Genomic DNA, 282,849 nt, shown 5'->3' on the forward strand with positions numbered 1-282,849 from the left:
AAAGTTTCGATGTAGGTAGTAGATATATGTATAAAATTTTAGATTAGATAGATTTTTTTCCATTTTTCTGTCCTCGATAAGCTCTGCTATACCCTGCCTTACAGTCAGCTCGTTAATACAGTTACCTTGTTGTTACAGCCACTTCTTTTGTCCCGGCGAAACACCCATACATTTTCTTATAGGAAAACCCCATTTTTAGTGTGGCCACCCTGTCAATAAGGCCAACGGCCACATTCTGAAATCCTAACCTGTATAATATTTTCTAATTATACCCCGTTTGCACGGCCACTCAAACTAGTTATGATCATCATTTGATTGTCAAAGGATGGACGTTCTGTTTCATCTTCAGACAACTGTGAAGACAGTTTTGCATTTCTGGCAGAAGGGATGTCGGCCATTACTTTGGAAACAATGTCTGTCAAAATATTTGCTTTGTAAACATTAGCACATACGTCAGCAGCGTACACCCATGGGCAAATAGTAGACGCTGAATTAACAAATCAGAGCGCACGCTTTGCTTTAGTTATGTTATAAACTGTATGTAGTGATTGATGTTTCAATTTTTAAACAATTATTGGATGAGGTTTTTGTGATATCCAGAATAATCAAGGTCGAGGTAGGGGTTACCAGCCGAAGCCGAAGGATGAGGCTGATAACCCTTACTGAGACCTTGATTATTCTGGATATCACAAAACCCAATGTAATAAGTGTTTTATTATACATTGAATGAAAAAAATGGAAGTCATGTTTTAGCTTCTTCACTGGTGGCAAGCAACACAAAGCGCACAAACTTGACATGATTACCCATGACCTTGAATGTCCTTGACATGATTATTGTATAATCTGTAGAGATGACGTCACAGGCGCTGATTTCGAAAATTCACTGTACGCTTTCCGCCAATCAGAAAAGAGATAGTGAGTTCAATGTGTAATAATAAGAATTATCTGTACAATGTACTCCGGATGCTTATCATAGAGAGCAGTTGCTAAGAAGTGCAGTTGTGATATATCTGTTTTAAGACGCTACTCAATTTGGACCAGTCATGATATTTGACCCTATTCATTCTGGTTATCTAACTGGAATAGCAGAGCCATACCACCTATTAGAACAACGTGGTGGTCCGGCTTTCCGTCCCAAGTTCAGGATGCATGAGTTCGGCCATTTTGCCAACGACGAGGTGATGGATTATGTGGACATTTCAGTGCGATCTAAACAAAGGGATGGTAAGAAAAGGCGCGAAAATTTGCCGCGCGATTACTCGATTTAAATCAGGCCGCAGAAAAATTCCCCTTTTTGAGCCCTGAAAAATACCACTTAAAACGGAATAGACTTGATTACCAGCCGCTGTTCAGGAAAGGAGCCCGCACCAGTTGACCGGACTCGAGAGACCTGCGGGAATTGAACCTGAAAATAGAGTGTTTCTTATATCATTATTTCTTCGAGTGCACCCTTAAAGATACTTTGACAGCTTAAAATGGCGGCGTTTCGTCATCAACACCCTATGTGAGACCAGAATCCTTGATTTATACTCCTAAGCGATACGAGAACCATCCCCGACCTTTTCATACGGAAGTCCCATCCCAGGAGGTTAAGTAACACTTGATTTAAAGAATGGCCAAATCAAACAATCAAATCTTGTTTTCCTCGTCATTTCTTAGGAAGTTGTCGTTACTTTTTCACGTAAATAACAAACTCAGACTTTAAAATGAATTGCCTCTCACAACCAACGTGTTTTCCAGTTCAAACAGCACAAACCGTTCTGAAATCACTCAGATATAACGGAAAGTGAAATCAATTCCAAAGAGCCTTCTACTTCGGTACAGATATCTAACGAGACAAACTGACCTTGAAATACATCACTTTTAGCTCGTAGAGATAAACGATCTGGTAAAATAAAACCGGAGGCTTTTAAATTTGTATTGCACAGTGTACAAGGAAAAGCCCTGAAACTCCGAAACCCCCCTGAATGAATCCCTCTGTAATGAAGGTCTCCAGAAAGGGGGTGGGAGGGTACAGTGTTCCCTTGATCCCTTGAAAAGTTTACTCTTTCCCTCTTGTTCCCTATTAATAAATTCTATGGCTCCTTAACTTTTTCTGTTAAAGTTCCCGTAATAGTGAGATATCTCTTGTTCCCTCGAATTAATCCCCAAAATATTCCTTGTTCCCTTGAAATAAATGATCATGCTCCCTCGTTCCTCAAAACCCCTGGGAGGCCCTCCTCCTAAATGAATCGCTCTGTAATCGCAACTATTTAGGGGATTTCTTTGCTGCTTCCTTTGAAGATCTGTTTAAGATGCTTTTTCTCTTGTTTTTCAGCACTACAAGAAATCTATTATTGATTCATTTGACCAGCATCCCGATGCTAACTTCTTATTACTTCTGGAGGAAGATCTCGATGTGTCCGTAGATATTCTCAGCTACTTCAAACAGCTTTTGCCGGTCTACGAAAACGACGAAAGTGTCTACTGTATATCAGCTTGGAACGATCAGGTAAGAATGAAACCAGTTTGACTGGATCTTAAACCTGCTTGTACAGTCGTCTTTTTTTTCATGCTTAGTGTCGTTCGGCACTCAAGGGACGAATGAGACTGGACCCGACAAATCCATAGTGACGACATAACTTTACTTTACCTGCGCGTCAAAGTCAATAAATAGGTCCGCAGTGCGTACACGTCATTATTTTTTGAAGTTGTAAACACTATGCTATTGTATGTGACATAGTTTACGTGACCATGGTGTGAGTAATTTATATACAATAGGCCGACGAGGCGTATATGTGGCTACTGCGCCTTTGTAAGCATCGTGAAGATTTCCCCGTTCAGTTACTGAAGGAAGTAATTAAAAGGCGAGAGATGATGCCACAATAAATGGGCAGGTAGTTTGACCTGCTAATGCAATATAGAGGATACAGTGATCTGTTGTTAATCCTGGACCTGTACTAATTTGCACTTCAGGGTTATGATCATGTCTGTAATGACCCCGCCATGATGTACAGAGTAGACACCATGCCAGGTTTAGGATGGCATGTGCTTCCATCAGCTTTCATCAGTTGTAACCTTATATTCATTAGAGTCCTATTCTAGCAAGTTTTTATTGTATGGCGGCGTAAGCTTGACCATGGATGGGATGCTAGTCCATCACAGAAGATCTCCCAGCATTTTTACAAGTTGTTCCAAAAAGTGTCTGGTACTCATTTCTAATACAAGGTAGTTTTGACGCGCTGCTTGTGACAGTGAAATTTCTGTTACACACAGAGGGTGACACATAAAACTTAGGTTATTACAAATACAGTATGCCTGTAAGGCGTAGATCTAAGTTAAATGGTGACCGATCTCTAAAACAACGAGTGCCGAGGACTCAAGCTTCTAGAGGGGGCCCTTGGGAGGTACTTCCACATATAAGCTGTATGGGTATGTGCCCTGTGAAGGGGATGGTTTTCGGCAGTTTAGTCTGGGGTAGGGTGTAGAAATTAGACAGTTTCGCAGGGTATAATTTACCAGGAAAGTGGCCAGTGTATAAATAACTTAGTCTAGAACTAAGAAACTAGAAATTAAAACTCAAAAGTGACTTTGTAAGATATTTGCAAGTTACTGCATGGAAAATAACTAGTCTGGGATGGAGTAGGGGCTTTTGGTGTCTAGTCTAGAATGGGGTTGCAAAATCAAGCTGATCATGGTCTAGGATAGGATAAGGGTTTCCCAGCGGTACACCCTCATGCTTCCCGAGGTTATGGTTTGGATTTTAACTTCCTAAAGTGCCTTTTCCTGGGTTTCTGAGATATTCTGAAAAATCTGACTGATTTCCGTAAAACGGTAGAAACCGGTACGGATCCGCGCCTGGCCTGCAAAAAATTTATTGTTTGAATTCTTTCAGGGTGTTGAGTCGCAAGCTGTTTAAAAATGAACAAGATGCGAAATGGCCGAAACCAGACGAATTTATCGACTGGGACATTTGGATGAGGGCGTCATTCAACAGAAAGGGACGCAAATGTATTATACCGAATATCTCTCGTACTTATCACTTTGGAGGCAAGGGGCTCAATGTCGGTGGTGTTATGCAAGCCCTCTACTTTGAGAAACACACCCTCAACGCAGAACCGCACGTTAAACTGGACGTGGAAAAGATGTACAAAGACAACTACGAGAAGGAAATCGAGAACCTTCTTAGGTGAGTCGAGAGGGACTGGAAAACAGAGTAGCGCGCTAGAGCGTCTGGGATTGTGTTAGTAGAGAGCAAGTTGGCGTATGGTTGGTTAGGGTACACAATTTCACTTTTGAGGGGGGGCTTTTGGTAGTATAATATGTGAGTCTATATGCCTAGGGCTCTGTCCACACTGGAGAAATTTAAAAACACAATAGTCGCCGGTCATTTTGGATTTATTTTTTTAGGAAAACTCGATCAGGGAAATCATATGATTAACGTGACGCCATCGTTTACTAAAAGCTTCTTTTTAAATGTTTTCCGTCCACATTAAAACGCAAAGCTGGCGTTTTCAAATTCTTCTGGTTTGAAGAATGATTTTGAAAGTTCCGTTTTCGTGACGGATTAGTGTGGGTGGTAGGCCTAACCGTAGAGATAAAGCTGCGTTTTCAAATTTCTCCGGCGTAGTGTGGACGCGCTGCCTAAGTCCCTACTATAAGCTCATAAAATTGCTTCAATATACTAAATGGTTTCCTTGCCACAGTAATGATTGTTGTACACCTCTGTTCTCTTTAATAGCAGAGCCACAATATTGGATGTCTCTCAGATCTCTTGCTTAAAGATAAAAGACTTAATTCCTGACACGCAGGATGGATTGTTCGTGTTCTATATTAGAATGGATGCGATTGCTGATTTCATTACTTGGAAATACTTAGCAACCTGCCTGCGCATGTGGGATTTGGATGCCAGGGGATTCCACAACGGCATGTGGAGATTTTGGCTCAAGAAAAATCACGTGATAGTAGTAGGGTGTCCGGCATCAAAGTACTGCACTCACAAACCAGAGAATTTACAACCTCTTTATATTCCAGAGACGGTTAAAAGACCAATGGACGACGAATGAGTCCCGACCTTGGTTTTTAGTTTTACTTTAATTTGGGTTCAATGTCTTTCAGAATAAATGCAAAGAAAATCTAAGAGATCAATGAAATCTCCACGCGAGAAAACAATGTGATTTTCCAAGCTAGAGGGCGGCCTTCCCCTTTGGAAACAGTATCTTATGAAATTTGAAAAACAACGAAAAATTCCCTCTTGTAGTAAACGTACGTAAACCGAATGCAAGCCTACGAACAAAAAAATATACATTTTTTTCCTCCTGTAGAGATTGTTCCGTATTTTGTCGTTGAAGTATTTTCACTGAAATTTGATGACAGTGCAAGTCGAGTGTTTTACCAACAACCGCGAAAAACAATAGTAAACTTGGTAGACAACTGACTACGTCATTCTACTTACGTAACTTCACGTGCGACAGAGACACACATAAATGCGGCTTGTCACAGCTACCTGGCGGTCGCTTAGTAGACTCTGCCAACACACACAGACCAGCTATGAGAAAATGGCAAAACTGATCGTGAATGAAAAGCGAGCAAAACATTTGTTGCAGATTCCTGTTCAGGCAAAAGGTCGCTGTAGCAGTGCATCCGACATCCCTGAGGATTCACCAAAAGAGACAACACCTCAGATTCCCCAACGACCATGGAGCGAATCTGATCTGACAGAGGCGAACGCACAGAGTAAGGCTACATTGAGTCGCCGAGGCCATTTCCAAACGTTATGCAACTTGAACGAGCGTTTCAACGACTTTGGCAGTACCCGGAGGCTGACGGAACAAGCCAAGGATTTGTCCGAGGAAGAAATACGGTCCCAGGGGATAGACGTCTTCAAACCACTGGATTCCTATGAAATCTTGTTCGGCAAAATGAAGATTACTAACAACGAAACTTCAAGTGAGCATTGTGACGGACAGTAACTATCACCTCATAGAAATCGTGAGCGATTAATAATGTTTGTGTTAGTAGAATTCTGGCTAAAATTTCCTTTTAATGATAATTTCAATTATTTCTCCACGTTGTATTAAATTTCAAGCCTTCAAAAAGTCGCGCAGAGTGACTTGAAATCATTTGCAGTTGTATACGCGCGCATCAGTTTTTCAACAATTTTGATATTTTAACGTCAACAAGCCGTAAATGCCCTTTTTCAATCTTCTCAGGAAATTAATTATCCATTTGTTTCTAAAATTTATGCTGAAACTTCGGAAAAACGAGAAAACGTGGCCATTTCGTGGACGACCTGAGACACTGCACTCTTTTCAATAATAGTGCAGGGTAGCTTAGCCAATCAGATTTTAGCATGCATTCGCATTAGTATAATGAGTAGAATTCTGATAAGAGTTCTTAAGCTTACCGAAAATGCTGTATAACAAATACTATGAAATACTTTGTACGTAAAACACTTATATAATGTGTATGAACTTGCTCGAAAAACAGTAAAATTTCTGTCTTCTCATAACGAGAGTTCTAACTGGGAAACGCTGAATTGACCAAAAGGTAATATCCATGCAGGTCAAATGTAAAGCCTGTTTTCCCTCTGTCGATCTGAAAATTCCGTTGGTTCAAACATTGCTGTTCTCGCCAGTCAAGGCTGCAAGAGCTTAGCTTATGCATGTCTTAAGTGCTACACTGATTGAACTATTTACTGTGATAGGATTATGAAAGACAAGACCGGTTACGTGCAAATTTATTAACAAAATCCAAACCCTTGAATGTCAGGGGTTTGCTTTTCCTTGTGCACACAAATGTTTCACTGAATGAGGTCAGGGGCGGATCCAGGATTTTTCTTTGGAGGGGTGCACCATTAAGGAATGGCGCAACCGACTGGTGAAGTAAACAGATTCTAAAAGCGGATATGAAGAAGAAGGCTCCATCTCAGGCGGGGGGAGGGGGGGGGGGGGTAGGGAGCAGTACGCAGCCCCTGCACCCTCCCCCTAGATCCGCCCCTGGAGGTAATGACTAAATTAGCGGTGAGGAAATTACTGACTGTGTAGTTTGTCTTTTTGTTAAGTAACTGATTGTTGGAAGTTATTAACTGGAGAAATTATCAAATGGACGTTGGGTAGCCGAGTGGTTAGGGTTCAAGCTGTTTCAAGCACGTCTAGCTCTGTTCAGGGACCAGTGATCGATCGCAAATAACGTACATATTATCATAACTATTGCTGCAATCAATGACGCAAATTGGCAATTAGCAAAGGTGAAAATGACGCCACAACCTAATTATGGGCGATGAAAACACTAATTAATTTCTCATTAGTGTCAAGGATTGTGAAATTGAAATCGCTTAACCCTAACTAATGCGGCAAGAACTTAATTAGCGCTGATGAAAACAACCATTAGTTTCTTGTTTGTGTCGGGTTTGAGGGATTGGAATCAATTTACTTTTATGACGCAATAACTTAATTAGCGGTGATGTAAAGCACTAATTAGTTTCTCGCTAGTGGTGTTGATTACGTGAATGAAACAACTTAACTTTAACTAATGACCCAATTGATTAATTAGTGGATAAGAAAACGCTAATTACTTTATGTGTATGGCCAGGTCACTAATTATCTGACGAAAATCATGATCATTCAAGAACTGTGATTTTACCCAATGACGCAATAACTTCTCTCGGTCAAAACAACGCAGCTTAGTTTTTCGTTAGTCTCGATCGAGAGATTAAATATTGGTATACTGAGATTGAAACAGCTTCAATTAGACTAATTACGAACCAACTTAATTTATGGTTACAAAACGCTGATTATTTTATCTGATAGATGTTTTCGATAACTCGATTGTAGGAAATTATGTAACAACTATGGTTTCACATTGATGACGCAGAAACTTAATTAGCGGTGAAGAAAACACTAATTAGCTTATCTGTGTTGTTAAGTAACTCTATGTCGGCAGTTTTATGACTGCGAAGGTTTTACTAAATGACGCAATAACTTAATTAGCGATGAAGAAAGCGCTAATTACATCATTTGTTGTGTTGAGTAACTTTTTATCGGAAATTATTCCATTGCTATCGTTTCACATGACGCAAAAACTTATTTAACGGTGACGGAGACACTAATTAGTTTAATTAACTGCAGCGATCAATTTTTGAGTTATTTTTTTGTAAAAAAAATACCTCTTAGTCGGCGCGTCGGATATGTTATGGACGGGTCAATGGGTGAGTGAGTGAGTGAGTGAGTGAGTGAGTGAGTGAGTGAGTGAGTGAGTGAGTGAGTGAGAGATGTATGTATGTCACACCAATCAGATTGGATCTACTATAAACAGCCAATCAAATTGCTTATTGTAAAGGTAAATGGTATGTGAGAAGATTTGATCCCGATAGAGTTCAGAACGGCCGTATTCATTCTTTTATGAAAGAGGAGGAAGTATTCATATATTGGGTTTACTTCGACATTTTCTGTGGGTTAGGCTGAGGATTTTAGTTAATGAACGAGATGAACCTTGAGGTGTGAAACTGTTCGTGAGTTAGTAGTATGCAAATGCAACGAGATATTTTTATTTCTAGTTACAAAGGTAACTTGATACTTTTGTTTTTCACAAGGAGTAAATTCAATTAGAGGTCACGAATCGTCGCGTCTAGTTCTTAGGACATGTTTTAGAGGGTACGAGACTTTAGATTTGAAATAGTTCTAACGTTTACAATAGTAAGTGCGGGTAACGATTGTTTTGTTCTTGTTGCATGCAAATATAACAAGATATTTTTGTTTTTTAGTTACAAAGTGTAATTTGACACTCTTGTTTTTCACGAATCGTCACCACTCTTTCCCTCGAGATGTTTGCTATCTTTAGTAACAAATGGTAACTTAACACTTTTGTTTTTTATATGGGAGTAAATTCAATTAGAGCTGACAAGTTATCGGCTATTGTTTCCAGGATATTAAACAAAAAAGAAGCTTTCATTTCTGGAAGGTTTTTACGTCTCTGCAGTAGCAGTTTAATAGTTTAATTTGATGACATTCATTTCAGTCCGATATTTTTAAAGGTAAAAAGTATGAAAACTGTTCAAATGTTCTTTGAAGACTGCGTGGCACCAAGTTAAAGTGCAATTTAATTAAATCAGACTTTCAACGTGTCAGAGGTTTTTTTCTCTTTCTTTCTATTTTCGGTGAAGTTGTGTTGTGTTGTGTTGTGTTGTGTAAAAAGGTAAACTTACGACTCGTATAAAATGCGAAAAAGTCTCTAAATTAAGTTGAGTATTTTTGAGCAAAAATTCCTCTTGGGGGTTGGAAGGGTTATGTGATCGGTGAGTGAGGGAGTTATGCATGTGCGTGTGTCACACCAATCACAGTGCGGGTTGTATCAAAGAACGAATCAAATTGCCTGTTAGAAAATAATATGGTATCTACATTAATCTGGAGACGTGTCAGATTACTGTAGTTTGTTCAGTCAAACATTTTATGACTTACTATTTAGCGATCTTACCATGACCGATGTAACATCGCAACCAAAAAAACCTTGTCAAATTAACCAAATCATTACTGTACCATGAATGCTTCTATCTCCAACACTTCACACAAAAAAATAACTCTTGCACGCCTTGCGTGCCTATGTTTAATGATTGTCGGAAATGTTTTGATAATTACGGTTTTACCTTATGACGCAATAACCTATTTAGCGGTGAGAATAACACCAATTAGTTTCTTGTTAACGTTGAATTACTAATTATCGGTAATAATGTGATTGAAATCGCTTTACTTAATGACGCAATAACGCAATTAACGGTGAAGTAAACATCAATTAGTTTGCCTTGAAAGTTGAGCAACTCATTGTCGGAAATTAAGTGATTACTACTGTTTCACTTAATGATGTAATGACGTCATAATCGCTAATTATCACTAATTATCGGACGCTACGTGACTACGTGATTACTATCATAATCAAAGCTATAACAAAATTCTCGAACGTGATTGGCTATAAACAGCCCGATTTGAGCATTAATTGGACAGTGTACGTATCATGCTTGTAATAGGATAGTAGGCTTCATTTTGCGCGTGCTGTTGTGGTGCACTTCGTTGAGTAAACTACTGTGTTTATCAGCATTCATAACGACGTTTAATCGTTCAGTGATCAATCGATGGTTTGTTCGTTTCTCGAATTTTGTCGTAGTTTTGATTACTTGCTAAGAGGACATCGTGTCGTCCAATTCAGTCAGTAATCATACTCGTGATTAACAAATCGGACTCCCGCTTCGCGGTCGTCCGATTTTGTTAATCACTCGTATGATTACAGACCGAATTGGACTCCACTCAGTCCTATTACCATTATTAACTGTATTAGTGGTTAATTGGGTTGTCGTTTCTGCTGAATAACGTGTTGGGATGAATGTCATGGTTTAAAAGTCAAACGAACAATAATTTAGACATTTTTTTCATTGTGTCCAATGTGTTCATAAAAGTAAAATAAACATATTCTGAAGTTTCAAACGAATCGGGAGAAGCATTTCGGAGATACTGGAATGTTAAAATCACTGTTTTTTATCCTTCATAATAGCCTGCGAACAGGCTCCCAGTCAGGACGGCTCACCGGGAGTTCGGGCTCATCGGTAGCCTGTTCGCAGGCTTGTACCTTCATAATCGTAGAGCTCACCATTGGTGAGCTCAAGAAATGCGGGATATTTGAATCTGTTTTGGTTTCAAGTTCACAGTTACCCCTGGGTACCAGAAGGTTTTTTGTTTCGCGCGGCAGACGGAAATACTTCGTTTCGCTTCGGCGCCGAAACCGCGCAAGAAAAACCTCTGGCACCCACGGTAGTTCACGGTGAAATTCAGACGAAAAACAATCAAAATCCAAAGTTAACACTTTTAAGTTCATCCAGGACCTAAAACTTAAAAGAGAATGGCTTATAAAAAGGAAAAGAGAATGCTTTACGCCCTCGAAGCATTCGCGCGTTTGTGCAGAACACTTTACCAAGACAGCTTCGATCAAAATATTGCGGTAAGGAGTTTGTTGGGACCTCGCCGACTTCAACTCAAGAAAGACGCGGTACTAACGATTTTAAACTTCACTAGCCGGCGATTGGACAAAAAAAAACAACAACAACAAAAAAAAACGACGAAATAAACTTTATGCTGATACAGAGGACTGGTACGTGTTTTAACAATGAACTGAATAACGAAATATCATCGACAGGAAATTAGCATCTTGATTGTTATTATAATGCATGCATCTATTATTTATATGTATAATTATTAATTCTAAACACAATACGATAACCATTTTTACAGCTACCAGTTTCGCTGGTTCTTTTTGACCGATTCAAACATTTGTTACTAACATTTGTTACTAACTTCAACGACTGCAAAAATACTGTGACATCGCATCCACCAGAATGAAGTCTTGTCGCCAATATTCGTCAAACTCCGCCGAGCAATGGCAAATATTTAATTTCCACGGCGAGTCACAAAATGTTTCTATCACACACCAAAAACACTATATCACTCCGTAAATAACCAATTCGTCGTAAAATTACAACTCAATATAAAGAAGTTCCAAAGCCAGCATAAACATTTTCAAGTTGCGTGATGTCGAGATCCACCCCAGGGCCTACGATGACGTCAGTTTGAAAATTCGTTGCACGCTGCGGGACTGCATGAGCAAACAAAAACAAAGCAACTGATGAAAGAAATGGCGCCCTTGTTACTTGTTGTTGTTTCGCTTGTGACGGTGAACTCTGCTTTGGCGGCCAGAATTGCAGGTTTTACCGAATTGCCTTCGGGATCTCACTATTTCGTGCTGAAGAAAACAATGGAAGAGTTATCGTCACGGGGACATGAGGTTTGTAAGCCGGCATTTTTAATTCTTCACTTTTCGCTCGCTAAGATCACGTAAGGTGCTTGAGGTGCACAATGCTCTCCATTTCGAAGTTTTCCGACCACTGATCCGTTGTAGTATATGTATATGTTATTTGCCGGCTGGGAGGTCCGTATAGTGAAAAACTGTGACCGAGGTCGTGAAAATGCTGCGGCCGAGGGCAGCATTTTCAAGCCCGAGGTCACCGTTTTTCACTATACGGACCGACCCTAAGGGCTGGTTCACACTTTGACATAAGCATAAGCATAAGCATAAACATAAACATAAGAAAAATATGTGTGAACCGGGGTTACATGAGCATAAGCATAAGCATAAGCATAAGGAATGGAACTTTTTCCATTTTCTTATGCTTATGCTGGTGCTTATGTTGTGAATACTTGAGTGTGAACCGGGCATACATAAGCATAAGCGTAAGCATAAAGAGTTTTCTTGTCAGCGGAATACACAAAAATAAAATCCAGGCCCGCTCTGTCAGAATCTGTCAGCTGAAAACATGGCGACGCTGGTGAACGAAAAGTTGGCGAAATCTGTCCGCAATTATCCTTCATGGTTTGTACGACAAAAAATCGGCAGACTTTAATTCTTGTACAAGGTTATAATAATCGCCTTCTGTCTTTCTTCTCGTAAAAATGTCTCTTATCCAGACCTTTCTCCGTTTTCTTTGTCTTTGTCTTTGCATAAGCAATCTTCTTCGATTTCTACGGCTTAACAGTAGCAACAATCCAATTCCTACTTCGTTATCCGCCATCTTTGATTCCCGAGAGGTGAACTGCGCCTGCGCAATAGCCATCCTTATGCTTATGCTTATGTAACCCCGGTTCACGCTATTTTTCTTATGCTTATGTTTATGCTTATGCTTCTCCTTATGTCAAAGTGTGAACCAGCCCTAAGCCGGCAAATAACATGTTTATTTTTTTTTCCTGCAGTAAATTGGTTTTACAGATTACAAATGGGTTTGTTTACGCAGCTCTTGTCATTGAATCGGCTAGCCCGCCGTCTACTAACCATTTGTAAAAAATCTTGGCAACGAGCGAGTAACTCAGATAGTAGACAAAGAAAGATTTATTAAAGAACAGATTTTTTTCGAACTACTTTATGTTACTTGCATTTATTTCACCAGTTAAGTTCCTCAAAATTGTTTTTGCGGTGTGAAATTTCCAGCGAAGTTTGAAGTTTTACTACAAAAACAATTTCTGTCAGTCGTTGCTTTTAAAATCACTTGAAATATGACTTTTCTATTGTAAATGGAAACGCAAAAAGCTGGGCAATTTGTTAAGTGTATTCCACAGAAATTCTCCTAAATACAGCAACGATCAGAGAGGTAAACTCGACTGAAATTGACTCAAATTTGACGGCGAGAGAAACACAGGATTACTCGCCATTACCGCGCCAAGCTACAAACAACCAAGCAAACTCTCACAACTTCAAAACAGTCAATTGAATTTACTTACAGTGACTTTCCTTGCCATTTTAAAGTGAACAGATATAAACTTGCGTTGACTAATCGTCGATGGATGTGTAAAAAAGGCAAAAGATTGACGATTACCGCTAACTTTTAGGAGCGAAATTTGAGCAGCGGGGGAAAAAAATCTAGCCCCCTTAAATCTGCCTCTGAAATTACCTTGAGTTCTGAGGTTTTGGTTCCAAATAGATATGACCTTCAAAGAAGTTGACAATCCGGCCTGTGGGCCGTATCTTAAAAAGCTGGACCGGTCACGTGCGTATGATTAGCCAATCAAATTCGAGGATTTAGGAATCCGGCCCGCTCAGATGCTTGAGAAAAAAATAAAAGTTGTTCTCAGTTATCAATGTAAAGTTCTTTTCCCTGGCCGATCAATATGTTTTCGCTCTTTGTACCTGTAGCTGAGACGTTCTAGCTAAGACGTCATCAAATTCCAAAATTAAAAATTTAAGTGCGGATTCAGGATTTTTCAAGGGGGCATGGTGGGTGGCATGATGTGTGATGAGTCTCTGAGTGACGCTTGCGAGTTGAAAAATTGGCTCTCACATCACACGAGACACTTCTAATTTGCACCCAGCTGAAAATTTGAACAATTCTAACCAAGACCTCATCAAATTTTAGAGGCGGATACAGGATTTTTCAAAATTTTTCCTCCTTCGAAGAGGGTGTGCCTAGCCACCCAATCTAGCCCCCTTAAATCTGTCTCTGAAATTACCTTGAGTTCTGAGGTTTTAATTCCAAATAGATACAAGACCTTCAAAGAACTTGACATTTTTCAACGTTTAAGCTCGACTGGGGTCTTCGTTTTGTACTGGTCCCATTTACATGGTTTTGGGTACCTGAGACACCCTCCCCCCCCCCCCCACCCCCAAGTTACCTTGGGAGAGTTAACTTTTCACTGTTGTTGAAAAGTCAAACCGTTTATATGAATGCCCCTGAGTTGTCTTGGGGGAGGAGCAAGACAACTTGTGTTTACCCTCACAGTACCTCTCTCCACTAAGGTGTACAAATGGGGACCGACAAACTTAATGCTGGGGGTAACCCTGGGATGGACTAGCATCCCATTCAAGGGGAGTAGAATTACTCCTAATTGCTTCGTCCTACAGAGACCGGGATATTTAGCTTGTGCCTGATGAGCCACTTGTCTCATATGCAGACTTTACCCTTACTTCCTAAATAGGGTATCAAATTTTTGGTCATGTCATTGAGGTCTTGACCATGGTAAGGGTTTTAGGAAGCAGGCCACACACCACCACCCAATTTTTCTGGGAGTCATACCCCTGGGTGTAAAGCTGGGACTGTCTCTTTCAAAAGGTGTCGTCAATTTGTGCTGAACCACAGTCTGGGACATACTTTAAGAAATGGAAATGATAATTTTCTTGTAATAAAATTCTTGTTGAATATTTATGTACTAGGTGGTTCTTGTAACGCCTTCCATGGCCAATGAGAAGGAATCAAGATCAGATGAAAAGATTCTTCACAAGACGTACCAAGTACCATTTGACCCTAATATCATTGAGGAATTTGTAGTAAAAACGGCAATTGAAGAGGGAATTTTGAGGTTATTTATCAACCTGTATCAGCTGCAAAGCGACATATGTGAACACTTGTTAAATAACACAGAACTACTTCAATCTCTGAGGAACTTTGACTTGATAGTAAATGAAGCTGCTTCTCCATGTGCTGTGTTAGTTGCCGATCTTCTTGGTATTCCTTGGGTAGTAATATTGCCACTTTCTCCAAACTTTCCATCAGCTCCATTTTTCCAGATACCACTTCCTGTGTCATATGTTCCATTACACATGAGTGACTTAACTGGTAAAATGTCCTTTACAGATCGTCTTATGAATCTTGGAGCGTATGTCTTTTCTTATTTGGGAACTTCTGCTTTGTTAGCAATATATTTGAGCCCCCTCAAGAGACAGTACAACATTATGCCTGAGAGAAGCTACTATGAAGCTCTTGGAAATTTTGAACTGTTGATCATTGAAGCAGATTTTGCACTTGAGTATCCACAACCACTTCTGCCAGGTTTGCGTCATGTTTTGTTTTGTTCTAGAAAAATATTGTTCATGGCAATACATTCAATATCTCTTTTATTCAAATCGTAAATAGAGTAAAATATATAGTGCAGACATCGAAATGTACCTGAAGTCCACTCCTTGGGTATTTATTTGCTTTCTGTACCTGTCACCATTTTGAGTGGCGGGGAGCCCCAGTGTGGGGTGGGGGGGCAGGGGAATTTTCCCATATATATGGGCTATATAGGTACATGCACGGAATAGGGTGGGGTTTTTGACAATATAAATTGGATATCATTTCGGTAGCAAGTAAATTTTGCCCTTGCGCAAGTGAAAATAGAAGTTAAGGGGGCAAGTGAAATTAGCCTCAGAACTCTTGTGACTGTGAATGAAGATGTCAGCTTGCTACATGAACATTTCCAGTCAGAAGCTACTTCAAGTAAGATTAGTTAACCATTGAGTTGAAAGCATGGATTAGTTAGGAATCCGAGCATACTTTGTTCATGTTTGTCCTCTGATTGCCATACTGGCTGCCACATCAGCATGTAATATTTTAGTGGGGGTAAGTGAAACTGAAATTTACTAGTCCACTGGGCCAGTAGATTTCAATTTTTTTCCCATCCCTGGCATTGTGTTGCCAGTATGATCCTAATTAGATATGGTACCTGAATTGTATCAGCTAAAGTTGCAGTGCGTAAAAAATGAGTCCAGCTCAATACAAAAAGCTCTTTTAAAACTAAAGTAATCCGTTAACCTCCATTGTTGAAGGAGCAAAATAAAACTGACCCATTTGTGCTATTCTTAGTTTTTGTTTTCCTCTTGAATAGGGTGTCATTTTTGGTTTTTGCCTCATTACTACTAGGGTATCAATTTTCATTTCCTTCATCCTTAAATTAAGGGTCAGGGCTTGAGACCCTTTACGACACACACGTATCCAAAATTTATGGGAGTACCTCCTCCCCCCCTGGGAGTACAGCATAACAATCACTAGTTAATCTAGCTACCCATTCCTTGCCCAACATCATATACTCCCTTATGAATGGTAAGTATAGCATCTCTCTGTAACTGTAAGTAAATATGACATAGTTCATTAACTCTCACTCCATGTATCTTGTGTCCACACAAGGTACAGCTGAATCTAAATTTTCACAAAGCTTCTCCATTATGTTAACATGGGTGTATTTGATTTGCAGGTCATGTTATGGTTGGTCCCATTACTGCACAGTCTAAACCCAGCCCACTCCGCCCTGATTTAGTAGATTTTATCAACAGTGCAGGAGGGAATGGATTCATTATTGCTTCTTTTGGGTCTTATGCACAAACAGTGATTTCCAAGGCAAAGATTGACATCTTGGCCTCAGCTTTCGGAAAGTTGAAGCAGAAAGTAGTATGGAAGCTCAAAGGTAACCAGTTAACACTGTGATTTGCTTGCAAAGGCTATATTTTGTTTATATAATTATAGACATCATTTTGTTAAGAAAATCTCTTTTTCTTGTTTTGTGTAAAGGCTACATCCCTTCAGTTCTCAATGCCAATATCAAAGTGGTGTCATGGTTACCTCAGAATGATCTGTTGGCTCACAAGGACATCAAGGCTTTTGTGTCCCATGTGGGACACCACAGTCTCTATGAGTCAGCATACCATGGTGTCCCTGTGGTGGCTATTCCCTTATTTGGAGATCAGCCTTCTAACGCTAAGAAAGCAGAGTATTTTGGACTTGGGATAGCTGTGAATCACCAAACTGTGAACGCCCAGCAACTTTTAGAGGCAATAGAGAGTGTTGTCAATGAACCAAGGTATTGATAGCTTTTGTTTAAGCTTTAAGTGTATAACTATCAAGTTTTGGAGATTTTCCTGCTAACGCCTGAAGCTCACAAAGATGCTCTTAAAACATTTGAGTGTCCTTAACTTCTCACAGTGAAATCATTTTCAAATATTTTAAAGTTACTGTATAATTTTTCAATGTAATAACTTAAACCAAATGCAAATAGCTGGTCAAACTGTTCTGTTCAAACCTCATTTCTAGATTTAAAACCAAGGCCATGTACATTTCTCAGCTGATGAGAGACAGTCCAAGGACCCCGTTGGAGAAAACTGGTGACTGGATAGAGTATGTACTCAGACATGGTGGAGCCCGGCACCTCAGAGCTCAAGTGTTTAACATGCCTTGGTATCAGTACTACTTACTTGACGTCATAGCTCTTCTTGTTGCTTTGGTGACATTGGTTGTCATGGTGATAAGATTGGCATGTAGATGCATATATCGAGTGTGCTGTCGACAGAGCAACAACAAAACTAAGAAGGAGTGAACTGTTTTTAGTTCAAAATTTTTAGAAAATGTATGACTCATTCATTTGTGTCATATCATTTCAGCCATCTTAAGGATTTTTGTCTTTAAGTTGCTGAGTGAAATTTTTGAAAATTGAGCGACTGAACTGAGCAACTGCAGCTTACCATGTGAAAATGTTGGGGATGCTTGTCATGTCGTTTAGGGGCATAAATTAGGGATTCTGGTCTCACGTATGGTGATTGGAACAAAAGCCACTAGCCCTCAAGGTGATTCATCTTCACCCAGATTGGTCTCCTTTATGCGTTTAATTCAATTTCTCCAACGATCACCCACAAACTTTTCACATAGGAGTTCCTCCAAACCATTAGGCTTTTTTTGCTCTAGCTATTTAGCTTTTGTTGTTGCTGCAGTGATATTGGTGTCATGGTGATACGATTGACATTTAGATGTTTGTGACGTGTGTGTTGCTGACAGAATACTGAGTAACAACAAAACTAAGATGGAGTGAGCTATTTTAAGTTGAATTATTTGTTATTTAGGACTGTAGACCTCATTACCTTGTTATTCATCAACCACGATGTAATCAGCAGAATCAGGGAAAACAAAACTGGAGCTTAGTTTATTCAAAGTAAAGTTTCGATGTATGTAGTAGATATGTGTATAAAATTTTAGATTAGATTTTTTCCATTTTTCTGTCCGTGATAAGCTCTGCTATAAAGCTGAATAATTTGGAAGCCAGCTTTACAGTCAGCTCGTTAATACGGTCACCTTGTTGTTACAGCCACTTCTTTTGTCCTGGCGAAACGTTCATACATTTTCTTATATGAAAACCCCTGTGAAGACAGTTTCGCATTTCTGGCAGAAGGAAAGTTGGCCATTACTTTGGAAACAATGTCTGTCAAAATATTTGCTTTGTAAACATTAGCACACACGTCAGCAGCGTACACCCATGGGCAAATAGTAGACGCCGAATTAACCAATCAGAGCGCGCGCTTTGCTTTAGTTATGTTTTCAACTGTATGTAGTGATTGACGTTTCAATTTTTAAGAATTATCTGTACAATGTATTCCGGATACTTGTCATGGAGAGCAGTTGTTAAGAAGTGCAATTGTGATATATCTGTTTTAAGGCGTTACTCAATTTGGACCAGTCATGATATTTGACCCTATTCATTCTGGTTATCTAACTGGAATAGCAGAGCCATACCACCTACCAGAACAACGTGGTGGTCCGGCTTTCCGTCCCAAGTTCAGGATGCGTGAGTTCGGCGATTTGGCCAACGACGAGGTGATGGATTATGTGGACATTTCAGTGCGATCGAAACGAAGGGATGGTGAGAAAAGGCGCCAAAATTTGCCGCTCGATTACTCGATTTAAATCAGGGCGCAGAAAAGATTTTCTTTTCTGCGCCCTGACACAGGGAGCCCTCACATCCGTGTAGAATATAAATAAAAGCTTAACCTACCTTTATCGCGCGCAGGGCCCCTGATCGCGCGTGATTTGTGTTTTGTGGCGGCCATTTTGAATTTTTAATACGCGGTCTGCTAGTCTGGAACCGAAATTACGGAAGTGTGGGCGGGCGGGAAAATTCGCAAATTCTCGGAGGATCCGATCGTTCACCGAGGATAATAATTAGAGATCCGAGCAGGCTGCGAGTGATTTCCGTAATTTCGTTTCCAGACTTCGCAGTAGGAGACCGCGCGCGTATGAAAAATTTAAAATGGCCGCCCTAAGACACGAAACTCGCGCGGCAAAAGTAGGTTAATCTTTTATTCATATTCTAAACGGATGTGAGGGTTCCCTGTGCCCTGATTTAACTTTTCATCTTGTAGTTGACCCCGTAGTGTCCACCCGGGAGGTGAGGGTACTCTACAATACGAGAAGGCTCCACCCCGAAGCCCAACTCCTTACCATTTTGACAGAAAAGGTGCCCCTTTCGAATACCTTCAATTGAAAAAAGGCATGCTTTCATATTATGCATAAATCGCCAAAAAAAGAAATCCTGTCATTTTCCTTTAGCGCTTAGTAAATTAAATGATACATCAATTAAGTGCGTCTGTACAAAATACTTTAATTAAACGCCCTATTAAATATCTAAAAGACAGATTTTCCTACCCTTTCATATAACTCAACTTGTGAAACTGGCCCTATCCTTCTGTATACCCAAAGCCTGAAAAGGCACCCCTTTTTACAGGGAGTAGCCTCCCAGTATCTCCGCTATGGAGAGTTGTTTATATTCCAGAAAATTGTGGCAAAGGCAAAGGAGAGAAGTTTACGAGAAAATCCGAATTATCAGTGTTGTTAAAATTCATATTCCTTGTGCAAGTCAAATTAAATGAAGGTTACGTAGTTGTCTAGTTCTGGCCCTCTCTCTGTCACGCCACGCTATGCTAGCCTTGCGTGATAGAGGGCCAGAAATTACCCAGAACCGGTCAAGCTCACTAAACTGATAACGGAAAAACCATTATTTTTTTTGAGGGGAGGGGGTTGCAGGAGCGGAACCAGGAATTTCTGAAAGTGGGAAGGTGGGGGGTGGGGGGGGGGTGGGGGGGGGTGGTGTTGTACCTCTTACTAACTTCCGACGTCATCGGCGTGGATGGCAAGCGCTGCATGTGGGAGCTTCTAGGGAACTTCTACCCTCTAGATCGCCATTTCCGGCGTTCCTGACACTTGGAAAGCGTTTGTGAAGGCATGATATAAAATCTGGAGTTTACTCATTTCTTAACAGAAAAATAAAGATACTAATGCAGTCGTGAAATGTACATTATCTTTTCCTAACTTGTCAATCAATCAATTGGCGGACGTAAAATAACAACGTATAAAACAATTTTATTCTAATATGTTTTTTTTTTTAATGAAAAGTTGATGAGAAATAACGAAACTTTGCTACTGAAAGGAGGCTTGCAACCCCCTCAACTCCTTCCCTGGATCCGCCTCTGGTTGGGCAATTTTCTGGGTCATCCTTTTTTTTCTCACCTTTAGAATGTGCATGATTTCTTTTTGTTGGGCAACAATTTGTGCAAGAATTTTTTTTAAAGTAAGACACAGGAGCTGGATAGTTGAAAGCACTAGCTCGAGTTTTTCTCCATGGCTCCTCTTACAAGAATTTTTTTTTTCAGCAGTTTTGCAAGAATTTTTTTCTTTTTCTGTGACATTTTATAGTTTTGGAATGGCGTTGCCCATTATTTCTCGCATTTCCATGGCAGAAAGCCCACTGAAATCTGCTGGTCTCAACCATTTTTGTTCCCCGGAACGTTTCCCTACCGCCAAGAAAATTCCTAGGCTAAGCTACATTTGGGGCACAGAAAGAAATGTATTATCTGAGGTTGAGAATTTAAAAAATACGTATGACAGAACTGAATAACAGAGAACTTTAGTCAAGAAAACTGTTTCTGATACTTTCATGCTGACTGTTAGGTTACCCCCCGTCTGCAAAGTTTGAAGGATATCGATGACGTCATTTCGCGCCATTGCATTGCAATTGCCAAAGATGGCGGGCGATAGGGAAGTTAAATTCACTGAAGCCGACATAAAATCGTTCACTAAGGAGCACGCAAATGCGAAAAATGCCAAAATGAAGAAAGAAACTTCATGTGAGTTAAAACTAGTCAAGGAGTTTCTTCAAAGTAAACCGATGGAGAGATATACAAGATATTCCAGCCTCCACTGCAGATCATAGTTCATATGTGGTCTGTGTTTTCGATTCGTTTCGGTATGGTTCTTGTCTATAGAATAAAAAGAACATTACACGTTGGCTCAAAGATGTAAATTTTATGTTCTCGTGACAAAAAAAGTACGTCTCTGTTTTTGCCACTCGAACATAAAATTCATATCCTCTCGCCACCGTGTAATATCTTCTATATCTCTCGAGTGTCCACAGGGTCTTGCGAAGGTAGAGGTAGACTGAGGTCTCTTGATGGACTGAGGTCTTGCGTGGTAGGGATATCCTTGGGTCCCAAATCAAAATTTGTTGTTAATTCATCCAGGTGTTATAAGCGCTTGGGTCAGCCTGAACAAAACGCACACACTTCTAAGTCCAGAGAACACAAACGACAGTTTTTCGCTTTGTTGTTATTGTTGTTGTTGTTTGTCTGTTTGTTTGTTTGTTTGTTTGTTTTTCATATATTTAATATTCCTTTTACAGAGTGGAGTCATCAACAAATTGCTATGAGCAAAGAGAAAAGGTAAATGATTTCAACAATCAAACGGGTAACAGAGGCGGATTCAGCGGCGGGGCCCGGGGGGTGCCCTGGCTCCCCCCTTATTTTGGGTAAGAAAAAGATCATAGAAGGAAGAAAAGCCGGCAGGGCAAGCAGAAAAAAAAAAAACCGCCCCACCCCCTAGCTCATGCCGATCAAGGTCTGGATCTGCCACTGGGTAACAATATCGACTGGCAAACTACAGAATTGATTGGAACTTTAAATGGATCGCACACAATAATACTACATTCTGACTACACCAACAGGAGACAGTTCAATGTGAATAGTTTCATTCATTCATTCATTCTGTTTATTTGCCTTTTTACTTAATGTACAGTATTTATAATAATTTTAATGTGAGGCGAGGTGACCTCTAGAAACCACCAGGCTTTTAGTTGAGGCCACCTCGTAGGTAACAATACGGTTACATAAATAGTCCAACAGTGCGCGGCTTTGCCGGTTCAGTAATTATTTTACTGAAAACTCTTGCAGTTTTTATCTTAAAATTGGGAAAACTTGACAATGAAGTGATTGTAACAGGAAGGGAATTCCAGATCTTTGGAACTTGGTAAAGAATTGATAATTTTTTTTAGATTAGTCCGGCAATAATGCACGCGATAAATATTGGCTGTTCTGGTGCTATAGTTTATTGAGGATGCATCAGTCAGTCATCTGATGTAGATGTATTCCATCTAATAGGGTAATCCTCATCCTTGTAAATTACAACTATATATTGGTTCTAACAATTAGAACCTGTGCTACGCCATATACGAAAAACCACCCTTTGGATGTGGCTAAAAAAATATGTGCACGGAAACGTATTCCTCATCTAATACGGCAGCAAGAGACCCCAGGGAAAAGGTACAAAATAAATAAGCCAGACCATTTTAAAATTATACACACAAGCTGTTATAACAAAAGCTTAATACAAAAGTGGACGAACACGAAGACTGACTAACTTAGAATGACCTAAATCTCCCGCCAAATGCCTAAATAGTCCCCGAACGGCTTATGATGACACCCCGCGAGCCTCTCCATCGTGCCGTCAGAATATATAATAATTTCTGACTAATTCGTCCCTCAACCGTCAGAAATTACAGTTTGAATGACCAGTCCTACCAATCGGAGCTGGTACCAATTAACTTAAAACAATTATTTACAGTCTCAGCGAAAAAAACAACCGAGCTTTAATTAATTCGCAATCCAACAGCAAACGGTTCACAGCTTTTGACATCACGGCAAAAGGAACCAATCAGCTTCCTTTTCGCTTCTTAGCACAACCAGTGCCAAATTATATAATTACCTCTATGAGACGAACCTGCTGGAAATCTTGGTTGTTGTATTCATCATCTTAAGCTGGATATGTATTTTGGTGAACACAACTACCAGGATTCCCTGCAGGGGCGTCTCAGATAGGAAACGGGCCGTTGCAATACTGCAGAACGAACAAATTAGCTAGAAAGCGTTAACTCACTCCTTCTTAGTTTTGCTTTCACCCTTTCTACAACAAACACGGCAAAGGCACCTACATGTCAATCCTATTACCATGGTAACCAAGGTAACTAAGCTACCGAGGAAAGCCATGACGTCAAGTAAGTAGTATTGATACCAAGGGATATTGTACGCTTGACCTCTGAGGTGTTGGGCTCCATGTCTGAGGACATGTTCTATCCAGTCACCGGCTTTCTCTGACGGGGTCCGTGGACTGTCTTTCATCAGCCGGGAAATGCGCATTGCCTCTGTTCTGAATCTAGAATAAGCATTTGAAAAACTGAGTGAACTGCTTGTCGAGTGAGGAACAAAAAAACGAGTGAAAGATTGCGCTGGTAAGGGAGAGAGGGAAGAGAAGAAGAAGGGAAGGAGGAAGGGAGCGAGGTAGGGGAACTGGAGTTGAAGGAACTGGAGGGAGGTAGTTAGGGAGCAAAGCAAAGGAACTTTAGTCAGGGGAAGGAGGGAAGTAGGTAGGGAAGGAGGAAGTGAAAAGGGCAAGGGTATTGGAGTGGGAAGGAGAGAGGGAGGGAGGTAGGGAGCATCACAAGGGAACTTGGGTAGGGGGAAGGAGGTAGGTAGGTAAGGATGGAGAAAGGAAGTAAGGTAAGAGTTCTGAAGTGGGAAGGAAGGAGGGAGGGAGGCAGACAGCGAGGGAAGGTAGAAGTGAGCGAGGGAAAGAGATGAGATGGAGGAAGGTATCAATAAGGGAGCAAGGCAAGGGAATTGAAGTGGGAAGGAACAAAGGGGGTAAGGAGGGAAGGGGAGAGGAGGGAAGGAGGGAAGGACAAAGTCAGCGAGGGAAGGAGACGAGTGGGCGGAAAGGAAGAAGCGAGCAAGGCAAAGGGAACTGAAGTGGGAAGAACGGAGTGAGGGAGGAAGCGAGAGTGGACGGAAGGTAGGAAGGGAAAGAGGGAGGGAGCAATGGTGAAAGAAAGGGAGTAGGCTTTTATCGAATTGTTAAGCACATTTTGGCTTAATGTGGGACAAAGAGGACACTATTTTCCATCTTTAGGTCGATGTAACAGCACTAGCACAAATTTTCGTCAGTTACACAGCGCAATCACAATCATTACTAGAGAGCCATAAGTGAGCATGGACCATTTTGAGGATACTGGACTATGGCTAGAGAGCTAGGGAAGGAAGGAGGGAGAAAGCCATCACTATCCTTGTTCCTGTTTTGCTCACAACCTCACCTCGGCTCATTGACGACACGCTCAATTGTCTCAGATAGTTGTTCAGCATCCGTAGTTTTATGATCCACAGCTATTCCCAGTCCAAACCGTTCTGCTTTCTTGGCGTAAACAAACTGGTCCGAAAATAAGGGAACCGCCACCACAGGGACACCATAGTAGGCTGACTCATAAAAACTGTTGTGTCCCACATGGGAGACAAAAGCTTTGATATCTTTATGCGCCAATAGATCATTCTGAGGCAACCAGTTCACTGATTTGATGTTCGGCTTGAGAGAAGGTGGGACGTAGTCTAGAAATAGCATATTACTGCATAAAGTACAATTTCAGGTCCCTTTTTTGTTATCAGTCAAATATATTCTTGCGTTTTAACTGGTTCTTGCTCGTGTTCTATTGGAGGACAGACGCATAGATGATGTCATTAACATCATCATGACACGCTCGCCTTACAGCTCGAGTGCCACTTTTTTGTTGTTACCACTTTTTGACGTCATCCATTACTGAACAAACGCCAGGGCAACATGGAAGTTACTGTTCTTAATCGGATTTAATAACATATATAATGCCTCTCTATCTCAAATCAAAATGACTTCTTAAGACTACAGCTCTCCGTAAAGGTGGTTGCATTCGTTCGTCCGTTTATTCGGTTTCGGTCGGTCGTTCGTTCTTCGTTCGTTCGTTCGTTCAATCGGTCGTTCTTTCGTTCAGTCCATCGTCACCCTGGCTTCGTTCGGTCGTTCGTTGGTTCGTTCATTCGGTCGTCCTTTCGTTCGTTCCATCGGTCGCTCGTTCTTTCGTTCGTTCGTACGTACGTAGTACTTGGATTATTTAATAAAACTGTTAACCTAAAGTACGATACAGTCAGTCAGTCAGTCAGTCAGTCAGTCAGTCAGTCTTTTAGTCAATTAATCAATACTTAGCAATCAAAGATGAATTGCAGCACTATCACCTTTCTTAAGCTTCCATAGAACTCTTTGCTTTAACTTTCCAAACGCGGTGGCCAGCAGCGTTATCTTTTCTTTACCAAGGACGGCTTCCACGTACGATCCAAAAGAAACCATTACAAACCCATACCCTCCTGAATTATTTACAAAGGACTCAAAATCAGGGGGGAGCTGTGAAGGTCTCTGGACTGTTACTGGACCAACCATTATATGACCTGAAACGTATTTTGGCGATCATTAGACAAACGATTTTTTTAGTACCATAAATCCCACATAACAGCAGTCTACCTTCAAAACTAGTGAAAAATCCTGAAACCTTACATAAACAAAAACTGTTCAGCACTAGCATGTAAAAATGTCTTTAACGGAACAACCTGTTAAACAATGAAATTATGAGCTTCAGATTTCTATCGCGTGAAAGTTACTGGGAAATGGAAAAGGTTGTGGAAACACTCGCCTGTCGGTTCGTGTTCCCTCAGCATTCCTCGTGTTTCCATAACTCAACAGAAACACGATACATGTGTTCTAATTCTAAAATAACATAGCTTCTGGAGTGGCGTCATAACGGCAGAAAAGTGCCAAGATATCAATCACACCATTCAATCAGTTATACTCTGGCCTTCTTGCCATGTGATTGGTTGATAAAGAATTCATGGCATGCCATTACAATGTATAGCATTTCTATAGATTACTATATTAAAAGAGGAAGCCCCATCAGCCTTAGCGACCTTAGCAGCTGGTTTTCATGCGGGTACTCTATCCTGGTCGAATTGGAATTTGTTGGTGGTTTTTATGGAGGGAGGAAAACCGGAGACCCCGAAGAAAAACCCTGGGAGCAAGGCGAACACCAACACAAAATCAACCCACATATGGCATAGGATCGGCAACAAACCCGATCCACATTGGGAGGAGGCGAGCGCTCTCACCTCTGCGCCATCCCTGCTCCCCAAATATATGAGATTGACCAACCTGGTAGAAGTGGTTGCGGAACCTCCAGCGCAAAATCTGCCACGTAAATCACTAGCGCTGAGTCTGAATAACTTTCACTGTAGCTTCTTTCGGGATTGATATTGAATCTGACTTTAATTTCGTCCATTGTTCGAATGTACACAAGGTCCATTACCAGTCTGACGAAACAATAATCAACCAAGGTTCGAACACGCTGAATGAAGGTCATGTTACTTGGAAATCCTGACCCACGCAACGGAATATAAGACAATGGCAAGGGAGCTTTGCGATACGCTGTCAATATATCATTGGGCGATCCAGTCACTATCATCACATTCGGAATATCAAGGACCTCGCTGAGTAACACACCACATGATGCAAGGGAGTCTATCACAAGCAAATCAAAATTCTTCAACTCTTGCAGGAGCGCGCTGCTGTTCAGTAGACATTCACACATGACCAGTTGAACTTTATGGAAGTTCCAACCAACAGAGTACTTGTTCCCATCAAGTGCAGGTCTTATCAGCAAGTCTTCAACAAAACCAGGTTTGTAGGGAACTTGAAAAGTCTTGTGTGGGATTTTCTCATTGGCTTTTGCTGGCGTATCAGAAGACACCAGCATTGCAACCTTTCAACGACAAAAACAAAAACTAAAACTAAAACAGAAACAGCCAAAAAGAAATTTCAAAATTTCAAAACTCTGTAAGTTAGCTGTTGATTCTGACGGAGCCTCTTAAAAATAGGCACCCAAAGGGATACTCCAGCCCATTAACGGACACGAGCCGATGACAATAGTGTGGGATACCACACGTATCCTTCATTATTGTCATCACTCATGCCGCAGGTATCCCACACAAAAACAGTCCGTTTAATTTGTTAACTGAACATAACCTGATCGAAAACACAAGAGAAAAGACACATTACTTTGGAACCTGTTTTTAACTGCCACCCTTTGGGGTTGCTCTTTAATACCCCGGTAATGTTCCCAGCCAATTTTTAAATGAGTTTTATAACAGATTTTTTCGGTCCGGCGGAGCGTTTTGAAGCATGGAGGGATTGGGTGGGGGTGGGGGGCTCATCGTTAAGCCAGGCGCATACCTCTGCTCGTATTTTCCAAAATGTCTTGCGCTGTTTGTTTATGGACTTCTCCTAAGAGCGATTTGGTGACAGACGTTTTGTTGAGAGCTTCGCAAATGGTTCTAATATTTGCGACCTGACGTGCTTAATTCGGGTAGTGCAGTTTTCACTGCATCATGTGAAGCTGGTGGCCTAGCCGGCCACGGTCTATATCAGTTCCAAAGCAAGACCATTTGCAACTCTTCCAAATGCTCGCTGAAGTAGTCGCTGCTTGGTACGGCCACAAGAAACGTGCTTAGGGGACAAAGCCCCCCAAAATTTCCGTTTGGAGGAGGGGATGGATACAGTCCCCCTGCCCCCCTGCCCCCTGCCCCCCCCTGCCCCCCTGCCCCCCTGCCCCGTTTAACTACCTCACACAGACTAGACATGATAATGCATGCATTTTTCGGACCTTATCTATACGAGCCGAATACAGTACAGTGTTTATACCAAAGTGTACCTATCGAAAAGCTGATTTAACCATAACCAACCGTATCAGTTTCTAAGCACAAGGACTGGCAACTTCATGTTGGGATCAGGTAGCTCATTTGATATCATTCAGCATACAACACTATTATTACAATCATGGAAAACTACAACAGATACCATGGTAACGGACCTTCGTTCCAGATTCCGTAAATAGAATCCTAGATATTATATTTTCAATCATCAAAAACAGATACAATCCACGGGGGGGAGGGGGGGGGACCTCCCAGAAAAATTGGGTGGGGTGTGCAGCCCGCTTCCCAAAACCCTTACCCTATTTATGACCAAAATCTGCGATTTTCCCTACCCTATTTATGAGGTGACCCCAAATCAATACCCTATTTTAGACCTATCTTATATCTAGTTCCCTAGTAAATACCGATGTTAAAGGCATCGTGATGGGCTTTTCTTGATCGGTCTTATCGATAATGATGAAAACGTTGCTTCTTCTGAAAAACATGCCCAATTTATTCAAGACTAGAGTGCAAAAACCAGACCCTATGAATGATCAAAATGGCTATAATCTATACCCTTTTTATGACCAAAACGGCTGAAAAACCATATCCTTTGGGGCTCCACATACCTCATAGGCCATATAAGGGAGTATCCCCCCCCCCCCCCCCGAGGGGATACAATACTAACCACAGGGCTACATACGATCAGAACAGCCTATGGAGTGGGTGGGTCAGGAATCTAAAAAAAACTACTAAACTTGGTTGCTACTTATTGCTATTGCTCTGGTTAAATTGCTGCGATGTCTCTAACGTACGCGAATTGCTAAAGTCAGATTATACAATACTTAGTGAATTACTGGGATCTCATTGGTATTCAATAAATCTTTTGACTTACATGCTGCGAATGGCACAATTAAGGGCTAGGACAAGGTGCTGCCCGGCACTAAGTAAATACCGTGATAAGCCCTGGGCTAATACAACTTCGTAAGGGCTTTTAGATGGGCTTATAAATAGAGGGGTTTATATCCGAGGGGGTTATAACCGGAATAATCATAATAAAAAACAAAAACATTTGGAAACGAGCTATAGCTGCACGTGTCGATTGAAATAGGTTTTTCATTTACTGGTAATTGAGCTTTAAAACATCGTAATAAAACGAATTCAAAACAAGGAAAGCTAAAGAGGAGAGCTTATATCCTGGGGGGGGCTCATAACTGGGGTGTAGTTTTGGTTTACAGGTAGGCTGGCCTATGAAAAAGGAGAACGCTTATAAGTGGCACTTTACGGTATAACAGCTCTCTATGTCTAGGTTCATATAAATATGATTAATATTCGCGTCTGTATTGGACATCACTGGAGGCTAGGGATGCTGTCTCTGGCTTCCAGAAACACCTTGAGATACAAATGTCACCCAGAGACGTCGGAGCGGACTTTTAAAGAACCGCAGAGAACTGCGTGGCAATAAACAGTCATCAAAAGTAATATATGTAGAGATGGATGGATGGACATAATGTTCAGACCAAGTGAAGCAAAGCATTAACCTTAATTAATTTCAAGTCTGAGCGTTCTTAACGTTTTGAATATTAATGTTTGGTAGAAAATCTGAACAGATCGCGTCTTTCGAATTCCTTCTACTCGTTTTCCACAGGCTGAAGATTAATCGGTCAGTGTAAAACGAAGACTGCGGACTGCGGACTGCGGACTGCAGACTGTGAGCCGGGGGGTAAAATGAAGACTGGAGGTAAAATGAAGACTGCATGCAGACCAGGGGTAAATACAGTCCGCAGACTGTACATATAAACTTTTTGGATCACGAGCGTATCGATAGAGGGTATCGATCGACAGTCGACTGCGGATGTTTTCAGTACACATGATTCAACTTTTTCACTGAATCGTGTTACCGTTTCCACCATTGAGAACTGATCGTAAACAGGCTAACTGGAGCGTTATTTAGCGGCTAACCTGAGTGATATTCATGATCAGGCTAATTAACCGGACTACAACTTAACCAGAATAACTCTGTTTACGATTAGCATTCGATAATGGGAAGAGCACGATATATTCTTAAAAAGTCTGTAGACTGCAGTCTGCATTTTACCCTCAGTCTTCATTTTACCTCCGGTCCGCAGTCTGCGTTTTACACCGACCGGAGGTCTACGAATCGACAAACGTGGTTTATACAGCACTCAGTTTTAGGTCAGTACCTCGTGTCCTCGTAAAGCCAGCTCTTTTAGGGGACTGCTGATGACATAGTAATGAGATCCCGAACCAAAAGCACTGTATCCCAAGATTTTAGCAGAAAAAGCTGTCTTAACAGTAAGAAGCAAGAGCAGGAAACACAACGACGCCATGTTGTAAAAGAAGTTTTGCGTATTTGGGGACACTTGAATCGGAACGTAACGCAACTCTTCATGATTGTCACACCATCCCAATTGAAGCTTCGATCAAAAATTTCGTTTTAAATCTTTCGATAATTTCCAATGGAAATAGGACAGCATTTTCTGATTGACTGAAAAGAGTTTAAGAAAAATGATTAAGAGCCCTGTTCAGTCATCTTTGACAGTTCTTGAAAAGGATTGTCTCCAGGGTTATGATTTCGGGAGATCATTTCACCTTTTAGGACGGAAGGTCACGCACTGCTTTTCTGTGACAATTGCAACTAAGTCATATTATTTTAATGGTGACTGAGCCAAAAGAGCTGAGCCAATCCAAACTATGATATGTCAATTAAGAAATACTAAGCGATTCACATGAGTCCAAGGTCTCAATAACGCAGCGCATAGAATATGAAGCCGCCATGAGCTGTGACAAAAAAAAAGTTCTGCATGCTGCACCCGTCACGAAAATTTTCCACGGTGATCCGCCGCAATATATAGTCTTGGGCTTGAGCCTTTTTTTAATTTTAGAGTCTTAGACCTCAGCCGCTTTGCGTATAATTTTGAAAACCTTGGCGTAAGGAAGAAAAAAATATATACGGCATTAACATGTTTCCTTTACTTTTTATCTGTTTCAATCGATTTTATGCAGTTTTATAAGATTTCGTAATTTGTAACACTTAACTGAAATTTTTTTTCCCCGTTACTCGGTTTCTCGTTACTTCGTTACTCGTTAATCGTTACTTTGTTACTCTGTTTAGCAACACCCGTTGTTCTGTTTGTTTGTTTGTTTATTTGTTTTTAATTTAATATTTCTTTTACAGACTGGAGTCACCATCAAATTGTTATGAGTAAAAAGAAATGGTGAATGATTTCAACAATATCGACTAACAAACTACAGAATTGATTAGAACTACCTGGATCACACACAATACTACTTTGAACGACTAGTTGTACAAATCTGAGCCGTTACAGTAACTTAAAACATTTATTTACATACAGTCTCACCGAAAAAACGACCGAACTTTGATTCGAAATCTAACAACAAACGGTTCACAACTTGTGACATCACGGCAAAGCAAACTATCTCAGCTTCTTTTTATCTTCTTAGCACAATCAGTGCCCAATGTTGCCTTTATGAGATGCGCCTGCAGGGAATCATGGTTGCTGTATTCATCATCTTGGTCTGGATATTTATTCTGGTGAATACAACCACCATGATAACCTGCAGGGGCGTCTCATGGAAGGAACTGGCCGTTGCAATACTGCAGAACGGACAAACTAGCCAGAAAGCCCACGTGCGATCTCACTCCTTCTTAGTTTTGCTTTCACCCTTTCTACAACAAACGCGGCAAAGGCATCTACATGCCAATCCTATCACCATGGCCACCAAGGTAACTATAGTAACAAGAAAAACCATGACGTCAAGTAAGTAGTATTGATACCAAGGGATTTTGTACGCTTGACCTCTGAGGTGTTGGGCTCCATGTCTGAGAACATGCTCTATCCAGTCACCGGCTTTCTCTGACGGGGTCCGTGGACTGTCTTTCATCAGCCGGGAAATGCGCATTACCTCTGTTCTGAATCTAGAATAAGCATTTGAAAAACTGAGTGAACTGCTTGTCGAATAAGCAACAAAAAGCGAGGGAAAGAGTGTGTTGGTACAGAGGTTTTTTGGGAAGCGCGATGAAGGGAATGGCGAAAGGTAGGGAAGCGGGGATAAAAGGGATAGGGGATAGTAGGGATAGAAGGAGGAAGGAAGAGAGGTACCAGGGGGAACTTGAGTAGGGGGGAAGGAGGAAGGTAAGGAGGGAAGAAAGAAATGAGCGAGGAAAGGAGACGGGTGGGAGGAAAGAGGGAAAGAAGGAGGAAGGGAACAGGACAAAGGGAACTGAATTGAGAAGGAAGGAGAGAGGGAGGAAGCGAAGGTGGACGGAAGGCTAGGGAAGGAAGGAGGGAGGGAGAAATGGTAGAAGAATGGGAATAGGTTTTTATCGATTGTGCTAATTTCCGACCCATAAGTCGAAACAAAATGGATAAAGGAAATGCTCACCTCGGCTCATTAACTACACGCTCAATTGTCTCAGATAGTTGTTCAGCATCTGTAGTTTCATGATCCACAGCTATTCCCAGTCCAAACTGTTCTGCTTTCTGGGCGTTGGCAAATTGGTCCGAAAATAAGGGAAACGCCACCACAGGGACACCATGGTACGCTAACTCATAAAGACTGTTGTGTCCCACATGGGAGACAAAAGCTTTGATGTCCTTGTGAGCCAACAGATCGTTCTGAGGTAACCATGACACTACTTTGATGTTTGGCTTGAGAGACGGTGGAACGTAGTCTAGAAATAGCATATTACTGTAAGTGTAGTTTCAAGTCACTTTTATAAAATCAGTCAAATGTATCATTCTTGCATTTTTCTTGTCCTTATTATTTGGGGGACAGACGCATCAACGATATGAACATCAGTGATCTCGTGTGCCACTTTTTCGTTATGAGAACATTTTGACGTCATCTGTGACCCATCAGAGAAGCTTACGCAGTGACGACGGCGACGCCGAGGACGTCGGCTAGAAAAAATGGATTTACATTGTACTTTTGAATTTTGCAATTATCTAGAACTGTACAGTAGGCCGAGCGGTCTAAAACTCCACTCAATCCAAATATGTAACGGCAGCGATCAATTTCAGAAGAAAAAAATTAGCATCGTGGCTCACATTCTTCAAAATACGCAAAACTTGACGTTGTTGCTTTGCAGCGAATGGTTACAAAATGTACAAAGATTTGTAGCGCACGTGCACAACCATTGTTCTGCTTAGTAAGTGTTTTGGTCGGTGACGTTCTTGTTGCAGTTGGCGTCGTACTTAGCTTAAGCTCCCTGTTGTTACTGAACAGAAACCCAGCAACATGGAATCTTATTTGTTCAGCAGAGTTAATAGCACATATAAAATGCCGCTTTATCTGAAATCGAAATGATTACTTGCGACGTATTCTCCGAAAGGTGGTTTTATTCGTTCGTTCGTTCGTAAGTACGTCATAGTTTGTTTAATAAAGCAGGTTAGCACATGCAGTAAGCCTACAGTAGGAGCCAGTCAATCGGTCTGTTAGTTAATTAGTGAATAAAGCAATCAAAGAAGAATTGCAGCATTATCACCTTTATTAAGTCTCCATAGAACTCTTTGCTTTAACTTTCCGAACGCGGTGGCCAGCATCGTGATCTTTTCTTTACCAAGGGCTGCTTCCACGTATGATCCAAAGGAAACCATTACAAACCCATACCCTCCTGAATTATTGACAAAGGATTCAAAATCAGGGGGGAGCTGTGAAGGCCTCTGGACTGTTACTGGACCAACCATGATATGACCTGAGACATATTTTGACAATCATTAGACAAACGATCTTTTAGTGTCATAAATCCCACATAACAGCAGTCTATCTTCAAAACTAGTGGAAAAATCCTAAAACCTTACATAGACAAAAGATATTAAAATTTAGGTCAAGCACTAGCATATACAAATCAGTGGCGGATCCAGACCTTGAGCTAAGGAGGGTGGTGGAGGGGGGGGGGGGGGGGGAAGGGCGTTTTTTTTTAATGCCTGCCCTGCCGGCTCTTCCTTCTCCAATTTTTTTTTTACCCAAAATAAGAGAGGGGGGAGGCGGGCCCCCCGTGCCCTTCCTCTAGATCCGCCACTGAAATGTCTTTAACGGAATAACCTACAGTCGAACCTCTGGTTGCGACCATCTCCCGTAAGCGACCACCTTTCCTCAGCGACCAGTTTTTCAAAATACCAAAAACTTTCCAAGCCAAATCACTGTATTTGGAACCTCTTGTAAGCGACCACCTCTCGTAAGAGAACGCGACCACTTTTAGAACTGAAAGTTTGAAATTTTCTTTTGTTTTTAACCTCCCGTAAGCGACCACTTGACAGATAATAGATCAACATTGGATAATATGGGGTTATAACATTCTCACATTCCTGGGGTTGTACAAGAGACGGAAATTTCTCAATGGGAAGTACCAAAAATTTTTTTCGAAATTGACATGACATTTCACATGAATAAAACATGTAAAACATGGGGCAAGCGTCTGCAGCTACCTTATGCTAATGAGACAAAATTATGACCCACGTTGGTCTAAGCCTTCGTAAGTGACCACTTCCCGTTGGCGACCACCAAGGCTGAACATTTTGGGTGGTCGCTTACGGGAGATTCGACTGTATTTAACAAAACATCATTTCTATCGTGCATATCGAGTCAACGATCACGCGCTAGAAATCTCGAGTTCATAATTATAATATGCGACCAGTTTTCCATAACGAGTTTCTGGAGTCACGTCATAACGACAGAAAACTGCCAATGCATCAATCATACAATTCAGTCAGCTATGATATGGTCTTCTTGCCATCTGATTGGTTGATTAAACATTCATTGCATGCCATTACAGTGTATATTTCTATGTGATTAACCCACCTGGTAAAAGAGGTTGCGGAAAGTCCACAGCAAAATCTGCCAAGTAAAGTACTAGTGCTGAGTCTGAAAAACTTTCACTGTAGCTTCTTTCGGGATTGATATTGAATTTGACTTTAATCTCGTCCATTGTACGAATGAACAAAAGGTCGAGTAGCACTCTGCCGAAACAATACTTAAATACGTTTCTAACCCGCTGAATGAAGGTCATGTTACTTGGAAATCCTGATCCACGCATCGGAACATAAGACAATGGTAAGGGAGCTTTGCGATACGGTGCGAAGATATCATTGGGAGATCCAGTCACTACCATGACATTCGGAATATAAAGGACCTCGCTGAGTAACACACCACATGGTGCAAAGGCGTCAAAAACAATCAGATCAAAATTCTTTAACTCTTGCAGGAGTTCGGTGCTATTCAATAGACATTCACACATGACCAGTTGAATTTTATGGTAGTTCCAACCAACAGTATACTTGCCCCCTGCGAGGGCAGGTTTTATCAGCAAATCTTCAACAAAGCCAGTTTTGTAGGGAACTTGAAAAGTCTTGTGTGTGATTTTCTCATTGGCTTTTGCTGGCCTATCAGAGGACACCAGCATTGCAACCTTTCAAAAACAAAACCAAAAACTGAACAAAAACAAAACAGTTAAGTCTCAAATTTGAAAAATCTAGCTGTTGATTCTGACGGAGCTCCCTTTAATTTGTTAACTGAAAATAACCCGATTCAAAACACAAGAAAAAAGACAGACACAAGGCTTCTTCACTTTTCAGCGATTTTGAAAATCATCGCGGAGAAGGCCCTGGGAGCGAGGTTGAGACAGACATTACGTCAGAACCTGTTTTTAACTGTCACCCTTGGGGTTTGTTCTTTTAAAATAAAATTTTTTCGGTCAGACAATACGTAACAGGCGTAACTCTCTCAAATTAGACATGAGAATGCATGCATTCAATTCTTCGTACAGTATCTATACGAGCCTGAATACAGACCCAATATATGAATATATACATATGGATATATAGTCATACTTATGCCAAACTGTAGGGATCGAAAAGTTGATTTTACCAACCGTATCAGTTTGTCTATAACTGGACATCACTGGAGGCTGGGGATGCTCTCTCTAGCCCTTAGAAACACCTTGAGATACAAAGGTCACCCAGAGACGGCGGAGCGAACTTTTAGAGAACCGCAGAGAACAGTTTTGTAACAGACGTAAAAGTGATATTTGATGCGGATGTCAGTGCACGTAATGTTCAAACCGAGTTAAGCAAAGCATTAACTAATTAACTGACTACAAGCCTGAGCGTTTAAAAAACGTTTTGTAGATTCTTGTTTGGTAGAATATCTGAACGGATTGCGTATTGCTTTCTGGTCACGCACAGACCCGTTTTCCTTAGGCTGTCAGGATTAATCGACAAACGCGATTCAGCAAGTTAAAGCGCTCAGTTTTTGATCAGTACCTCGTGTCCTCGTGAAGCAAGCTCTTGTAGGGGACTGCTGACGACGTAGTAATGAGATCCCGAACCAAAAGCACTGTATCCCAAGATTTTAGCAGAAAAAGCTGTCTTAACAGTAAGAAAAAAGAGCAGGAAACACAACACCGCCATATTGTAAGCGACCTTATGCATATTTAATATTTGGAGGCACTTGAATCGGAACGTAATTGTAACGTAACGCAGCCGTAACGCAACTCTACCTGATTGTCACACCATCCCAGTTGAAGAGAATCCGTTAATTTCCAGTGCAAATTAGACAGCATTTTCCGATTGACTACACAGAGATAAAAAATGGTCAAAAAAGTTTCGTAACACAAGGCAACCTCTCATGCTATATCGTGGCTGAAATTCCGCTCAATTCGATTTGGCTTCCTGAAAGTTATGGCAGAGTTTCGCCAGTAGTTTAGTTCTTTGCAGAGGTAACTAGCGGCACTCCAGCTGGCAAAAACATTTCGGTCTCTAATAGTTATACTTCACGTCACGTTTTGTTTTAGACTGACGAAGTCTCCTCAAACAAATGCAGTCTAAATTGTGAAAAGGTAATCATTATCATCATTATCATTATCGTTATCGTTATCAGTGTCATTATCATTGTATTACCGTTATCTTTGCCGTTTTCGTTATTGGTCTCGATACTTGTTACTGACCAAAAGAATCGCGTGGAGCCTGGGAACGAGATTAGACAAAGCAGGTGATAGTATGAAAACTTCGTGTTGGTACGATAAAAAACTATAACAATAGACCTCATAACATACTTCTTCAGAAAGGTAACTTTATTGAGGTAACTTTATTGATGGATAAATTTTATTTTCGGCATCCGGAGAGAAAAACTTATGTGCTAATAATAATGCAAGAAGCTAATGATCCTAATGAATAAGAATACAAAAGCAAAAACCGACACAACGTAGGATGATTTCTTGAAGGTGTACTATGTTTCGGCTGGCCAAACCAGCCTTCTTCAGGTACAATGAGAATTTTACATTGGGACGTGTTTTTATGTAGCCGATATTTTCGTAATACCGGAAATACGTAAAACTCAGCCGAAATATAGTACACCTTCAAAAAGTCATCCTACGTTGTGTCGGTTTTTGCTTTTGTATTCTTCATTTTATATGTAAAGCCGATTAGATCACTATTGATCCAACGTATACCAGCAGGATCATCGTTCCGATTGCTTGCTTAAACATTTTCTTATAAATAAGAATGCCTGATCGCATGTCAGAAGTTAATAGGCCATATTCGTATCCTCGGTATTGAACTGGAACAAGCTTGGAAAGGAGGCACATGCGTAGGAAAATATCATTAAAAAGAAGTCAATGTCATTTGCATTTGAAAAGACTTCTCGCATTAGCCTCAGTTGCAAGCTAGATCCAGTCTAATACCGAGAATACGAATATGGCCTATTCATAGGCAAGTATCTATTAATCATTACTTTGCAATCCCAGTGATTTCAGCTGATGTCTTAAACCCGGTCTAAAAGGAAGGTCCCGACAGGCAAGGTGCTACAAATCCAATTTTCAGCTCAAATTTTGCCCTTACCTCATTTCCGATTTATTTATTTTTTTTGCCTAAATCACAGTCCCATTCAAATTTTGTCTGTGATTCTCAGTCCAGGTCATCCAAATTCCATTTTACAAGTGAAAAAGTTAGAGAAATTTTAGTTCCCATTTTACCTTAAAGAAGCTCAGCCACTGTATTTTGGGTTGTTTTGACCACGTACAAAATTATCTTTAATGGAAGGAAACCTGAAAATAGTGCTTTTAAAGGTGCGCTTGTGTAGTTTATTAAGATAGAAAAAAAAAAAAAACACCAAAGAGATAATAATAAACCATAAAGAAGCAAGGATGGTTAAGAATGGAAAAGATTAATACGGATTGCAAACGATGAACTTGACAAATTTAGACTAAACCTTTCAAGATGTAGGAAACCGTAACGTAGTTCGGAGCCCTCTACCAGCTTTTGATTCTAATCGATGATTTCCTGACAAAATATCGAGCGGCAATATTGTTTAATTTGATTACTAATTCGAGATCATTCCCTCTTGGGTTTGGCATCACCCTTGCTACAGCACACACGGGAAATGCATCTACATATCAGCCTTATTAGAATGCAACCAAAGTAACTATAGCAACAAGGAAGGCTATGACGTCAAGAAGGTAGTACTGATATCAAGGAATGTTAAACACTTGAGCTCTGAGGTGCCGGGCTCCACCATGTCTGAGTACATACTCTATCCAGTCACCAGTTGTCTCTAGCGGGGTCCGTGGACTGTCTTTCATCAGCCGGGAAATGCGCATCGCGTCTGCCTTGAATCTGAAACAAACGTTCAGAAAACTGAGTAAACTTGCACACACAGTTCACACACTTTGTTGTAATTACCAGGCGAATCGAAATTGCACGTCAGATGAGGAACAAAGAAAAAAAGAGTGAAAGAGTACGCAAGGTAGCATGGGAAGCCGGAGGGAGGGAAAGAAGGGGGGAAGAGCGGGAAAGAGGAAGGCAGAGGAGGTGAGGGAGGGATGGAGGGAGCAAGGGAGCCCGGGGATAGTCTACAACGTTGTATGCGGGAAGGCTCCTTACCCTTTTGTACTTTAAATTGAAAAAGGTATTCCTTTAACATACTTTCATAACTGGCTCGTATTATGAATAAATCGCCAAAAAGGAAGTCTTCTTGTAATTTTCATGTAATGCCTAATAAATGAAATGATCTAGCCACGAGGTGCTTGTGTTCGAAATGTTTTAATTAAAGGCCCTTTATTTGATGTAACTAAATGACAGATTTGTCTACCCTTTCATATACCTCAACATGTGAAACCCCTACTCTTTTAAATACCTTAAGCCTGAAAACGGTACTCCTCTCGGGCGGAGCCTCCCCGTATAGGCCATTATAGGAAATACCCCCCGGCAAGGAAGTAAACCATCCCCTTGCCAGTCGCCTCTTTGCTAGCAACCTCACCTCGGTTCATCAACTACCCGCACAATTGTCCCAAACAGTTGTTCATCATCCATAGTTTCATAATCCACAACTATTCCCAGTCCAAATTGCTCCGCTTTCTTGGCATTGAGAAACTGGTCCGCAAATAAGGGAACAGCCACCACAAGGACACCATAGTACGGAGACTCGTAAAGACTGTTGTGTCCCACATGGGAGACAAAAGCTCTGATGTGCTTGTGAGCCAATAGATCATTCTGAGGTAACCATGACACTACTTTGATGCTTGGACTGAGAGATGGTGGAACATAATCTAAAAATGGTCAAATGTTTTGTAAGAGTAGTGCTATGTCATTGAATTAGTCATACTAAGTTACTTGAGGTAAATATGCAAATTACTGCTCTAAAAATGCTCGCTTGCTCTACGATCATTCACCCAGTCAGGCCGTTAGTCGGTCGGTCGGTCCACCAGACAGCCAGGCAGTTTATCAGTAACTTAGCCAGTCAGTCGTCAAGTTGGCCACCTAGCTGATGTGTCATGTAGCAAGCCCGGCCAGTCAGCAGATCTGTCTGTCAGTCAGTAAGTCAGTGGGTCAACAGTCAGTCAGTCCCTCAGTCAGGCAGTCAGTCAGTCAGTCAGTCAGTCAGTCAGTCAACCAATTGACCAGTGGGTCCATCATTCATTGAGCCAGTCAGACAGACAGTCAGTTCGTCAGTTTTAAACAATCAATTAGTCAATAAATCAGCCAGTCGCTCAATCTCTCGCTAAAATTGTAACTTAATCACCTTTCAGTCTCCACAGAACTTTTTGCTTCAACTTTCCAAAGGCTGTAGCCAGCATGTTTATCTTTTCTTTAGGAATAACTGATTACACATATGTTCCAAAGGAAGCCATTATGAAGCCGTACCCCCCTGAATCGCCTACAAATTCCTGAAAATCAGGAGGGAGCTTCTCAGACTCTTGAACTGTGATTGGTCCCACCATGATATGACCTATAATAAACAATTATTGGATGAGGTTTTTGTGATATCCAGAATAATCAAGGTCGAGGTAGGAGTTGGCTGAGGCTGATAACACTTACCGGGACCATGATTATTCTGGATATCACAAAAACCGAATCTAGTAATTGTTTTATTATACATTGAACGAAAAAATAAATGGAAACCATGTGTTTGCTTTTTCACTGACCGCAACCAACACAAAGCGCTCGAGCTTGACATGATTACCCTTAGAAATCAGGCACCCCGGTCATACATGACATGATTACTTGTGACCTTGAGTGTCCTTGACATGATTATTGTATAATCTGCAGCTAGATGACGTCACAGACGCTGATTTCGAAAATTCACTGTACGCTTTCGGTCAATCAGAAAAGAGATAGTGAGTTCAATGTATAACAGTGTACATAAACAATAGTTAGAGATCTTAAAACGAATTCCCTACACACTGATTCTGATCGGTAGGAGCGACGCATTATGGTGAGACAGCACACCATGATACGCCTTCCACAAGATAACACCAATTATCAAAAACTAGATCGTTGGGTAACGTAATTCAAACGTTTCATTGGCTTAGCCACCATGGTATATGAACCATTATACCATGCTCTACAAATATGGTGAGCATACATGTAACTTTCGAGGCCTTATTTTGATTTTTTGTTAGTTCTCTATATTGTGGGAGCGTTTTTTAGTACTACAATTATTCCATTCACCCTTGTTGGATATGAGACGATTATAGCATCTCCAAAGCGTGCTCGTGGAATAATTAAGTACGCAACATCGGTTTGCTTGAAAATTCCGATTGGTTGTCATTATATTTCATAATGTAAGTAACTTAAGACCAGTTGTTATAAGTAAAACCAGTTGGTTGAGGAGACCCAGTCCCCTCTACCAACTATGGTAAAACGTATCTATTTAATTTGTTCAACCAACCTGGTAGAAGAGGCTGTGGAAATCCAAGAGCAAAATCGGCTACGAAAATCACCAGCTCTGTATCACCAAGACCTTCCGCGAAACTTCTTTCAGGCTTGATATTGAACTTAGCTTTAAGTGCGTCAAATGAACGAGCAACAAAAAGATCGAGTAGAAATCTGGTAACAATGAACATTCCAAAGTTGACAACACGCTGAACGAATGTCATTTTACTTGGCAACCCTGTCTCACGCAACGGTACATATGACACTGGCAAGGGTACCATATGATATGTTGAAATAGCTTGGTTTGGAGGTCCAATAGCAACTGTTACACTTGGAATATCAAGGAACTGACTGACTAAGACACCACACGGCCCAGAGGAATCAAACACGATCAAATCAAAGCTCTTGAACTCCCGCAAGGTATCACTGCTGTTCAAAAGGCTTTCACACATGACAAGTTGAACTTGAAACAGGTTCCATCCAATTTTGTACTTGTTCTCTTCAAGTGCAGGTCTTATCATTAGATCTTCAATGAAGCCAGGTTTGTAGGGAATTTCAAACGTCTTGTGTGGGATTCTCTCGTTGGGCGTTGGTGGCCTATCAGAGGAAACCACCATCACAACCTGTGAAAAACAAAAACGAAAAGTGAAAATTGAGCTTCGTCGTTAGAATTGAATGCACATGGAATGCATGTTTGTCCAACACTTGAAAACTTCCAGTAATAATATTCTTTTGTCATATGGTGATGGGCTCCTGGTTATATATATGTTATGAGCTAGCGCGAGATACTGGTCAATTTCTCCAAACATGAGGGGAAAAAAAAATCCACTTTACAAGAAACTGTTCATTCGCCTAAATTAATTCATGAGCGGTCCACCATGGCGGTCCGTATAGTAAAATTCGGACCTCTAAGGGACCCAATCAGAATTCTTCTTTCATCGCGGACCAGGTCAACCGTATAATAAAAGGCCATACGAACGAGGGAAAAGGGTCAACGCAATACAGAATGACCCAGTCACCTCGTTTGCATGTCAAACTTTGCTGTTGACCGCCGTTGACTGATTGGAATGGAGGCTACGCTTGACTGAGAACAACTTACATATTTACTGTGTATTTGACATCTGCTAAAGGAGATCGTAACGGTTTGCACATCTTAAAAAGTTTAGCATAAACATTTCAAGTTCGTCGTTTGTAATCCTCCATCCTTAACCGTCCTCATTCAGTTATGGTTAACTATTATCTCTTTCGTGTTTCCGCGCTCAGTAAACTACCATTTTCAGGTTTCCTTCAATTTAAAGGTAATTTTGTACGTGGCAAAAATAACTCAAAATACCGTGACTGAGCGGTCTTCTCTATTAAGCCACATAGCCGCCGGCACGGCCTGGGACACCGTTACGGCATATGTGAACATTTATCGCTGAATCATAATCTATCCCAGGCATTGACCGCCGGCTTGCCTGCGAAGTTGAGCTGAGTTCAACTTCGCAGGCAAGCCGGTGGTTGTCGGCGGTTGTCGGCGGTTGTCGGCAGTTGTCGGCGATGAAAATACTTTATGTGAACATCATCTGCGGACGCAACGTACTCCAGTAAGACGATTTGATTCATATTTAGGGATGAAATGGTTGAAACTTGTGCAATTCGATTTTCATTTCGTGCAAATTTGAGTACGTCGGCGATCCATCGCAGATGCGCCGGGGACCCACTGGGACAGATCGCCGAACGTTGTCAGTCGCAACCGGCGACTACGTCGCAGATAGGTCGGCGGGATATGAGAACCAGGCGTTAAAGATGATTTCTAATGAAAACATTCAAGCTGTTAAAGTGAGGGTTTCGAACGCTCTCACGTCGAACGCACGGAATACAGGTAGCTTGCGTTTACCTGATGGTCTCGTGATGCCAACTCCTGCAAGGTGTTCCGGACGACGAAGTAATGAGATCCTGATGAAAAAGCACTGATGCCCATGTGGTGTGCGCATTTTTCTGGGGCATCATTTCCCCCCCCCCCCCCCCCCTCACCTTTGGGCTGTGCATGACCTTTTTTTGCTGGGCAATAGCTTGGGCAAGCATTTTTTGACATCAAAAAATACGACCTGGATAGTAGAAAGCACGTGCTCGATTTTTTGTCCCCATGGCTCTCGTTGCACAATTTTTTTAGCAGTTTTTGCTTTGCAGGAAAGCAGCTGCACAAAATTTATACAAACTACGCATAACGACAAATATAGGGAAAACAAACTATACTTTTCAGGCAATAGATCTTTGGAAAGAGCTTCCAACCCATTTCAAAGAACTTAGCCTATTTGCTTTTTCAAAACCAGAAAAACATTATTTTCTCTCAGACCAAAACCCGAATTATCGTGGGGCACTAAATTTCTGCGGGAGTTTATTTTTGTGAATCGGCGAATTTTTGTATGTTGCGGGAAATACTTTTTGCGATTGTAAAAAAGGTGGTTTTTCTTGCTGTGTACTAATTTTTGCGATTTTAGGAAAGTCGCGTTTTTCGCAGTTTTCATTAAACTACATGCAATTGGCTAATGAAACAACATGTAGATATGCAAAACAGAGTAATATCCAGTAATCCGTTTCACTCTATCACAGTTACACCTAGTCTCCTCCGCAGCCGTTATTAGGGTCGTCACGCAACACTTCTCCCCCACGGGGAGAAGCGTTGCGTGACGACCCTAATAACGGCTAATAATAATATCACAGTTACACCTAGTCTCCTCCGCAGCCGTTATTAGGGTCGTCACGCAACGCTTCTCCCCCACGGGGAGAAGCGTTGCGTGACGACCCTAATAACGGCTGCGGAGGAGACTAAGTTACACCCTGCTCTTGAGTGGAATTATAGATGCTCTTCTCAATGGAGAACCTTCAGACGATCTTTTCCTGTAAACGTTTTTATTTCTGAACGTTTTGTTTCTCATTTCATCGTTTTGTCTCTGAACGAAAGAGACGTTTTAAATAAATAGCAGCAACAAGATTCTACTTTTGATATTTGTATGTAGAATTTCACCGGTGTAGTAAATTATTGCGGAGAAAAGTTTTGCAGAAATTTTTCTGGCGGATCGCGGAGAAAAAAAATCGCAAAATCGCAAAAATTAGACCCCGCAGAAATTTAGTACCACAGGTTAGTTAATTTTTGTTTTGTTCTCCCTTATTAAAACCAAACTGTAAACTGTAAATTCTTCCTTCATCTCTCCTGTCCTACAATTAGACATAACTGGGCTGGAGGCTAACTCGAAAACCTAATGGTTTATTTAGCCTCCAGTCTCATTCAAACAAGATAGTAATAGTTACCTCGTCGAAAACATACTGCATGAATTGAATAAACTAAAAATGTTGTAATATAAAGATGTTGTTGTTGTTAAGGACGTCCGGTGGCTTAATGAGTGTTTCAGTCCATTACCAGCTGCTGTTCGAGGAAGAAGTCCAGGACCGCAGACCAGACTCGAGCGAGCGGCGGAACTCGAACCAGCCCCAGCCATTGTGCTGTGTTCTTGGGCAAAGCACTCATTCTCGCTGGAGGTTCTCAGTATGGGGTTAACCATCAACCGTCAAATGGCCAAAAAAGACCAAATGAAATAATAACCGCCAACGGTTAGAAACGCAATATTTTTACCGTCAATTCAACCGTCAAATGAGCAAGCCAATTCTAGATTGATTCTTTGATTGACTGGACAGTACAACAGTGTAACACACCGTGTTACACTGGGTAACAAAAGAGTTAATAATTAACTTTTATTGCACAACATATTAGAACCTGTTTTGAGCGGACACCCTGTATTAAGCGGACACTAGTGAGGGTCCCAAAGGTGTCCGCTTAATACAGGTCTCACTAGGTGCAAAAAATTGGTCTGGCAGGAGTGAGTTCATATCAAGTTTGACGAATTTGGCGTCATGACGGCATTTTCGTGAAAAGAAAAATGGCAGAGTAGTTTTGCAGTTTTGCTGATAACTGCTCTCTACTGATTTGAATCAAGCAAGTAACATCCTCGCTGTCTGTCGCAATTTTCTCGAAAAGTACCCCTCTACAGCTTTCGTGAGGGAAACTTACTTTCGCTGCTGCGAATATGGGGCGGTTTCTCCATCTTCATATTCATTCTGCACATAAAAGCCACCACTTTACTCCTGTAAAGCTATCTACAAGTTGTTACACATTTCTCAAAACATTGCTCGAAATTAGACAAAAAGTTGCACACATCTTGTAAAAAAAAAACAAAGAGAAAGTTGTTCTTTTTCGCGAAAGTTGCTCTTTTCTGTCATAGTAATTGGTCTAAATTAAAATTACCCGGACTAATACCCTTGAAAGTAAGATTTCTAAGCATTTTCTGTTGCCACTGCAGTAGTTAATAAAATAATTAATGATGGCATCAAGTTTACTGACGAGTTTGTAATACTTAAATGTTTTAAATATGTGCTTAGAAGTCGAAAGATCTCTGAATCTTCCTCGAAAATCTTCGTTAAGCTTCAAAAAACTTCCAAAAATCTTCAGAAAATGGTAGCACCAATAAAAGCCGCTTTGTTAAATTAAAAAAAAATAATAAAAGCTGCTTTGATTCTTCAGAGTAGCGATGCTCGTCGGAAAAGTTGAATTAAATCTCTAAAAAGAGACCAATCTAAGACTTATTCGAGGTATAGCTATATTGACCCCCCAAAAATAGTTGATAACATTTTAAAACGGACACGACGACGACGTACATTGACTACTAAAGTAGCGTTTCGTCCTGGACACACTAAGTGAGACCAGAATCGAGATTAAACGGTATGACATACAAACGAATGAGTTCTACATTTTCTAAAAAAATATAATGAACTAAGAACAGTTCACTCCTTCTTAGGTTTGTTGTCACTCCGTCGACAGCACACTCGACACATGCATCTACATGTCAATCTTATCACCATGACAACCAATGTCACCACAGCAACAAGAAAAGCTATGACGTCAAGTAGGTAGTACTGATACCAAGGAATGCTAAACACTTGAGCTCTGAGGTGCTGGGCTCCACCATGTCTGAGTACATACTCTATCCAGTCACCAGTTTTCTCCAGCGGGGTCCGTGGACTGTCTTTCATCAGCTGAGAAATGCGCATGGCCTCGGTTTTGAATCTAGAAATGAGGTTTAAATTGTTATAGCTGGAAAACTAAAATTTTTGAAAATGATTTCACTGAGAGGTTTGAGAACACTCAAATGTTTTAAGAGCATCCTCGTGAGTTGCAGCTGTTAGCGGCGAAATCTCTGAAAGCTGAGATAATCGCTACGCTAGCTAACTAACAAATGACACAAAGCTATCAATACCTTGGTTCATTGACAACACTCTCTATTGCCTCTAAAAGTTGCTGGGCATTCACAGTTTGGTGATCCACAGCTATTCCAAGTCCAAAATGCTCTACTTTCTTAGCGTTAGAAGGCTGATCTCCAAATAAGGGATAAGCCACCACAGGGACACCATGGTATGCTGACTCATAGAGACTGTGGTGTCCCACATGGGAGACAAAAGCTTTGATGTCCTTGTGACCCAATAGATCATTCTGAGGTAACCATGACACTGCTTTGACATTAGCATTGAGAAACGAAGGGATGTACCCTTTAAACATAAAAAGAGAACGAGATTTTCAGTCACATCAGCTCCAACCATGGCCCGAAAGGCTACCAAGTGGAGCAATCATACTCATAGGAACCCATGAATTACTTTTCTCATGGTCATCATATATAGCTAACGTCGGGTAATGCTCCAGTGGGCGCATATACGCACAATGACGAGACGAAGTCGCACAACACGGCGGCTATAAATGAAGCCTTAGTTTACAGCGTAAATGTTCGATACTGGACATCCATGTTCTGGTCAATAGCAGATTTGCACGTTGTAATGTCATTTGACTACAACTACCAGAATTCCTTTCGTTAATCTTTATTATTTAAATTTTAAATTTCCAGTGGGGTTCAATAGCAATTGCCTTAATTGGCATAAGAAACAAAAAAGTGAAGGATTCTCTTAGTTGCAGTTAAATCACGCCATCATCGCATGCAAATCACCTATTGACACCTATCAAAACAAGGCATCCGCTGACTAGTATCACGTGACCATATGGTGGGCTCAAGGTTAGAGCTTATTGAGGTCATGTTTTTTTTGAAGTTGACCGCTGCCCAGGTACTGGCTTTTGATTGGATTGCAGGCTCAGGCCGGGTTACCTTATTATAATTCGGTGCTCTGCTTTTAGGCTTGGCTAAATCTATATATTATGCAAATGTATGGTACAAACAAATCACTGTTACCTTTGAGCTTCCATAAAACGTTCTGCCTCAACTTTCCAAAAGCTGAGGCCATGATGTCAATCTTTTCCTTAGGAACAACTGTTTGTACATAAGACCCAAAAGAAACAATAATGAATCCATTCCCTCCTGCACTGTTGATAAAATCAACTAAATCAGGGGGGAGTGGGTTGACTTTAGGTTGTATGGTAATGGGACCAACCATGATGTGACCTGCAAATCAAATACACTCATGTTAACATGACTATGGAGAGGTTTTGTGAAATTTCCTCTTAGAAAAAAGATAGAGAAATGCATTTTGATTGTTTTTTGGTTTGTGGATCATGATTTCTACATTGGATCTTTGTTATTGGTCTCTAAAACTAATGTGATTCAAACTTTTAGGGCCTCAGTTTACATGGAGAGTGCCCTGGCTATCCCAGACATGGTAATCTGCCTTTCTGGGGCACCCTACTGTCTAGTTTCAAACATGAAATGGCAGTTAATAATCTGGGATACAGTTATTACCCATACAATTCTTGAGCCAACCCCCCTCAATTCCAATCAGTGATATTTGTGCTAACCTGAGCAATATTTACCGGTAGGCAAACTGCAGTTATATTTTATTGTTTTGCCATTTTGTGTTTTAAACACGCCTATCTTTTTGCCATGTAACTGCCATAAAGACATTGAAAAGTTGCCGCTAGTGGAACAAGTGATAAAAAATAAAACTTTGTGTGTGCCAAAAGGTTTCTACCGTACACCATCGTCTTTGAAATTTGCTTAGCAGCCAGACAGAAGATGGCCCAGTGACTGACATATTTAGGTGAGTTGCATGTATGAAAGGCAGGCTATGTGTTAACCCTCCTAGCCAGGTAGCCCGGCCAGTTACACAGGGCAGTTGACTGTCCCTGCCTCCATGTAAACAGGGTCTTTGAAGGGGCTTTTGATAATAATTAATATACAAAATAAAAATTTGGGGACAGTAATTGGTGCCCAATTCTCAGTCACTGTACTGTTTTAAATTCAAGCCCTCATGGCTTGACCGTCTTCAAAAATTAATATTTTATATTTAAAAGAAATACATTATGTGGTTCCAGAAAATATCCAACACCTCCACCAAAGGTGGTTATTTGGTTTGTATGCTCCCCCTGTGCCCCGCGGAATTTCCAGTTTAACTTCATGCTTTCCCTTTAAAAATTCGGCTTTTGAGACCCCACACCCCATTGGAATTTCCAATGACCATCCTTGATGTGGGCTGGTATGGATATTTTCTAGACCTGCACATTATGCAAACCTGGCAGAAGTGGCTGTGGATATTCCAGAGCAAAATCTGCTTCAATAATCAACAGTTCATAATTTGCAAGAGCCTCATGGTAGCTTATCTCAGGCGTGATGTTGTACTTCTCCTTGAGGTGGCCCATGGAAGTGGCAAACATAAAATGTGCCGCAAATTGAGAAAAAATGTACATTCCAAAGTTCATAAGACGCTGTATGAAGGACATTTTACTGGTAAAGCTAGTCATGTGTACAGGAACATATGACACAGGAAGGGGTATCTGGTAATATGAAGATGTTGCAACATTTGGTGAAATTGGAAATATTACAACATGAGGAATACCAAGAAGATCAGCGACTAACACGCTACATATGGCAGCTGCTTCATATACCACCAAGTCAAAATTCTGCAGAGATTGAAGTAGTTCTGTGTCATTTAACAAGTGTTCACAATCAACTCTTCGCAGTTCATTCAATTTGAGAATTGCCTTCAACATCCCCTCTTCAATTGCCATTCTTATTACAATTTTTTCAAGAAAAGCAGAATCAAATGGGACTTGGTACGTCTTATGAGGAATCTCTTCATCTGATCTTGATTCTTTCTCCATGGAGGGCTTTACAAGAACTACCTACACAATTTAAAACAAGAATTTGATCACAGAGGATTAAGTCATTATTTCCTATATAATGATATAAAGTATGTGACTTAACGGTTCAGTACAACCTGACTTCTGTTCCTAGGGGTGGGAATGGGGGGGGGGGGGGGACACTCTACAAGTTCTACACGGGGGGGCTCTGCCCAAAACTGGTCCAAATCCTTATCCTTTTGTATACCACTTTGACAGAAAAGGTACCCCCTTCACATACTTGCATAACCTGGTCCATACTATGAATAAAACACCAAAAACGTAGGTCTTCTTGTCATTTTCATGTACCTAGTGCCTAATGAATGAAATAATACAGCCATATTGGTGCATCTGTTCGAGTTATTTTAATTTAAGGCTTTTTGAAATAACTAAATGACAGATATCCATTAGCTACCTTTTCATATTCCTCAGCTTGTGAATTCCCTACCCTTTTATATACCTGAAGCCTCAAAAAGGTACCCCTCCTGGGCAGAGCCTCCCTATATAGGCCATTATAGGGATCACCTACTACGTAATTATTTATTTATTTATTTATTTATTTACCACTTACTGTAAGAGAGTTGGGGATGTTTCATGCAGGGGTGAAAATTACAGATTATGATGTCACTTAGGTCTAACTTAAGGTGTTCAGAAAAAAATGCCTAGTGGGGACTCCCCCAGGAGGGCTACTCCCTATGGATGCTCCACCCCACCCATGAGGGGTACCTTAGTCAAGCTTCAGGTATATAGAAGGTTAGGGATTTCACAAGTCCAGGTATATGAAAGGGTAAGGATACTTATTATAAATTTATTTATAGGAGAAAATATTTGAGGGCAGCATGTTTACCATCATAAAGTCATTGCAGTAATTCAAACTATTTGACAAGCATTCCGACCCTTTCAGACGGAAGTTCCCCCCCCCCCCGGCCCATGTAAGAGGTTCACCATTCGAATCAACCCTCAAAGATAGATAAAATGAGAACTGTGAGCCCCCAACTCTGCTTAATAAACTTCACAAAACACACAGCCTCACAACCCTGACAACTTTTGCAACAAACGTATCCTGATTGGTTCATGATCAAGGTCAAGTATCTGTCGAACGTGTGTCAGTCAAGCTAAGGTTCAAATGTTTCAGCTACGTGCGAGAAATTGTGTCCGATTGCAGACCCGAGGGTAAGTGAGGCCGAAGTTTCCACCCGCGGGCTTCAGACTCGCGCGCGTACTGTTATAGCGAACCAAAGTGAAACGTCAAAAAGCTTCGTAATGGAAAGCGCTGCTTGCGTGATCGTAACTTCCTAAAGTGAAATGAAAGCCAGGAAGCTATATCGATCTGATGTGTTTAACAATGCTTTAATACAAACCTCATGTCCCCGTGACGATAATTCTTCCATTGCTTTCCTCACCACGAAATAGTGAGATCCCGAAGACTCTCCAGTAATACCTATAATTCTGGCCGCCAAAGCAGAGTTCACCGTCAAAAGTGAAACAACAACAAGTAGTATCGTCGCCATTTCTTTCTTTCTTTATGTAACTCCCTAGCGTGCGACAAACTAAAATATTTCGCGGTCATCGTCAGAGCGCACTCCTCCCCACCACCCCCTAGTGGGTACGGTGCCGTATGGCCGTATCTTGGTCCGGGAAAATGGGCCAGAATTCCTCGAGACTGCATCTGATGTAAAATAATTATTCAAGGTCTTTAAACTATTAGCCTCCTGCGAAGACGTTCTTACTAGTATGAGTCGTCATAGACCGCGAGCAGTCTCTCTTTTGCTCAAACATCCGTGGGGAAGAACGCAAAACAAGTTGAACCTGCGAGCGCGGTATACAAGCGGCGCGCGCTTCGCATGTCACGCTCGCACGCTCTCGACTGCTCAATTGTGTTGAGTTCTTCTTTGCGTTCTTCCCCACGGATGTTCGAGCAAAGGTGAGACTGCTCGCAGTCTAGAATCGTCACGCACCCTTCCCTAACGAGGGTTGCGTGAGGAAAGATTGCGTGACAAATTGTAGATGTCGACCGAGTTCGCTCTATACTTAATAGGGACGGACCATTATTTTTTAGGTTGGGCAATTACCAAAAAAAATCCCTGTACAGCAAAACTGCTGGAAAAAATAATCATGCAGGGGCCTTCTATCCATGTCCAGTTTTCTGATGCTCAGCAAATTCTCGTGCAGGCTATTGCCCACCAAAGAAGATCATGCACAGCCTATGGGGGTGAAAAACATTTCATGCCTCAGAAAAATACCCAACCCCCCTCTAAAAAAATAAAGTTCGTCCCTTAGTGTATTTTCATTCCCGCCTCCAGAGCCGAGAATGAGTATGTCTTGTTGTGCTCATCACATCTGAGCGAGGTTAATATGCTAGATTACCATGCAGGCGATTTTTCTTCCCTTTACTTCCTGTACAGTTCATTAGCTTACGACTTTTTCTGATGAAGAATATATTAATATTTCATTTAATTTTAATCAAATGTCTTTCATTGTCACCCAGTACATTTTGTTAAGATGGCAGGAGACCCTGACCATCAAAAAAGCATAAAAATAAATTAAATCATGTGATATGGAAAAAAGAAACAATCCCAATCGAATACACAAGGATTTATGTCACTGTACTCCTTTAAAATGAGTTAAAACAAGAAAAAAAGTGTTACAAAACGAAAATGTCATGAAGGCTAAAAGTAGTTACTTGACATTTCAACTTTAACTAGAACTCCTGAAATGGATGAAATTGACAATCCTGATATTTATCACTAATCTGGGATTTAAATTTGACAAAGGCTTTGTTAGCTGAAGCAAAGGAATGCCTTGATAACCTTTCCTGTAGTTACAATAGATATAGGCTCGATTTCCAGCCACTGTTTGGGAAATGAGCTCTTACTCCTTCCCCAAATTGAGGAACAAACACTGGACGCGAAAGAGCAGTGGAAATTAAGCCTACGATAGATAATCAGCGGGAGCACCATGCACAAAGCACAATAAAGACTTTGACAAAGCTTCAGTACAGTGAGCTTTTGTCCTTTAAAGAGGTATGGGTTGCATTGTTGTAATGAACACGAACAATGCTAAATAACAATTATGCATTGAATTCCATGCAAATAATTCTGCTAAGTAAATATTTGCAACCAATGTCATTTCCTCAGCTAGAATTCTTAATTCTAGCTTGGCAAGGATATAAGAATCCTTGCCAAGTTGTCAAAGCGGGCAGCCGTACCAGTGTTGTAAGCAGTGTGAACCACAATTAAGATGTTTAAAAAAAACTTCAATAAGTATTGTTGAGCGTCTCGCTCAGTGTGGACACTCAATGCGTGATATAGCAATATATGTTGTGTATGCAGTAAGGAGGGGCAAACAAAAATACCTAGCATGGCTATCCCTGAGGAGAAAAAAACTGAATGTACAAAGAGATATATCTGTTAAATCAAGATTTATATACCACTTCATTTTATAATAAACTGCTAAGTATTGAAAGTGAAGAAATGGAGAACCGCAGAATTACCTTTAACAACATTGTATGAAATTATTTGAAGTTGAGGGTTCTAACTAAATACGTTTTTCAAACAAGGAGGCTTTAAGAATTGCTTTTTGCTTTGGGAAACATTATGCCATTATATAAAATTATGTTATTCACTAACATCATCTGAATTATTAAAATATTTTCATTTAAAAGAGTCGTCAAATTTTGAAAGGACAACTACACTCCATCATATGTTGGGAAATCATAGACTTCCATGATATCTTCCACTTTGTACGATGGGAAGAGTCCGTCTTGACCTGTCTTGTGGTTAAGACCCTTGGAGTGCCCATCCCAGTGGTTGCCGGCAATTCCTATGCGATCTCCCACAGAGAGATCTATTTGTGAACCATCTTTGGCCTTATGTGGATAAATTGCTCGAACATCATGGCCTGATTGCCCGCCGTAGTAATAAATATCATCTAGGGACTGGAATTTTTTGGCTGCGTCAGGTTGTGATGATTGCATAAGTTCATAGGCCACACGGCATACCTGGTCATCAAGAACAGAAAGAAATGATGTTTCGCTAATTTGCCAGCAAATATTTGGAATTATACATTATTCTAAAACAAGTAACTAACTAACCACAATGCCCCTAGACTAAGAGTAGTCCTTCTTTTGCTTAGTCCATTGACCAAGACTGTAAATAAACCGTGAGGAAAATATGGCCGCGTGAAATCCTCCAGGAGTTTGCGTGGCCATTTTTCTTGCACGGTTTTCTTTCACTTTCGCTTTTGCTGTACAGATCAATGGAAAACATGGAATCCCTTTTTTTTTAATGTCCTAAAATTGATCCTAAGTAAGAACCCATCAGAATGTGAGTATAGTTTGACTTATTAAATAAAGGAGTAGTGACCATGGAAAATGTGGCTGATTTGCTAAATTCATTATTCATCACACAATGAGGGGTCAGTGGGTGTAGAGTGCCCTCTCCTTGCCATTCTTTGTATGCAACACAGACCTACCATAGCGTAAATTTGCAATCTTTGATGCTTTTCTTACTTGTTAAACAATGGAATGCATGAAAAGCCAAACAAGTGAGGTGTGACAAAACAACAAGGTTGCTAGGGAACAAGTAAAACGTCTTGAGTTGAGAACCTTGAAAAATTTCACATTCTAAAGGAATTTTCAGATTGGACAAAATATAAAGCTGACAGAGACAAAGTGGATAAGGAACCACTAGTAATGTTTCTTTGGTAAAGGAGGTCTCCCCTCTAGGCGTGTGTCCCATTCAAGAAGTGCTGTTACCATGACAACAACAATGCTTTACCTGTGACGAAAAGGTGCAAACCAAGTAATCACATTCAGACAACATCTGAATATCAAACAAAACTCCATGAAGTGATGAGTCTGAGTAACGAGAACCTAGCCCTGCTGATTTGGAAATTTCTTGATCACTAACAAATTCATAGTGTTTGTACCTGGAAAGGAATCAAAACAGCAAGTCCCTTAGAAAATTGTTCATATAAAAAAGTAAACTAGAAAGGTATACATAGTTCTTGCATAACATGATTCTTGTTAAAAAATAATACAGATAATTTCCAATAAAAGTAGAGTTCAATGGAATCTTTTGTCAACAACTACCTGATTGAACCCTGTTAACACAGTCACCAGAAGGTCATGAAAATTTGGCCTATTTAATGGGGTGACCATATTAACAGATACAGGGCTGTCATTGCGTTTCAAGTTGCCTGTACCCTTGCTCTCCACACTGAGGGGTTTCACTAAGTTGATGTTTTCAGCAAAAGGGTAACTGGTTTTTGCAGGCAGGCACAACTATTTGATCTGAACTTTTTCATAAAACTTTCCACTAGATGGTCAAAACAGTTGGACAAACTTGTCCTCACAAATGTTCAATTTGCCCGGCGCCAGGCCCCGAATGAAACCCCTGCACACCCATAGAAAACTTGCTACTTTGTGGGTGAATTCTTTCAACAACAGGCAATTTCACCTGTAATAGATCAGGGAAAATCAAGCATGCTCAGCCATAACAGGTGTTATGGGTTATGTACAGCCCTTAATGACAGCCCTGATATATATCACAACTGCATGTCACTGATCTGATAAAAGCATCCAGAATGCAGATATAACTTTGAAAAAATCAAAATTCAGTCAGTACATACAATATTAACAATGGAAATATGAACATAACTGTTTTGAGTGATGGGGTTAAATTATAAAGGATTATCCAGGTGGGAATTTCAGAATGAGGCCACTGACCGTATCAACAGGGTGGCCGCATTGTATGGGCATTTCGCAAGGACAAAAAACTAGCCGTAATAATGATGTGACTGTATTAACCAGTTAAAAAGAAGTTGACTACTCTTAGCTTGGGAATTTATTATGCATTGCGGTGAAACTACTGCATGGTAAAAGGTACTTAATAAATAAATGTAAATAATGAAAATCAATGGCATTGCAGAATGGACACAAACAACCTAAGTTGAAGTGTTGAGTTGAATACTTTGTTAGTAGTACAATGCCTGATTGTCTAACAAGACTGAAGAAGAACAAAAAATCATGTCTTAATACACACGTGATGCATTTAAAAGATCTTAGAAACATAATATTATTAAAACTGGCAAATCATGGTAGTTTGATGTATATGATGTTAAATTTGATTTATATTTTGCTCTTTGAGCCTCTTCAGTTGTCTGCCATATTAAAATAATTACTGTCTAAGCACTAAAATTGGAATGGTTTGTTTCCATCTGCACAGTGAATAGTTTCCACTGTCTGTTGCCCTGGTTACTGTAGTTGTACTGTTAAGAATTTCTTGACAACTATTATGCAATGACAAGTGTAAGTTTACACACAATCAATAAGTACAAGGTTCATTTTCAAATGTATCAAGCCTTTAGTTTTCTTTTTTTTTTTAAAAAAAAAAAAAGCAGTCCTCAATGGAAACTACAACTTTGTCATCCTTGCATGGCTGTTCTTCTCTTTTAGAAATGTTTTCTTGGAATGCCTTGTTACCATTTGTATTGTGAATGGTTTCCATTGTATAAACGTTTGAAGTTTACCTTCTCTAGCATTTCGGAATAGATGAATGTATTGAATCAATTGATGCCTTGAGCTACTGTACTGTATTTTAATTCCAAGCTATTGCTGTTCTACAGCATCATTCGCGTCACCTACACCACTTTTATATCATGCGCTATGGAATATTTTCTAACATTCCATGATGCTGCTGTAGAATGACAAAAGCTTGGAATTAAAATACAGTACAGTAGCTCAAGGCCTCAACTGAAGCAATATATTTATCTTTCCACTGTACGTTGCCCTGTTCACTGTAGTTGTGCTGTAAGAATTTCTGAGTCGACATCTACTATTATTCAAGCACACGCATAAACAATCATCAACTACAGTAGAATCTTGATTCCTTGATCCCGCGATTCTCCTAACCTCCCAGTAACTCAAACCATAACTCAAGATCTCATGTAAATTCCGTCAAGCAAATAAAAAATAACTGTCATATACTTAAGAAAGTTAAAACTTAACGCTTTTTTACCCATTCTTTTTGCAATTAATATTTAGAAATATCAATCTTCTAAACTTGAAAAGCAAACAAACAGTTACATATTTTTCACTGACAGTTTTCAGCAAAATTCACTTACCATATCTTAAGATTTTAAATACGAGAATAAAGTTCTGAATTTAATAGCTGATTATGGAGATCCTGGATTTTCGTCGATTAGGAGGGCTTCAGGGTTGGGTTTCATATAGGTTCTTAACTTCTTCTCCTTTCTTTCTTTTGATTTTGTTAATTGATGGTGAAAAATAAATAACATCTTATCAAAAGACCAGCTTGACTGATGATAAATATTACAGGGCTCAAAAAAGTGCCGTCTGGTCATCCGGGACAAGTAGATTTTCCTTCTGGGCAAGTAACTTTTCCCTCTCACTTGCCCAATGGGCAAGGGATCAGGCAAGTTGTCTGCCAGATATATCATTAAAAGAGCAAGCTAAGACTTGCCCAAGGCAAGCAAAATTCTAGAGCTACTTGTTCCAAGGTCAAGCCAGAAATCAAGTGTTATTTGAGTCCCGCAATAAAATACATGTGAGAATTAATGACAAAAGCGTACAAATGTAACTACACTGCAGGGGTTTCAATAATTTTTGACACAGGAGGGTAGTTTAGAAAAACAGGCGGGTAGTTTCTTGAAAGGCCCGGAAGGCCTTCCCAACTAGGGGGTCTGGGGACATGCTCCCCCGGGAGATTTTGAAATTCAAGACTCTCCCAGATGCATTTTCCTGTGTTTGGAGGCATATTTTTACGTTGCTTTGTTGTTCCTAGAAGTCAATCAAATTAGAAAGACAAGGTTGATAACAAGTGGTATTTTAATTCTTTGTATTCAAATCGATTCAGGAACCATACATCATATTTCACCCCAAAAAGAAGCATAATATTAAAGTTTAAACACTGAATCGAAATGTGTCCCTTTCAATACACTCAACTAACCTTGCGAAGAATCATTCTTCAACCTCTTTTGTTTTGAGGCTGGAGCAAAATATGCTAATAACGATTGCCTTTTGGCAGCCATTATTATTCATGCTTACTCCCAGTTTCCTCTTGATTTCAGCTGAAGTGCCTGGCACATTTTTTTCACTTTGTATTGATGCGATTGTTCTCGCATGTTAGGTCACATTTTCCTTCATTGTTCGTGGTCCAAAAGGCTGGGTTAACACTAGAAAGTACCTTTCTGTTTCTTTACCTATAACATAAGACTTATTTTGCCAAATTTCTTGAAGAGAATCCTTAGCTGCGAGGAAATTATCTGGTCTTAGTTATTTGTGTACAGCTACCTGGGACAGCTACAAGCAGGTAGTCCGCTCATTACAAACGTGTAGATCTACCCGCTACCCGGCTATTATTGAAACCCCCGGCTACAGTATGAGAGAGTATAGACTGAACTTACTTTTCCTTTGCCTCAGGTAATAAATTTGGATCATCTGTTGCAAGGTAAACCCTCCTCTGTTCCACTGCTTGCACTCTCTCTAATTTATTGTAATACAAGTCCACCCAATACATGTATTCCTCAATGGAGTGGAAGGCAGCCTCTGTGTTTATTTTATCTGTTCTTCTCACTTGAACCCTATGATTGTGACAGAAAATGAATCAAATGAGAACCCTTACTTTCTAAATTAGATCCAGAGATGCCAACAGTGCACTGTGAAACAACTTAGAATATTTAATTCAAATGTGGCTTACTCTCTTAATACTTTTTATCATTATTTTAAATTAGAAAATAGCTCCTGAAAGTATGTGTGCTGATTGGTCTAAAATTGTGTTTCTATTAAACAATTACATTATGAGTTTGAGGCTTTTATCGCGTGATAGTTGACGAGGGCGCAGCCCGAGTCCACTATCACGCATAGAAATCGAGAGCGAATAATCTAATAATTAGATATAAATCTACTAGGCGTTCAAAAGTTTACCTAAATCCTCTTCACAGACACTTTGAAAATGCCAAGAAACGGGCGTCATTTTGTTAACAAGGGCACACTGCTATGCTACTCACTATCTATCACAGAATAGACAGTGAGTAGCGTAGCCAATCAGAGAACAGCATGCATGATAGAACGCTGGTAGATTCATACAAAAACTTGATAGAAACACAGAACTAGCATGAGCTGTTGACATAACGATGGCATGAGCAAAACGAAACATTAGTGGAAGCTTGGGAGAACTCGAAAAAGCGACTGAAACATTTGCCTGTTGTCTCATGTTCCAACAGCATTTCTTGTTCTCCCGAACTTCCACTTGTGCTTCTATAACTCGCTTGAAACACGGAACATGTTTTCTATTTCTTAAACGTTCAATCTGTTTTGTTGCATGGCCAAATAAATGCCATCTGTGGCCTTGTGCTTCGACATGGACTGAATAGGATTGGTAATAGGTGTGACAGCGTAAAGATTACTCAGTGTTTGAGTCCAGATTCAGAGAATTGTCCACCATCAAGCCTGACGTGGGCACTTCATTGTAACACTACTGCTAACATCTCTCCACCTAGAGATATATATCCAAGATATTGCACAGTGGAGCTTAGATATAAATTTTATTTGAGAGTGGTACAACAATATTTTACAAATGAGCACAGCGAGTAAAATAATGTTTTTTAACACAATCTTGAAAATAAAATTTGTATTTTCAAGCCTGCCACCACGGGGAGTATTAAACCTGAAGGGAGCACTATCTCATTCAAGGGGTCAAGCAATATTACTGGTCACTAGCACTATTGATCTGCCTAGGAACACTTGCAAATTGATACTTAGCACTATCAATCAGAACCTACATGTAACAATGGCACTTGGTGCAACAACACTAGTGACTGGTGTTTAGCTTTAATGATTGACCATTTCAGGATGACAATTGAAGCAAGTTTTTCACTCACAATTTGTTGCTAGCACTAAGAATTGAGGTTGAACTCTAGTGATTTGTATTTTTTTTTTTACAAAAATGGCTCTCCATACTATCAATCAGTGTGTTATAGCAGCGTCTGGTGCAACAACACAAGTGATCAGTGTTTTAAAAACACTTTACAATTATTAACTCTAACCATGTCAGGAGGGCAACTAAAGAATGGTCTCCTCTTATCAATGATTTCTTGCTAATATTAATGACTGGATTGAACTCCAGCTATTATATTTTTGGTAAAAATGGTTCTCTATAGACAAAAGTCCTGAGAGCTTTCAGCCCTGAAGTCACTTCAGCATAGTGATGTGATCAGCCTGTTACATTGCAGTTTTCATAAATATTGAATTTATGGCCACCTAAGTTACAAGATGTTTAAGGTTGCTTCATCTTTTGTGTATGACTAACTACATGCTTTCAATAACACATTTAGTTCCTAACAAAACCTTTTTTTCCAAAGAGTTGTATCCACCATTCTTGAGTTACTGTGGCAACACTATTCACCCAGTCTCACTCAATGTAGCCATAATGTAAATGGCATCCTTTGAGTTTCAAGATTTGCATATTGACTGTGGTTAGCTTTTTTGTCAAGAATATCAATTATTCATACACGTGTCTAAATCAAAACAGAAATAATCTTCACTCGACATAAATATAATTTGTATGTTTGAGAGTGAATCGACATAGCAATATTTAATATATTTACTAAATTGAAATTTTCAAGTACAAAGATGGAAACATCATGGCATGAAAATGAATACTGAAATAATTTTGATAAAGTTTGAAACTGATACCCTCATTAATATTAATATTTGAACAAAAGTGAGAAACCCAAGGGATGCAATCAACACTTAATTCAAAGAATTGCTGCTTTTCGTGCTGGAGGTGGATTTATCTCATCTAAGTACAAAACATAAAGCTTTGAAAAATGAAACACTATAAGTTGAAACAAAACTTATCACCTAATATTAACTCTCTTAAAAGGGGCAAATATTAAATCTTGATAACTTACATGTCTTGTGTGAAAAAGGCTCTTAATTATCTCAGTTACTGGGCAGTTAAGAACCATTTTTGCACAAGACTTTTAAGTTATCGAAATTTTATAAACAATATTTTGTTCATCTCAGATGAATTAAGCTTCGGTGATTTAATCTCTTGGGTGAAAAAGTCCATGGATTTTGAATGAGTGATATATATATACTGAAAATAAATTAGATGTAAAGGTCCATTAATATATTCAACTAAAATATAATACTCTACTTTAAATTTCACGTATTATGTTTGATGCTTTGCAACCCTGGAGACACTATTATCAAAATACCAAAGGGGAAAAAATATAAGGATACCTTTTTAAAGCTTTTAAATGAAAATAAAATAACATAAAAAAGATTATTTTTAGCTCATAATTTATTAATGTTTAGCTAACAGCTGACCTAACAACATGTGTTTATTTCTAGCCGCTAAAAAACACAGACGTGAGGAAATACATATTAATATTCGAAATCAAAACTAAAATGATTTTCTTACCCAACAATGGGCTTCTTGAAACCAAGAAGGGTTCTTTTCTTGTCGATCTCCTCTTGTACCGGCGGTGCGTAACGAAATAAATACTTCGCAAACTGACCAATCCACCAGACAAATGGATGGCTATGAATTCGTTGAATTCTACCAGCTAAATCTTTTGGTACCGCTAAAGGCATGTAAGGCGGTCGTGGGTACAGGCTATCGACAATGGGCATAAGAATATTACTTTCTCTCGTCGAAGCGGCTCCACTCCAGCTCGCTAGATGGCCTTGATATGTTGTACAGGTTTCACTGACCGGTTTAAAAATCCCGTTCCATCCTTTAGCTGAATATCGCCATCCGACAGAGTCGATTATAAGCGTTCTTTCAAGACCATAAGCGACTATAAAACAATACATTAAATGGTGTACTTGGCATCCGTACCCACAACCTTTGTTGATCTGGCACATAAGTTTCTTTGCCGAATTACAATCTCTAGGATGTTGCAAGTAATGCAGCCGTCTTTGAACAAGATCGGTTAGTTCTTTATGCTCTTTTTCGACCCATTCTTTCTGACCATCCATCGTCTTCAACTTTTCGAAGTTCAGTGATAAAGTATGGTGCATATCTGCAACAGTTTGCACCATTTCACGAAGCTTTCTATTTACATTTTCGGAAGCAATTTTGTTCACTTTGCTGACTTCCGCACTTACAAAATACCATATTTCTTTCAATTCTTTCTCTGCTCTGCGTCTCGTAGTTAAGAATTCCTCGCTTGGCGGGGTGAAACCATGAGAGTTGGTCACAGAATTGATCGCCACTTCGGAGTCGCGTTTTTCCTTTATCACCGGTTGCTGATTTTCAGAAGCTTCCGCGGCGAGTTTTCGCTCAAGATCTAAATTCTTCTTTCTAAGCTGTCCCACTTCAATTTCTAACTTGTTCTTTTCAGCTTGAAGCTCCGCTAACTTCTTTTTGAGCCCCTCATTTTGATTCTGTAGTAGTTCCACATGTCTTTCTTTCTGCATAACCGCAGCTACATTTCGATTCGAATCCTCGGCCACTGACAGAAGCTGCCAGCCCATATAGCCCAGAATTAGCAGCCATATTGACACTAGAGCGAAGATATACTTCCAAGTTGTTCTTGTCATTTATAAAAGCCGAGGATAAGCCCTGAATCCTAACAAACTCTGGTTGTATTAAACAGACATTACCACAGCCAAGAGTTAATTCACGAAGTAAATTATTTAACTATTAGGAGCCAACTCAAGCTTAGAATAACCATAATATTTTGTAAAGAGCCCGAAAATACCCAGAAGCGTGTTCGTCACTTATCAGCGTATTTTAAGGGAGCAAAATGAATCTTCTTTCATGAAGAATCAGTTCTCTTTGGTCGCGACCAGACACCGGACGAAATCTTGAATTTCTTTCCCAGGCGTTACGTACAGGAAAGTGATCGCAAAGAAGTCTGGGTTTCTTTGCAGATCCTACCGAAATCTTTATTCGGAAGAAAACGATTGGTCCCGACTATTTCCGACTGATGCCGAATGCATGGTACCGTATCGCTTGCTACTAGTGAGGAAGATTTGATTTTCAAACTATTTTCGATTGAAAATTGATAAAGGGGCCTCTCATGCAGGTTACTGTTTCTAAATATTTTCGTCCAAGGCGCTGCTCGGCCACAGCAGTACGGCAGGATTTCAAATTTCCAATAAATCAAATTTCAAATTTTCCATCAGTAAACCACTCTTCGTCAGAACCAAACAAAACCAGATTGAACCCAGGTTTATAAAAGTATAGTATTGTTAAAAAATTTGAATTTTACTTCCCCCTTGGAGACAATAAGCTTGACCCGAGCTTTGTATCTTATTGACCCTTATCATTAGTATTCTAAAACGGACAGACATTGATAAGAGTGCAACCTAAAAGATGTCTTGATAAGTAAAAACAGCAAAAAGTTGGCGTTTGCCTCTGAACACAGCAACTTGATATCAGATTCCGCGCCTCATATACATCCCTTTCCGGGCCCCATTTCTCATGGGAGGCTCCACCTCAGTCTGTCTAATGACCTGTCGCGTCCAGCCCGCTTGCCTCTGATCATGACCCCAGATGCTGCTGAAAAGCTTTTTTTTTTTCAGCCCTTTTGACGCACTGTTAGTCTTGGATCACCTAGTATCAAGAAATCGTTGGGTTGACCTTTCTCGTTTTTGCATATTAATAGATCAGTGCAAAAACAAGAATGAAGCGTATCATGAAACAGGGGATAGAGTGCAAAAGTACACCTTTCCACCAAGGTGGTAAAGGCGGGGGGAGGGGGGTGTTCTGCATCACGTTTCACGGAAGAATAAAAGGTCCTTTCACCAATTACGTAAATACCCGTTCCCACCATTTTCCATGATAGGATCTCCTGCCAAAAGCTTGATTTTTAGTAAACCCTTTGAATAAATAGGAGGAGATAGATTAAAAAAAAGATTATAAAAGTACCTCTCTGCCCATTTGAAAACAATAGATCCAGATCAATATTACTGACTTTGAGAAACTACGATTCCGTTAGCGCGTTTATTTTGCCAAAATCGCGACTTGGGACAACTTGCTCAAACTCTTTCGCTCGACTGTCATTCATCGGCTGTCGTCACTTCTAATCACATCTGCTTCGTGATTGGCTGTCGTTACCAACTCAAAGCGGCGTCATTTTCTGACACGTGCTCTAATCACGAGGGACGGCTTCATGGCGAAAGGCAACGGGGACAGCATGAGCGACGAAGAGAAAGAAATCGACATCGAAAGCGACGAGGTAAATTTATTGTTTCGTTGTGATGGTTAAGAAGTCACAAAAAACAACGTTTTTCTTCGAATTTGTTTGATTTTGTTTAGGAGGGAGCAGAAAATGGCGAAGAAACACAATTCATGACCCAGGTATGGCCCTATGTTTTGGTGTCAAATTGCGCGTGCAATTTTCCACATGGCCTTCGTTTCAAAACCACGTGTTTGTGTTTTGGACCTCTCCGTTTTCCTCAGATCTGATTTTTTGGATAATCGCTAGGCTTAGAAATCAGATCGACGTTTTTTGTAGTTCAAGTATCCTTTCAGTGTTCGAGAATCGGAAGGTTTTTTCGCCGACTCTTGCGTCACGCTATCGTTGGTAGCCCATGTTGTTGGTTCACTCTGGCCTGAATATTTTATGAGAAATGCATGTCCTAATCTGTCTGTTTGAAGAAGTGGGTTTTGCCTGCACGTTTATTTCACATTGTGACCAAATTGTGTTGTTCTTTATTTTTAGGCTGATAAAAGGGCACATCACAACGCATTAGAAAGGAAAAGACGAGATCACATCAAAGACAGCTTCGCACATCTCCGAGATTCTATTCCGTCGCTACAAGGAGAAAAGGCAAGATTGCGAAATTTCGTCTTTACATTTATCTCCTGTATTTGTTTTCTTTTTAGAATGTTCTACAAGAAGCTGGTGTTTAGCTGAGGAAAATGCTGAGTTTTGCTATATTCGTTCGTAAATCCTTCGCCTTTACATGCCTGTCCGGACGTCCTAATGGCATAACGTTTATCAATTCCAGTCCGCCTCAAATTTGTTCACTTTGGTTACCAAAAGCTTCCCTCATTTATACCGGCAATTGATAGGATTAATCAAGATAAAAATATTTCACCGTGTGTGTTCAAAACTAAAATGAATTTTTTTTGCGTGTTTATCAGTTAACATATTATTGGTTAAATTTCACTTAGAATTTATGCAAATGCAAGCACTTATTTTATCTACTGTGGTGGACCTGCCCAGACAGACTGCAGGGTTCCACTTGTCTGAGCATGACTGGGAGATAACAGTGTTATTGACTGGGAAATAACAGTGTTTTTAACTGGGAGATAACAGTTTAGTGTCTGTGGGATGAAGGATGAAGTAGTACATGTACTTTAATTTAATTGAAATTTCTCCTTGTCAAACATGATTGCAAGTGAGTAAAGTAAATTCAAAATTTGTTTCTTTGTTTATACCTTTTAGTATTAATAATAGTTTTGACATCTTTTAATTTACTGCAGTTAAAAAGCAGTCAATTCAAAGCCCTGAGACTGTGAATGTCATATCATTGAATTCATTAGACCAATTAATTACGCACTCTCAAGCTACACTTAAAGTTTTGCACATTGCATGGGAACTGTTGAAGTTTTGTCTATTTATGGCTGAATTTACAAGGAAATATCCAATTGAACAGTATTGAATTACGTTGCTAGCCTGAGAGAAAAAAAGCAAGGTGAAAAGGCAGATGCTGTCCTTTGCTTGCCCAATGCGCAAATCAATTTTTGGGAGGAAAGGTTTGGAGGAAATTCAAATTACAGAGGTACTGCTAGAAAATAAATTACTTTATTATGATATACAATTAACTAGTTGTGTTAGTAATACATTTTAGGGGAGATAAATCACGAGAATGACATTCTAGTTAGTACATTGTAGTTACAGTCCCTCAAAGGGCACGCTAAAAAAAGATTTTTCTTTGTACTCTGTAGAGTGATATGTCATTGGTGTGAAATGTTTTGGGTGTAATCTCAGACGATTGCTTGTGATGTTGCCATGCCAATCTCATAGCAGATGTTAGCTGTGCTTTATGTCTAGTAATCAAAATATCTCTTGCAGGCGTCAAGAGCTCAAATCCTCAACAAGGCAACAGATTACATACAGTTTATGAGAAGAAAGAATCATTCACACCAAGTATGTACATGTAGAGTAACCTGCTGCCCTCTTGTTGTGAATTTAAGAAATAGAAAACATGTACCATGTCTCTATCAAGTTTTAGTATAAATCTACTAGCATACTATCGTGAATGCTGTTCTCTGATTGGTTATGCTACTCACTATCTATTCTGTGATAGCAAGTAGTGTAGCAGACTGTGCCCTTGTTGACAAAATGACAGTTGCCTCTTGATGTTTTCGAAGAGTCTGTAAAGGGGACTTAGATAAAATTTTGAATGACTATACTAAAGCAAAATTAGATTATTCGCTCTTGATTTCTATGCATGATAGTCGACTCAGGCTGCACCCTTGCCAACTATCACGCAATAGAAATCTCAAGCTCATAATCTAATTGTTTAATACAAACCCAAGTTTTGGAGAATGAGATCTGCCGTGGAAACACAAGCTGACAGGTGAGTGTTTCCACAGCTTTTATGAGTTCTCCCAAACTTTCACGACTGTTTCTATTAAACAATTAGATTACGAGCTTGAGATTACTACCATGCGTAGAAATCGAGAGCGAATAATCTGATTGTTTTAGTGTAAATCTACTAGTGGTTCAAAAATTTATCTAAATCCTCTTCACAGACACTTCAAAAATGCCAAGAAGCAGCCGTCATTTTGTGAACAAGGGCACACTGCTACGCTACTAACTACCTATTACAGAATAGATAGTGAGTAGTGGAGTCAATCAGAGAATGGCATTCATGATACAACACTAGTAGATTTATACTAAAACTTGTTAGAAACACAGAGAACACGTTTTCTATTTCCTTTAGAAAATACCGAGACAAAAAAAGAAGGCAAGTAGGTGAGTGGGGGCTAGAAATACTCCTGTAGCCACTTCATAATAAGGGATCAAAGATAAGTCAGGCCTGAAGGGCCACTAAGCTTACATGTAAATGTAAATGCAGAGTTTTCCTGTTAAAGTAGCTATGAGCAAACAGTGCATTTGTACAGAGGATCAAAGGTGAGGCTTGGAATAGTCATGCCATACATTTATTTTGTACATTTTTATAGGAAATTATTGATGACATTGTGTATTATTTTCAGACTGATATTGATGACCTCAAAAGACAAAATGGAATACTTGACCAACAAGGTATGGCTCTTGTTTTTGGAAAAGTTATATGTACCTGATGGTCAGAAACATTTTATATGATGTTAAGGTATGTCTTTCCACTCTTTGTCCAACTGCAACTTACCCTTCATCTTGGTCAGTTTTACCACCGACGTATAATTTTAGATTTTGTGAAAACCTGATTGCCATTTATAGTAGTAGTATGATCAGAGGAAAGAATTACTGTGTTGAGATACTCTCAAAATTTAGCACCAGCTACATGTAGGTATTTACTTCATATTAAATAAGATTAAAAGCTGAATTTTTGGGTAAATATTTTTCCAGGGCTGTCATTAAGTTTTGATTCATCTGTTGTTACTTTGTTACTTTATGGGTGAATTGTATCAACTACAGCCCAGCTAAGTTTCACCCGTAAGATCAAGGGCACATTGAGCATGCTCAGCCATAACAGGTGGTACGGGTTACGGCCTTTATTGACAGCCCTGTCTCTTTTTTTTACTACAGTTCGTGCACTGGAGAAAGCGCGAAATTCAGGACAGCTTAGCATTGACGCAACAGCAGCTCTTCTGACAAGTACCGACAATCTGCTTAGCTCATCACCTTCTGGAGATGGCCTTCTGGAAAGCCAGCTAAAGCAGGACCCCAGTTCACCTTTATCAATTAAAGTCGAGAACAATAATGCTGAGCTAACATCGGATGACGAGTATAGCAACAGAGCGAAGAGGAGAAAACGTGACATTTAGCATCTAGAACATGTGTTTTTAGCAGAAGGGTTTTTTTAAATCTGGTTGAAGTAGTTACACAATGACTATCTAGGGCACGTTAGGGTTTTTCTTTCTTTTTTGTTTACAGTAAACAGCCTGGACATCAAAGACATGAACTTTGAGGAATTTTGCAAATTGCCTTGAGTGGAGCATCAGATCTGTAATCTAGCTTGGCAGTAAGGGTAATGGACATGCATTGATGCAGCAATTCACATGTTGTTCAGAATTCAGTGGTAGCTTAATTACTTACTGTCCTGTATGCCTGGCAGCACTGAGGGCAGCAACAAAGGTGGCATGTTTTCAGAACCCATCTTGCTGACCTGGCAATTGATTTTGTTTGGTGATAGTCCCCCCAAAAGTCTCAGACCCATAGTCCATCAAATTGAATGCCAAGCTGTTCATTTTAGCATCAGTTAAGAGTTTCCTTCAAACTAGACGTGCTCGTGTTCATGCACTATGCAAGGTCTGGACACACAACCCTGAAAAATAGTAGACCACTAAGGAACAAATGAATGTATATTAGAAGCCATCTGTCATATTCTGCCTCCTTTTGAGGATCTGTGGAAAGCAATGAATGATAGATAGTGCGTTTGTATTGGTTTTGTCTTTAACTAGTAAGCTCAGTCTGTAATTTGGTAACAAAAGTATCATCTAAGCAACAAAGATTATCCACAGAATTCTCTTGAACTAACCCTTACAAATGCTATACCGGAAAGTCGATATAAAATGTTTTGTTCTGGTGACTTTATTGACTTATCAGCCGATAAAGTAAAAGTTAGTCTTAGAAAAGAAATGTTGTTCACGTTAGTCTATTTGCTACTTACCTTTGATCTGAAAACAAGCTTACTAGGCAGTTATTTTCATACCATAAGGTCAGTGACTTCAGCAACAACTAGCTAAATTTAGCAATTTGGTTTTCCCAAGATTGGTGACTATTTTATTTAGCATTTCCCAACATTTGCTACCTGTTTGATACAGACATCACAGGGAAACAATGTGAGAATACATGTTGCAGATGTCTATTTTATTGGATTAAAGACTAAAATAATGATATAATTTGAAAGCAACCAGAGTGATGTTTAACATCTTAACTATAACTCCCATAATTATACTATGTAGGAAGATTTACATTTTTGACTGTACAATTAGCATAATTATAATAATAATCATAACATAATTATATAGTGCAACGATGATAACCAGTTTCTGTAAAGTGAGTTTAAGTTTGTATGAGATTGAGTCACTTGGGTCACAGAAAAATGTCTGCAGTCTGTGTTAACTGGTGTCTGTTATAACCAGGCTAATGAGAAAATGATTATGTGCATGGGCTTTTCATTGGGACAAGCAAAGCTGTCCATAATAAGCAGGTGTCTGTATTAAGCAGGTGGCAGTAAAAAAATTCCAGTATACTTAATTTTGCAATTGTTGCATGTTCACCGTGCTAACAGTAGGATCCTTAAGATTGCTTACATACAGCACAGCACTGAGGTCCTTTAAGTTAAAGGAGACCTTCACTCCCTAACATTTATTACCATGACAGAAATGTGACAATGTGACATTGAAAGCAATGTGTACATTTGTCATCGACAAACGAAGAAGAAGGGGGGTTGTCTTGGACAAGTTTCACCTTGTCCCCTCTAGCGATCTTTCTTTATAGAGCTTGAAATATTCGAACTGCTAGTACGTAGCGAGGCTAGGAATGGCGTTTATGGCCAACAGCAATAAAGAAGCTTTTCCTGTTTCTTATTATGCTGTACCGGAGATTTTTTGTATTTTTTGTGTTGAATTTATTCAAGGCATTTAAGGATTAGTGGAAAACCAAACTAAATCAGAGGCAATTTTTGCTGTTTGTTGTAAGCATAATTCTTACAATCTCTTTTAAAACTGTTTTAGAGGATTATTAATAATAATATTATTTGTGGGTTTCAGTTGTCAGTACAAACTAGGATTTTCAATGGCATTATTCTTTGGTGATGTTTCTGGGTTTTGTTTATCATTATAACAGTTTTATTAATTTACAGCAACAACATATCAACTACAGTCAAGCCTGTATTAATCAGACCCCATATTAAGTAGACGCCCTCTATTAAGCGGACAGCAACGCAAGTCCTATTTTTTCCCCTCACATTTACTGTAAAAAAATACCTGTATTCAACGGACACCCTGATTGAAGCGTATGTCTATTACCTAATAAATCCTTCATTTGTCGAACAATCACATATGCTTGTGAATGTTTATGGAAAAACGGTATCCAGAGTTACCTTGGGTTTGCGGAAATGATGTTTGACTGTTTCAAGGCTGTTTAATACTTTTAAATGACCCTTTAAAGACAAATTCCAAGAGAGCCTGTTTTTAGCCGATGCCCTGTATAAAGCAGACATCGGCAAGGATCCCAAGGGTGTCCTCTCGATGCAGGTTTGACTGTAATGTCAATGACTCGGCTTGAGCTTGGAAAGTTTATCCATTACTTAGATGTATGTAATCAAGGTGATAACAGCAAAAGTTCCTATCTGTATGTAATGATATGGAGTTATTTCACAGTGCTTTCTAATTTATTTCTTTTTGTTTCTTGTACATTTTGTAAATTATTTCTGACATGAATTTTGAATCACAGGTTCAATATCAAAACAAAAGATGATCAGGTACTGCCTAGTTATGATCTGTATTTAATTGATACGACTCAATAGTAGCTTTACAGCATCTTTGTTATGTAACTGTATGTGACTGCATAGCATTACAAGTGATTGAAAATATAGTATCTGTTTTATTAGCAAAGTATTGACTGGGTACTTTCTTTGCTTTTGATTCCTTATCATGAGGAAGAGGTGCAGTGGGAGGGGATTTGTCAGGCCATAGAGAGGGTAGCAAAGGGGGAGTTGTGATTTCATTTCACACACAATTTTAAACAAAATTCAAGCATAACATATACTTTTAACCACTTATTACAATGTGGATGCACGATGGCCTGATGGTTGGTGCACTCGACACCGGATCGAGCGGTCCAGGTTCAAACCCTGGCGGGGTACATTGCACCCATACCAGGGGTAGAAATGGGTACCAGCCAGTTTAACTTAATGCTAGTCACTTCATGCTACAGAAACTGGGATAAGCTCTGGCCTGAAGGGCCACGTGACTCATGGTATGCAGACTTGTAGCAATGGTCTCTAATTAAGAAATATTAATTCACAAATGATGTTTTACTTTGTTTTTTAGTTGCTATTTAAGTTTTTGCTCTCATATTTGTGTCAGGCTTAAACCCTCCCCCCCCCCCCCCTCCAGAGGAGTACCCTGCATAGATTTAATCAGAAGTGTCTATATATAACAGTTGAATATAAATTATGTTAAAAATACCTCTGAAGACCTCTACAGCGGCAGCTCTGAGGCAGAATTTACTAACCACTTCAGAGAGTCTTCAATATGATTCTAAGTGATAAGTGAAGGTGAATTTTTTACTCGAGCAAAATGCCACACAAGACGCCCCACACTACTGGATTGAGGAGGTGAACAATGCCTCTCCTGCCATGTCTGCTCTCCCTGCTTCGTTTTAGGAGAGGGACCTGGACCTGACAGTGAGGCAAAAAATGGCGGACGAGAAGGCTAATGGCGAACTGACAGAGGACGAATTGAAGGCTGATGAATACAAACTAGAGGCAAACAAGCACTTTAAAGGTAGGTTTTCAATAACTAAGACACTTCTTTAGTTTGCGATATGGAGAATTCCTAAAATGTACTCTCGTCGATCCGAGAAATATGCATACTTGAAAAGGCATGATTTCACTTTTCCATTCTGCATTCTCGCCGGCCGGTCGGCGTTTAAAAATAGTTATGTTGGCTTCTTGTTTTCTATCTTGATCAGTACTCTTACATGTATGTACCATCGTTAAAAGAAGAACTTCAGGTATAAAATTAATACGAGGATTAGATAAGGTTGTTCGTCTCAATTAATCGTATTCTACTTGATCTTCGCGTGTTTGCCTGTCTGTCTGCTTCAATTTGCGCCATAAGAAGAGCGTAATATATAACTTCTTAGGTATCTAGAGTTTCCGCTTGAATTAAAAAGGTTATTTTGTAAGGAAACGTTATATAGATCGTCACCTCGAGTCTGATAATTTACAAATCAAAAACTTAACATTAACTTGAAAATATTTGAGCTAAAATTTCAAGATGCTCCAAATACTTGGTCAGTGTAGCTGTGCCCCCTCTTCCCTCTGAACTCCCAGCCAGATTTTCATCAAATAACCCAATCAGTTATTATACAGGTGTACATTTAGGTAAGAAATATCTACCAAGTAGCTTTTACTTTTTAATATAATTATAATATAATTATTTGAAATGCACTTTAGTGAGACCTATCAACCAGCATATTAAGGTAAGGTAAAGTCTGCATACAAGCTAAGTGGCCCATCAGACCAGAGCTTATTCCAGCTTCTGTAACACGAAGCAACTAGAAGTATTTCCACTCCTCCCTGGATGGGATGCTAGCCCATCACAGGGTTACATTTGTACCTCCATCATCAAGTTCGCCGGTACCCATTTATACACCTGGGTGGAGAGAGGCACTGTGAGGGTAAATTGCCTTGCCCAAGAACACAACGCAATGTCCCCAGCCAGGGCTCGAACCCCGACTGCTCAATCCAGAGACGTGTGTCACTATTAGGATACAAACTGAGAATGATGGAAATTTATTTTGATGTCTGGGAGAATCTGTTATTAAAGTTGCACTAATCTGCCATGAAACTGCAATAACTTCCCAGTGGATGCTGGTCAAAACTTGGAGTCCCTGGTGCAACTAGTAGGCTTGGCAAATGTCGTCATCATTATCACTTCATCTCATCATGCTAATTGGTGTATAAGGCCATCTTGGCAAGTATAACAGTTTTTATTTAACTCAACAAAAGTTATTTTCAAAGTCATCTAAACTGAAAATTTGTTTCATAATTTATGTTTGATACATAGAGGGACATTACGATGAAGCCGTTAGTCTCTATACGAAGGCCATGGAGTTGAATCCCAAAGTACCAGCATACTATGGTAACAGGAGCTTTTGCTACATTAAGACTGAATACTATGGCTATGCCCTCGAAGATGCGAACAAGGCCATTGAACTGGACAAGAAATATATTAAGGTAAGATCATGTTACTCTAGACCTCATTTAATATTTATGGTGTTTCTATCGATTTAAAGAAGCACAAGTGGAAGTTTGGGAGAACAAGAATTGCTTTGGGAACATGAGCCGACAGGTGAGTGTTACTATAGATTTTTGAGTTCTCCAAAATTTCCACAAGTGTTTTGATAGAACACAGAGAACATGTTTTCTATTTCTTTAAGAAAATCCTGCGACGGAAAACAGAAAACAGCTTGTTTACTTTGATCATCAAAATGTAAATTTTCCTTGCTCATGCCATCATTATGTCAACAGCTTGTGCTAGTTTTGTGTTTCTATTGAGTTACAGAAACATGATTTTGAACTAATCAGTGTGCATATTTTCTCTGGGCTATTTCCTAATTAGCATTATTGCCTGATTGTGGCTGATGTCTACTCCATTCAGTGACTGATCAAAAAATCATTTGATCAAGCCACATTATGTCTGATTCAAACCATTCAAAATCCTGAGATTGCTAAAATGTGTTGTTCCAGCCCAGAAGAAATCCTATTCATACCCTCTCCTTCTCATGGAAAGTTTTTTATCTGAAACTCCCTCACCTCTGAAAATTTCAATTTAGCTTTTCACTTTCCTTGAAAAATATGGACTTTTAAACCCTCCACTAGCATTCCCTCAGAATTTTCATTGACCCTCCATAGGGTAGTCATAGATATTTTTTAGAACTGCATGTGCACAGTACTAAATAAATTTGCATCTTCCGTAAGCAGCATTCTGGGGACTAGACAAAGTGTCCACTTAAGAGAGGTGTCCGCTTATGAGAGGTTAAAAATACAGTGTTTGTTTGTAGTGGCAACCATCACCAAGTGTCTGCTTACAGGAAGTCTTGGCCTAGGGGAGGTTCAACTTTAATACTAAAATCTAATTATTCCATCATTACTTGTTTGTTTTTTTTGTTGTTGTTGTTGTGTCAGGCGTACTACAGGAGAGCCTCAGCAAACATGGCTCTTGGAAAATTTAAACTTAGCCTCAAGGATTATGAAGTGGTAGGTGCAGTAGATATCAAGTTGATAATCCATGAGAGGCATGCTGCAAGGTGAACTAGTCTAGACTAATACATGTATATGGTAAAAAAAGGCACCATGCACCTCTTAGAAGTCTTATAGTGCGATTTCTTGAACCTGGCCACCTAGAAGAAAACTAAGCAATCGAAAGGTAAACTGAGGACAATGGACTGGTAACTTCTTGTGACAGCAAGAAGTGGTCTGTTTGACATGAAAACATAAACACTATCAACTCCTCTGTGTTATATACATTCTTGGAGATTCAGTCCCTGATGGCTAATTATACACCTTGTAGATTATAAATCTTGCTCCTAAAATTTAGCCTGAAAATTCATTTTGCGACAATTAAACCGGAACTGTTGTTCAAAAAGTGTGCAAAATTTCGGGTTGAAAATAGCCAATCAACAAATGGCAAAGTTATGTGACAGGTCCGCAACACTTTACACTTTGTAGGTTTTTCAATTTTACTTAAGAACTATTGTTTGTATTCTTCAATGTTATTGGTTTATTTGAGAAAGATTGTTATCCCTTGTTCTCAAGTACTTAACAATTTGATAGTTAACTCTTTTTCAAGTGGCCTGGCTTGAGTAGTTGCACAGTGACAGGATTGGCCAAGAAAGCAATGCGTCTACAAACTACAGAAATAATTAACCTAGCCCTTAAAGCAATAGAGCTTCATGAAACAGGCAGCAAATGAATTTACAGGTTTTGAAGAGATGCATGGCTTTTTAAAAGATATCTCAAGTGCTTCAACCAACTATTAAAAACTATTAATAATAGTTTTACCATGGATAACATCAAAATTAATGATCTCTGTTCTCTTCTAGGTAAAGAAATTTCGACCAAAAGACAAAGATGCCATCCTTAAGTACACAGAGTGTGAGAAGATTGTACGAAGGCAAGCATTTGAGAAAGCCATTGCAGTAGATGATAAGAAATCTTTGGCTGACACTATAGATGTGGACTCCATGGGTTAGTGAAATCTTTGCATCAATATTGTCAAGAGAGTCCTGCTTTTGAATTCATTGTACAATGTACTTGCCAGGCTCTTTGTTTAGTGCTGCCATGCAACCTTGTCAGTTATAAAAAAGGAAAATGATTGCTAGAAATGGAAACAGTGTGATGAAATTGGTAAAGTTGCCGATTGAGAGACCAGTGATGTGAAATGTAACTTTGGAAAAGAGAATTTTATAGAAAAATTTTTCTAGATGGGAAAAGTTGCCATCTAGCAACTTTTTCAATGACAAGTTCACCAGCTGTTTTGTCATAAAATCTCACTCTTTATCACTAATCTCACTCTTACACAACTGTCATGCTCTTTCCATCTTGGGCACTCATTTTATACTATTAATTACCAACATTATGATCAACAATGTCCCAGGAAACCATTTCACAAAGGGTCTTGAGGCAATCAGAGGACTCAAAATGGCCACTACAAAGTTGTGACAGGTGTTTTTGTTCATTGTTGTTGGGAGTTTGATACATGGCACAGAAAAGTTCTTTGTGTGTTCATCACTAAATACTCCCTAAATAAATGTTGCTCTCTGATGACTGTATGATGCTCAAGAACAGCCATATGGACAGATACGGAGCACACAGGTTCTACAGTGTACCCCAGAAAATTGTGTACTGCAAATGCGTGGGAGGCATGTGGGGTAAATTTTTGTTTGATGCGGGACTCCATATTGAGCTCCAGGGCACAAGGAAAATGCCAAGTTTTCGGGTCTGCCCATTGGGCAGGCTCTTTTGATGTACTAGCTCGAACATTGTTCTCACTAGGGTAGCCTCTTCTTACAGTACTCCATTACAGTACTTCTGAAATCTTGATTTACTCATTCAAGAATTTTCCCAAAAAACTTAAGTTGCCCATCTGACTGAATTGACTAGCTGGAATGGACAATCCATTAGGCCATGGCTATTGGACCAAAATTTCACACTGCAATTCAGAGTCCAGTGTCAAACTAAACTTTAGACCACAAATTTTCAAGGTTTCTCTTTGTTGTTAATACTTTATAAATTTTGTTTATGATGTAATTGCTTAACTTTCCTTAGTTGTTGAAGATGAGTATGATGGTCCAAGACTGAGTGAAGATGGAATCACAAAAGAATTTGTAGAGGAGTTAATTGAAAGATTTCAAGATCAAAAGAAGATACACAAGAAGTATGCTTACAAGGTAAATAACCTGTCTTTGGTTTTTGCTGGTTTTCTTCTCATTCCCATGTTTTGGACTCAAAGTTTTAGTTCTGTGATCTAGTGTTGTTAGTAATTTTTTTCATTGATATGCATGTCTGGAGTTTATTGTTCTCCCGGCTTGGAAGAGCCTGGGCATGACATTAGCCTTGTGTATGTTCAGCTGTAAAATGGACAAGTACAAACCATCCAGTTATTTTCCTCGGACAGGCACTTTGGACTTTAAGTGTCTCACTGCCAATGAACACTACCACAACACTTGATTAATTTAAACCAGTAAGAATTGGAGAAAATGTAGTGGTGAACTGTAATCAATGATAGACTACAAGTGCACGTTTTGCCCTTGAAATGCAAATTCAATCTTTTATTTTTGGTCTCCAACAATTTTATCTAAGACTGTGAGGATTCACTTGGTGTCCAAGTTATGTTGTCCTCTAAAACAATCACCACAAAATTTGAAGAAGAGATCATTCTTTTGAAGGAATTATGCACTCACATGGACATTATCTTCATCTGAGAAACTCAGATGAAAATCACTGTTTTTGTAATGCGGCATTACATTATGGGAGTAATTAAGGAAGATGAACCTCCTTTGATACGTACTCTGATGGCACTGTAATATTAGAATATTAGAATAGGGGCATTTATTAAAATGGCGGCGCTCATTGGAATAGGGGCGGTTATTAATAAAAACACATTTGAAGGGGGGCACTTATTTGAAAGGGTGCACTTATTGGAAGGAGGGCGCTAAATCAAATAATTACAGTACTCAGTCTATTACTTGTTATGGATCAGTGAAATAGTCTCTAATAACAGTGTGTTTCATTTTCAGATTTTAGTAGAAGTAAAAAAGCAATTAGAGAAACAGCCGTCAATGGTTGAAATTTCAGTTCCCGAGGTAATCAATTGCTACAAATTATTGTAACACAAAATGAATTTTAATTTCATTCAATTTAATTAGCTGTGGGTGAATTAACCAAAGACAAAAGTTTGAGTATTTGCTCAAACTGCGTTATGTTTGGGAAATCAGGAAATCAATATTAAAGTATAATTTGTATGAAAGGCCTAGTAAGTTTTATTTCTCTTGAGATTTCAATCAGATCCCACAACAACAAGCATTAACTTAGAGATATGATTGACAACTATAACTTTTTTTAGAAATAAATTGACTGTGTTTATTTTGTTTTACAGAATGGAACATTCACAGTGTGTGGTGACATACATGGACAGTTTTATGATCTATTAAATATTTTCCGTCTTAATGGACATCCATCCCCTGAAAATCCATATGTATCCTTTAATAATATTTTGAAAACTGTTTTTGTAATCCGATCTGTTGCAACAAATCATCTACTTTTCTATCCAAATCGACAGGAAAATAGGATGGAAAACTCTTCTCAAATGGATGATTCTCTTAACTTCATACTGGGGGTGAAAATCAGGATGAGTTTCAGTCAAGATTTTAAGACATTTAGCTGTCCTTGAATTCATATTAGACCGTATCCTGTCAAACAGAATTCCATCTGTGACTAGTTTCCCATCTTTAAATATAAATTTGGCTATTATCATCATTATTTCATGAAAAGCATTCCTGCCATGTGTGTCCTGAAGTTTGCTGGTGGTGCATGTGATCGGTGCGCCGAAAGACAGCATTCTTATGTCAAGGACAACCTCTGAAATTTGGGAAGGCCTTTTATGAAATCTTTGTTTCATGTTAGAGGATGGGTTTAAAATAATATTATAGAACTGGCATTATCAAGAACACAATTCCAAAAACATAATTTCTGATTAGTTTTAATACAACATTAAATGTTGCAAATTTTGCCTGCAATACTTTGTTTTCATTTGTGACAGTTATCTCTCCTCAATGGAGCTTTAGCTATTTAATGGAGACTTTGTAGATAGAGGATCATTTTCTTGTGAAGTAATTTTTACACTTTTCAGTTTTAAACTCTTGTATCCAGATCATTTTTTTATGTCACGAGGTAAGAATACATAGCTCTCTGCACGTTTTGTGAGCCTGTAATAAAAGATTATCAACCTCCCTCAAGCTCTCCCCAGTTTAGCCCTAATATTTTTGGGACTCACTGAGGTCTAAGTGCCCAATGGTGTCACCTTGAGGGTTCACATATAAGATCCCTTTTGATATCAGCTACTATCGCTTCTTCACCAGGATCTAAATTAACCTATTGACACCTGGTGCTTTTTGGCAAAAACACGTTTGTTAGACATTTTTTTACATTTTCAGCATTGATGTGAGCTAAATGAACTCCCAAGGTTCTCAAAAAGGCATTTGCAACATCAACGTATGCCTTTCTTTGCACTAGCATCGCGTTTTAGGAGGGTTTTGCTCGGAGATTTGAGATTTCTTGTTAAAATTATTTTTGTTCAAGTTGTTGTTTCCCTGGCAAGTTAGTGAGTTTTGACCCACGACACGTGACACTTTTTCCTCCAATCGGAAAACGTGTTTGAGTTGGGAGGTATAACAAAACAATTTGTTTTATTTCACAGGTAATCATGAAAGCATCTACATGAATCAAATGTATGGATTTGAAGGAGAAGTGAAAACAAAATATCCTTTTGTACAGGTCACCTGCTTTAACTGGCATGCAAATTCTCCCAAACATATAAGAATTCTAGGAATTTATTTTCCAATGTAAACGAGACTGCTTTCTGTAGGGTAGCGATTTTCCATTACTTCATACTTTTTTTCTCTTTTTGTCAGTCTCTTGTGCATCTAATAATATTTTAGGCTTGATTTCCATCACGCTTGCGAGTCTGGTCTACATTGCTCCCTGAGAAGAGCCTTTAGGGGAGGAGCGCAGGTTTTTTTCCTGAACAGTGGTTGGTAATTGAGCCTTAATATATTTCTCCTTTATGCCAGAATGTTTCAGCCCCTTGTAGAGATTCAGTTGTCCATGAAACTGTGCATTAATCTTAACGCTGCATCACATATACTACAGACATGGCTGACCTTTTCACTGAGGTCTATAACTGGCTACCACTTTGTCATCTAATAAACAAAAAAGTGCTGGTAAGACTTTTGATAACAACTGCAATCGTGAAAATACTGCTCAATAGCTTTCATTTGAATGGTCACACACTAGGGTTTAATCCACAGACTTAAAAGTTAGAACCACCTTGTACAGCATAATAAAGAGTACCACACTGATAAAAGTACTGCTCAATAGCTTTCATTTGAATGGTCACTCACTAAGGTTTTATCCACAGACTTAAATGTTAGAACCACCTTGTACAGCATAATAAACAGTACCACATGAAAGTACCGCTCAATAGCTTTCATTTGAATTGTCACACGCTGGGGTTTCATCCACAGACTTGAACAACATAACAAGTACTAGCGCAAATTCCTGAGTTGCAACAAAAACATGCTTTAGATACTTTTATTACATCGCTGCCAGAGTATGAAAGATGTTATTCAGATTATTATTCTCGTCCAGTCAGTCTGCTAAGCATTATCCTCCACAAATTTCAGGTCATGCACGGTGGTTTGTTTCAAAGAGATGACGTGAAATTGGATGAACTTAGAACAATAGACAGAAACAGACAACCTGGAGAGGAAGGTCAGTAACCACAGCAAGTGTTTACCGGTATCTTTGAAGTTTTTTTACTTTGTATCACTGCGGATGGAATTTATGAAGAATTTTAATCATAACGGTCATTACTGCAAACGTTTACGAGCCTTGTAAGGGTTTGAGTCTTTTTTGGGGGACAACATTGAAGCACGCCAACAAAGACTGTGGTGGAAGTACTAAGGGGTGGACCATTTGACTTTTGAGGGGTTGTGTGAGTGATTTGGTATAGGCAGGACTTTCTTTTATCTCTTTCATGCACTAGAAATTTTTTATCGGAACGTGTGTATGCATAATAATCTTTTCCATGTAACGTGCTTTTCTTGGCTCACTGAACGTGCGTGAAATTATTTTTCGGCAATGTTCGTTTGCATGAATGTTGTGGTGCAAGTATGCTTGCAGGACATTTTATTCAAAATCACCCCTCCTTCCACCTCAAAAGTGTTATTGTCCACCCCTAAATACCGGTATGGTTTCTGTCACGGCATTCATATGACAGATAGTTTTGATTGACAGGGAAAACTGTGTGAAAACCAAGTTATTGCACGTTAACACGTTTGATTCAAAAAGCCGTGGCTTATAACGAGTTTAAACCAACACCCAATCACGTCAAACTGTGATTTATTTTCACCCTAATGACACAGGTTAGCTACGGATGGTTATACAGAGTCCTTGGGTAGAACTAAATTTAATTCCCGCCGTTCTTCTTTCAGGATTGATGTGTGAATTGTTATGGTCGGATCCACAACCTCAAGTATGACTGATTCTCTTTTTCTTCTTCTTCAGCTTAGCGAAATCGTGTCGTGAATTATTATACCTTTTTTTTTCGTTTCACTATCATACTTGTAAGTTTGCTCGCCTGTAAGCTGATGGACCTATCATTTTTATCAGAAAAGTTTTTTTCCTTTATATTTACTTGATGATTGAGTGATAAATAACCGTATCATTCCTTACAGCCTGGTCGTTCGGCAAGTAAGCGTGGAGTGGGCGTGCAGTTTGGCCCAGATGTCACAAAGGAATTTTGTGAAAATAACGATCTAGGTGAGTTTTGTTGGACATCAGGTAGCTGGGCGCTGATTGGTTTAAAATCATGTTTCTGGAGCGCTTTTCACTGAGTGTCGTAAAACCAAAACCAAAATAATCACTCTAGCGAATCACAAAGGAGACAGACAATACAATGAACCAATCAAAACTCGAAGTAATTACATGTAGCTGACGCAAAGCGCGGGAAAACGCGTGCGACCGAGTTACGATTGGTTTTGGTTTTACCTCTGATTGGATGAAAAAGTGGCGCGAATTTTTCAAGCCAGTCGTGTAGCGTAGTGATACAAAACCAATTACTTTTCGATACTCAAGTGGAAACTGCTCAACAACTCGATAGAAACGCAGAACTAGCAGGAACTGTTGGCGTAATGATGTCGCAAGCATGGAGAATTTATATAATCCAGATGATCAAAGTAAACAAGTGTTTTTTTTCGTTGCGGAATTTTCTAAAAGAAACAGAAAACATGTACCGTGTTTATATCGAGTTTTAGTATATATCTACTGTCTACTAGCGTTCTATCACGAATGCCGTTCTCTGATTGGCTACGCTACTTATTATCTATTCTGTGATAGCTGGTGAGTAGCGTAGCAGTGTTCCCTTGTTAACAAAATGACGACCGCTTCTTGGCGTTTTCGAAGTGTCTGTCAAGAGGATTTAGATAAAGTTTCGAACGACTAGTAGATTTATACTAAAACAATTAGATTATGCGCTCTCGATTTCTATGCATGATAGTTGCCGAGGGCGCAGCCCGAGTCAACTATCACGCGATGCGCCCGAATCAACTATCACGCATAGAAATCGAGAGCGAATAATCTAATTGTTTAACAGAAACACGAATGGAAGTCTTTTTTTTTTTAAGCTGTTGTTCCCACAGCATTTCTCTTTCTCCCAAACTTTCACTCTCTACCGAGAAACGACTCCAGCTTAGTGATCAGAACGGGACGTGAACCCGCGACTACCGGATTTCAAGTCCAGCGCCCTAAGCACTCAGCCACGTTGCCCCGAATTATGGCTTGACAGTCTTTCTTGTTATTCAGTTATTTATCTGTTCATATTCTTATTTTTTATATTGCAGAATACATTATCAGGAGTCATGAAGTCAAACCAGAGGGTTATGAAGTAGCACATGATGGGAGGTGCATTACGGTCTTCTCTGCTCCGAATTACTGGTTAGTTATTTGTATTGCCTGCCACAGCGCCCCCGGGCCCCCACCCCACCCATGGTTTAGAAATAGACCATTTCACAGTCGTCTGCTCAGTGACCTGGCCTTTGGATGGCAGCGAGGCTGGAGGTGACTTTGTTTTGATACAGACCTCACTGCTTTTGTTGTGTAAAACAGGTTGTTCTTATGCTAACTAGGTGCATTTACATGACAGAAGCAAAGAGGTCTGTATCAAAACAAGGTCACCTCCAGCCTCACTACCATTCAAAGGCCAGGTCACTGAACAGACAAGCGTAAAATGGTCTGTTTCCTAGAAAAGTTACCAGAAAATCCGGAAAATGTTGAATTTCCGACAAGAGAACTATTCAAACGATAATAAATTCCGGGTGGAAAGTCAAATGGAATGGAAATTCCTGGTGAGAAATTTCCTAAAATTTTCGGTATACCTCGCGAGGTTGTCTTTCCGGAAATTCCGAAAAATGCTGTTCCATTCACCACTGGAAATTTCCGGAAATTCAAACCGTAGTTACACGGGGATCCGTGAAGTGTCTTTGATTGGTTGAGCAACAACCAATCAGAGGGGCTACACGGAGCCCCGTAGAACTACGTCATAACTTTGCAAGATCAAGGTGGAATTTTGAGTTGAATCTCAGGAATACATTTCTAGTATTTGTCGCTGTCAGAAGAAGCCAAATGTTTCAAATACACCGTCCGTAATCCATCTCAATCCCTCCCAATCTTAACCATCCTTGTACCTGTTTGGTTTGTTATTCTCCTTTGCGTGCTTTAGTACTTCCTAAGTGAACTTTCAATTTTCGTCTTATCTTGTAGTGACCAGATGGGAAACAAAGGAGCGTTCATCACCATGGGAATGGACATGAAACCCAATTACACAACCTATGACGCTGTGGTGAGTTTTTCCTAACGTCAAAAAAATGTTGTAATTACACCAGGGCTTTAGGTGTAGAGGCGCGGTGTCTTCATGGTTAGTGAACTCGTCTCCAGATCGAGCAGTCCGGGTTCGAGTCCTGGTCAGGAACATTGTGTTGTGTTCTTGGACAAGACACTCAACTCTCACAGTGCCCCTCTCCACACAGGTGTATAAGTGGGTACCGGAAAGTTTAATGCTGGGGGTGACCCTGCGATGGACTAGCATCCCATCCAGGGGGGAGTAAAAATACTCCTAGTCGCTTCAGGCTACTGAAACCATAGATAAGCGCCGGTCTGATGGGACACTTGTCCCGTATGCACACTTACTTTATGCGCAAGACAAAGAATCTATTGTGTATTTTCATCCTGTTCAAACCCACCCCCAAGAAAGTGAGAATCTCTTTTTACCATTAAAACAAACGCACATACTTAAAAAAATATTTTCGATTGTTGTGTTCTCAGCCTCACCCCGACGTAAAACCTATGACGTACGCAAATTCGTTGATGCCCATGTTTGACTTCATGTAACACGCACGATGGTTCCACCAGGCAGCGCGATGGCCGATACCCTTCCGAAAGCCATTATTCCAGATGCTTGCCATGACAATGACGTATACTGCATAATTCTCTTTGGATACGAGACTCAAGCTCGCCCGTTTAGTTCCCTGTCGTAAACGGGAGTTCATAGAGTTTATAATTTATTGAAATCAAATTTATAGGCCACTTACATCAATGGACACCCTGTGACTGTTATGTTAAGCCTCGAGTTAGTTTGTGAACCAGACTTTCAAATTTGTGATAACATGAACATAACAAATTATACACATGCCGAGCAAGTCTTTTGTACTAAAAAGATGTAAAGATATTTCCTATCCCATATTTAGAGTGATACTTTCTATCGTCACATTTCCAAACTTAAAATATAAATTCTTCTTCTTTTAGAATCTCATTGCAAGACGGTGACGTTAATGCCTTTCCTAGGAAAAAAGCGAAAATACTCCTTCAGTTAAGTGAGTCCGAGTTCACGTGAACTGATTATCCATCACTTAACAGCCAAACCAATGCACGAGCCAGGAACTTTTTTTAAATACATTAAACAAAGCGCACTTGGCGCCAGCAATAGCCTAGCCTGTGTGGCTTAGAGCTTTTCCCGCACTGTGACTGCGCGCAAATTGGAGCAAGAGCAAAAAAAAAAAAAAAATCGACGATTAATCTGCTCTTTTTTCAATTCGTGCGCGGCCAAAATGCGGAAAAGCTTTGAGTAAGGGAACACTTCTTGCGCAGGCTAGCAATAGACATTATCAGAAATTCATTATCAGCACTGTACACTTCGGAAGTTATTTACACCATGTACCGCATCGTTCAGCTATAGCTCGGTATTAGCTGTCAGCTGTGAAAGTTGTAGTTTGGTTTTCGGTCGGTTTGGTCGCGTATTCTCTGAATAGTCTGTAGACTATTTATTCAACAGCGCAGTGAGTTAAATTATTGGGTGGTGGGATTTTTGGAAGACTTATGCATGAAAATAAAGTAACTTTACGCCTTGTATGTTAAATGCGTGTATGATAATAATGGAAAGAAATCACACGTTCTCTCAATTTATTGTTGTGGCTTTATCATTCAGCGAACCAAGTACTTGGGAATTGTTGGAGCAATGTCATATAATTTTCATGGGGGGTGGGGGATGGTAACCTCAGCTGGATCAGAGTCCCATTCGCCCTGATGAAGTTATCAAGGTAGCTAGTCCACAGTCCTCTCTCTTGACTCTCTACAGTCGAACGTCTCTAAAACGGACACCGAAGGGACAGAGCGAAGTGTCCGTATTAGAGAGGTGTCCGTATTGGAGAGGACACTAAGATGACGTCACTTTTTAAGTGTCCACTGACAGTTTAGAGTGTTCAGTAACTAAATAGGCCCAAAAGTGAGTGTCTTGTGAATTTCTGAATCTAAATTGATTAACTTTATTGTACACTGTACTGTATTTGCATTTGTAAATGTAAGTTTTGAAAACTAATATTTTGACATGTTCTGGTATTGGTATCAATTAGTGTCAATGTTTGTGTAATCACTGACAGGAAATGGTACATACCGCAAATTATCGACACCTGGTCCCCTGAGTGTCCGTAATTAAGAGGTTAAATTTGTATGAATTTGCTCCTCAGGGCCGAGATTTAGTGTCGGTTGTCCGTTTTAGAGAGGGTCCGTATTATAGAGGTTTTATAGAGGAAATGTGTGAGAATTTTGTCGGTACATAGGAAACTGTCCGTGTTAGCGAGGTGTCCTTATTAGAGCCGAGGTGTCCGTATTAGAGAGGTTTCCGAATGGGGAGGTTCGACTGTATTTGTAGGCGTGATCAGCGCGTGCTGCATGTAATCAAACACTTTGTTTCTTGTTCTGTCGAAGTGCACGTATGCGCAGTCAACACACGTGTAAGTAATTTTGCCCACAGCTCAACTAACGTGAAACAGTGCACGTGTTCAGCTGTATGCACGCTTGTTAGTTTCCATGGTAACGCATGTGCTAGGTTGATTGTTCAAACACCACTGATGTTGAAACGTTCATTCACTTCTTCTCAAGATTGATCAACATACAATTTCTTCCTACAATATTAGTACATTGTTGAGGAGACGTGATGAGGATAAAGAAAATAATCAACTCAGGATGTACGTACCACATTCTCAGAATGGAAACAAAATCTGATCCATGTATCTATTTTTTTCCCAGACTAAGATTGAAAGCTAGCTAGTAGCTTGTCACAGATCGTCCCTTCGGCTGCGTAGCTAGTTTTCTGTTAAAGTGGTGTAAAACTGTTTACATGGCTCTGTTGAGTATTCTGTTATCAAGGATTGAAGCATAAAATTCCAACAACTCTACTTCATTTGAGGTCAGAGATTACTTGCATAGTTTTCACTTCTGTAAGTGTCAGCCTTAGAACAAACAACGTTTGCGCGCTGTAACAAAATCTATTCATCCTATACTCGCAAAGAATGTTCATATTCTCGACCTCGAGACTTGACGGGGTTAAGCCTCTTATTAGTGTTTTAATATTGATCGCAAAGGTGTCATTGTTAAGGCTATCAGCTCTGCACATCGCCGATGAAACTAATCTCTTTCGCACTTGAAAAAATCCCATTTACGTAATGGCAAATTACACTAAGACGTAAGAAAAGCGGATTTGTTTTACTCGTGTAATTCAGCTCTGGTTTAATTTTGTTTAGTTAGCCGGTCTTAAAGATTGACGATAAAAGACGCAGATAGAGCTCTGGCAGGATTAAATTTAAAAAATATGCCATGTTTGAATTCGTCATTCTGAGATCAGCAGTTTTTGCCAACTCCGGAAAGCGAGTGTAAATTTGCCGACGTAGAAATAGATTTGAAGTGCTTTGTGAAGTGTATTTCGTCCAACTGTAACATTATCTGTTATTTTTAGCTCTTTTTCGCTGTTCCGCTCTCAAAAAGATTTGGAAATTGCATTTTGTTTTCTGACACTTTGACGTCACACCCGTTGATTAAATCGATGTTCGACTTTGATATTACGTAAGGAAATAATTTGTCAATCACGTATAATAGACTTTTGTAAACAGACTCCATAAACCAACCAATTAGCTTTCAGTTAGTGTTATAGTGTTTGGAAAAATATAATAAAAGAGTTCTACTGTCTTCCGTTCGAAAGTAAACTCTTCAGATATCGAATACAAAGTATTTTTCACCCCCGATCGGATAGACATACACAAACAGATTGCGAGTGCGACATTCAAGCGAGCCTGAAGAGGAAAGTAAAAGGCAAGTTCGGACGAAGAAACATTATATTTAAGTCATTTCTGCAATTCTTAGACAGGAGAGCTTTTTGATGCCAAGCCACACAGCCATTAAAGAGATCATGGATCGTAGAGTGAAATTCCCTCATGACTTAGTGTTTCACGACATGGTCAAAGATGGCGACCCTTCCGAGATGTGCCAGTTTTTGAAACGCCCCAGCGTGGATCCAGAACTGTTAGTAAACACAGAAGGCGGTAAAAGCAACCCGGCTTTTCATCAGCTTGTTAAGGACGGAAACTTAAAATGCATTCGAATGTTGGTCACCCTTGGAGCCGATGTGAACATGAAAGATGAAGAAGGTAGTACGTCGCTTCATCACAGCGTGCGAGCTGGTAACATTGCTGTAACGAAGTTTCTTCTCCGAAGCGGAGCGAATCCAGACATAAGCAACGCCAGTGGCGAATTCCCCGTCGATTTAACTGACGACTTTGACTTAATCGAGATGTTAGTGAAGTATTCGCCGGAGGAAAGAAGAAAGAGCTTGGCTCCTACCAAATAATTACGCCTAAAATCGGCCGAATGAATTTCTCAAATTGTTGGTTGTACCGAGAGAAACTTAGTTTAAAGCTATTTCTTTTGTTCCGGTTGAAGCGATACGTTTATCTATTCTCAGAAGTCTCTGAATACATGTGCTGCGAAGACCGCTTTTCAAAGGCAAGCTGAAAGGGAGCGAAATAACAACAAAGGCTGAGAAATATTTACTTTAATTCAAGCAAAAAGCAAGAAAAAAGACGTACTGCGTGAAGAACCTCGAACTTATTTCCCTCCTTTTGAGCTCACAGTTAAATTATTGTCGTTTGAAAACGTCAAGTTATTAAAGAGAGAACGGCCATCCTGAACCAGCCGCAATCTGGATGTGGCAGTTGTCCGGCAGCAATTATATGCAAAATATTGCGAAAATTTGTTTCAACAAATACATGTAAAATTAGGTATGCAATTGTAGTTTGTAAAATTAGCTGAAAAGCTAATGGTTCAAATATTTATTGTTTCTCAAAGCGAAGATTTTCAGTCCACGCTTTACAATCATGTAAGTCAATGGCCCCATATCTCTTTAGGTACTGTAAGTGTTCTTTTGAAAACGACTCACTGCCGGTCGCAGATTGAGCAACTTTGTAAATAGCGACTAGAGTCAACTGATGTGTAAAATATTGAAGTGGAATTGTAGAGTCATAGTATGAAGCCATTCAATGTCGAAGTGAATTGAGCAGAATTAAAAAAAAAAGCCTCTAAAAAGCTCTTCGTGGAATGTTTATTGCTTCCTTTCCGACTGTTAAGCTTTTAACTTATTCAAGAGGTTCCTGTTTATCTGTAAAGTGTTCTTCGTTCAATGTACGTTAGTCGTTCACTTTGTAAAACTCATTTACCTCCTTCCTTGTCTTATCACTTCGAAATAAAAGAGTTTCACTTGAGTTTTATATCAACTAATATTTAGCGAAACTTTCTGTTCTACCTTTTCTAATTCGTTGACCGTGCTTTCTTGTAAAACAAAACAAATCAAAGACGCCTGATTAAGGGGAATAAATTCAGGACGTGATATTTAGTTTGCCAGACAAATTTCCGAGTGCACGTTTCCGGCCTTTCAAGGAAATCGAAAGCTGTTGCGCTCCAATTGCATTGGAAAAATAGACAAATACATGCCTTGTAAAACTTACAGCAGAGACCCTTGATGATTCAAACAACAGCTATTCACAGTTCTATGGACGATACTCTGTCAGCTCCAGACAACTTCTCTTTGACGAATGAACGAATGACTGGTTAAGAGCTAGGTGTGAATAGAAACTTAAAGCTTGATCATTTTAACAAGAGATATCTCAGAACTTAGAGCAGCCTAATTTATTATTCAACCCTAAATGGTATTTTAATCCCAGTTTGGTGGTATTATTAAACTTGGAGCGTGAAGCCATTGAAGAAGTTGTTGATTAAACCATTTTGCATACAGAGACGTCTAAGTGTGTTTGTGTTAAAGCACCTGGTATGAAACTCGGTGAGGGACGCATTTCCTGTCGAAAGTCGGTATCTTTTACATTCTTTTAAAATTCACATCAGTAAATAAACGTAACCAAAGAAACGCACAACTAATGCATCGCAAATACGTTTTTAAGCTGCAGTTTAAGGGTTCTATTCTAAGACAGTCTAATTAAATTTGGTGACGAACTCAAGAGACAGTGTAATAATCCATTCACTAATCCCTTTGTTGTTGAATTATCACACCTTATCAAGACTCCGCGTGCAGTAATGACTTAAGAGTGACGTAAGGAAGCCATTTGAGCGCCAAGTGTCATTAACCATTGTTTGCAATGTTTTGGACTTTGTGCTTTTAAGTTTGTTTTTGTTCTCTTCGATTCAAGGAGAAGCTCTATCATACGGGAAAACGATGCACTTGGCGATCTAGAAGTCTAGAAAAGATGGAAACACTCAGCGAACGAGAAATAAATAGGAGAAATTTTTCAAGAAAACTTGAATTGGTCAACATGGCAACCACTGAAAACAGGTCAAAAACACACGACAGTTTCAAGCTGTACGAGAGTAATTCCCACAACATATTTCATTCAACTCCTGTTGTCGTTTCGCAGTTGTTTGAAATGTAAACGAATTTTCTAAGTGCAGTTTGTCTGACAACGAAGAGAACAGTTTCTTTAGAGTTTACTTTTAGGAACAAGAGTTAACATCTATATCACTGACAATCAAACAAGAGTCTTTTCTTATAAGGCATCCTTTATAATTAAAAGCAAAATGTTACACAGCGCTTATTATATAAAAAGGCACCAGGAGCCGTAATAGGGGACAGATTCCCCGATTTGGCTCCTGAAGGCACCTAAGACTGGTCTTCTCTTGTGCATAAGCAAAAACAAAACAGGCTGACATAGTCAGTGCCGCTTTTTGCCAGGAAATTTTCCAAACAATAGTCGCTATAGTTATCAACATCTTACCTCACTGTGCCCGTAAATATTGCTTATGTTTATGCACTAGTGAAAACCTGCATTCAAATTTAAACTTAACTGACACTACTGATACAACAAATCCTAACAATACAACTGAAACATTGCAATCAAACTAGTACAAATTGTACTTTTGATCGCTCGTCGTAAAACAGTCTATAAAAGTCATGCCTTTCTGGAATACGAAAAATTTAAAATTTAGTTATAGAGCCGACAATGTCAGCAAGTCTAAGTTAGACCTGGTTTACATCTCGGTTTTTATACATCTTTTCAAAGTTTATATCCCGTACTCCAGTTTTGAAGACGGTTAATCTGGAACCCTAAAACATTACCTTTGGAAAAAAAACTTTCATACAGAGAGATTGAAACCTTGATTAACGATTATCCTCAACTAGTATAATTGGCTTTTGGGAAACCCCGCCCTGGCGAGTTATAGACTTTACAGCTAAAACTGAGGCGTATATACGGACTCTCTTTAAACGGCCATCCATATTGCGGTAAGCCAGGTTTGACTATTACAAACAATGATGCGCCGCAGCCATGCATATGTAGACAACTTTTAAAACTTAATCGACCCTATGGTGATAATTGGTCACTTTGTTTCTCTTTACACGAAGTCATATAATAACTTCGATTACCGTTTCCCAACCTTGTTCCCAGGATCTCTCTTCCTCCCGCCCCGAGAGCGTCATGGGACGGAAAGTAGAGAGATCCTGGGTATAAAACTGTCAATTTTAACATCTGATCAATTATAACATCTAATTTTAACAATCTCTCTGTACGCCAGTGTCATTATCGAGTTCACAAATATAAAAGCATTCGTGTTAGCTCATTTAACGAGAGAAAAAAACTTTAGCTACAAAGCATAATTTAGATCTAAACAAATACAAAAAGGCTTGATATACAGTTTTCAGAGGCGCAACTAGGCATGAACACGTGACGCAAAATGAGCATCAATCGTCAGGTGGCTGGACAACAAACCAGTTTGAAGGTGTGTCTGGTGAATTTTTGCACCCATAGCGGGCGACAAGAAATGAGTTTAGTTTGTAGATAAGTGCCATGAGTTAAATTTGTGTGAGCACTATCCTAGTCACCAATCACTAATTAAGCACGGTTTTATTTAACAAGCTCACTCGTTTTCATTCGTTCTTGTTAGTCGGCCCCACTTCTTTCGTTCTTCGAACTAGCGGGAGCATTGTTTGTGTTCTTTATCTTGTTTCGCTTGGCCAAATCTAAAGTTTGGTGGCCAGTCACGTCACGTTTGATATCATTATCAACATCGCGCCATGTGTTCATGGTTAGTTCTTATGGCCAATTTCAACTCCTATCTTCTCCTTTTCTGCTAATAACTAATTCAGTTCTGCTAGTTAGGAGAATTTACGATCTTCTCTCGTCTTGAGGGAAAACCAAATTATCCGAAAAAAGAATTATGGAAAATATATGAACACAGTATAAGTAAAATTTTCATATTGATCTTGTAATTAAAAATGTGAATACAAATCAATAACATTCTCAGAACAGAATTGGTTTGAAATTTGAAAAAAAGAATCAGTTTTGCAAACTCCCGCAACAAAGCAATAAAAATCTAGCCGGAAAGCAATGAGCAATTAGACGCTTAAGTATTTCAGGGATCAAGCATCATCTAAGCTAGGACTTATTGAAGTCACTTTAGATTAATTCACACTTATTATTTGAAATAAGTGGCTTTTTAGATCCTAACGAGGCATTGTAATGGCAGTGCATTGAATGAGCTGCAAATATACTCAGAGCATACGATTGCTCTCCAAATGTGCTCTTGCCGACAAAGATTGCCCGCGCTGTTTGCAACGACAGTCAGCTGTCGCCGGAAAATTGCTGGCAGTGGATTGTTAGGACCACCAAAATCGCAAATTACGTACTTGTAGCAGGTCCGGCCGGTCACCCTACACTTAAGTTTAGGATTGGAACAATACTGGTAAGCTGTACTGAGGATCATGCCACCAGAGCACAATTTATTGATACCATTTGACTGTCTCCGCTTTCGGTTTGTATTTTCTGTACAAGAACAAAAGATTTAAATAACATATTAAATCATTTGGCGAAGAGGTCTGAAAATTAAAGTCATCGGATACAGAAGAAATTTGTTTGCTGACTCCATTGCAGTGCCGTGCCTGGTAACAAGCAAACCGAGGTACTTGCCTCAGTCATTGGTTTTTCGCGCTAGTTGTTTATAGGCATCCTAAATACCCTAAAAACACCATTAATGCCTAAAAAGAGAATTTAACAGTGGAAATTGCCTCGGTCATAGTTTTTTCCTGGCTACGGCTCTGCATTGCATGTTTACAGTGCCTCATTAGCTAGCGACTATGCGCATGCGTAGAGAAGACATCATGCTCAGTAGACATATAGACAGAAATTGAATCCAAACAGTAGAACCCCGTTAATCCGGTCACCAACGGGCCATGAAAATCCGTGGCCGTGTTAACGGGGTAGGATCAAACCTCATGACTGGTCTAAATTGAGTGACATCTTAACAGACTTACTACATTTGGATGTCTAAACAACTGTTCTTCAATAAGCATCCGGAAGGAGGGTATAATTTCAAAAAAAATTGAAACTTGATCAGCGTATAAAATATTAACAATGGAAAGATGAGCATAATTGATTCGAGTGGCCGCATAAACCGGGTAAAATTATAAAAGATTACACAGGCTGGGATTTCAGAATGCGGTGGTTGGCCATATTAACGGGGTGACCGTATTAACGGGGTTTTCTTATAAGAAAATGGATGGGCGTTTCGCCGGGACAAAATATGTTTCTCTATATCTTCTCACCTTCTGTTTTGATTCTTGTCGCAGCCAGCGAGTCCGGAGCCTTTTTCACGTGATATATTTGATACTTTGCACAAAATTGCGCTAACTCATCGCTGAGTACAGAACGATCAGTCACCTCACTGCCAATAATCCACGTGGTATCAACCCGCCTGGTCTCTGTAATAACCATCTGATGGAATGAACGGAAAATAAATAAGTGTGAAGAGCGTGTTAAAAACAAGACATGGGCCAGAAATAAAAGACTGGAGCTTTTTTTAAAGGGGCTACGCCATGTACAAAATTGCCTTTAAATTAAATGAAACCTGCAAATAGTAGCTTACTGGAAGATAATAATAAACCGTAAAGGAGCAAAAATGGTTAACGATGGAGAAGATTGGCGAACTTGAAAAACTTTTCAAGATGCGAAAACCGTGACGTATCTCCTGTAAGAAAATTAAGATGGAAGAGAGAATGAATAAGAATATATAAGAACGAACGAAGATTCTCCACGAGTTTGAACAGAAACATTATTAAAATAGATTTCTTGTTCTCACCTCACTGGCCTTCTCAAGATCTCTTATGAGTTTCTCAGGTGCAGATTCCTCGTTTATCCGGGAATCGCATCATGGTCAGATTCTGTAGCGATAAGCCAAAATAAGAGAAATTTGTATAGGATCTGACTAGCATAAGTCTTTTGTACCCTATCAGAGCTGGGGTTTAAAATTGTTATCTTAGGGTAAATTTAAAGCAACGCATAAAGCAAACAGAAACTAAGTCAGCAGTTATCAAGGGTTAAAGCTGATATTTAAATGTCAGTTAAAACAATTATTTCCTCTGCAAGGGCAGTTCGCTTTTGACTTCGCCACTATCACCCATCACTCATCCATAAACGATTTTAGAAATTGTAGTTGGACCAAATTGAGCCAAATTTAGGTAAGTGCTTAATTTATATCGTGCGAAAAGGGCCAGTATGAAAACAGAAATTACAAGTATGATCAGTTTGTTTAATTATAAAATGAGCATTGACGTAAAAGATGGAAAAATAGTTTTCTAAGGCGTACACAAAGAATTGTGTACATAGTTAGCAAAACGTACTTGTTTGAAATCGTGTAAGACATCACTGCGATCCACTCCAGGATGAGCGGGAACTTCAAACAATTCTGTTCGCTTGTTTGGGTCCACCTCGATCGTCTCGTTGTATTTCTTCCCTGCCTCGCTGATGTGAACAGTGAAATCCACGACCTTGTGGAAAAAAAATGACAGCTTACCTGATAAGTTTAAATAGTATGCTAGTGGGGCGCAGAGGAAGTGGAAACATTTTTACGCGACCCGGGAAGAGGGCTCTCATACACAGGTTAGTTTCGAATCTCAGAGTTATCGATAAAAAGAACCGGAAATGAAAACATACCTTTTTAGAGGAAGAATCCTTACTTTGCTGCGCACACTTACAAATACGATTAGCTGTAGTGGATGAACTTGACGCGACAAGTATCACCAGAAATAGCACCGCCACTTGTACCTTGGTTTCGAATAATTTCTATCAAAAGAAATGAATAAATAGAATAATTTAGTCTTAAAGGAGCTCAGTCCTGAAATTTTGGCCACGTTCAAAAATACCTTTAAATTGAAGGAAACCTGAAAATAATAGTTTACTAAGATAGAAAAACACCAAAGATATAATAATAAACCATTAAGAAACAAGGATGGTTAAGGATGGAGAAGATTCACATGGATTGCAAACGACAAACTTGATAAATTTAGGCCTAACTTTTTACCATGCGCAAACCGTGACGTAGCTCCTTTAATAGAACGCCAGGGGTTACAATTTTTCGTCCAGGTGACTCCGTTGTAGGAAACCAAAGACAGATTTGGTGTAATTAGGATGTTCCTGACTGAGAATCCGAGTCGCGGACGGAAAAATAAATGTTATGTCACGCTATCGAACAATGTATTGGGGGCTTCTAGTAACACTTGTAAGCTGTTATTTCCTGTTTGGTCCTGTTTCACCACTACATATTTTGTGAAAAGAAGAAGAGGAAAAAGAGCGAATCGAAAAAAGTGATAAAGAAAGTAATGGCATGTAAGTATGTATGAAAGAAACCTATACTGAGAAGATTCGACTTAAATTATTGGTGAATTTCAGCTCTGCACACTTACGTTTGACATGGCTGTAAAGAAGTCTTGGTTTTCTTCTTCTTCAGTGTTTTCTATCTCTTCGCTCACAGTCTTCAGCTACTAACTGCCTTTCAGATTTTAGTTGCACTCTTTTTATACCATTTTATGGGCTTTGCCTCACGTGCTAACATCAAACGCTTCCTCATTACGGGATTCATTATTTACGGATGTATTAGCATCAACAAGGTCAGACAACGACCTGCGATCGTGTTTTTCGAGATATCCGATTCAGGAATCCCTTTCATACTTCTTTTCTTTTTAGCGAAAACAGCACGTTGCCGGAAACTTTGCTTGCCTTAGGGTTAGCTTCCCTCCGACGCCACTATTAATACGCATCCGGTTATAATAAGTATTTCTGACCACGTTTCGGTATTTGACCGTACAACTTACAACGAGCAATTTTTGGCGAGTCATTTAATTGCTGAAAGTTTAAACTGCCAGAATCCACAGTTATGCAGCCCTTGAAATCAGTGTGAAACAGTCGCACTCAACTTTATTCAAAGAATGTGACTTTGATTTGGTAGCCACATACTACAGCTACAAGATCTTCCTCAACCAACACTACTGACTTGACCTTCCTTCAGAGTATTTCTGGCACCAGTATACTTCCCCCTTTTTGAACGTACAACTGGTACCGGGAAAAGTTTGGCGAATTTTCGGTCAGAAACCATCCTTAAGCATCGTAAATTGTCTTAAATTTAAACTTGATTTCAATGGCACGGGTTCAGTCGTATTTACAAAGACTGGTCTAGTTTCAAAAAAAATGTCATGCACGTGTAGACTTTGCCACGATTTCGTCATTCAAGTCATTTTTATCTGCAAACTGTAATGAATCGTGTCACAATTTACTGGACACTGTAAACAAGGCAGCAACGACAGGTCAAACTTGGCTTGTCAAAAGAGAGTGAAATAAACAAAAGTGTTCATAGCGGAAGAAAGTTCACAAGGAACAAGACAAGGGAGAAAATAAGGAAAATTGCTCAGTGAAAAGCCGTTTCTTTCCGTATTACCCGCATGTCTTCACAGATAACGCTTTCAGCGTCAATCTACAAGGTGCATGCTTCTTCATCGATAGTGCATCTTGAGAGATTTACTATGAATTAGAGTTTCACTCTTTTATAGCGTTTGTTGCCTCAAGTACTTACATCAAAGACTTCGGCTCAGTTACAGGATTCAGATCTCGGTGCTTTGTGCTTGATTATTTACGGAAGTTTCAGCTTATAAACAAGATAAAACAACGACCTGCGATCGTGTTTTTCGAGATATCTTTTTCAGGAATCCCTTTCATACTTTCTTTCTTTTTAGCGAAAACAGCAAGTTGCCGGAAACTTTTCTTGCCTTGGGTTTAGCTTCTCTCCGACGCCACTATATATGTGCACCCGGTTATAATAAGTATTTCACCGCAATATCCATCACAAGTAGCCGGAATTTCAATATCAAATAGGAAAAAGACAACTTTTTCGCCAGTTTTTCGCGGAAACTGTCGAATTATTTTGATACCTGTACTACATAAACAAGGTCTTCTTCAGTCAACCATCACAATGGACCTAAATTAACCCTCCTACCCACAGATTTTTTCTGATCACGTTTCGGTACAGCTGTTTCTGAGACCGTCCTGCTAAGAACGAGCAATTTTAAGCGAGTCATCTAATTTTTGAAAATTTTAACTGCCAGAATCCACAGTTATCAGTTAACAGCCCTTGAAATTAATAGTGTGCAAGTGGTCGCTATTATTAATTACTTCAGAAATGTGAGCTTGCTTTAACAGCCACATACTACAGCTACAAGGTCTTCCTCATCCAACACAATTGACCTAAACTGACCTTCCTTCAGAGTAGTTCTGGCCCAGGTATACGCGAACAATATTAATTTAGCGCATTTTTGGCCAGAAACCATGCGTATGCAGCCGCAAATGTGTTAACTTTTAACCGAATATGTCAAAGATTTAAAGCTAAGTGAACTTGATTTCAATGGCAGTATTTGTAAAGGCTGGTAAAGCTTGAGAAAAACATTTAAGTACGTACATTAACGATTTGTCACGATTTCGTCTTTCAAGTTATTTCTATCTGCGACCCGTGTAATGTATCGTGTCACAATTTACTGGACACTGTAAACAGGAAAGCAACGACAGGTCAAACTTAGCCTGTCAAAAGAGAGTTAAATAAACAATAGCATGCATGGCGGAAGAAAGGTTTCAAGGAACAAGAACTCAAGGGAGAAAATAAGGAAAACTGCTCAGTGAGACTCCGTTTCTTTCCTTGCATAGACCGTTTTCAATGTCACGGAATTAAAAAAATAATAATAAATCAAAAACCATTCACTGGATGAAGTCAAAACATTGCGGCTTTATGGAAGATAAATAAAGAAGACACTCTTCAGATATTTGTCGGAATATTTCGCACAAATTTACAGAGCCCAGTATGGAGCCGCTATATTGGTCACGGTGTACCTTCATGGTACACCGATATAGCAAACATAAGAATCCCGAGATAAATACATATTCTTTTGATGAACGAGATCACAACTTTATGTCACGCACCGCCATTACACTGAAGTTAAAGTGTGTATGACATGAAAAATATTTTCCGCTTATTTTAAAGGCCTTTCAAAATACAGAAGAATGGCGTTTTTCTTTTTGAAATATCTTTTTCCGTTTTAGAGATATTGACGTTTTTCTATTATGCAAATTAGATCAGTGATGACGTCATATTGTTTGCAACTAAAAATGGTAAAATACTGAATAAACAATATCTCTAGAAATAATGTAGCAGTGTTCTTGAAACTTGGCACCACAAATGTGCGTCACAAAAGAAACCAAATGACATCCTTAGTGCTGTTGCCATAGCAACTCTTTTGGCTCCAGTCTCTTTCTGTCAAAAAACCAAATATCCCTATTTGCAACCTCTAAAGTGAGACAAAGGGCCCTACTTGGAACAGACATAGTTCTCATATTGTCTTAATTCCCATCATTAGATTGGGTGGGGTAGATGGTTCTTTGTTTAAAACAAAAACTGGGAATCTCAGTTTTTATTGAGACAGCACCAGCGGCAAAACTGTTGAAAAATAACTTAACTGCTTTGTAAACTAGCGTAAAGCTGCTTTCGTATGTTTCTAATTTAAGCAGCTTTATGCCTCTACATGTGTTAAAGCTGTCGTGACCTTTACACCAGGTTTACGCTCACGTTTTCAGTCTAACAATTTTCAATTCTTGTTGACGTCTTAGTGTTGAGCAATTGTTTAAAGCGTTGTCGAATTTTCCAAGTGCAGTTTGGCCGAAAACGAAGAGTACAGTCTATTTAGAGCTTACTTTTAGAACACGAGAGTTCACTTCTATTACTAAGAATCAAGCAAAAGTCTTTTTCTTTTGTTTTTCTCGTAGCATCATTTATTAAAACAAAAATTTACACAACGGTTACTTGTAACAAAGGCACTAAAACATGCTGAAATAGACGCAATGTCGCTCTAACCTATGGTTAATATAAACTTCGAGATGCCGAATGATTCGTACATATTCTGAAAAATATGTAAACGCCCATTACCTTAAGTTTTAGTTAATGCTATGAAGTAAGGAGTTAGCCGGCGCTAAGTACTTCAAGTCTGATCTCTCATCTATAACCATGCCTCTGATCTCTCTGTTTATGTATATGTATACACTTACAGAACGTCATTGGGTCAACTCTATCTGGTAGCTAATTTTAGTAAAAGTCTGCATAAGAGCAAAGTGGCCCATCAGACCGGAGCCTATCCCGGTTTCTGTAGCATGAAGCGACTAGGAGTATTTCTACTCCCCCCATGGATGGGATACTGGTCCATCGAAGGGTTACCCCCAGCATTCGTAATTGCGCTGGTACCCATTTTTTCACCTGGGTGGAGAGAAGCACTGTGAGATTCAATTTAAGTATCTTGCCCAAGAATACAACACAATGTCCCCGGCCAGGGCTCTAACCCAAACCGCTCAATCCGGAGACGAGCGCACTAACCATGAAGCCACTAGGCCTCCACTAACTTCCGTGATTGCTAGCTATTAGAAGTTAACTTAACTGAACGACGACAAAAAAAAAAAAAAGAAAAGAAAAGAAAAAAAGTATCGAAAAGTTTATTTTTTTTTCCAGCAGTTCTTCCAACGTTAAAATTTTTAAAAGTCAATCTTTCCCTAGTCAGAACTTGCCTTCCTCGACAGTGATTTTAAGATAAAAAAAGTGTATATGGTGGGCCGATGTTTTTAAGATTTTAACCTCGGGGGAATCCCAGAGAACACTGAAAACTTTTTTTTTAATTTTGGGAAATGTGGGATGAACGTGTCAGAACCACTGAAAGAAATGTATAAATTCAAATTTTATAGAAACTACAGTTACTCGTCAAGTTTCACGCTTGAAGCGATCTTGAGCGGTCTGTTAAAACACATGTAATTAAAACCTTGTTATATAAGAGATATGAGCTCTACAAATCCTACCATTAGAAAGTATGAATTGATTAGCAACTTCATCTTTTGATCTCTCGAAATGGGCCGGCAATGATAACTTTAAGAAACACAAAACAAAGCTGGCGGTTTCGTTGCCAGTAACCAAGTTTCGTTTTCCTCAGAAAGGATACTGGCGAAGCAACGTTGATGTGCTGAAATAACTTCACGACACTGTTCTCGAGAAAAGATGGGCTCGATTACCAGCCGCTGTTCGAGAGAGAAGCTCGCGCTCCGGCCGAAATCTAGCTAAGAAAAAAAGAAAACAACAAAATGGGTAACCCTGAGAGCCGTGTAATATAATCTGACGCTTTCATCCATTTTATATGTAAAGAAAATAAAAACATAGCTTGCTTAAGTAAGAACGAAGTTAAAAAAAGAAAGGTTCTCAAACAATTTCAGTCTGTGGGTTAGAACAGCGTCAAGGTAATTTTCTCACCTTACACGTTTAATTTCTCTCTATCAAGACACGTTCCCTTAGATGATGGTTACCTATCTTCTCCTTACTTTCATACTTTACATTGCAGCGATATTGTGAGCAGAGATTAGTTGTTGACCACACGGTTCAAGCAATTTTCATGAATCAAACTACAGCATCTGTTTTTTGGTATGTCTAATTATGATAGTCAGTCACGACTCAAGGCTGTATAGTAGAACATCGCCCCCCCCCCCCCCCCCAACCATCTTGATCATTTCACGTTGTCCCTTCTACCCTCGAGCCCTCCTAAAATATGAAAACCAGAATGCCCCAAATCACGGTTGACAGAAATATAATGACGAAGGGTTCCCTTGTTATTAACCAAATCTGATGTGACGCCTTTCAAAAATCTCTGCTCCTTCGTTGTCAGAATTTTCAGCCTTGCTGCAAATGTACTTGCAACATACTGTGACTTTCCTTGTGATGTGAACATTCCTACAAATGACTGATCGACGAGAAAGGCTGCGAGAATCCCTGCGAAATCGTCGATGTCGAAGGCGATGATGAAAACCCATATAACCTCTGCGGTTGAAGAGACGTAACATTCTTCCAATTCTGAGACGCCGGTCACGCACGTTAGTTGTTTCACGCGTGACATTTCTACATTTAACGATCTTACCACAAGTGTATTCTGTCTTGCAGTCTAATTTGGGCTCAGAACAGGCTTCGCTGGCTTCACTAAGGTCCATACCACCTGGGCACAGTGCTGTACCATTTTCTAGACCACTTCCGCTCTGTCTACGCACCCGATTTGTTCTTCCTGTAAAACAACCAAAGAAGTAATTCATGCAAATTGTCTCCCGGGAGGCGGGGCGGGGGGGGGGGGGGGAGTGGGGGGGAGGGATTAGGGGTTAGTCTACAAAGTTCTATACGGGGAGGCGATTCGGGGAATTTTGCAGTTTTTGAAATTCAATGTTTTCTTTAATATTGCAACAAAGCAATTTACAAAGTTCACCAGTTTCGCAAGCTCTTTAAATGTTTGGAATCAAGTCAGTTAGGCCAAGTTCAGACGCCGTACTCCACATGAGCCGAATCGAATGCTAATGAGGGAGAATTGAAGAGAGGATTTTTCTCATTTGCATTCGATTCGGCTCATGTGAAGTACGGCGTCTGAACTTGACCTTAACTTCAATTTGCATATACCTCTTAATAACCGAGTTCGAAGGCCGTACTGTAAGTTACGGACCGAGTTTTTCCCCATCGATTTATGGCCCAAGCGCGAAGCGTGTGTATCTGACAGGTTCGGGAAAGATTTCTATTCACGCAGAACGGCTTCAAATTTCTGACACACCTCGAAAGCAAAACGAATCAATTTGAAATCGTTGTTAAGTTAAGAAGGCTTGGCGATCTGATCACGAAACATTTTGGCGACAAAAAGAGCTTTAAATTTTACAAAAGAATAAATGTTTAAATGTTTAGGCTGGCCTTGTCTAGCCACATTTATTCTTTTGCTTTTCGAGACATCAATCTTGACACTCTGTCTCCTTGCGCCCCGAAACACGTGATGTGGCAACGCGTGTTTCGGGGTGCAAGTGAGTTCAAAGTACGGAACTTGATCTAGTGAACGGGTCATTTTGCAATTTACGTGCGTTGGCTGTTGGGCTGGCGTTACATATCTTCGCTACACAGTGCTGACGAGCCCCGAGAAGGGCGAAACAGCTGTCCACTGTTGCGATCCTACTTTATCGGTTCTTGTCATGTTGGTGTCTCGAAACGTTTTTCACGTAGTATCAGTCTTGCAGTCTATTGTTTGTCTTCATACATTTTTTTGGCTGATCAGATCTCTTGTAGATCCTACGTTGGCAGCGTTTATCGTATGCGGTCCCTTGCAGTTTCTGGTTTCTCGTAAAGATGGGAGCCTCGTGTTACCGAGGAGTTCTGAATGCATAAGGATGTAGTAAGTTCTATCACCTCACCTTCTGTTCGGATGCCTGTCACTTCCAGACTCTCTAACGCCTCTCTCACGTGGTATATCCGATACTGCGCACAAAACTCTGTTAATTCATCAGCAAGGACAGCACGGTCAGTCACTTCGTTGTCAGTGACCCATGTGGTATCAACCCGCCTGGTCTCTGTAATAACAGTCTGATGGAGTGAACGGAAAAAAATAAGTGTCAACCATGTCCTCTCGTGTCGAATCCGTTCATTGCCTTACCTGGTGAGGGCTTGAGTAAGTATATTTCATAGGACTTCATGCGGTCCAATTTGGACTGAAGGATTAGCTAAAAATTAGATTCGACCTATTATCAAAATTAATAGACCAATTTCGATATATTAAAATTCAGCCTAAAACAATAGACCTCAGCACGAGGCTCTGGGGAATAAACCCCACAAACTCTGTATTTATTCTCCGGAGCCTTGTGCTGCGGTCTATTGTTTTAGGCGGAATTTTAATAAATCGAAATTGGTCTCATAGGTCGTGGCAGTACAGACAGACCGCAGCAAATTCATATTACTATAAGATTTAAAAGAAATAAACTTTTCAGTCTGATATTTATTCAACAAAATTCTTCTAAACCTCAAGACTACCTTGCCATATAATAATAAGTGTTAATTTTTTTTTCGCGCGTACTGGAGGCCTAATAAACGTCCTGTCTCAGTGAGTGAGTTACTTGTAAATTTAGGCACAAGGCGGCGTCCACGCTACGCCGAGAAAATGTGAAAACGCAGCTTTGTTTCTACTACGGTTAGGCCTACCGTCCACACTAATCCGTGGCGGAAAAAGAGCTTTCCGAAGACGCTCTTCAAACCGGAGGAATTTGATGTGTCGGTGTGTTTATGTTCATGTCTGGAATCTGAGTTCTAAGAGGAATGAAGGACGTGTTTGTTCCCATTTACATGTAATGTTTTTTTTTTTTTTTTAATTTCATGTTCTCACCTGCTTGGCCTCCACGAGATCTCTGATCAGTTTTTTAGGCGCGGATTGTTCGTTTTGAAGAGGGAAGACATAGCAATTCTTGCTGTCGGGGAATCGCACGATGGTAAGTTTCTGTGATGACAAAAATAAGTTATTATATTTCAACGTAAAAGGGACGTGCTTTGGCAGTAAATATCCCTTGACAGCTTAGGGGAAAGGAAAACTGAATACATGTATGGCATATTAGCAACAAACTAACGAAAGTAAGAAAGCCGAAAGATATTGTTAGACTGTGTAAAGTAACAAAACTGTCACAGGATTGTAAAGAATGTTTGGATGAAAGGAAAGGAAGAATAACGAAATGACAGTAAAGGCCTCGAGTTGCCTCTATTTGGGAAAGAACAAAAAGATTTCTCCAACTGGTGAAGTGATAAAAATTGGACTAGTATAAACACGGTGACTTGTAAACGAGCCAAGATCAACTTTGGCAGTCACCGACTAACTTCCTAACGACTTCTTGTTTGCTGTTCAGTACAATGCTTTACTTTCTACTTTCCCCTCACAAGAAATCTGGAGTTGAATAAGCAGTCTCGAGAGAGAAAAACAGATCAGACAGCTTACTTGTTTGAAGTCATGTAAGGTGTCACTGCGATCCACTCCAGGATGAGCGGGAACTTGAAACAATTCTGTTCGCTTGTTTGGATCCACCTCGATCTTCTCGTTGTATTTTTCTCCAGCCTCGCTGATGTGAACAGTGAAATCCACGACCTGGTAAATGTTTCAGTTTTTTCATAAATCCACTAAGAACTATTTGTTTACTCAGGAAGACTACAATAACCTAATACTTTGAAGATCAGTCGAAGAGAACAGAAGCTTTTACCAGCAAAGTAAAAATACCTTTTTAGAAGGAGAACCTTCGGTCAGGTCGTCACCTTTATGAAGATGGCTACCAGATGTAGAACTTAGCAAGACGAATACGACCAGGAGAAAGCGCGCCATCTGGGACTGGGACCTTAAAGGCTGTCTATTAAAGCAATAATAAATAGAAATTTGACGATAGAATAATTTCAATCAAACTCGAACACTTGATTCACCAGCATATCAATAGGTTCCATATATCGGAACTAGCTAGTGCCCCAAAGAAATGTGGCTGAAAGAGAAAAATCCCAGGAACTTACGTACGCGAGGTTCAAGGCTAAAGCCTGGAAACGGAAGGAAACTAAGCGCCTTTTGGGACTATATGAGTGTAAAAAGTATACGAGTCACGCGGCAAAATCTACGGTGAAAAGAACACTTACCTGTTCCGAGAGGCACTCCAAATACTTGCTCACTTGAGAAACGAGAAGCTTGTGTCAAAGCCAATTTTATGGGAAGTATTTATTAGAGCCACGGCAGTGTAATCAGAAACAAAAATATGTAATGACATCCTGTTTATTTTCATTTCAGAAGTCGATCATTAGAGACCCTTTTGTTTCCATTGGTCCTTTTTGCCATGAAGACACATTAAACGTGACCCTTTGGGCTCAGCTTTCCTTAATTATTTCATCCTCTTTGCCAAGATTCTGCTCTCAAGCTAAATACAACACGAAAAGGTCACTGCGGGGCGACATCCAGCGTACATTTCTGGCGCCACTCTCTCTGGACCGCGTAATCTGAGGCAGCGTCCACACTGCGCCGGAGAAATTTGAAAACACAGCTTTATTTCTACGGTTAGGCTTACCGTACTCACTAATCCGTCACGAAAACAGAGGTTTTCGAAAACGTGCTAAAAACGGGAGGAATTTGAAAACCCTGGCCTTTCGTTTTCGACAGCCTCCTGGAGGGACGATAAGCTGTAGCGGCTCCCCTGGTCATTTTGTTTTGTTGTGCTGTCTGTCTTTTTTTTTGTTTTGTTTTGTTTTGTTTTGTTTTTTTTTTGCTTCCTCTTCTATTTGTTTTTCTTTATATGTAATAGAAGGCCGAAGCTTAATAAATAAATAAATAAAAATCGTTGGGCTCGTCACGCAATGATAGCTTACTTGCGTGACGAGCCTAAAGAACGTCTGCGTCGGGAGGCTAGTTTTCGTGTGGATCGAAAACGCCTTTCGAAAACGATGACGTCACGATAATCACAGGGGTATCGACTGGTCAGTTTGCGAGCATTTGGGGGCCCCGGGGAGGTACTCCCAGAAAAATTGGGTGGGGGTGTGCGGCCCGCTCCCAGGCCAAAACCCTTACCCTATTTATTACCAAAATCTGCGATTTTCACTACCCTATTCATTCAAAAGTTCGATACCCTATTTAAGACCGTTGCGGCTGGCACAGTTGCTCTAAAAATAATTTATGATGGGCTTTTTGTTGATGGTCTTATCGATAATGATGAAAAAGTAGCTTCCTCTAAAAAAAACATACCCAATTCAAGACTAGAGTGCAAAAGCCATACCCTATTTAAGGCCAAAATTGGCCAAAATCGATACCCTATTTATGACCAACTCCGAGCCGAAAAACTGTACCCTTTGGCGCTGTACATACCTATATAGCCCATCTGAGGGAGTACCCCCCAGGTTGGGAGCAAGCGAGCCGTGCGTTTATTTTTGCGACTGACGAGCAGTGACCAAATTTGTGTTGCGAGCAGCGAGCACCTTAAAAATTACAGATGGCGTTGCCTTGCGCCAAGTAATCTGGCTGACACCTCCAAAACAGGACAATGGGCGTAATCCCGTTCCAACAATCCCAGCAGCTTACATCCAATTATGCCTTGTTTGATGGCAAATTACGTCACGTAGCTTCACGTGATTCAGCGAGCTTCAGTGGGTGGACATTCAAGGTGATCTAAAGTTTTCTAACCCGACTCTGTGAACAACCCACAAGAAGAAGTTAAAAACTACCAGACTTTGAAGTGTTGTGACATGGAAGAATTTTTTTTTGGTCTTATTCTTAGGAAATGTACACAACGTGGCATTCTGAGTTTAACAAGCATTCCGAGTTTTCGATTTCTTTGATTGGCAAACTGGTTTCCCGCTGATTGACTGAAAATGATTCAACGCAATGAAGCTTCATTTGGAGGCTTATAGGATTTAACCAATTGAAACCATACAGATCTGACAAGCTCTGAAGGTAAAATAGTATTAGTAATATTCCTCATGTCTTCATGTCTCTAGATGACTTTCTACTTTTGCGGGTGCCTTTCGCGAAAAACTCTTAAGTGCGTCAGGTTCAATAAAACGTCAGCAAAACGAGAAAGCATGTTTCCCAGTTTTGCCATACGGAAATCGAGCGTATTTTAACGAGAATCTGAGTATACGAGCAGTTGCAAAAAATTTTGCGAGCACGAGCAAGCGAGCACTCATCTAATTTCTGCGAGTAATTCGAGCAAAGGCCAAATTTTACGAACACTTTTAAATTAATTGGGATCATTTGATTCCCCTAACCATGTGATTCCCCCGCCCAAAATAACCGGTGATTGTTGCGTTTTTAAATTCCTCCGGCGTAGCGTGGACGGAAAACATCTGATGCGTTTTCAGAGTAAAACCTCCGTTTTCAAATTTATTCCGCGTAGTGCGGGGCTTTAGATGCATTTTCATTCTGCACGAAAAACCCCTACGCAACGCGCGTGGTGTAACATTATCCGCGATGGAACTGGGTGGCACAAGAGTAAGGGATGACCCTACTTGCCTTATCTCTGATCGCGTCATAAAAAAAAAACTCACTAGGAGATTAAATTTGAGCAGAAGCTTCCTTTTTATTGAATTTTGGACGTGAAAACAAATAAAAAAAGTCCTCCTATACTCCTACGCAGTATGATAGGAGCGTCTGGGGCAATGAAACTTCACTTAGCGAGAAAAATCAGTCAAAACCCACCGGATGTTTCAACATTTAGACGTTTTTCTATCGAACAAATACAGATTATGCAGAGAGGTCTTTATGAAGTCGAAAACGATGGCAATGCACATTGAAATTTTGCGGCGAAATCCAAAAGATCGAGTGAGGCTTAGGAAGTTTAACTGAACTGAAATTGCCAATCATTTTAATGTTTGGTTATCTGAAGTATCCTGTAGGCAAATGAACACATATGCGATGCGTTTAAAAGCTAGTGAGAGAATTAATTTGAGTCTAAGATTTCTACCGGCGGACAACATTCCAATTTGTTCGGTGATCAACTTCCTTTGAGGCTTGAATTCAGAGTGTGATATGTTTCCGGTACGGAAACGTTTTGTCGGAAATCTCCCGTATACCTTCGGCGACATTTCTTTCATCCCCGTTTGGAACACCGCCGGAAAATTTCTGAGCCATTAACACGTTTCTTCAAGTAGTTCCTGTCTTTTCTGCCAAGACAAACACTGTAGGCTGGCAGGTGTTGGAGGATTCAAAGATAACTAGATTCCGCAATTTGAATTAATGGCAGAGGCGAGTTTGTGAGGCCCGTCCAAAAACGGAGGTTTCACTTTGAAAACGCATCAAACGTTCTCTGTCCACACTACATCGGATCGAAAACGGAGCAGACCTAATAAACATGGCTACGATTCACCTGGTTGTTCTACTGGTTTGAAAAACCCTACAATATATCTGTTGTTCTGAAAACAAGGGGAACACTGGCTTAAACCCTTGACTGTTTTTGACCTGCATAATTAATTTGTGACGGCGAGCAAACATTCAGGCAAAGGAGACAGTGAGTGAAACTGAAACAGGGCGAGACTGGGAAACTTGCCAGTTCACATTAGCTGGAAGTTATGAAAACAACTCTTCCCTTCCGGACCCGCACGTATCAACTTGTATCTTCTCATGCTTTCTTGTAGTTATTTGTAGCGATACTTAGAGGAGAAATTAAACGTTGGCTCCTTATATAAGTATGCAAGTATGACTGATTTTCGAAGTAAAGTGAAATCCCAACATTATTTTTAATTTTAGATCTCTCCCGATTTTAGAAATCTTATCAGGGTCTATAGCCATCACATCCCAAATGGCTTTAGGCCCCGTCCACTTAACACGCAGGAGACATTTGAAAACCGGCAGCTTTGTTTCTACGGTTAGGTCTACCGTCCACACTAATCCGTCACGAAAACCGAGCTTTTCGAAAACGCTCTTCAAACCGGAGGAAAACGCCGGCTTTTCGTTTTCGTGTGGACGGAAAATATTTTGAAAACAGAGCTTTTCGAAAACGATTGCGTCACCATATTCATGTGATTTTCCTGACCGAGTTTTCCTCAAACACAAATCCAAAATAACCAGTGATTGTTACGTTTTTAAATTCCTCCGGCGTAGTGTGGACGGAAAACATTGAAAGACATTTTGAGAGTGAAACCTCCGTTTTCAAATTTCGCCGCATTTTCATTCTCCACGAAAAACCCCACGCAACGCGCGTGGCCGGTAACATAATACGTGAAGGTACTGGATGCCATTAGAGTAAGAGATAACCCCTTTTGCCCTATCCCTGATCGTGTCGTAAAAAAAAACCTCACTAGGGGATTAAATTTGACCAGAAACTTCCTTTAAATAGACTTTTTGCGTGAAAATAAATAAACATTCTTCCTGTACTCCTACGCAGTTTTAGCCTGGGGCCATAAATCTTCACTTAGCGAGAAAAAACAAAAACATTCACTCTCCGACTTCTAGAAACACAAATTCAGAGAAAGGTCTTTAAAAAGTCGGAAACCATGACGGCACTGTGAAAAGAATCAACCACGGCACATTGCAATTTGCGGAGGAATCTAAAAGAACGGCTATGTATGGAACGCCAGAACTGTCTTATGATACTTTTTTTTTCATTATATTGGGTGGTTATGTCATTATATTTAGTACTTATGTTATTATATTCGGTGATTAACTCATTATACTCGGTGCTTATTCCAAACAAAATTAGAACCGAATATAACGAAGAAAGCACCGAATATAACAAAAACAGCACCGAATATAACGAAAAAAGCACCTAATATAACGAAGAAGGCACCGAATATGACGAGGGAAGCACCGAATATAATGGAATAAGCACCGAATATAATGGAATAAGCACCGAATATAATGGAATAAGTACCGAATATAATGAAGACAGCACCGCATATAAAGACATAAGCACCGAGTATAATGAATTAATCACCGAATATAATAACATAAGTACTAAATATAAAGACATAACCACCCAATATAATAAAAAGTATTATGAGACAGTTCTGGCGTTCCATAGCTACGGCTTAGTGGCAGTTTGTTGAACTGAAATTGTCAATCATTTTAATATTTGGTTATCTGAAGCCGGAGAGTTATCTGGAACGACAAAAATACATTCCAAAGATCTATAGGCAGTATGGATGTTGCTATTCGCGTGATTACTCGCTAATTATATAAATCAAGGATTGATAGAAGAGAAATTACTCAATCGACAAAGCAAGCAATTCAATAGGCCATTACCGACATACTCTGCGCCTCTGTTTCAAAACGAACCCTTGGGCAAAACTTTTTATGTGAAAATGAGTTTGATTTGCATAAAAAAAGAACCTGTAGGGGAAATACATTTTCATGTGAATCGTTTTGCACGAAGACTGGTTTTGACACAGAGGAGAAATGCAACTAGGAAATGGCCTATGAGTTTAAACTACAAACACTGGAAGTGAGTTCCAAAGGAAAATTCACCGCCTTACGAGGTTCAGTTGGAACCCGTCAATTCAAACTTGAGTATTTCAGATTTTCCTTTATTTAGAACCTAAACCTATTTTCATTTACTATTACCTATTTGGAACGTCTGCAATTTCGAACTATTTATCGATTCCCTTGAGAGTTTGAACTGTAATTCCACCTTGAATTTCAGGTAATTGGTGCGACAGAAACCGCAACTATGTTTCAACTTCAATTTTCCTCGCGAATTTCACCCCATGGAATTTTCTTACTGGGTCAAACATTTCCCTTGAGCAGCATAGCTTTTACAATAACGTTATGAAGATAATCCGAATCAGTTTGTCTTTGACAGTTAACGAAATGGTCTTCCTATATACCCAGACACACTCTACACTCCTACCCTCAATCTCCCCCCCAATCTTCCCCCCTTACCCACTTCTTCCACGATCCGTGGCTAGTTTTCACCCCTTTCCGAATGTGCCTCTAGCTGCGACAAAACAAACATACAAATGTGTTATTATTAGCTCTCATTTTTCTTCTCGAGCCTCAAAGTACCGTATGTTTTCAATTACCTTTCTGAAACAGGGTGTGAACTTCGGAATACATGCTCTATAGTTCAGCCGCGATTAATTACTAAAGCGCTGATTGATATATCGCCTTGTAATGACCTTTCGTGCCGCAATAACACGTACCATTACATAGCGCGTGAGCAGAACCTTTTATCTCCACTTTAACCGGAAGAGTTAAGAAAGGCTGAGCGTTTTTAAACTTGGAAAATATTATTTAATTACAGACCATGTCACATGTAATGTATCTTTCAAGGAAAAACAGACAATGAAGATGGACTGCAAAAAGTAGCTCATCGACCTGTTGAAATAAGATGTTATTACATACCATTTTCGTTTCTGATTTTGTTGCCAATGATCTCCTTGTCGACTGACACCCATAGCGTTATCTCTCTCAAGTGTTTTTCAACTGAACAATTTTGTTCATATATTATACAACAATTAGTTCCTTTCTCCACTTCGAGGCATTTGTTAGAAGAGAATTTGTTTCATGATCAGCTTCATTTCTTTTAATGACCCTCTGCAGTCTCTGAAGTGAAACGTGCTCTTCACTGTGCCGTATGTCAGCGGGAACTGGTCAAGAGCAAGAGATAACAAGTGTAATGTATCTTTTTGGCCAACAAGGACAATGAAGACAGGATCAGACTTCCTAATTTTGTTGTTGACTTGTTGACTTGTTGAAATAGGCAGAATGTGACGTTATTCGATCTTAATGTTTCATATTAATACGCCCATAAAATTGCACTTATAAAACCAAGCGTCCTGTTAAGTTCTCATTGCGTGAACCACTCTCGAGAGAGTTTCTTAGAGCAGGTAAGTGTAATTCATCCCACGGTAGTTTGTTTTGGTGATTCCTACGTTTTCATAGGTCTTCTAATTTCAAAAACGTAGCCGGTTAGTTTCCCTTACTCTCCAGGTTTTATGGTTAACTTCGCGGAATGCGTAACTATTGTTTCAGTTTCTCACAGTTTCCAAAGGCACTCCAGTACAAATTCATTTCTCTGCTTATGTGAATCATAAAACACGTTGATTGAATTATTCCCTTAAAATTCTGTTAATTATTGCTTTTAATAGACAGCCTTCGTTGTTGCAGTCCCATGCAAATGGCGTGCTTTTTCCTCGTCATATTCGTCCTACTAAGCGCTACATCTGGCAGCCATGTTCATGAAAGCGACGAACAGAGAGAAAGATCTGAGGAGGTATGTTTTCTTTGCAGATACATCGTATTGTTTAAACACAAATACTCTAAAATACTTAGAACCTTCTTTCAAAAAGATGTAACTGACTAAACTAGCTTCTCTGCTAGGTCATGGATTTCACTGTTCACATCAGCGAGGCTGGTGAAGAATACAACGAGAAGATCGAGGTGGACCCAAACAAACGAACAGAATTGTTTCAAGTTCCCGCTCATCCTGGAGTGGATCGCAGCGACACGTTTCATGATTTCAAACAAGTAAGCTGTCTGATTTGATTTTCTCTCTTAACGTCGCTTATTTAATCCCAAATTTCCCGTGAAAGAAACGCGAGTCTTGTAACAATAAACAGGAAGTCGTAAGGAAGTTAGTGGTGATTGGAGATGGTCTTGGCTCGTTTTCAAGTCATGCATGATCGTGTTTATACTTCAAGTTTCACTACAGAGAGAACTAATAGTAGGAAATCTACTACCATCTTCCCGTGGTTAATGTTGTGCGTACTGATTGAAGTTTTAATTTTTGATAATCATATCTGCATTCCGGATTCTTTTTCAGATTTTTAGAAGTGCAATTGTCATACAAATATGTATATCCGACAAGATGTCACTTAAAATAAACCAGTCATGAAATTTGGCCCTATCCCGTTAACTCGTTCACCCCGTTAATACAGACAAATGTTCATGGCCCATTGGTGACGGTATTAACCGGGCTCCACTCTATTTCAGAAGCTAGTGTGCCTAACTATGTAGTTAACACATTGGCCTGGTTCCAAATCACATGGGTTTATACTTAAAGTTTGCTCATTCTACATACAGGATATACGTTTCAACCTTTTTCGTAGAAAAAAAAAAAAAAACCCTTTCCTTTATGCCCTACTGTCATTTACTACAGGATTTAGATCTGTATAAAATAGTTTGCAACTAACTTAAATGGATCGATGTAATATCTCGTACCATCGTTCTTTTATATTTGTATTCTGTTCCTTGTGAATGTTTCCTTGTCGTTATTTATTTATTTCACTTCAGTTGTTAGGCGATAATGTTATCGCCAATTTTTTTCGGTTTTACTTGTAATTTGTCAAAAATTGTTACCACAGAATTTGACCATGCTGCGATTTCCGGATGACAAGGTTTGCTATGTCTTCCCTCTTCTAAACGAACAATCGACGCCTGAGAAACTGATAAAAGATCTTGAGAAGGCCAAGCAGGTAAGAACAAAAAATTTCCATAACGTTCTGCTATAAAACTAAGTTAGAAACTTCCTTCCTTTCTCTTTTTGCTATCCGTGGCATAAGGTATAAAACGTACCCGGTGAAACTATTGGACGATCTCACAGAATGCAGGATTAATTAACCATATGAAAGGAGTTTGAATGATCCATAGCTAACAATTGGCCCAAGTCGTAAAGTAGCTATGTCACGGTTTGCGCATCTCGAAAAGTTTAGCTTAAATTTTTCATGTTCGTCGTTTGTAATCCTTGATAATCTTCTTCATCCTTAGCCATCCATGTTCCTTTATGGGTTCTTGTTATCTCTTTGATGTTTTTCACGGTAAACTGTTATTCTCAGGTTTCCTTTAATTAAAGGCAAAATACCGTGGCTGATGTCTTTAACGTCAGCTGAAAAGTAGCGCTTTTAAAATTCTTTAACAGCTCTGTATTTTGCCTTCATTGCTATTAGGTGGTTATTACAGAGACCAGGCGGATTGACACCACTTGGATTGTTGAGGGTGAACTGACTGATCGTTCTGCACTCAGTGATGAGTTGGCACATATTTGTGCACAGTATCCGATATACCACGTGAAAGAGGTACAGGAGACTCTGGAAGTAACAGGAATCCGAACTAAAGGTGAGGTGATAGAACTTACAGCGTTTACCTCATTCAGCTCAAATTCTTGTTACACTTGGCAAAATTTAATAAGATGAAAGTTGAAACTTGTACAAAATATTCTTCTAAATGTTGACTCAATTGTAGGAAAGGTATTTGATTAATTGAAACGTACCCTTGTAAAAGCAAAGTCTATATGCTCCCTTCCACACTACGTTAGAGGAATTCGAAAACGGAGGTTTCACTCTAAAACGCATCAAATGTTTTCCGTCCACACTACGCTGGAGAAATTTAAAAACGCGACAATCACCGGTCATTTTGGATTTGGTTTTGAGGAAAACTTGGTCAGGGAAATTACATGGTTATTGCGACGTCATCGTTGTCGTAAAGCGAAGTTTTCAAAATGTTCTCCGTCCACACGAAAACGAAAAGCCGGCGTTTTCAAAATTCTCCGGTTTCAAGAGAGTTTTCGAAAAGCTCCGTTTTCGTGAGTATTAAAGTGGACGGTAGGCCTAACCGTAGAAATAAAGCTGCGTTTTCAATAGTGTGGACGCTGCCTTGGTAACTATAAAAGGAATACTGGGATATGTTTAAACCATGAGCCCATTACCCTGGTTCAAACAAACAATGCATGATCTCGCTGGAATGAGCAAAATAACTGATCATCTATTTGTACTGACCTCGTTCTCAGTGAATCTCCTCCTTAAGGGAGACCCTGGGAACAAATTCAAAAATTCTTTGGTAGAAGATTTGCATTACTTTCGTTGGTTCTTTTACAGAAAAAGGAAATCGAAAGCGGAGGCAGAGTGGGAGTTCTCTAAACGGTGCTGCACTGTGCCCCGGGGGCATGGACCTCAATACAGCCTATCAAATATGTTCCGAACCTAAATCGAAGTGTAAGACCCGGTTGAGCTGTTCAAAATCCGTCCGTTGTGGCCTTGCCCGACGCCGGCGTTTCAGCTTTTGGTGGGGTTTTGACCATGACCGTCCCAGTCGATCAAGTTGCTGGGATGAACACACCACTAGACGTGTCACTGAATGCTGTGAATACTTCTGCGAGAACGCTGGAAACCCCAACAATGGCACAGTAGAGATTTTTGAACGGCTGTAACCAGCTTTAGATCGGTATCTCGTCACAGGGTACCCATACATCCATTTGGAACATGAATAAAAGATAAACTTACCTTTTTCGATCGTACCTTGTGTTTAGTGTCGGCCATTTTGAATTTTAAATACGCGGTCAGCCAGCACGAGGTCTGGATCCGAGATCAGCGGATCCTCCAAGAATTTGTGAATTTTACCGGCAGTCCCAGACTCCCTAAATTCTCGGTTGCCTGACTCAAGCCACGCTGGTTTGATTTGTTATGAAAATCACTTGGGCCGCGTTATCAAGATTAATTTCTTCCCACAATACCGCTACAATGTCAAACATGTAGGTAATGACAAGTTAGTAAGTCATCATCCGTGGGATTCTGCTGACCAGTATTCCCATGACCCAGGGGAGATGGGACTACCTAGCCCCTCTCAGGGTGTAATGAGCACAGGAAAAGAATGCAAAGAATTACCTTCATCGTTCTTGAGAATGGCTACTTTTTTAAAAGTTTCCACGAACAGACTTTTTTTTTCAAATAATTGCCGTGTAGTAAGGTAAATATCAACTTTTTGCCAAAAAGGCAATAAAATCAGGGTTCGTGAGTCTTATTTTTATGTAAGGTGCACGGAAGACCATGCGTTTTTATAGAAGCTTTGGTTAGCAGGGTTAGTTTAAGACGATCTTGGCTTACAACTATCAGCAATAAAAGACGCCACATTAGCCAGTCAGGTTAACGTTCTCAATTCAACTCAACCAAGTCAGGTAAACTTTTGTAGCTGATTTCGTTCCCTGAGAAACGATTACATATTTGTCTTGCCCATCTCCATTCGAAGAAAACTTCAGTTGCACGAGGGAAGAAAAGGCTAAATTTTCGTGCTCTCTAGCCTCGAATTGTGTATGCTTTCTTTCCTTATGATAACGTGGTGTCAATTTAAGGGTCAGGTCTAAAATAGCGATTAGAATTTTTGTTCCGGCCTGACATAGGGTAGGGAAAATCGCAGATTTTGGTCTGAAATAGGGTAACGGGTAAGGGTTTCGCACACTCCCACTACATTTTTCTGGGAGTACCCCCACCGGCACCGAGTGTACCCTCACCAGTAACATACAAGCTTTCCACGAGCTTCTAAGATATCACCTGTTTGAATAAGCCTTGTAAACAGAGCGAGAGCTTCAGATTACATGTCCTGGAAAACCGCCACTGAGCATAAGGTTCTATTTCGTGGGGAAAACCTCTTCTCTCAAGGCTGACGGTGCTATTTCGTAGGTTTTTCAGGGAACAGTTTCATAAATGAAAAAACACGGAAGAAAGTTGAGTATTTGGTAACTTATATTGTTTTTTATTTCAACCTTTGGGTACCCTGCCAAACAGACATTACCTTCCCTCTCTGCTCGGTGAGAGACGAGACGGAACCTCTGCTTGCAACGACTCAATTTCCTAGTCGTTCGAATTCTGAATTTTCCATTGTAGTTTACAGAAACTGCAATAATAATAACATTATTTATCACAGGAAACTCACTCACCTACCGGTGATATACAGAGAGGTCCTGTTCTAAATATATGTAAAAACTACGATCGGAAATCTCGTAAAGGTCTACGAAGCACTGAGTGACAACAAAACATACATACAAAATAAGCTAAACTTGGCTTTATCCAGGACGACGCTGTCCAGCGCGTGATTCACAAACTGCATGCAAGCTAGCTGCAGATAAACAAACTCTTTTGGAATAATTAAAAAAAGTCCTGCCTATCAACCCTCATATATATACTCCTCTGGCAATGAATAGCTTGTTAAGCTGAATTAATGTACGGCAATAGTTTCTGGAACTGCACAAACAGCAAAAGATCAAAGATTGCCAGTTATTCATCGGTCAATAGGCCATGTTCGTATTCGACTGGAACTAGCTTGCAACTGAAGCTAACGCGGGGAGTCTTCAAATGTCGAAGCCCAGTATTTTTAATTTATTCGTCCCAGCTTGTGGGTGGCGGCTGATCAAACGATCGAGCGGTTGCGAGCAGAGCTTCCCTCTCGTCTCTCCTGGACTATCAAGAGAACTGAGAATCTCTGTCTCGCAGGGTGAAGAAACGCAGGACTGGTACGTACGTGCAAATGTGTCCGCTATGGCATTTACAGTGAAATTCTACATGGAGTTTCCGTTCAATTCTTCAAAATCAGTCGGCCAAATAAAAGAGATGAACCTTGCCCTGTAGAGACAGGAAATATGAGAGACATTCCACAGGTTTCGAAATTTTCCTAGGTAAACTAACAAAAATGGTGTCTCCCTACAAAACTCTATAAAATTGGGTAAATATTTCTAGGAATTAACGCAGCTACTAAAACCAAACAGATCTAAATAAATCTTGAAAAGGTTGTTTACGTCTCAAGCATCTCGATCTCAGATTCGTGACTTAATTTTTTGAATGGCTGTCTTCAGTATATTCTTGAGTCATCACCGCGCCAAAAAAGAAAAAAAAAAATGGCGACCTTTCGTGCTCATACAGCAGTTATTTAACAGGCGCGTGTGTGAGCAGAACATCTTTTTCCTTAAAGGGATGGTCTTGCGGCTATAGGTGTGACGTACCGTTTTTACGGCGTACGTGAAAGCACCCCAAGAGAGCTTCTTTTTTTCTCCAAAGAAAACTAATGCTTTCCGATTTTATTGTTGAACAATCGTCTTGTTGAGACAGAAGGGATATTGTTACGCCGTTTGTCGGCGTGGTTCGCTATAAATGGTCCCACAACGCTGCACTTTTACGCAAACGTCCCGTTTGTTGATCGAGTGAACAAGTCTATTGAGAACCTGTTAGATCGAGAAGGTAACTGAGTTCTTTTCATCGAAGCCGTTCCCATTCAGTTATTTCGTCGGTTAATTATATTATTCTACAATTAACCTATAAATCTTTAATACGAGAACTGTAGACCGTGGCTGGTTTCTTCAGTGGGTTTTCGTTTTCAAATATCTCAGTTTTGTCATGTTTGTAAGCACTTTTATTTCAAGGCTGAATCATTTGGAAGCCCTGCCTTGTCGAGCAGTTGAGGAAAACTCGCAGTTTCTGCCTTCATTAAAGGGACAGTGTTTCAATTGAAAAGTGTGGCCGAGAGATCACTATACCATAATTATTATATACGCTTTCGACCATTTAGCCAGAACACTAGTCAATTCTATTTTGCAGGAGCCATTCACCGTCCCAGGCAGTCCCAAGAAAATGGAGTACTTTTTATTCGTCATATTCGTGTTGTTAAGTTCTACTTCTGGTAACCCTGTGTACAAAAGCCACGACGAAAGAAAGGAGTCCCACATTTCCCCTCAAAAGGTAAGCTCACGTATTGATCTCTTCTGTTTATTCTTGCTTTTACTATTACTCTTGCCTAAGAATATAGTGTCATATAAGCGCCATTTTATCCAACAAGGTTGTGGATCTCACTGCTCACGTTGGGGAGGCCGGGCAAGAATACAACGAGAACATGGAGGTAGACCCAAACAAGCGAACAGAATTGTTTGAAGTTGCCGCTCACCCTGGAGTGGATCGCAGTGACGCCTTACATGATTTCAAGCCAGTAAGTTTCATTTCTCTACTATCTCCCATATTAATTTCAAAACAATTCAACATGTATATATGTACAAACGAGTTTCAAAAATTGCCAAAAGTTACGTGTTATAGTGCTAATCAAAATTCTATAATATAAAGATTTGGGGTCATCGAGCACGTTTTTGAGTCAGTCGCAGTTAAAATTAGGCCCATACCATTGAATGTTGTACTCGGCTTTAGACATTCCTATCACCACATTCTTCTTCTGAAAGCTAATTGACTGTACATGTTTATTCAACATTTATTTTTTTAGGCATCAATTTCGTGGTCACAGGATGTTGAAGATTTACCGCCGAAAAGAGAAAAACGTCAGTACTGCCTTTGCGGTGTGCATAGTTGGCGGTGCTGTAGATCGTACGAAAAGGTCAGTCAATTATGCGTAGAGAATAATCAATCATATATTCTAACCAGGCCCCGAAAATCTAAATCTGGGTTCCAATGCTTTTCTTTTGAACATTTTAGTGTGTCTCATGTCTTAGTGTTTTTTTATATTATCGTCGCATATTTGACATCAGGAATTCCAATACTCCTTCGCTTGTCGCTTCATGCTGCATAGAAACCTAGATAAGCGCCGGCTTATGGTAATCTTTTGCATATCTCGAACATGACCAAAAATCCGTCGTTAACGAATGATTTGGCAATTGTTTGATATCATTATTGTGGCATCAAAAAAAAATTGCGCTAACTAAAAAATAGTGGCAGCATTGACAGTTTCAGTTTCAATTGATGGCTATTCTACCCCCAAAAGTATATTCAGAGATATCAACTTAATAACGCAATTAGCCCAGGGATGTCAGTAATAAGGCTCATGTAAAAGGACTACCTATTGCGATACCTAAGACTAAACAATAAAAGTGAAGCCCTTAAAAAAGAAGTATTTATGAGTAGCCAAAATACTAATATTTCAAAATGTTTTCCTTCACAGATTAAGCAGTCAGCCGGGCATTAAAAAGCTGACATCGGAGAGGAATTGACAAAAGAATAGCTTTAACGGGAGGAACATCACTATCGCTGGCACAAGAAAATTGATTAAGGCCAATAGAACAGCAAATAAAGTAAAAATAATAATTTAAGCTTTGTTGCGTTGCTGTTAGGATATTTGCTAAAAATAGACGGTGGAAGTAATTTTCAGTGCCGCAACATTTTCCTGATCTTGTGCATGCACTGCTTTTGATAGTTTGCTAAGATTTCAAGCTGTGTATAAATAAACTTCAATTAGAAAGCAAACTGCATCAGTTGTGATTTATTCATAAGATAAAATGGCAACACCATGCAGCATCGTGTTCTCATTGTATACACTGCACATCATTGCATACATTCTATGAGGCGGCAGTTGACTCGGCCTTCGGCCTCGCTGACTAATATTTAGCAAATAGACCCCATGTTGCCCTGCGTCTGCGCAGTAACTGGATACCCGATGACGTCAAAATGTGGTAGAAAGAAAAAAGTGACACAGCAGCCGTTAGGCGAGTCTTAAGGTGGTACGGTACCCTCAATATGGACCAAAAAGTTTCTTTAAATATGGTAAAGAAAGATCAATTGTGTGCTATTGCACTCAAGAAGAGAAATTAAATTTCTAGAGTTTTACTCAAAATGGTTGCTATGGAAACCAGCCACAGCCTTTGGAAGTAGTGTTTTATAGTATTGACGCCAACACTTCCTGCTCTTTTACAAAACAAGAATTGACTGTCAAATAAGCATATCATGTAAGTTTCTGTTTTGTTCTGTGATATGAACCTAAGTTTTGACAGTTAACTCTTATTTTCAGTACTTTTTACAGTTTTATTTGGAAATAACCTTATTTTTTACCACACCCAGTGGACAAATCATCTCATGTCACGTGACAGACCTGAAAATGTTACGATTTTTTGGGTTTATATCATCACGACACTATTGGTCTTTGATGAGCCCAAGTTTCAGAAATTCTATTTAAAAACCTTGCAAAGTAGAGATGTTGGCGCGAAGTCAGTCGGTACAAAAGTTAACTTTTGAGAAAAATGCACTTTAAGTTTCTTACACGAAGTATTAAGCATTTAACGAGCCACAAATAGTGGGGGGGGGGGGTGCAGATTGGATCTCGGGGGAGGGGGTGCAATGGTTGTTCTATTTTGTAAAAAGTTACCGCAGTTGTGGGAAATATTCCTTGTCATAAGGGAAATGAATGAGCCTGTGATGGCAATTTGAGGCAAAGCTTTTCACAAATAATTATACCAATCGAGTTGTGCATGTCTTAAATGTTTTTTCTAAGTGGTTTCGTTCATATAAGTTAAAATTAATCTATATTTTTGGTCACGTTCTTATAGTAAACAGTCGTTGCTACGGCCGTTGCCACGTGAAAAAACTTATACCACTGTGTACTTTCCTTAAATTTCACACTCATCTAGAAGGAAATTCGGCAAGATCGTTTCAAAATGTTTTTGACAAGTCCTCAAGGGTCTTAAGTCTTGTATTTCCAAGAAATTGAATTTTTCATGAACATCGCCATATTTTAGGGTACCATACCACCTTAATTGATTAGAATCTACTAGAAAAGTAGACTGCGGTTAGTTCCTTTGGCATTTCAGTGGGTTCTGGTTTTTCACAAAATGATAAACTGCAATCCACTTCCATCTTCGTCCCCGAAATAGTTCTATTTTGCACAGTAGGGCCCTTTTAACCAATTGCTTGTATATTTGGAAGCCTTTGGCAATATCATTCTCATATGGAAATTAGAAGTAAGAGAAAACTTTCGACCATCGGAGGGAACACTTTTCTTTAAAAACCGACCTTTTCTCAATATTTTAGCACGTACCAAGTTATTTGTTTCAGTGACCCGTGAATTTAGATCTCAGATTTAATTTTTTCCCTATCTACTTCCCCAATCGAAGACTGACTAGGCTCTATTTCTATTTAATAGCTGAATATATCTATCGCCTTGATCAATAATGATTTCTTAAAACATAAGCAGGCGAATATTAACGTTAAAAGCCGACGTTTCGGCGTCAGTGTGACACCATTCTCAAGGCAAAGTGAACAAATAATGCGAAGATTTGATTTCTATACAGTCTCTAGAAATTAGCATAATGACAAAGGATCATAAGTTCTTCAAGTGAATACCTTTGCGCGAATCGAGTCCGTTTGCACGTTTAGGGATGGTTTAAGTTTTCTTATAAAAAGCATCTCCTTAATTAGGCAATCAAATTTGTTGGAACATTTAGTACGCACGTGAAATTGTTCTGAAAGACAAGGAGGTACGTTCAACTTATGTTCGCTCAAATAATGTTTACATATTGACGACGATTTTTGTTTGTGTCCATCAACGCGTTCGTGGAGGTGGCTACGAGTGTAACCAACATATCCTGCATCTCACAGGTGACCGTGAGTTACCGTTACTCCTCGCAGAGAGAGCTTGGGTCACCTGTGCGGCAATCGACCATAGTTTTATTTTTGCCCTCAATTTTCTCCACAGTTGTTTTGCAGAAGCCTTTCACCGTCCAAGTCCCAAATGGCGTGCTTTCTCCAGGAGTACCCAACGACAGTTTCGAAGAAAATCCACCGTACAGTGTGCTTAACATTACCCGAGTGTCGCTACGTCAATCTTGTTTAATATTTAACTTTCCTGGGTTAAAATACCCGCTCTTCACCGCCAGCAAGCAGGATTTTGAAGTTATCGGACTCCCAGCCAGCGCTCGACGTTGAGGTCGTCAACGAGCCAGCATGCTTTAAATTTGTCACCTAGCTAGTCAACATAAGAAAAGTTTGCCAGCATGTTCGAGTATACCATTTTTTGCCAGCCAGCGGGCGAGTAATTTCGATATACCGTAGCAAGGTATATTACCGTAAAACTATTAATGTAACAACGGATTTAGTATTGCGTACTCTGAACGCAAAAAATGCGTTAACCCTTTGAATACCAACTACGCATATGCGTGTAATTAATGGTCGTGCTCTTTGTACCACTTGTGACGTCATCAATTTAAATGTCATGGAAGCTAAAAAACCTGACTAAACGCTTAAAAACGGTATTTTTTGGCGAAAGTTTGGTATTCAAAGGGTGAAAGAAAAGCACAAATTTTCTCCAAAACTTTCTTTTTCGCCATAGATCGGTCCAATTGACCATTTGCAGTCTCTAACGAGCAAAATTTGGCTCGATGAAGGATTTCATACACTTTCAGTTAATGGTTTCATTTTTACATTTGACTGGAAAGTTTCTGTATAAACACTTAAAAGATTACACTTACCATACAACAGTAAACAAAAGGGAAAGATAAAATGTGCTTACAGTGTTCTGATTATCCTTTAGGGATCCAAGCTTCACTCTGAAAATAAATCGTGAATTCCCTCCAAACTTGAAAAGAAGAGTGAAGTATAAACAATGTCCATCCGGTTAACAGACGTAATCTAGATATTCAGTTAATAAAGATCTATTGCTGTTATTATAAGTACAACAAGCAAGCTATCACTTGTTTCAAACGCTTACATACGACAAACTTTCACATTCATTTCATTTCCCACAGTTATTGCTCCAAAGAGTCAACGAACCTCCATGCAAAGAAAAACTGTTTAGCTCATGAAGTAAAAACAAGACAAGATTACAAAGCCCTCACTAGGCTTTGGCTACCAAGTGTCTGTCATTTCTATTTTCAAATGAACCCACGAAAAAAACAGATGTCAGTTACCTTTGTCAGTATAACAATTCGATGGTGAAATAGCAAATCCCCGCAAAAGATTCAATACAGAAGCGGGAAGGATTTGCAGCAAAAGCAATCGTTAGTTGTTCGTCAGCCGATCACCGCAAAAGACTCACAACAGAAGCCGCAAGGATTCGAAGCAAAAGCAATCGCTGAACGGCTGTAACCAGCTTTAGATCGGTATCTCGTCACAGGGTGCCCATACATCCATTTGGAACATGAATAAAAGATAAACTTACCTTTTTCGATCGTACCTTCTGTTTTGTGGTTGGCCATTTTAAATTTTAAATTCGCGGTCAGCCAGTACGAGGTCTGGATCCGAGATCAGCGGATCCTCCAAGAATTTGTGAATTTTACCGGCAGTCCCAGACTCCCTAAATTCTCGGTTGCCTGACTCAAGCCACGCTGGTTTGCTTTGTTATGAAAATCACTTGGGCCGCGTTATCAAGATTAATTTCTTCCCACAATACCGCTACAATGTCAAACATGTAGGTAATGAGAAGTTAGTAAGTCATCATCCGTGGGATTCTGCTGACCAGTATTTCCCATGACCCAGGGGAAATGGGACTACCTAGCCCCTCTCAGGGTGTAATGAGCACAGGAAAAGAATGCAAAGAATTACTTTCATCGTTCTTTAGAATGGGTACTTTTTTAAAAGTATCCACGAACAGACTTTTTTTTCAAATAATTGCCGTGTAGTAAGGTAAATATCAACTTTTGCCAAAAAGGCAATAAAATGAGGGTTCATGAGTCTTATTTTTAGGTAAGGTGCACGGAAGACCATGCGTTTTTATAGAAGCTTTGGTTAGAAAGGTTAGTTTAAGACGATCTTGGCTTACAACTATCAGCAATAAAAGACGCCACATTAGCCAGTCAGGTTAACGTTCTCAATTCAACTCAACCAAGTCAGGTAAACTTTTGTAGCTGATTTCGTTCCCTGAGAAACGAATACATATTTGTCTTGCCCATCTCCATTCGAAGAAAACTTCAGTTGGACGAGGGAAGAAAAGGCTAAATTTTTGTGCTCTCTAGCCTCGAATTGTGTAAGTTTTTTTTTCCTTATGATAACGTGGTGTCAATTTAAGGGTCAGGTCTAAAATAGCGATTAGAATTTTTGTTCCGGCCTGACATAGGGTAGGGAAAATCGCAGATTTTGGTCTGAAATAGGGTAACGGGTAAGGGTTTCGTACACTCCCACTACATTTTTCTGGGAGTACCCCCACCGGCACCGAGTGTACCCTCACCAGTAACATACAAGCTTTCCATGAGCTTCTAAGATATCACCTGTTTGAATAAGCCTTGTAAACAGAGCGAGAGCTTCAGATTACATGTCCTGGAAAACCGCCACTGAGCATAAGTTTCTATTTCGTGGGGAAAACCTCTTCTCTCAAGGCTGACGGTGCTATTTCGTAGGTTTTTCAGGGAACAGTTTCATAAATGAAAAACACGGAAGAAAGTTGAGTATTTGGTAACTTATATTGTTTTTTATTTCAACCTTTGGGTACCCTGCCAAACAGACATTACCTTCCCTCTCTGCTCGGTGAGAGACGAGACGGAACCTCTGCTTGCAACGGCTCGATTTCCTTGTCGTTCGAACTCTGAATTTTCCATTGTAGTTTACAGTAACTGCAATAATAATAACATTATTTATCACAGGAAACTCACTCACCTACCGGTGATATACAGAGAGGTCCTGTTCTAAATATATGTAAAACATAACGAGCTTTAAGGCGCGAAAAAATTTATGCAAATTAGTCTGACGGTAGATTGAATCTACCGTCAACCAATTAAGACCTGTAACATAAGAACGCAGTTCTCACATTCTCCTGACCAAGAATATAACTGATATAATTAGTTAATGGGATTTTCGGTAACACCTCATGCATTGATAAATTCCCACGAGCACACGCAGTGTACGTGATAAAACCACAGCGCGAGGATTCTCGTCTAGTTCGCGTGAAAAGTTTTTTTTGGAATAGCCGGCCATTCACGCTTTTCTTGCAATTGAGCCCCTTCCCCTGTTTCAAAGACTAACGTAACATTAAACAAATCACGATAAATTTAAGCAAATACACATCATCAAAGACAGCATAAATTTGTTTGTGTGCTAAGGGCATTTATTGCACAGTAAAACACCAACAATTCGTGTCGTCATATTGAAATATACCATCGTCCATCAGTCTTGACAGTTCTAATAGGCTAATAATACTGAAAGCGAGCTATGGAAAAAATGAAAATTCGTCAATTCATGCTAATCGGCTGGAATTGTTCGCAGTATAACAATGTGTAACAATTGATTGAAAGTCCCGTGTCTATAGAACAGCAGCAAATTCATTTAATGATGGGCGCTTTGTTGGATCGTCAGAGGTTAATTTCTTCGCCACTTTCAGAGAAAGCGCTGTTGCGGTAGGCAATAAATTTAAAATTTTCAGCGCAATCTTTCCGAAAGAAAAGACATCAGAAGCTACACTTTGCTGTCCTTTTCCACTAACAATTTCTGGCGCGATATGTGGGTAAGACCGCCGGTATTCTTCTTGTGCGGAAGGTGACAAATCCATCAATGGTTTTGGGTTGGCAATGCGTCGCGCTTTCCCAAAATCAATAATTACGGGATTCCATTGTTCTCCAGGTTTTTCCAGCACAACGTTGTTTGATTTGATGTCGTTATGAACAACACCGGCTTTGTGCGTATGATTGAGAGCGTCCATTATTTTTTTCAGAATTCCTATCCAAGAAGGCTTGTCAAGTGTCCCCTTTTTGATAACCTTGTGTAATGTTGAACAAGAGTTGTTCTGGCCATGGAACTGAGTTATCAGTCGCAGCGGCAGTGATTTAGTGATAACTCCAAACAGTAAAGGCAGTCCACGGTGGTCACCGAGCTGGCCAATCATTTGAGCCTCTCTGAGAACTTCTTGCTTTATCTCATCCTGTGACCTTGACTGCCGAGGCTTAAATTCTTTTACTGCTACCGAAATCCCTCTGTAGTAGGCCAGGTAACACGTGCCAAAAGATCCACAGCCCAAAAAAATTTCTGATCTCACTACTTCCGAAGGATTTATCTCTTTCAATGGTGCAGATACCCGGGTTCGAGCCTCGTCCGATTTCTTGGTTTTGGAGGTTGATCCAAGAACATCTACCACGACCGGGCTTTTCTTTGCTTCACAATGCTTGGCCGGTTTTGGCTCAGCAAAACCTTGCTCTGGCTCGGGAAGCTGACAGCTCATGGACGGTCGCACTGCTTCGGCAACAACTGCAGGTTTAGCTTCTGACTCGCGAGCAAGCTCAACAGCATTCTTGAGACATTTGGCTTTCGCCTTCTTATTCCTCCATCGTTTCTTTGCTTCAATCCGAATGCCTTTCATTTTCTCTCTGTCTACGAGTTTCTTCCGCTTGTTTCTCGCCATTCTCCTTGCTTCCAACACCCACAGAAATGAAAGGAGATTGAGACGAACACGAAATGCAAAATGCGTTCAAAGAGCAGCATACGATCAAATCTTACTCAGGAGCAAATGCTACAATCATGTTTTCCGGCTCTTATTGATCCTTTGTTCCGGCGTGTGAGAACTATAATCCCTTTCAAAAAGATCGAGGGTCTGCTGTGGGGTAGTGGGAGTCGACAGTTCTCAAACAAAAAGTTTAGTAAATATAGAAACTGAAGAAATGTGCTGCAAAATTTTCGAGAAAACAAAAACAGCGATCAGGAACCCGAAGAATATCATTCAACTAACGTTGCACTACTTTTCACGGCAAAGAGATAAAGAAGTTATTCAGTGCCCCCTCCCCCAATAAAATACTAATTGTCTGTTCCGAATCATTTGTGTGATTGTGCCAAACTGACAGATGTCATTCCATTTCCCCTACTTGGCAAAGCCCTCTTTTCGCAACACAACATTGTGTATAATCGCAGAGCTACATTCAAGATCTGAGTTTTTTCGGGGGCCTTCTTTGGTTAATTTCGCATTTTGGTTTGGAAGTGATAGCCTTAGTGGTATATAAGACACGCTGTGACCTTTGCCTTTGCTCCTTCAACACAACGGCTGCGCTTCCGCGACACAGACTTGTAAAACACAGCCAAGCGGAAACGGTTTCATTTTTGCCCTTTTACAAAGGCGAAGAAGTCGTACAGCTTCCGCGAACAACCAAGAAAGGACGCAGGTCGGCGACCTATAAAGAATGGATCGGGGGCCTTGTGGATAGCATGAATTCCTGTTTACATCCCAAAGCTCCTGGTAAGAGCAATAACAACCCTATAGATAACCTTTGACCAGGCTCTATTTTCGCTTCAATGGTAAACCTTTTCCCATGGGAAACGAAAATTAGCGAATTGCGACATAAGAGGACATAAGAGCGATGCTAAAATTGGGCCTGATCGCAGGTTATCCTATAGACGAGATAATAAAATCTCTTGCGAAGTAAATCTATGGAAGTGATATTTGATTGAATCTATTTGCAGGAATATGGTACTTCCGGTCGAGAAAAAAATACCATCATTGTTTCAATAGTAGGTACGAGCTCAGGTAATACGTTGAAATGCATTAAAAGTCACCAATTCAAATCGACTCACGAATGAACTCCTCTTTTGGTTTGACCATTTTATTTGAATGCATGGGAAGCTTTCAATACTTAATTTAACATACGAATGACATGGGAGACGCACACTTACTAGTCCAAAAGGAGAGCATGATTAAGACTTTTTTCGAGGGGAGGGGGGGGGGGGCAGCAGCGAGGTATCAATCCTGCAAGGTTTGGACTCTTATGACTCCTCCTTTACTGGCATTAGGTAAATGGTGTCGCGTGGAAAGATATGACGTGCCACAAGAATACTTCCAGGCTATGCTGGCGGATATGCCAAATGCATTCATCAACAGCATACGGGAGAAGAGACATCTACGCCCCCCTATATGGAGGGAAACCTCCAAAGTACTGTCGTACAGGGATTATCACATTAGCGATCTGGTTGACGCCCTACAGAAACGGAGCGGCTTAAAACTGCATATAAAAAAGGCTTACCTGGGAGACGAGGAGATATCTGCATTTACCGAAGAACAAGATGGAAGAACCGCACTTGAAGCAGCCAAAGCAAGGGCACACGAACGTACTGCGAACAAATTTCCAACGCTTCAAATTCAAATTGTTGTGGGACGTGGTGAAGGAAGGGCTACAAGAGAGTTTGGACTGTTGTGGTGGCCGGAAATGTTCTCGACTAACAGGCATGGAAAATTAACACTACGATTTTTTGTGTCGAAAGTAAATTTTTCCTAAAATACGCAATTTCCAGTTACAAATAAACAAGAGGCCATGTTTATTTCTCGGATATGAGATTGTGAAAAAAGTATAACGTCAAAACACTGTGTAACAAGACGCTACAGATGTTAACTTTATGCAATGACAAAACAATTTGGTGGAATATTGATGTTTCAGTAGCAGTTCCGAACGAAAATAAAGGAAAAGAAAAAAGCTGTAACTGAGCTGACTACCCGAGAAAGACAGAATAGTTTAAAGTTAGTTGAAAAGGAAATTATTCTTCCCTCAGATAACAACAGCTCAAACGAACTGACCACCCAAAAAAGACAGAATAGTTTAAAGTTAGTTGAAAAGGAAATTATATTCTGCCCTCAGATAACAACAGCTCAAATGAACTGACCACACAAAAAAGACAGAATAGTTTAAAGTTAGTTGAAAAGGGAATTATACTCTGCCCTCAGATAACAACAGCTCAAATGAGCTCACCACCCAAAAAAGACAGAATAGTTTAAAGTTAGTTGAAAAGGGAATTATATTCTGCCCTCAGATAACAACAGCTCAAATGAACTGACCACCCAAAAAAGACAGAATAGTTTAAAGTTAGTTGAAAAGGAAATTAAATCAACAGGAAACAAAAGATAAATTTTGGTGTGAGATAGCAATAGCTCAATTTGAACGAACTGCACCGGAGCATTGTCACTGCAAGCTAAACAAACTAAATTTACAAGCGGGCCCAATCAAGAATCTGAAGCATAAGGTTTTTCCGATGCAAGTCCATGTCACTGTATCTCCACGCAAAGCTGTTGATACATGAAGGGCCCCTCTCCAAGAAGTCTCTTGCTGCCATGATAACACCAACTCCACAGCTCCCAGCACCAATCATCTTCGAATCATTCACTCTTTGATCTGGCATTCCAAATCGCTTGAAGTGGTTGCAGTTTACCCAAAACTTTGTTTGGAGGGTCGCATGAGATGGATACATAATTGTCAGCAGTTCCAACAAATCTTTGATTGTGGGAAGGGTTGTAAATGGGGGAACATATCTTAGTCCATCATCAAAGTACATTTCCATCCTTGACAAATTGACATAAATCAAACCCCAGTGGTTTGGCATATGGACTGGGACTAATATTTGCTGGAGGGTGTTGAAATTCTTCAATTCAGATGCTGTTCTCGCCATCCACTTTTCCTTGAAATTGATGTCGGGTGCTTTCATCCAGTCATAAAATTCTGAAGGAAAGTAAAGTGTATTGTCATTTCCGTTCATTCTTGCTTCTTCTAAGTACTTTCCTATGGAAATGTCTATTACAAAACTGTCAATATACCTTTCCAATGCAAGATCTGCAAATGAAGTAACGTCAATACTTTTCTTTCCAAACCTAAGGATTATATTAGTGGCTGGTTGGTGCCAAAGGGCTTCCTGAATCCTCACTAAATCTGGTGATGAGCACCTCAACTGGTTGAGCCAATTTGCCTCAGAACACACCTTATGTCTAGTATTTGCTATGGTGCAAAACTGTTTCAAAACTGATAATCCACGTTCGGAGAACTGTCCAATACCCACTATGTTGATACCAGATGGATGGTTTCCCTTATTCGTTTCATCATCAAGAAGCTTTTCAGCTTCCTTGACAACATTTTCACAAGGGCGCATATTCAATGTGAACGGATCAGAAATTGTTGTAGCATCACGAACTGGATGAAGACCAGAGGACGGTTTACTTGATATAGGTGGTATTAGGTTGAATAGTGCAGCCACTTCCGCTCTTGTGGTGGCTTCATCCATAGAGACACGTAAGGCAGCCTGGTTTGATCCATCAAGTCGCCCTCCTTCAGTGATGGGAGAAAAACAAGAACTTCCACTGACAAGCGATTCTGCTGACATATCATCGATGGTGTCTTCACAAGTCACCTGCTCAGGTGTTTGGTGACTCTGAAACTCTGGAACAGTATTTTGAGGGACATCATTCTGCAAGGGAGCACATAAATCGGCCTCTATGTTGGAGACATCTTTGGCAAGACCCTGTGGTGAAGATGTTACATCCTCAATTTTGCAGTCATCAGAGTCCTCATGCATTTCTTGTTTGGGCTTTGGTGAACTTTGACTTTGGCAATTTTGCATCACACTTGCAGGTACATCATCTCGTTGGTCATTGCCCAAATTAGCGGGGAACAGGCTTGCAGGAACATCATTTAGCAAGTCAGTGTTGAGAGGGGGTCTTGGTTTACAAAGATTCTCTTTTACACCCTCTCTGATAGATGATTGCTCCGTATTATTCAGTACATGATTGGCGTATTGTACTTCCCAATAATCATGATCATACTCCAGTAGTCTTGACAAATCTTCATTGCTAACTTTGGTACCATGATCAGCAGTGTATGTGTATACCAGAAAGTCATTTCCAAACATTTGGTTAAATAAGTCACAAACCATCGTTATCCAGTTTCTTTTCTCCTTTGTCCATGATTTCATGTCAATGCTTTTCCAGCCACATCCACGGTAAAAAAACTTCTTCTTGCCTAAGGAGGGACACACAATATAAAATCACACTCAGTAAGTAAATTTGGTTAGCAAAACAATGAACTTCAGTCATGCAGCAAACGCGAATCAGCTGCATATAGCAATGGAGTATAGGACACCATCTCTGCATGAAACAAATTATAATTTTTCTTCCTTCTTTTTATGCAATTCTGGCTGAACCAGTTTCACACCTGTTCCAGCTCTCTGTGTAAACTTTTCAAATTCAAATACATTTTGATAAAATAAACATAAAAAGAACCCTCAACACTAACCTGAAATGATGCATTCCCTTGCTTGTTGGAATGAATACCGCAGTGACAAAAGCATGGTTGTATACCAGTGAGTAAGGATTTGGTTCACTGAAAATGAATGGAAATTTTCACTTGCTTGTAGCAATTCCATTTCAACTTGGATGTATTACAACAACAACGAGTAAAGTGGGACTATAAGGTACATCTACTCGGGTTAAACCGACAAGTCAGAACACAAATATTCAAATTAAAACTCTGCCCCTATGTGACCATTTCAAAAGGCAGAACGTCATGTCTAATTTACAAAAGCTGGAGATAAAGCAGTTTCCATCAACATTAAAATTTGTGTATAAGTGTTATTTTTCAACAATGGAATTTACTGATTGCAAATAGGTGTTTAGTTGGCTGTCCAGGCATTCTACGACACCATAATGTCAAACATGAATCACTCGTTTCTACAAGGGTAAGGTTAGTTGCAAAAAAAGACTTTTCAATAAGTTTTTCATGTAGCTGTAAACCATAGCTATAAAGCAATTTTCCATGGTTTCAATAACTAACTTTCATTTTTTGTTATTTCTATATGTTTAAAATTTATGCATACTTACAAGATTGGCCTTGTCCTGAACAATCATGATTTGTGGCCCTGGAATACAACTGCCTGTGTAGCTTGTGTGAAGACTCAAATCCTTGGCCAGAATATTTATATAGGGAACGAAAATGTCGCAACAGCATTGCACTGTGGTCCACGACAAGATGTCCGTAGTCCCCTGTGCCAAGGTGATGGCCAAATAATTTCTTTAACAGAAATCCCCACTCTTTGCACTGAAACAAAGACCATGAATAAATGCAAAGTCATCTTCCAATATGCTAAGACAATGGTTGAATGGGAACTTTCACAAAAATTCCTGATTTCTACAGTAGCGGCCCTAGGGATAGCAGCACTTGTGCACAAATACTGTAATTTGGTAAATGAAGGACTGTCACTACTACAAAGGCCAGCAACTCAGTTACAAAAAGAATACAATGTTTTGAAAGTGAAGAGAAGAAACCTAGAACCTCTGTGTTACCTGGCATAATGTTGGATCACATTTTTTGCAATGCCTTTTGTCAATGATACATCAACAGTAGCAGCAATGGTTCTTCATGCCATTAATAACTTAAAATTCTAGTTCCAGCATGGGTATTATTTCCTATACAAAGAAAAATACAATAAATTTGTAACCCCCTTACAAAAACCCCTGTCTTAAAAGCCACAGAGTATTTTGTTACCTTGACATCATGGATGTCTATCAACTGTTCCTCATGCTGATTAAATACTTTATCACGTATGGTAAGGGCAATGTCTCTCCAATCACAACAGACCTGAAATTAATATTTGGCAGGGTTATTATTCAGTTGAAGACCAGAACCATGCAAATGGTTTTTTTACAGAGGGGCATGCAGGCATACCTGCAGATCTGAAATAAATCATTATTGCTACGATAAGAGATTTGTAGATGTCTACTTGTACATGTATGTTTAGGTACTTCTCCTACATACATACACACATAAACTTTATTTCACCTTTGATTTACGGAGTAGCCATAAACACTAATATCTCCGAGAAGATAAATGTCCTATGCTAATAGTTAACTCCCACTCCCTACTATACAGACATGTACATGTTTACAGCTGATCACAATTTAAAATTTAGTTGGCTGATATAACATTTAAAATCATGGAGATTCAGGAGCATTCTCAAATTGCCAGGTAGGCTATCCCATGCTTTTGTGGCTGAGTATCTATAGGAGTGTAGGTCATAGGCAGTAGAAAGCTGCTCAGGAAGACTGAGAATGTTGGTACCTCATAAAGAATAGGGTAAACATTTTTAAGTAGACTGGACAATTTGAAATATTTAGACATTTAAAGAGTACAGTTAAAATGAGCTTTTGCTCATGATTGGCCTTAAAAAAAGCTGGCATTTCCACCTTAGAAAACTTGTATAAGTGAAGGCTAATTAACATCTGATTTTACTATTTCAATCACTAACAGAATGGATCAGGCTTGACAAATCAGACTAAAGGGAATGGTGATAATAATTTCAATCCCTTTTTGATGCTTAAATGGTAACTGAAATCTTAGCAACATCACGTTCCTTTCCCAAACTGTGACTACTTCTGAGAACAAATTAAAGGAGGTCTTCAGGCTCACATATTGATTAGCTTTGTTTAAAATGGCACTCACTGGTCAAAAATTTTAAAACTGCCTGTAACATACAGGGTAGTACAGCTGTATTTGAAATCTGAACTTCAAATGCCGTTTGTCTCATAATAATAGTTTACCTTCACAAAAAACTGAATTTGAAGCTCAGCTGCATATGTTGAAAAAGTGTCATCCCTGGTGTGTTCTGGTACCATTTCTTTCTTCGATTTCTTCCTCTTTTTCTGCTTTGGCTCATTAACTGGCACCTGGCCTTGTGCTAACTCCATGTACCTTTCATCTGCCTCTCTTTGCTTTAGAGCCCAATACTCTTTATGGTTTTCCAAAAACAATTTAAACTCTAAAAGATAAAACCAGTGCAGATTTAACTTTAAGAAATTTGGCTGTCATAGCAAAATGTACACTTTACAAGGGCTTTTTGTTTGTACCATAGACAACTTTTCTGAAAATTCTTTTACAGTAATCTGATTTTTACTCCTTTCGAAAAATTGTCTCTTCAGGGGTAGGTATCACATATGGATGTATCTTCTGACCAGAACCACAAAGTACACACCACAGTTTTACACATCTTGTGTACAACTTTCCATGTCAAACTGCACAACAATAAAGAATTACAACTAAAAGCTAAAGTTTGTTTGCAAGATTAGTACCTTTTGTGTCCTCTAAGTTGACTGTTTCTTGTCCTGAGCCAAGATCACGTACAAATGTACCTTTTTGGAGTATCTCATTTATGAACTAGAAAAGGTGAAAATAAGTACTATTAGCTACTTTTACTTTCTATACCAGAACCAATCAAGGATTATAGGACTGCATTCGACCCATCAAGTTGTTCTCCAACCAAGACAAAAAAAAATATTTTTCACAGTACAAAAATTTATACACTGTAATATGGTACATTAGAACTTGATTCATTGTCAGTTTCCAAGTAAAAAGTCAAGACCTACCACAATACGCTCTTCGAAGAAGGTAACATAGCCTAAGATCACTTGTTCTGATGAACCACGGTTTTCCTGGAAGTATTTTTTCACTTTTTCAAGGGGTAGTGATCTTTCAACAATTTCCTCAAAATTTCTCAAAATTGCTCTTTCAGTAGATCCTAAATTTAAACTATAGCATAAGTTATCCTACTGTACTAATGAAATTCGACGGACACACTAAGTCCTGCTTGAAACTGGCAGGCAAATTCTCCTGTACAAATTAATGTCAATGAGTGAAATGGAAATCTTCAAACATGCTCTTTTCATCTTAAAATACAAAACTTACAAACTTACAAAACTCAAACAACTGCAGTGAAACTCTATTATTCAATAACCTTGAGCAACAAACTGTACTATGTGTTTGAGTGTGTACTTGTTTAAAAACAAACCAACTGGGCCGCATGACATAATGATTTTGTAAGAGGGAACAGGGCGGGGATGACTAATTACAAAATCTCATGTTTCAAAAGGGGTTGGGAGGCTTATTAGAGAAGGGGAGCTTATTACAAAAACCAACTTTCAAACAGGGAGCTTATTAAAACCAGGGGTTGTTGACAGAGATCGGGGCTTAATAGAGCTTTTACATGTACTACTTCCTTATATATACATGTACGAGGGCTGTTCTGCAATAATATGTAATTAAATTTTTTTTAAAAAAAGTGATAAAAACGATGTACAGGTGATCATTCACAATCATCAAATATTCCTCAGTAATTTATATCGTCACCTTAAGTTAATTGATTTAATTAAGAAAAGAAATAAAATTAAGTAAGAATGTATACTCACTCCACTCTTTCCAAGCTGCGTCAAATTTAGCAATGTCTGCCACGCCGAGTCAGGAAGCCTTGACTGAAGCTTAAAAAACAAAAGCGCCCAATCTGGAACTCTCATGGATTTCATAATTCGCCCATAGGTCGACGATGATAAGAGATCAGATAAGCCTTTCTTGGGACCCTTGGCATCCAAGACCATATCCACGACCTCGGAAATTGTATCTCTCACTTGCTCTTTCTCGTTTTCATTTCCGAAGATAAACGCGTTCCCCAACACAGAAGATACTGACTCACGATACTTCTCACTGACGTCGTTGAGGGAAGCCATCACCTGACTGCATTGCTTTGCTATTTGCCTCTTTTTCGTCGTCGATCCTAGTGGACTGCTTTTAATTTCTTCAATTGAACTGCTGCTTGTCGATGGGGATGTCGGCGATGATCGACCCGAACAAGTCAGCGAGGAACAAAACGATTTCGTAGACTCTGGAGAAGATATTGATAGCGAGATGGAATCACCCAGAGTTTTTTCTTGTACTTGAGACTGGAGATTTCTTATCTCGGCTTGGAGTGCGTCCATCTCAGCCTTGAGCGACTCGATTTGGATGTTGCTCTCGAGTTGATCGAGGTAAACCATTTTCCCGCCAGAATCAACTTTGCTCGGCGGCGTCAATGGCTCCAAATCAAGGGTGATAGAATTTATAATTCTTGCGACCGACTGGAAGGAGGGCGAACTGATCAGACCATCAGCTGGAATTTCCCTCTGTCTTAACAGACCAGCACATAGGCCAAAAGACGAAGCCACGCATAAATTTCTTGGCTGTCTGTTCCATCTCGATAAATTGGCGGGCTCGAGTTCGCGCGAAGCGATTACTTTGACTTCATCGGGAAAAATCTTAAATACGCCATTCTTTAAAAAGTCAACTGGTCTCGTTCCCCCACATAGTTCTTTCGTCAAAACATACCAATTCTTGTGCGGGTCAAGGAACGCGCTTGTGACCCGTGCAAGACGCGTAGAGCTGAACTCCGATGGCACTGGAGGAGATTGTTCTTCCTCCATGCCGGTGCCGTGGATGATGTCGAAATAAAATACATGATTGCTTTGAAACTTAAATTTCCCGCCTGAGTAAAATATTACCACTGCAGTCAACATTTAACTTTTAGACCCCGAGTGGTACCTTCGTGTTAATGGCGACGTACAACAATGGTAATACGTCACCTTACGCATCCATCGCGCGTTACGTGGTTGAGCGTGACACATTCTTACGAGGCAAAGCGTCGCGTGGAATTAGTATCGCTTTGCAATCCTTTATTTGCCATTTTGATTCATAATTTGCCTTTTAAAAAACGCTGGGATGTTTCCTCTTGAAAATGTATCGCATGTATACAATCATGCTAACTGATTAGCAATATCCTTCGTATAGTACAGACCATGACAGATATGACCGGACATTGCTCAGATCGCAAAGAGCTGAACTTCGGTCGCTTGATTTATAAAAGGTTTTCGGTTTTTGAAAAAGCACCAATCGTCAGTCTCCGCTTTGCACGCGTATTCGCGAGGCTTTTTCTTCCATCCTCGCACAGCTGGTCATCTAGTGAGATCTACTTTATCGACCTAATCCAAGAGACTAATTAGTCGGCAAACACCTCTTCACCGTATGTTAAAAGACATCTTATGTCATGTAATTACAAAGTTTGAATGGTTACAGATCATCTCCCGAATCCTGTGGTGATTTTTTTCTTCCGATAAAGCTCGTTATGACTACGATCGGAAATCTCGTAAAGGTCTACGAAGCACTGAGTGACAACAAAACATACATACAAAATAAGCTAAACTTGGCTTTATCCAGGACGACGCTGTCCAGCGCGTGATTCACAAACTGCATGCAAGCTAGCTGCAGATAAACAAACTCTTTTGGAATAATTAAAAAAAGTCCTGCCTATCAACCCTCATATATATACTCCTCTGGCAATGAATAGCTTGTTAAGCTGAATTAATGTACGGCAATAGTTTCTGGAACTGCACAAACAGCAAAAGATCAAAGATTGCCAGTTATTCATCGGTCAATAGGCCATGTTCGTATTCGACTGAAACTAGCTTGCAACTGAAGCTAACGCGGGGATTCTTTTCAAATGTCGAAGCCCAGTATTTTTAATTTATTCGTCCCAGCTTGTGGGTGGCGGCTGATCAAACGATCGAGCGGTTGCGAGCAGAGCCTCCCTCTCGTCTCTCCTGGACTATCAAGAGAACTGAGAATCTCTGTCTCGCAGGGTGAAGAAACGCAGGACTGGTACGTACGTGCAAATGTGTCCGCTATGGCATTTACAGTGAAATTCTACATGGAGTTTCCGTTCAATTCTTCAAAATCAGTCGGCCAAATAAAAGAGATGAACCTTACCCTGTAGAGACAGGGAATATGAGAGACATTCCACAGGCTTCGAAATTTTCCTAGGCAAACTAACAAAAATGGTGTCTCCATACAAAGCTCTATAAATTTGGGTAAATATTTCTACGAATTAACGCAGCTATGAAAACCAAACAGATCTAAATAAATCTTGAAAAGGTTGTTTACGTATCAAGCATCTCGATCTCAGATTCGTGACTTAATTTTTTGAATGGCTGTCTTCAGTATATTCTTGACCTCATCACCGCGCCAAAAAAGAAAAAAAATGGCGACCTTTCGTGCTCATACAGCAGTTATTTAACAGGCGCGTGTGTGAGCAGAACATCTTTTTCCTTAAAGGGATGGTCTTGCGGCTTTAGGTGTGACGTACCGTTTTTACGGCGTACGTGAAAGCACCCCAAGAGAGCTTCTTTTTTTCTCCAAAGAAAACTAATGCTTTCCGATTTTATTGTTGAACAATCGTCTTGTTGAGACAGAAGGGATATTGTTACGCCGTTTGTCGGCGTGGTTCGCTATAAATGGTCCCACAACGCTGCACTTTTACGCAAACGTCCCGTTTGTTGATCGAGTGAACAAGTCTATTGAGAACCTGTTAGATCGAGAAGGTAACTGAGTTCTTTTCATCGAAGCCGTTCCCATTCAGTTATTCCGTCGGTTAATTATATTATTCTAGAATTAACCTATAAATCTTTGATTCGAGAACTGTAGACCGTGGCTGGTTTCTTCAGTGGGTTGTCGTTTTCAAATATCTCTTTTGTCATGTTTGTAAGCACTTTTATTTCAAGGCTGAATCATTTGGAAGCCCTGCCTTGTCGAGCAGTTGAGGAAAACTCGCAGTTTCTGCCTTCATTAAAGGGACAGTGTTCCAATTGAAAGGTGCGGCCGAGAGATCACTATACCATAATTATTATATACGCTTTCGACCATTTAGCCAGAACACTAGTCAATTCTATTTCGCAGGAGCCATTCACCGTCCCAGGCAGTCCCAAGAAAATGGAGTACTTTTTATTCGTCATATTCGTGTTGTTAAGTTCTACTTCTGGTAACCCTGTTTACAAAAGCCACGACGAAAGAAAGGAGTCCCACATTTCCCCTCAAAAGGTAAGCTTACGTATTGATCTCTTTTGTTTATTCTTGCTTTTTCTATTACTCTTGCCCAAGAATATAGTGTCATATAAGCGCCATTTTATCCAACAAGGTTGTGGATCTCACTGCTCACGTTGGGGAGGCCGGGGAAGAATACAACGAGAACATGGAGGTAGACCCAAACAAGCGAACAGAATTGTTTGAAGTTGCCGCTCACCCTGGAGTAGATCGCAGTGACGCCTTACATGATTTTAAGCCAGTAAGTTTCATTTCTCTACTATCTCCCATATTATTTTCAAAACAATGCAACATGTATATATGTACAGACGAGTTTCAAAAATTGCCAAAAGTTACGTCTTATACTGCTAATCAAAATTCTATAATACAAGATTTGGGGTGATCGAGCACTTTTTTGAGTCATTCGCAGTTAAAATTAGGCCCATACCATTGGATGTTGTACTCGGCTTTAGACATTCCCATCACCACATTCTTCTTCTGAAAACTAATTGACTGTACATGTTTATTCAATATTTATTTCTTTTAGGCATCAATTTCGTCGTTACAGGATGTTGAAGATTTACCGCAGAAAAGAGAAAAACGTCAGTACTGCCTTTGCGGTGTGCATAGTTGGCGGTGCTGTAGATCGTACGAAAAGGTCAGTCAATTATGCGTAGAGAATAATCAATCATCTATTCTCACCAGGCCCCGAAAATCTAAATCTGGGTTCCAATGCTTTTCTTTTGAACATTTTAGTGTGTCTCATGTCTTAGTTTTTTTTTATATTATCGTCGCATATTTGACATCAGGAATTCCAGTACTCCTTCGCTTGTCGCTTCATGCTGCATAGAAACCTAGATAAGCGCCGGCTTATGGTAATCTTTTGCATATCTCGAACATGACCAAAAATCCGTCGTTAACGAATGATTTGGCAATTGTTTGATATCATTATTGTGGCATCAAAAAAAAATTGCGCAAACTAAAAAATAGTGGCAGCATTGACAGTTTCAGTTTCAATTGATGGCTATTCTACCCCCAAAAGTATATTCAGAGATATCAACTCAATAACGCAATTAGCCCAGGGATGTCAGTAATAAGGCTCACGTAAAAGGACTACCTATTGCGATACCTAAGACTAAACAATAAATGTGAAGCCCTTAAAAAAGAAGTATTTATGAGTAGCCAAAATACTAATATTTTAAAATGTTTTCCTTCACAGATTGAGCAGTCAGCCGGGCATTAAAAAGCTGACATCGGAGAGGAATTGACAAAAGAATAGCTTTAACGGGAGGAACATCACTATCGTTAGCACAAGAAAATTGATTAAGGCCAATAGAACAGCAAATAAAGTAAAAATAATAATTTAAGCTTTGTTGCGTTGCTGTTAGGATATTTGCTAAAAAATAGACGGTGGAAATAATTTTCAGTGCCGCAACATTTTCCTGATCTTGTGCATGCACTGCTTTTGATAGTTTGCTAAGATTTCAAGTTGTACTGTGTATAAATAAACTTCAATTAGAAAGCAAACTGCATCAGTTGTGATTTATTCATAAGATAAAATGGCAACACCATGCAGCATCGTGTTCTCATTGTATACACTGCACATCATTGCATACATTCTATAAGGTAGCAGTTGACTCGGCCTTCGGCCTCGCTGACTAATATTTAGCAAATAGACCCCATGTTGCCCTGCGTCTGTGCAGTAACTGGATTCCCGATGACGTCAAAATGTGGTAGAAACAAAAAAGTGACACAGCAGCCGTTGGGCGAGCCTTAAGGTGGTACGGTACCCTCAATATGGACCAAAAAGTTTGTTTAAATCTGGTAAAGAAAGATCAATTGTGTGCTATTGCACTCAAGAAGAGAAATTAAATTTCTAGAGTTTTACTCAAAATGGTTGCTATGGAAACCAGCCACAGCCTTTTGAAGTAGTGTTTTATAGTATTGCCGCCAACACTTCCTGCTCTTTTACAAAACAAGAATTGACTGTCAAATAAGCATATCATGTAAGTTTCTGTTTTGTTCTGTGATATGAACCTAAGTTTTGACAGTTAACTCTTATTTTCAGTGCTTTTTACAGCTTTATTTGCAAATAACCTTATTTTTTACCACACCCAGTGGACAAATCATCTCATGTCACGTGACAGACCTGAAAATGTTACGATTTTTTGGGTTTATATCATCACGACACTATTGGTCTTTGATGAGCCCAAGTTTCAGAAATTCTATTTAAAAACCTTGGCGCGAAGTCAGTCGGTACAAAAGTTAACTTTTGAGAAAAATGCACTTTAAGTTTCTTACACGAAGTATTAAGCATTTAACGAGCCACAAATAGTGGGGGGGGGGGGTGCAGATTGGATCTCGGGGGAGGGGGTGCAATGGTTGTTCTATTTTGTAAAAAGTTACCGCAGTTGTGGGAAATATTCCTTGTCATAAGGGAAATGAATGAGCCTGTGATGGCAATTTGAGGCAAAGCTTTTCACAAATAATTATACCAATCGAGTTGTGCATGTCTTAAAAGTTTTTTCTAAATAGTTTCGTTCATATAAGTTAAAATTAATCTATATTTTTGGTCACGTTCTTATAGTAAACAGTCGTTGCTATGGTCGTTACCACGTGAAAAAACTTATACCACTGTGTACTTTCCTTAAATTTCACACTCATCTAGAAGGAAATTCGGCAAGATCGTTTCAAAATGTTTTTGACAAGTCCTCAAGGGTCTTAAGTCTTGTATTTCCAAGAAATTGAATTTTTCATGAACATCGCCATATTTTAGGGTACCATACCACCTTAATTGATTAGAATCTACTAGAAAAGTAGACTGCGGTTAGTTCCTTAGGCATTTCAGTGGGTTCTGGTTTTTCACAAAATGATAACCTGCAATCCACTTCCATCTTCGTCCCCGAAATAGTTCTATTTTGCACAGTAGGGCCCTTTTAACCAATTGCTTGTATATTTGGAAGCCTTTGGCAATATCATTCTCATATGGAAATTAGAAGTAAGAGAAAACTTTCGACCGTCGGAGGGAACACTTTTCTTTAAAAACCGACCTTTTCTCAATATTTTAGCACGTACCAAGTTATTTGTTTCAGTGACCCGTGAACTTAGGTCTCAGATTTAATTTTTTCCCTATCTACTTCCCCAATCGAAGACTGACTAGGCTCTATTTCTATTTAATAGCTGAATATATCTATCGCCTTGATCAATAATGATTTCTTAAAACATAAGCAGGCGAATATTAACGTTAAAAGCCGACGTTTCGGCGTCAGTGTGACACCATTCTCAAGGCAAAGTGAACGAATAATGCGAAGATTTGATTTCTATACAGTCTCTACAAATTAGCATCATGACAAAGGATCATAAGTTCATAAGTGAATACCTTTGCGCGAATCGAGTCCGTTTGCACGTTTAGGGATGGTTTAAGTTTTCTTATAAAAAGCATCTCCTTAATTAGGCAATCAAATTTGTTGGAACATTTAGTACGCACGTGAAATTGTTCTGAAAGACAAGGAGGTACGTTCAACTTATGTTCGCTCAAATAATGTTTACATATTGACGACGATTTTTGTTTGTGTCCATCAACGCGTTCCTGGAGGTGGCTACGAGTGTAACCAACATATCCTGCATCTCACAGGTGACCGTGAGTTACCGTTACTCCTCGCACAGAGAGCTTGGGTCACCTGTGCGGCAATCGACCATAGTTTTATTTTTGCCCTCAATTTTCTCCACAGTTGTTTTGCAGAAGCCTTTCACTGTCCAAGTCCCAAATGGCGTGCTTTCTCCAGGAGTACCCAACGACAGTTTCGAAGAAAATCCACCGTAGAGTGTGCTTAACATTACCAGAGTGTCGCTACGTCAATCTTGTTTAATATTTAACTTTCCTGGGAAAAAATACCCGCTCTTCACCGCCAGCAAGCAGGATTTTGAAGTTATCGGACTCCCAGCCAGCGCTCGACGTTGAGGTCGTCAACGAGCCAGCATGCTTTAAATTTGTCACCTAGCTAGTCAACATAAGAAAAGTTTGCCAAAAGTTTGCCAGCATGTTCGAGTATACCATTTTTTGCCAGCCAGCGGGCGAGTAATTTCGATATACCGTAGCAAGGTATATTACCGTAAAACTATTAATGTAACAACGGATTTAGTATTGCGTACTCTGAACGCAAAAAATGCGTTAACCCTTTGAATACCAACTACGCATATGCGTGTAATTAATGGTCGTGCTCTTTGTACCACTTGTGACGTCATCAATTTAAATGTCGTGGAAGCTAAAAAAGCTGACTAAACGCTTAAAAACGGGTTTTTTTGGCGAAAGTTTGGTATTCAAAGGGTGAAAGAAAAGCACAAATTTTCTCCAAAACTTTCTTTTTCGCCATAGATCGGTCCAATTGACCATTTGCAGTCTCTAACGAGCAAAATTTGGCTCGATGAAGGATTTCATACATTTTCAGTTAATGGTTTCATTTTTACATTTGACTGGAAAGTTTCTGTATAAACACTTAAAAGATTACACTTACCATACAACAGTAAACAAAAGGGAAAGATAAAATGTGCTTACAGCGTTCTGATTATCCTTTAAGGATCCAAGCTTCACTCTGAAAATAAATCGTGAATTCCCTCCAAACTTGAAAAGAAGAGTGAAGTATAAACAATGTCCATCCGGTTAACAGACGTAATCTAGATATCCAGTTAATAAAGATCTATTGCTGTTATTATAAGCACAACAAGCAAGCTATCACTTGTTTCAAACGCTTACATACGACAAACTTTCACATTCATTTCATTTCCCACAGTTATTGCTCCAAAGAGTCAACGAACCTCCATGCAAAGAAAAACTGTTTAGCTCATGAAGTAAAAACAAGACAAGATTACAAAGCCCTCACTAGGCTTTGGCTACCAAGTGTCTGTCATTTCTATTTTCAAATGAACCCACGAAAAAAACAGATGTCAGTTACCTTTGTCAGTATAACATTTCGATGGTGAAATAGCAAATCCCTGCAAAAGATTCAATACAGAAGCGGGAAGGATTTGCAGCAAAAGCAATCGTTAGTTGTTCGTCAGGCGATAACCGCAAAAGACTCACGACAGAAGCCGCAAGGATTCGCAGCAAAAGCAATCGTTGAACGGCTGTAACCAGCTTTAGATCGGTATCTCGTCACAGTGTGCCCATACATCCATTTGGAACATGAATAAAAGATAAACTTACCTTTTTCGATCGTACCTTGTGTTTTGTGGTTGGCCATTTTAAATTTTAAATTCGCGGTCAGCCAGCACGAGGTCTGGATCCGAGATCAGCGGATCCTCCAAGAATTTGTGAATTTTACCAGCAGTCCCAGACTCCCTAAATACTCGGTTGCCTGACTCAAGCCACGCTGGTTTGCTTTGTTATGAAAATCACTTGGGCCGCGTTATCAAGATTAATTTCTTCCCACAATACCGCTACAATGTCAAACATGTAGGTAATGACAAGTTAGTAAGTCATCATCCGTGGGATTCTGCTGACCAGTATTTCCCATGACCCAGGGGAGATAGGACTACCTAGCCCCTCTCAGGGTCTAATGAGCACAGGAAAAGAATGCAAAGAATTACTTTCATCGTTCTTTAGAATGGGTACTTTTTTAAAAGTATCCACGAACAGACTTTTTTTTTCAAATAATTGCCGTGCAGTAAGGTAAATATCAACTTTTGCCAAAAAGGCAATAAAATCAGGGTTCATGAGTCTTATTTTTAGGTAAGGTGCACGGAAGACCATGCGTTTTTATAGAAGCTTTGGTTAGCATGGTTAGTTTAAGACGATCTTGGCTTACAACTATCAGCAATAAAAGACGCCACATTAGCCAGTCAGGTTAACGTTCTCAATTCAACTCAACCAAGTCAGGTAAACTTTTGTAGCTGATTTCGTTCCCTGAGAAACGAATACATATTTGTCTTGCCCATCTCCATTCGAAGAAAACTTCAGTTGCACGAGGGAAGAAAAGGCTAAATTTTTGTGCTCTCTAGCCTCGAATTGTGTAAGTTTTTTTTTCCTTATGATAACGTGGTGTCAATTTAAGGGTCAGGTCTAAAATAGCGATTAGAATTTTTGTTGCGGCCTGACATAGGGTAGGGAAAATCGCAGATTTTGGTCTGAAATAGGGTAACGGGTAAGGGTTTCGCACACTCCCACTACATTTTTCTGGGAGTACCCCCACCGGCACCGAGTGTACCCTCACCAGTAACATACAAGCTTTCCATGAGCTTCTAAGATATCACCTGTTTGAATAAGCCTTGTAAACAGAGCGAGAGCTTCAGATTACATGTCCTGGAAAACCGCCACTGAGCGAAACTTTCTCTTTCGTGGGGAAAACCTCTCTCTCAAGGCTGACGGTGCTATTTCGAACGTTTTTCAGGGAACAGTTTCATAAATGAAAAACACGGAAGAAAGTTGAGTATTTGGTAACTTATATTGTTTTTTATTTCAACCTTTGGGTACCCTGCCAAACAGACATTACCTTCCCTCTCTGCTCGGTGAGAGACGAGACGGAACCTCTGCTTGCAACGACTCGATTTCCTAGTCGTTCGAATTCTGAATTTTCCATTGTAGTTTACAGAAACTGCAATAATAATAACATTATTTATCACAGGAAACTCACTCACCTACCGGTGATATACAGAGAGGTCCTGTTCTAAATATATGTAAAAACTACGATCGGAAATCTCGTAAAGGTCTACGAAGTATTGAGTGACAACAAAACATAGATAGATACAAAATAAACCAAAACTGGCTTTATCCAAGACGAAGTTGTCCAGCGCGTGCTTCGCAAACTGCATGCAAGCTAGCTGCAGATAAACAAACTCTTTTGGAATAATTAAAAAAAGCCCTGCCTATCAACCCTCATATATATACTCCTCTGGCAATGAATAGCTTGTTAAGCTGAATTAATGTACGGCAATAGTTTCTGGAACTGCACAAACAGCAAAAGATCAAAGATTGCCAGTTATTCATCGGTCAATAGGCCATGTTCGTATTCGACTGAAACTAGCTTGCAACTGAAGCTAACGCGGGGAGTCTTTTCAAATGTCGAAGCCCAGTATTTTTAATTTATTCGTCCCAGCTTGTGGGTGGCGGCTGATCAAACGATCGAGCGGTTGCGAGCAGAGCTTCCCTCTCGTCTCTCCTGGACTATCAAGAGAACTGAGAATCTCTGTCTCGCAGGGTGAAGGAATGCAGGACTGGTGCGTACGTGCAAATGTGTCCGCTATGGCATTTACAGTGAAATTCTACATGGAGTTTCCGTTCAATTCTTCAAAATCAGTCGGCCAAATAAAAGAGATGAACCTTACCCTGTAGAGACAGGGAATATGAGAGACATTCCACAGGCTTCGAAATTTTCCTAGGCAAACTAACAAAAATGGTGTCTCCATACAAAGCTCTATAAATTTGGGTAAATATTTCTACGAATTAACGCAGCTATGAAAACCAAACAGATCTAAATAAATCTTGAAAAGGTTGTTTACGTATCAAGCATCTCGATCTCAGATTCGTGACTTAATTTTTTGAATGGCTGTCTTCAGTATATTCTTGACCTCATCACCGCGCCAAAAAAGAAAAAAAAATGGCGACCTTTCGTGCTCATACAGCAGTTATTTAACAGGCGCGTGTGTGAGCAGAACATCTTTTTCCTTAAAGGGATGGTCTTGCGGCTTTAGGTGTGACGTACCGTTTTTACGGCGTACGTGAAAGCACCCCAAGAGAGCTTCTTTTTTTCTCCAAAGAAAACTAATGCTTTCCGATTTTATTGTTGAACAATCGTCTTGTTGAGACAGAAGGGATATTGTTACGCCGTTTGTCGGCGTGGTTCGCTATAAATGGTCCCACAACGCTGCACTTTTACGCAAACGTCCCGTTTGTTGATCGAGTGAACAAGTCTATTGAGAACCTGTTAGATCGAGAAGGTAACTGAGTTCTTTTCATCGAAGCCGTTCCCATTCAGTTATTCCGTCGGTTAATTATATTATTCTAGAATTAACCTATAAATCTTTGATTCGAGAACTGTAGACCGTGGCTGGTTTCTTCAGTGGGTTTTCGTTTTCAAATATCTCTTTTGTCATGTTTGTAAGCACTTTTATTTCAAGGCTGAATCATTTGGAAGCCCTGCCTTGTCGAGCAGTTGAGGAAAACTCGCAGTTTCTGCCTTCATTAAAGGGACAGTGTTCCAATTGAAAGGTGCGGCCGAGAGATCACTATACCATAATTATTATATACGCTTTCGACCATTTAGCCAGAACACTAGTCAATTCTATTTTGCAGGAGCCATTCACCGTCCCAGGCAGTCCCAAGAAAATGGAGTACTTTTTATTCGTCATATTCGTGTTGTTAAGTTCTACTTCTGCTAACCCTGTTTACAAAAGCCACGACGAAAGAAAGGAGTCCCACATTTCCCCTCAAAAGGTAAGCTTACGTATTGATCTCTTTTGTTTATTCTTGCTTTTTCTATTACTCTTGCCCAAGAATATAGTGTCATATAAGCGCCATTTTATCCAACAAGGTTGTGGATCTCACTGCTCACGTTGGGGAGGCCGGGGAAGAATACAACGAGAACATGGAGGTAGACCCAAACAAGCGAACAGAATTGTTTGAAGTTGCCGCTCACCCTGGAGTAGATCGCAGTGACGCCTTACATGATTTTAAGCCAGTAAGTTTCATTTCTCTACTATCTCCCATATTATTTTCAAAACAATGCAACATGTATATATGTACAGACGAGTTTCAAAAATTGCCAAAAGTTACGTCTTATACTGCTAATCAAAATTCTATAATACAAGATTTGGGGTGATCGAGCACTTTTTTGAGTCATTCGCAGTTAAAATTAGGCCCATACCATTGGATGTTGTACTCGGCTTTAGACATTCCCATCACCACATTCTTCTTCTGAAAACTAATTGATTGTACATGTTTATTCAATATTTATTTCTTTTAGGCATCAATTTCGTCGTTACAGGATGTTGAAGATTTACCGCAGAAAAGAGAAAAACGTCAGTACTGCCTTTGCGGTGTGCATAGTTGGCGGTGCTGTAGATCGTACGAAAAGGTCAGTCAATTATGCGTAGAGAATAATCAATCATCTATTCTCACCAGGCCCCGAAAATCTAAATCTGGGTTCCAATGCTTTTCTTTTGAACATTTTAGTGTGTCTCATGTCTTAGTTTTTTTTTATATTACCGTCGCATATTTGAGAATTTTTCGTTATTTTTAATTTTTAACACGTCATCTTTTTATTCTGTAAATATTTATATGAGAGCCACTGGCTTTTCAGGGATTACTGTTGTGTGCTACCCTAATAAATAAAGTTGATTATGATTATTATTAGTTTTATTATTATTATTATTATTGTTATTATTTTTATTATTATTACTAAAGAGTCGCACAGCTATTGATGATATTGAAGCTGGTTTCGTCATTGGCTCCGGGCAACAACAAGTTGCCTAGGGAAGCCAAGAAACACCCGTTGTTTGCTTCTTCTCTTCTTTTTACATCTCCAGCACCTTTCTAAGAATTCTTGCCGACCCCAACAGTGCACATCTCTGGATCAGTCCAACGGGAATGCCCACCTCAATGGCTCTCAGATTGTCCTTCAATCTTAGTGGTATTGATCCCAATGCTCCCACTACCACTGGAATAACCTTTGTCCTCACACCCCACATTTTTCGAACTTCTCTTGCTAGATCTTGATACTTTTCAACTTTTTCATCTTCCTTCTCTCTCACCCCATTATCCTCTGGAATTGCCACATCTATAATCTGACAGCTCTTGTCTCTCTTGTCAATGATCACCAAATCCGGTCTCCTAGCCCCTATTTCATGGTCTGTTCGCACACTGAAGTCCCATAGAAGTTTGTAATCCTCATTTTCAAGCACAATCGAACTCAATCTGTGGACTGAGTTCGATTGAGTTCGATTGAATTCGGCAATCGCACCAAATCAAATACTGAACTATGTGTGAGTTCGATTTCCCAACCAATCGAGCTCAATCGATCCGATTACGTGACAAATAGGCGCGCGGAGAACCAATCACGATCGAGAATTTTCTTATAGATACGATTAAATGTCTAACTCAAACCCTCCTGGGGAAATTAAAAACGGTACGAACATCAGGAATTCCAATACTCCTTCGCTTGTCGCTTCATGCTGCATAGAAACCTAGATAAGCGCCGGCTTATGGTAATCTTTTGCATATCTCGAACATGACCAAAACTCGTTAACGAATGATTTGGCAATTGTTTGATATCATTATTGTGGCATCAAAAAAAATGGCGCTAACTAAAAAATAGTGGCAGCATTGACAGTTTCAGTTTCAATTGATGGCTATTCTACCCCCAAAAGTATATTCACAGATATCAACTCAATAACGCAATTAGCCCAGGGATGTCAGTAATAAGGCTCATGTAAAAGGACTACCTATTGCGATACCTAAGACTAAACAATAAATGTGAAGCCCTTAAAAAAGAAGTATTTATGAGTAGCCAAAATACTAATATTTCAAAATGTTTTCCTTCACAGATTGAGCAGTCAGCCGGGGATTAAAAAGCTGACATCGGAGAGGAATTGACAAAAGAATAGCTTTAACGGGAGGAACATCGCTATCGCTGGCACAAGAAAATTGATTAAGGCCAATGGAACAGCAGATAAAGTAAAAATAATAATTCAAGCTTTGTTGCGTTGCTGTTAGGATATTTGCTAAAAAATAGACGGTGGAAATAATTTGTCAGTGCCGCAACATTTTCCTGATCTTGTGCATGCACTGCTTTTGATAGTTTGCTAAGATTTCAAGCTGTGTATAAATAAACTTCAATTAGAAAGCAAACTGCATCAGTTGTGATTTATTCATAAGATAAAATGGCAACACTATGCAGCATCGTGTTCTCATTGTATACATTGCACATCATTGCATACATTCTATGAGGCGGCAGTTGATTCGGCCTTCGGCCTCGCTGACTAATGTTTAGCAAATAGACCCCATGTTGCCCTGCGTCTGTGCAGTAACTGGATTCCCGATGACGTCAAAATGTGGTAGAAAGAAAAAAGTGATACAACAGCCGTTAGGCGAGCCTTAACTGTGGATGGCAGGGAAATTTCCATAGCTGCGCCCAGTTACGATCTGTTTTTCTGCAGGAAAATTGCAGATGACCGTCGCTTGGTGCTCTTTGCATGATGAGAGTCGTTCCGGTCCCTCCACCTTTGTCACGATGGCGATGGTCATTAAGTTAGAATTTCTAATCCAGTGCTCGAGATAACAGGTTGCGCTTCGGGATAGCCTCTGCCAGGCATCCAGTTAGTTAGGACGCAGTAGAGAGAACGGCGGAGCGACATAAAGGAAAGAGAGGCCTGGTACGTCATTTTTTACGCTTGCGCCCCAACTAACTGAACTTCTGGAAGAGGTGAGCTTCGAGACGAAGCAGAAATGTAAACTTAGCGCTAGTAAACCATGTAGCGTTTCTCGCCTGGTTAAGATAAACTTTGGAAGCCTAGAGGAAGCAATTAGAAATGAGAGTTGTTGACCGTGAGGTAATTTTTGGGAGATTAGGCCATTTTTGTAGAATTTATGGAGCTTCGAGTGTGGGTTATAGCCATTTCTCTTTAATGGAGGCGAGACACCAGAAAATATAACTCGTGTAATAATAATACTAAGGAAGCCATCTTATTTAAAAATCTTTTGTACATGTAGCAAGAGTAAGAGTAAGAGTAATTTTCGTAGCATTCCCATTCATTGTCCTATAAGCGACTGATATCGTAAGGCAAATGTCACGTAAATCGTATACACAACACCTGGGTAGCCTGTGGTCTAGCTAGAGATCAGACCACAGGCAGAGTGTTCGCGTGCTCCTCGCCCCAGTAATATACAAACTTTCGATAAGCATCTAAAACATCACTTGTCAATTAGCCTCATAAACAGTATGAGAGCTTCAGATTACACGTTCTGGAGTTTCGCCGCAATTGTGGGACAACTGCTAACGTAACGTAAATGTATATCTTCTGTTGTGACCTTTCATGCAGCAAGCATGTGAGCAGAACCTTCATTTTCCACGCAGAGAGGCGGCGCTAAGGAGGGCTGGTGTAAATAGAGTCGGGTGTTATGTGCTCTTCTTATGTGCCATGTGTTTTCACTAGCGCATAAGCATTAGCATAAGCTGACATACGAAGAAGCAGTAAGATTTTGATAGTTAGCACCTTTAGTTATGCTAATTTCCAAACAAAAGGCGTTTCTTAGCTACACTCTGTTGAGTCTGCGTATGTTGCTAGTGCGCCAGTTAAAACCAATCTTTATGATAGGAAGTCTTTGTTGTTGAACAATCCGTGACTTGTTGCCTCACGTTTGTTGAGTGAACAAGACTATCGAGTGCCTGTTACAGCAGGTAAGTGTTCTTCTCATTGAAGCGTTTTGATCAGTGATTCTAATATTTCAGTCGCTTAATTGATTAGAATCTACTAGAAAAGTAGACTGTGGTTAGTTCCTTTGGCATTTCAGTGTGTTCTGGTTTTTCACAAAATGATAAACTGCAATCCACTTCCATCTTCGTCCCCGAAATAGTTCCATTTTGCACAGTAGGGTCCTTTTAACCAATTGCTTGTATATTTGGAAGCCTTTGGCAATGTCATTCTCATATGGAAATTAGAAGTAAGAGAAAACTTTCGACCATCGGAGGGAACACTTTTCTTTAAAGGCCTACCTTCTCTCAATATTTTAACACTTACCAAGTTATTTGTTTCAGTGACCCGTGAATTTAGATCTCAGATTTAATTTTTTCCCTATCTGCTTCCCCAATCGAAGACTGACTAGGCTCTATTTCTATTTAATAGCTGAATATATTTATCGCCTTGATCAATAATGATTTCTTAAAACATAAGCAGGCGAATATTAACGTTAAAAGCCGACGTTTCGGCGTCAGTGTGACACCATTCTCAAGGCAAAGTGAATAAATAATGCGAAGGTTTGATTTCTATACAGTCTCTATAAATTAGCATAATGACAAAGGATCATAAGTTCTTCAAGTGAATACCTTTGCGCGAATCGAGTCCGTTTGCACGTTTAGGGATGGTTTAAGTTTTCTTATAAAAAGCATCCCCTTGATTAGGCAATCAAATTTGTTAGAACATTTAGTACGCACGTGAAATTGTTCTGAAAGACAAGGAGGTACGTTCAACTTATGTTCGCTCAAATAATGTTTACATATTGACGACGATTTTTGTTTGTGCCCATCAACACGTTCGTGGAGGTGGCTACGAGTGTAACCAACATATCCTGCATCTCACAGGTTACCGTGAGTTACCGTTACTCCTCGCAGAGAGATCTTGGGTCACCTGTGCGGCAATCGACCATAGTTTTGTTTTTGTCCTCAATTTTCTCCACAGTTGTTTTGCAGAAGCCTTTCACTGTCCAAGTCCCAAATGGCGTGCTCTTTCGTCGTCGTATTTGTCTTGCTAAGTTGGACTTCTGGTAGCCCTGTTTATAAAAACCACGAGGAAACAAAGGAGTCCTATTTTTTTCCTAAAGAGGTGTATATCGATGTCCTTATTCTTCAGACTTCCCCCAATTACTCTTGATCAATAATATATTTACGTCGTAAGTGTCATTTTTCCCAACAAGGTCGTGGATTTCACTGCTCACATCAGCGAAGCCGGGGAAGAATACGACGAGAAGATCGAGGTAGACCCAAACAAGCGAACAGAATATATTGTCATTCACCGTCCCAGGCAGTCCCAAGAAAATGGAGTACTTTTTATTCGTCATATTCGTGTTGTTAAGTTCTACTTCTGGTAACCCTGTTTACAAAAGCCACGACGAAAGAAAGGAGTCCCACATTTCCCCTCAAAAGGTAAGCTTACGTATTGATCTCTTTTGTTTATTCTTGCTTTTTCTATTACTCTTGCCCAAGAATATAGTGTCATATAAGCGCCATTTTATCCAACAAGGTTGTGGATCTCACTGCTCACGTTGGGGAGGCCGGGGAAGAATACTATGGAGTTCCATCCCCGCCAAAAATCAGAGTTGATCACAACATTCAACTTGACAGTCTAACAATTAACTTGGCGAACATCAACATCATATTTCACTCCTCAACTTTGTACTTTGTATCACAATCATTGAAACTTTAAACATCAACTTTCAAAGTGACAGTTCAACGTTCAACTTTATCCATCAACATTCATGTTAACATGTCAACAATGATCTTGACACTTGGGCTGTCAGCAAAAGATGAAGTTTGAATCTCCAAGTCGAATGTTGAGTCACCAAAGGCGCACCAGTCCCGCCAAAATTCAACTTGAGAATTCGACTTTCAAGTTGATAATTCAACATGAATTGTTACGTGTCAATATCCGTGTTTAGCAATGAACATTGCTATTGCTGATGACGCAAATATGTTCACCATGACGTAATGTTCTCTCTCTTCCTGAAGTGAAGTGAAGTGAAAGACTTTATTTAATGAGGGTGACCCGTGACAGTAACTTAAGTTACTGATAAACTTGGGGCCCTCAGCTTAAAATGATTAGAATGTTAAAAATATATTATTTACAATAAAATGCTAAAATACGATATTATTTACAATAAAATACTTAATTAAGTTACTATTAAAAATGGTTACAAATAATAAACTGGACTTACAATTTCAAACATACTACGAATAATAAGAGTTAAAAAATTCCATTAGTTTTCTGAGAGTTAAGAATAGTATTACATAATTTAGCCTTAAACGATTTAACGGACTTCTCTGTTTTTAAAGACCGGGGTAAACTGTCCCAATCTTTAATAGTTCTGACGGCGAAAGTGCGTCCTCCCTCAGAGGCGTTTCTGTGAGAGGGGCATAATAAATTTAAATTACAATTTCTAGTACTTCTAGAATGGACGTCAGAGAAAGTACCCTGGTTGTGGCTGGTCACGTGTCTGCTAGATTTTTCCAGATTCCAGAAAAATGATTGGAGGGAGGGGCAGGACAGTTAAAATTTGTGTCCACTGAGCTCACCTCCTGAGCCCAGTATGGAGTGGAATTTGTAACCTCGGTCGAACTCACAGCGAAGGCATTGACACATTCGATATTGGAGTTCAATGCATCAAAGTTCGGCTTAAAGGTTAGCCCTGCATTTGGCTGAATTTTCCCATCGATAGTTGGACGGTCTTTGGAATTTTGGGTGGTGAAAATAATTGACAAAGAACTTGGAAATGACGACCACAACAATAAATGAACCGCCCGGTGAATTTAATTTCATTTTTCATTCGGCAAAATCACAACGTAGGTATTTACTCATTCGCTTAGAGTTAAATACGTTGTTTGTTCGCCCACAAAGGTAGTTTTGAATTTCATTGAATTACTCTCATCGACAGTTTGGCGGTCATTCCATTCTCTTGCGGCGAAAACAAATTACGAAGAACTTGACATCAACAGCATTAACGACTGAGTGCTGAACACCAATAACTTGATTAAGCAGCTTATATTTTTCGATCGAAAAAATCACAACGGAGACGTTGATGCCTTCGTGTAGAGTTTGATATTTCCAGTGTATGGCCAAGAGACTAGCTTTGAATTTGATTGAATTTATCCAATCGACAGTTTGACGGTCATTCGGTTCTCTTGTTGTGAGAAATTTTATGAAGAACTTGACAACAGCGACATCGGTCGCGCGTTTGTAAAATCCAGTGGCTTTCGTTTTAAAACTGTTTTAGCGGTAAGTCCAATTTTCGGCCAAGAAACTAGCTTCTCATTTAGCTGAATGCATCCCGTCGATAATTTGACGGTTACTTAATTCTTTTGCTGTGAAAAACTGATTAAACTGATCCGAAGCAGGTTGTTGACGGTTTTTAAAAAAGCACTGAAAAATAAGCAAAGTTCCCTCTCAGTTAGCATCTCATACTCATAGAAGTTCAGATCATAGCGACGAAGCATTGGTCAGGGAGGATCTCTGACAAACAACTTGCTTCACTTTCAAAATAAATAACGTCTGTATAGCAGCGCAAACATTTACCTCCCTAGACAGTGTTGACTAAATTTAAGTTGAGGACCCACCCTCTGTGCGGCTTTGATTGGCATACTTAGACACGTGACCAACCGCAACCAGGGTACTTTCTCGAGGGAGGAAGAGAGAGAGCATTACGTCATGGTGAACATATTTGCGTCATCAGCAATAGCAATGTTCATTGCTAAACACGGATATTGACACGTAACAATTCATGTTGAATTATCAACTTGAAAGTCGAATTCTCAAGTTGAATTTTGGCGGGATTGGTGCACCTTTGGTGACTCAACATTCGACTTGGAGATTCAAACTTCATCTTTTGCTGACAGCCCAAGTGTCAAGATCATTGTTGACATGTTAACATGAATGTTGATGGATAAAGTTGAACGTTGAACTGTCACTTTGAAAGTTGATGTTTAAAGTTTCAATGATTGTGATACAAAGTACAAAGTTGAGGAGTGAAATATGATGTTGATGTTCGCCAAGTTAATTGTTAGACTGTCAAGTTGAATGTTGTGATCAACTTTGATTTTTGGCGGGGATGGAACTCCATAGAATACAACGAGAACATGGAGGTAGACCCAAACAAGCGAACAGAATTGTTTGAAGTTCCCGCTCATCCTGGAGTGGATCGCAGCGACACCTTGCATGATTTCAAACAAGTTTCGGTTCTCTTCGATTTTTCCAGTCGATTTTTCAATACCATGAATTTAGCGTCAGCTGATGAAGAGTGGTTATAACGACTCAACAAAGTCTAAGTCTTGGAAGTGTTGGAAACTGTTGCCAGCCACCTTAACCCCCCTCCCCCCCCCCCCCCCCCCCCATTAAGCACTTTAATTTTCTGTAAGATAATGCCATACGCTCTACAAGGTGTCTCCTCCTTTTCAGATCGAACACTTTTTTGATGCTTCATAAAGTACTGATTTTGTAAATAAGTAGGTTAAATGAAAATATTGTAAGTAATGATAGAAATCAAATTGTCCTTTAGCTTGTAGCAGTTTGCATTGTAAGCAGTGTCAGCAGTGTCTTGTTGTGCGTTAATAAATAAATAGAATTAAAAAAAAAAATAAAGTAATAATTTTTTTTCCAGGTTTGCCCTAATGGTTTTCAATTCAGGCTGTTTTTTGCTTATCAACTGTTTGGCCTGCGGCGAGCCAGGTTCTTTAAAATTAGGGAACCTTTCCTCTTGTTACTGCAAGGGGAATAGGGAGTGGGAAACGGGAAATGGAGAATAGGGAATTTAAAAGCTGGCCGCTTGAGTGCGGTGCGGTTCGACTATAATCACAATTTTATTCCCGTCCACGCATTTAAATGTTCACACATCTACGCCAAATCCTCATCTTTGTTTAATGTCTTCGCAACAAGTTATTCATGCGCATAGGCAATGAATCAGTTAAATTTTTGACTCTATATTTTTATTTAATATATATTTCTTTCAGCAATCAATGCCGTCGTCACAGGATATTGAAGGTCTGCGGGAAAGAGAAAAACGTAGATGCCCTTGCATATCAATATGTGGTTCTTGTTTTTGTTGTATCGCGTGAAAGCAACCTTTTGAAAGGTAGGTGGAATATCTGTGCAGAATAAATAACCATATATCCTCGTTAAGCCCTGACAATCATAAGCTGTACGGGCCGCCCCGTTCATCTGAGGTACCTTCGTTTATTTCAGGAAATTTCAAGACCTTAATTTAAAGGAGCTTGGTCACGATATTTTCGGTCTTAGTTTAGCCTGCGTAGACGTTTCTGTATAAAGAGCTTTTCCGCATCCTGACCGCGCGTAAATTGGAGCAATGCGGAAAAGATCTTCGTACGGGGATGCTTGTTACGCAGGCTAGGTCTTTTTTGTTCACTTTCACCTCAAGAAGGAGGCCTGAAAAGAATTTTTTCCTAAACAGCAAAATGATTTTTAAGATGTGCTGTCCGTGACCTTGTGGAGCGGTAAAATGTATAACTCAAACTCCCGGGGGAAATTAAAAGCAGTTCGAATATCAGTAATTCGAATCTCCTGGTTGCTTCACTCTGCATAGAAACCGGAGATAAGTGCCGGCCTATGGTAACCTTTTGTATCTCGAAAATGACCTCAACTTGTTTAGCAATGATTGGGCAATTGTTTAATAAAAAAATTATGGCGCCAACTGAAAAAGAGTGATAACATTGATACTGTCAGTTTCTGATTATTTTGCCACACAATAAATATACTTAACAAATCGAAGTACTTCCTTTTGAGATACCAAAGACTAAACAATAAAATGTGAAATCCTAAAGAAAAAGCAGTATTTACAGGTAGCCAAACTACTAATATGTCAATATTTTTCTTCACAGGTTGAGCAGTAAGCCGGGGATCGCAAAGCTGGCATCGGAGAGGAATCGACGTAAGAATAGCTTTAACGGGAGGAACTTTATTATCAGATACGATAAAAAAGTTTAAGGCTTAATAAACAGTAAATAAACAGTACAATGGGTGTCATTTTGTTTCTTTTGTGACGTTCTCCAGATTTCGAGATACTGGGTTTCACATCACATGTACCGTAGAAACCCTAGTTCTTAAACCTCATAGACAAACCAAAGTTGGTTTTAAAATCACTGGGTAGTTTGAGAAATCGGGGGATTAATCACAATGTCTGACTGAGCGAAAGTAAACGACTTTTGGCTATGGTTATCGAAAGGTTGGAAAAATCGAAGGTTTGCGCCGTATCGCGTGACATCGTCAAAAGATGGTGTCAAGCCTTATGCGTGATTGTCACGTCTCCTGGACGCGAAGTGAAGATTCTAGTTGAAGTTTCCGTTCATTTCTCTAATTTCAGTCGGCCAAATGAAAGAGATCGCGCTAAATAACACCTCTCGGTTGTCCTGTAGGGATATAAAATGAAAAAGCGTTCTGAAAGTCTTTTAAATTTTTCGCGTTCCGTTTAAACTACAAAAAGAGGAGTGCCTTAGGAGGCGCTTCAGTGCCGGAAAAATATTTCCGCCGAAGTTTCCGCCGAACTGCTTAACGCCCTTCCTAAAATCACGCATCATTATAATACCGTATTTCTAATTTTTCCGACCAACCCTTTAGTTACCACGCGGCCAAATCCTGAAGGCACTTTCAAAACAAAATAGCACAGTTGCAGCTTTCAACAACTTCCGCTTTGGCTATGTTAGATTTATTTCTACTCTGTACATTTGTGAGTTGTGAAGTTTACCAGGTGCCCATTATGGGCTCCTGAGTTTACTATGTATATAGATTCGACTCCCGATAACTCAAACCCTCGCTAACTTGAACCAAAATCAATTTCCTTTTGATTTCCGTTATCCGTTTACTGTAATTTTACCCCAGCAACTCGAACCATCGATAACTCGAACCTCCTGCTAAGTCGAAGCCTCAGGTCATGTTCTGTGTACTTTTATCCTCGATAATCCGAACTATGTTCGTCAATACGTCACAACTCAAAGCAATCAGTATTGTAGTACAAAACTTTGAAACTATTTCTATAAAAAGTAAATCACATGAACCCTGTAGCAGCAGCCCGACGTTGCTCTCTTTCGCTGCAAAGTTCGCAGTACACTTCTCCTGCAGCTTTGCTTTGCTTTCTTTTATTTCCCATTACGTTTAGACGTTTTCATTTATGCGGTAATTTTTAAATATTGTACCATTCTCACTCAGCTTCTCTATAATCAAATTTGATGTACACTGTATAACAACTATACAGTGAACGCCATTTTTTCCCCTTATTTTCGGTCGTTTGTCCTCAACTCCCGATAGCTTGAACTCCCGATAACTCGATCCTTTTAATTTTTCAATTTCCCTTGAAGGTTTGAGCTATCGGGTGAGCTACCGTATTTATGACCGTTGAAGCTGGCACAGTTGCCCTAAACATAATTTATGAGGGGCTTTTGATGATGGTCTCATCGATAATGATGAAAAAGTAGCTTCTTCCAAAAACACATTTCCAATTCAAGACTAGAATGCAAAACCATATCCTATCTATGACCAACCAAAATCGGTACCCAGCCAAAATCGGTACCCTATCCGGCTAGAGTATTCCCCCCTCCCCCCGGGAACCAGACCTAAAGAGTAAACTTTCGGCTCAATTCCAGTCGAGGGACTTCAGAAGTTTAGCCTTTCATTTTTCAGCCACAGACATTTTTACTCAAGGTGATATAACTAGTTAGCGTGATTAGAACTAATGCTGTAGCGAGCAGAATTCTTTTTTTCCGGGTAAATGTAATAGGTAGGAAGATGAGATAAAGAAGGCTGGGTTCGGAGGATCAGAGAGAATGTTTCCGCGCAACTTAAATAACAACAGGAAGAGGAAGTCTTTAGTTATTGCTGACCAATCGACTAACTGTCACTAGATCCATATGGACCCGTTATAAATACTGCCAGAACCTTGTACTTTAACACAAATTTTGCGTTTAACCGTGAGCGGACAAGTCTCTCGAGTGTCCACACAGCGGGTAAGAGTTAAAGATAGTTTACTTTATCAATTTGAAATTACTGACCCCTAAAATTCCGATGAGAATTTAACAGAATAGTTTCAGTTTGCCTCGTGCTTAACTTCCTACTTTGATGTAAATGTACTTTCAATTTCTGTTTGTTTCAACAGCAATCTTTCAAGAGTTCGACTCAAAATGGCGTATCACTTCTTCGTCATATTCGTCTTGCTAAGTTCTGCTTTTGGTAGTCCTGTTCATAAGAACCACGAACGAGGAAAGGATTTTACTTTTTCTTCTAAAAAGGTATGCTTTTTATCTCTCTGCTTGGCTTTTACTATCATTTTAATAACATTTTAATAAACCGGTCGATACTTTTGTAATGGAAATTGTCGTTGTTCGTGTAATCTTCTTTATGTGAACATTTTGTCGTCGCTCACATTGCAATGCATATTCCAAGATTCAGTACTTTGACAAGGCTGACTCTTGAAAAAGTCGGCATACTGCTCAGTCAAGTAAATTAGCTCAAACTCTGTCATTTTGTTACAACGAGGTCGTGGATTTCACTATTCACATCAGCGAGGCTGGTGAAGAATACAACGAGAAGATCGAGGTGAACCCAAACAAGCGAACAGAATTGTTTCAAGTTCCCGCTCATCCTGGAGTGGATCGCAGTGACACCTTACATGACTTCAAACAAGTAAGCTTGTTTCACAACAAGTTTCTTTTTCTTTTCTCTGCTTATGAAAGAAAATTAACTTTAAGATTCAGTACCACATAGAAGGAACATGGCGGCGAAGGCTTTGAGAAATCTCACAGTGTTTGAAATGTGAATCTATTTCAAGAGTCTTTCAGTTTTCGCGGATAATGCTTCGCACTGGTCAAGCATTTGTTCCTTTTCAAATGAAAACAACATTTTCTGTTCTCTGTTTTCATCTAAAATGCATGTTTACAGGATGAATACAAACATGTACATTTTCTTTCTCCCCTTCCTTTAAGATAATGTGAGTCCGTCTCTGTTTCATTTCGCGTTTTCTCTCATTTCTTTTCCTATAAAAACGTTTCTTCAATTAATAAATTCGATTACCCGTTACTAGTTTTGTTTACTAAAGCCGTTGGGTAATAATGTTGCTCTCTAAACTTTTTCTGCTCTAATTTTTCAATTGATATTTTTTCTCACAGAATTTGAGCATGTTGCGATTTCCGCACGGCAAGATTTGTTTTCTCTTCCCTCTTGCAAAGGAACAATCGGCGCCTGAGAAGCTGATGAGAGATCTTGAGAAGGCCAAGCAGGTAAGAACACAAATGTGTTTCAAAAACCGGTTCGGTTAAAAAATAAATAAATAAATAAAAATTATGTGAAAATACATGCACAAAACTGGACTGCCTTTCTGACCTTTCTACAGAAAACTGAATTTAAATTGGTCAACAGTCCAGTAGAATCTAGCAGATTCTAGTAAGTATTATCTACAAATCAAGTTTTTGCCCTAATAAGACCTCCTTATGTCCTCTCTAGTTTAGACTATCACCAATTTAAACTACTGTGCAAGTATCTGGGAATCCACTTACCAATCAAATCTCAAACGTTTAATTGTACTTCAGAAACGAGCTATTAGGATAATTTCGAGAACTGCTTTTAATGCACATACTAATTCCCTCAGCACTAAAATTCAAAATGCCTCTATTATTCCTGTGTTCACCTTTAAACTTAAGTCACCTTTCTTGGTATAAGTATATTTCACTTCTCTTAGTCTGCTTTTGTCTGCTTTTTATTGTCTTCCTTCGCTTTTGCGCATTTGCGCGTTTAGCTTTCCTTAACCACTTTTTATCCTAACTTATGATCATTTTGTATGCCTATGACAGCATTTTTATTCTTTCGTTATAGATATATTTAAGGTAGTCCTTTACATAAGGCTAATTGGCTACCCTGGGCTTCCTTGCCTTATAGATTGATATTTTGTAAACATATTTATAAATGGCAAGTAAAAACAAACAAGCAACAGTTTGCACATTTGAACAGGGGTCCATATCTGCTGACACCAATTTTATTTTCCGTTCATTCCATCAGATGGTTATTACAGAGACCAGGCGGGTTGATACCACTTGGATTGTTAACGGTGAACTGACTGATCGTTCTGCACTCAGTGACGAGTTATCAGATTTTTGTGCACAGTATCCGATATACCACGTGAAAAAAACGCAAGAGAGTCTGGAGGTGATAGGAATCCAAACAAAAGGTGAGGTGATAGAATTTTCAGTACTTACTATAAATTTAACATTCCCTACTGGGGCCGCAAATCTTGGTTTTTAAAACACTGTACGTAGAGAAGTCTTTGTTAAGATCACGGACTGTCAAATGTTGCATGTTTAACTGAATTAGTTTTTCAAACGTACTCCTCCTATCCAAAGATGTAGCAGTTATTTTCCGTGACTTCATTACTAGCTACAATTTTCTTCCGCTATTTGCCAATCAGAGTGCGCACCGCATTAAAAAAATATGTTATAAAAATATTTAGGGGACAATTTTCTTAGTTTTCTTACGTCACACCAGAGGAACATCACCAAAAACTTGACCACTGATTAGACCTGCCTTCTCCTCTTTTGCGGAAAAGCAAATGAATAACAGAATACAACATGCAGATATTTTGTTTATTGGCCATGATAAGCGTTCAGTAGTGGCTGTTTACCAATATTGTAGAAAATTATTTTGACAATACACAAGTTTAATAGCTTTTTAGTCTCTCTTGTTACGACGTCTTCGCATACTACATTGCTGACCAGCCATGCCCCATTACCCAGATTTTGCCGATCTTTTTTTAGTGGGATTATCTTTACTTCCCTTCACTTCTGACTTCAGTTGGGTAGATGATTTGATTGACCACCTCTCTGGTTCTTTTGCAGAAAGAGCGCATCGTACTCGAAGACAAGCTAGCACGGGCCTGAACGGCACTGAACTTTGTTCTGGTGGCATGGACCTGAATACTGCCAACCAAATATGTCCCGAGCCTGAGTTGAAAATCAACAAGTACAGCAGCTGTGTCAAATACATCGAGTGTGACGGCCGTCGTATTGGGCGCTTGGCAGATGGAGGTCACGAGAAGTCACATGACCCAGGCTGCAGAGTTGTGCACGGCTATGGCCTTATCAGTGTGTGCTATGAATATATCTGCAACATCGTCAGCATGGATCAGCAGCATTATAATTATCGCAACAATCATCAACAAGGGTCTAGGTCACGCGGGGGGTCTGGTGAAGGGTCAGGACAAGGATCCGACGAGGAAGAATCCAGTGAGGAAGGATCCGATGAGGAGGAAGGATCAGGAGATGTGTTGGAATGGCTGTAATCAGATTGGACCCGGCAATGTCACATTTAGAGCAGTCCATCTTTTCCTTTAGTTCGTCGACCTAGAAGACAAAGAGGTGAAGAGAGGGGAAAAACTGACCGCACAAAAACTGGGATAAGGCGCACAACTTCTCTCAGGGAAGCACGCGGACAGCTCTGGAGACGAAGTCGCCCGCAGTTTTTGCGCGGCCTTTATTTCCTCTTGCGTTTTTCGCTTTTAACTCGACGAAGTAAAGGGACTAAATGAACTGCTCACAATAAATGTTATTTTCAGAACCTGGATTTGAATTATTTTTTGGCGTAAAACGTGATTTTCTTAAAACGTGATTCAGTTTTCAGTTCGCATTGAATTGTGATTTTGTAGCCATCGGCAGGAATTCCGTGAACTAAGTAAAATGTGAAAACTTTAGTTTCATTTTGAATAAAGAATGTTCGACAAAAAGAACTCTACTGTAGTTTGATATTTATACCTAATCGTACCTTTTCTTGTTCGGCGGCATATCAGGCGAGTTCGGTCGAGTCATGATTCGTATTTTAGCTCCACTACGTCTCGCCAAAATACCCATGGCGAGACCAAACGTGCATGATATCCCGCCAAGCGTACTAAAAAAGGCTGCGGCTACGTATTTACCGTACCCAAACTCGGCCAAGTGACCATAATATCGCAGGCATATCAGGTTAGTAAATTGATATCACAGGATATCAAGACAGAAGTCCAACCCATATTTCGTATTCTTGGTATTAGACTGGAAACCGCTAACAAATGAGGCTAATGCAGGGAGCCTCTTTTCAAATACAAGTGGCATTAATCTTTTTAATATTCCTTCGCATGAGCCTCCACTGCAAGCTAGTTCCAGTCTAATACCGGGAAAACGAAATATGCACTATTATGGGATAATCACAACTCACGGGATCTGTAACTCTCCCAGAATGCAACGTGTCATCCAGATTTTAGTACGTTTTGCTTTTTGCGAGAAATATTATTTTTTAGAGAAAAATCATCATAAGTCCAACAAAGATCACAAAGCGACGACGTCATCAAAGATCATTTATTTTCAACTCAGACCGATTAATCACATTACAACGAAATATAAATATTATATATTATTATCCTCACAACTAAGGTCACCATTCATATTGCAAAGGCAAACAAATGGAAAGTACTCTAAAATTTCAATACCTCAAATCATACTTGTTGAACTCACTTTAAACAATCACAGTAAACTATGACTTGAGGGGTTTTTCTTAACAATACTTTCTGGAGATTGCCAGCGTAGAACGTCTTTGAAATGGCCTTTTCTAGCCTCTTGAGACTGTTCTTCCACGATACAAATGATCGCTTGCGTTTTGTGCGTAGAAGTAAAGGAATCTTTTAACCGGCTTCTGAAATACAACTTTCGCTTTATCAAAAGAAAAAAAAAGACAAAACAAAACAAAACAAAAAAACTGAAACTCCACGAAATAGTGACCCCGTTGCTGAAATTTAATTTAATAACCTACTTTCAACTCTTAGTAATTACAACCACAAAACAACAGATCGTCTATTTCACAGCTGGAAGGGCTATGAATTTGATCAGAAACAAAAGAATCTCTAGGATCTGAAAAATCTGACGACTTTGATACTAAGCGATAACAAATACTGCAACTATTGATAAATTAAACCCGCGAAAACGAGCTAGTCATCACATTTTTTGGCCGGGTCAACCGAAAAAGCTTCAAACAAATTTTTACTAACGTTAAACCCCCCAATTTCTGTTTAACAAGTCACGCACTCCCTGACTAAGTCCCAAAATTTAACGTAATACCCAGTTCCCTTTACGAGAGCTGCCTGTAAGTTCCATGGTCGTGTGCAACGTTGCCGAGTCTTGGACTTGTTTTGTTGAGGGCGAATCCCAGAGGGAACTGGGCACTAAGGTTATCTCCTTCCCAGAGCCCGCGCTCCTTAAGGGGGCAACGCGCTGTGAGAACTCAAGAAACGAAATTACTTTAAAGAAAAGCCTCTATAACCCCATATTTTGGCGGACGGTGAAAACATCCAGTAAAGCCGAAAATATTACAAAGAAACATGTTTATGGCGTGCGAGGTAGTGTCAAGGCTGTTCCCCTTAAAATTATAACACACCTTATTCACTGCTGCCCTACTTAGGCTATTTACATATAACGGAAAACAAGTTTTCGCTTTCATCTAAATCTTCATTTAAAATTTTCAAATATCAAACAAGTTTTAAGAGCTGAAGCACACGATCAGGATCGAGTATGCTAGCCAATCTGATTGGGTGGTTTATTTAAGGCTCCGGCGACTTTCTAAACCCTAACGCGTTTCAGAACGGCCTTTGTAAAACCTTTCACCAACTTTTGCTTTTTCTTCTCGATGAAGCTAGTGAGAAAGAAAACTGGTTCTTCAACTTATAAGAAACACTTGGACATAGGTCCAACGCTATTCTGACTGGCTAGCATTCGATTTTCTTGCTTTTAACTGATTAGATTTTGCCCATCACATCTCGTACTGGATACACCGATCCCCGGGAATATATTTGCATCAGAACTTCAACGTTATCTACTGCAAAATATACATTTATAATCAGACCACTGTTATGTGGAAAATGTAACTTCTTAGACTACAAGTAACAAATTTCTTGTTGAAATAAAAGCGACAATAAATTAAATGGTGAGAGAAAAGCAGTCGGTTCCCTTGTCATTTTACGAGGGCGCACTATGAAGGGGCTAACTCACTCAGTCCTCTTCAAGCCCTATGGTATATGGGACCCAGACAAAAGGGGAAGGGGGCCTTACTCTGAAACTGCTTCAAAATTGAACTTTTATCCCTCTGTGAACCTAACCTATAAAACCTCTGGAAGATTTTTAATAACAGCACCATGCAGATCAAAACTAGCTCTATCTTACAAATAATATAGTAACGGGTGCTTTAAGGTATACCCTGCTCATTGGAATTAATAAATTGATCGCCTTTGAATATAATCTTTTATGTAACCAATGTATTTTAATAATCACTTTTTTTTTGCACTACACGTACCAATGTTACCAATGCATCTCAAAATATTATTTCAAAAAAATGGAAAATGAAAAAAAGCTTCTTTTTCTTTCTGAGCTTATATTACCTTGTTAGGCCCATGCTAGGGAAGGCTTGGAGCGGAGCTATTACTTACAATAAATTACGAATCAACATTCTATTTCCCTAGTTTATCTCTTACGAGACCAGGTTTTGCTCACGAGAAGTTCCCCTCTATAGTGCGCCCTCGTTTCTAAGAGAAGGAATTCTGTGATCTCAAATAAGCTCTCACGACTTGACTCCACATTCTACAGGACCTTTTGGGTAGACAAGTGACTTGAAAGTCTGTAAGCCGGAAAAAAAAAGGAAATTGTTAACTTCGCTACCCCGCATAACAGCCACGCGGAAACAAAGGAAGAGTATCATCACTAACAATATAAAAGAAATACAAAGGCAGGAAGAAATTACAGAAAGGGAAAGAAAACTAAACAAGTCAAAGGAAAGACCAAACTAAGCCAATGCAGAAAGTGACTGAACATGCCATTCAGCCAACTAACATACCAAGCATCAGAACATCTCATTCCATTTTCGACATCTCAAACTTGGTCGTCATAAGTTCCTGAGAAAATACAATCAAGGAAAAGTGATCTCTTGTTAAGCGTTCTTTAGATTGTTTGTTACTACAGCCATTGGATAAATTTGCAGGACTACTGAGAGAACAACACAAAAATATCCCTTGACTTCGGTTTTGAATGGATCTTAGCAACATAAATAGATACTTACCTCATCTGAGTCCAACACACTCGGTAAAACCCTGTGAACAGAAAAATCAAACAAACCACGTTATAGTTCGGGCTTATTTTCGGGAAAATAAAAAGCTCGCACTTGGGACTTACGTTCTGAAAGAATTTGTTCCTAAAATTTAGGGATGACGTAAGCTACGTGCACTGCGCAGGCCCTCAAAAACGGAAAGATTTCTAGTCTTTGAACATGGAGACGTGAAACGCAAGATTTCAATTTCTAGATTTCACTAACTCAGTAAGGCCTCGTCCACACTACGCTGGAGGAATTTGAAAACGCAGCTTTACTTTTATTTCGCTTGTCTGTCACAAAAAAACGCAGCTTTTCGAAAACACTCTTCAAACCGGAGGAATTTGAAAACGCCGGCTTTGCGACGGAAAACATTTTGAAAACAGATCTTTTCGAAAATGATGACGTCATGACAATCACGTGATTTCTCGGCCAGAGTTTTCTTCAAACACAACGACCAGGCCTAAAACTGATTGCGTTTAAGACCTGCAGATTTGATAGCTATCACAGGTAACTTGTGCATACTTACGCATCGGCAGCAGAGCTGGGAATATTCTCTTCCACCCACTTCAGATCATCTTCCTGTAAATAACACACGTTTATCATGACTCAAACTAAAAGAGACCTAAAAATAGTCTGCTAAGGTAGAGAAATAACCAGCAAGTAACAACAATCCAAAAATGAAGGAGAATGGTAAAAGAAGATCAATCATGGCATCAAGTTATTTTGGCCGCGTACAAAATTACCTTGTAATTAAAGGACACCTGAAAATAGTAGTTTACTAAGATAGAAAAACACCAAAGACAAGATAACAAACCATTGTAGAACAAGGATGGTTAAGAAGGAGAAGATTGACACGGATTACTAGCGAAGGACTTGAAAAATTTAGGCTAAACTCTTTAAGTTGCAGTGATGCAACTCCTTTAAGATTGGAAAAAGATTGAGAAGGATTATACCAAAAGACTTCCTCCCTTTAACTTACAGGCTTGTGTTTACGTTTGGCGTCACCATTGATTATCACTTCTGGGGTGTTCTTGACATTCCTCATCTTCATACCATCTGGAACAAAACACAGTTATTGCTATTTAAATGTGGTGGCTTTGCAATTTACAGCTGATCTTGCATTTGTCTAGCTGTTTCATTTCTATCCATTATCTAATAGCTCGGTTTTAAAGAAGGTAATTTTTTTTCATCATTGGTATTTGACCATTCTTCCTGGGATGAAAATCGTCATTAATTAGTCGTAGATGTATCTATTATCCAGTTCCAATCTGTAGGGTACAATAGTACGCAAAATGCACAAATATCCCACGGTCTGGTTACTATGGGAAACTTTTTAAACAGGGTGTGCTCCTCTTCGGTCTTCTGCAAATCTCTAGTTAAACATTTTAACATGTAGTAATTTCTGTGCACTTATAATCATCATTTATAAATTAGCTCGAAAAATACCACACGACCCCTAAACGGCATACAGAGCAACGCTACACACTAAAATGTTTTATAAGAGATATATGTTAACTGAATACAAATCTATTCCCCACATCTGATTGTATTAACATGGGCCATGCCGCCGAAGGCCAATTAGCAGCAAGGAGATTAGAAAGTCTTGTCAAGCAGCTCTGTTACCCAGAGCCAGAGAACCATCGATGTAGTCAGTCTTCTGATCAACACACATGCAGTAGCTTCATGAAGGTGATGTAAATAAGACACTGTTTTGTCAAACTCACCAAAGGCGTCTGACAATGTCATGTTGTCATCTTCCTCGTCATCGTCTCCAAAGTCGACAATGGGCGTAAAGGCGTACCTAGACACAGAGGGGTTCAAGCACAGACAATGTCAAATTAGCTGGAAATCAGAGAATTAAATCCATAGTAACTTGGAGAACTGGAAAGAACAAGCGAATTTCCTTCTGAGCACTAGCCCTATTAAAGGAAGGAATAAGAGACCGCATAGGGCAAAGAGATAATCTTTCGACCAGATTAGAGAGATAAGCGAACCACAACGGCAACAGCAACGAGAACGCCACCAAACAAAAAGGTGTAATGCGCGTGCGTTATAAATCATTGTACATTTCGTTGCCGTTCTCTGCACAACAACAACGTGAAATGACTATATATAGCTCTGCGTATTTTGAACGTGAACGTGAACGTGAACGACGGCGGTTAATTTTTCGTGTTTTCCGTTGGAAATGAACGCTTGCGTTACATACTTATCTTGATCAGGTTCTGAGACCAATAGGCGCACTGAACAGATCTGATAATTGCGAATTCGAATGAATGAATGAATGAATGAATGAATGACCGGCCGACCGACCGACCGACCGAACGAGCGAGCGAGCGACCGAAGGAACGAAGGAACGAAGGAACGAAGGAACGAAGGAACGAAGGAACGAAGGAACGAAGGAACGAAGGAACGAAGGAACGAAGGAACGAAGGAACGAAGGAACGAAGGAACGAAGGAACGAAGGAACGAAGGAACGAAGGAACGAAGGAACGAAGGAACGAAGGAACGAAGGAACGAAGGAACGAAGGAACGAAGGAACGAAGGAAAGACTTTAAAAATAACATTGTCCTCGGGAGTTGTCCTCGGGGTTGCCGTCGACATTGCTTAAGCTCTCTGTTATCTACCCTGGGTAAACATACGTTTCTTTATTGACATTATGGGGTCTCGTAGGCACAGGAATTCTCCATGGCATCGTATGCCACCCACTTACCTCTGGTTGTTCGCAGTGGGTCGCCACAAAACCATAATCACAAGCAGGACAATAGAGAACAAGAAATGCCAGAAAGCTTCATCCAGCCACAATTCAGACCAATCCTGTGGGAAATGCAAAGAAATTATTCCGTGGAAATATTCACGATGCTGTTGGGAAGTTTTAATGGTCATTGCTTTCTGCCTAAACCTACTCTATAGAGATGAAAACGCGCAAATTCATGGTCAGTGCGAAACAGTAATAATAATAAATTACTTGCCAAAAATTTCGGCCGTTTTATTTTCGGACACTTTTATTTCCGCTTCGGACAAACTTCGGACAAAAATTTCGGACACTTTACTGAAAGATAGCTAACGTAAATTTACAGCTGCAAAACACGCTTTAGACTGAAACAAAATCTGTAAAAATGATAGCTATACGGCTGCACCCTTAAGGTTTTACAGTTACAACGACAGGGAAATAAGAAAAATTCGGTCAAGCTGTAACGTATCTTACGTAGTGTCTGAACTAGAGCTCGCTCCATAAAGAAAACTAGCCACTTCGGAGCTATTTAAAAGTTTTATACTGCACTGTAAATAATTCGGACGCTTGAAAATTAGAAATGAGTAAGGCCCTCCTCAATCCCTTTCCAAGAGCACAGTCAGTTAGCTTGCATTGCTAACAAAATGAACTGCTACATGTACAAAATAATACGCATGACACTATTTGACCGTATTATTACTAACAGCACTGTAGCACACTTACTGTAATGCAACCATTCTTGGCAAATCTGTGAGTCTTGATGGACCAAATCATATATGCCACAGATGCTATAAATTAAACAACATACAGGCAAATTGAATTATTTTACACTAAATCAACGAGTGCACGAATGAATCGAGTATGAAAAAGAGCAAGAAAAATTTATAAGTTGTTTTGAGAATAAAATTCTCTCTCCACTCAGGTGACGTCACTTATTTTGAAGGTCTTACTGATTCTAAGAGCTAGCATCGAATTCTGACAGTAACGCTCCCTGTTACTTTCGGGTAGCCGTTACTTTCAGATGGTTACTTTTGGTTACGTTCGTACGGTAATTTACAGTCGCTTCAGATAAGGCTCACTAATAGGTGCTCACTAATAAAATTAAAGTTGCTTTCGGGAGCTGTTACTTTCGGGGCGGAGGGGTGGGTGGGGAGGGGCTGCTTTCGGAATTCTACGGTATGGGAGTTGGTGCTTTATCGCAGGTAAGTAAAACCATGCCGGATTGTTCGAGCAGAGAGGATTGACAAAGAACAGCTCCTGGCCCTCCAGGTTGGGGGATAGGCTAAGGGCCGATCACGCCACCTGGTTAAAACTTGTTTAATTTGGGAAACCCCTGGGACCCTACATGTAAGTGGTGCAAACAGGCTTATTAAAGTGAGTGAGAACTACTATCATTTACACAACGACAAGCCAAAACCAGGCTTACCCAATACTGCAAAGATGAGGGTGTTGGTGAAGTGTCGGTAGAGCGTAAGTTTCACCAGGTTACGTCTGATGCGAAGGGTTCTCGTGGTCTGAACCAGGGACATGAAGATCCACCAGCAGATAGAAGCATCCAGAACAGCAAGTGGGATACTGGCAATCAGCTGCTGTCTACCAGGGTCAGATTTAGGCTGCAAATGATACAAAGAAATAAATATTAGCTGAATATTAACTTAATACCATATGACCATAGCAATAAGCTTAGCTCACTGTTCAAACCTTTGCACTAGAAAGACTTACATGAAGCGATCTGAAGGATCCCTCGATAGTTGCAAGAATGAAATACAAGGCTCCAACTCCCAACACTCGATGAAGAGTTGTACCCAGTCGGGGTCTACAATAAAGAAAAATAAAACAGGAGTCAAGTGACTGCTGACAAAGGTAAACAAAAGCGTTGATGGAGGGAACGAATCTAAAAAATATTACTCACTTGACAATGCCAAACCCCATGCTGACAATAATGACCAAGATACGAGCAAGTGTTCTTTTAACACAGGACACAAGCTCGGCAAAAACTGTTAGACCAGGATCTACAAAGCACAGGAAGAGAGTTTCAAGGATTATTTTCCAGTGAATACACAATGTAACTAGGGGTGGGCGACTTCCATGACAAGATGGCATGAATTTGTAGTAAATTGTCTGATTCAAAATCCAATTGTCTTGGTTCTAGGATATCAGATGCATAGGAGCCAAACACCTTATTATTGGTTTAGGTCCCAGTTGCACTCTTTAAAATTCACCAACACCATTAAAGTGCCCTTGCTCAAAATCACAACACGAGAACAAAGTCCTGAGCAAAGATCCTAAACATCTGGGTCAAAACACAGAGGAAAGAGGAAAATAAAGGAAGTTATTTGAATATGCACAGAGAAAACGTTAACTTTTTTTACTGTGTTTTTCTTTTCTCCATACATTTCAAACAACTTCCAATGTTATCATACTCAAACTATCGACCAACACAGTGGATATCAGATTTTGCAGCTGCATTCATCTTGACTTACTTGTTTCTCCAGTTATGTTGATGTTGTTGTACTCTGAGAAAAAGACAGCTTTCTCCAACATACCTACATGAAATAACATTTTGTTAGGAAATTAGAAATACTGGTTTCTATGAAATATTGCTTATAAAACGTTCACTTTGAATGGCCGGCCATTTTACAACCAGCTACATGTATGTAGGATGGGTTTTCACTAGCGACGAAGTCAGAGTTGCAGTCAGCAACATAAGAGTGCTTATAATCCAGTGTAAACTAGATTGTCTGAGTTGGAAGCACAGGAGAAAGAACCAACCAATCACAAGGCCCGAATCAAGCATTGTGATTGGTTTATTCTTTTACTTCTGTTTCCGACAATGCGGTTTACAATTAGATCATAAGTGACGGAGTTGCAAGCAAAAATGGTATTCTGTTTCTGACTCCTTGGTATGATTTTCACTAGATCGTTTCACTGTGCGTCTCTGATTATGACTCTCACAACGACTCCATAACTAGTGAAAACCAGCCTGTAAAGAAATACATGTCATTGTATAACTTCTTCATCGTTGGCAAGAAAGTACTCACCCAAAGCAATCACCCCTCCAATCCAGAACTGAAAAAACAACGACAAAACAATGCATTTAATATTACATGTACATGTACATGCAGTAGTCTATTAACATTGACTAGTGGATAACAACTGTTGATAGTGTGTGCAACAAAAAAGTGTGTGAGTGTGTGAGTACAAAAATGACAAGTCTCTTAAGTACAAGAAGCTCATAGCTCTCGCACGAAAGACACTGGTCCATATCAGGTTAATTTCAAGCATTCTGTCAAGTTGCCCTAAGTAGTCACCAGTACCCACTTATACACCTGGAGGGAGAAAGTCACTGTGAGAGTAAAGTGTCTTGCCCAAGGACACAACACAATGTCCCTGGCCAGAGCCCAGACCACATGATCCAGCGTCAAGCCAGAGTACCTCTCACAGCACCGGGTAAGAATACAGCACCTAGTATTGCACAAAGTGTGAATATCAACAATATAGCATAATTTATTGTGCTAATATCAAATTGTTTCACGCAAGACGAATGGCTACAGATGTCGATGTACCTGTATCCTAAGTAAATCTCTCCATTGGCAGGCAGATACAACGAGCCATACAATCCCATAGAACACATACAGCAGTGACATACAACCATAAAACTAAAATGGAAACAAACAAACGATAAAATATTGTATGAGGACAATCTCATTCATTCAAAAGAGATTCCCAAAATTAAAATTGTTTTTCCGAGATGCACAATTATCACAGTTAATTTGTTTTTAGTGCAAAATTTTTTCTATCCAGTTTGTATCTGATTGCTCTATGTATCATTATCATACAAGGACAAAAAAGAAAATACGAATCAAACTGGTTTATACAAATCTAACCCACAAGAATTTGCAGTTAATGAAATCTTGTTAGTAGTGTCAGATTACAACATATGCACTAGAGCAACTTTTCCCATTTTTACATAATTTCTGCCTTCAGTTTTCTCTACTCCAAGATGGGCTTAGAAAGTCAATGCTCCGATGTGAAAATATGTCATGCAACATGGATTTCTACATCAAGTGAGTCATGGATGAATAGGAACTGGTGCACGGCTCTTCAAAATATTCATGCTGTATAACATAAAACAATAGTGCAAAATTAATGTGATCTCATTAAAGTTAAATAGCCTTCATGTTGTGTGGTTGTACAGTTTGCTCACTGTGTATAGTGGACAGCACCCAGAATCATTCTGACTTGTCTCTCAAGCTTATGCATCTCACAGTGAGTTCTATTATTATTACCGGATAAAGGGGCCAGTCAGATGCTGAGAGGTATCCATGATGTCCTTTCATTTCAACATTCACTATAAGATAACAAAGTATTATTAATAAAATATACAATAATTTTCTTTATTATGACTTGCGTTTGTAGCCGATATAACGTGCGTTCTGGTTGGCTAATATTAGGGCATTATTCTCCTGTAATGCCCACGGCTGATTATGGGCCTGCAAAAACCAAGCAAAAAGCCATATAATAAACTACAGTGTACTTATTGACCTCAAACGTTTGGTCTTTATGGGAAAATCTCAAACCGCGGCCTTGCCGTATTGACCTTGCTACTGCTCGATCAATACGGCAAGGTCTTGGTCTGAGATTTTCCTGTAACGACCTCACTCTTGGTTAATAAGTAGTTAGTAATCAGAGCACAATAATTTTTTTTTAAAAATGGACTATTTCATGCAACTCAACCGAACTTCATCAGCCACTCAGTTGAACAAAACTAAAATATTAATATTTACAGTTATTAATAACAAGAACATTAAATGAAATAACTGTAAACAGTTTAATACCATATCAGAAAATGAAAAAAATGTATGTGCTATATACAAACAGAAATGACACCTTATTGAACCTCACTAGTGCAGAACTCTATATGCTTCCATGGCATATTGGAGGAGTATGGTTGAGCCACAGTTTGTATTTTGGTGAGATGCACTCAAGCAAAAATATCCATGGCATCACCAACTGAACTTGATATGCTGCTGAAGAATACCGATAAGTTATGAGTGGTAACCAAATTCAGCCAGAGATCTGGTGGCATCTAGCCAATGACTTGATATCAGAGGAAACCAGAACTGAGACAACCTTAGGGGCAGTTTTTTTTTCCAAATTATGTTTGACCTTCCAGATATTTCCTGGGAAAAAACTTCTATCAGCTTCCAGTGCATTTTGTATATTGTTGCTAAATCCCGGGCAAAAATTTGCTGACCTACTAACCACTGTTTTTTTTTTTCATGTTGTATACATTCCACTTACAAGTCAGCTTAAAATCTTTGTCTTTTTCTTCGTCATGTGGCTCAGCCTTCACAATCAACAAGAAGACTCCATCACGCAAGGTAAGACAGACTCGATTATTGTCCTAGGTGAGAAAAAATCAACCACAATTATTAGCCACAAGTTCACCAGATTTACTACACGTGCTTCACTCTGCCTGTTAAATTAAGAACTCACAGTACTTTACTCGCTTTGGATTCAACTTTGCATTCATTTTCAGACTCTGCTAGATACAAAGTCAGGAAGTTTCCTTTGATAGTAGAATGGATTTAAATAATGACATAGCGACTGCCTAAAGTACTAGAAGCAGCTTTCCCACAGGTCTCCTTCATAATTATACGTCTGAATGAATACAAAGTAGGTCCACGTATATTTTATTTATTTATTTACTTATTCATTTATTTATTTAATATTTATTTATGTATGTATGTATGTACATATGTACATATACATTTCTTTATTTCTTTATTTCTTTATTTATCGTGCAAAACAGACACAGTCACTATAAAAAAATAACACAAGTACACTAAAAATAAGATAAATAATTAACACACACACACAAAAAATAGAAAGCTTACACTTCTTGCGACATGCTACCTAGCGTACAGTAGAATTACAACATTACAATGCATGTAGATGTAATTCTATTAAAATGTCTACTTAGTGATTTCTCATTGGCTCAGTCTGTGTGTTCATTTGGACTGCTTGCTCTCACCAGAAAATGAAACTGAGAAGTCAAAATAATATATTTTATTTGTATCTCACACAGTTTTTATCATCTGATGAAGGTTGTTTCTTCAACCCTGAATTGGATGTCTGGTATGAGAGGGAAGTACATGCAGCCAAATATTAGTGGAAATGAGTTACATAGTTGATCTTATGTAGTTTTCTACATATAGTAGCAAGGAGTTCTGCTTACATTTTCAGCCTCAGGTGTGGTCTTGTTTTGTGGTTTCTCTAATGGTTCGGATGCCTGGTATAAGAAGAAAGAACTAATTAAAATAACTTCACTAAAGAATTCAACTCAATATCCAATTTGTTCTCTGCTTTATATTTAAATTTATATAAATTTATATAAATAATATAAATTTATTTATTTATTTATTTATTTATCATGCAAAACAGACACAGTCACTATAGAAAATAACACAAGTACACTAAAAATCAGATAAATAATTAACACCCCCCCCCCCAAAAAAAACAAACAATAGAAAGCTTACACTTCTTGCGACATGCTACCTAGAGTACAGTACAATTACAATAATTATTACAATGCATGTAGATGTAATTCTATTAAAATGTTTACTTAGTGATTTCTCGTTGGCTCAGTCTGTGTGTTCATTTGGACTGCTTGCTCCCACCAGAAAATGAAACTGAGAAGTCAAAATAATATATTTTATTTGTATCTGCTTACTTTTTTATCATCTGATGATGGCTTTTTCTTCGACACTGAATTGGATGCCTGGTATAAGAAGAAGGAACTAATTAAAATAACTTTACTAAAGAATTCAACTCAATATCCAATTTGTTCTCTGCTTTATATTTAAATTTATATAAATTTATATAAATAATATAAATTTATTTATTTATTTATTTATTTATCATGCAAAACAGACACAGTCACTATAGAAAATAACACAAGTACACTAAAAATAGGATAAATAATTAACACGCATCCCCCTCAAAAAAAACAATAGAAAGTTTACACTTCTTGCGACATGCTACCTAGAGTACAGTACAATTACAATAATTATTACAATGCATGTAGATGTAATTCTATTAAAATGTTTACTTAGTGATTTCTCGTTGGCTCAGTCTGTGTGTTCATTTGGACTGCTTGCTCCCACCAGAAAATGAAACTGAGAAGTCAAAATAATATATTTTATTTGTATCTGCTTACTTTTTTATCATCTGATGATGGCTTTTTCTTCGACACTGAATTGGATGCCTGGTATAAGAAGAAGGAACTAATTAAAATAACTTTACAAAAGAATTCAACTCATCTCCAATTTGTTCTCTGCTTTTAATGGTGCTGAATTAATTAGCATTTAATGAGTTAGACATTTGATCTCACATAGTTTTTTTTCACAGACTGTGTAGCTTTCTACTATTAAAGGAGAGTCAGGGGCAGATCCAGGACTTTTCTTAGGAGGGGTGCACCACTAAGGAATGGCATAACTGATTGGTATGGTAAACACATTTTAAAAGCGAATATGAAGAAGAAGGCCTTATCTTGTGGGGGGGGGGGGAGGGAGGGGGGAGGGGGGAGGGTGCACCCCTGCACCCTCCCCCTAGAGGGTGGTGGGTTTTAAGGAAAGTGGTACTTTTTTAAGGACAGTACGATGTTTTGAGGAAAATGGTAATTTGATAAACTATATAAATATGGTATATGGCTGTTTTCATTGTTACTCCAGCTCATAAAGGAAATCTGAACGTACACAACATAACATATAAATAATACTCAGTCTGATAATTTATGTTTCTTTTTTCAAAAAGTAACCGTCTTCCTTCACCTTCCTAGTTGACGTTGCTGTGTCTTTTTCTTCTTTTTCATTGGTGGTAGTTGGGTCTGTCTTTGGAAAACCAAAACAACAGAATTTAAAAAATTCAATAAACGCTTTTATTAAACATACGTAGCACCAACTTCTGTACCATTATCCACTTGTTGTGACTGTGTTTAAAGTCCCAAAGAGTGGGTTACATGTACTTTGAAAATAAAATATATCTAGGAATTTGCATTGTCGCATCCCACGGAGGGCTTGTTCATCCACTGTTCCAAGATCAAACTGGAATTTTCAAGTGATTGTTTTTGTAGAGGGAGGAAAAGTAGAGAACCCATAGAAAAATCCTCAGGGCAAGGCTTGAACTGACCACAAATCCACTCATGACACCAGGTATAGGATTCGAACCTGGGCCACATTAGTGTGTAGTGACTGTTCTAACTACTGCACGACCCTGCTCCCCTCAGAGCATTATTCATCACCTATACATTCATCTTAATTATACATTCATCTTAATTATACACCCGCTTTTTCTACATCTGTACTGTTGAATTATTGGCTTGAGTTACATTTCTTTCAAATCTGAAAAATTTGGGATAAACTGGGATAAACATCCCTTACTAATTAACATAAGGATACTTTATAAGAGACCTTTTTTTCCATGTCACACTTTTCCAATTTTTTTTTTATTTTTTCAAACAAAAAAGTAATAATAACCCTCACTTCAGCTCAACTTCAAGTTGAGATTTCATTGTTTTGTACCAGACACTAGATTGGCTGGATTTGAAAATGTTGGAATGTATTGTTTGAGTCCTGCTAGGTGGCCCCGGTTTCAGTAAACGCACTGTAAGATGTGTGATAATGGTTACTGGTCACCTCGCCACCAGGAAGTCTCGCCACCAACAAACTTGCCACCAAGCGAAGTCTCCTTGCCACCAAATTACTAACGATCTAATAACACTGAACTGAAATTTGCTCTACTTTGTTTAGTTGCATAACTTACACAGCCCATGTAAGGTTGAAGTTGTTTGATAGTTTAGCTGAAGCAACGCTCACGTAAGCTTAAATGCAAACGCAACAGCGAAGCAACTGAGCAATAACAGCACAGTCAGTTCTCAAAGATATATACAGCACATGTAGTTGAATTCTAGAAAGGCATGGTTTCTCACTAGACAACGGAGCACATCTTGTATCACGTCACCAACAATATGTTGACACTGAAATTTGCAAACAGACAAGCTAACAAACTTACAAGTCGGTTGATATTGTACTCGCTCGACTACCTAATGTACGTCGATTAGTTTACTCTACATGTAGTTTAACTTTCTCTTGGTGTTTGGTGGCAAGGAGACTTCTCTTGGTGGTGAGTTTGTTGGTGGCGAAATTCCCTGGTGGTGAGGTGACCAGATACTGTCAGTGATAGTTATTTAGAATTCTATGCAGTGCCTTACATGTACGTACTTCATTAAGAATATCCTTTACTTTAGGATCTGTAGTACCGTTCTCATCCTTAACACAGAAACATCACATCAGTAACATGAAAAACTCTGCACCTGATTTGATTAACTACAATTTTTTATGACACCTGTAAAAATTAATGTAATTTGTGATAATCCCAAATTAGCATAAATTACTATTTTACCAGCATGGAGCAGAGGGTTGGGGGCCAGTTTGAGGTGTGCAGTGTTTAGCAGGATTAGAGTTTGAAATAATTAGTTCCTGTTAGCAGAGTGAGACATTCTACAGTCAGCCTTCACCGTGTACAGTTGTAAAGTAAGTTTTCTTTGTCATACACAGAAGTTACTTTCCGATTGTTTATATTTCTTTAATGCTGTCATTTACAGTCAAACCAAGTCAAGCGTACCCCTTAAGATTACATCGATGAATTGATTATTTGAATACTGAACTCACTAGTCGTTTCAAGAATGCAATTTTGAACTGATTATTGGAAAATTGAACTCAGTAGTCATCCCAAGAATATGGCTAACGGGTTTAATGTGCCAAAAAAAATCAATTAAATATTGATTTTTTAAATGACTAGCAAGTTCAATATTCAAATAATCAATTCATTATTGCATTCTTGAAATGACTAGCAGGTTCAATATTCAAATAATCAATTCATTAATGTAATCTTGAGGGGTACGCTTCACTTGGTTTGACTGTAATCACATCGCCATAATTTACTATATTTGTGTACACTACATTTTATTGGGATACCATAAAACACGAAGGGTGGCACCACTGCCTTGGTCAGGGGCACATGTTCCCCTATTTTTTTCACCTGCTGGTCTTTAGGGGTTTTCATGTCTGGCTTTGGTGAATTTAGTTTTTGAATCTTTGTAACATCTGTTGACATTAAATAAATGACACAGTGGCATGGTTGTCCATGGATCCAACACATCTAATTTAATCACAACCTGTGTCTGGATGAGTAGTGGATGCAAAATAGGTATGTGTGCATGCATGTAGCACATTCAAGTCAACCATCTGTACTGCTTGGTTGAGTAAAGGGGATGGGGAGGGGGGGGGGGGGGGGAGAGGGTTCCAGAGCCATTGAACTGCTCATTATTAAGATGGTGTCCACTAAACATTTGAGCAATAAAGGCAAAAATAAACTTAACCAAAAAACCTCATACATGTAGCATGGTAATGGTTTGAATACAGTTAAGAACAACTTATTGACATTTTGCATCAGTTTAAAGCAAAATGACACAGTAATCAGTGTTTCAGCCAGAAAATTTTACTTGAGGGCTAAAGTGGCCCCTGAAGATCTTTTTAGGGGCCAATTTTTCAGGAAAGGGGCCACTAAATTGATAGCTAGAGAAAGAAAAAATGCATCAGGGTACCAATGAAAATAATGCAGTTTATTAGGATCTATGATAAAATTTAATAGTAAGTGCTTTTTGAAGGGTTTCTACTTAATAAAGTTTCTTTTGAATCAGATACTAGTATAAAGGATCTGTACATTACAAGAGCACAATCCTTAGGCCTACATGACGTAGTCAATGATCAAGGGTTTACAATGCATTATAGGGTGATTTCAAACACAGTCAGCCATTTGGAAGTTTTCCGATATGAGAGAATTACTATGAGAGAATCAATAAAGCAAAGCAAAAGGACAGATTGACTTCTTTTCTTATGTTGAATGTTTTAGAAGCAAAGATCTTTCAATATGATTTTTCTAGAAGGACACAATGTGTGACAAAATAACCGTTATTGATCGTCAACACAGAGAAATGTAGTCACTATTATGCCGTATTATGGCGACTAGACCAGAATTTTTGGTCACCAAGGATGAAATGCTTGTTGCATTGGTGACCGTATCAATCACAAATTTGAGCCCTGGGATGGCTTTTAAAATATTATGCCTGTGTCAAGCCTGAAGTCTTGTAAAAGGAAAGAGCCAAATTGGCCCTTTTTTCGTTTTTCTGGGGCCATCTCTGATTGTAACGCGGGATTCCCGCAATGGCGCGCTCTGGCGCAAACACTGGTGATGCTTTAAGTATTTTTACAAGGTTTAATATTAACTTTCTTGAGAATGCTTGAGAATTTAATCACAGGGTGACTTAGGGAAAACCTCAGAACATGGTAACAGTTTGAATACAGTCGAGAACAATGTATTGAGACTTAAGCCCTCAAGCTGACCCTGTGAGAGAAAACTGAATTTGAAAACTGAATTTAAACTGAATTTGAATATTTGTACTGATGTTTTGCATCAGTTTAAAGCAAAATGACACAGTAATGCTTTAAGCATTTTTATGAGGTTTAACTTTAACTTTCTTGCGAATGCCTGAGAATTTAATTGCAGGGTGACTTAAGGAAATGAATTAAAGTTAGATGTTCAAAATAGTAATAAAAATGAACTTTACAAATGAAACAAGTACATTTTTAGTAAACAATTTTGCACTAATTGCTCAAACTTTGAGCAGAATCCCTCTTAACCTTTTGCTTGGACTCATTCCTGCTGCTGTTCTGGTTTACTTAAACTCCCCATTAGCAAGAGTCCACCATAAACTATAAAGCTACAACTTACATTGGTGTCATTTTCATCATTACTTGCTCTCCTCCTCCTTCTTTGGCTTTGTTCTGATTCCTGTACTTCGTTCCCATCTCCCTTGTCGCTTGATTCAGTCTAGCAAAATGGAGTAAATAATCACACAAACAAGATACAAAATAAATAAAATTACATAATTAACCGCGCGGCCATGGGCCGAGCGCGGTTCTAGGTTTACCCGTGGTTTATTTACTTTTTTTTTTTGTCGGTGACCAGACGCAGACCTCCGCTTGGCCAAACTTTGAGTCACGCAACGTGTGATGTTTTTCCGCCAGAAGCTGTTAAAACATAAATACATGGACAATTTTACGGATATTGTTTTCTTTTTTGTGGGTAAAATATATTTTCTTTTCGTTTTATCAAAGCGTTGGATTTAAAGGGAATAATAAATACGCTAAAAAAAGGTATTACGTCAGCCATGGAATGCGCTGACGTTGCAGCTTTCACTTTCGCTACGTGACAAATACGATCGTGTTTACTTTGCAAGATTATTTCGGCAGAAGCGACGGTCATTAATTTATTTGTAATTTTGTGAGTATTTCTTGTGGTTTTACGCAAATGAAGTAAATCCTTTGACGGTTTCATCGTAGCCAGTTCATAGATCGGAAGGAAAATTAAATATTTGCAAGCCAAGCAACGAACTTGTCAGAACGTGCAAGGATTACGTCATTGGTAGGGAAATAACCACCGTACTAAAGAAAGCCGTGGATAATGCAATTCTTGAATTATGTGACTTGTGTGACTTCTTTGCTAGCCCTTTACTCAAGGGAAAAAACTATTTAATTTAATCGTGATTTTTAAGAAAGAAAGCTGTTGTTAATAGTGTTCGTATCTTCATGCCCATACGTATCCCGAAGAAAGTTCCAGATTAAGACTATTACGTCATCGGAGATTTCACACCGGTTACGACTGATGGTGCAATAATACAGTTTGTGTTGATCAAGTAATGTGGTGTCTACAGTAATCAATGAATCATCAAGGATTGCTTTTGGAATGTACACTGCGTTGCGACTGTAGTGCTAAGAAAACAGTTAAATTTTAAAAGCGCGGTTATAAGATCTAACAGATCTTCTTGTTAAAGTACAGCTTGTACGAGATCTTTGCCTCTGAAATTCAGTGGAAAGTTAATAAAACGGCAATTTTCTGTTCGGTTTGGTTGAATATTGGCCAGAAATTAGCAATTATGTGCAACATGCCCATATATTCTCTGATCTAGGTTTTCATACATGTACATGCTCTGTAATTAAACAAATCTTGTAGCTCAAATATTATTAATAACTGTTGATCTGAAATTTAGCAGACATTGACTCTGCATTATTGAAGAAAAAAAGAAAAAAATTTGTCTTTAGATTGAATTACATTTAATTATAGCTGGGTTTTCATGTTTTTTAATATCTCTACATGTACACTCAACTGCTAAACAGTAAATAACTGCATCATGTGTTTCTGTGAAGCTCTATCCACAGCTCGCCAGTTTTGGCCACTGGATCAATTCCAGTACATCGATAAATAAATAAATAAAAAATAAAAAATAAAAAAATAAATAAATAAAAAATAAAAATAGATAAATAAATAAATAAATGAATAATTAAATGAACATTCATTTATAATAAATCAATCAATCAGTTGGAACTGGCAGTGGCACATTCCACAGAAAGGTTCTTCACCCACTGTTTCCAGATCAAATTAGAATTTGGAAGGTTAGTTTTTGTGGAGGGCTCTCTGGGAAAACCAGAGAATCTGGAGAAAAATCCTAAGAACAAAGTAACTGTTTTAATTACCGTTTCTTTTCCTTCTGGAGTTTTTTCCTTCCCTTCTTTTTTCTCAGGTTTGGTTTCCTGATATAAGAAGACATTTGGTAAATGTAAATAAATTTGACTACAGTGTACTTGAGAACGAGAATGAAAATAATGATGACATAAGCAATGAGAATTTACATAGTTTTTTTTTACTGTTTCCACATCAAATTGGAATTTGGAAGGATAGTTTTTGTGGAGGGCTCTCTGGGAAAACCAGAGAATCTGGAGAAAAATCCTCAGAACAAAGTAACTGTTTTAATTACCGTTTCTTTTCCTTCTGGAGTTTTTTCCTTCCCTTCTTTTTTCTCAGGTTTGGTTTCCTGATATAAGAAGACATTTGGTAAATGTAAATAAATTTGACTACAGTGTACTTGAGAACGAGAATGAAAATAATAATGACATATGCAACGAGAATTTACATAGTTTCTTTTAGTGTTTCCACATCAAATTGGAATTTGGAAGGTTAGTTATTTTGGGCTCTCCAGGAAAACCAGAGAATCTGGAAAAAAATCCTCAGAACAAAGTAACTGTTTTAATTACCGTTTCTTTTCCTTCTGGAGTTTTTTCCTTCCCTTCTTCTTTCTCAGGTTTGGATTCCTGATATAAGAAGACATTTGGTATTAAATGTAAATAAATTTGACTACAGTGTACTTGAGAACGAGAATGAAAATATTGATGACAAAAGAACCGAGAATTTACATACATGTAGTTTATTTTACAGTGGAGTTTCCTTCATCTCTAGTTTCTTTTTTGTGCAGTGTTTACACTTGTGAGGGTTTGGAAGAACTTGCAAAAGTTGTGGAAGCAACTTCAGCTACTGCTCTTGCTGTAGCAGTGTTTCTCATTCTCCCAAACCTTCACTGAAACATGGGAAAATATTTTCTACAGTACACGTATTTCTGAAAAATGATTGATACCATTTCCCCTAAGCTCAATAGTGTTTTGCAAAATCGAGATTTACACTAGAGGAATAACAAAACTTTTATCATCATCTTCTGTGTTACACCAGGAGGTCGCTGCTCATTGATGTTTATAAAGAAACCACTTACAGTAGGTTTTTCAGTCGGGATGGGTATGAGCTCTTCAGCTATACCAGTTAAGTCCTACAAAAACAAACATTCAGCAAAAACTTAATAACAAAATAACAGCAGAGATGTCTCAAGGAATGGTTACGAGGAACAAAGAAATAAACATCAGTCTGCCATATTGACTTTTTTTCTCATTTCCTGTTAAAGGCAAGTCAAAATTGGGCAGTTCCAGAAAATATACATACTCCTCCAACAGAAGGGATGTGTAGATATATTGTTTGGAACTACACACTCAAGCAAAACTTGTAACAATGCAATAATGGTGTGACAGAAATTGGCATGACGCCAGTTGTTTTTATTTGGTTAGGCACTAAGCAGCATTCTGATTAGCCTTACTAATGATTCAGTTCCCAAACTTACGGGAAAAAAACACAAGGACTCTGATTTCAACACGAGTCCACTAGATTGGAAAGAGAGAAACATACCACTGTATAACGATGTGGAGAAAGAGAAAGTGACTTGGGAAGGAACTTAGTCTTGTAAACCCACCAATGGATAAACAGACAAATACTATGGACACTGACTTAGTGCGGCTGCATGGTGTAAAAATTTGGACCACAAGAGGAACTTGTTATGGCCATGGCCTATCTTCTGGTAAATGTCGGGGCAAAATCTGAGGAGCCACCTACATACAGTGTAAATCTTATTGATTTGGCACTCCTGGGCCAGGTTGTTCAACGCCCAATTATGTTCACCCAGAATTTGTGAGAATTTGATTTGTAACTTTTTGGTGACGTTTTCTTTTCACATTTCTTGTCCTTCGGTTTAGAGCTTGTCTGAATAATCTTAAAATACACAAAACATAAGAAGTCAAAAACATTTTTATTCAAGAAAAATTAATCCTTTGGTCAACTTTCAATCCTGGGTTAGCGTTAAACTGCTTTCGAACAACCCTGCCCTAGTGTTTACTGTCTTGACTTATACCTTGTTATTGTATTTAATTTAAAAAGATAAAAAAGTAGCACATGCATACCGGCAGGTGAATCCTGGGTTTGCAGTTCACTCTATCCTGCTTCCCAGTTAGTGAATAAGCTGAAAACTCCTTACGAGGATCCTTCCACAGATATTGTAAGTAATCCTGATCACTGGCCTAAATATAAAAGAAACAAGTAAACATACCATAGATTAAACCCTCTTAGGCCTCAGGGCTGTGGTCTAGCAGAGCCCGGGTGCCTCAGGCGACTAAGCTTTGCCTTTGGGCAACTTGTTTAACTTCATTCTTATGAAAGCTTGTAAGAACTGGGCACCCAAGATTTCCTACATAAGAACCCTTGGGAACCTTTAAATTTTGCTTAGAGCACAGGCTTGGCCCTATTCAGCCAAGGATGAAGTGGGGTGGGGTGGGGTGAGGTGGGGAGGTGACAGAAAAAGCTCGTTCTAACTTTCAACAAAAAAGTATTGTGATTACAAATCAAGGGAAAGTAAGCACTACATGTAAGAGCCAATGTTTCAGTCCATTGTGATGCAATCACTAAGAAATAAGCGAGTGGTGATAAACTTTCGTAAGTGTTTACGAAAGAAAAGAGTTGAACTCCCCCAGGATTGGTCTGGTACACCAGCATGGCCACTGTTTCATTATTTTGGAACACCAATATGGCTCCCATAACGTCATGTGCATACATGTATGCTCCTTATGTTCACATAATTGTAGAAGGGCTTATATTAACTACCATGTACATGTATGGTGAGAATAAACTCAAAGATTCACCTTCAGAGATGAAAACCTCTCTGCACACTGTGAAACATATAAGCGCCAGTATATACTGATGTTTTTAACAGTGCCACTGCAACTCCCTAAGAGTGGAAAGATATTGGAGTTAGGTATCAACTCGAATGTGGTATGTGTTTTGTAAAAGTTACTATTTTTAGCCTGATGGATACTAGTTAACCTGATTAATACTACACATTACTCTGGTAATTTTAAACTTTCATAATCTTGTGGATAATGATGGTAACAATATAATTATATTTATGCAGCTACATGTAGTACAGCTGTATAATTTATGCCATCTATGTATATGCATAGATCAGATTCTAAATTGGTATAATATAGTTGCAGGTTCTTCCTTATGATGTAATGTCAAGGCTTTGCTTAGAAATTCAGAAATCTCTAACCGTAACGTATATGTACAATACAATTCAAACTCAAACTTGAAATTCTAATTCGAACTCCAAATGAAACTTAGACTCATGAAAATTGGAATCTTATGGAAATCTCTGAATTTTATTCTACTACAAAACTCAGTTTACTTACAAGCATGCCAAATTCGCTTTGAAATCAACCTAAATCAATATGAAAGGACATTCTACACTTGTATGCATTCTCCTGCATAACCAGGAGATTTGAAGATTTGTCTGCATGAGTGGGAGATTGGACAGACAGAGAGACAAATAGACAGAGAGGAAACCTTTTTTTAAGCATGATTAAAATTAAAGCTCAGTGACTTAGGGGCTGTGCAAAAATATAACAAAATTAAAATAAAATTAAAGTCTGTACAAAGTATACACAATTCGTTGCAAAGATTAAACTAAGAGTGGATTAATTAACTAATTTAATGCTATTAAGCTATGCACACATCTCTTAACACTTTAATAAATCTTATACTAAAGTTCTCTAGATATAACTAGTAATAGTTCTCACTAAATCTGCCCCCACTTTCTTTTATTTCTGCTGATTGAAAACAATAATATTGAACATTATTGTATGAACTAAAAATTCCATTTTTTTTTTTGTAAACTATATCACTCACACTGTTCCAGTAACTTAGGCATCTTACTGTGAATATGATCCTAACAATTAGCTAAGTTAACTAAGCCAACACATTCTGTTTAACTCATTCTATCACATGATATTCTTACATAGTACTCTCACGAAGCATTTACAGCAGAGCAGTTTACAATATCTCATCAGAAAGGATGCAAAAAGTACTTTCTGGAAGAAAAATAGGTTGCCTCCAAGGAAACTAATATTTCTTTTACAAAATTAATTTCACTCAGTAGAATGTTATAGGAAAAAAGAAAAGGTTAAAGAATTATAGCAAAACAAAAAATTAAGTCAAACTACTCTGCTGTTCCATTTTGATGTTGAAACAAACCATTTGTCTTGATATACAGTATGAGCAAGCATAATTATCTTGAAAGCACAATGGAAGTCACAATTTTTTTTTTGCTGAGATGTAAACAGAGGTATCGCGTTACAGTCACCATATATGCAAATTAGAGTTAAGCTTTTTGACCTCAACAAAAACGCTGCGAAACATTTATCTCTGCAAAGTCACCCAGAATACAAATAAGCCATCTGAATAAACAAGGAGCCAAAGGTAAAACTGCTGATCCCAAGGCCATTTAGCTATTTAGTTGCAATCTAACCACACTGGCCTCTAATTTCTAGCATACTTCAGAATTTCTTACAATACCATCTGAGTTGTTTTTCTCCCAAAATCCATCTTCAGGATCTTTGAAATCGTTTTCAATTTGTCCTAGATGAGAATTTCGCCCATTTCGATGCAAATTTATTTGATCGTGCTAAAATCATGGCCATATTGTAACTGGTGGGTATTTTTGACCTTGAAATGCTGCTTAAAGATGGCGAAATGCGAACTTGTGGTTGGGAGACCTTGAAATGCTGCTAGAAGATGGTGAAACGCGAACTTGTGGTTGCAAGAACCTTGAAGTCAAGAATTTCATGTTCCCGACACTCATGCTGTTTTGTGAGCCCCCATTACCCTACATTACCCGAGACCACTGCGCGTGCCTAGTTTCATCAAATCAAGAACGCTTCGCATACTACCAACACATTTCTTACTTTTTTGAAATTCCTTGTATGTATACACGCAGGGAATCCTAGGGTGCCTCCTCAGGTTTTGGCCTCTGGGCCAAAACCCTGCGGGCGCAATTAAGATCTAAAGATCTAAAATTGGACAGATGAGTAGGGAGACTCCCACATTACTGAGCTGGCTGGCATGTGATATTGAACTTTTCTTCTAGGCATACCTTGATGAAAACTACAAGTATGCACAGAGCTCAGTATTCTACAAGTACACTGTCATATCGTTTTTGATTTTTCATGTTTCCCAAAGAATTATAGGAGGAATCTTTGATTTTAAAAGCCACGTTCTTTAGAAAATGCTGCAACTAACATCGCTAATTCACAATAAAAAAGAAGCTACCGAAAAAAAAAAAAGGAAAAAACTAAACTTATTTTCCCATATTAATTTAACAGAATTTAATAGCTTAAGTTTTATTTGCAATTAACAAACCTTTTATTGCGACACTGTAGTTTTTGTTCATTGTTTTGGCAAAGACATCAAACGTCTGGTTCTGTAAACAAACATTACAATGTTACTTCAAATCTATTTTCAAGACAAACGCATAGACAAAACGGGATCCACATGCAAAAAGAAACAGGAGCTAAACAGGAGTGAATCTCCAGCATAATTTACAGACAAGAAAATACAGTATTCAGCAACCGAATTTCAGTACCTAAAACAAATATTACTAACCTCCTTGAAATGCAAGTCTTTTTTGCCCGGTTCTGGGAGACAGCAAACTGAAACCAGGAAAAAAATCAAGAGCGAAATAACGAAATATCGCTTGCCCGCCGCCATCTTCCTTCGAACGAAACTTTGTTTTCAGCATCAGTCATGCGCAAAAGAAGTTGATGACGTTTACAAGATGGCGTTTCAGATCGTCACGGGTAGGGACGGGATGTTTTTTGTATTCAGAATTCAAGATGGCGGACTGTTGAAGGCAAAGGTGACAACAGTTGTCCCCTGCAAGAACTTTATACAGAAGCAATTATTCAAGCTGCGGGCTGGAGATAACATTGAGGTATTTCTAATCATAATGTTGAAGGGTTGAGAGAAAAACAGGGGAAAATGCCAACGAGGAGTAGGTTTTCTCAAGAAACTCCGAAAGATCAGATGTTTGGTTATGCAACTGTCTCTTGAACTTTCATCAGGCCATCTTTTGATATCTTTTCAGTATCAGTATCATATTTGCTCTCCAGACCGGACAACTATTTATTTTACCGAGCTATGGGAAAACTAAATGGGTTTGAATGGGGCTGACTGATCTTAAGCACGTGTATATTTCAGTGTAGCACTGTTTTGGAAGCGTTAACGTGTTGAGAAGTAAACAGACAAGTAAATTGTTTACTTTTGGAAACAAAAGCAAACTTTATAAGACATTTATAGGATGCATATATACCAATGTAGTGCTGAGTAAATAAATATGGCAGCCGAAAATTATAACCATAAAATTTTATAAAGTCAGTTCCGTAATAAAAACAGATACAATAACATAAACACAACACACGTAAAGAGTAGATATACCTATAAATTCAGTTGAAATAAGGGGAAAACATATACAAGATTCGCACTAAACTTATTGTGTATCTATCCTGTGTATAATGAATTAGGATCTATAGAAACTACAGTGGTTGACAGTTACTCGAGTTAGCGGCGGTTGAAACAAACCATGGAACCATATCATCAGCATTTTAACTCTTTCAAGTGACTTTTTGTTGGAGACCAGACCAGGTTTTTAGCCAGGATTTAAAAAGTGGCCATCCAAAATGTGCTTAATAGGACCTGCACATATAAACAGTTTATATGGTAATTACATACATGTATGAAAAATAAAGCGATTTTCTTTACTAAGTGGCCGTCCACAGGATGCCTGGACACCAATCTGGCTAAAAGCCTAGACCAGACCTTCAAAGTTAATTCCAAAATTACAGTGTATATACCTATTACTTACCTAATAAAGTATCTGTATACATATTTGCATCGATTCAAAATAACTTTGAAATTTTCAGGGGTTTCATTACATCCGCTTTCAGTGTTAAATGCGTAGGCGACATCTTTCGACCATCTGTCGACATCCCATTTTTCGACATGCTTCGTAAATGGCTGAAATACCGTTTACCTGTGAAACAAGCAATTTTTCTGGTTATTAGCGGAACAAATGACAAGTACACCTGTATATGAAGAAGCTAGTCATAAAAGGGGATAAGTGACGATTTTGGTTGCTTTTCTTTTTTTTTGGCTCCAAATTAGCTGGATTTTTGCATGTGGTCTTCAATGTAATAGAAAAACGTGGTTCTGTATTTTTGTCGCTGGTTTTTGCTTTGTTTTCGAGTTAAAACGTAGGCAAAAAACTTGGCTTTTCCTAGCCATGTCTTTAGGAGTTTATTTGTTGAACAGCAAACAGGCAGACTGTTTGTAGTGTATGAAGTCAAAACCAAATCCCACAGCATATAGAGCGGAAATCTGGGAACAGATTGTTTACATCGGCTATTGTGACGTGAACACAACAGGTGAATCGATCAAGCGTCAAACGAAATGCCATCAAACAAAAAAGAGATGTGCCGCATTAGAGCTCTGTCAACTAATATCTTAAGCATTGTTTTAAAGTACCTTGTATGCCTGCCTGGTGGTTGAGAGGCATCATAAAGCCTCGATAAACCCGTAAGTCATCAGCACGTTTTAAAAAATCAAAATGTGTTCTGAAACTTCGAAGGCAGCTGATATACCGTAATCGTGTTATCGGCGTTCGAAGTCAGATCGAGCCAGGTAGCAAAGTCCAAGAGCAGTTCTTGCCCAAGAAAAATACCCTCTGGTGAGTTGTGGCCCATTTGCCAAGCGTTGCTAGCGTCAAAGTTTGGAAAGCGAGAACTGGTTTTAGACTTATAAAAATTTGTCTTGTATGGACCGCCATGTTTTCCCGCGCACCAGGTGTAAAGACCCTTCCCGGCATGCATTGCGATTACGTTCTGCGGACGTTTCTCTAACTGGTAACTAGATTTAAACATAATGGCCAGCAAGTGGCGATTGTGTGATCCAGTTTGCGTTGATTTTATTTCAAATCGGCATGATTTGTAGTGTTTTGAGCTTCTGGGATCAGGGGACATGCAGATGTATGGAGACCCGTACGTTGCGCAGAAGGGTTAATCGGTTAATCTGTCAGCCCTATTTATAGAGCGTTTTCACATGGAGTCATCAAATTCTTAAATCCAAAATTAAACAGCCACCAAAGTTGTTATCCTCATCAGGCATAAGAGGTACCAGCGCATTTTAAACTTGGAAGTTATGGCGGTGCGTGACATAAAGCTACGATCGCGTTTGGCGAAAACTATGTTTTATCTCGTGATTTTTTAGCCATTTAAGACGTTGCCGTATTTGGAAAAGTGCTTATTGAAATGTTTATTTGTTTCATTTTATTTTTATTTACACCTTTCTTGACCTGAAATCAACATTTTTGAGCTTACACGTTGCGTGAAATTACCATTTTCAGGAGCCCATCATGGGCTCCTACCATTTTGCTGTTTTCTAAGTTAAACCAACATCCTTGCCGTCACGCGTTAGCGTCAAATCAACATTTTAACCTATTTAGACTTGAAATCAACATCATTGAGCTTATGCGCTGCGTGAAATTACCATTTTGCTGTTTTCTAAGTGAAATTAACATCCTCGCCGTCAAGCGTTAACGTGAAATCAACATTTTAACCTATTTAGACCTAGAATCAACATCATTGAGCTTATGCGCTGCGTGAAATTGACATTTTGCTGGTTTCTAAGTGAAACCAACATCCTTGCCGTCACGCGTTAACGTGAAATCAACATTTTCACCTATTTAGACCTGAAATCAACATCATTGAGCTTATGCGCTGCGTGAAATTACCATTTTGCTGTTTTCTAAGTGAAATTAACATCCTTGCCGTCAAGCGTTAACGTGAAATCAACATTTTCACCTATTTAGACCTGAAATCAAACCAACATCCTTGCCGTCACGCGTTAACGTGAAATCAACATTTTAAGCTATTTAGACCTGGAATCAACATCATTGAGCTTATGCGCAGCGTGAAATTACCATTTTGCTGGTTTCTAAGTGAAACCAACATCCTTGCCGTCACGCGTTAACGTGAAATCAACATTTTAACCTATTTAGACCTGAAATCAACATCATTGAGCTTATGCGTCGCGTGAGGAAATTGACATTTTGCTGGTTTCTAAGTGAAATCAACCTCCTTGCCGTCACGCGTTAACGTGAAATCAACATTTAAACCTTTTTCGACCTAAAATTAACATCTTTGAGCTTATACGTTGCGTGAAATTGACATTTTGCTGCTTTCTAAGTGAAATCAAAGTCCTTGCGGTTGCGGCGGGTCGAGCCTTTGTTATGATAAACCGAGGCAAGACTTCGACTTATAACAAAGGCTTGGCTTGGCTATTATAATAAAGGATCGGCTCTGTTTATCATAACAAAGGCCCGGCTTCGTTTATTTGCAGCCTCAGCGGGAAAAGGGCGTTAGGTATTTTAATCAAAAGTGAATTTTGTTGAAAACGCTCCAAATTTCGCATGCAGTGTTGTTTAGGTATGTTTAGCAATGTCCCGTAGTTTTTCCGCTAAACTTTGCTTCGTTTTCGGGATATTGCGTATGCAAAAAACCACTCGGTTTTCCTAGCGGCGTCTTTATAAAGCGAAGCAAAAACCAGCGGCAAAAATACAGGGACACGTTTTTCTATTACATTGGAGACCACATGCAAAAATTCAGCTAATTTGGAGCAAAAAAAAAAGAAAAGCAACCAAAATCGTTACTTATCCCCTTTTATGACTAGCTTCTTCATATGATAATTACTGACCTCAAATGAATGAAGAAGATTGTGGACTCCATTTAATAATTCAAACGATTTTAGTGTAGTCGATCGACTCTCAGTAGTGACTTCTGGTAGAATTGGGCCGCTGCCGCTCAGTTAATATTCGAAAGATGTAAACATGCATTTGGCCTCTATGACAACCACTGTACATGTACCAATGACCTTTTGAATTTGGGGTACTGTTGGTGCAAGGCAGGTGGAGCAGTGTTGGAAGAGCTGCAACAGAGAATTTTCGAAGACCAGGAACTTTCTTCCAAAAGGGGCACTTTCTTCCTCTGAGTCTGTCGTGTCATCACCCATAACAATATCTTCCTCGTCTTTGATTTCTTCTTCCTAATCGTCGAAAGTCCTGAAAAATCGTAATGAAAGAGAGTACTTTGAATATTCCACAAAATAAAAGGTGATGGCCAGAACGGCAACTTGCTGCAAGAAATGACCATGTAGATGTCACTAACCACTCCTCGTCCTCTTTTTCTCCATGGCAAGAGTAGTGATCGCAACTGCTCTCTTGATCATCATTTACGTCCTCGTCTTCTTCATCCTGTTCAACATCAAAATTTTCATCCGACTTTTCTTCAATGAGAGAACATCGCACTGCACTGGAAAAGGCTGGTGACGAATGTAATGTTTTACTATGAGTCTTGGGTTACCCACCCTACCAGCAGAGCTGCTTACACTTCCCCCGAGAAGAAGGGGAAGGGGTAAGGAAACTGCCTCCCAGCAGAGTGTCTTTTTGAGATACATATAGATGATCATCTTTATATACCAATACAAATAGTTAGAGGGTTTGTTTTTACATTCCAGTTGCATCACGATTATTGTATCGTATGGTCAACGGAAGTAGTATAAACAACTTACTCTTTTTAAAAGGTGTTTGCGTCTGCACTGAACGATACTCTCTCCTTCTAATTTGGGTTAGGCGACTTTTTGTCTGCAAACAGTTAAGTAACAAAATAAATAAAAACCTAAGGAAAGGGATCAAGGGATCATTGTAGTTGTACTGTAATCTACCGACAGTTTTAAGAATCTGCGTCCCCCTCTCCCTTTCTCCGCTGGAAAATAAACCTAAACGTTTTAAGAGAGTACAAGTTGCTATGGAAATGCAGAGATCTACTTTATCCTAAACAATTTTGATGTTTATGACAAATCTGAGAACTCTGCAAGTTTCAACAGGTGAAGTGCATGGTAATAAAACTAAAGTAGAAAAGAGCAAGTAAAGAGTTATTTTTTAGTAAAAAATCGAATTAACTAAAACAGACGGTAAAACACTAACTAGGAGAAATTTGATTTCGGACGGAGGGGCAACATCAACACCTCCCGTTGCTTTGTGGCTGTTGCTGCTGACTCTGGAAGCCATCTCGCCTTTTTTAGGCCGTAGACTCGCGTTAAGTGTAAATACACAGCGAAAACCTGTAGCTCTTTCATTCGATGCCTTCCTTTTCAGTTCATCTTCATCATTGGTCTCAACACTTTGAGCTTTATCAGACTCGGTTGATGCTATCTTTTCCAGATCATCAGCATTTGTCTCGATACTCTGATCAGCTCTCTCCGGCTCGCCAAGCAATTCATCTAGCATCTGATAATGAAGAATAAAAATAAAACTTCCCCACTGGCCTTTATTTGGTGTAATTTTATGTAAAGAACATGCATGCCCCGGTTTCACGTTTGTCCTGATCGGTAGGCTTATTTATAAAGGCCAGTTTAACCCCCACTTTTTGTCGCTCCAATTTCTTTTGTATATTAGTAAATCGCGAGGATATATTGTTAGCTTGATTACAAGATCTTTTGCATCTAATAACTGACCCGACAGGGTGGAAAGAACTTGACTTGGAAAACTTGATGAGGCTCATATCTACAGCTCCTTGGCACTGATTCCGGTTCACATGCGTTAAAACGCAACTTCAGTAAATGTGGTAAGATGTGCGACATCGGAACATTTCTAATGTGAGTTAACATTATATTTTGTGCATAAGTTTATCCAGTGTTTAGCTCAGATTAGAAATTGTAAAGTAGAGCTCTACACCTGAGGCAAAGCAATCTAACAATAGCTTTACAGCAACTTAACCTCTAGCTTTCTCCGTTTCTCAAAGGCTGCACGACGGCATTCCGTGTTGGAGGAGCGTTTTCTCGACGGTTCGTTGTTAACTGATACCTGCTCTACGGTTTTCCTTTCAAAGTTAAAAATCGTTGGTAAGGCATCTGGTTTCAGTCTCAGTTTTTTAAGCTTGAACTGGACTCCAAATGTTGCCCTTAATGCGAGATTTTGCTCGAAGCATTGAGGAGAAAAATGAGCGGAGCAAAGTTTAGATGCCGCAGTTGGAGTAAAATCCTTCCTTTTCATTAGTCTCAACCATTCTTTACAACGCTTCTCATCTTTGAGAGGAAAGGAAAAAAAGCTCACTCCAGATTTGGAAGAATTACTGCAATTAAATGCGGCACAAAACACCATATTTGCTGTTCTGAAGTTTGTAATTCCCGCTCTTCTAGCGCGAGGAAGCTCACCAAATGTGACGTCACAAGATCTCTTTCCGATGAATTTTCCGAAGTTTCTCCGAACCGTTCCGTTTGTGACACGAAGAAAAAAGGCTGTTTTTAAAGTGAGACATCTCAGCGACCTTTTGACTAAATCGTTTAAGACTTTGGATTTTGATTATTTACATCATTGTCTTTCATTTTAACTTAAAATCAAGATAGGTCAAATTTCGTTGCATTTGACCTTTAAAGAACAATTGGAAGAGGTTATGAGATCCATTGCTTTCTTATTATATTGCCGTGGTCTCGTTGTAAATACTTCCACAGCCTTGTACTTTAACACAAACGTTGCGTTTGATGAGCGGACAAGTTTCTTGAGTGTCCAGAGAGCGGGTAAGTGTTCTGATTATCTTTGTAGAGTTTGTTTAGCATTGAGCGTCTACTTCCAGAAGAATGGTTGGTTTTCTTTGCCTTTCGTGGTTCATTAATTAATTAATTACTACACCTAGCTTTTTTTCGCGGTGGGATGGAATTAGAATTTTTATGGGGGTACATATGGATAGCAAAGAGTGTTGAACACATAACCGAACCGGGAACTGAAGTGCTTTGTATCTTCAAAGATTATATTGATTAACGTTGTTTTGAAGTGTAGTCTTGAATGTTGGAAAGGTTAGGGGGGAATATTTTGCTTGGAAGCTCTCTAAACAAGGGATTTCCTTGAAGCAGAGAAACAAGTGAAATTTTTGTTCAGGTCTCTGATAGTCTGTGAAAAATTTCGGGCTTCTTGTACGAGGAAAACTTACTATATATTTATTTTATTGATTTAAATCTATCATTTATCCATGCTTCCTGCTCCTTCTAAGTCCTTTATTCTCGACTGTTCGAGAACGCCACTTTCTCAATCTACGTCTTGACGCTTTCCTTTCGGCTGAATCATTACGGTCCCTAGAGCTACTACAGGAAACCGGAATGAAGATATTATTTCGATTCCACTCGGTCGATAGTTTACTTTATCAATTTGAAATTACTGACTCTTAAAATCGTGATGAGCATTTAACAAAAAAATTTAAGTGAAAGTGAAGAATGATCATCGCAAAGAAGAAGCCTGAAAAAAACCGTTGAAGCCCTGATTTTTTTCAGGCTTCTTCTTTCCAGTCGCTTAAATTGGAAAATTAACTGCGATGATCATTCTTCACTTTCATCTACAACCGCAGTTCATATATGAATTATTTCATATAAACTTCACATCATTTCACTCCTCACGGGAAGATATGAACTCAATTAATTGACCTCGCTCCCAATGTGTGGCTTCATAGCTCAGTTGGTAGAGCATCGCACCGGTATCGTGGAGGTCACGGGTTCGAATCCCGTTGAAGCCCTGATTTTTTTCAGGCTTCTTTCCAATTGCTTAAATTGGAAAATTAACTGCGATGATCATTCTTCACTTTCATCTACAACCGCAGTTCATATATGAATTACTTCATATAAACTTCACATCATTTCACTCCTCACGGGAAGATATGAACTCAATTAATTGACCTCGCTCCCAATGTGTGGCTTCATAGCTCAGTTGGTAGAGCATCGCACCGGTATCGCGGAGGTCATGGGTTCGAATCCCGTTGAAGCCCTGATTTTTTCAGGCTTCTTCTTTCCAATTGCTTAAATTGGAAAATTAACTGCGATGATCATTCTTCACTTTCATCTACAACCGCAGTTCATATATGAATTATTTCATATAAACTTCACATCAAAAAAATCTAAGTTTGCATGGTGCTTAAGTTTCCCAGTTCTTGTAATTGTACTTTCAATGTCCTATTTGTTTTAACAGCAATCGTTTAGAGCTCCATTCAAAATGGCGTACAACTTTTTCGTCATATTCGTCTTGCTGAGTTCTACTTTTGGTAGTCCCGCTCATAAGAACCACGAGAGAGGAAAGGACTTTTATTTTTCGCCTAAAAAGGTAAGCTTTTGATCTCTCTGCTTTGCTTTACTATCATTTTAATGACATTTTAAACAGTCGATACCTTTTTTGTTCGTGTAATCTTCTTTCTGTGAACTTTTGCCGTTGCCCAATATATAAGGAATGCATATTCCAAGATTCAGTACTTTGACAAGGCTGACTCTTGAAAAAGTTGGCATACTGGTCAGTGGAGTAAATTAGCTTAAACTCTGTCGTTTTTTACAACAAGGTCATGGATTTCACTGTTCACATCAGCGAGGCTGGTGAAGAATACAGCGAGGAGATCGAGGTGAACCCAAACAAGGGAACAGAATTGTTTCAAGTTCTCCCTCATCCTGGCGTGGGATTGCAGTGACACCTTACATGATTTCAAACAAGTAAGCTTACTATTACAAGTTGTTTTTGCTTATCTCTGCTTAGAAAAAAAACTTTAAGATTCATTACCTCATACAAGGAAACACGGCGGCGAAGGCATTCGGAAATCACAATACTCACAATGTTTCAAAGGAGCTCCACAACTTAAAAATTAAAGTTCAGCCTCAATTTTCAAGTTCGTCGTTTGTAATCCATGTCAATCTTCTCCATCCTTAATTATTGTTGCTCTTTTATGGTTTATTATTATCTCTTTAGTCTTTTTCTATCTTAGAAAACTACTCTTTTTAGGTTCCCTTCAAGTTAAGGGCAATTTTGCACCCTGCCAAAATAACTTAAAATGCCGTGACTGGGCTCCTCCAAATCTGGTCTGAAGGATCTTTCAGTTTTAGTAGACAATGCTACACACTGGCCTAAGTTAGTTTGTTCCTTTTCAAGTGGAAGCAAAATTTTATGTCTTCTGTGTTCACTTAGGATGCTTGTTTACAGGATGAATACATACATGCATATTTCCTTTCCTCTTCCTTTTACTATACATGCGAGAGTTTTTCAGTTTCATGTCGTGTTGGAATTCTTCTAGATAGCCAATCGTGACTGAAAAAGTATATCCAAGATAAAATAATTTGATTCCAAGATAGCCGAGTTAGCAAGGTTCTGCTGTAGTTTCTTTTACTATAGTCAAATCCCTTGGGCAATACGTTTACTGTCCAAACCTCCTTTCTGACTCATTTATTATATCTCAGTTTTGCTCACAGAATTTGACCATGTTGCGATTTCCGTACAGGGGTCCATATCTACTGACACCAATTTTTATTTTCCGTTCATTCCATCAGATGGTTATTACAGAGACCAGGCGGATTGACACCACTTGGATTGTTAACGGTGAACTGACTGATCGTTCTGCACTCAGTGACCAGTTATCAGATTTTTGTGCACAGTATCCGATATACCACGTGAAAAAAGCGTAAGAGAGTCTGGAGGTGACAGGAATCGAAACAAAAGGTGAGGTGATAGAATTTTCTAATCAGTGGTCAAGTTTTGGTGATGTTCACTGGGCGAAAATTGTGCCTAAAATGCTTTTATAACATATGTGTTAATGTGGTGCGTACTCTGATTGGCCAATAGCCGGAGGAAATTGTACTTATAAAGTCACGGAAAAAAACTGCTACAGTTTTGGATAGGAGGTACGGTATGACTGCGCCCTTTCAAAAATCAAATCAGTGTACTTTTGAAAAACTGATGCAGTTGAACCCGCAACATTTGAGAGACAGTGTTAAGCCAAGATTTGCGGTTGCAGTATGGAATGTTTAGGTTATATATATATAGTAAGCACTGAAATTCGTTCTTCTCTTTTGCGTAAAAGAAATGAATAACAAAATACAAGCTAGGATATTAAGAGATGTTTTTTTTTATTGAGCGTACGTCGCTTACAACAGCATTGTAAACAATAATATGGTGGAAAATAAATTTGACGATGGCCAAGTTTAACATCCTGTTAGCATCTCGCGTTACGACCGCTTCAGGCACAAATAAACTACAAGCTACTACATCACTGACCAGCCATGCCTCATTACCCAGATTTTGCCGACTTTTTAGTGGTGGAATTATCGTTGCTTCGCTTGATTTCTAACTTTCTTGGGTAAGCGATTTGAATGAGCACCTCTCTGGTTCTTTTGCAGAAAGAGCACATCGTGCTCGGAGAGAACAACCATGGACCTTCATGACGGTGAACCTTTGTGCCATTGGGGCATGGACCTGAATACTGCCTACCAAAAATGTCCCAAGCCTGAATGGAAACTGCACGAATACCACAGCTGTGTCAAATACGTCGAGTGCAGTGATGATAGTGGCAAGTCATATGACCAAGGCTGCATAACTTTTCACGACTATCGCTTTCTTGTGTGCTACGAGTTTATTTGCGAGAACAACAACATGGATCAAGATGATCATCAACGATATGGGTCTGGCTCAGGCCAAGGGTCTGGGGAGGAGTCTGGTTAGGGTGGATCAGGCGATGTTTTGGAACGACTGTAATCAGATTGGATCCGGCAATGTCAGGTCAAATGCAGTTCCTCTTTTCCCTTAGTTGTCGTCCGAAAAGAAAAAGACTTGAAGGAAGAATTGACCGCGCAAAAACTGGGGATAAGCTGCCCAACTCGCCCCAGGCAACCACGCGGATAGCTGTAGAGACGAGGTCGCTCTCACTTTTGGCGCGGTCTTTATTTCCTCTCGCCCGCCTCTTTTAATTCGACCAAGGAAAGGGTAAAAAAATAACTGCTCAGAGTAAATGTGTTTTCGGATAGGATATGCTATTTTCATATCCTGGATTTGACTGATTTTTTTGGCGTAAAACGTGATTTTCTTAAACGTAATTCAGTTTTCAGTTCGCATTGAATTGTGATTTTGTAGCCATCGGCAGGAATTCCGTGAACTAAATAAAATATGAAAACTTAAGTTTCATTTTGAATAAAGAATGTTCGACAAAAAGAACTCTATTGTAGTTTGATATTTATACCTAATCGTACCTTTTTTGTTCGGCGGCATATCAGGCGAGTTCGGTCGAGTCATGGTTCGTATTTTAGCTCCACTACGTCTCGCCAAAATACCCATGGCGAGACCAAACGTGCTTGATATGCCGCCAAGCGTACTAAAAAGGGCTGCGACTACGTATTTTCCGTGCTCAAATTCGGCCAAGTGACCATGATATCGCAGGCCTATCAGGTTAGCAAATTGATATCACAGGATATCAAGACAGTAGTCCCACCCATATTTCGTATTCTTGGTATTGGACTGGAAACCGCTAACAAATGAGGCTAATGCAGGGAGCCTCTTTTCAAATACAAGTGGCATTAATCTTTTTAATATTCCTTCGCATGAGCCTCCACTGCAAGCTAGTTCCAGTCTAATACCGGGAAAACGAAATATGCACTATTATGGGATAATCACAACTCACGGGATCTGTAACTCTCCCAGAATGCATCGTGTCATCCAGATTTCAGTACGTTTTGCTTTTTGCGAGAAATATAATTTTTTACACAAAAACCTTCATCATAAGTCCAACAAAGATCACAAAGCGACGACGTCATCAAAGATTATTTATTTTCAACTCAAACCGATTAATCACATTACAAGGAAATATAAATATTATATATTATTATTCTCACAGCTAAGGTCACCATTCATACTGCAAAGGCAAACAAATGGAAAGTACTCTAAAATTTCAATACCTCAAATCATACTTGTTGAACTCACTTTAAACAATCACAGTAAACTATGACTTAACAATACTTTCTGGAGATTTCCAGCGTAGAACGTCTTTGAAATGGCCTCTTCTAGCCTCTTGAGGTTGTTCTTCCACGATACAAATGATCGCTTGCGTTTTGTGCGTAGAAGTAAAGGAATCTTTTAACCGGCTTCTGAAATACAACTTCCGCTTTATCAAAAGAAAAAAAACAAAACAAAACGAAACAAAAAAACTGAAACTTCAAGAAATAGTGACTCCGTTGCTGAAATTTAATTTAATAACGTACTTTCAACTCTTAGTAATTACAACCACAAAACAACAGATCGTCTATTTCACAGCTGGAAGGGCTATGAATTTGATCAGAAATAAAAGAATCTCTAGGATCTGAAAAATCTGACGACTTTGATACTAAGCGATAACAAATACTGCAACTATTGATAAATTAAACCCGCGAAAACGAGCTAGTCATCACATTTTTTGGCCAGGTCAACCGAAAAAGCTTCAAACAAATTTTTACTAACGTTAAACCCCCCAATTTTTCTTTAACAAGTCACGCACTCCCTGACTAAGTCCCAAAATTTAACGTAATACCCAGTTCCCTTTACGAGAGCTGCCTGTAAGTTCCATGGTCGTGTGCAACGTTGCCGAGTCTTGGACTTGTTATGTTGAGGGCGAATCCCAGAGAGAACTGGGCACTAACGTTATCTCCTTCCCAGAGCCCGCGCTCCTTAAGGGGGCAACGCGCTGTGAGAACTCAAGAAACGAAATTACTTTAAAGAAAAGCCTCTATAACCCCATATTTTGGCGGACAGTGAAAACATCCAGTAAAGCAGAAAATATTACAAAGAAACATGTTTATGGCGTGCGAGGTAGTGTCAAGGCTGTTCCCCTTAAATTTATAACACACCTTATTCACTGCTGCCCTACTTAGGCTATTTACATATAACGGAAAACAAGGTTTCGCTTTCATTTAAATCTTCATTTAAAATTTTCAAATATCAAACAAGTTTTAAGAGCTGAAGCGCAGGATCACGATCGAGTATGCTAGCCAATCTGATTGGTTGGTTTATTTCAGGCTCCGGCGACTTTCTAAACCCTAACGCGTTTCAGAACGGCCTTTGTAAAACCTTTCACCAACTTTTGCTTTTTCTTCTCGATGAAGTTAGTGAGAAAGAAAACTGGTTCTTCAACTTATAAGGAACACTTGGACATAGGTCCAACGCTATTCTAACTGGCTAGCATTCGATTTTCTTGCTTTTAACTGATTAGATTTTGCCCATCACATTTCTTACTGGATACACCGACCCCGGGAATATATTTGCATCAGAACCTCAACGTTATCTACTGCAAAATATACATTTATGATCAGACCACTGTTATGTGGAAAATGTAACTTCTTAGACTACAAGTAACAAATTTCTTGTTGAAATAAAAGCGACAATAAATTAAATGGTGAGAGAAAAGCAGTCGGTTCCCTTGTCATTTTACGAGGGCGCACTATGAAGGGGCTAACTCACTCAGTCCTCTTCAAGCCCTATGGTATATGGGACCCAGACAAAAGGGGAAGGGAGCCTTACTCTGAAACTGCTTCAAAATTGAACTTTTATCCCTCTGTAAACCTAATCTATAAAACCTCTGGAAGATATATAGTAACGGGTGCTTTAAGGTATACCCTGCTCATTGGAATTAATAAATTGATCGCCTTTGAATATAATCTTTTATGTAACCAATGCATTTTTATAATCATTTTTTTTGGCACTACACGTACCAATGTTACCAATGTATCTCAAAATATTATTTCAAAAAAATGGAAAATGAAAAAAAGCTTTCTTTTTCTGAGCTTATATTACCTTGTTAGGCCCATGCTAGGGAAGGCTTGGAGCGGAGCTATTACTTACAATAAATTACGAATCAACATTTTACGCATTTACGCGTCGGCAGCAGAGCTGGGAATATTCTCTTCCACCCACTTCAGATCATCTTCCTGTAAATAAAACACGTTTATAATACTCAAACTAAAAGAGACCTAAAACTAGTCTGCTAAGGTAGAGAAATAACCAGCAAGTAACAACAAACCAAAAATGAAGGAGAATGGTTAAAGAAGATCAATCATGGCATCAAGTTATTTTGGCCGCGTACAAAATTACCTTGTAATTATAGGACACCTGAAAATAGTAGTTTACTAAGATAGAAAAACACCAAAGGCAAGATAACAAACCATTGTAGAATAAGGATGGTTAAGAAGGAGAAGATTGACACGGATTACTAGCGAAGGACTTAAAAGGCTAAACTCTTTAAGTTGCAGTGATGCAACTCCTTTAAGATTGGAAAAAGATTGAGAAGGATTATACCAAAAGACTTCCTCCCTTTAACTTACAGGCTTGTGTTTACGTTTGGCGTCACCATTAATTATCACTTCTGGAGTGTTCTTGACATTCCTCATCTTCATACCATCTGGAACAAAACACAGTTACTGCTATTTAAATGTGGTGGCTTTGCAATTTACAGCTGATCTTGCATTTGTCTAGCTGTTTCATTTCAATCCATTATCTAATAGCTCGGTTTTAAAGAAGGTAATTTTTTTTTTCATCATTGGTATTTGACCATTCTTCCTGGGATGAAAATCGTTGTAAATTAGTCGTAGATGTATCTATTATTCAGGTCCAATCTGTAGGGTACAATAGTACGCAAAATGCATAAATATCCCACGGTCTTGTTACTGTGGGAAACTGGTTAAACAGGGTGTGCTCCTCTTCGGTCTTCTGCAAATCTCTAGTTAAACATTTTCACACGTAGTAATTTCTGTGCACTTATAATCATCATTTATAAATTAGTTCGAAAAATACCACAAGACCCCTAAACTGCATACAGAGCAACGCTACACACTAAAATGTTTTATAAGAGATATATGTTAACTGAATACAAATCTATTCCCCACATCTGATTGTATTAACATGGGCCATGCAGCCGAAGGCCAATTAGCAGCAAGAAGATTAGAAAGTCTTGTCAAGCAGCTCTGTTGCCCACAGTCAGAGAACCATCGATGTAGTCAGTCTTCTGATCAACACTCATGCAGTAGCTTCGTGAAGGTGATGTAAATAAAACACTGTTTTGTCAAACTCACCAAAGTCGACAATGGGCGTAAAGGCGTACCTAGACACAGAGGAGTTCAAGCACAGACAATGTCAAATTAGCTGGAAATCAGAGAATTAAATCCATAGTAACTTGGAGAACTGAAAAGAACATGCGAATTTCCTTCTGAGCACTAGCCCTAAGGAAGGAATAAGAGACCGCATAGGGCAAAGAAATAACCTTTCGACCAGATTAGAGAGCTAAGCAAACCACGACGGCAACAGCAATGAGAACGCCACCAAACAAAAAGGTGTAATGCGCGTGCGTTATAAATCATTGTACATTTCGTTGCCGTTCTCTGCACAACAACAACGTGAAATGACTATATATAGTTCTGCGTACTTTGAACGTGAACGCGAACGACTGCGGTTAATTTTTCGTATTTTCCGTTGGAAATGAACGCTGGCGTTACATACTTAACTTGATCAGGTTCTGAGACCAATAGACGCACTGAACAGATCTGACAATTGAAAATTCGAATGAATGAATGAATGACCGACCGAACGGACGGACGGACGAACGAACGAAGGAACGAAGGAACGAGGGAGCGAGCGAGCGAGCGAGCGAGCGAGCGAGCGAGCGAGCGAGCGAGCGAACGAACGAACGAACGAACGAGCGAGCGAGCGAGCGAACGAACGAACGAACGAACGAAAGAATGAAAGACTTTAAAAATAACATAAATTAAGACCGAGTTTACCAGAGGACCAGGTAGGGGTGATACATGCCATCTCTCCTTTATGGATGAAACTTTGCCAGATTGAAGGTACTACCCAACAACTCTAAAAGGCAAAGTGGGTCGGCTTTGAGATTTTTCCCTTAGGAGTTAGACCAACCCCCTGTTTTTTTGCCCAAAATCCCAAAAATGTCACTAAAATAAGCATCAAATTTAAACACCGCTCCTGCTTACAGAATACATTGAATTTTATTGGTATTTCACACAAATAAAGATTGGACCTATCTTAGTTCACACCAGGAATTTCAAGTCATTTGAATTGACAGGTGCCAATCAAGTTATGTCATTTCCTACCCATGTCACGCAACATTTAGCTATAAGGCAAATTAGCTCAAGTTCTGACTCAAATATTGCTTAAGTCCAACTTTCTAAATCAAAACTAATTTCATCACGGTTTAGAGTCACCCTTGGCCTGATGAAATCAAGAATAAAATTTTTGGCATCTGTTATTTTTTGGTGATAAAAGTTGTTCAAACAACATGACAAGAGGCTAGTTTTAACAAAGAGACAAGGGCGAAATCTAAAAATATTAGGTATTATAGAATCAGTTTATCAAAGTTATTTCTATGTTAATGTCATTAACAAAGTCTTTAAATATTATTTAGGGCAGTGGAAGCTCAATGAATGCAAAACTCTTTGCAATATCCCATAACCCTTGGACATACAAGGGGGGGGGGGGGTTAGGGATAGATGTCATCCCCCCAGTAAGGTATTTTCAAAATTTTGAGAAGACGATTTACTCTAAGGGGCTGAAACTTTCAGTAGCTGTTCATTCATCCTTCGTGGATATTTTGATATGTCAATTGTGTGTCCATCATTTTTTATGTTTCCATAGCAACCACTAGTTTCATGTAGGTTTGGCCAAAAATCAACTTTTTTTGACCTAATTCTGTATTTTTTCCCAGTTTTCTTCATCAAATTCCAGCAATTCACCAATATGTACATTTCATAAGCATTTTGGCTTGATTTTGTATCAATTTCCGTTATTTCTTGACTTTTTAAGAAAAAAGTAAAATCCAAGATGGCGGATCCAAGATGACGGGTCAAATGACGTCATTTGGCATCATATGACGTCAGAACCAACAATTATGGTATCATTTTGTAGAACAAGCTCAGGGCTATCTAATCAATGTAAATTTATTTCGCTGTGCCTAAACAGAGCGCAAACCCAAGAAGGTTCCACCCATTTCCCCCTTCTACCACCGCCGGTGGGGGTGCTAGTTAGCTTGTACATCCGAGGGTTAAAATATCAGTGCAAAACACCTCAATTCTATTTGAACAATTTAAATATGGGAATAAAGGGCCATGATATTTAAATTCTAAAACATTGACTTGTTAGATTACCTTTGAAGCCCTGCTCGATCATCACGGGCGGGTCACATGCTTGATGTTGCAATTGATTATTGTCAACTCTTACTTTACACTTGGCATACAAACTCATCAATCCTGAGAAGTATTCTTTGCTGACAGTATTGTTTGCCCTCATTTATTAACTCTTGAGCTCACCCAATGAATATTCATTTCATGCGAATCGAGTTAAAAAAATCTATGATTTTTTTTTTTTTACTTTGCTGCATCAGGTAGGCAAGTAAATCTTAATTAGTATAAAGATAAACATTGTGCATATAATTTTGAAAGCATGGGAACAAAAACCAAAGACCTTGATCAGCAGCAAATAATATCACCAAGTGATAATTAATAGTTTGTTGTTGTTATTATTATTTATCATATTTATTTATATTTATTGTTGTTATTTATCATTTATTACCACTGCGCAACGGATTTCCATCTCTACTTATAGATGTGCACACTCCAATGATAAGAATGGCTTCGATGTTTTGCTCAATTGTAACTTTTTGGAAAGAAAAGCTCGACAATACCAGATGTTACCTTTGTTCTCATCTGATCCACTCACTTGCCAGCCTTAGAGAGTGCACAGGCACTAAGATCGTCCGATATGATTTCAGTGATCCACAGGCTGGAAAGGACCTCTGTGACAGATGAATTGCCAGAGCCATGTGCGTTGTGACATAAATGAAGGCCACGACATTAAAAGTGCTAGTGATATCCAATGGCGGGTTGAAGGGTGTCAGGCATCAATAATATTGTTAAGACTCAAGAGTCAGGCCAGACCATGAAACACACAATGTCTGGGATCCTGTCTCTAAATTTTTTTAGCTTCAAGTTCAGAGGTTTGAAAGTGTAGAAGACTTATGATATGGGCCCTGGTAAACGCTTCACACCTGCACATGAGGAATGGATTTGGAAGACCTCAAGGGCCTACAGACTTATGCATAGAGCAGCCCTTAAATGTACTGCAAGAGAGACTGCTACTTTTACAGCCAAGAATTTGACGTGTCAGGTCCAACAGCCTCAGTCTAGGCATAGTTAATAGAAGGGGATTATTATGAAACCCGACAAAGTTCTTTGTTGTATGTTTTTGTTCTCTTTTTTGGTCTTGACCGTGCACAAAACACAATTGTTGTATACTACTGACCGAGTAACTGACCAATAGAAATGTTTTGGTTACGTAATTCATGCATAGTGTATGGGCGCAAAAAACGATTTTGCACGGTCGTGGACCTTCTAACACAAATCTTGGCATCTTTGTTTGCTCCTTTGATGTTTGCCGGGCTTCAAAATCATTCCCATCTATTAGATATGGTCTAGGACCTCGCAATCTATTGAAGGAGAGTCCCAAGTTGTCAAAGCTACAAGAGTGTATTCCTCCTACCCTGAAGAGGGATTCACAAAAGCATACCAATCTTTTGCATTCTGCAGAGATACATGGATGCGGGTAAACACCTAAAGAAGTTAGAGAGAGAAACGGCATAGACAGCATCAAGATAAGATGGGTTGAAATCCCAAACGTGCTTTAGTGATCATGATCCACATGAGAAATCTCAAAGGAATGGGTCTGAAAACATCACGAAAAGGAACCCGCTTTTCTGAGAAAGTGAACACATATCCGAAAAGAACATTCTTGAAAGGTGAGGGGACAGGACGAAAGTGTAGTGAATGAGTGCAGTAAGATGAGACTGTGCAAGACAGTAGTGGCAGGAAAATGTCCAGCAAAGAAGAGTAGCTTGCTGCAGACCAAATAGTCAAGTACTTCAGCATGTTGTCTGTAATGTACAGAAGCGGCCGACTAGCTATACACCAGGCTGATCTGAGTCCGTCTCAAGATGAAGCAGAAGAGATTTTGACCAGGCTTGCAGTACGAAGACAGTACTACTTCCCAGCTACTTTACCATCCACCATGTAGGATATGTAATACAGTCTTGTGACCAGAAAAAAAAAACAAATCAGTTATTTCACAGGGCTATGGAGCTATGGATATACACAGGAGGTTACTGAGCAGAAACGAAAACGATGGCCAAGAGCCAACCAAGCTTCTTGAGTGTCTAGAAAACTTTAAAAAGTTCAACCGGGCCAAACCTTGCTAAACCTAAGGCACTGGTGCCGTGTATGTTGTCATGCGTGCTCGCTTGGACCCTAGGTTTTAGCGGATAATTTCAGCTACTAGATCTTCTCGAGGCTCAATTTTTCTTCAGAATTGCAATTTTTTTCACATATCTTCTTACTCGCAGACATGCGATTATTTACAATGTTTTGTGCTAACATCTTAATTCAGCATGGGAACTTTCAGAAGAAAAACGCATTTTCATAAAAGCTAGCTAAAGCTCAATCTCACAGTTCAAGTATTATATACAAATGTACGTGTTTACCAAGATTCACTTGCATGCCTGATGCAGCAAAATGAAAATTTCAAGGGTTTTTTTGAACTCGGAACGAGAGCAAACAATAATTTCAGCAAAGAATACTTATCAGGATTGATGAGTTTGTATGCCGAGTGTAAAGTAAGAGTTGACACTAATCAATTGCAAGATCAAGTATTTGACCTGTGATGATTGAGCAGGATTTCAAGAGTAATCTAAAAAGCAAGATATGCCGAGAAAAACTCTCATCTAACTGGTCAATGTTTTAGAATTCAAACATCACGGCTGTTCATTCCCATATTTAGATTGTACGGATAGAATTTAGGTGTTTTGCACTGTTATTTAACCCTTGGGCGTACAAGCTAACTCGTACCCCCACTGTGGTATAAAGGGGAAATGGAAGGAACCCCCACTGGTTTTTGTTCTGTTAACGCACAGCGTACTAAACTTACATTGATTAGATAGCCCTGAGCTTGTTCTACAAAACGATACCATATTCAATGGCTGTGATGCCATAATGTCAAATGACGTCATTTGACCCGCATCGTGGATCCGCCATCTTGGATTTTACTTTTTTCTTAAAAAGTCAAGAAATAACGGAAATTGATACAAAATCAAGCCAAAATGCTTATGAAATGTACATATTGGTGAATTGCTGGAATTTGATGAAGAAAACTGGGAAAAAATACAGAATTAGGTCAAAAAAAGTTGATTTTTGGCCAAACCTACATGAAACTAGTGGTTGCTATGGAAACATAAAAAATGATGGACACACAATTGACATATCAAAATATCCGCGAAGGATGAATGAACAGCTACTGAAAGTTTCAGCCCCTTAGAGTAAATCGTCTTCTCAAAATTTTGAAAATACCTTACTGGGGGGATGACATCTATACCTAACCCCCCCCCCCTTGTACGTCCAAGGGTTATGGGATATTGCAAAGAGTTTTGCATTCATTGAGCTTCCACTGCCCTAAATAATATTTAAAGACTTTGTTAATGACATTAACATAGAAATAACTTTGATAAACTGATTCTATAATATCTAATATTTTTAGATTTCGCCCTTGTCTCTTTGTTAAAACTAGCCTTTTGTCATGTTGTTTGAACAACTTTTATCACCAAAAAATAACAGATGCCAAAAATTTTATTCTTGATTTCATCAGGTCAAGGGTGACTCTAAACCGTGATGAAATTAGTTTTGATTTAGAAAGTTGGACTTAAGCAATATTTGAGTCAGAACTTGAGCTAATTTGCCTTATAGCTAAATGTTGCGTGACATGGGTAGGAAATGACATTCCTTGATTGACACCTGTCACTTCAAATGTCTTGAAATTCCTGGTGTGAACTAAGATAGGTCCAATCTTTATTTGTGTGAAATACCAATAAAATTCAATGCATTCTGTAAACAGGAGCGGTGTTTAAATTTGATGCTTATTTTAGTGACATTTTTGGGATTTTGGGCAAAAACCAGGGGGGTTGGTCTAACTCCTAAGGGAAAAATCACAAGGCCGGCCCACTTTGTCTTTTAGAGTTGTTGGGTAGTACCTTCAATCTGGCAAAGTTTCATCCAAAAAGGAGAGATGGCATGTATCACCCCTGCCTGGTCCTCTGGTAAACTCGGTCTTAATTTTTTACAACGAGTTGTCCTCGGGGTTGCCGTCGACATTGCTTAAGCTCTCTGCCATCTAGCCTGGGTAAACATACGTTTCTTTATTACCATTATGAGGTCTCGTAGGCACAGGAATTCTCCATGGCATCGTATGCCACCCACTTACCTCTGGTTGTTCGCAGTGGGTCGCCACAAAACCATAATCACAAGCAGGACAATAGAGAACAAGAACTGCCAGAAAGCTTCATCCAGCCACAATTCAGACCAATTCTGTGGGAAATGCAAAGAAATTATTCCGTGGAAATATTCACGATGCTGTTGGGAAGTTTTTTAGTGGTCATTGTTTTCTGCCTAAACCTACTCTATAGAGATGAAACCGCACAAATTCATGGTCAGTGCGAAACAGTAATAATAAATTACCTGCCAAAAATTTCGCCCGTTTTATTTTCGGACACTTGTATTTCCGCTTCGGACAAATTTCGGACACTTGTATTTCCGCTTTGGACAAATTTCGGACAAAAATTTCGGACACTTTGCTAAAAGATAGCTAACGTAAATTTACAGCTGCAAAACACGCTCCGGACTGAAACAAAATCTGTAAAAATGATAGCTATACGGCTGCACCCTTAAGGTTTTAGTTACAACGACAGGGAAATAAGAAAAATTCGGTCAAGCTGTAACGTATCTTACGCAGTGTCTGAACTAGAGCTCGCTCCATAAAGAAAACTAGCCACTTTGGAGCTATTTAAAAGTTTTATACTGCACTGTAAATATTTCGGACGCTTGAAAATTAGAAATGAGTAAGGCCCTCCTCAATCCCTTTCCAAGAGCACAGTCAGTTAGCTTGCATTGCTAACAAAATGAACTGCTACATGTACAAAATAATACGCATGACACTATTTGACCGTATTATTACTAACAGCACTGTAGCACACTTACTGTAATGCAACCATTCTTGGCAAATCTGTGAGTCTTGATGGACCAAATCATATATGCCACAGATGCTATAAATTAAACAACATACAGGCAAATTGAATTATTTTACACTAAATCAACGAGTGCACGAATGAATCGAGTATGAAAAAGAGCAAGAAAAATTTATAAGTTGTTTTGAGAATAAAATTCTCTCTCCACCCAGGTAACGTCACTTATTTTAAAGGTCTTACTGATTCTAAGAGCTAGCATCGAATTCTGACAGTAACGCTCCCTGTTACTTTCGGGTAGCCGTTACTTTCAGATGGTTACTTTTGGTTACGTTCGTACGGTAATTCACAGTCGCTTCAGATATGGCTCACTAATAGGTGCTCACTAATAAAATTAAAGTTGCTTTCGGGGAGCTGTTACTTTCGGGGCGGAGGGGGTGGGTGGAGAGGGGCTGCTTTCGGAATTCTACGGTATGGGAGTTGGTGCTTTATCGCCAGGTAAGTAAAACCATGCCGGATTGTTCGAGCAGAGAGGATTGACAAAGAACAGCTCCTGGCCCTCCAGGTTGGCGGATAGGCTAAGGGTCGATCAGGCCACCTGGTTAAAACTTGTTTAATTTGAGAAACCCCTGGGGCCCTACATGTAAGTGGTGCAAACAGGCTTATTAAAGTGAGTGAGGACTACTATCATCTACACAATGACAAGCCAAAACCAGGCTTACCCAATACTGCAAAGATGAGGGTGTTGGTGAAGTGTCGGTAGAGCGAAAGTTTCACCAGGTCACGTCTGATGCGAAGGGTTCTCGTGGTCTGAACCAGGGACATGAAGATCCACCAGCAGATAGAAACCTCCAGAACAGCAAGTGGGATACTGACAATCAGCTGCTGTCTACCAGGATCAGATTTGGGCTGCAAATGACACAAAGAAATAAATATTAGCTGAATATTAACTTAATACCATATGACCATAGCAATAAGCTTAGCTCACTGTTCAAACCTTTGCACTAGAAAGACTTACATGAAGCGATCTGAAGGATCCCTCGATAGTTGCAAGAATAAAATACAAGGCTCCAACTCCCAACACTCGATGAAGAGTTGTACCCAGTCGGGGTCTACAATAAAGAAAAATAAAACAGGAGTCAAGTGACTGCTGACAAAGGTAAACAAAAGCGTTGATGGAGGGAACGAATCTAGAAAATATTACTCACTTGACAATGCCAAACCCCATGCTGACAATAATGACCAAGATACGAGCAAGTGTTCTTTTAACACAGGACACAAGCTGGGCAAAAACTGTTAGACCAGGATCTGCAAAGCACAGGAAGAGAATTTCAAGGATTATTTTCCAGTGAATACACAATGTAACTAGGGGTGGGCGACTTCCATGACAAGATGGCATGAATTTGTAGTAAATTGTCTGATTCAAAATCCAATTGTCTTGGTTCTAGGATATGAGATGCATAGGGGCCAAACACCTTATTATTGGTTTAGGTCCCAGTTGCACTCTTTAAAATTCACCAACACCATTAAAGTGCCCTTGCTCAAAATCACAACACGAGAACAAAGTCCTGAGCAAAGATCCTAAACATCTGGGTCAAAACACAGAGGAAAGAGGAAAATAAAGGAAGTTATTTGAATATGCACAGAGGAAACGTTAACTTTTTTTACTGTCTTTTTCTTTTCTCCATACATTTCAAACAACTTCCAATGTTATCATACTCAAACTATCGACCAACACAGTGGATATCAGATTTTGCAGCTGCATTCATCTTGACTTACTTGTTTCTCCAGTTATGTTGATGTTGTTGTACTCTGAGAAAAAGACAGCTTTCTCCAACATACCTACATGAAACAACATATTGTTGGGAAATTAGAAATACTCGTTTCTATGAAATATTGCTTATAAAACGTTCACTTTGAATGGCCGGCCATTTTACAACCAGCTACATGTAGGATGGGTTTTCACTAGCGACGAAGTCAGGGTTGCAGTCAGCGACATAAGAGTGCTTATAATCCAGTGTAAACTAGATTGTCTGAGTTGGAAGCAGAAGGGAAAGAACCAACCAATCACAAGGCCCGAATCAAGCATTGTGATTGGTTTATTCTTTTACTTCTGTTTCCAACAATGCGGATTTCAATTACATAAGTGACAGAGTCACAAGCAAAAATGGTATTCTGTTTCTGACTCCTTGGTATGATTTTCACTAGATCATTTCAATCTGCGTCTCTGATTATGACTCTGACAACGACTCCATAACTAGTGAAAACCAGCCTGTAAAGAAATACATGTCATTGTATAACTTCTTCATTGTTGGCAAGAAAGTACTCACCCAAAGCAATCACCCCTCCAATCCAGAACTGAAAAAACGACGACAAAACAATGCATTTAATATTACATGTACATGTACATGCAGTAGTCTATTAACATTGACTACTGGATAACAACTGTTGATAGTGTGTGCAACAAAAAAGTGTGTGAGTGTGTGAGTACAAAAATGACAAGTCTCTTAAGTGCAAGAAGCTCATAGCTCTTGCACGAAAGACACTGGTCCATTGCAGGTTAATTTCAAGCATTCTGTCAAGTTGCCCCAAGTAGTCACCAGTACCCACTTATACACCTGGAGGGAGGAAGTCACTGTGAGAGTAAAGTGTCTTGCCCAAGGACACAACACAATGTCCCTGGCCAGAGCCCAGACCACATGATCCAGGGTCAAGCCATAGTACCTCTCACAGCACCGGGTAAGAATACAGCACCTAGTATTGCACAAAATGTGAATATCAACAATATAGCATAATTTATTGTGCTAATATCAAATTGTTTCACGCAAGACGAATGGCTACAGATGTCGATGTACCTGTATCCTAAGTAAATCTCTCCATTGGCAGGCAGATACAATGAGCCATACAATCCCATAGAACACATACAGCAGTGACATACAACCATAAAACTAAAATGGAAACAAACAAATGATAAAATATTGTATGAGGACAATCTCATTCATTCAAAGGAGATTTCCAAAATTAAAATTGTTTTTGTGAGATGCAGAATTATCACAGTTAATTTGTTTTCGGTGCAAAATTTTCTCTATCCAGTTTGTATCTGATTGCTCTATGTATCATTATCATACAAGGACAAAAAAGAAAATGCAAATCAGATTGGTTTATACAAATTTAACCCACAAGAATTTGCAGTTAATGAAATCTTGTTAGTAGTGTCAGATTACAACATATGCACTAGAGCAACTTTTCCCATTTTTTACGTAATTTCTGCCTTCAGTTTTCTCTACTCCAAGATGGACTTAGAAAGTCAATGCTCCGATGTGAAAATATGTCATGCAACATGGATTTCTACATCAAGTGAGTCATGGATGAATAGGAACTGGTGCAGGGCTCTTCAAAATATTCATGCTGTATAACATAAAACAATAGTACAAAATTAATGTGATCTCATTAAAGTTAAATAGCCTTCATGTTGTGTGGTTGTACAGTTTGCTCACTGTGCATTGATTGATGTGGTTTTTTCAGCTGTCTACATAGTGGACAGCACCCAGAATCATTCTGACTTGTCTCTCAAGCTTATGCATCTCACAGTGAGTTCTATTATTATTACCGGATAAAGGGGCCAGTCAGATGCTGAGAGGTATCCATGATGTCCTTTCATTTCAACATTCACTATAACATAACAAAGTATTATTAATAAAATATACAATAATTTTCTTTATTATGACTTGCGTTTGTAGCCGATATAACGTGCGTTCTGGGTGGCTAATATTAGGGTATTATTCTCCTGTAATGCCCACTGCTGATTATGGGCCTACAAAAACCAAGCAAAAAGCCATATAATAAACTACAGTGTACTTATTGACCTCGAACGTTTGGTCTTTATGGGAAAATCTCAAACTGCGGCCTTGCCGTATTGACCTTGCTACTGCTCGGTCAATATGGCAAGGTCTTGGTCTGAGATTTTCCTGTAACGACCTCACTCTTGGTTAATAAGTAGTTAGTGATCAGAGCACAATAATTTTTTTTAAAAAATGGACTATTTCATGCGACTCAACCGAACTTCATCAGCCACTCAGTTGAACAAAACTAAAATATTAATATTTACAGTTATTAATAACAAGAACATTAAATGAAATAACTGTAAACAGTTTAATACCATATCAGAAAATGAAAAAAATGAATGTGCTATATACAAACAGAAATGACACCTTATTGAACCTCACTAGTGCAGAACTCTATATGCTTCCATGGCATATTGGAGGAGTATGGTTGAGCCACAGTTTGTATTTTGGTGAGATGCACTCAAGCAAAAATATCCATGGCATCACCAACTGAGCTTGATATGCTGCTGAAGAATACCGATAAGTTATGAGTGGTAACCAAATTCAGCCAGAGATCTGGTGACATCTAGCCAATGACTTGATATCAGAGGAAACCAGAACTGAGACAACCTTAGGGGCAGTTTTTTTTTCCAAATTATGTTTGACGTTCCAGATATTTCCCGGGAAAAAACTTCTATCAGCTTCCAGTACATTTTGTATATTGTTGGTAAATCCCGGGCAAAAATTTGCTGACCTACTAACCACTGTTTTTTTTTTTTCATATTGTATACATTCCACTTACAAGTCAGCTTAAAATCTTTGTCTTTTTCTTCGTCATGTGGCTCAGCCTTCACAATCAACAAGAAGACTCCATCACGCAAGGTAAGACAGACTCGATTATTGTCCTAGGTGAGAAAAAATCAACCACAATTATTAGCCACAAGTTCACCAGATTTACTACACGTGCTTCACTCTGCCTGTTAAATTAAGAACTCACAGTACTTTACTCGCTTTGGATTCAACTTTGCATTCATTTTCAGACTCTGCTAGATACAAAGTCAGGAAGTTTCCTTTGATAGTAGAATGGATTTAAATAATGACATAGCGACTGCCTAAAGTACTAGAAGCAGCTTTCCCACAGGTCTCCTTCATAATTATATGTCTGAATGAATACAAAGTAGGTCCACGTATATTTTATTTATTTACTTATTCATTTATTTATTTAATATTTATTTATGTATATATGTATGTACATATGTACGTATGCATTTATTTATTTATTTATCATGCAAAACAGACACAGTCACTATAGAAAATAACACAAGTACACTAAAAATAAGATAAATAATTAACACACACAAAAAATAGAAAGCTTACACTTCTTGCAACATGCTACCTAGAGTACAGTAGAATTACAACATTACAATGTATGTAGATGTAATTCTATTAAAATGTCTACTTAGTGATTTCTCATTGGCTCAGTCTGTGTGTTCATTTGGACTACTTGCTCTCACCAGAAAATGAAACTGAGAAGTCAAAATAATATATTTTATTTGTATCTCACACAGTTTTTATCATCTGATGAAGGTTGTTTCTTCAACCCTGAATTGGATGTCTGGTATAGGAGGAAGTACATGCAGCCAAATATTAGTGGAAATGAGTTATATAGTTGATCTTATGTAGTTTTCTACATATAGTAGCAAGCAGTTCTGCTTACATTTTCAGCCTCAGGTGTGGTCTTTTTCTGTGGTTTCCCTAATGGTTTGGATGCCTGGTATAAGAAGAAGGAACTAATTAAAATAACTTTACTATAGAATTCAACTCAATATCCAATTTGTTCTCTGCTTTATATTTAAATTTATATAAATTTATATACATAATATAAATTTATTTATTTATTTATTTATTTATCATGCAAAACAGACACAGTCACTATAGAAAATAACACAAGTACACTAAAAATAGGATAAATAATTAACACGCACCCCCCTCAAAAAAAACAATAGAAAGCTTACACTTCTTGCGACATGCTACCTAGAGTACAGTACAATTACAATAATTATTACAATGCATGTAGATGTAATTCTATTAAAATGTTTACTTAGTGATTTCTCGTTGGCTCAGTCTGTGTGTTCATTTGGACTGCTTGCTCCCACCAGAAAATGAAACTGAGAAGTCAAAATAATATATTTTATTTGTATCTCACACAGTTTTTAAGAAGTAGCTGCTTACTTTTTTATCATCTGATGAAGACTTTTTCTTCGACACTGAATTGAATGCCTGGTATAAGAAGAAGGAACTAATTAAAATAACTTTACAAAAGAATTCAACTCAATCTCCAATTTGTTCTCTGCTTTTAATGGTGCTGAATTAATTAGCATTTAATGAGTTAGACATTTGATCTCACATAGTTTTTTTCACAGACTGTGTACCTTTCTACTATTAAAGGAGGGTCAGGGGCAGATCCAGGACTTTTCTTAGGAGGGGTGCACCACTAAGGAATGGCATAACTGATTGGTATGGTAAACACATTTTAAAAGCGAATATGAAGAAGAAGGCCTTATCTTGTGGGGGGGGGGGGGGGGGAAGGGGGGAGGGGGGAGGGGGCACCCCTGCACCCTCCCCCTAGAGGGTGGTGGGTTTTAAGGAAAGTGGTACTTTTTTAAGGACAGTAGGATGTTTTGAGGAAAATGGTAATTTGATAAACTACACAAATATGGTATATGGCTGTTTTCATTGTTACTCCAGCTCATAAAGGAAATCTGAATGTACACAACATAACATATAAATAATACTCAGTCTGATAATTTATGTTTCTTTTTTCAAAAAGTAACCATCCTCCTTCACCTTACTAGTTGACGTTGCTGTGTCTTTTTCTTCTTTTTCTTTGGTGGTAGTTGGGTCTGTCTTTGGAAAACCAAAACAACAGAATTTAAAAAATTCAATAAATGCTTTTATTAAACATACGTAGCAACTTCTGTACCATTATCCACTTGTTGTGACTGTGTTTAAAGCCCCAAAGAGTGGGTTACATGTACTTTGAAAATAAAATATATCTAGGAATTTGCATTGTCGCATCCCACGGAGGGCTTGTTCATCCACTGTTCCAAGATCAAACTGGAATTTTCAAGTGATTGTTTTTGTAGAGGGAGGAAAAGTGGAGAACCAATAGAAAAATCCTCAGGGCAAGGCTTGAACTGACCACAAATCCACTCACGACACCAGGTATAGGATTCGAACCTGGGCCACATTAGTGTGTAGTAACTGTTCTAACCACTGCACGACCCTGCTCCCCTCAGAGCATTATTCATCACCTATACATTCATCTTAATTATACACCCACTTTTTCTACATCTGTACTGTTGAATTATTGGCTTGAGTTACATTTCTTTCAAATCTGAAAAATTTGGGATAAAGTGGGATAAACATCCCTTACTAATTAACATAAGGATACTTTATAAGAGACCTTTTTTTCCATGTCACACTTTTCCAATTTTTTTTATTTTTTCAAACAAAAAAGTAATAATAACCCTCACTTCAGCTCAACTTCAAGTTGAGATTTCATTGTTTTGTACCAGACACTAGATTGGCTGGATTTGAAAATGTTGGAATGTATTGTTTGAGTCCTGCTAGGTGGCCCTGGTTTCAGTAAACGCACTGTAAGATGTGTGATAATGGTTACTGGTCACCTCGCCACCAGGAAGTCTCGCCACCAACAAACTTGCCACCAAGTGAAGTCTCCTTGCCACCAAATTACTAACGATCTAATAACACTGAACTGAAATTTGCTCTACTTTGTTTAGTTGCATAACTTACACAGCCCATGTAAGGTTGAAGTTGTTTGATAGTTTAGCTGAAGCAACACTCACGTAAGCTTAAATGCAAACGCAACAGCGAAGCAACTGAGCAATAACAGCACAGTCAGTTCTCAAAGATATATACAGCACATGTAGTTGAATTCTAGAAAGGCATGGTTTCTCACTAGACAACGGAGCACATCTTGTATCACGTCACCAACAATATGTTGACACTGAAATTTGCAAACAGACAAGCTAACAAACTTACAAGTCGATTGATATTGTACTTGTTCGAGCACCTAATGTACGTCGACTAGTTTACTCTACATGTAGTTTAACTTTCTCTTGGTGTTTGGTGGCGAGGAGACTTCTCTTGGTGGTGAGTTTGTTGGTGGCGAAATTCCCTGGTGGTGAGGTGACCAGATACTGTCAGTGATAGTTATTTAGAATTCTATGCAGTGCCTTACATGTACGTACTTCATTAGGAATATCCTTTACTTTAGGATCTGTAGTATCGTTCTCATCCTTAACACAGAAACATCACATCAGTAACATGAAAAACTCTGCACCTGATTTGATTAACTACAATTTTTTATGACACCTGTAAAAATTAATGTAATTTGTGATCCCAAATTAGCATAAATTACTATTTTACCAGCGTGGAGCAGAGGGTTGGGGGCCGGTTTGAGGTGTGCAGTGTTTAGCAGGATTAGAGTTTGAAATAATTAGTTCCTGTTAGCAGAGTGAGACATTCTACAGTCAGCCTTCACCGTGTACAGTTGTAAAGTTAGTTTTCTTTGTCATACACAGAAGTTACTTTCCGATTGTTTATATTTCTTTAGTGCTGTCATTTACAGTCAAACCAAGTGAAGCGTACCCCTTAAGATTACATCGATGAATTGATTATTTGAATACTGAACTCACTAGTCATTTTAAGAATGCAATTTTGAACTGATTATTGGAAAATTGAACTCAGTAGTCATCCCAAGAATATGGCTAACGGGTTTAATGTGCCAAAAAAAATCAATTAAATATTGATTTTTTAAATGACTAGCAAGTTCAATATTCAAATAATCAATTCATTATTGCATTCTTGAAATGACTAGCAGGTTCAATATTCAAATAATCAATTCATTAATGTAATCTTGAGGGGTACGCTTCACTTGGTTTGACTGTAATCACATCGCCATAATTTACTATATTTGTGTACACTACATTTTATTGGGATACCATAAAACACGAAGGGTGGCACCACTGCCTTGGTCAGGGGCACATGTTCCCCTATTTTTTTCACCTGCTGGTCTTTAGGGGTTTTCATGTCTGGCTTTGGTGAATTTAGTTTTTGAATCTTTGTAACATCTGTTGACATTAAATAAATGACACAGTGGCATGGTTGTCCATGGATCCAACACGTCTAATTTAATCACAACCTGTGTCTGGATGAGTAGTGGATGCAAAATAGGTATGTGTGCATGTATGTAGCACATTCGAGTCAACCATCTGTACTGCTTGGTTGAGTAAAGGGGATGGGGAGGGGGGGGGGGGAGAGGGTTCCAGAGCCATTGAACTGCTCATTATTAAGATGGTGTCCACTAAACATTTGAGCAATAAAGGCAAAAATAAACTTAACCAAAAAACCTCATACATGTAGCATGGTAACGGTTTGAATACAGTTAAGAACAACTTATTGACATTTTGCATCAGTTTAAAGCAAAATGACACAGTAATCAGTGTTTCAGCCAGAAAATTTTACTTGAGGGCTAAAGTGGCCCCTGAAGATCTTTTTAGGGGCCAATTTTTCAGGAAAGGGGCCACTAAATTGATAGCTAAAGAAAGAAAAAGTGCATCAGGGTACCAATGAAAATAACGCAGTTTATTAGGATCTATGATAAAATTTAATAGTAAGTGCTTTTTGAAGGGTTTCTACTTAATAAAGTTTCTTTTGAATCAGATACCAGTATAAAGGATCTGTGCATTACAAGAGAACAATCCTTAGGCCTACATGACGTAGTCAATGATCAAGGGTTTACAATGCATTATAGGGTGATTTCAAACACAGTCAGCCATTTGGAAGTTTTCCGATATGAGAGAATTACTATGAGAGAATCAATAAAGCAAAGCAAAAGGACAGATTGACTTCTTTTCTTATGTTGAATGTTTTAGAAGCAAAGATCTTTCAATATGATTTTTCTAGAAGGACACAATGTGTGACAAAATAACCGTTATTGATCGTCAACACAGAGAAATGTGGTCACTATTATGCCGTATTATGGCGACTAAACCAGAATTTTTGGTCACCAAGGATGAAATGCTTGTTGCATTGGTGACCGTATTGATCACAATTTCGAGCCCTGGGATGGCTTTTAAAATATTATGCCTGTGTCAAGCCTGCAGTCTTGTAAAAGGAAAGAGCCAAATTGGCCCTTTTTTCGTTTTTCTGGGGCCATCTCTGATTGTAACGCAGGATTCCCGCAATGGCGCTCTGGCGCAAACACTGGTAATGCTTTAAGTATTTTTACAAGGTTTAATATTAACTTTCTTGAGAATGCTTGAGATTTTAATCACAGGGTGACTTAGGGAAAACCTCAGAACATGGTAACAGTTTGAATACAGTTGAGAACAATGTATTGAGACTTAAGCCCTCAAGCTGACCCTGTGAGAGAAAACTGAAGTTGAAAACTGAATTTAAACTGAATTTGAATATTTGTACTGATGTTTTGCATCAGTTTAAAGCAAAATGACACAGTAATGCTTTAAGCATTTTTATGAGGTTTAACTTTAACTTTCTTGCGAATGCCTGAGAATTTAATTGCAGGGTGACTTAAGGAAATGAATTAAAGTTAGATGTTCAAAATAGTAATAAAAATGAACTTTACAAATGAAACAAGTACATTTTTAGTAAACAATTTTGCACTAATTGCTCAAACTTTGAGCAGAATCCCTCTTAACCTTTTGCTTGGACTCATCCCTGCTGCTGTTCTGGTTTACTTAAACTCCCCATTAGCAAGAGTCCACCATAAACTATAAAGCTACAACTTACATTGGTGTCATTTTCGTCATTATTTGCTCTCCTCCTCCTTCTTTGGCCTTGTTCTGATTCCTGTACTTCGTTCTCATCTCCCTCGTCGCTTGATTCAGTCTAGCAAAATGGAGTAAATAATCACACAAACAAGATACAAAATAAATAAAATTACATAATTAAAGTACAGCTTGTACGAGATCTTTGCCTCTGAAATTCAGTGGAAAGTTAATAAAACGGCAATTTTCTGTTCGGTTTGGTTGAATATTGGCCAGAAATTAGCAATTATGTGCAAACATGCCCATATATTCTCTGATCTAGGTTTTCATACATGTACATGCTCTGTAATTAAACAAATCTTGTAGCTCAAATATTATTAATAACTGTTGATCTGAAATTTAGCAGACATTGACTCTGCATTATTGAAAAAAAAAAAGAAAAAAATTTGTCTTTAGATTGAATTACATTTAATTATAGCTGGGTTTTCATGTTTTTTAATATCTCTACATGCACACTCAACTGCTAAACAGTAAATAACTGCATCATTTATTTCTGTGAAGCTCTATCCACAGCTCGCCAGTTTTGGCCACTGGATCAATTCCAGTACATCGATAAATAAATAAATAAAAAATAAAAAATAAATAAATAAATAAATAAATAAAAAATAAAAATAGATAAATAAATAAATAAATAAATGAATAATTAAATGAACATACATTTATAATAAATCAATCAATCAGTTGGAACTGGCAGTGGCACATTCCACAGAAAGGTTCTTCACCCACTGTTTCCAGATCAAATTAGAATTTGGAAGGTTAGTTTTTGTGGAGGGCTCTCTGGGAAAACCAGAGAATCTGGAGAAAAATCCTCAGAACAAAGTAACTGTTTTAATTACCGTTTCTTTTCCTTCTGGAGTTTTTTCCTTCCCTTCTTTTTTCTCAGGTTTGGTTTCCTGATATAAGAAGACATTTGGTAAATGTAAATAAATTTGACTACAGTGTACTTGAGAACGAGAATGAAAATAATAATGACATATGCAACGAGAATTTACATAGTTTCTTTTAGTGTTTCCACATCAAATTGGAATTTGGAAGGTTAGTTATTTTGGGCTCTCCAGGAAAACCAGAGAATCTGGAAAAAAATCCTCAGAACAAAGTAACTGTTTTAATTACCGTTTCTTTTCCTTCTGGAGTTTTTTCCTTCCCTTCTTCTTTCTCAGGTTTGGATTCCTGATATAAGAAGACATTTGGTATTAAATGTAAATAAATTTGACTACAGTGTACTTGAGAACGAGAATGAAAATATTGATGACAAAAGAACCGAGAATTTACATACATGTAGTTTATTTTACAGTGGAGTTTCCTTCATCTCTAGTTTCTTTTTTGTGCAGTGTTTACACTTGTGAGGGTTTGGAAGAACTTGCAAAAGTTGTGGAAGCAACTTCAGCTACTGCTCTTGCTGTAGCAGTGTTTCTCATTCTCCCAAACCTTCACTGAAACATGGGAAAATATTTTCTACAGTACACGTATTTCTGAAAAATGATTGATACCATTTCCCCTAAGCTCAATAGTGTTTTGCAAAATCTAGATTTACACTAGAGGAATAACAAAACTTTTATCATCATCTTCTGTGTTACACCAGAAGGTCGCTGCTCATTGATCTTTATAAAGAAACCACTTACAGTAGGTTTTTCAGTCGGGGTGGGTATGAGCTCTTCAGCTATACCAGTTAAGTCCTACAAAAACAAACATTAAGCAAAAACTTAATAACAAAATAACAGCAGAGATGTCTCAAGGAATGGTTACGAGGAACAAAGAAATAAACATCAGTCTGCCATATTGACTTTTTTTCTCATTTCCTGTTAAAGGCAAGTCAAAATTGGGCAGTTCCAGAAAATATACATACTCCTCCAACAGAAGGGATGTGTAGATATATTGTTTGGAACTACACACTCAAGCAAAACTTGTAACAATGCAATAATGGTGTGACAGAAATTGGCATGACGCCAGTTGTTTTTATTTGGTTAGGCACTAAGCAGCATTCTGATTAGCCTTACTAATGATTCAGTTCCCAAACTTACGGGAAAAAAACACAAGGACTCTGATTTCAACACGAGTCCACTAGATTGGAAAGAGAGAAACATACCACTGTATAACGATGTGGAGAAAGAGAAAGTGACTTGGGAAGGAACTTAGTCTTGTAAACCCACCAATGGATAAACAGACAAATACTATGGACACTGACTTAGTGCGGCTGCATGGTGTAAAAATTTGGACCACAAGAGGAACTTGTTATGGCCATGGCCTATCTTCTGGTAAATGTCGGGGCAAAATCTGAGGAGCCACCTACATACAGTGTAAATCTTATTGATTTGGCACTCCTGGGCCAGGTTGTTCAACGCCCAATTATGTTCACCCAGAATTTGTGAGAATTTGATTTGTAACTTTTTGGTGACGTTTTCTTTTCACATTTCTTGTCCTTCGGTTTAGAGCTTGTCTGAATAATCTTAAAATACACAAAACATAAGAAGTCAAAAACATTTTTATTCAAGAAAAATTAATCCTTTGGTCAACTTTCAATCCTGGGTTAGCGTTAAACTGCTTTCGAACAACCCTGCCCTAGTGTTTACTGTCTTGACTTATACCTTGTTATTGTATTTAATTTAAAAAGATAAAAAAGTAGCACATGCATACCGGCAGGTGAATCCTGGGATTGCAGTTCACTCCATCCTGCTTCCCAGTTAGTGAATAAGCTGAAAACTCCTTATGAGGATCCTTCCACAGATATTGTAAGTAATCCTGATCACTGGCCTAAATATAAAAGAAACAAGTAAACATACCATAGATTAAACCCTCTTAGGCCTCAGGGCTGTGGTCTAGCAGAGCCCGGGTGCCTCAGGCGACTAAGCTTTGCCTTTGGGCGACTTGTTTAACTTCATTCTTATGAAAGCTTGTAAGAACTGGGCACCCAAGATTTCCTACATAAGAACCCTTGGGAACCTTTAAATTTTGCTTAGAGCACAGGCTTGGCCCTATTCAGCCAAGGATGAAGTGGGGTGGGGTGGGGTGAGGTGGGGAGGTGACAGAAAAAGCTCGTTCTAACTTTCAACAAAAAAGTATTGTGATTACAAATCAAGGGAAAGTAAGCACTACATGTAAGAGCCAATGTTTCAGTCCATTGTGATGCAATCACTAAGAAATAAGTGAGTGGTGATAAACTTTCGTAAGTGTTTACGAAAGAAAAGAGTTGAACTCCCCCAGGATTGGTCTGGTACACCAGCATAGCCACTGTTTCATTATTTTGGAACACCAATATGGCTCCCATAACGTCATGTGCATACATGTATGCTCCTTATGTTCACATAATTGTAGAAGGGCTTATATTAACTACCATGTACATGTATGGTGAGAATAAACTCAAAGATTCACCTTCAGAGATGAAAACCTCTCTGCACACTGTGAAACATATAAGCGCCAGTATATACTGATGTTTTTAACAGTGCCACTGCAACTCCCTAAGAGTGGAAAGATATTGGAGTTAGGTATCAACTCGAATGTGGTATGTGTTTTGTAAAAGTTACTATTTTTAGCCTGATGGATACTAGTTAACCTGATTAATACTACACATTACTCTGGTAATTTTAAACTTTCATAATCTTGTGGATAATGATGGTAACAATATAATTATATTTATGCAGCTACATGTAGTACAGCTGTATAATTTATGCCATCTATGTATATGCATAGATCAGATTCTAAATTGGTATAATATAGTTGCAGGTTCTTCCTTATGATGTAATGTCAAGGCTTTGCTTAGAAATTCAGAAATCTCTAACCGTAACGTATATGTACAATACAATTCAAACTCAAACTTGAAATTCTAATTCGACCTCCAAATGAAACTTAGACTCATGAAAATTGGAATCTTATGGAAATCTCTGAATTTTATTCTACTACAAAACTCAGTTTACTCACAAGCATGCCAAATTCGCTTTGAAATCAACCTAAATCAATATGAAAGGACATTCTACACTTGTATGCATTCTCCTGCATAACCAGGAGATTTGAAGACTTGTCTGCATGAGTGGGAGATTGGACAGACAGAGAGACAAATAGACAGAGAGGAAACCTTTTTTTAAGCATGATTAAAATTAAAGCTCAGTGACTTAGGGGCTGTGCAAAAATATAACAAAATTAAAATAAAATTAAAGTCTGTACAAAGTATACACAATTCGTTGCAAAGGTTAAACTAAGAGTGGATTAATTAACTAATTTAATGCTATTAAGCTATGCACACATCTCTTAACACTTTAATAAATCTTATACTAAAGTTCTCTAGATATAACTAGTAATAGTTCTCACTAAATCTGCCCCCACTTTCTTTTATTTCTGCTGACTGAAAACAATAATATTGAACATTATTGTACGAACTAAAAATTCCATTTTTTTTTTTGTAAACTATATCACTCACACTGTTCCAGTAACTTAGGCATCTTACTGTGAATATGATCCTAACAATTAGCTAAGTTAACTAAGCCAACACATTCTGTTTAACTCATTCTATCACATGATATTCTTACATAGTACTCTCACGAAGCATTTACAGCAGAGCAGTTTACAATATCTCATCAGAAAGGATGCAAAAAGTACTTTCTGGAAGAAAAATAGGTTGCCTCCAAGGAAACTAATATTTCTTTTACAAAATTAATTTCACTCAGTAGAATGTTATAGGAAAAAAGAAAAGGTTAAAGAATTATAGCAAAACAAAAAATTAAGTCAAACTACTCTGCTGTTCCATTTTGATGTTGAAACAAACCATTTGTCTTGATATACAGTATGAGCAAGCATAATTATCTTGAAAGCACAATGGAAGTCACAATTTTTTTTTTGCCAAGATGTAAACAGAGGTATCGCGTTACAGTCACCATATATGCAAATTAGAGTTAAGCTTTTTGACCTCAACAAAAACGCTGCGAAACATTTATCTCTGCAAAGTCACCCAGAATACAAATAAGCCATCTGAATAAACAAGGAGCCAAAGGTAAAACTGCTGATCCCAAGGCCATTTAGCTATTTAGTTGCAATCTAACCACACTGGCCTCTAATTTCTAGCATACTTCAGAATTTCTTACAATACCATCTGAGTTGTTTTTCTCCCAAAATCCATCTTCAGGATCTTTGAAATCGTTTTCAATTTGTCCTAGATGAGAATTTCGCCCATTTCGATGCAAATTTATTTGATCGTGCTAAAATCATGGCCATATTGTAACTGGTGGGTATTTTTGACCTTGAAATGCTGCTTAAAGATGGCGAAATGCGAACTTGTGGTTGGGAGACCTTGAAATGCTGCTAGAAGATGGTGAAACGCGAACTTGTGGTTGCAAGAACCTTGAAGTCAAGAATTTCATGTTCCCGACACTCATGCTGTTTTGTGAGCCCCCATTACCCTACATTACCCGAGACCACTGCGCGTGCCTAGTTTCATCAAATCAAGAACGCTTCGCATACTACCAACACATTTCTTACTTTTTTGAAATTCCTTGTATGTATACACGCAGGGAATCCTAGGGTGCCTCCTCAGGTTTTGGCCTCTGGGCCAAAACCCTGCGGGCGCAATTAAGATCTAAAGATCTAAAATTGGACAGATGAGTAGGGAGACTCCCACATTACTGAGCTGGCTGGCATGTGATATTGAACTTTTCTTCTAGGCATACCTTGATGAAAACTACAAGTATGCACAGAGCTCAGTATTCTACAAGTACACTGTCATATCGTTTTTGATTTTTCATGTTTCCCAAAGAATTATAGGAGGAATCTTTGATTTTAAAAGCCACGTTCTTTAGAAAATGCTGCAACTAACATCGCTAATTCACAATAAAAAAGAAGCTACCGAAAAAAAAAAAAGGAAAAAACTAAACTTATTTTCCCATATTAATTTAACAGAATTTAATAGCTTAAGTTTTATTTGCAATTAACAAACCTTTTATTGCGACACTGTAGTTTTTGTTCATTGTTTTGGCAAAGACATCAAACGTCTGGTTCTGTAAACAAACATTACAATGTTACTTCAAATCTATTTTCAAGACAAACGCATAGACAAAACGGGATCCACATGCAAAAAGAAACAGGAGCTAAACAGGAGTGAATCTCCAGCATAATTTACAGACAAGAAAATACAGTATTCAGCAACCGAATTTCAGTACCTAAAACAAATATTACTAACCCCCTTGAAATGCAAGTCTTTTTTGCCCGGTTCTGGGAGACAGCAAACTGAAACCAGGAAAAAAATCAAGAGCGAAATAACGAAATATCGCTTGCCCGCCGCCATCTTCCTTCGAACGAAACTTTGTTTTCAGTATCAGTCATGCGCAAAAGAAGTTGATGACGTTTACAAGATGGCGTTTCAGATCGTCACGGGTAGGGACGGGATGTTTTTTGTATTCAGAATTCAAGATGGCGGACTGTTGAAGGCAAAGGTGACAACAGTTGTCCCCTGCAAGAACTTTATACAGAAGCAATTATTCAAGCTGCGGGCTGGAGATAACATTGAGGTATTTCTAATCATAATGTTGAAGGGTTGAGAGAAAAACAGGGGAAAATGCCAACGAGGAGTAGGTTTTCTCAAGAAACTCCGAAAGATCAGATGTTTGGTTATGCAACTGTCTCTTGAACTTTCATCAGGCCATCTTTTGATATCTTTTCAGTATCAGTATCATATTTGCTCTCCAGACCGGACAACTATTTATTTTACCGAGCTATGGGAAAACTAAATGGGTTTGAATGGGGCTGAGTGATCTTAAGCACGTGTATATTTCAGTGTAGCACTGTTTTGGAAGCGTTAACGTATTGAGAAGTAAACAGACAAGTAAATTGTTTACTTTTGGAAACAAAAGCAAACTTTATAAGACATTTATAGGATGCATATATACCAATGTAGTGCTGAGTAAATAAATATGGCAGCCGAAAATTATAACCATAAAATTTTATAAAGTCAGTTCCGTAATAAAAACAGATACAATAACATAAACACAACACACGTAAAGAGTAGATATACCTATAAATTCAGTTGAAATAAGGGGAAAACATATACAAGATTCGCACTAAACTTATTGTGTATCTATCCTGTGTATAATGAATTAGGATCTATAGAAACTACAGTGGTTGACAGTTACTCGAGTTAGCGGCGGTTGAAACAAACCATGGAACCATATCATCAGCATTTTAACTCTTTCAAGTGACTTTTTGTTGGAGACCAGACCAGGTTTTTAGCCAGGATTTAAAAAGTGGCCATCCAAAATGTGCTTAATAGGACCTGCACAGATAAACAGTTTATATGGTAATTACATACATGTATGAAAAATAAAACGATTTTCTTTACTAAGTGGCCGTCCACAGGATGCCTGGACACCAATCTGGCTAAAAGCCTAGACCAGACCTTCAAAGTTAATTCCAAAATTACAGTGTATATACCTATTACTTACCTAATAAAGTATCTGTATACATATTTGCATCGATTCAAAATAACTTTGAAATTTTCAGGGGTTTCATTACATCCGCTTTCAGTGTTAAATGCGTAGGCGACATCTTTCGACCATCTGTCGACATCCCATTTTTCGACATGCTTCGTAAATGGCTGAAATACCGTTTACCTGTGAAACAAGCAATTTTTCTGGTTATTAGCGGAACAAATGACAAGTACACCTGTATATGAAGAAGCTAGTCATAAAAGGGGATAAGTGACGATTTTGGTTGCTTTTCTTTTTTTTTGGCTCCAAATTAGCTGGATTTTTGCATGTGGTCTTCAATGTAATAGAAAAACGTGGTTCTGTATTTTTGTCGCTGGTTTTTGCTTTGTTTTCGAGTTAAAACGTAGGCAAAAAACTTGGCTTTTCCTAGCCATGTCTTTAGGAGTTTATTTGTTGAACAGCAAACAGGCAGACTGTTTGTAGTGTATGAAGTCAAAACCAAATCCCACAGCATATAGAGCGGAAATCTGGGAACAGATTGTTTACATCGGCTATTGTGACGTGAACACAACAGGTGAATCGATCAAGCGTCAAACGAAATGCCATCAAACAAAAAAGAGATGTGCCGCATTAGAGCTCTGTCAACTAATATCTTAAGCATTGTTTTAAAGTACCTTGTATGCCTGCCTGGTGGTTGAGAGGCATCATAAAGCCTCGATAAACCCGTAAGTCATCAGCACGTTTTAAAAAATCAAAATGTGTTCTGAAACTTCGAAGGCAGCTGATATACCGTAATCGTGTTATCGGCGTTCGAAGTCAGATCGAGCCAGGTAGCAAAGTCCAAGAGCAGTTCTTGCCCAAGAAAAATACCCTCTGGTGAGTTGTGGCCCATTTGCCAAGCGTTGCTAGCGTCAAAGTTTGGAAAGCGAGAACTGGTTTTAGACTTATAAAAATTTGTCTTGTATGGACCGCCATGTTTTCCCGCGCACCAGGTGTAAAGACCCTTCCCGGCATGCATTGCGATTACGTTCTGCGGACGTTTCTCTAACTGGTAACTAGATTTAAACATAATGGCCAGCAAGTGGCGATTGTGTGATCCAGTTTGCGTTGATTTTATTTCAAATCGGCATGATTTGTAGTGTTTTGAGCTTCTGGGATCAGGGGACATGCAGATGTATGGAGACCCGTACGTTGCGCAGAAGGGTTAATCTGTTAATCTGTCAGCCCTATTTATAGAGCGTTTTCACGTGGAGTCATCAAATTCTTAAATCCAAAACTAAACAGCCGCCAAAATTGTTGTCCTCATCAGGCATAAGAGGTACCAGCGCATTTTGAACTTGGAAGTTATGGCGGTGCGTGACATAAAGCTACGATCGCGTTTGGCGAAAACTATGTTTTATCTCGTGATTTTTTAGCCATTTAAGACGTTGCCGTATTTGGAAAAGTGCTTATTGAAATGTTTATTTGTTTCATTTTATTTTTATTTACACCTTTCTTGACCTGAAATCAGCATTTTTGAGCTTACACGTTGCGTGAAATTACCATTTTCAGGAGCCCATCATGGGCTCCTACCATTTTGCTGTTTTCTAAGTTAAACCAACATCCTTGCTGTCACGCGTTAACGTCAAATCAACATTTTAACCTATTTAGACTTGAAATCAACATCATTGAGCTTATGCGCTGCGTGAAATTACCATTTTGCTGTTTTCTAAGTGAAATTAACATCCTCGCCGTCAAGCGTTAACGTGAAATCAACATTTTAACCTATTTAGACCTAGAATCAACATCATTGAGCTTATGCGCTGCGTGAAATTGACATTTTGCTGGTTTCTAAGTGAAACCAACATCCTTGCCGTCACGCGTTAACGTGAAATCAACATTTTCACCTATTTAGACCTGAAATCAACATCATTGAGCTTATGCGCTGCGTGAAATTACCATTTTGCTGTTTTCTAAGTGAAATTAACATCCTTGCCGTCAAGCGTTAACGTGAAATCAACATTTTCACCTATTTAGACCTGAAATCAACATCATTGAGCTTATGCGCTGCGTGAAATTACCATTTTGCTGTTTTCTAAGTGAAATTAACATCCTTGCCGTCAAGCGTTAACGTGAAATCAACATTTTCACCTATTTAGACCTGAAATCAACATCATTGAGCTTATGCGCTGCGTGAAATTACCATTTTGCTGGTTTCTAAGTGAAACCAACATCCTTGCCGTCACGCGTTAACGTGAAATCAACATTTTAAGCTATTTAGACCTGGAATCAACATCATTGAGCTTATGCGCAGCGTGAAATTACCATTTTGCTGGTTTCTAAGTGAAACCAACATCCTTGCCGTCACGCGTTAACGTGAAATCAACATTTTAACCTATTTAGACCTGAAATCAACATCATTGAGCTTATGCGTCGCGTGAGGAAATTGACATTTTGCTGGTTTCTAAGTGAAATCAACCTCCTTGCCGTCACGCGTTAACGTGAAATCAACATTTTAACCTATTTAGACCTGAAATCAACATCATTGAGCTTATGCGTCGCGTGAGGAAATTGACATTTTGCTGGTTTCTAAGTGAAATCAACCTCCTTGCCGTCACGCGTTAACGTGAAATCAACATTTAAACCTTTTTCGACCTAAAATTAACATCTTTGAGCTTATACGTTGCGTGAAATTGACATTTTGCTGCTTTCTAAGTGAAATCAAAGTCCTTGCGGTTGCGGCGGGCCGAGCCTTTGTTATGATAAACCGAGGCAAGACTTCGACTTATAACAAAGGCTTGGCTTGGCTATTATAATAAAGGATCGGCTCTGTTTATCATAACAAAGGCCCGGCTTCGTTTATTTGCAGCCTCAGCGGGAAAAGGGCGTTAGGTATTTTAATCAAAAGTGAATTTTGTTGAAAACGCTCCAAATTTCGCATGCAGTGTTGTTTAGGTATGTTTAGCAATGTCCCGTAGTTTTTCCGCTAAACTTTGCTTCGTTTTCGGGATATTGCGTATGCAAAAAACCACTCGGTTTTCCTAGCGGCGTCTTTATAAAGCGAAGCAAAAACCAGCGGCAAAAATACAGGGACACGTTTTTCTATTACATTGGAGACCACATGCAAAAATTCAGCTAATTTGGAGCAAAAAAAAAGAAAAGCAACCAAAATCGTTACTTATCCCCTTTTATGACTAGCTTCTTCATATGATAATTACTGACATCAAATGAATGAAGAAGATTGTGGACTCCATAGTGTAGTCGATCGACTCTCAGTAGTGACTTCTGGTAGAATTGGGCCGCTGCCGCTCAGTTAATATTCGAAAGATGTAAACATGCATTTGGCCTCTATGACAACCACTGTACATGTACCAATGACCTTTTGAATTTGGGGTACTGTTGGTGCAAGGCAGGTGGAGCAGTGTTGGAAGAGCTGCAACAGAGAATTTTCGAAGACCAGGAACTTTCTTCCAAAAGGGGCACTTTCTTCCTCTGAGTCTGTCGTGTCATCACCCATAACAATATCTTCCTCGTCTTTGATTTCTTCTTCCTAATCGTCGAAAGTCCTGAAAAATCGTAATGAAAGAGAGTACTTTGAATATTCCACAAAATAAAAGGTGATGGCCAGAACGGCAACTTGCTGCAAGAAATGACCATGTAGATGTCACTAACCACTCCTCGTCCTCTTTTTCTCCATGGCAAGAGTAGTGATCGCAACTGCTCTCTTGATCATCATTTACGTCCTCGTCTTCTTCATCCTGTTCAACATCAAAATTTTCATCCGACTTTTCTTCAATGAGAGAACATCGCACTGCACTGGAAAAGGCTGGTGACGAATGTAATGTTTTACTATGAGTCTTGGGTTACCCACCCTACCAGCAGAGCTGCTTACACTTCCCCCGAGAAGAAGGGGAAGGGGTAAGGAAACGGCCTCCCAGCAGAGTGTCTTTTTGAGATACATATAGATGATCATCTTTATATACCAATACAAATAGTTAGAGGGTTTGTTTTTACATTCCAGTTGCATCACGATTATTGTATCGTATGGTCAACGGAAGTAGTATAAACAACTTACTCTTTTTAAAAGGTGTTTGCGTCTGCACTGAACGATACTCTCTCCTTCTAATTTGGGTTAGGCGACTTTTTGTCTGCAAACAGTTAAGTAACAAAATAAATAAAAACCTAAGGAAAGGGATCAAGGGATCATTGTAGTTGTACTTTAATCTACCGAGAGTTTTAAGAATCTGCGTCCCCCTCTCCCTTTCTCCGCTGGAAAATAAACCTAAACGTTTTAAGAGAGTACAAGTTGCTATGGAAATGCAGAGATCTACTTTATCCTAAACAATTTTGATGTTTATGACAAATCTGAGAACTCTGCAAGTTTCAACAGGTGAAGTGCATGGTAATAAAACTAAAGTAGAAAAGAGCAAGTAAAGAGTTATTTTTTAGTAAAAAATCGAATTAACTAAAACAGACGGTAAAACACTAACTAGGAGAAATTTGATTTCGGACGGAGGGGCAACATCAACACCTCCCGTTGCTTTGTGGCTGTTGCTGCTGACTCCTGAAGCCATCTCGCCTTTTTTAGGCCGTAGACTCGTGTTAAGTGTAAATACACAGCGAAAACCTGTAGCTCTTTCATTCGATGCCTTCCTTTTCAGTTCATCTTCATCATTGGTCTCAACACTTTGAGCTTTATCAGACTCGGTTGATGGTATCTTTTCCAGATCATCAGCATTTGTCTCGATACTCTGATCAGCTCTCTCCGGCTCGCCAAGCAATTCATCTAGCATCTGATAATGAAGAATAAAAATAAAACTTCCCCACTGGCCTTTATTTGGTGTAATTTTATGTAAAGAACATGCATGCCCCGGTTTCACGTTTGTCCTGATCGGTAGGCTTATTTATAAAGGCCAGTTTAACCCCCACTTTTTGTCGCTCCAATTTCTTTTGTATATTAGTAAATCGCGAGGATATATTGTTAGCTTGATTACAAGATCTTTTGCATCTAATAACTGACCCGACAGGGTGGAAAGAACTTGACTTGGAAAACTTGATGAGGCTCATATCTACAGCTCCTTGGCACTGATTCCGGTTCACATGCGTTAAAACGCAACTTCAGTAAATGTGGTAAGATGTGCGACATCGGAACATTTCTAATGTGAGTTAACATTATATTTTGTGCATAAGTTTATCCAGTGTTTAGCTCAGATTAGAAATTGTAAAGTAGAGCTCTACACCTGAGGCAAAGCAATCTAACAATAGCTTTACAGCAACTTAACCTCTAGCTTTCTCCGTTTCTCAAAGGCTGCACGACGGCATTCCGTGTTGGAGGAGCGTTTTCTCGACGGTTCGTTGTTAACTGATACCTGCTCTACGGTTTTCCTTTCAAAGTTAAAAATCGTTGGTAAGGCATCTGGTTTCAGTCTCAGTTTTTTAAGCTTGAACTGGACTCCAAATGTTGCCCTTAATGCGAGATTTTGCTCGAAGCATTGAGGAGAAAAATGAGCGGAGCAAAGTTTAGATGCCGCAGTTGGAGTAAAATCCTTCCTTTTCATTAGTCTCAACCATTCTTTACAACGCTTCTCATCTTTGAGAGGAAAGGAAAAAAAGCTCACTCCAGATTTGGAAGAATTACTGCAATTAAATGCGGCACAAAACACCATATTTGCTGTTCTGAAGTTTGTAATTCCCGCTCTTCTAGCGCGAGGAAGCTCACCAAATGTGACGTCACAAGATCTCTTTCCGATGAATTTTCCGAAGTTTCTCCGAACCGTTCCGTTTGTGACACGAAGAAAAAAGGCTGTTTTTAAAGTGAGACATCTCAGCGACCTTTTGACTAAATCGTTTAAGACTTTGGATTTTGATTATTTACATCATTGTCTTTCATTTTAACTTAAAATCAAGATAGGTCAAATTTCGTTGCATTTGACCTTTAAAGAACAATTGGAAGAGGTTATGAGATCCATTGCTTTCTTATTATATTGCCGTGGTCTCGTTGTAAATACTTCCACAGCCTTGTACTTTAACACAAACGTTGCGTTTGATGAGCGGACAAGTTTCTTGAGTGTCCAGAGAGCGGGTAAGTGTTCTGATTATCTTTGTAGAGTTTGTTTAGCATTGAGCGTCTACTTCCAGAAGAATGGTTGGTTTTCTTTGCCTTTCGTGGTTCATTAATTAATTAATTACTACACCTAGCTTTTTTTCGCGGTGGGATGGAATTAGAATTTTTATGGGGGTACATATGGATAGCAAAGAGTGTTGAACACATAACCGAACCGGGAACTGAAGTGCTTTGTATCTTCAAAGATTATATTGATTAACGTTGTTTTGAAGTGTAGTCTTGAATGTTGGAAAGGTTAGGGGGGAATATTTTGCTTGGAAGCTCTCTAAACAAGGGATTTCCTTGAAGCAGAGAAACAAGTGAAATTTTTGTTCAGGTCTCTGATAGTCTGTGAAAAATTTCGGGCTTCTTGTACGAGGAAAACTTACTATATATTTATTTTATTGATTTAAATCTATCATTTATCCATGCTTCCTGCTCCTTCTAAGTCCTTTATTCTCGACTGTTCGAGAACGCCACTTTCTCAATCTACGTCTTGACGCTTTCCTTTCGGCTGAATCATTACGGTCCCTAGAGCTACTACAGGAAACCGGAATGAAGATATTATTTCGATTCCACTCGGTCGATAGTTTACTTTATCAATTTGAAATTACTGACTCTTAAAATCGTGATGAGCATTTAACAAAAAAATTTAAGTGAAAGTGAAGAATGATCATCGCAAAGAAGAAGCCTGAAAAAAACCGTTGAAGCCCTGATTTTTTTCAGGCTTCTTCTTTCCAGTCGCTTAAATTGGAAAATTAACTGCGATGATCATTCTTCACTTTCATCTACAACCGCAGTTCATATATGAATTATTTCATATAAACTTCACATCATTTCACTCCTCACGGGAAGATATGAACTCAATTAATTGACCTCGCTCCCAATGTGTGGCTTCATAGCTCAGTTGGTAGAGCATCGCACCGGTATCGTGGAGGTCACGGGTTCGAATCCCGTTGAAGCCCTGATTTTTTTCAGGCTTCTTTCCAATTGCTTAAATTGGAAAATTAACTGCGATGATCATTCTTCACTTTCATCTACAACCGCAGTTCATATATGAATTACTTCATATAAACTTCACATCATTTCACTCCTCACGGGAAGATATGAACTCAATTAATTGACCTCGCTCCCAATGTGTGGCTTCATAGCTCAGTTGGTAGAGCATCGCACCGGTATCGCGGAGGTCATGGGTTCGAATCCCGTTGAAGCCCTGATTTTTTCAGGCTTCTTCTTTCCAATTGCTTAAATTGGAAAATTAACTGCGATGATCATTCTTCACTTTCATCTACAACCGCAGTTCATATATGAATTATTTCATATAAACTTCACATCAAAAAAATCTAAGTTTGCATGGTGCTTAAGTTTCCCAGTTCTTGTAATTGTACTTTCAATGTCCTATTTGTTTTAACAGCAATCGTTTAGAGCTCCATTCAAAATGGCGTACAACTTTTTCGTCATATTCGTCTTGCTGAGTTCTACTTTTGGTAGTCCCGCTCATAAGAACCACGAGAGAGGAAAGGACTTTTATTTTTCGCCTAAAAAGGTAAGCTTTTGATCTCTCTGCTTTGCTTTACTATCATTTTAATGACATTTTAAACAGTCGATACCTTTTTTGTTCGTGTAATCTTCTTTCTGTGAACTTTTGCCGTTGCCCAATATATAAGGAATGCATATTCCAAGATTCAGTACTTTGACAAGGCTGACTCTTGAAAAAGTTGGCATACTGGTCAGTGGAGTAAATTAGCTTAAACTCTGTCGTTTTTTACAACAAGGTCATGGATTTCACTGTTCACATCAGCGAGGCTGGTGAAGAATACAGCGAGGAGATCGAGGTGAACCCAAACAAGGGAACAGAATTGTTTCAAGTTCTCCCTCATCCTGGCGTGGGATTGCAGTGACACCTTACATGATTTCAAACAAGTAAGCTTACTATTACAAGTTGTTTTTGCTTATCTCTGCTTAGAAAAAAAACTTTAAGATTCATTACCTCATACAAGGAAACACGGCGGCGAAGGCATTCGGAAATCACAATACTCACAATGTTTCAAAGGAGCTCCACAACTTAAAAATTAAAGTTCAGCCTCAATTTTCAAGTTCGTCGTTTGTAATCCATGTCAATCTTCTCCATCCTTAATTATTGTTGCTCTTTTATGGTTTATTATTATCTCTTTAGTCTTTTTCTATCTTAGAAAACTACTCTTTTTAGGTTCCCTTCAAGTTAAGGGCAATTTTGCACCCTGCCAAAATAACTTAAAATGCCGTGACTGGGCTCCTCCAAATCTGGTCTGAAGGATCTTTCAGTTTTAGTAGACAATGCTACACACTGGCCTAAGTTAGTTTGTTCCTTTTCAAGTGGAAGCAAAATTTTATGTCTTCTGTGTTCACTTAGGATGCTTGTTTACAGGATGAATACATACATGCATATTTCCTTTCCTCTTCCTTTTACTATACATGCGAGAGTTTTTCAGTTTCATGTCGTGTTGGAATTCTTCTAGATAGCCAATCGTGACTGAAAAAGTATATCCAAGATAAAATAATTTGATTCCAAGATAGCCGAGTTAGCAAGGTTCTGCTGTAGTTTCTTTTACTATAGTCAAATCCCTTGGGCAATACGTTTACTGTCCAAACCTCCTTTCTGACTCATTTATTATATCTCAGTTTTGCTCACAGAATTTGACCATGTTGCGATTTCCGTACAGGGGTCCATATCTACTGACACCAATTTTTATTTTCCGTTCATTCCATCAGATGGTTATTACAGAGACCAGGCGGATTGACACCACTTGGATTGTTAACGGTGAACTGACTGATCGTTCTGCACTCAGTGACCAGTTATCAGATTTTTGTGCACAGTATCCGATATACCACGTGAAAAAAGCGTAAGAGAGTCTGGAGGTGACAGGAATCGAAACAAAAGGTGAGGTGATAGAATTTTCTAATCAGTGGTCAAGTTTTGGTGATGTTCACTGGGCGAAAATTGTGCCTAAAATGCTTTTATAACATATGTGTTAATGTGGTGCGTACTCTGATTGGCCAATAGCCGGAGGAAATTGTACTTATAAAGTCACGGAAAAAAACTGCTACAGTTTTGGATAGGAGGTACGGTATGACTGCGCCCTTTCAAAAATCAAATCAGTGTACTTTTGAAAAACTGATGCAGTTGAACCCGCAACATTTGAGAGACAGTGTTAAGCCAAGATTTGCGGTTGCAGTATGGAATGTTTAGGTTATATATATATAGTAAGCACTGAAATTCGTTCTTCTCTTTTGCGTAAAAGAAATGAATAACAAAATACAAGCTAGGATATTAAGAGATGTTTTTTTTTATTGAGCGTACGTCGCTTACAACAGCATTGTAAACAATAATATGGTGGAAAATAAATTTGACGATGGCCAAGTTTAACATCCTGTTAGCATCTCGCGTTACGACCGCTTCAGGCACAAATAAACTACAAGCTACTACATCACTGACCAGCCATGCCTCATTACCCAGATTTTGCCGACTTTTTAGCGGTGGAATTATCGTTGCTTCGCTTGATTTCTAACTTTCTTGGGTAAGCGATTTGAATGAGCACCTCTCTGGTTCTTTTGCAGAAAGAGCACATCGTGCTCGGAGAGAACAACCATGGACCTTCATGACGGTGAACCTTTGTGCCATTGGGGCATGGACCTGAATACTGCCTACCAAAAATGTCCCAAGCCTGAATGGAAACTGCACGAATACCACAGCTGTGTCAAATACGTCGAGTGCAGTGATGATAGTGGCAAGTCATATGACCAAGGCTGCATAACTTTTCACGACTATCGCTTTCTTGTGTGCTACGAGTTTATTTGCGAGAACAACAACATGGATCAAGATGATCATCAACGATATGGGTCTGGCTCAGGCCAAGGGTCTGGGGAGGAGTCTGGTTAGGGTGGATCAGGCGATGTTTTGGAACGACTGTAATCAGATTGGATCCGGCAATGTCAGGTCAAATACAGTTCCTCTTTTCCCTTAGTTGTCGTCCGAAAAGAAAAAGACTTGAAGGAAGAATTGACCGCGCAAAAACTGGGGATAAGCTGCCCAACTCGCCCCAGGCAACCACGCGGATAGCTGTAGAGACGAGGTCGCTCTCACTTTTGGCGCGGTCTTTATTTCCTCTCGCCCGCCTCTTTTAATTCGACCAAGGAAAGGGTAAAAAAATAACTGCTCAGAGTAAATGTGTTTTCGGATAGGATATGCTATTTTCATATCCTGGATTTGACTGATTTTTTTGGCGTAAAACGTGATTTTCTTAAACGTAATTCAGTTTTCAGTTCGCATTGAATTGTGATTTTGTAGCCATCGGCAGGAATTCCGTGAACTAAATAAAATATGAAAACTTAAGTTTCATTTTGAATAAAGAATGTTCGACAAAAAGAACTCTACTGTAGTTTGATATTTATACCTAATCGTACCTTTTTTGTTCGGCGGCATATCAGGCGAGTTCGGTCGAGTCATGGTTCGTATTTTAGCTCCACTACGTCTCGCCAAAATACCCATGGCGAGACCAAACGTGCTTGATATGCCGCCAAGCGTACTAAAAAGGGCTGCGACTACGTATTTTCCGTGCTCAAATTCGGCCAAGTGACCATGATATCGCAGGCCTATCAGGTTAGCAAATTGATATCACAGGATATCAAGACAGTAGTCCCACCCATATTTCGTATTCTTGGTATTGGACTGGAAACCGCTAACAAATGAGGCTAATGCAGGGAGCCTCTTTTCAAATACAAGTGGCATTAATCTTTTTAATATTCCTTCGCATGAGCCTCCACTGCAAGCTAGTTCCAGTCTAATACCGGGAAAACGAAATATGCACTATTATGGGATAATCACAACTCACGGGATCTGTAACTCTCCCAGAATGCATCGTGTCATCCAGATTTCAGTACGTTTTGCTTTTTGCGAGAAATATAATTTTTTACACAAAAACCTTCATCATAAGTCCAACAAAGATCACAAAGCGACGACGTCATCAAAGATTATTTATTTTCAACTCAAACCGATTAATCACATTACAAGGAAATATAAATATTATATATTATTATTCTCACAGCTAAGGTCACCATTCATACTGCAAAGGCAAACAAATGGAAAGTACTCTAAAATTTCAATACCTCAAATCATACTTGTTGAACTCACTTTAAACAATCACAGTAAACTATGACTTAACAATACTTTCTGGAGATTTCCAGCGTAGAACGTCTTTGAAATGGCCTCTTCTAGCCTCTTGAGGTTGTTCTTCCACGATACAAATGATCGCTTGCGTTTTGTGCGTAGAAGTAAAGGAATCTTTTAACCGGCTTCTGAAATACAACTTCCGCTTTATCAAAAGAAAAAAAACAAAACAAAACGAAACAAAAAAACTGAAACTTCAAGAAATAGTGACTCCGTTGCTGAAATTTAATTTAATAACGTACTTTCAACTCTTAGTAATTACAACCACAAAACAACAGATCGTCTATTTCACAGCTGGAAGGGCTATGAATTTGATCAGAAATAAAAGAATCTCTAGGATCTGAAAAATCTGACGACTTTGATACTAAGCGATAACAAATACTGCAACTATTGATAAATTAAACCCGCGAAAACGAGCTAGTCATCACATTTTTTGGCCGGGTCAACCGAAAAAGCTTCAAACAAATTTTTACTAACGTTAAACCCCCCAATTTCTCTTTAACAAGTCACGCACTCCCTGACTAAGTCCCAAAATTTAACGTAATACCCAGTTCCCTTTACGAGAGCTGCCTGTAAGTTCCATGGTCGTGTGCAACGTTGCCGAGTCTTGGACTTGTTATGTTGAGGGCGAATCCCAGAGAGAACTGGGCACTAACGTTATCTCCTTCCCAGAGCCCGCGCTCCTTAAGGGGGCAACGCGCTGTGAGAACTCAAGAAACGAAATTACTTTAAAGAAAAGCCTCTATAACCCCATATTTTGGCGGACAGTGAAAACATCCAGTAAAGCAGAAAATATTACAAAGAAACATGTTTATGGCGTGCGAGGTAGTGTCAAGGCTGTTCCCCTTAAATTTATAACACACCTTATTCACTGCTGCCCTACTTAGGCTATTTACATATAACGGAAAACAAGGTTTCGCTTTCATTTAAATCTTCATTTAAAATTTTCAAATATCAAACAAGTTTTAAGAGCTGAAGCGCAGGATCACGATCGAGTATGCTAGCCAATCTGATTGGTTGGTTTATTTCAGGCTCCGGCGACTTTCTAAACCCTAACGCGTTTCAGAACGGCCTTTGTAAAACCTTTCACCAACTTTTGCTTTTTCTTCTCGATGAAGTTAGTGAGAAAGAAAACTGGTTCTTCAACTTATAAGGAACACTTGGACATAGGTCCAACGCTATTCTAACTGGCTAGCATTCGATTTTCGTGCTTTTAACTGATTAGATTTTGCCCATCACATTTCTTACTGGATACACCGACCCCGGGAATATATTTGCATCAGAACCTCAACGTTATCTACTGCAAAATATACATTTATGATCAGACCACTGTTATGTGGAAAATGTAACTTCTTAGACTACAAGTAACAAATTTCTTGTTGAAATAAAAGCGACAATAAATTAAATGGTGAGAGAAAAGCAGTCGGTTCCCTTGTCATTTTACGAGGGCGCACTATGAAGGGGCTAACTCACTCAGTCCTCTTCAAGCCCTATGGTATATGGGACCCAGACAAAAGGGGAAGGGAGCCTTACTCTGAAACTGCTTCAAAATTGAACTTTTATCCCTCTGTAAACCTAATCTATAAAACCTCTGGAAGATATATAGTAACGGGTGCTTTAAGGTATACCCTGCTCATTGGAATTAATAAATTGATCGCCTTTGAATATAATCTTTTATGTAACCAATGCATTTTTATAATCATTTTTTTTGGCACTACACGTACCAATGTTACCAATGTATCTCAAAATATTATTTCAAAAAAATGGAAAATGAAAAAAAGCTTTCTTTTTCTGAGCTTATATTACCTTGTTAGGCCCATGCTAGGGAAGGCTTGGAGCGGAGCTATTACTTACAATAAATTACGAATCAACATTTTACGCATTTACGCGTCGGCAGCAGAGCTGGGAATATTCTCTTCCACCCACTTCAGATCATCTTCCTGTAAATAAAACACGTTTATAATACTCAAACTAAAAGAGACCTAAAACTAGTCTGCTAAGGTAGAGAAATAACCAGCAAGTAACAACAAACCAAAAATGAAGGAGAATGGTTAAAGAAGATCAATCATGGCATCAAGTTATTTTGGCCGCGTACAAAATTACCTTGTAATTATAGGACACCTGAAAATAGTAGTTTACTAAGATAGAAAAACACCAAAGGCAAGATAACAAACCATTGTAGAATAAGGATGGTTAAGAAGGAGAAGATTGACACGGATTACTAGCGAAGGACTTAAAAGGCTAAACTCTTTAAGTTGCAGTGATGCAACTCCTTTAAGATTGGAAAAAGATTGAGAAGGATTATACCAAAAGACTTCCTCCCTTTAACTTACAGGCTTGTGTTTACGTTTGGCGTCACCATTAATTATCACTTCTGGAGTGTTCTTGACATTCCTCATCTTCATACCATCTGGAACAAAACACAGTTACTGCTATTTAAATGTGGTGGCTTTGCAATTTACAGCTGATCTTGCATTTGTCTAGCTGTTTCATTTCAATCCATTATCTAATAGCTCGGTTTTAAAGAAGGTAATTTTTTTTTTCATCATTGGTATTTGACCATTCTTCCTGGGATGAAAATCGTTGTAAATTAGTCGTAGATGTATCTATTATTCAGGTCCAATCTGTAGGGTACAATAGTACGCAAAATGCATAAATATCCCACGGTCTTGTTACTGTGGGAAACTGGTTAAACAGGGTGTGCTCCTCTTCGGTCTTCTGCAAATCTCTAGTTAAACATTTTCACACGTAGTAATTTCTGTGCACTTATAATCATCATTTATAAATTAGTTCGAAAAATACCACAAGACCCCTAAACTGCATACAGAGCAACGCTACACACTAAAATGTTTTATAAGAGATATATGTTAACTGAATACAAATCTATTCCCCACATCTGATTGTATTAACATGGGCCATGCAGCCGAAGGCCAATTAGCAGCAAGAAGATTAGAAAGTCTTGTCAAGCAGCTCTGTTGCCCACAGTCAGAGAACCATCGATGTAGTCAGTCTTCTGATCAACACTCATGCAGTAGCTTCGTGAAGGTGATGTAAATAAAACACTGTTTTGTCAAACTCACCAAAGTCGACAATGGGCGTAAAGGCGTACCTAGACACAGAGGAGTTCAAGCACAGACAATGTCAAATTAGCTGGAAATCAGAGAATTAAATCCATAGTAACTTGGAGAACTGAAAAGAACATGCGAATTTCCTTCTGAGCACTAGCCCTAAGGAAGGAATAAGAGACCGCATAGGGCAAAGAAATAACCTTTCGACCAGATTAGAGAGCTAAGCAAACCACGACGGCAACAGCAATGAGAACGCCACCAAACAAAAAGGTGTAATGCGCGTGCGTTATAAATCATTGTACATTTCGTTGCCGTTCTCTGCACAACAACAACGTGAAATGACTATATATAGTTCTGCGTACTTTGAACGTGAACGCGAACGACTGCGGTTAATTTTTCGTATTTTCCGTTGGAAATGAACGCTGGCGTTACATACTTAACTTGATCAGGTTCTGAGACCAATAGACGCACTGAACAGATCTGACAATTGCAAATTCGAATGAATGAATGAATGACCGACCGAACGGACGGACGGACGAACGAACGAAGGAACGAAGGAACGAGGGAGCGAGCGAGCGAGCGAGCGAGCGAACGAACGAGCGAGCGAGCGAGCGAGCGAACGAACGAACGAACGAACGAAAGAATGAAAGACTTTAAAAATAACATAAATTAAGACCGAGTTTACCAGAGGACCAGGTAGGGGTGATACATGCCATCTCTCCTTTATGGATGAAACTTTGCCAGATTGAAGGTACTACCCAACAACTCTAAAAGACAAAGTGGGTCGGCTTTGAGATTTTTCCCTTAGGAGTTAGACCAACCCCCTGTTTTTTTGCCCAAAATCCCAAAAATGTCACTAAAATAAGCATCAAATTTAAACACCGCTCCTGCTTACAGAATACATTGAATTTTATTGGTATTTCACACAAATAAAGATTGGACCTATCTTAGTTCACACCAGGAATTTCAAGTCATTTGAATTGACAGGTGCCAATCAAGTTATGTCATTTCCTACCCATGTCACGCAACATTTAGCTATAAGGCAAATTAGCTCAAGTTCTGACTCAAATATTGCTTAAGTCCAACTTTCTAAATCAAAACTAATTTCATCACGGTTTAGAGTCACCCTTGGCCTGATGAAATCAAGAATAAAATTTTTGGCATCTGTTATTTTTTGGTGATAAAAGTTGTTCAAACAACATGACAAGAGGCTAGTTTTAACAAAGAGACAAGGGCGAAATCTAAAAATATTAGGTATTATAGAATCAGTTTATCAAAGTTATTTCTATGTTAATGTCATTAACAAAGTCTTTAAATATTATTTAGGGCAGTGGAAGCTCAATGAATGCAAAACTCTTTGCAATATCCCATAACCCTTGGACATACAAGGGGGGGGGGGGGGGGTTAGGGATAGATGTCATCCCCCCAGTAAGGTATTTTCAAAATTTTGAGAAGACGATTTACTCTAAGGGGCTGAAACTTTCAGTAGCTGTTCATTCATCCTTCGTGGATATTTTGATATGTCAATTGTGTGTCCATCATTTTTTATGTTTCCATAGCAACCACTAGTTTCATGTAGGTTTGGCCAAAAATCAACTTTTTTTGACCTAATTCTGTATTTTTTCCCAGTTTTCTTCATCAAATTCCAGCAATTCACCAATATGTACATTTCATAAGCATTTTGGCTTGATTTTGTATCAATTTCCGTTATTTCTTGACTTTTTAAGAAAAAAGTAAAATCCAAGATGGCGGATCCAAGATGACGGGTCAAATGACGTCATTTGGCATCATATGACGTCAGAACCAACAATTATGGTATCATTTTGTAGAACAAGCTCAGGGCTATCTAATCAATGTAAATTTATTTCGCTGTGCCTAAACAGAGCGCAAACCCAAGAAGGTTCCACCCATTTCCCCCTTCTACCACGGCCGGTGGGGGTGCTAGTTAGCTTGTACATCCGAGGGTTAAAATATCAGTGCAAAACACCTCAATTCTATTTGAACAATTTAAATATGGGAATAAAGGGCCATGATATTTAAATTCTAAAACATTGACTTGTTAGATTACCTTTGAAGCCCTGCTCGATCATCACGGGCGGGTCACATGCTTGATGTTGCAATTGATTATTGTCAACTCTTACTTTACACTCGGCATACAAACTCATCAATCCTGAGAAGTATTCTTTGCTGACAGTATTGTTTGCCCTCATTTATTAACTCTTGAGCTCACCCAATGAATATTCATTTCATGCGAATCGAGTTAAAAAAATCTATGATTTTTTTTTTTTTACTTTGCTGCATCAGGTAGGCAAGTAAATCTTAATTAGTATAAAGATAAACATTGTGCATATAATTTTGAAAGCATGGGAACAAAAACCAAAGACCTTGATCAGCAGCAAATAATATCACCAAGTGATAATTAATAGTTTGTTGTTGTTATTATTATTTATCATATTTATTTATATTTATTGTTGTTATTTATCATTTATTACCACTGCGCAACGGATTTCCATCTCTACTTATAGATGTGCACACTCCAATGATAAGAATGGCTTCGATGTTTTGCTCAATTGTAACTTTTTGGAAAGAAAAGCTCGACAATACCAGATGTTACCTTTGTTCTCATCTGATCCACTCACTTGCCAGCCTTAGAGAGTGCACAGGCACTAAGATCGTCCGATATGATTTCAGTGATCCACAGGCTGGAAAGGACCTCTGTGACAGATGAATTGCCAGAGCCATGTGCGTTGTGACATAAATGAAGGCCACGACATTAAAAGTGCTAGTGATATCCAATGGCGGGTTGAAGGGTGTCAGGCATCAATAATATTGTTAAGACTCAAGAGTCAGGCCAGACCATGAAACACACAATGTCTGGGATCCTGTCTCTAAATTTTTTTAGCTTCAAGTTCAGAGGTTTGAAAGTGTAGAAGACTTATGATATGGGCCCTGGTAAACGCTTCACACCTGCACATGAGGAATGGATTTGGAAGACCTCAAGGGCCTACAGACTTATGCATAGAGCAGCCCTTAAATGTACTGCAAGAGAGACTGCTACTTTTACAGCCAAGAATTTGACGTGTCAGGTCCAACAGCCTCAGTCTAGGCATAGTTAATAGAAGGGGATTATTATGAAACCCGACAAAGTTCTTTGTTGTATGTTTTTGTTCTCTTTTTTGGTCTTGACCGTGCACAAAACACAATTGTTGTATACTACTGACCGAGTAACTGACCAATAGAAATGTTTTGGTTACGTAATTCATGCATAGTGTATGGGCGCAAAAAACGATTTTGCACGGTCGTGGACCTTCTAACACAAATCTTGGCATCTTTGTTTGCTCCTTTGATGTTTGCCGGGCTTCAAAATCATTCCCATCTATTAGATATGGTCTAGGACCTCGCAATCTATTGAAGGAGAGTCCCAAGTTGTCAAAGCTACAAGAGTGTATTCCTCCTACCCTGAAGAGGGATTCACAAAAGCATACCAATCTTTTGCATTCTGCAGAGATACATGGATGCGGGTAAACACCTAAAGAAGTTAGAGAGAGAAACGGCATAGACAGCATCAAGATAAGATGGGTTGAAATCCCAAACGTGCTTTAGTGATCATGATCCACATGAGAAATCTCAAAGGAATGGGTCTGAAAACATCACGAAAAGGAACCCGCTTTTCTGAGAAAGTGAACACATATCCGAAAAGAACATTCTTGAAAGGTGAGGGGACAGGACGAAAGTGTAGTGAATGAGTGCAGTAAGATGAGACTGTGCAAGACAGTAGTGGCAGGAAAATGTCCAGCAAAGAAGAGTAGCTTGCTGCAGACCAAATAGTCAAGTACTTCAGCATGTTGTCTGTAATGTACAGAAGCGGCCGACTAGCTATACACCAGGCTGATCTGAGTCCGTCTCAAGATGAAGCAGAAGAGATTTTGACCAGGCTTGCAGTACGAAGACAGTACTACTTCCCAGCTACTTTACCATCCACCATGTAGGATATGTAATACAGTCTTGTGACCAGAAAAAAAAAAAACAAATCAGTTATTTCACAGGGCTATGGAGCTATGGATATACACAGGAGGTTACTGAGCAGAAACGAAAACGATGGCCAAGAGCCAACCAAGCTTCTTGAGTGTCTAGAAAACTTTAAAAAGTTCAACCGGGCCAAACCTTGCTAAACCTAAGGCACTGGTGCCGTGTATGTTGTCATGCGTGCTCGCTTGGACCCTAGGTTTTAGCGGATAATTTCAGCTACTAGATCTTCTCGAGGCTCAATTTTTCTTCAGAATTGCAATTTTTTTCACATATCTTCTTACTCGCAGACATGCGATTATTTACAATGTTTTGTGCTAACATCTTAATTCAGCATGGGAACTTTCAGAAGAAAAACGCATTTTCATAAAAGCTAGCTAAAGCTCAATCTCACAGTTCAAGTATTATATACAAATGTACGTGTTTACCAAGATTCACTTGCATGCCTGATGCAGCAAAATGAAAATTTCAAGGGTTTTTTTGAACTCGGAACGAGAGCAAACAATAATTTCAGCAAAGAATACTTATCAGGATTGATGAGTTTGTATGCCGAGTGTAAAGTAAGAGTTGACACTAATCAATTGCAAGATCAAGTATTTGACCTGTGATGATTGAGCAGGATTTCAAGAGTAATCTAAAAAGCAAGATATGCCGAGAAAAACTCTCATCTAACTGGTCAATGTTTTAGAATTCAAACATCACGGCTGTTCATTCCCATATTTAGATTGTACGGATAGAATTTAGGTGTTTTGCACTGTTATTTAACCCTTGGGCGTACAAGCTAACTCGTACCCCCACTGTGGTATAAAGGGGAAATGGAAGGAACCCCCACTGGTTGAGTTATTTTTTTGTAAAAAAAATACCTCTTAGTCGGCGCGTCGGGTATGTTATGGACGGGTCAATGGGTGAGTGAGTGAGTGAGTGAGTGAGTGAGTGAGAGATGTATGTATGTCACACCAATCAGATTGGATCTACTATGAACAGCCAATCAAATTTCTTGTTGTAAAGGTAAATGGTACGTGAGAAACACAAGGTAAGTATAAACACAAGGACTTTGGTAATTGAAAAATAAAGAGTGACGTGTATGTTGTCGGTTTGTGATTTTTAGTCCGGTTTGGAGGAGAGTGTGACGGTTACATACGTACATTGGGCTGTTTTAGAGTGCATAATTTTCAGTGAAATGGTGGCTAGTTATGAACGGGATGAGTCTTGAGTTTTGAAGCAGTTCATGAGTAGTAGGCAAATGCACGAGATATTTTTATTTTTAATTACAAAGGGTAACTTGATACTTTTGTTTTTCACAAGGAGTTAATTCAATTAGAGGTCACGAATCGTCGCTTTTAGTTCTTAGGACATGTTTTAGAGGAGACGAGACTATTTAGATTTGAAGCAGCTCTAACGTTTACAATAGTAAGTGCAGGTAACGATTGTTTTGTTCTTATTGCATGCAAATATGACGAGATATTTTTATTTTTTAGTTACAATGGGTAATTTGACACTCTTGTTTTTCACAAGGTAGTAAATTCAATTAGAGCTGACGAATCGTCGCCACTTGTTCCCACGAGATGTTTACTATTTTTAGTTACAAATGGTAACTCGACACTTTTGTTTTTCATATGGGAGTAAATTCAATTAGAGCTTACAAGTTATCGGCTATTGTTCCCAGGATATTAAACAAAAAAGAAGCTTTTCTTTCTAGAGTGTTTTTACGTCTCTGCAGTAGCAGTTTAATATTTTTATTTGATGAGCATTTTATGACATTCTTTTCAGTCCGATATTTTTAAAGGTAAAAAGTATGAAAACTGTTCAAATGTTCTTTGAAGACTGTGTGGCACCAAGTTAAAGTGCAATTTAATTAAATCAGACTTTCAACGTGTCAGAGAGGTCTTTTTCTCTTTCTTTAAATTTTCGGTGAAGTAGTGTTGTTGCGTTGTGTTGTGTAAAAAGAGTAAACTTACTACTCGTATAAAATGCGAAAAGTTCTCTTAACTTGAGTATTTTTGAGCAAAAATTCCTCTTGGGGGCTGGAAGGGCTCCCGAGGGGGTACTCCCAGAAAAATTGGTTGGGGGTGTGCGGCCCGCTTCCCAAAACCCTTACCCTATTTATGACCAAAATCTGCGATATTCCTTACCCTATTTATGACCTGACCAAAAATTCGAAACCCTATTTACGACCTGACCCTCAAATCAAAACCCTGTTTCAGAACTGCGTTATAATTAGCTCCGTAGTTCAAACCAATGTTAAATTACCGTAAACGTATAAATTTGTGAAGGGCTTTTGTTGATTTTCTTTTCGATAATGATGAAAAAGTGGCTTCTTCTTAAAGCATACCCATATCAAGGCTAGAGTGCAAAAACCGTACCCTATTTATGACCAAAATGGCCAAAATCAGCTAAAATCGATACCCTATTAATGACCAAAACGGCTGAAAAACCATACCCTTCGGGGCCGCACAGACCTATATAGCCCATATAAGGAAGTTCCCCCCCCCCCGGGGGGAAGGGCTACGTGATCGGTGAGTGAGGGAGTTATGCATGTGCGCGTGTCAGACCAATCACAGTGTGGGTTGTATCAAAGAACGAATAAAATTGCCTGTTAGAAAATAAGATGGTATCTACATTAATCTGGAGACGTGTCAGATTACTGTAGTTTGTTCAGTCAAACATTTTATGGCTTACTATTTAGTTATCTTACCATTACCGATGTAACATCTTATGTACATCATAAACTCCCAGTTTCTTTCTTGCTGTACATCGCAACCAAAAAAACTTGTCAAATCAACCAAATCATTACTGTAAACAGTTCCATGAATGTGCCTATCTCCGAGACTTATAGTTCACAAAAAAAATAACTCTTGCACGCCTTGCGTGCCTATGTTTTTTGTTCTGTTAACGCACAGCGTACTAAACTTACATTGATTAGATAGCCCTGAGCTTGTTCTACAAAACGATACCATATTCAATGGCTGTGATGCCATAATGTCAAATGACGTCATTTGACCCGCATCGTGGATCCGCCATCTTGGATTTTACTTTTTTCTTAAAAAGTCAAGAAATAACGGAAATTGATACAAAATCAAGCCAAAATGCTTATGAAATGTACATATTGGTGAATTGCTGGAATTTGATGAAGAAAACTGGGAAAAAATACAGAATTAGGTCAAAAAAAGTTGATTTTTGGCCAAACCTACATGAAACTAGTGGTTGCTATGGAAACATAAAAAATGATGGACACACAATTGACATATCAAAATATCCGCGAAGGATGAATGAACAGCTACTGAAAGTTTCAGCCCCTTAGAGTAAATCGTCTTCTCAAAATTTTGAAAATACCTTACTGGGGGGATGACATCTATACCTAACCCCCCCCCCCCCTTGTACGTCCAAGGGTTATGGGATATTGCAAAGAGTTTTGCATTCATTGAGCTTCCACTGCCCTAAATAATATTTAAAGACTTTGTTAATGACATTAACATAGAAATAACTTTGATAAACTGATTCTATAATATCTAATATTTTTAGATTTCGCCCTTGTCTCTTTGTTAAAACTAGCCTTTTGTCATGTTGTTTGAACAACTTTTATCACCAAAAAATAACAGATGCCAAAAATTTTATTCTTGATTTCATCAGGTCAAGGGTGACTCTAAACCGTGATGAAATTAGTTTTGATTTAGAAAGTTGGACTTAAGCAATATTTGAGTCAGAACTTGAGCTAATTTGCCTTATAGCTAAATGTTGCGTGACATGGGTAGGAAATGACATTCCTTGATTGACACCTGTCACTTCAAATGTCTTGAAATTCCTGGTGTGAACTAAGATAGGTCCAATCTTTATTTGTGTGAAATACCAATAAAATTCAATGCATTCTGTAAACAGGAGCGGTGTTTAAATTTGATGCTTATTTTAGTGACATTTTTGGGATTTTGGGCAAAAACCAGGGGGGTTGGTCTAACTCCTAAGGGAAAAATCACAAGGCCGGCCCACTTTGTCTTTTAGAGTTGTTGGGTAGTACCTTCAATCTGGCAAAGTTTCATCCAAAAAGGAGAGATGGCATGTATCACCCCTGCCTGGTCCTCTGGTAAACTCGGTCTTAATTTTTTACAACGAGTTGTCCTCGGGGTTGCCGTCGACATTGCTTAAGCTCTCTGCCATCTAGCCTGGGTAAACATACGTTTCTTTATTACCATTATGAGGTCTCGTAGGCACAGGAATTCTCCATGGCATCGTATGCCACCCACTTACCTCTGGTTGTTCGCAGTGGGTCGCCACAAAACCATAATCACAAGCAGGACAATAGAGAACAAGAACTGCCAGAAAGCTTCATCCAGCCACAATTCAGACCAATTCTGTGGGAAATGCAAAGAAATTATTCCGTGGAAATATTCACGATGCTGTTGGGAAGTTTTTTAGTGGTCATTGTTTTCTGCCTAAACCTACTCTATAGAGATGAAACCGCACAAATTCATGGTCAGTGCGAAACAGTAATAATAAATTACCTGCCAAAAATTTCGCCCGTTTTATTTTCGGACACTTGTATTTCCGCTTCGGACAAATTTCGGACACTTGTATTTCCGCTTTGGACAAATTTCGGACAAAAATTTCGGACACTTTGCTAAAAGATAGCTAACGTAAATTTACAGCTGCAAAACACGCTCCGGACTGAAACAAAATCTGTAAAAATGATAGCTATACGGCTGCACCCTTAAGGTTTTAGTTACAACGACAGGGAAATAAGAAAAATTCGGTCAAGCTGTAACGTATCTTACGCAGTGTCTGAACTAGAGCTCGCTCCATAAAGAAAACTAGCCACTTTGGAGCTATTTAAAAGTTTTATACTGCACTGTAAATATTTCGGACGCTTGAAAATTAGAAATGAGTAAGGCCCTCCTCAATCCCTTTCCAAGAGCACAGTCAGTTAGCTTGCATTGCTAACAAAATGAACTGCTACATGTACAAAATAATACGCATGACACTATTTGACCGTATTATTACTAACAGCACTGTAGCACACTTACTGTAATGCAACCATTCTTGGCAAATCTGTGAGTCTTGATGGACCAAATCATATATGCCACAGATGCTATAAATTAAACAACATACAGGCAAATTGAATTATTTTACACTAAATCAACGAGTGCACGAATGAATCGAGTATGAAAAAGAGCAAGAAAAATTTATAAGTTGTTTTGAGAATAAAATTCTCTCTCCACCCAGGTAACGTCACTTATTTTAAAGGTCTTACTGATTCTAAGAGCTAGCATCGAATTCTGACAGTAACGCTCCCTGTTACTTTCGGGTAGCCGTTACTTTCAGATGGTTACTTTTGGTTACGTTCGTACGGTAATTCACAGTCGCTTCAGATATGGCTCACTAATAGGTGCTCACTAATAAAATTAAAGTTGCTTTCGGGGAGCTGTTACTTTCGGGGCGGAGGGGGTGGGTGGAGAGGGGCTGCTTTCGGAATTCTACGGTATGGGAGTTGGTGCTTTATCGCCAGGTAAGTAAAACCATGCCGGATTGTTCGAGCAGAGAGGATTGACAAAGAACAGCTCCTGGCCCTCCAGGTTGGCGGATAGGCTAAGGGTCGATCAGGCCACCTGGTTAAAACTTGTTTAATTTGAGAAACCCCTGGGGCCCTACATGTAAGTGGTGCAAACAGGCTTATTAAAGTGAGTGAGGACTACTATCATCTACACAATGACAAGCCAAAACCAGGCTTACCCAATACTGCAAAGATGAGGGTGTTGGTGAAGTGTCGGTAGAGCGAAAGTTTCACCAGGTCACGTCTGATGCGAAGGGTTCTCGTGGTCTGAACCAGGGACATGAAGATCCACCAGCAGATAGAAACCTCCAGAACAGCAAGTGGGATACTGACAATCAGCTGCTGTCTACCAGGATCAGATTTGGGCTGCAAATGACACAAAGAAATAAATATTAGCTGAATATTAACTTAATACCATATGACCATAGCAATAAGCTTAGCTCACTGTTCAAACCTTTGCACTAGAAAGACTTACATGAAGCGATCTGAAGGATCCCTCGATAGTTGCAAGAATAAAATACAAGGCTCCAACTCCCAACACTCGATGAAGAGTTGTACCCAGTCGGGGTCTACAATAAAGAAAAATAAAACAGGAGTCAAGTGACTGCTGACAAAGGTAAACAAAAGCGTTGATGGAGGGAACGAATCTAGAAAATATTACTCACTTGACAATGCCAAACCCCATGCTGACAATAATGACCAAGATACGAGCAAGTGTTCTTTTAACACAGGACACAAGCTGGGCAAAAACTGTTAGACCAGGATCTGCAAAGCACAGGAAGAGAATTTCAAGGATTATTTTCCAGTGAATACACAATGTAACTAGGGGTGGGCGACTTCCATGACAAGATGGCATGAATTTGTAGTAAATTGTCTGATTCAAAATCCAATTGTCTTGGTTCTAGGATATGAGATGCATAGGGGCCAAACACCTTATTATTGGTTTAGGTCCCAGTTGCACTCTTTAAAATTCACCAACACCATTAAAGTGCCCTTGCTCAAAATCACAACACGAGAACAAAGTCCTGAGCAAAGATCCTAAACATCTGGGTCAAAACACAGAGGAAAGAGGAAAATAAAGGAAGTTATTTGAATATGCACAGAGGAAACGTTAACTTTTTTTACTGTCTTTTTCTTTTCTCCATACATTTCAAACAACTTCCAATGTTATCATACTCAAACTATCGACCAACACAGTGGATATCAGATTTTGCAGCTGCATTCATCTTGACTTACTTGTTTCTCCAGTTATGTTGATGTTGTTGTACTCTGAGAAAAAGACAGCTTTCTCCAACATACCTACATGAAACAACATATTGTTGGGAAATTAGAAATACTCGTTTCTATGAAATATTGCTTATAAAACGTTCACTTTGAATGGCCGGCCATTTTACAACCAGCTACATGTAGGATGGGTTTTCACTAGCGACGAAGTCAGGGTTGCAGTCAGCGACATAAGAGTGCTTATAATCCAGTGTAAACTAGATTGTCTGAGTTGGAAGCAGAAGGGAAAGAACCAACCAATCACAAGGCCCGAATCAAGCATTGTGATTGGTTTATTCTTTTACTTCTGTTTCCAACAATGCGGATTTCAATTACATAAGTGACAGAGTCACAAGCAAAAATGGTATTCTGTTTCTGACTCCTTGGTATGATTTTCACTAGATCATTTCAATCTGCGTCTCTGATTATGACTCTGACAACGACTCCATAACTAGTGAAAACCAGCCTGTAAAGAAATACATGTCATTGTATAACTTCTTCATTGTTGGCAAGAAAGTACTCACCCAAAGCAATCACCCCTCCAATCCAGAACTGAAAAAACGACGACAAAACAATGCATTTAATATTACATGTACATGTACATGCAGTAGTCTATTAACATTGGCTACTGGATAACAACTGTTGATAGTGTGTGCAACAAAAAAGTGTGTGAGTGTGTGAGTACAAAAATGACAAGTCTCTTAAGTGCAAGAAGCTCATAGCTCTTGCACGAAAGACACTGGTCCATTGCAGGTTAATTTCAAGCATTCTGTCAAGTTGCCCCAAGTAGTCACCAGTACCCACTTATACACCTGGAGGGAGGAAGTCACTGTGAGAGTAAAGTGTCTTGCCCAAGGACACAACACAATGTCCCTGGCCAGAGCCCAGACCACATGATCCAGGGTCAAGCCATAGTACCTCTCACAGCACCGGGTAAGAATACAGCACCTAGTATTGCACAAAATGTGAATATCAACAATATAGCATAATTTATTGTGCTAATATCAAATTGTTTCACGCAAGACGAATGGCTACAGATGTCGATGTACCTGTATCCTAAGTAAATCTCTCCATTGGCAGGCAGATACAATGAGCCATACAATCCCATAGAACACATACAGCAGTGACATACAACCATAAAACTAAAATGGAAACAAACAAATGATAAAATATTGTATGAGGACAATCTCATTCATTCAAAGGAGATTTCCAAAATTAAAATTGTTTTTGTGAGATGCAGAATTATCACAGTTAATTTGTTTTCGGTGCAAAATTTTCTCTATCCAGTTTGTATCTGATTGCTCTATGTATCATTATCATACAAGGACAAAAAAGAAAATGCAAATCAGATTGGTTTATACAAATTTAACCCACAAGAATTTGCAGTTAATGAAATCTTGTTAGTAGTGTCAGATTACAACATATGCACTAGAGCAACTTTTCCCATTTTTTACGTAATTTCTGCCTTCAGTTTTCTCTACTCCAAGATGGACTTAGAAAGTCAATGCTCCGATGTGAAAATATGTCATGCAACATGGATTTCTACATCAAGTGAGTCATGGATGAATAGGAACTGGTGCAGGGCTCTTCAAAATATTCATGCTGTATAACATAAAACAATAGTACAAAATTAATGTGATCTCATTAAAGTTAAATAGCCTTCATGTTGTGTGGTTGTACAGTTTGCTCACTGTGCATTGATTGATGTGGTTTTTTCAGCTGTCTACATAGTGGACAGCACCCAGAATCATTCTGACTTGTCTCTCAAGCTTATGCATCTCACAGTGAGTTCTATTATTATTACCGGATAAAGGGGCCAGTCAGATGCTGAGAGGTATCCATGATGTCCTTTCATTTCAACATTCACTATAACATAACAAAGTATTATTAATAAAATATACAATAATTTTCTTTATTATGACTTGCGTTTGTAGCCGATATAACGTGCGTTCTGGGTGGCTAATATTAGGGTATTATTCTCCTGTAATGCCCACTGCTGATTATGGGCCTACAAAAACCAAGCAAAAAGCCATATAATAAACTACAGTGTACTTATTGACCTCGAACGTTTGGTCTTTATGGGAAAATCTCAAACTGCGGCCTTGCCGTATTGACCTTGCTACTGCTCGGTCAATATGGCAAGGTCTTGGTCTGAGATTTTCCTGTAACGACCTCACTCTTGGTTAATAAGTAGTTAGTGATCAGAGCACAATAATTTTTTTTAAAAAATGGACTATTTCATGCGACTCAACCGAACTTCATCAGCCACTCAGTTGAACAAAACTAAAATATTAATATTTACAGTTATTAATAACAAGAACATTAAATGAAATAACTGTAAACAGTTTAATACCATATCAGAAAATGAAAAAAATGAATGTGCTATATACAAACAGAAATGACACCTTATTGAACCTCACTAGTGCAGAACTCTATATGCTTCCATGGCATATTGGAGGAGTATGGTTGAGCCACAGTTTGTATTTTGGTGAGATGCACTCAAGCAAAAATATCCATGGCATCACCAACTGAGCTTGATATGCTGCTGAAGAATACCGATAAGTTATGAGTGGTAACCAAATTCAGCCAGAGATCTGGTGACATCTAGCCAATGACTTGATATCAGAGGAAACCAGAACTGAGACAACCTTAGGGGCAGTTTTTTTTTCCAAATTATGTTTGACGTTCCAGATATTTCCCGGGAAAAAACTTCTATCAGCTTCCAGTACATTTTGTATATTGTTGGTAAATCCCGGGCAAAAATTTGCTGACCTACTAACCACTGTTTTTTTTTTTTCATATTGTATACATTCCACTTACAAGTCAGCTTAAAATCTTTGTCTTTTTCTTCGTCATGTGGCTCAGCCTTCACAATCAACAAGAAGACTCCATCACGCAAGGTAAGACAGACTCGATTATTGTCCTAGGTGAGAAAAAATCAACCACAATTATTAGCCACAAGTTCACCAGATTTACTACACGTGCTTCACTCTGCCTGTTAAATTAAGAACTCACAGTACTTTACTCGCTTTGGATTCAACTTTGCATTCATTTTCAGACTCTGCTAGATACAAAGTCAGGAAGTTTCCTTTGATAGTAGAATGGATTTAAATAATGACATAGCGACTGCCTAAAGTACTAGAAGCAGCTTTCCCACAGGTCTCCTTCATAATTATATGTCTGAATGAATACAAAGTAGGTCCACGTATATTTTATTTATTTACTTATTCATTTATTTATTTAATATTTATTTATGTATATATGTATGTACATATGTACGTATGCATTTATTTATTTATTTATCATGCAAAACAGACACAGTCACTATAGAAAATAACACAAGTACACTAAAAATAAGATAAATAATTAACACACACAAAAAATAGAAAGCTTACACTTCTTGCAACATGCTACCTAGAGTACAGTAGAATTACAACATTACAATGTATGTAGATGTAATTCTATTAAAATGTTTACTTAGTGATTTCTCATTGGCTCAGTCTGTGTGTTCATTTGGACTACTTGCTCTCACCAGAAAATGAAACTGAGAAGTCAAAATAATATATTTTATTTGTATCTCACACAGTTTTTATCATCTGATGAAGGTTGTTTCTTCAACCCTGAATTGGATGTCTGGTATAGGAGGAAGTACATGCAGCCAAATATTAGTGGAAATGAGTTATATAGTTGATCTTATGTAGTTTTCTACATATAGTAGCAAGCAGTTCTGCTTACATTTTCAGCCTCAGGTGTGGTCTTTTTCTGTGGTTTCCCTAATGGTTTGGATGCCTGGTATAAGAAGAAGGAACTAATTAAAATAACTTTACTATAGAATTCAACTCAATATCCAATTTGTTCTCTGCTTTATATTTAAATTTATATAAATTTATATACATAATATAAATTTATTTATTTATTTATTTATTTATCATGCAAAACAGACACAGTCACTATAGAAAATAACACAAGTACACTAAAAATAGGATAAATAATTAACACGCACCCCCCTCAAAAAAAAACAATAGAAAGCTTACACTTCTTGCGACATGCTACCTAGAGTACAGTACAATTACAATAATTATTACAATGCATGTAGATGTAATTCTATTAAAATGTTTACTTAGTGATTTCTCGTTGGCTCAGTCTGTGTGTTCATTTGGACTGCTTGCTCCCACCAGAAAATGAAACTGAGAAGTCAAAATAATATATTTTATTTGTATCTCACACAGTTTTTAAGAAGTAGCTGCTTACTTTTTTATCATCTGATGAAGACTTTTTCTTCGACACTGAATTGAATGCCTGGTATAAGAAGAAGGAACTAATTAAAATAACTTTACAAAAGAATTCAACTCAATCTCCAATTTGTTCTCTGCTTTTAATGGTGCTGAATTAATTAGCATTTAATGAGTTAGACATTTGATCTCACATAGTTTTTTTCACAGACTGTGTACCTTTCTACTATTAAAGGAGGGTCAGGGGCAGATCCAGGACTTTTCTTAGGAGGGGTGCACCACTAAGGAATGGCATAACTGATTGGTATGGTAAACACATTTTAAAAGCGAATATGAAGAAGAAGGCCTTATCTTGTGGGGGGGGAGGGGGAAGGGGGGAGGGGGGAGGGGGCACCCCTGCACCCTCCCCCTAGAGGGTGGTGGGTTTTAAGGAAAGTGGTACTTTTTTAAGGACAGTAGGATGTTTTGAGGAAAATGGTAATTTGATAAACTACACAAATATGGTATATGGCTGTTTTCATTGTTACTCCAGCTCATAAAGGAAATCTGAATGTACACAACATAACATATAAATAATACTCAGTCTGATAATTTATGTTTCTTTTTTCAAAAAGTAACCATCCTCCTTCACCTTACTAGTTGACGTTGCTGTGTCTTTTTCTTCTTTTTCTTTGGTGGTAGTTGGGTCTGTCTTTGGAAAACCAAAACAACAGAATTTAAAAAATTCAATAAATGCTTTTATTAAACATACGTAGCAACTTCTGTACCATTATCCACTTGTTGTGACTGTGTTTAAAGCCCCAAAGAGTGGGTTACATGTACTTTGAAAATAAAATATATCTAGGAATTTGCATTGTCGCATCCCACGGAGGGCTTGTTCATCCACTGTTCCAAGATCAAACTGGAATTTTCAAGTGATTGTTTTTGTAGAGGGAGGAAAAGTGGAGAACCAATAGAAAAATCCTCAGGGCAAGGCTTGAACTGACCACAAATCCACTCACGACACCAGGTATAGGATTCGAACCTGGGCCACATTAGTGTGTAGTAACTGTTCTAACCACTGCACGACCCTGCTCCCCTCAGAGCATTATTCATCACCTATACATTCATCTTAATTATACACCCACTTTTTCTACATCTGTACTGTTGAATTATTGGCTTGAGTTACATTTCTTTCAAATCTGAAAAATTTGGGATAAAGTGGGATAAACATCCCTTACTAATTAACATAAGGATACTTTATAAGAGACCTTTTTTTCCATGTCACACTTTTCCAATTTTTTTTATTTTTTCAAACAAAAAAGTAATAATAACCCTCACTTCAGCTCAACTTCAAGTTGAGATTTCATTGTTTTGTACCAGACACTAGATTGGCTGGATTTGAAAATGTTGGAATGTATTGTTTGAGTCCTGCTAGGTGGCCCTGGTTTCAGTAAACGCACTGTAAGATGTGTGATAATGGTTACTGGTCACCTCGCCACCAGGAAGTCTCGCCACCAACAAACTTGCCACCAAGTGAAGTCTCCTTGCCACCAAATTACTAACGATCTAATAACACTGAACTGAAATTTGCTCTACTTTGTTTAGTTGCATAACTTACACAGCCCATGTAAGGTTGAAGTTGTTTGATAGTTTAGCTGAAGCAACACTCACGTAAGCTTAAATGCAAACGCAACAGCGAAGCAACTGAGCAATAACAGCACAGTCAGTTCTCAAAGATATATACAGCACATGTAGTTGAATTCTAGAAAGGCATGGTTTCTCACTAGACAACGGAGCACATCTTGTATCACGTCACCAACAATATGTTGACACTGAAATTTGCAAACAGACAAGCTAACAAACTTACAAGTCGATTGATATTGTACTTGTTCGAGCACCTAATGTACGTCGACTAGTTTACTCTACATGTAGTTTAACTTTCTCTTGGTGTTTGGTGGCGAGGAGACTTCTCTTGGTGGTGAGTTTGTTGGTGGCGAAATTCCCTGGTGGTGAGGTGACCAGATACTGTCAGTGATAGTTATTTAGAATTCTATGCAGTGCCTTACATGTACGTACTTCATTAGGAATATCCTTTACTTTAGGATCTGTAGTATCGTTCTCATCCTTAACACAGAAACATCACATCAGTAACATGAAAAACTCTGCACCTGATTTGATTAACTACAATTTTTTATGACACCTGTAAAAATTAATGTAATTTGTGATCCCAAATTAGCATAAATTACTATTTTACCAGCGTGGAGCAGAGGGTTGGGGGCCGGTTTGAGGTGTGCAGTGTTTAGCAGGATTAGAGTTTGAAATAATTAGTTCCTGTTAGCAGAGTGAGACATTCTACAGTCAGCCTTCACCGTGTACAGTTGTAAAGTTAGTTTTCTTTGTCATACACAGAAGTTACTTTCCGATTGTTTATATTTCTTTAGTGCTGTCATTTACAGTCAAACCAAGTGAAGCGTACCCCTTAAGATTACATCGATGAATTGATTATTTGAATACTGAACTCACTAGTCGTTTTAAGAATGCAATTTTGAACTGATTATTGGAAAATTGAACTCAGTAGTCATCCCAAGAATATGGCTAACGGGTTTAATGTGCCAAAAAAAATCAATTAAATATTGATTTTTTAAATGACTAGCAAGTTCAATATTCAAATAATCAATTCATTATTGCATTCTTGAAATGACTAGCAGGTTCAATATTCAAATAATCAATTCATTAATGTAATCTTGAGGGGTACGCTTCACTTGGTTTGACTGTAATCACATCGCCATAATTTACTATATTTGTGTACACTACATTTTATTGGGATACCATAAAACACGAAGGGTGGCACCACTGCCTTGGTCAGGGGCACATGTTCCCCTATTTTTTTCACCTGCTGGTCTTTAGGGGTTTTCATGTCTGGCTTTGGTGAATTTAGTTTTTGAATCTTTGTAACATCTGTTGACATTAAATAAATGACACAGTGGCATGGTTGTCCATGGATCCAACACGTCTAATTTAATCACAACCTGTGTCTGGATGAGTAGTGGATGCAAAATAGGTATGTGTGCATGTATGTAGCACATTCGAGTCAACCATCTGTACTGCTTGGTTGAGTAAAGGGGATGGGGAGGGGGGGGGAGAGGGTTCCAGAGCCATTGAACTGCTCATTATTAAGATGGTGTCCACTAAACATTTGAGCAATAAAGGCAAAAATAAACTTAACCAAAAAACCTCATACATGTAGCATGGTAACGGTTTGAATACAGTTAAGAACAACTTATTGACATTTTGCATCAGTTTAAAGCAAAATGACACAGTAATCAGTGTTTCAGCCAGAAAATTTTACTTGAGGGCTAAAGTGGCCCCTGAAGATCTTTTTAGGGGCCAATTTTTCAGGAAAGGGGCCACTAAATTGATAGCTAAAGAAAGAAAAAGTGCATCAGGGTACCAATGAAAATAACGCAGTTTATTAGGATCTATGATAAAATTTAATAGTAAGTGCTTTTTGAAGGGTTTCTACTTAATAAAGTTTCTTTTGAATCAGATACCAGTATAAAGGATCTGTGCATTACAAGAGAACAATCCTTAGGCCTACATGACGTAGTCAATGATCAAGGGTTTACAATGCATTATAGGGTGATTTCAAACACAGTCAGCCATTTGGAAGTTTTCCGATATGAGAGAATTACTATGAGAGAATCAATAAAGCAAAGCAAAAGGACAGATTGACTTCTTTTCTTATGTTGAATGTTTTAGAAGCAAAGATCTTTCAATATGATTTTTCTAGAAGGACACAATGTGTGACAAAATAACCGTTATTGATCGTCAACACAGAGAAATGTGGTCACTATTATGCCGTATTATGGCGACTAAACCAGAATTTTTGGTCACCAAGGATGAAATGCTTGTTGCATTGGTGACCGTATCGATCACAATTTCGAGCCCTGGGATGGCTTTTAAAATATTATGCCTGTGTCAAGCCTGCAGTCTTGTAAAAGGAAAGAGCCAAATTGGCCCTTTTTTCGTTTTTCTGGGGCCATCTCTGATTGTAACGCAGGATTCCCGCAATGGCGCTCTGGCGCAAACACTGGTAATGCTTTAAGTATTTTTACAAGGTTTAATATTAACTTTCTTGAGAATGCTTGAGATTTTAATCACAGGGTGACTTAGGGAAAACCTCAGAACATGGTAACAGTTTGAATACAGTTGAGAACAATGTATTGAGACTTAAGCCCTCAAGCTGACCCTGTGAGAGAAAACTGAAGTTGAAAACTGAATTTAAACTGAATTTGAATATTTGTACTGATGTTTTGCATCAGTTTAAAGCAAAATGACACAGTAATGCTTTAAGCATTTTTATGAGGTTTAACTTTAACTTTCTTGCGAATGCCTGAGAATTTAATTGCAGGGTGACTTAAGGAAATGAATTAAAGTTAGATGTTCAAAATAGTAATAAAAATGAACTTTACAAATGAAACAAGTACATTTTTAGTAAACAATTTTGCACTAATTGCTCAAACTTTGAGCAGAATCCCTCTTAACCTTTTGCTTGGACTCATCCCTGCTGCTGTTCTGGTTTACTTAAACTCCCCATTAGCAAGAGTCCACCATAAACTATAAAGCTACAACTTACATTGGTGTCATTTTCGTCATTATTTGCTCTCCTCCTCCTTCTTTGGCCTTGTTCTGATTCCTGTACTTCGTTCTCATCTCCCTCGTCGCTTGATTCAGTCTAGCAAAATGGAGTAAATAATCACACAAACAAGATACAAAATAAATAAAATTACATAATTAAAGTACAGCTTGTACGAGATCTTTGCCTCTGAAATTCAGTGGAAAGTTAATAAAACGGCAATTTTCTGTTCGGTTTGGTTGAATATTGGCCAGAAATTAGCAATTATGTGCAAACATGCCCATATATTCTCTGATCTAGGTTTTCATACATGTACATGCTCTGTAATTAAACAAATCTTGTAGCTCAAATATTATTAATAACTGTTGATCTGAAATTTAGCAGACATTGACTCTGCATTATTGAAAAAAAAAAAGAAAAAAATTTGTCTTTAGATTGAATTACATTTAATTATAGCTGGGTTTTCATGTTTTTTAATATCTCTACATGCACACTCAACTGCTAAACAGTAAATAACTGCATCATGTATTTCTGTGAAGCTCTATCCACAGCTCGCCAGTTTTGGCCACTGGATCAATTCCAGTACATCGATAAATAAATAAATAAAAAATAAAAAATAAATAAATAAATAAATAAATAAAAAATAAAAATAGATAAATAAATAAATAAATAAATGAATAATTAAATGAACATACATTTATAATAAATCAATCAATCAGTTGGAACTGGCAGTGGCACATTCCACAGAAAGGTTCTTCACCCACTGTTTCCAGATCAAATTAGAATTTGGAAGGTTAGTTTTTGTGGAGGGCTCTCTGGGAAAACCAGAGAATCTGGAGAAAAATCCTCAGAACAAAGTAACTGTTTTAATTACCGTTTCTTTTCCTTCTGGAGTTTTTTCCTTCCCTTCTTTTTTCTCAGGTTTGGTTTCCTGATATAAGAAGACATTTGGTAAATGTAAATAAATTTGACTACAGTGTACTTGAGAACGAGAATGAAAATAATAATGACATATGCAACGAGAATTTACATAGTTTCTTTTAGTGTTTCCACATCAAATTGGAATTTGGAAGGTTAGTTATTTTGGGCTCTCCAGGAAAACCAGAGAATCTGGAAAAAAATCCTCAGAACAAAGTAACTGTTTTAATTACCGTTTCTTTTCCTTCTGGAGTTTTTTCCTTCCCTTCTTCTTTCTCAGGTTTGGATTCCTGATATAAGAAGACATTTGGTATTAAATGTAAATAAATTTGACTACAGTGTACTTGAGAACGAGAATGAAAATATTGATGACAAAAGAACCGAGAATTTACATACATGTAGTTTATTTTACAGTGGAGTTTCCTTCATCTCTAGTTTCTTTTTTGTGCAGTGTTTACACTTGTGAGGGTTTGGAAGAACTTGCAAAAGTTGTGGAAGCAACTTCAGCTACTGCTCTTGCTGTAGCAGTGTTTCTCATTCTCCCAAACCTTCACTGAAACATGGGAAAATATTTTCTACAGTACACGTATTTCTGAAAAATGATTGATACCATTTCCCCTAAGCTCAATAGTGTTTTGCAAAATCTAGATTTACACTAGAGGAATAACAAAACTTTTATCATCATCTTCTGTGTTACACCAGAAGGTCGCTGCTCATTGATCTTTATAAAGAAACCACTTACAGTAGGTTTTTCAGTCGGGGTGGGTATGAGCTCTTCAGCTATACCAGTTAAGTCCTACAAAAACAAACATTAAGCAAAAACTTAATAACAAAATAACAGCAGAGATGTCTCAAGGAATGGTTACGAGGAACAAAGAAATAAACATCAGTCTGCCATATTGACTTTTTTTCTCATTTCCTGTTAAAGGCAAGTCAAAATTGGGCAGTTCCAGAAAATATACATACTCCTCCAACAGAAGGGATGTGTAGATATATTGTTTGGAACTACACACTCAAGCAAAACTTGTAACAATGCAATAATGGTGTGACAGAAATTGGCATGACGCCAGTTGTTTTTATTTGGTTAGGCACTAAGCAGCATTCTGATTAGCCTTACTAATGATTCAGTTCCCAAACTTACGGGAAAAAAACACAAGGACTCTGATTTCAACACGAGTCCACTAGATTGGAAAGAGAGAAACATACCACTGTATAACGATGTGGAGAAAGAGAAAGTGACTTGGGAAGGAACTTAGTCTTGTAAACCCACCAATGGATAAACAGACAAATACTATGGACACTGACTTAGTGCGGCTGCATGGTGTAAAAATTTGGACCACAAGAGGAACTTGTTATGGCCATGGCCTATCTTCTGGTAAATGTCGGGGCAAAATCTGAGGAGCCACCTACATACAGTGTAAATCTTATTGATTTGGCACTCCTGGGCCAGGTTGTTCAACGCCCAATTATGTTCACCCAGAATTTGTGAGAATTTGATTTGTAACTTTTTGGTGACGTTTTCTTTTCACATTTCTTGTCCTTCGGTTTAGAGCTTGTCTGAATAATCTTAAAATACACAAAACATAAGAAGTCAAAAACATTTTTATTCAAGAAAAATTAATCCTTTGGTCAACTTTCAATCCTGGGTTAGCGTTAAACTGCTTTCGAACAACCCTGCCCTAGTGTTTACTGTCTTGACTTATACCTTGTTATTGTATTTAATTTAAAAAGATAAAAAAGTAGCACATGCATACCGGCAGGTGAATCCTGGGATTGCAGTTCACTCCATCCTGCTTCCCAGCTAGTGAATAAGCTGAAAACTCCTTACGAGGATCCTTCCACAGATATTGTAAGTAATCCTGATCACTGGCCTAAATATAAAAGAAACAAGTAAACATACCATAGATTAAACCCTCTTAGGCCTCAGGGCTGTGGTCTAGCAGAGCCCGGGTGCCTCAGGCGACTAAGCTTTGCCTTTGGGCGACTTGTTTAACTTCATTCTTATGAAAGCTTGTAAGAACTGGGCACCCAAGATTTCCTACATAAGAACCCTTGGGAACCTTTAAATTTTGCTTAGAGCACAGGCTTGGCCCTATTCAGCCAAGGATGAAGTGGGGTGGGGTGGGGTGAGGTGGGGAGGTGACAGAAAAAGCTCGTTCTAACTTTCAACAAAAAAGTATTGTGATTACAAATCAAGGGAAAGTAAGCACTACATGTAAGAGCCAATGTTTCAGTCCATTGTGATGCAATCACTAAGAAATAAGTGAGTGGTGATAAACTTTCGTAAGTGTTTACGAAAGAAAAGAGTTGAACTCCCCCAGGATTGGTCTGGTACACCAGCATGGCCACTGTTTCATTATTTTGGAACACCAATATGGCTCCCATAACGTCATGTGCATACATGTATGCTCCTTATGTTCACATAATTGTAGAAGGGCTTATATTAACTACCATGTACATGTATGGTGAGAATAAACTCAAAGATTCACCTTCAGAGATGAAAACCTCTCTGCACACTGTGAAACATATAAGCGCCAGTATATACTGATGTTTTTAACAGTGCCACTGCAACTCCCTAAGAGTGGAAAGATATTGGAGTTAGGTATCAACTCGAATGTGGTATGTGTTTTGTAAAAGTTACTATTTTTAGCCTGATGGATACTAGTTAACCTGATTAATACTACACATTACTCTGGTAATTTTAAACTTTCATAATCTTGTGGATAATGATGGTAACAATATAATTATATTTATGCAGCTACATGTAGTACAGCTGTATAATTTATGCCATCTATGTATATGCATAGATCAGATTCTAAATTGGTATAATATAGTTGCAGGTTCTTCCTTATGATGTAATGTCAAGGCTTTGCTTAGAAATTCAGAAATCTCTAACCGTAACGTATATGTACAATACAATTCAAACTCAAACTTGAAATTCTAATTCGAACTCCAAATGAAACTTAGACTCATGAAAATTGGAATCTTATGGAAATCTCTGAATTTTATTCTACTACAAAACTCAGTTTACTTACAAGCATGCCAAATTCGCTTTGAAATCAACCTAAATCAATATGAAAGGACATTCTACACTTGTATGCATTCTCCTGCATAACCAGGAGATTTGAAGATTTGTCTGCATGAGTGGGAGATTGGACAGACAGAGAGACAAATAGACAGAGAGGAAACCTTTTTTTAAGCATGATTAAAATTAAAGCTCAGTGACTTAGGGGCTGTGCAAAAATATAACAAAATTAAAATAAAATTAAAGTCTGTACAAAGTATACACAATTCGTTGCAAAGGTTAAACTAAGAGTGGATTAATTAACTAATTTAATGCTATTAAGCTATGCACACATCTCTTAACACTTTAATAAATCTTATACTAAAGTTCTCTAGATATAACTAGTAATAGTTCTCACTAAATCTGCCCCCACTTTCTTTTATTTCTGCTGATTGAAAACAATAATATTGAACATTATTGTATGAACTAAAAATTCCATTTTTTTTTTTTGTAAACTATATCACTCACACTGTTCCAGTAACTTAGGCATCTTACTGTGAATATGATCCTAACAATTAGCTAAGTTAACTAAGCCAACACATTCTGTTTAACTCATTCTATCACATGATATTCTTACATAGTACTCTCACGAAGCATTTACAGCAGAGCAGTTTACAATATCTCATCAGAAAGGATGCAAAAAGTACTTTCTGGAAGAAAAATAGGTTGCCTCCAAGGAAACTAATATTTCTTTTACAAAATTAATTTCACTCAGTAGAATGTTATAGGAAAAAAGAAAAGGTTAAAGAATTATAGCAAAACAAAAAATTAAGTCAAACTACTCTGCTGTTCCATTTTGATGTTGAAACAAACCATTTGTCTTGATATACAGTATGAGCAAGCATAATTATCTTGAAAGCACAATGGAAGTCACAATTTTTTTTTTGCCGAGATGTAAACAGAGGTATCGCGTTACAGTCACCATATATGCAAATTAGAGTTAAGCTTTTTGACCTCAACAAAAACGCTGCGAAACATTTATCTCTGCAAAGTCACCCAGAATACAAATAAGCCATCTGAATAAACAAGGAGCCAAAGGTAAAACTGCTGATCCCAAGGCCATTTAGCTATTTAGTTGCAATCTAACCACACTGGCCTCTAATTTCTAGCATACTTCAGAATTTCTTACAATACCATCTGAGTTGTTTTTCTCCCAAAATCCATCTTCAGGATCTTTGAAATCGTTTTCAATTTGTCCTAGATGAGAATTTCGCCCATTTCGATGCAAATTTATTTGATCGTGCTAAAATCATGGCCATATTGTAACTGGTGGGTATTTTTGACCTTGAAATGCTGCTTAAAGATGGCGAAATGCGAACTTGTGGTTGGGAGACCTTGAAATGCTGCTAGAAGATGGTGAAACGCGAACTTGTGGTTGCAAGAACCTTGAAGTCAAGAATTTCATGTTCCCGACACTCATGCTGTTTTGTGAGCCCCCATTACCCTACATTACCCGAGACCACTGCGCGTGCCTAGTTTCATCAAATCAAGAACGCTTCGCATACTACCAACACATTTCTTACTTTTTTGAAATTCCTTGTATGTATACACGCAGGGAATCCTAGGGTGCCTCCTCAGGTTTTGGCCTCTGGGCCAAAACCCTGCGGGCGCAATTAAGATCTAAAGATCTAAAATTGGACAGATGAGTAGGGAGACTCCCACATTACTGAGCTGGCTGGCATGTGATATTGAACTTTTCTTCTAGGCATACCTTGATGAAAACTACAAGTATGCACAGAGCTCAGTATTCTACAAGTACACTGTCATATCGTTTTTGATTTTTCATGTTTCCCAAAGAATTATAGGAGGAATCTTTGATTTTAAAAGCCACGTTCTTTAGAAAATGCTGCAACTAACATCGCTAATTCACAATAAAAAAGAAGCTACCGAAAAAAAAAAAGGAAAAAACTAAACTTATTTTCCCATATTAATTTAACAGAATTTAATAGCTTAAGTTTTATTTGCAATTAACAAACCTTTTATTGCGACACTGTAGTTTTTGTTCATTGTTTTGGCAAAGACATCAAACGTCTGGTTCTGTAAACAAACATTACAATGTTACTTCAATCTATTTTCAAGACAAACGCATAGACAAAACGGGATCCACATGCAAAAAGAAACAGGAGCTAAACAGGAGTGAATCTCCAGCATAATTTACAGACAAGAAAATACAGTATTCAGCAACCGAATTTCAGTACCTAAAACAAATATTACTAACCTCCTTGAAATGCAAGTCTTTTTTGCCCGGTTCTGGGAGACAGCAAACTGAAACCAGGAAAAAAATCAAGAGCGAAATAACGAAATATCGCTTGCCCGCCGCCATCTTCCTTCGAACGAAACTTTGTTTTCAGCATCAGTCATGCGCAAAAGAAGTTGATGACGTTTACAAGATGGCGTTTCAGATCGTCACGGGTAGGGACGGGATGTTTTTTGTATTCATAATTCAAGATGGCGGACTGTTGAAGGCAAAGGTGACAACAGTTGTCCCCTGCAAGAACTTTATACAGAAGCAATTATTCAAGCTGCGGGCTGGAGATAACATTGAGGTATTTCTAATCATAATGTTGAAGGGTTGAGAGAAAAACAGGGGAAAATGCCAACGAGGAGTAGGTTTTCTCAAGAAACTCCGAAAGATCAGATGTTTGGTTATGCAACTGTCTCTTGAACTTTCATCAGGCCATCTTTTGATATCTTTTCAGTATCAGTATCATATTTGCTCTCCAGACCGGACAACTATTTATTTTACCGAGCTATGGGAAAACTAAATGGGTTTGAATGGGGCTGAGTGATCTTAAGCACGTGTATATTTCAGTGTAGCACTGTTTTGGAAACGTTAACGTATTGAGAAGTAAACAGACAAGTAAATTGTTTACTTTTGGAAACAAAAGCAAACTTTATAAGACATTTATAGGATGCATATATACCAATGTAGTGCTGAGTAAATAAATATGGCAGCCGAAAATTATAACCATAAAATTTTATAAAGTCAGTTCCGTAATAAAAACAGATACAATAACATAAACACAACACACGTAAAGAGTAGATATACCTATAAATTCAGTTGAAATAAGGGGAAAACATATACAAGATTCGCACTAAACTTATTGTGTATCTATCCTGTGTATAATGAATTAGGATCTATAGAAACTACAGTGGTTGACAGTTACTCGAGTTAGCGGCGGTTGAAACAAACCATGGAACCATATCATCAGCATTTTAACTCTTTCAAGTGACTTTTTGTTGGAGACCAGACCAGGTTTTTAGCCAGGATTTAAAAAGTGGCCGTCCAAAATGTGCTTAATAGGACCTGCACATATAAACAGTTTATATGATAATTACATACATGTATGAAAAATAAAATGATTTTCTTTACTAAGTGGCTGACCACAGGATGCCTGGACACCAATCTGGCTAAAAGCCTAGACCAGACCTTCAAAGTTAATTCCAAAATTACAGTGTACATACCTTTTACTTATCTAATAAAGTATCTATATACATATTTACATTGATTCAAAATAACTTTGAAATTTTCAGGGGTTTCATTACATCCGCTTTCAGTGTTACATGCATAGGCGACATCTTTCGACCATCTCTCGACATCCCATTTTTCGACATGCTTCGTAAATGGCTGAAATACTGTTTACCTGTGAAACAAGCAATTTTTCTGGTTATTAGCGGAACAAATGACAAGTACACCTGTATATGATAATTACTGACCTCAAATGAATGAAGAAGATTGTGGACTCCATTTACAGGATAATTCAAACGATTTTAGTGTAGACGATCGACTCTCAGTAGTGACTTCTGGTAGAATTGGGCCGCTACCGCTCAGTTAATATTCGAAAGATGTAAACATTCAAAGCAGTCAATTTATCCCTCACAGAATGTTTTCTTGATGCTCCTAGCCTTAGTTTGATGTCAAATAAATCCATCTTTCATGACTAAAAGTCAAGTTCGACCATAAAGAAGCCACTTGTGCTTACATTTTGACGTAGGCCAGGTTACATAGCATGTTGAAAGATGGCATGTCGAGAGATAGTTACTATGCACATAACACTGAAAGTGAGTGTAAGGACTGGGCACCGGTCAGATTGAACGGCTGCACATTTTGCCTGTCTGGTTCGACCATATAGAGGAAAGTTCTTATAAAGAAGTTCAGTTCAAAACATTTTCCCCCTCTTTTGAAATAAATGTGGCAACCAAAAATTATTACCATAAATTACAAAGTCAGGTACTTAATAAAAGCAGCTGCCATATTTATTTCAGTTGCCCTCCCACTGAAAATAGAAATGTTAATGAAACCCCTGAGTTTTGTCAGTCTAGTTTTGTTCACTTTGCTTTGTATACCACTAGAAGACGCCATGTTCATGTATGGAAAAGGGCAAGATCGTCACCCATTTTTGGTTTGCTTTAGCTGTCCTTATTCTACTGCCACTCAATCAAGGTATTTCACTGTTTATATTATCATTCCCTACCTCTCTCCTTCACAGAAACTCCTTAGGGGAAGAGGAAGTGAATTGGAGTGGGAAGGTGCACAGAGGACGATGGGAAGAGGGAAAGTGTGAATCTCTCTCCTGAGTGACGTAGGCCTCTCTTTTGCTGCCTTGACCATGTAGGCTGGTAGTTTAGAGGCTGGGTAGAGGAAATAACAAAAGTGCACAAGGAATGCCAGGAGAGCGAAGGAGAGAAGAGAGGCTCCTGCCCTTTCCATCGTCCTGTTGTCCTTGCGTGCTTTCCCAATCCCAATTCACTTTCTCCTCACCTATAGAGACTCTACAGAGGAGGGTGTTCATTGCAAAACAGTGCTTAAAATCCATTTTAATGATTTAATCATTTGTTTCTTGTAAGGACATCAAGAAAACCAACATTATATGAGGTCCTTGATGTATCAGAAAAAGCCACTCTTGGAGAAATCAGGGATGCTTTTCTCACAAAATCCAAAGAGGTGACCTCTCATTTTGTTTGTAATACTATTTAAAGCACCATTAAACTTGGGGGGAACTCTGTAAATCTTTGGGTGGGGGTGTACCACTGGGACTCTGAAACCCTTACCCTATAGCCTGCAGTGCTGACGTATTGCGTGTGTTCACGAGTTACGTGTATTGGTATTACTTCACGATCAAGTAGATTTGCTGCCATTTTTTTCGTCTTTCCCTGTCTTATACTAGACCATGATCATCTGATTTTGCAACCTTGTCCTAGATTAGGCACCAAATTTAAACCCCTACCCTATTCCAGACTAGCTATTTCAGTGGTGCAGAAAAGGTTTATTACTAGGCTAGGATGGGGAGAAAGGCTTTTGCCAAGATTGTAAGGGAGCAACACGTGCAAAAATTCTTGACCTCAGTGAGAGAGCTGTACAATGTTAATTTAAATATAACTGTTAATAAATTATTGTGATTACTTTTTTCAACACAGTTACATCCAGACATGAATCCACATAAACCAGAACTCCATGAAAGTTTTGTGCAGGTAAACATTGTTCTTTCTTTAATATTGTCAGACATGAAAATAAAAGCTTGCCTATTTCTTGTTCATAGCACTTAGAAGACATGTATATTTCTTCTTTATTTACTAATAACTGTCTGTATTTATAATCTTGTTTGGCATTTGATGTTCATAATAGACAAATGCCTGTGTGGACAGGGTCTTCAAGGTTTTTACAGCTTAGAAAGTTCTAACTTGTTCTCACTGGCCTGTTTTTGCAGATTAATAATGCCTATAGTGTATTAAGCAATGCCACCCAACGACTTGAATATGATTTAAAACTCAGAGAGAAACCCATACATGTAACTCAATCCTCAGGAGGAAGTCCCTTTGGTTCAGTACCACAACACCGGTGAGAGGCCATTATGTTTTTAAACTAGTGCGAGGTCCTTTGGGGAAACATTGGGTCTGCTTTATATAGTTTTTGTAGTTTCAGGGCTTGAATACTAAACCTCTATTTTCTGCTTGTCCTTTGGACAAACAGCTCTCAAATTTAGCTTTCCCTCGGGTAGTGTTAATTTGCTTTTCTTGATTTAGTTGGCAGATGACTTGCTTGGGCCCTTTCCCATTGGGCAAGTGAGAATTAAAAGTTACTTGTCTGGCAGGAAATTCTACTTGTCCTACATGTAGATGACTGAATACCACTTTTTTCAAGCCCTGAATTTTGAAGGGTAATATTGATCCCAATTTGGTAATTAGAATTCACAGAATTTCTAATGGTCTGTTGATAAATTATCAACCATACAGTGGAATTTTTTTTCCTCCCTCTGTTGGCTCTAAAGTGGTATTACTGACAGGTATCATTTTCCCATGGGGGTGCTCTTAGAAAATTTGGATGAGGATGTGAGGCCCACTTCCCAAAACCCTTACCCTATTTATGATCAAAATCTGTGATTTTCCCTACCCTATGTATATTTATGACCTGATGGTCCAAAAATTTGATACCTTATTTATGACAGCACCTGATCCTTTAATCAAATTACCCTGTTTCAGACCTGCCATATAATTAGTTATTTAGTTCAGACTGTCGTTGAAGGCATTGTGAAGGGCTTTTTTTTAATGGTCTTATCGATAATGATGAAAAAGTAGCCTCTTCTAGAAAGAAAAAAACATCTATCCAATTCAAGACTAGAGTGCAAAAACCATACCCTATTTATGACCAAAACAGCCAATATCAATACCTTACTTATGACCCAAATGGCTGAAAAACCATACCCTGTGGGGCCACACACACTTATATAATCCATATAAGTTACCCCCCCCCCCCCCCCCCATTTTGGTGGAAATTTTGTGATGTGATAATCTGAGATTGAACTTGGTCAGTTGCAACTTGCTCAAACATATTTGAATTGTTTTCCTTTGTACATACGGTCAATCAATAGCTCAAAACTTGCATAGAGTATATTCCTGAGATACAGTACATGTAATTTTTTTGCCAGTTTGCTTCTTCATTTTCCAGTTACCATTGACCTGTGATGTTGCTTCTTTGGTATTTTGTATGGTGAAACTTGTGTTTTATGATTCCGTAAGAGAGTTATATTTGTGTCAGTGACTAAAATAAATTGAATGTGTGAATTTTTGTTATTAACAGGCAATCCCCCAAAAGTTACTATTATGAGAAGGCCACGAATAACTCAAACTACAGGTAAATTAAATTTATTTCTTTGAAAATGAATTGAACACAGCTGTTTATCATGCAATTTTGCAGGGAGTAATTGTAATATTGCTTTCCCTCCAGGACGGGATATGGTAATCATTATTTTATTAAATAATTTAGAAAATTACTTAAATACCGTAAATCCTCGAATAAGCACCTCCCCTCAAGCACCCCTTTGAATAAGCGCCCCTTCTATCAGCCAAAATGTAAAATAAGCACCTCCCCTGGAATACATGTAAGCACCCTGTCCCCTTCCCCTGTTCTATAGAAGAGTACTCAGACAACAAAGGATATGTACATGTATTTATTGATCACGGGTTGTGTAATCTTGTCCCTGGGGTGTTATGTCATTGTGACACATTGTCACAATGCTTCATTAGGAGGATGTTAATTTACGTTGATATATATATCATGTTTTCTTCTATATTGTATTCATTTGAGTCATACAGCCGCTTTTCCGCCCTCTAAAATACCCATGACTAAGGCCGACTAGTGTTTTTGAGTATCGGTCTACCTTGTTGTAAACTTTATTCAGTAAAGTTATTACTCAGTATGTATTTTCAGTTTTTGTTATTATGTGCACGCCAGTATTGTTTCTTTAAGTCATTATTATGTAATTTTGATTGAAAGGACATAATAAAGAGGGTCATACAAGGCTTGTGTTGACACTTCCCGGAGGTGGTTGTTTAATACACGATTAATGTTTTTATACTCAGTTGAGCTGGGCAAATTAGAATATAAGTATTGTTTTGGTCATGCTCAATCACAAGCAAGTGATCATCAACTCATTCAAACACTGTACAATGCATGTCAGACCATCGCAAGTACGGATGACAGTGAAGATCTGCTAAATTCATTGCTTATTAAGCCCAACCACAGCAAGCCTGGACCAGCTAAAGGGATTGTATTACGTAGTTCTTCAAAAGAGCCAGAGTCCTTCTGATACTTCTGGGGGACTGACACATGCATTATATATTATAAAAAACCCAATGATAACTGACCGCGCTTTGGGAAAAATTAAATAAGCGCCCCCCTTGATTAAGTGCCTCCCTCAAAAAAGCACCCTCCCCCCCCCCCCCTCCCCCCAGTTTCCAAAGTTTGAAATAAGTGCTCCAGGTGCTAATTTGAGGATTTATGGTATTGGAACCAGAGGAGGATTACCTGGGAGGATTACAGATGCTATTTAGATTAAAGATTAAATTCAATTACGGTAGACTACAAGTAGCCCCTCTTTCACTTACTTACTTACTTACACTTCTAAGTCCATCATGCGTGACGTGAAAGAAAACCGCATGAAAAAATTTCCATCTGAAATCTTGGGGGCAATTTTTCCTTGCAATTTATGCATGCTCAATGGTCATGCTCAATGGACTAAGCAAAAGAGGGACTACTTGTAGTCTACAATAAATTTATTATCATAATGGAAATACCATATCTTACAGTTTTAATTTAAAGTACTTTAAATTTATCTTATCCAGCAATTTCAGCTTCAGTTGTTATTTGAAACTTCATTCTACTGCATTTTCCTAACTTATTCAGACTTTCCTTTGAAAAAAAACTTATTACAGACAAACAAGGCCCAACGATTTTGCAACAGGGTCAGTTGTAAATTCTGCCCAACGACAGAAATCCAACAAAATGATTATGATGGGTGCAATTGCCTTTATGCTGATTGGAGCCACGGTACAATATTTCTTTATAAGGTAAGTGTTTGTGTCTTATAACAACAATAGGTCTTTTGCAGCAGTCAGTTACACATGACCAATAATTTCTTAAAGGAGCTCTGTCTTGGTTTGCGCATATTGAAAAAGTCTAGCCTCAATTTTTCAAATTCGTCGACTACAATCCGTGTTAATCTTCTCCATCCTTAGCCATCCTTGTTCCTTTATGGTTGATCATTATGTCTCTGGTATTTTTCTCTCTTATTAAACTGTTATTTTCAGGTTTCCTACCATTTAAGGGCAATTTTGTATGTGGCCAAAATAACTCAAAATACCATGACTGAACTCCTTTAACTGTATGGCATATTTGTAGACGCTGCTGTTCCATTTCTGATTACATTCCATGTATGTATATGTAATATACTACTGGTGACTAAATCAGTGTGTTCTTTAAAAGTATGTCACATGACCAACTGTTGCAAAAGGCCTTTTATAATTATATTAACAGTTATTATTATTTCAAGGCATATAAATTTTCTTTTGAAAATTTCGCAGAGATCTTTTGTATGTTACATGACTGCCATGTATGCACTAAGTACTCTACTGTATTGTTTGCGAACCAACCTTATGCAAGCAGATAACTTGTGTGTTTGTCCACAATAAATCCTTTCGCCCAATTAATAAATTTTACATGCATGGATGAAGCATGTGCACTAAATCTGACATTTTCTGTTTAAAAATGTTGATTATTGTCTGTGAAATTTGGAAAATTGTACACAAATATTTGTAGCCTGTGATTAAGCAAAGGTAAATTTTGTATACGGCTTCAGTAGCATGAGGCGAATACAACTGTAGTTACTGCAGTGGTACTTCTACTCCCACCTGGATGGGATGCTAGTTCATCACAGGGCTACCCCCAGCATTAAATTTGCCGGCACCTGGGTGGAGAGAGGTACTGTGAGAGTAAAGAGTCTTGACTAAGAACACAACACAATGTCCCCGGCCAGGGCTTGAACCTGGACTGCTCAATCTGAGGTTGAGCACCCTAACTATGAGGCCACAGTGCCTTGGCAACAAGATATGAAGACAACACTACATGTAACTCTGTACTGCAAGATGTCTGTGACGTGATTGTGGACTCTCTTTTCCATCAGATCACGTCATAATGTATACAGGGCCAAGGCTGATGAATCAAGCAGAAAAGCCCATCAGGTGTATGCTGAGGTCAGGGAAAGAGCAAGGTATGCACAGTACAAAACAAAATGTGGTTGAAGGGGCACTGATTTCAATAATTCAAAACATTAAAGACATAATATTATTTTCATTGGTGGAAAACTTAATATAACAGTCATGTTTTGTAGAAAATTACTACTGAACAGTAACTTTATTAGGGTACTGAAGCTACAAAATGTGTCAAAAGACTGATTCAATGGTTTATGTATCTCAAACCAAAAAAGTTAATGCAATTATTGTGCTATGATACAGTGCAGATATTTTTTGGTTTTTTTTTTCATTTAAAGGTTTAAATTTCATATGTTGCATACATTGTAATTGTACAAACGTACCCTTTGATTCAGTTGAATAACATTACCCTTTTCAAAGTTGTAGCACCCTAATAAGTTTGAAAATGCTAGATGATCAGTGGTGAATCTAATAACAGCAAAATTCATTCTTGTTTCAGAGCAAATGGCCTTAAGAAGCAACTTGAACTTTTCGTGTCTCAACATAGCGGACTTGAAAAAATAGTTGCGGCAAAAGCACTGAAGCAGTTTTTTGGTGACAACAAGAAGTAATGTCAGGAAATGATAATATTATTTATTGATTCTCGTCATCAATGTGGAACTGGTATGTGTTTAACCTTGTGCTAGATAATCACACATTTCCCCAACATCATTAACCGGATGGACAGACTTTGAAGGTTAATAAATACATATGTATATATAGTAAATGTTTGACTGGTTTATCCAACGTGATGTTTGTTACAAGACTTAAATTAGCGGTGGCTCTGTTAGGGTAAAATTCTTGTTTGGGACATGGTGTTGGAACAGTGACATTATAGAGGCTGATAAAATGACAATGATGCCTCTAACAAGGGGGGGGGGGGGGGGAGAAGAAGGTTATACTGATGATGAAGAGGGATTTTTGAAGAATTTAATCACAAACTTATAACAAACAAAATGCATAGACCACTTGCTGACTAACCAAAATACCGGCATGTATGTGCGCATAAATTTAGTTTCATTGGATATCACCTAAGGAAGGTAACATTCACAAAACATATTTGGCTCCCGAAGGCTGTGTTGAATCAAGCTCAACAAATTTTTATCGTCAAGAATACTGTCTTAACATAAGATAATAATTATTACAATATTCTACAGTCTTGTCTGTTATGGTAAAGAACTTTATAGAAAAAAAGTAATTGTTTTTACTGGCATCTTATTTGTAAAATTATTCAGCAAAAAATAATGTACATGTAAGTTGGATGAGTTTTATCTCTTTTTTTTTTTTTCAACAAGAATAAATAGTTGTAAAGATTAACTAGTCAGGGTGGATTGAATTAAAAACTATTATTTTATTTTTCCCCAGATTTATGTAAACCATTTTTAATTCTTTTCTGTAAATAGTCTGTCACTTATGTCAAATCTATTGAGATGATTTTGACATAATTGTACTTACAGTACCACTACATACTTTGTACATGTTAACAGAAATTGCTATCTTGCAAGGTTTAAATTAAAAAAATATCTAGTATATAAAATGTAACAACCCATATTTATTGTTGTATTTTTCTCAACTGGGGGTTGTCACCTTAAAATCTATTTTGGTTGTCTACATATACATGTAAGACCAGTATGCTTGCAGTTGATGACTTGCAGTTCTTTTGCCTCTCTGCTTGCATGACACAAGTTCACATAAAAACTTTTTTTAAGTTATTCCAAAGTCAACCACACCATTGGGTCAGTTAATTGAAGATATGATTCTTGACTGACTTTTAAAATAATGTCTGGATGAAACCCTGCTGTGTGGCTATGAGTAGTACTTCTGTGTGATACTGTAAGTTGATTGTCTGTGGATAAAACCCTAGTGTGTGACCATTCAAATGAAAGCTACTGAGCAGTACTTTCATGTGGTACTGTTTATTATGCTATACAAGGTGGTTCTAACTTTTAAGTCTGTGGATGAAACCCTAGTGTGTGACCATTCAAATGAAAGCTATTGAGCAGTACTTTTATGTGGTACTGTTTATTATGCTATACAAGGTGGTTCTAACTTTTAAGTCTGTGGATGAAACCCTAGTGTGTGACCATTCAAATGAAAGCTATTGAGCAGTACTTTCATGTGGTACTGTTTATCATGCTATACAAGGTGGTTCTACCTTTTAAGTCTGTGGATGAAAGTGTGCATGAACTGCAGTTCTTTTGAGAGTGTAGGGAGTACATATGTAGGTGTCATGACACTGAAAATAATAAGACTTAAAATCATGAAACAAAGTTTGATTTATTAAGTCATTACCATTAATATTAATAATGATAAAATGTTATTTGCCATAATAATATTATATTTCATTCATACGAACAGCTGACTATCCTCTACTGTTAAATTCTGTTCTAATTCTATTAGAAGTGCAAATCCATGCAAGTTCTCTTTAAATAGTTTCGATAAAAATATAACAATAATATTGCAATAATTACTTGGATGAGAAACGAGCTTAAGTCTGCCTAGGATTGTTAAACATTATTAATAATAATATTTTACATGTAATTTTTTCTCATGATCATAAAACTGTGAAGAGTGAATGAAAGCCATGTACTTTAAAGCCTTGGAAACTAATGATAAATTGCTGTTATTGGCATCGCTAGTGGTAGATCATCATCATCATCATCATCATCATCACCATTATCATCCATTTATCCTTGCTGCACCATGCGGCACATCAGGCCTTGGATCAAAGATCGTGTTGCTTTGTGCTCACTCTACACAGTTACTATTTAAGAGAAAAATACATCTCTGCTTGCTGTAGATGGACATAATTTATGTCCACTTTTTTCTTACTGTGTACACTAATTAAATTAACCCATTACCCACAGTACTGATAACCTAAACTTTCTCCTCACTGGTTTTCACACATTCCTTGAGACATCAGTATGGAGAATTAAACTGTAAGTATAGAACGACTTAGTGATCAATTGTCTCACTCTTGTGATTTACCTACCTACCTACCTGACTGTACTGTGGTAGTATTAAAAGAGAAAATAAGCAAATGTATGACATATAGATGATCCATATTAACTGAATGTACAGGAACAGAAGATGCTGTTTATTGATTAATTACTTTCTGTGAAAAAATGCTAGTGCTGTAATTAATTTTGTGTCTCTATTATAATATACATAGCGACACTCGTCAACAATTATTATGGGCAAAAACTCTGATCAATCCCACTTTTTGAGTTGAAATTTTCAGGCCACCAGACTGAATAATTGAGTTTCCATTATATGATCATCAGGGTGCTTGTTGAGGAAGTGATCCAGAACACTAAGCCTTAGGATGAACTTTCCTGACATTGAGATAAACAAGCATCAATAAGTTTAATACAGCTGTGAAGATCAAAGCAACAGCTCTGGTGGCTTAGAACTTTACAGCTGTGATGATGACAAATTCTTTTAGTGCTGAGATGAGGACAAAGCTACTCTGGGATTATGGGGTGGGTCATACAAAGAATTCTTCCTCTCCCCATTTTCCACTTACTAAAATTCAAAATGGCAACTTTACAATCAACACTGACAGCCTGACAGTTAATTCCATAGACAAAATAAGAGTGACTTCACAGTCCAAGAATACAAATTGTACATAATGTGGACTACGTTTTATTACTAACAGAACTAGTTGATCATTGTGCCAAATGATTACTACGTGGAAAGTTCGTTTAAGTTTCCAAAACACCATTATTGTCCTTTTTTTTATCACTGGACAGTGCTTTGATTGACCAAACAACAGCATTACATGTACACAAGCAAAACCTTTCTAGGTATCATCTAAAGCAGTTAAATCTAAGGCTAATTTAATATTGTATCTTTTTGAACTGTTCTGAACAAGCACCAAAATCGTTCATAAATTATAACATTAACCGCAGTTATGTTGCCTCCAATGTGATGCTTGGCCAGTATATTTTTTAATACATAATGTATTATGTCTCTTGTATTTGCCTCTTGGACTACTGTCAGTTGGTACTGATTATTAAGTGCAGTGTCTGATATTTTAGCTACACTAAAACACACTAAGTCCTTAAAGCCACCCTTGTTTGATATCACATTAAATATTTTAGTAGAAACTTAAGCCATAAGCGTGATTGTCCAATACTAAACTGACTACGAATTTGACTGTTTTTGTGATTGTCAACTCCATAGGAGTGTCTATTTCTTGACACATGTATTGAGAACTTACATTTTGGCCACTTGCAAGCTTTATATAAGTTAAGTTTGTGGGAGATCTGACTAGTGATCTAGTGATCAATAACATGGAAAGTGTAGTGTCTACTAAAACACTTCATGCTATTTGTTTTCTCTGCATGAGTGGTGGTTTCTTGTAGAAAATGTTATCTTACAAGTTGTCTGTTGTGAAAATGTTAAATACAAGGCACCCCTGAAAAAAAACATGGCATTTTAATTTTGCCTTAGTTTGTTCATCGAAGTACAGTTGTACATTCATGTCTTTTTGCAATGTTTGTGGTCTCTTTGGAACAAAAAGTATAGGAACACCAGTCGACAGGTCTAGGTAGTGGCCTGCTTTGTTCTGCCCAGTGCTACTTCCCGCATTCTAGGGTCTCGACTTTCCATTTGAGCTCCTGTTGTTGAATGAAGATATTTTACTGCAGAGGCATTCGCCCGTTGCTTATTGTTAAACAGAGTTTCCACTCTGTCATGGATAATCCTCTGTCTTTGTCAAGATCACAATCATTTAACAGCTTTTTGCCACATTTTCTTCCTCGTTTGATGTTGCCGAGATTTTTTTTCATAGAAGCTGTCAGAAATTCACTAGATACAAGCAGTTTGTCCCTATTGCTATCCAGTCGATTAAACTTCCAGATAAAAACTTGCTTGTCTGTTAGTGATGAACCGACATAATGTAGGTCCCCTGATCTGGCACTCCTGCGCTGATTTCTTATCAGGGTTTCTATATTATTAAAAAAGACAGACAGAAAGAAAGAAAGAAAGAAAACAGTCAAATTAAAATGACAGAAACGAGACAAGTTATTGATTGTTAATGTTGTTGAAAACCAAGTTTTGCTTTTGTTATAATGCAGAGAGGTTGTTACAACTTACAATATTTTGCCTCTGTTACAGAGTCATAGTCATTTAGTTAGATCAAAACGTGGATGGCTAATATATGTGTTCTTTTTTTTTTCTGCTTTGTTCTCATTAGCATATTGAAGATTTGAGGTTTGGAATTGCTCTAATAATGAATTTAATCTTCAGTTATTAGATGGCAAAAAGCCATGTAATACGTGGGTTGGATTTGATAAAAAAAAAATTGATGTGAGTTTTTTAAGCCAGTTGCGCAGAGTAGTAAGTGCAAAACCAATTCCTTTTCGTCAATCTTGCTGCTCTATCAAGAAGAATTAACTAAGTCAAATCATGATCCTCCACTACAGGTGTACCTGAGTGACTCTCATCACCAGTGGGATAATCCTCCTCCAGATCCTTCCTAAATAATCTCAGCATATTTCTTTTGAATGAGGTCCACAGGTCTTGTGCACATTCTAAATTGAAGATGAGAATGAACAATTGTAAGTAAGAAATGGAGAACATTTTCTTTGTTTACACTGAGTTGCAGAAACAGAAACGGAAGTTTATGAGAATGAGAAAATTAATGCTTTTGGAACACAGCCACATGCAAGTATTTTCACTGCGTTTTGGAGCTCTCTGAAATTTCCACTTGTGTTCTATTTAACAATTAGATTATGAGTTTGAGATTTCTATTGGGCGATAGCTGATGAGGGCAAATAACCTAATTGTTTTAGTATAAATCTACCAGTCGTCCAAAATTTTATCAAATCCTCTTCACAGATACATGTACTTTGAAAATGCAAAGAATTGTAAATTTACTGAACTGCTTTTAGTGTGCACACTCTTAGCTCCTAGTGATATGGTCAAACTCAGGTGATGTAAGAGCTGAGCCACAATAACTTATTCACTCACCTTTTTTCACTAGACTTGTTGAATTGTCTTTGGCCACTAAATTCAAGAACAAACACAAACATGTGTAAATAGTTAATATATAATTTCATTTTAATTGGTACACCAAGTATTGGTTAGGAATGTCAGAAAGGAAAATCTCGGATTATTATTTGTAATCAATATTAATTATTTAATGATTTTTAATAATCATTATTACAGGCCTTTATCACTAGCAGCGTATGTTTATACTGGTATACTGTAGACCTATACGCTACTATACTATCTATCTTTGCACATGAATTGCAGACCTCTATAGGCAGACAATTGATTATACACTCGCATTAACCTTTACTCAGAAGCAAGAAATGCTTAACATTTATGCCGCTGCTCATTACCTGTTTGATTCCAATCAGTACATGCTGGGTTTGTTTTTCATGCTGCATATTATTAGGAATTAGCACACAATTGCCACGAATAAAGTGAGATGCAACTCCATCAAAGTCCACTGACTCTGGAGAGTCAGGCTTGAGACCTATGGTAGCCAATAATTACGCAGGCTAAAAAACTTTCAGATGTGGCTTGAAGGTTTACTTTGTAGTTTACTAGCCTCTGGCTAATGAAATACATGTACAGCTATTCCAACAATACTTGATTAGAACTAAACTCAATATAGTCGTCATTTTCAATTACAATAAGAAGTCGACCACATTACTTACTATACTTCCAGCAATCGAGAGACGTAGACTTCCTTGTTGTGCCAGGTATTGGTTTGCCTGTGTCAACATCAACACACCAGCAGTAACCAATAGAGTAATGACACTGAGTGGGAGAGTATGACCCATCACTCGCACAACGTGGCAAGTACTGCTGGTTTGCACCTGAAGAATGCTTGTTTGATTTCAGTGCTGCTAAATATTCTCCAGTGCACTTCTTTATTTCTGATGAGCAATCAGAGGAACATAATAAATCAAGATTATAATGATTATTGGATGATACGTGTACTTAAAAATAGGTACATAACGTGTACCTGTGTCTCTTGCTCTACTCGAGATTTTGTTAAGTCTCAATCACTGACAGCTTTCTCTCATATATTGAATGCATTTGCTACAAAATTTGTGATAATAACAATTCTTTAATTTATACATTGTCTTCAACTGCTTTTTTCAAGTTGAGAGTAATGTCCACATTCACTTTCAAATTTAGCAAGTCTCTTTCACCATTTTATGATTTACTGTAATCAACAGGCCTCCTACCTTAGTTCCCATCATATATTTATGATAATGTATAATATATATGTGTGTGTGTGTGTGTGTGTGTGTGTGTGACCGTGAATGGGAAAATGTACCTTAACGCTTATCCGTTAAATGGCCGCTAACGGACGGAAAGCTAACGGATAGTTAACGGCCTTCACAACATTCTAACGTTTTGTCCTAACGTTCTAACGGTTATCTAATTGTGCCTAACGGATGATCAAAGCGTTCTAACGCTCTCTCCTAACGTTCTAACAGCTAACTAAGTATGTCTAACGGATGAAGAACACGTTCTAATGGTTGCACGGTTTGTTCTAATGGATGACTGAAGCCGTTTAACAGTTGTCAGTCTAACAGCCTATATCTAAGAATGTTTAATGGTTGTCTAATGGTTTACATCTAAGGACTTTTAACAAACGAACAGCATAGCTTTCAGTCCAATGTTATAAACACATGCATAACCGTGCCAATCCATTATGTCTTATGCTCACGATTTCTAGAAAACGAATCACAAAGTGCCTATTTCATCAGTCGTCGATGGGACAAACATTTAAAAAATTATTTCCAGGGTGAGCATTGAAAGCAAAACTCAGTGATATAAACTATCACGTCCTCATCGAGACAGACAAAGTCAGAATTCGAGTCCTTTATTATCATGTGGAACGCGAAACGTCGCTAAAACCGTGTGTAAACAATTTAACTCGCCAGTCAAGCAGGGTGAACATTTTTTATTGTTTTA

The 282,849-nt window shown here is 38.8% G+C and overlaps 21 protein-coding genes, 4 long non-coding RNA genes, 1 other non-coding gene and 2 pseudogenes across 55 annotated transcripts in view; 17 read left to right on the forward strand and 11 right to left on the reverse strand.

Moving 5' to 3' along the window:
- LOC149113255 (UDP-glucuronosyltransferase 2A2-like) overlaps window positions 1-993 on the forward strand; it is a 7,300-nt gene extending 6,307 nt beyond the window's left edge. Inside the window, exon 5 of the mRNA XM_089288137.1 lies at window positions 1-993. This exon is cut by the window's left edge and continues 880 nt beyond it. The gene's annotated coding sequence lies outside the window, so the exon portion shown is untranslated.
- Window positions 994-2,317: 1,324 nt separating this feature from the next.
- LOC149113256 (protein O-linked-mannose beta-1,2-N-acetylglucosaminyltransferase 1-like) lies at window positions 2,318-6,490 on the forward strand. The gene is made up of 4 exons (XM_089288141.1): window positions 2,318-2,491; window positions 2,956-3,023; window positions 3,875-4,168; window positions 4,721-6,490. Exons 2-4 carry the CDS (start codon window positions 2,986-2,988, stop codon window positions 5,043-5,045), a joined length of 657 nt encoding a protein of 218 aa, XP_089144267.1. The 5' UTR covers window positions 2,318-2,491; window positions 2,956-2,985; the 3' UTR covers window positions 5,046-6,490.
- A 4,759-nt stretch (window positions 6,491-11,249) lies between these two features.
- LOC149113257 (UDP-glucuronosyltransferase 2A2-like) lies at window positions 11,250-18,730 on the forward strand. Its single transcript, XM_089288139.1, has 5 exons — window positions 11,250-11,805; window positions 14,719-15,334; window positions 16,518-16,727; window positions 16,832-17,120; window positions 17,351-18,730. Exons 1-5 carry the CDS (start codon window positions 11,647-11,649, stop codon window positions 17,631-17,633), a joined length of 1,557 nt encoding a protein of 518 aa, XP_089144265.1. The 5' UTR covers window positions 11,250-11,646; the 3' UTR covers window positions 17,634-18,730.
- Window positions 18,731-22,097: 3,367 nt separating this feature from the next.
- On the reverse strand, window positions 22,098-30,950 carry LOC110060109 (UDP-glucuronosyltransferase 1A5-like). Its single transcript, XM_089288144.1, has 5 exons — window positions 30,147-30,950; window positions 26,408-27,014; window positions 25,444-25,653; window positions 24,498-24,786; window positions 22,098-23,563 (listed from the first exon to the last, which is right to left on the reverse strand). The coding sequence occupies exons 1-5, from the start codon at window positions 30,291-30,293 to the stop codon at window positions 23,284-23,286; spliced, it is 1,533 nt and encodes a 510-aa protein (XP_089144270.1). The 5' UTR covers window positions 30,294-30,950; the 3' UTR covers window positions 22,098-23,283.
- A 137-nt stretch (window positions 30,951-31,087) lies between these two features.
- Window positions 31,088-36,416, reverse strand: LOC110060107 (UDP-glucuronosyltransferase 1A5-like). 2 transcript variants are annotated; one of them, XM_020766854.2, is made up of 5 exons: window positions 36,249-36,416; window positions 34,789-35,395; window positions 33,473-33,682; window positions 32,371-32,659; window positions 31,088-31,903 (listed from the first exon to the last, which is right to left on the reverse strand). In XM_020766854.2, exons 1-5 carry the CDS (start codon window positions 36,414-36,416, stop codon window positions 31,624-31,626), a joined length of 1,554 nt encoding a protein of 517 aa, XP_020622513.2. In that variant the 3' UTR covers window positions 31,088-31,623. The 2 variants fall into 2 exon arrangements, with proteins under 2 accessions (XP_020622513.2, XP_089144269.1); XM_089288143.1 differs by having other exon boundaries at window positions 34,789-35,417; window positions 36,249-36,285.
- Window positions 36,417-37,834: 1,418 nt separating this feature from the next.
- On the reverse strand, window positions 37,835-43,098 carry LOC110060112 (2-hydroxyacylsphingosine 1-beta-galactosyltransferase-like; annotated as a pseudogene). Its single transcript, XR_016206732.1, has 5 exons — window positions 43,015-43,098; window positions 41,152-41,758; window positions 40,003-40,209; window positions 39,241-39,529; window positions 37,835-38,597 (listed from the first exon to the last, which is right to left on the reverse strand). The product of XR_016206732.1 is annotated as a 2-hydroxyacylsphingosine 1-beta-galactosyltransferase-like (transcript).
- A 2,133-nt stretch (window positions 43,099-45,231) lies between these two features.
- On the reverse strand, window positions 45,232-51,623 carry LOC110060108 (UDP-glucuronosyltransferase 1A5-like). Its single transcript, XM_020766856.2, has 5 exons — window positions 50,649-51,623; window positions 48,681-49,290; window positions 47,408-47,617; window positions 46,430-46,718; window positions 45,232-46,239 (listed from the first exon to the last, which is right to left on the reverse strand). Exons 1-5 carry the CDS (start codon window positions 50,796-50,798, stop codon window positions 45,957-45,959), a joined length of 1,542 nt encoding a protein of 513 aa, XP_020622515.2. The 5' UTR covers window positions 50,799-51,623; the 3' UTR covers window positions 45,232-45,956.
- An 85-nt stretch (window positions 51,624-51,708) lies between these two features.
- On the reverse strand, window positions 51,709-62,162 carry LOC110060105 (alpha-(1,6)-fucosyltransferase-like). The gene is made up of 4 exons (XM_020766853.2): window positions 60,738-62,162; window positions 57,715-57,891; window positions 54,066-54,216; window positions 51,709-53,287 (listed from the first exon to the last, which is right to left on the reverse strand). Exons 1-4 carry the CDS (start codon window positions 61,859-61,861, stop codon window positions 52,976-52,978), a joined length of 1,764 nt encoding a protein of 587 aa, XP_020622512.2. The 5' UTR covers window positions 61,862-62,162; the 3' UTR covers window positions 51,709-52,975.
- Window positions 62,163-63,388: 1,226 nt separating this feature from the next.
- Window positions 63,389-70,064, forward strand: LOC110060111 (protein max-like). 2 transcript variants are annotated; one of them, XM_020766860.2, is made up of 6 exons: window positions 63,390-63,504; window positions 63,585-63,626; window positions 63,991-64,098; window positions 65,350-65,424; window positions 66,498-66,546; window positions 67,030-70,064. In XM_020766860.2, the coding sequence occupies exons 1-6, from the start codon at window positions 63,439-63,441 to the stop codon at window positions 67,266-67,268; spliced, it is 579 nt and encodes a 192-aa protein (XP_020622519.1). In that variant the 5' UTR covers window positions 63,390-63,438; the 3' UTR covers window positions 67,269-70,064. The 2 variants fall into 2 exon arrangements, with proteins under 2 accessions (XP_020622520.1, XP_020622519.1); XM_020766861.2 differs by lacking the exon at window positions 63,585-63,626 and having other exon boundaries at window positions 63,389-63,504.
- A 755-nt stretch (window positions 70,065-70,819) lies between these two features.
- On the forward strand, window positions 70,820-83,973 carry LOC110060113 (serine/threonine-protein phosphatase 5-like). 3 transcript variants are annotated; one of them, XM_089288146.1, is made up of 16 exons: window positions 70,820-70,958; window positions 72,246-72,415; window positions 73,367-73,438; window positions 74,284-74,428; window positions 75,509-75,630; window positions 76,480-76,545; window positions 76,839-76,937; window positions 77,527-77,632; window positions 78,159-78,219; window positions 78,600-78,681; window positions 79,144-79,234; window positions 79,957-79,994; window positions 80,197-80,281; window positions 81,361-81,454; window positions 82,280-82,358; window positions 82,841-83,973. In XM_089288146.1, the coding sequence occupies exons 1-16, from the start codon at window positions 70,871-70,873 to the stop codon at window positions 82,904-82,906; spliced, it is 1,464 nt and encodes a 487-aa protein (XP_089144272.1). In that variant the 5' UTR covers window positions 70,820-70,870; the 3' UTR covers window positions 82,907-83,973. The 3 variants fall into 3 exon arrangements, with proteins under 3 accessions (XP_089144272.1, XP_089144271.1, XP_089144273.1); XM_089288145.1 differs by having other exon boundaries at window positions 79,144-79,231; window positions 79,954-79,994; XM_089288147.1 differs by having other exon boundaries at window positions 79,144-79,231; window positions 79,954-79,994; window positions 83,321-83,973.
- On the forward strand, window positions 74,926-75,057 carry LOC149113258 (small Cajal body-specific RNA 8). Its single transcript, XR_016206867.1, has one exon.
- Window positions 83,974-85,705: 1,732 nt separating the features above from the next.
- Window positions 85,706-87,427, forward strand: LOC110060114 (protein phosphatase 1 regulatory subunit 27-like). The gene has a single exon (XM_089288149.1). The coding sequence runs from the start codon at window positions 86,226-86,228 to the stop codon at window positions 86,691-86,693; it is 468 nt and encodes a 155-aa protein (XP_089144275.1). The 5' UTR covers window positions 85,706-86,225; the 3' UTR covers window positions 86,694-87,427.
- Window positions 87,428-88,891: 1,464 nt separating this feature from the next.
- On the reverse strand, window positions 88,892-97,306 carry LOC110060110 (uncharacterized; annotated as a pseudogene). The gene is made up of 6 exons (XR_016206735.1): window positions 94,083-97,306; window positions 93,334-93,462; window positions 93,021-93,167; window positions 92,480-92,561; window positions 91,947-92,115; window positions 88,892-91,167 (listed from the first exon to the last, which is right to left on the reverse strand). The product of XR_016206735.1 is annotated as an uncharacterized LOC110060110 (transcript).
- A 150-nt stretch (window positions 97,307-97,456) lies between these two features.
- On the reverse strand, window positions 97,457-103,698 carry LOC110060117 (uncharacterized). The gene is made up of 6 exons (XM_020766869.2): window positions 103,193-103,698; window positions 102,792-102,918; window positions 102,516-102,662; window positions 101,916-102,026; window positions 100,954-101,122; window positions 97,457-99,797 (listed from the first exon to the last, which is right to left on the reverse strand). The coding sequence occupies exons 2-6, from the start codon at window positions 102,891-102,893 to the stop codon at window positions 99,355-99,357; spliced, it is 972 nt and encodes a 323-aa protein (XP_020622528.1). The 5' UTR covers window positions 102,894-102,918; window positions 103,193-103,698; the 3' UTR covers window positions 97,457-99,354.
- Window positions 103,699-109,706: 6,008 nt separating this feature from the next.
- LOC110060118 (uncharacterized) lies at window positions 109,707-113,252 on the forward strand. Of its 2 annotated transcripts, none has more exons than XM_020766870.2 (6): window positions 109,707-109,858; window positions 110,120-110,244; window positions 110,352-110,498; window positions 111,335-111,445; window positions 111,917-112,085; window positions 112,844-113,252. In XM_020766870.2, exons 2-6 carry the CDS (start codon window positions 110,143-110,145, stop codon window positions 113,173-113,175), a joined length of 861 nt encoding a protein of 286 aa, XP_020622529.1. In that variant the 5' UTR covers window positions 109,707-109,858; window positions 110,120-110,142; the 3' UTR covers window positions 113,176-113,252. The 2 variants fall into 2 exon arrangements, with proteins under 2 accessions (XP_020622529.1, XP_089144274.1); XM_089288148.1 differs by having other exon boundaries at window positions 109,712-109,858; window positions 110,139-110,244.
- Window positions 113,253-115,832: 2,580 nt separating this feature from the next.
- Window positions 115,833-117,973, forward strand: LOC149113259 (uncharacterized). 2 transcript variants are annotated; one of them, XM_089288151.1, is made up of 5 exons: window positions 115,833-115,972; window positions 116,330-116,470; window positions 116,568-116,714; window positions 117,000-117,110; window positions 117,672-117,973. In XM_089288151.1, the coding sequence occupies exons 2-5, from the start codon at window positions 116,363-116,365 to the stop codon at window positions 117,693-117,695; spliced, it is 390 nt and encodes a 129-aa protein (XP_089144277.1). In that variant the 5' UTR covers window positions 115,833-115,972; window positions 116,330-116,362; the 3' UTR covers window positions 117,696-117,973. The 2 variants fall into 2 exon arrangements, with proteins under 2 accessions (XP_089144277.1, XP_089144276.1); XM_089288150.1 differs by lacking the exon at window positions 117,672-117,973 and having other exon boundaries at window positions 117,000-117,364.
- A 5,436-nt stretch (window positions 117,974-123,409) lies between these two features.
- Window positions 123,410-126,607, reverse strand: LOC149113260 (uncharacterized). The gene has a single exon (XM_089288152.1). The coding sequence runs from the start codon at window positions 124,818-124,820 to the stop codon at window positions 123,729-123,731; it is 1,092 nt and encodes a 363-aa protein (XP_089144278.1). The 5' UTR covers window positions 124,821-126,607; the 3' UTR covers window positions 123,410-123,728.
- An 87-nt stretch (window positions 126,608-126,694) lies between these two features.
- Window positions 126,695-135,134, reverse strand: LOC110040740 (uncharacterized). Its single transcript, XM_089288505.1, has 8 exons — window positions 133,336-135,134; window positions 132,576-132,738; window positions 132,282-132,366; window positions 131,754-131,971; window positions 130,702-130,794; window positions 130,038-130,254; window positions 129,454-129,540; window positions 126,695-129,180 (listed from the first exon to the last, which is right to left on the reverse strand). Exons 1-8 carry the CDS (start codon window positions 134,529-134,531, stop codon window positions 127,382-127,384), a joined length of 3,858 nt encoding a protein of 1,285 aa, XP_089144631.1. The 5' UTR covers window positions 134,532-135,134; the 3' UTR covers window positions 126,695-127,381.
- A 951-nt stretch (window positions 135,135-136,085) lies between these two features.
- On the forward strand, window positions 136,086-138,393 carry LOC110060104 (uncharacterized). 3 transcript variants are annotated; one of them, XM_089288154.1, is made up of 5 exons: window positions 136,086-136,388; window positions 136,569-136,659; window positions 136,744-136,884; window positions 136,982-137,128; window positions 137,414-138,142. In XM_089288154.1, the coding sequence occupies exons 3-5, from the start codon at window positions 136,777-136,779 to the stop codon at window positions 137,714-137,716; spliced, it is 558 nt and encodes a 185-aa protein (XP_089144280.1). In that variant the 5' UTR covers window positions 136,086-136,388; window positions 136,569-136,659; window positions 136,744-136,776; the 3' UTR covers window positions 137,717-138,142. The 3 variants fall into 3 exon arrangements, with proteins under 3 accessions (XP_089144280.1, XP_089144279.1, XP_089144281.1); XM_089288155.1 differs by lacking the exon at window positions 136,569-136,659 and having other exon boundaries at window positions 136,116-136,388; window positions 137,414-137,524; window positions 138,086-138,393; XM_089288153.1 differs by lacking the exon at window positions 136,569-136,659 and having other exon boundaries at window positions 136,091-136,388.
- Window positions 138,394-144,518: 6,125 nt separating this feature from the next.
- Window positions 144,519-147,706, forward strand: LOC149113261 (uncharacterized). Of its 2 annotated transcripts, XM_089288174.1 has the most exons (6): window positions 144,519-144,798; window positions 144,979-145,069; window positions 145,154-145,294; window positions 145,392-145,538; window positions 145,824-145,934; window positions 147,403-147,706. In XM_089288174.1, exons 3-6 carry the CDS (start codon window positions 145,187-145,189, stop codon window positions 147,424-147,426), a joined length of 390 nt encoding a protein of 129 aa, XP_089144300.1. In that variant the 5' UTR covers window positions 144,519-144,798; window positions 144,979-145,069; window positions 145,154-145,186; the 3' UTR covers window positions 147,427-147,706. The 2 variants fall into 2 exon arrangements, with proteins under 2 accessions (XP_089144300.1, XP_089144299.1); XM_089288173.1 differs by lacking the exon at window positions 144,979-145,069 and having other exon boundaries at window positions 144,522-144,798.
- A 1,396-nt stretch (window positions 147,707-149,102) lies between these two features.
- Window positions 149,103-153,314, forward strand: LOC110060115 (uncharacterized). Of its 3 annotated transcripts, XR_016206739.1 has the most exons (4): window positions 149,288-150,034; window positions 150,253-150,396; window positions 150,488-150,716; window positions 150,814-153,314. It is a non-coding gene; the product is annotated as an uncharacterized LOC110060115 (long non-coding RNA). The 3 variants fall into 3 exon arrangements; XR_016206737.1 differs by lacking the exons at window positions 149,288-150,034; window positions 150,253-150,396 and adding an exon at window positions 149,103-149,255; XR_016206738.1 differs by lacking the exon at window positions 150,253-150,396.
- Window positions 153,315-154,392: 1,078 nt separating this feature from the next.
- Window positions 154,393-282,849, forward strand: part of LOC149113262 (uncharacterized) — a 216,184-nt gene continuing 87,727 nt past the window's right edge. The window contains exons 1-2 of one of the 2 annotated variants that reach the window (XR_016206744.1): window positions 154,393-154,411; window positions 155,175-155,304. This is a non-coding gene — a long non-coding RNA (uncharacterized LOC149113262). Of the gene's footprint in view, window positions 154,412-155,174; window positions 155,311-282,849 lie in introns of those variants that run through there. The other variant, XR_016206745.1, reaches the window with a different exon arrangement.
- LOC110060120 (uncharacterized) lies at window positions 156,909-161,056 on the forward strand. 3 transcript variants are annotated; one of them, XM_089288170.1, is made up of 7 exons: window positions 156,910-156,990; window positions 157,191-157,292; window positions 157,442-157,574; window positions 157,822-157,968; window positions 158,451-158,561; window positions 159,337-159,505; window positions 160,170-161,056. In XM_089288170.1, exons 3-7 carry the CDS (start codon window positions 157,467-157,469, stop codon window positions 160,610-160,612), a joined length of 978 nt encoding a protein of 325 aa, XP_089144296.1. In that variant the 5' UTR covers window positions 156,910-156,990; window positions 157,191-157,292; window positions 157,442-157,466; the 3' UTR covers window positions 160,613-161,056. The 3 variants fall into 3 exon arrangements, with proteins under 3 accessions (XP_020622532.2, XP_089144296.1, XP_020622531.2); XM_020766873.2 differs by lacking the exon at window positions 157,191-157,292 and having other exon boundaries at window positions 156,909-156,990; XM_020766872.2 differs by lacking the exon at window positions 156,910-156,990 and having other exon boundaries at window positions 157,043-157,292.
- Window positions 161,647-267,247, reverse strand: LOC110055510 (Golgi-pH regulating cation channel-like). 8 transcript variants are annotated; one of them, XM_089288158.1, is made up of 34 exons: window positions 267,098-267,247; window positions 266,856-266,916; window positions 264,305-264,390; window positions 263,570-263,686; window positions 262,558-262,611; window positions 262,049-262,105; window positions 261,772-261,828; window positions 220,568-220,624; window positions 220,291-220,347; window positions 181,381-181,437; window positions 181,104-181,160; window positions 180,823-180,879; window positions 179,021-179,119; window positions 176,449-176,496; window positions 175,000-175,059; window positions 174,387-174,434; window positions 173,901-173,948; window positions 173,406-173,459; window positions 172,469-172,571; window positions 171,454-171,515; window positions 170,731-170,823; window positions 170,206-170,233; window positions 169,648-169,710; window positions 169,077-169,176; window positions 168,887-168,980; window positions 168,591-168,777; window positions 167,888-167,952; window positions 167,144-167,247; window positions 166,158-166,234; window positions 165,413-165,489; window positions 164,960-165,012; window positions 164,404-164,434; window positions 164,182-164,239; window positions 161,647-163,965 (listed from the first exon to the last, which is right to left on the reverse strand). In XM_089288158.1, exons 1-33 carry the CDS (start codon window positions 267,200-267,202, stop codon window positions 164,198-164,200), a joined length of 2,358 nt encoding a protein of 785 aa, XP_089144284.1. In that variant the 5' UTR covers window positions 267,203-267,247; the 3' UTR covers window positions 161,647-163,965; window positions 164,182-164,197. The 8 variants fall into 8 exon arrangements, with proteins under 8 accessions (XP_089144284.1, XP_089144285.1, XP_089144287.1 ...); XM_089288159.1 differs by lacking the exons at window positions 220,291-220,347; window positions 220,568-220,624; window positions 261,772-261,828; ... (4 more) ...; window positions 266,856-266,916; window positions 267,098-267,247 and adding exons at window positions 181,890-181,943; window positions 182,902-183,018; window positions 183,637-183,722; window positions 186,188-186,248; window positions 186,431-186,582; XM_089288161.1 differs by lacking the exons at window positions 181,104-181,160; window positions 220,291-220,347; window positions 220,568-220,624; ... (5 more) ...; window positions 266,856-266,916; window positions 267,098-267,247 and adding exons at window positions 181,890-181,943; window positions 182,902-183,018; window positions 183,637-183,722; window positions 186,188-186,248; window positions 186,431-186,583.
- LOC149113263 (uncharacterized) lies at window positions 186,644-197,882 on the forward strand. 2 transcript variants are annotated; one of them, XR_016206740.1, is made up of 6 exons: window positions 186,644-186,758; window positions 192,399-193,453; window positions 194,889-195,020; window positions 195,250-195,397; window positions 196,226-196,394; window positions 197,072-197,882. It is a non-coding gene; the product is annotated as an uncharacterized LOC149113263 (long non-coding RNA). The 2 variants fall into 2 exon arrangements; XR_016206741.1 differs by lacking the exons at window positions 194,889-195,020; window positions 195,250-195,397.
- LOC110055514 (uncharacterized) lies at window positions 225,816-237,350 on the forward strand. 2 transcript variants are annotated; one of them, XR_016206742.1, is made up of 6 exons: window positions 225,816-225,945; window positions 231,867-232,921; window positions 234,357-234,488; window positions 234,718-234,865; window positions 235,694-235,862; window positions 236,540-237,350. It is a non-coding gene; the product is annotated as an uncharacterized LOC110055514 (long non-coding RNA). The 2 variants fall into 2 exon arrangements; XR_016206743.1 differs by lacking the exons at window positions 234,357-234,488; window positions 234,718-234,865.
- LOC110055530 (dnaJ homolog subfamily C member 4-like) lies at window positions 267,296-276,271 on the forward strand. 2 transcript variants are annotated; one of them, XM_089288171.1, is made up of 9 exons: window positions 267,296-267,425; window positions 269,233-269,323; window positions 269,728-269,824; window positions 270,298-270,351; window positions 270,588-270,718; window positions 271,958-272,011; window positions 273,592-273,726; window positions 274,839-274,925; window positions 275,366-276,271. In XM_089288171.1, the coding sequence occupies exons 2-9, from the start codon at window positions 269,241-269,243 to the stop codon at window positions 275,475-275,477; spliced, it is 753 nt and encodes a 250-aa protein (XP_089144297.1). In that variant the 5' UTR covers window positions 267,296-267,425; window positions 269,233-269,240; the 3' UTR covers window positions 275,478-276,271. The 2 variants fall into 2 exon arrangements, with proteins under 2 accessions (XP_089144297.1, XP_089144298.1); XM_089288172.1 differs by having other exon boundaries at window positions 269,236-269,323.
- LOC110058670 (SPARC-related modular calcium-binding protein 2-like) overlaps window positions 277,164-282,849 on the reverse strand; it is a 38,030-nt gene continuing 32,344 nt past the window's right edge. For all 4 annotated transcript variants that reach the window (XM_089288167.1, XM_089288169.1, XM_089288166.1 and 1 more), the window contains 4 exons: window positions 281,577-281,798; window positions 280,882-280,917; window positions 280,341-280,442; window positions 277,164-279,856 (listed from right to left, as the gene is read on the reverse strand). In XM_089288167.1, coding sequence (XP_089144293.1) covers window positions 279,549-279,856; window positions 280,341-280,442; window positions 280,882-280,917; window positions 281,577-281,798 — 668 coding nt within the window. In that variant the 3' untranslated portion in view covers window positions 277,164-279,548. The remainder of the gene's footprint in view (window positions 279,857-280,340; window positions 280,443-280,881; window positions 280,918-281,576; window positions 281,799-282,849) is intronic.

This window comes from Orbicella faveolata, unplaced genomic scaffold (assembly GCF_042242905.1).
Source record: "Orbicella faveolata isolate gen_17 unplaced genomic scaffold, um_ofav_v1 contig_15, whole genome shotgun sequence".
NCBI classification, from domain to species: Eukaryota; Metazoa; Cnidaria; class Anthozoa; order Scleractinia; family Merulinidae; genus Orbicella; species Orbicella faveolata.

What these genes read in the sequence shown, in the direction of transcription:
- LOC149113256 (XM_089288141.1), top strand. Translation starts at nt 2,986, where the DNA reads ATGATGTACAGAGTAGACACCATGCCAGGTTTAGGATG. An exon ending in ACCATGCCAGGTTTAGGATG is followed by an intron (nt 3,024 to 3,874) that starts GCATGTGCTTCC and finishes GAATTCTTTCAG; the next exon opens with GGTGTTGAGTCGCAAGCTGT. An exon ending in GAAATCGAGAACCTTCTTAG is followed by an intron (nt 4,169 to 4,720) that starts GTGAGTCGAGAG and finishes TCTCTTTAATAG; the next exon opens with CAGAGCCACAATATTGGATG.
- LOC149113257 (XM_089288139.1), top strand. Translation starts at nt 11,647, where the DNA reads ATGAAAGAAATGGCGCCCTTGTTACTTGTTGTTGTTTCGCTTGTGACG. An exon ending in TATCGTCACGGGGACATGAG is followed by an intron (nt 11,806 to 14,718) that starts GTTTGTAAGCCG and finishes TTTATGTACTAG; the next exon opens with GTGGTTCTTGTAACGCCTTC. An exon ending in TCCACAACCACTTCTGCCAG is followed by an intron (nt 15,335 to 16,517) that starts GTTTGCGTCATG and finishes TTTGATTTGCAG; the next exon opens with GTCATGTTATGGTTGGTCCC.
- LOC110060109 (XM_089288144.1), bottom strand. Translation starts at nt 30,293, where the DNA reads ATGGCGTCGTTGTGTTTCCTGCTCTTGCTTCTTACTGTTAAGACAGCT. An exon ending in TGGCTTTACGAGGACACGAG is followed by an intron (nt 27,015 to 30,146) that starts GTACTGACCTAA and finishes TGTCGTTGAAAG; the next exon opens with GTTGCAATGCTGGTGTCTTC. An exon ending in TCTATGGAAGCTTAAGAAAG is followed by an intron (nt 24,787 to 25,443) that starts GTGATAGTGCTG and finishes TGCTATTTCTAG; the next exon opens with ACTACGTCCCACCTTCTCTC.
- LOC110060107 (XM_020766854.2), bottom strand. Translation starts at nt 36,416, where the DNA reads ATGCATAAGGTCGCTTACAATATGGCGGTGTTGTGTTTCCTGCTCTTT. An exon ending in TCTATGGAGACTTAATAAAG is followed by an intron (nt 32,660 to 33,472) that starts GTGATAATGCTG and finishes TGCTATTTCTAG; the next exon opens with ACTACGTTCCACCGTCTCTC. An exon ending in CGTGTAGTTAATGAGCCGAG is followed by an intron (nt 31,904 to 32,370) that starts GTGAGCATTTCC and finishes TGCTTATTCTAG; the next exon opens with ATTCAGAACAGAGGTAATGC.
- LOC110060108 (XM_020766856.2), bottom strand. Translation starts at nt 50,798, where the DNA reads ATGGCGACGATACTACTTGTTGTTGTTTCACTTTTGACGGTGAACTCT. An exon ending in TCCACAGCCACTTCTGCCAG is followed by an intron (nt 47,618 to 48,680) that starts GTTTGCATAATG and finishes TTTGATTTGCAG; the next exon opens with GTCACATCATGGTTGGTCCC. An exon ending in CGTTTTATGGAAGCTCAAAG is followed by an intron (nt 46,719 to 47,407) that starts GTAACAGTGATT and finishes TTATGTTTAAAG; the next exon opens with GGTACATCCCTTCGTTTCTC.
- LOC110060105 (XM_020766853.2), bottom strand. Translation starts at nt 61,861, where the DNA reads ATGACAAGAACAACTTGGAAGTATATCTTCGCTCTAGTGTCAATATGG. An exon ending in TTCAAGAAGCCCATTGTTGG is followed by an intron (nt 57,892 to 60,737) that starts GTAAGAAAATCA and finishes TCACAATCATAG; the next exon opens with GGTTCAAGTGAGAAGAACAG. An exon ending in TTTGCACCTTTTCGTCACAG is followed by an intron (nt 53,288 to 54,065) that starts GTAAAGCATTGT and finishes CTTGATGACCAG; the next exon opens with GTATGCCGTGTGGCCTATGA.
- LOC110060111 (XM_020766860.2), top strand. Translation starts at nt 63,439, where the DNA reads ATGGCGAAAGGCAACGGGGACAGCATGAGCGACGAAGAGAAAGAAATC. An exon ending in TCGACATCGAAAGCGACGAG is followed by an intron (nt 63,505 to 63,584) that starts GTAAATTTATTG and finishes GATTTTGTTTAG; the next exon opens with GAGGGAGCAGAAAATGGCGA. An exon ending in AAACACAATTCATGACCCAG is followed by an intron (nt 63,627 to 63,990) that starts GTATGGCCCTAT and finishes CTTTATTTTTAG; the next exon opens with GCTGATAAAAGGGCACATCA.
- LOC110060113 (XM_089288146.1), top strand. Translation starts at nt 70,871, where the DNA reads ATGGCGGACGAGAAGGCTAATGGCGAACTGACAGAGGACGAATTGAAG. An exon ending in GAAGGAGAAGTGAAAACAAA is followed by an intron (nt 78,220 to 78,599) that starts ATATCCTTTTGT and finishes ACGCTGCATCAC; the next exon opens with ATATACTACAGACATGGCTG. An exon ending in TTCTCTGCTCCGAATTACTG is followed by an intron (nt 81,455 to 82,279) that starts GTTAGTTATTTG and finishes CTTATCTTGTAG; the next exon opens with TGACCAGATGGGAAACAAAG.
- LOC110060114 (XM_089288149.1), top strand. Translation starts at nt 86,226, where the DNA reads ATGCCAAGCCACACAGCCATTAAAGAGATCATGGATCGTAGAGTGAAA.
- LOC110060117 (XM_020766869.2), bottom strand. Translation starts at nt 102,893, where the DNA reads ATGGCGCGCTTTCTCCTGGTCGTATTCGTCTTGCTAAGTTCTACATCT. An exon ending in CCTTACATGACTTCAAACAA is followed by an intron (nt 102,027 to 102,515) that starts GTAAGCTGTCTG and finishes TTGTCATCACAG; the next exon opens with AAACTTACCATCGTGCGATT. An exon ending in ATCTCGTGGAGGCCAAGCAG is followed by an intron (nt 101,123 to 101,915) that starts GTGAGAACATGA and finishes TCACTCCATCAG; the next exon opens with ACTGTTATTACAGAGACCAG.
- LOC110060118 (XM_020766870.2), top strand. Translation starts at nt 110,143, where the DNA reads ATGCAAATGGCGTGCTTTTTCCTCGTCATATTCGTCCTACTAAGCGCT. An exon ending in ATCTTGAGAAGGCCAAGCAG is followed by an intron (nt 111,446 to 111,916) that starts GTAAGAACAAAA and finishes CATTGCTATTAG; the next exon opens with GTGGTTATTACAGAGACCAG. An exon ending in AACAGGAATCCGAACTAAAG is followed by an intron (nt 112,086 to 112,843) that starts GTGAGGTGATAG and finishes GTTCTTTTACAG; the next exon opens with AAAAAGGAAATCGAAAGCGG.
- LOC149113259 (XM_089288150.1), top strand. Translation starts at nt 116,363, where the DNA reads ATGGAGTACTTTTTATTCGTCATATTCGTGTTGTTAAGTTCTACTTCT. An exon ending in CCCACATTTCCCCTCAAAAG is followed by an intron (nt 116,471 to 116,567) that starts GTAAGCTCACGT and finishes TTATCCAACAAG; the next exon opens with GTTGTGGATCTCACTGCTCA. An exon ending in CCTTACATGATTTCAAGCCA is followed by an intron (nt 116,715 to 116,999) that starts GTAAGTTTCATT and finishes TTATTTTTTTAG; the next exon opens with GCATCAATTTCGTGGTCACA.
- LOC149113260 (XM_089288152.1), bottom strand. Translation starts at nt 124,820, where the DNA reads ATGGCGAGAAACAAGCGGAAGAAACTCGTAGACAGAGAGAAAATGAAA.
- LOC110040740 (XM_089288505.1), bottom strand. Translation starts at nt 134,531, where the DNA reads ATGTTGACTGCAGTGGTAATATTTTACTCAGGCGGGAAATTTAAGTTT. An exon ending in TCTTCGAAGAGCGTATTGTG is followed by an intron (nt 132,367 to 132,575) that starts GTAGGTCTTGAC and finishes CACCTTTTCTAG; the next exon opens with TTCATAAATGAGATACTCCA. An exon ending in AAATTCAGTTTTTTGTGAAG is followed by an intron (nt 130,795 to 131,753) that starts GTAAACTATTAT and finishes TATTAATTTCAG; the next exon opens with GTCTGTTGTGATTGGAGAGA.
- LOC110060104 (XM_089288154.1), top strand. Translation starts at nt 136,777, where the DNA reads ATGGAGTACTTTTTATTCGTCATATTCGTGTTGTTAAGTTCTACTTCT. An exon ending in CCCACATTTCCCCTCAAAAG is followed by an intron (nt 136,885 to 136,981) that starts GTAAGCTTACGT and finishes TTATCCAACAAG; the next exon opens with GTTGTGGATCTCACTGCTCA. An exon ending in CCTTACATGATTTTAAGCCA is followed by an intron (nt 137,129 to 137,413) that starts GTAAGTTTCATT and finishes TATTTCTTTTAG; the next exon opens with GCATCAATTTCGTCGTTACA.
- LOC149113261 (XM_089288174.1), top strand. Translation starts at nt 145,187, where the DNA reads ATGGAGTACTTTTTATTCGTCATATTCGTGTTGTTAAGTTCTACTTCT. An exon ending in CCCACATTTCCCCTCAAAAG is followed by an intron (nt 145,295 to 145,391) that starts GTAAGCTTACGT and finishes TTATCCAACAAG; the next exon opens with GTTGTGGATCTCACTGCTCA. An exon ending in CCTTACATGATTTTAAGCCA is followed by an intron (nt 145,539 to 145,823) that starts GTAAGTTTCATT and finishes TATTTCTTTTAG; the next exon opens with GCATCAATTTCGTCGTTACA.
- LOC110060120 (XM_020766873.2), top strand. Translation starts at nt 157,467, where the DNA reads ATGGCGTATCACTTCTTCGTCATATTCGTCTTGCTAAGTTCTGCTTTT. An exon ending in ATCTTGAGAAGGCCAAGCAG is followed by an intron (nt 158,562 to 159,336) that starts GTAAGAACACAA and finishes TCATTCCATCAG; the next exon opens with ATGGTTATTACAGAGACCAG. An exon ending in GATAGGAATCCAAACAAAAG is followed by an intron (nt 159,506 to 160,169) that starts GTGAGGTGATAG and finishes GTTCTTTTGCAG; the next exon opens with AAAGAGCGCATCGTACTCGA.
- LOC110055510 (XM_089288158.1), bottom strand. Translation starts at nt 267,202, where the DNA reads ATGGCGGCGGGCAAGCGATATTTCGTTATTTCGCTCTTGATTTTTTTC. An exon ending in CTCCAGAAGGAAAAGAAACG is followed by an intron (nt 181,438 to 220,290) that starts GTAATTAAAACA and finishes TTCTTATATCAG; the next exon opens with GAATCCAAACCTGAGAAAGA. An exon ending in GACATTGTCAGACGCCTTTG is followed by an intron (nt 165,490 to 166,157) that starts GTGAGTTTGACA and finishes GTTTTGTTCCAG; the next exon opens with ATGGTATGAAGATGAGGAAT.
- LOC110055530 (XM_089288171.1), top strand. Translation starts at nt 269,241, where the DNA reads ATGTTCATGTATGGAAAAGGGCAAGATCGTCACCCATTTTTGGTTTGC. An exon ending in ACGAATAACTCAAACTACAG is followed by an intron (nt 272,012 to 273,591) that starts GTAAATTAAATT and finishes AACTTATTACAG; the next exon opens with ACAAACAAGGCCCAACGATT. An exon ending in GTACAATATTTCTTTATAAG is followed by an intron (nt 273,727 to 274,838) that starts GTAAGTGTTTGT and finishes CTTTTCCATCAG; the next exon opens with ATCACGTCATAATGTATACA.